This window comes from Mus caroli, unplaced genomic scaffold (assembly GCF_978045245.1).
Source record: "Mus caroli unplaced genomic scaffold, Mus_caroli_1 scaffold_18, whole genome shotgun sequence".
Taxonomy (NCBI): domain Eukaryota; kingdom Metazoa; phylum Chordata; class Mammalia; order Rodentia; family Muridae; genus Mus; species Mus caroli.
The window spans coordinates 52269090-52557447 of record NW_028227273.1 but is presented as its reverse complement, the minus strand read 5'-3'; the positions used below and the strand labels follow the sequence as shown (position 1 = coordinate 52557447).

Here is a 288358-nt window from a genome sequence, read left to right as displayed (position 1 = left end):
CCAAAGTATTCCACGACAAAACCAAATTCACACATTATCTCTCCACGAATCTAGCCCTTCAAAGGATAATAACAGAAAAAAACCAATACAAGGACAGGAACCAAGCCCTAGAAACAACAAGAAGGTAATCCCTCAACAAACCTAAAAGAAGACAGCCACAAGATTAGAATGCCAACTTTAACAACAAAAATAAAAGGAAACAACAATTACTTTTTCTTAATATCTCTTAATATCAATGGACTCAACTCCCCGATAAAAAGACATAGACTAACAAACTGGCTACACAAACAAGACCCAACATTTTGCTGCTTACAGGAAACTCATCTCAGAGAAAAAGATAGACACTACCTCAGAATGAAAGGCTGGAAAACAATTTTCCAAGCAAATGGTATAAAGAAACAAGCTGGAGTAGCCATTCTAATATCTGATAAGATTGACTTCCAACCCAAAGTCATCAAAAAAGACAGGGAGGGGCACTTCATACTCATGAAAGGTAAAATCCTCCAAGAGGAACTATCAATCCTGAATATCTATGCTCCAAATACAAAGGCAGCCACATTCATTAAAGAAACTCTAGTAAATCTCAAAGCACACATTGCACCTCATACAATAATAGTGGGAGACTTCAACACACCACTTTCACCAATGGACAGATCATGGAAACAGAAACTAAACAGGGACACAGTGAAACTAACAGAAATTATGATCAAATGGATCTGGCAGATATCTACAGAACATTCTATCCTAAAACAAAAGGATATACCTTCTTCTCAGCACCTCATGGTACCTTCTCCAAAACTGACCACATAATTGGTCACAAAACAGACCTCAACAGATACAAAAATATTGAAATTGTCCCATGCATCCTATCAGATCACCATGAACTAAGGCTGATCTTCAATAACAAATAAATAATAGAAAGCCAACCTTCACGTGGAAACTGAACAACACTCTTCTCAATGATACCTTGGTCAAGGAAGGAATAAAGAAAGAAATTAAGGACTTTTTAGAGTTCAATGAAAATGAAGCCACAACATACCCAAACTTATGGGATGCAATGAAAGCATTTCTAAGAGGAAAACTCATAGCTCTGAGTGCTTCCAAAAGGAAACTAGAGAGAGCATACTTTAGCAGCTTGACAACATACCTAAAAGCACTAGAACAAAAGGAAGCAAATTCACCCAAGAGGAGTAGACGGCAGGAAATAATCAAACTCAGGGGCGAAATCAACCAAGTGGAAACAAGAAGAACTATTCAAAGAATCAACCAATCAAGGAGCTGGTTCTTTGAGAAAATCAACAAGATAGATAAACCCTTAGCCAGACTCACTAGAGGGCACAGGGAAAGCATCCTAATTAACAAAATCAGAAATGAAAAAGGAGACATAACAACAGATCCTGAAGACATCCAAAACACCATCAGATCCTTCTACCAAAGGCTATACTCAACAAAACTGGAGAACCTGGATGAAATGGAGAAGTTCCTAGACAGATACAAGGTACCAAAGTTGAATCAAGATCAGGTTAATGATCTAAACAGCCCTATATCCCCCAAAGAAATAGAAGCAGTCATTAATAGTCTCCCAACTAAAAAAAAGCCCAGGACCAGATGGGTTTAGTGCAGAGTTCTATCAGACCTTCAAAGAAGATCTAATCCCAGTTCTTCACAAACTATCCCACAAAATAGAAACAGAAGGTACTCTACCCAACTCATTCTATGAAGCCACAATTACTCTGATACCTAAACCACAAAAAGACCCAACAAAGATAGAAAACTTCAGACCAATATCCCTTATGAATATTGATGCAAAAATCATCAATAAAGTTCTTGCTAACCGAATCCAAGAACACATCAAAACAATCATCCATCCTGACCAAGTAGGTTTCATCCCAGGGATGCAGGGATGGTTCAATATACGGAAATCCATCAACGTAATCCAGTATATAAACAAACTCAAAGACAAAAACCACATGGTCATCTCGTTAGATGCAGAAAAAGCATTTGACAAGATCCAACACCCATTCATGATGAAATTCTTGGAAAGATCAGGAATTCAAGGCCCATAACTAAACATGATAAAAGCAATCTACAGCAAACCAGTAGCCAACATCAAAGTAAATGGTGAGAAGCTTGAAGCAATCCCTCTAAAATCAGGGACTAGACAAGGCTGTCCACTTTCTCCATACCTATTCAACATTGTACTTGAAGTCCTAGCCAGAGCAATTTGACAACAAAAGGATATCAAAGGGATACAAATTGGAAAAGATGAAGTCAAAATATCACTTTTTGCCGATGATATGATAGTATATATAAGTGACCCTAAAAATTCCACCAGAGAACTCCTAAACCTGATAAACAGCTTCGGTGAAGTAGCTGGATATAAAATTAACTCAAACAAATCAATGGCCTTTCTCTACACAAAGAATAAACAGGCTGAGAAAGAAATTAGGGAAACAACACCCTTCTCAATAGTCACAAAAAATATAAAATATCTTGGCATGACTCTAACTAAGGAAGTGAAAGATCTGTATAATAAAAACTTCAAGTCTCTGAAGAAAGAAATTATAGAAGATCTCAGAAGATGGAAAGATCTCCCATGCTCATGGATTGGCAGGATCAACATTGTAAAAATGGCTATCTTGCCAAAAGCAATCTACAGATTCAATGCAATCCCCATCAAAATTCCAACTCAATTCTTCAACGAATTAGAAAGTGCAATCTGCAAATTCATCTGGAATAACAAAAAACCTAGGATAGCAAAAACTCTTCTCAAGGATAAAAGGACCTCTGTTGGAATCACCATGCCGGACCTAAAGCTTTACTACAGAGCAATTGTGATAAAAACTGCATGGTACTGGTATAGTGGCAGACAAATAGACCAATGGAATAGAATTGAAGACCCAGAAATGAACCCACACACCTACGGTCACTTGATCTTCGACAAGGGAGCTAAAAACATCCAGTGGAAGAAAGACAGCATTTTCAACAAATGGTGCTGGCACAACTGTTTGTTAACATGTAGAAGAATGCGACTCGATCCATTCCTATCTCCTTGTACTAAGGTCAAGTCTAAGTGGATCAAGGAACTTCACATAAAACCAGAGACACTGAAACTTATAGAGGAGAAAGTGGGAAAAAGCCTTGAAGATATGGGCACAGGGGAAAAATTCTTGAATAGAACAGCAATGGCTTGTGCTGTAAGATCGAGAATTGACAAGTGGGACCTCATGTAACTGCAAAGCTTCTGCAAGGCAAAAGACAACATCAATAAGACAAAAAAACCACCAACAGATTGGGAAAGGATCTTCACCTATCCTAAATCAGATAAGGGACTAATATCCAATATATATAAAGAACTCAAGTAGGTGGACTCCAGAAAGTCAAATAGCCCCATTAAAAAACGGGGCTCAGAACTGAATAAAGAATTCTCACCTGAGGAATACCGAATGGCAGAGAAGCACCTGAAAAAATGTTCAACATCCTTAATCATCAGGGAAATGCAAATCAAAACAACCCTGAGATTCCACCTCACACCAGTCAGAATGGCTAAGATCAAAAATTCAGGTGACAGCAGATGCTGGCGAGGATGTGGAGAAAGAGGAACACTCCTCCATTGTTGGTGGGATTGCAAGCTTGTACAACCACTCTGGAAATCAGTCTGGCGGTTCCTCAGAAAATTGGACATAGTACTACCGGAGGATCCAGCAATACCTCTCCTGGGCATATATCCAGAAGATGTCCCAACCGATAAAAAGGACACATGCTCCACTATGTTCATAGCAGCCCTATTTATAATAGCCAGAAGCTGGAAAGAACCCAGATGTCCCTCAACAGAGTAATGGATACAGAAATTATGGTACATTTACACAATGGAGTACTACTCAGCTATTAAAAAGAATGAATTTATAAAATTCCTAGCCAAATGGATGGACCTGGAGGGCATCATCTTGAGTGAGGTAACACAATCACAAAAGAACTCACACAATATGTATTCACTGATAAGTGGATATTAGCCCAAAACTTAGGATACCCTAGATATAAGATACAATTTGGTAAACGCATGAAACTCAAGAAGAATGAAGACCAAAGTGTGGACACTGTGCCCCTTCTTAGAATTGGGAACAAAACACCCAGGGAAGGAGTTACAGAGACAAAGTTCGGAGCTGTGATGAAAGGATGGACCATCTAGAGACTGCCGTATCCAGGGATCCATCCCATAAGCAGCTTCTAAACGCTGACACCATTGCATACACTAGCAAGATTTTGCTGAAAGGACCCAAATATAGCTGTCTCTTGTGAGACGATGCCGGGGCCTAGCAAACACAGGAGTGGATGCTCACAGTCAGCTATTGGATGTATCACAGGGCTCCCAATGGAGAAGCTAGAGAAAGTACCCAAGGAGCTAAAGGGATCTGCAACCCTATTGTTGGAACAACATGATGTACTAACCAGAACCCCGGAGCTCTTGTCTCTAGCTGCATATGTATCGAAAGATGGCCTAGTCGGCCATCACTGGAAAGAGAGGCCCATTGGACTTGCAAACTTTTTATGCCCCAATATAGGGGAATGCCAGGGCCAAGAGAATGGGAATGGGTGGGTAGGGAAGTGGGGGGCGCTATGGGGGACTTTTGGGAAAGCATTGGAAATGTAATTGAGGAAAATATGTGATAAAAATATTAAAATTTTTTTAAAAAAAGATCTTATGTGTAAGTGATATCATAACTCGGAAAATTGGACTTGTTTTGAAATGCATACTATATTCTCATAAAGGATTGTCTTTAAGCATTATTACTCTATGGCCCAAATCTGTGAATGTATAAACAAGATTAGCTCTAAATTCTATTTGCAATGGTCATTACAAAATTGCTACCATACAGGACTGTTTTGGGGTCCTCACAAATTGTATAACTATGATGCCTCATATTAAATCATGCACCAGCTGGTGTACACATTCCAGAACAAATGGGTCATGGTGACTTTCCTGGCCTTTGAGCTGACAAGAGCATCCATGCAGTGATTTCTCCATGGGGTAAACTAAGGACGCAGAGAGATTCATCACCTTGCCCTTTATTCTGAGGATCCCAAACTGCAACTTTAATAATAAACCTTGCACTTATTTAAATAATTCTACACATTACTAATATTCATAAAGTACAATGTTGAATCTTAATTTATTGTTAGGCAAACAATCCCTCAGGTAAGTCTGGCTGCTGTTTATAGTTTCATTAAAGGAATTCAATGAATTGAAAGTCAACATCTCTTCATCGTCTTTTTTAACACCACAGGCTTATTCCTGTATGTACCAACATCATTAACAATAAGTAGAAATAAATTTTAGATATTTTTTTCATTTAGCATATGTTAATTCTCACAAGATCACTATCTTTTAAAAAAAATCCACATTTTGTAGAGGAGGCGCTTCCTGGTGCAGCTTTATGTAACTCATATTCTTTGAAATATATCTTTAATGTAAAGTAGACTGGCCTGGAACCCCTCAAATACTACATTTGGCTTCTATTTCCTAAGTGTTGGGATTTATATAGCTCACCCATGGGTTTAAAATAGCACTCATTTCAGGGTACAGTGCCAAAATAATTAATATGTATAGAGATTATATTATGAGAGAGAAGAATTCAGGCAAATGAAAAGACACAGCAAACTTGATGCTTGGTCACCAAACTGTCATGGTAGTAAAATGTAACTTTCCTCATATGCCCACTTAGATTAATATGAATTTAGCACCTGCCTCCTGACATTCACTTCAATTTGATTTTTCTCAAAATTGATTGCTAATTTTCATATTCAACCTGTGAAATGCATTCAGTTGTAGCTATGAGTTTATGGAGTATTTTATCAGATAATAATTATTAGGTAGTCTTAATGACTGCATGAATTTCCAAAATAAAAATAGAAGCCCAATTTCTAGTCATCATTGGATCCATCCCACACCACTGAAGAAAAGTTCATTCCTATTGACTTCCTTCCATCCTGTATGGCCTTGAGTTTTCTCCTCTATCTGTCAATGGATGTCAAGATGATTGCACAGATGGCAAAAAAAGCTAAGCAGCAACACAGAGAATTTACTGAAGCTCCAGAAAGCATTTCAAGGAGAGTTATAACAATTCAGAGAGGCTGGTTGTATAGGCAATTGTCTTAATGAAGTGTAATTGAGGTTAGAAGACACAAGGAGAACCAAGGTGAGACCCAGCGGGCAGAAGTGAGACCTCAAGGGAAATTTGGGTTTTATTCCTAATGTTGTTTTAATCCCCGTTGTCGAAAAACTTGGAGATTTAAAATTGTCCTAATGATATGTCCTTGAACCACACAACAGTTCTGTCACAACTCTCTGGGAGAATCACTCTAGAAGAATAGAAAAAGAAATACAGACATTTGTTTAGGGAAAACATAAAACATGAATGACAATATCCACATTTTATCTATAGATTTTCCAAAAAGCAGATTCTGTAGTTTAGTTTTTACTTAAAAATTGCTCACAACTATTGATAGACTGAGTGCTAGCTGAAGAGCTGGATTCATTCTAAAAAAGATTTTTTAGTATAGTTTATATTCGAACATGTCTTCTTTTGATTTAAAAAATATTTATCTTTTAATTAAAATGCAAATGTCTGGGAAGAAAGTAACACAAAAAATGGTTAGTAACTTTGTGTCTCACATGCTGAACTTAACCTTTCTCCTGTTTTCTGTAATAAAGAAAACATAGAAAAATAAATATCAAGTATGGGATATTCAGGAAGTATCTGGTCAGTACATTGCATTAACATAAAAATAGGTGGTTAATAATTACAAAGTCATAACATACATACAAGTAACATTATACAGACTTATCAGATTATATTTATATATTTAGGAATACATTATGCATGTATATATACATACACATACATATATGTATCTAACAACAATTCATTTAAAAGTGGCCATGAATTGAAAAGAGAATGAGACTATGGGGGTGTTTGTGGGAAGAAAAAAGAGAGAAATAATGTAAATATATTATAATCTCAAAATATAAAATAAATAATTTAAAAATTCCAATGCCAGTAAGATTTTCACATTAATAGAAGATGAAAGATGCTTAGCTAAGTTATGAATTAATTATTTAGAGACTCATTTTTCTAGTCAACTTTGTGAGCTGAGATATTTCCTGTAATTCACAAAACAATAGAGCATAGACATCCTAAATCTCCTATCATATGGAAAGCAAGCATGCACTAGGCTTCTAGACCTAAGAAGGAGAAACAGAGTTATCAAGTGTCTCTGGGAAAAAGAATTTAACAATTAAGTTAGTTTTAACAATAAAAATGATAAGAGCAACAACTTCAAAAGGGGAGTAGAAAGTGGAGAATGAGGAAGAAGAGGAGGAGGAAGAGGAGGAGGAGGAAGAGGCAGAGGAGGAGGTTGAAGAGGAGGAGGTTGAAGAGGAGGAGGAATCAGTTCATTGTCCTTGCTGTTTATAAATATCCTTTGCCTGTGCTGAGTACTTAAAATTCTCAAAGTCACATCTCTGCCTGGGTCTGCATGCTTTGCCTTATCGATCTCCTCATTAGCTCCTAATGCAAAGGGTCCTTGGATGATCTATGCCCCCTGCATCATCATCATCATCAGTCAAAATATTTCTCCTGAATCCAGACAAGTACATCCAGTCACCTCTTTTCAATGTCCAGAGAGAATGCCCTCAAGGAAATTCAAGCCCAGCAGGTTAATTTTATCATTTTGTCTCCAAACCCACATCTCTTACAGAACTGCCGAGACTCAGCAAGGGAGAATACTACCGTGTTTGTGGGTATAGAAAAGGGTTTCAGCTGAAAGTAGGTGACATCCCTCCCCACCACCCACTATTCAATTATTTTGTATAAATCTCATTTTTAAATCTTAAAGGTATATTTATTTTGCCATCTATAACATATCTGCCTGCCTAATCTGCTTGCTACTTCTTCCTCTCTACTTAATACTTCAATAGTTCATTGTTATTAAAAGCAAAACATATGCTAACATGAAGATTTACTCCTCTATACTACACACACACAAAAAAAAAATCTAACAAATGCTCTCCATATTGTAGTGAAACGACCCATTCCCTTTTATTCCACTGCCTTCTTCTACATCCTCTCTTTGACTAGGCACTTACAGAGCCATATGTTCTCCTATATGAATCCTTTAGGCCATGCCGTAGTCTCTATAAGTCTCCATATATTTATTCATGATTGCCTAGCCTTTTCCACCTGTATACATCCTTCAGACAGCAAATCAATTAGCTTCTTTTTGTAGAAGTCTGTCTATGACCCTCAGATTCAATAAAGTATCATCTCCATTAATCCTGTGTTCTTCTTTCCAATCCTAGTGCATGTCACAGTTCTCTTTGATGCATTTGTAAAATCATCCTTTTACTTCATTGGCCCATTCCATATCTATACTTCTGGCCCATCAGGTGGGCTACTATGTTTGCTTTTACTCTTAGAAAGGACAAGGAAGATAGATGCAAAAATAAATGAGGAAATGAACGAAAACAAATGGCATACATGCTTGATTTTGTCAAGCATGTATGACTCACATAACATAGACATGATTAAATTCTATTCAGCCATAAAAAAATGAAATCTTGTCATCTGTGACAATGTGGTTGAAATAAGTGGTCATCACATTAAGTAAGTTGAGCTACATCCAAAAAGACACATATATTTGGCATGATTTTCCCTTCTACAGAAACCAGAAAAGCTGATCTCAAAAACTTTGAGAATAGGAGGCTGAATCCCAGAGGCTGAGTAGAGCAGGGACTAAGAATTATAAAATTCAATGAGCCATAAATTTGCAATTAGGTAGGTAAAATAATTTCTAAATTTCCTTGATTCAGTAAGGTTTGCACAGATAACAATAATGTGCAGCTCAGAAGACCTAGAAGAAAAGATGTCTACCTCTTCACTTCAGACAAATGGTAACTGTTTAAGAATATGGAAGGTATATGCTTAATTCAGTTTTAATGTGCATAATCACAATGCAAAACTATATTAAAATATCACACCACATCCATGAAACATATTATTTTGGTGTGTCAGAAAAGAAAACAGTTGATATAACAGATATGGACAAAGTGAAACATTAATGCAGTCCTTTTGAGGCTGAGCTAGTGCTGCCTCTAATGAACACAGTAGAAAAGTTCCTCCAAATTAAATAAAAATAGATTTATGAAATGAGCAATTCTGCTTTAGACATATGCTTTTGAGAATTGAAATCGGGTTCACAATAAGGTACCTGAACTCCCAGATTTCTTATCACATTATTCATTAATAGACATGGGATAGAAGCAATCTAGATGACCATCAATTGGTGAATGGGTAAAAAAAAAAATACATACACAAATGTACACTGAAATGTGGTGTTATCATTAAAAGAAAGAAGGAAACCCTGAAGTATGTTACAAAAAGAAGCACTGAGGTCAGTGCACTAAATAAAATAAGGCAGGTATAAAATGAAACAGACTTCATTTTCCATATAGAGGAGGTATGGAAATAGTAGAGCTTCTAGAAATAGAAAGAAGAATAGAGGTTATTAGTGTTATGTCCAGAGGGTGTGGAGCCTCTGTTTTGCAGGATGTAAAAGTTCTAAAGATTTGAAGAACATCAATAACATGAATTATACATACATATATATGTACATCTATCTATCTATATATATATATATATATATGTATGAATATATATATACATATATGTGTGTGAATATATATATATATTCTCCACTTTACAAAGTTGGATGATTTGTGCTTCATTCATGAAAAATGATAGGAAATTGGGAGAAGAACTTGTAAGATTGCTCAGTTTAGGAATGTGCCTCTCTCTAAGCCTGATGACCTCAGTTTGATTTGCAGGATCCAGGTGGTGAAAGGAAAGAAACCACGATCTAAGCTATCCCTCCTCTGACCTCCACCCATTTGCTGCAACAAGCACATGTACTCCCCCTCCACACACACACAATAAGTAATCTTTAAAACAATTTCAGTGGAAGCACAACAATACATTGATGTATGCACAGCCTTACAGCTTTGGGAGTGCAGAGCATATATGGTTCAGATTAAAGTGTCATATGAACTAGCTTCCTACACAGGCATTCATACAGTAAGAATGCTTAGAGCAAGCATCTTAGAGCTTTTTCTCTTGTTTAACAATGTATATAATCGTAAAAAGATAAAAGATCAAGTATTAAGTTTGGAGCTTTTCTAACTTCACAGCACCCAACAAAAATATGTTTAGCAACATCTGCATATGTAAAGCTAGAATTTAGGTCAGAGCTACAGCTTACCATCTATAGAGGCGAGGGGAAAGCTCTGGAAGGAAAGATTAAAAATAGAAAAAAGCAGAGGGCAAAAAATCCTTGAGAGGCATTAACAATGGGAGTCTCTAATACAAGAACAAGACTAGACTAAAAACGTTTAAGATGTCACAGAGGATACTCAGGCTTAGGTCAGTGATCATGGTCCCTTCTAAGAGGCAGCAAAGGAAAGACTTCATGAAATGGAGGTTTAAAGCCTTGTTTCTTATTTTAGCATGAATCACATCACATTGCCTTAGGAGAATTCTTCTCCTGTGTTTTATAACGTGTCACTGATGTCGTCCCACGTAGGGGAGAAGAGAAGTAAATCAAATTCTAAAGCACAGTGTGAAATAAATTGGGCAAATTAGTTTGTTAAAAAAATAACACCATTACAAAAACTCGTTACTAAAATTCATACACAGCTTGCAGTGCAGAGCAAAGACAATGTAACTAGAAAGTTAAAGTGACATTCATGCTTAGAAAAATGACATAAGAAGTTTTCTATCTAATTCTTCTATGGTTAATAACGACAACCAATTTCCATGTTGATCTGAAAAGAATAAAGCAAATAACATCAAAATGCAAATGATTTTTTTTAATTTGCAATTAAAAGAGTCACTCAAAACCAAACATTGAACACAGAACAAAGAACTATTGGTAACTCAGATTATTATTTACCCAGTGCCAGTTGTTCTTAAACATGCACACACACACACAAACATACATACACACACACACAAACACAGACACACAAACACACACACACAAACACACACACACAGAGAAATCTTTTATATAAAGCAATACAAAATACCATAGGTCTAGGGGAAAAATGAAGAGTTGAAGCTATCATTTAAACACAGTTTTCTGACAAATTTTGACTATGGTTATATTTAGCCAAAGTTTTCCTGTTCTCAACTCCTTAGTTAAAATCTATAACCAGCTGGATCTGGATCTACATTAATGTTAGGCTGTGATGCCAAAGGAGAGAAAAAGAAAAGGAAACTGAACAATGGAGAAGAAAGAGAAGGAAGGAGAGGAGAAGGGAGAGGAAGAGAAGGAGGAGGAGGGGGAGGAGGAGGAGGAGGACGAGGACGAGGACGAGGACGAGGAGGAGGAAGAGTAAAAGAAATTCATCCTAAAATGACTAAAACAGACTTTGGGATTAACAATTGCCACAGATGTGATTTAGAGGCAAGTTAGACAGGTTGAAAAAAGATTTCTGATCAGACTGTGTTCCACTTAGAAGGCTACACTCTTTCAAAAACGAAGTCATAAAGAGAAAATTCTTTTGTTGAGATGCAGAGATGAAAATAGAACAGGCATACAAAACATACATATCTGGAACTTAGTAATCAGAAAGGGCACCCTTATCTTAGCCCAACTTTGTAGTTAGGGAAGCGTAACCCCTGCATTGTCATCATAAAAAGGATAAAAGGTTCAGATGGAAGCATCATATGATACTGTCCTTACCACTCAAATACATGTGCCATTCTTTCATTGTTCATGAATCTATCATTTTGGTAAGAGTAGACTCCTAAAATGTAGGAGCTGGTTTTTGTTTCTGGCATGCCAAGTAATAAGTAACTCATTTTAAACTTGTTGTTTTATCCCATTTCTTTTTCAGGCTAGAAAGTACTAGAACAATTTTTTCTCTTTTCAACCATGTTCATATTCATTTTGGCGATAAGTAGCCTCTATGTTCATGATGTAAGTCTTGGCTATAAAAAGTCAAAGTTTAGTCTCAACTGAAAAAAAGAACTGGCCTTCATCCAGTGCTTCCAAGTCTACATTGTAGGAAATTAAGAACACTATATTTTATTGTCATAGCTCACATCCCCCATTTGTGTTTGTAAAAATTAACACAAAATGAGCTTTTTTAATAGATATAATCCCCCATTTCATAAAGAAGTTAGCATTTCACAAGCAAACGATTTATACTCTGATAAGCACTTTCCATTTCTTCTAATGTGAAGCACATTATTTTCACACATATACAGCAGAGGATTGCTGGTCTGACCTCAGTGAGAGAAGATGCACCTAGACCTTGAGAGACTTGGTGCCCCAGGGAGGGGAAGGCCTGGAGGGGTATAGGGATGTGTTGGAGTATAAGAACATCCTCTTGGAGACAGGGAAGGAGGAATGGGATGGGGGGCGGGGCTATTGGAGGGCACAAAGGAAGGGTGATAACTAGACTGTGAAGAAAGATTAAAGATAATAATAATAATAATTAATAATAATAATAAATGGTCCAAAACACCAACTTCTGGAACCCTCTGTCTTAGTCTTGCATGACCAGTTCAAGTGCAGTGCATAAAACAAGCTGATGTACTTAGACATATTGAATTCAATTAATACCAAGAGAATGATTCAGGGCCCTTCAGTGTGGAACAAGAGGTCACAGTAAACAATGATCTCACAGTGAGAAATATTAATGATGCTTATTTAAATTATACCATCTAGTAGTTTTTGTTAAGAAGTTGAACTTACTTACATAAAACTGATTTTATTCCTTATGAATGTAAATAAAAGTAAATTTCAAAATTAAAAAAAACCCAAAAAGTATTATATGATAAATCAGGTAATTATTAAGGCTCATATTACAGAAAGAATAACAAGCCTCTGCACTCTTGGTCATTATCTGTAGGTGGGAAAGTGATCATTACAAAATTCTCAACTTTTTCCAAAACTTTTCAAAAGAGTCATGTGTTCTTTTACCAGTGACACTGTATAAGCACAACCATTGTATATGATGTTTGTACAATTTTGGTGTCATAATCTCTGTAAAATACCTAGCCAGTGGGAACTAAGTGCACATTAACTGCTAAAGTAATTAGCTATCTCTATAGTGACCAAGATAAAAAGAAGAGTGTATGAAATGCCACAAATAATACAATCATGAGAATTATTGTGTCTTTATTAATTATAGGCAGTTCCATGGCTTGATCTCTATCAGGAATATTTAATGAGAAAGATAAACTATGGAAAATTGTTAATAAGAGGCACTAGAATGACATTGTTGCAGCCACACTGAAATAAAATAAAGCAAACTAGGTAAGAAATGTATTTTTTTTCTTTTTGCTATTTGCAATAAGTGTACCTACCCTGAAATAGATGAGAGTGAATTCAGCATTTTAAACAGAGGAAGATTAATAGCACTACAGTAATTTTGCTAACTGTACATAGTATCAAAACTGTTCTTTAAGTATGTACATCTCTACCCATACCCTAGTTCATTTCTCAGATCTCATGGGAGGAGTGAGTTTCTTTGTGCAGTAGGTAGTAGCTAATGCAGAAAATGATGACTAAACAAAGCACTGAGCCAGGGTTGGTGGGATGGCCATCCACAAGTGGAATGTGTATGTCATCTCTCACAACTGTCAGTAGCCATCTCAGAAGATGGTGTTGAAGTGCCTGAAAAAGAGATAGGGGCTAGGGAGGAAGGATAAGGACTGAAATGCTGTCTCTGGACATGACAAGATCACTGGACTCATGAACTCACAGCAATGTTGGTGGCCTGCACAAGACATTCCCTGGATCAAGCCTATCAACATTCTAGTACTGCTGTGGCTTGGTAGTTTACAGGGATTATTATGCCAAAATTGTATAAGCACCTCATATAATCGTTGTGCTTACCCATGTATCACTACTAAAGGAATTGAGCCAGTTTGTTCATTTGTAAGAATGGACAGACAAGCCTCACTCCTAATGAAAGAACTATGGACAGTTGATAGCCACTGGAGAAGGGATAGTCAGTTTTCTTTAAGAATGTGGCTCCTGGTAGGTCGACCATGGTCCAATAGATGTGTCTATACCCATATAAATATATGGGCATCGTGGGTTGGACTAGGTAGGTTATTTTTTTAAATCTACAAAAAAGGGGAGGAACAATTTTGGGTAGGAGAGGAAGGTAGACTTGAAAGATGTTGGGGCAGTACCTAGTAGTGAATATAACCAAATGACATTGTATGCAATTCTCAAAGAATTAATAAAAACATTGTATTGAAAAGAATAAGGAAGCCTTCTAGTTGTTCAGTAGTATTTCCCAGAGTATTGGGGATGCTGCCCATTCTCTGCTTATGTAAAAAGTAATGCCATACCTATAAGAAGGCATTAGTAATAACATAAATGCACATATAAATGCATTAGAAGGCTGCAGTCATACTTAGGGATACTGTAGGTAAAGCCCCTATAGCCATGAAATCTAATAGTAGTAATGCTGAGGCTGTGCCATAAGAAAAACTAAAGCTTAAGTTCAGTTCTGCTGTGAAGCAAGTGCATGATCTTGGGAAAGTCACATCACCTCTCTAGGTCTCTGCTTATTTATGTAACGGTTGAGGGCTGTGATGGGTCGCGTGAAGTCTTTCTATTTATAACTGTTCAGGTGCTCACTCCTGGGCAGACGATGAGAACTGCGTGAAACAGCTGCTGTCACTCAATATGGAAGAGGTGTGTGATAATATTCAAAGACTCAGAAATATTCAATCTAGTCCTAAACGCTTTTGCCTTAAATGTCCTAATATCATCAATGGATATAGCAAAAACTGATCACAGATGTACATTGTATGCAGAAATGTAAACCAGTATTTCTTTGTAAGTATATCTGGGACCACCAGAAAAATTATTTAACAAGAATAATTAGGACAATTCATACTTAGAGTCTTTTGAAAATGTTATAATAATAATAATAATAATAATAATAATAATAACATATAAATAGTGCATGATCATGTATGAAAATTTCGAGTCTCAATTTGCTCAGTAAAGTAAGATGTGAAATGAACATTCACTCATGACATTCTAGAATTAGCATCTCTATTTTAAATTTAATGAATGATCATTTGGATTTATAAAATGTAAATAAGACCCAAATTTAATTCACCTTCTCTCCTTCCAACTGCAGCTCATCTGTTTTTAGTCTGTCTTTTAAGTACAAATGATCATAACAAGACAAATGTTCCAGACAGTGTCACTACATTTCTATATTGTGGAGCTATTTAGGCTGTGGATGAAACATGAACTCTTGCAACAAGCTAATACTTTCCTGGTCTTCTTTAAGAAAGAAAGTCCTCTTTCATATCTATTACTTGCCTTCATGAAATCATAAATTTAATCTAATCATCTTAGTCAATGTCTTATTGCTCTGAAGAGACAACATGACCACAGAAACTCTTATAAAGAAAAGCATTTAATTGGGGCTGGTGTATAGTTTCAGAGATTCAATCCATTATCAGCGTAACATGGAGGAATTCGGGCAGACATGGTTCTAGAGAAGGAACTGAAAGTCCTATTTCTGGAACCACAGACAGCCGGAAGAGAGAAACACTGGGACTGACTTCAGCATCTGAAACCCCATAGCACATCCCCAATAACACACTTCTGCCAACAAGGCCACACCTACTAAATCCCTCTCAAGTGTAGGATCATTCACTAGTCACCAAGAACTCAAATATAGAAATCCATAAGGGCCATTGTATTCAAACCACCACAATCATGAATGTCACATGAAATTCAAATGTTAATCATTAATTTGGAAATTATGTCCAGGTTGACCTTGCCCACAGACTTTCTTACAGAACTTAGGTTCCTTCTTAAGCCTAGATAACTTTTGCTCTACCAAGAAACATGTTTTTTTCTTATCTACCATTGGGAATGTTCTAATCCTTTATATTCATTTTCTTCATTCCTCTTTTTAACCTCTGCATTTTGTCAACTTGTTAGCCAAGTGACAGAAATTCGGCTTTTCTTTTTCTGAAGCACCAATTAAGGTTTCTGGTAGAGTTGCCTATAGACCAATCTGATAAAGGCATCTGCTCAGATAGAGTCCCTCTTTCTATAAAATTCTAGCTTCTATCAAATTGACAAATACTATCACAGCTACTGAATGTTCACAGTAGTAGAGATTTGTCTGACTTTTACACAAAGAAAGAGAAATGGACACACACACACACACACACAAAAGGGTTGGTAGGGGACTATTTATACTGTTTTATTTATAAGTTGTGTTTTCATTCAAATAATATAACTCCTCTGAGTTCAGTAAATTCTTCTTCACAGTGAAAGCAATAGTATTATGCCTACAGCACAGGGTTCATGGAATATATTTAAATCTCAGAAGAACATATTTACACTAACTGTATTCATTGGTTTTTAAAGTTTCAGCTACCCTGATAACTATGTGTCATCATGAGCACTATATGAAATATAATCAGTAGAAAAAGAAACTAAAATAATGAAAGCTAAGGACTCTAAATTAAGAAAAATAATTGAAATTCCAAAAGACAGCTGGAAAAATGTTCTTGATACAGGGGGAAGATGGGTCTAAATGTTATCTTTAGCTACCTAGATGTTCCACAGATGCCTAGTTCAGTATGGGAGAAAGAACTCGGGGTCAAGGTCACCAAGGACTGTCGTAGTTATGAATACAAATTATTTACTAACAATAAGAATTTATAGTTACCAGTATTCAGGGATTAGATATCCTCTTGGCATATATACTGTACAGATGTCCTTCTGTGGAAGGGCAGTGCATAAACTGAAAAGCGAGTTCTGCCCTTTATTTTATGTTACATAGGAATACTATAAGACAAAGATAATTGATTTCAGATTATAAGACTGTGCTTGCTATTCTGTGATGAGTAACACACAGAACTGTGAAGAGTCACTGGGGATGTCGTGAGAATGAGGCTTCTCATCCTGCTTTTTTAGAGGTAAGGGCACCAAACACAAAGACAAGTGTTTGTGTTTGAGAATGTTCCATCCAAAATTCAGGCCTTTGCAATTTGATAGCACTGGCAAATGAAATCCTTAGGAGATGATTATGCATGAAGACTCCTCCCACTTTATTCAGGTTAAGTTTCTTATAGAAGAGGGTTTTGCTATCTTGTTCTTCTGCCACATGAACACACTACAAGGCCTTCAAGTCTACTTTGTGCTGTAATAACAGATTAACTGGGCTTGGGGAGTTTGTAATGAATACACTTTTCTTTCTCATTGTCCTGGAAGTAAGAAATTCCAAAATCAAGACACTGGTCTCTAATGAAGGTATTGTTCATGATAGAAAAACAAGATACCAGGACACTTCAAATAAAGCCATAGCTGTTGGTGTTCTCAGCTCTGAAACAGCAGGATGGTAGGCCTGTTTCTGTTTCTAACTTAGGACCATGAGTAAACAAGAACAGTGTAATGAGAATAGGGGGAAAAAGCACTTTAGAAATGTTAAAGTAGCTTAGTCAGGATCTCCACTACACCCAAGGATATACCTGATAACCAGAACCCACTCAAGAAAAACAGGCACAGTCCTAGAACCTTATGATGCCCACAGGACAGTATATAAACAGAGACCAAGAACAATTCTCTGGTTTGTACATTTGGAGACGCAGCACATCTGCCCTGCAGCTGGAGCGTGTCCCCCAGGATCCTGACTCTCAACTCAGAGATTTCTGTTACAGGCTAAACTCTACCTTCAAATAAGGTATGGTCACACATGTGAGTAACCTTGGGAGATAAGATTAGGTCCATAGTTAGGAATTTGGAATGTGAACCTTGTGTGATGACCCTTAGATTAATAAAATATAACTTTTATTGCACTAGTTAAGGATATCTACCTTCTTGCTCAGGACAGTTGTGTCTTTTAAGAGATCCTTAGAAAAGTGACTTCTTAGTATTCCAAGGCCATGCCCAGACTTGCCACTATGAGAAGGGTGAATTCTTGACTGCACAATTTCCCTCCACAAAGGCACAGGCTTCTGGCCTTAAGACAGTATGGAGTGATCAGTTTGCTCAGGCGCATGAATAACTGGATAGCCAAGAGAATAATAAGTGTAGATCTTAAATCTGAAAAGCTAGTAAATCAGGCCTACTCTACCAGAAACCTTAATTGGTGCTTCAGAAAGGGAGAAGCCAAATTCCTCTATTTTTGGCAAACAAGTTAACAGAATGCAGAGACTAATGAGACAAATTAAGAAAATGAATGTAAAGTGTGAGAACAGTCCTGAGGGTAGATGTCTCTTGCCAGAGCAAAAGTTACCTAAGCTCAAAAAGGAACCTAAGGTCAATATTCCATTGCCCACCCTAGTAGTTGTTGAGCTCTTGCCAGACAGGGAAGATCCATCAGAGGTCCCAGGGTTCTTACTGAAAAATAATTAAAGACATTGACTCCAGTAAGATGAAAGGTAATCAGCTCGCCAGCAACTTAGCAGAAAGAAAGATGGAGAAACAATCCATTCAAAGAAGATTAGGAGGCAGCAGATAGGGGCCCAGTCAGATGCCTCAATGACACCAAGATGCCAATAAGTTCAAGACAACTCCTAGCCATTTAACCAATCATATTCATGTGACCACTAAAGTATAATTCAGTACATTTACAAGGACAGAGTGCAGCAAATAAGACAAGAGGAAATAAGGATGTATTCTTATGCAGCCTGCATATGTGAAATGGGAGCTGATAAGTAATATTAGCCTGAAAAGAAAAGAAGTGTGTCAAAGAGATTCTGCAAAATTGCCACATATTTGACAAATTTGAGATAGAGCCAGAGAGGAAACATGCCTTTTATTGGATTTGGGAAACAGCTATGTGGAAACAGGCTTACTCCACACTTGATCTAACTCAATTAGAGGCAGAAGACAACAGAAAAACATGAAAGAAGAAATTGAACTGACTAGGAAGTTGGATATACTTTACTTAATTTACCTTCACAGCCCAACACCACTGGTGCCACCACTGATCTCTATTGTGAGGAAAATTCTAATTAATGTTTCCCCCCACACACACAATTGAGAATGATGTTGGCATAAACTCTGGCCAGTTGCCAAACTGTTGGAGAAGCTAGAAACTTCTTCAAACAGACTAGAGACCTAGAGACAAATAAGACAGCATCCCTCCAGTCTAATGTACACTAACAACACAGAAAAACTCACCTAAAAGGCAAAGACAGGGCAAGAACACCTTGCAGTCCAAACTCTTCATTCTTTTTGGGAATGAGGGATATAAGACTATTTGGAAAATGAGATCAGATACCAGTAAGTCAGCCTCCAGGAGGAGGATTCAGAAACTGGTTCCTAGGCATACTGAAGAATGTTCAGAATCAACAACCACAAAAGCAGTAACCACAGAATCAAGTACAGTCCTTTCATATAAATCCCAGGAAATATCAGGAAAGTGGTCCAACAGAGAAGTTGGCTGATACAGGGAGTGAGGTGACAATTTGTAACTTCTAGCCATGCCTACCAAGCCTCCAAAATTATGTAATTATTGAAGGAGTAGTAGGAAAGCCATTTAAAGCAGGAATAGAAAATATAGAAGTATTAGTCTATAATATGTCTAAATATTCCCACAATATTATATGACCATCTAAGTGTGCACTGGGAATGAACACTATACCCAAGTTATTTCTTCAATGGCATTACGTTAAAAACTCAAACCCTTGGGCTTCAGCATCACCCAAGTACAAATACTTCCTATAGAACTAAGGAATTAAGGGATCATTTACAAAGCTAGATCCTATCAAGGGAAGTGATGAACCATCACCGACACTGTAAATAAATCATTGAAGGAAGATATTATTGGACCCTCACAACCCTTCAAATTCAATAGTCCTGTTTGGTAAAGTATAGAAGCAAGTTGGTCAATGGAGATTCACAGTAGACTATAAACCCATTAACTAGCTTTCTCCACAAATTCTAAGAAATTTGCTTGATGTAGAAGATATATTCTTAAAAATTAGAAATTACAGCCCCAAATTATTTGACATCATAGACTTATCAGACATATTTTTTAGCATATCACTCCAAATGGGCTCCAGAGACATTGCTGCCTTTACCTGGAATAATATAATAATTAAAATTCAAAAGAGCGCATTAAGGCTATAAGAATAGCTCAGCCATTGCCTATGTGACATTAAGATGATCAATGAAAAAGCTATGTAAATCAGAGTGCCTGCTTCCGAGATATGTAGATGATATTTCCATTGCAAGAAACAATAGGACATTGTTCAAAACTATATGGACATAATAATACCCTGGTACATGATGTTGGACCATTAAAAATACATGGTGAAGGGGCTAGATGCCTCAAAAAAATTGGGGTATGTTAAGGACATATGAAGGATCCAATGTCTCAGATGGTGTGTTGTTCACGATTTTAAAAATTCCTCCACTCAGGGACAAAATTCAGATGTAAAACCTAATTGGTATGTTTACATACTGGAGGAACCACATACCATATTTGCAGATTATTATGAAACTGCTCTATAGGGTTACTAAAAAGGCAGATGAATTCCAATGGGGACAGGAAAAAATGAGAAGCTTTTGAGATGGCCTGTAACCTCATCTCTGAGCATGTAACCCTAACTAATATTAAATCAGATGATAGCTTAATTATAGATATCTATTTTTTGTGAAATATTGCAACTATGGGCTCTTCATAAAGTAGAAGGGAGTCCACCACTATTTGCCTGTTGGTCTTGATTATAAGCATGTCTCATACAAAGAGAATAAATATTCTCTCATTGAGAAACAAATCTAGATATTTTGTGAGGGATACAAATCCCAATAATCAGTCATTGGCAACCATTGTCCCATTCCAAAGATAAACTGGAAAAAGACAGAGTCTTTCTCACGATTAGCCATGGAGGGAAAAGTATTAGAGTGGAAATGGTACTGATCTGAATTCAGTGTTGACCAGGATACTGTAGGAAAAGGGTTTATGCCTCCTTACACTGAGAAAATATCTCAGTTGCCTATAATCCCCATCTCTAAATTTCTTATACCGCCCCCAAAAGAGGCAACTTTTGGGCTGTGGGTCACAAAATGGTCACAGTGTTTGGCTAATATGTGATTTACTGATGTCTCATCAGCCACTGATAGAATCAAAAGTAAACTGAAAGCTGTAGCCTATAGACTGGGGGGATAGAATTTCTATTACTGAGGAAGGAACAGACAAATCAGCACAACATATTGAAGTAAGAGCAGCACTCTTGATTATAACAAAAACAGCTAAGGAAGGCAAATAGAAAATCTATATCTTCTCCAATGCATGGTATATCTGGAATTGTATAGTAAAATGGTCATCAAAATGGAAAACTACTAACTGGCAAAGACATTTGACCAAGGGAGGCATGGATAGAAATTGAAAAACCTAACAAAGATGTCAAAATTTATGTAGCCCATGTTAATGCCCATACAAGAAAGACAGACAAGACATGTAAAAGTAATGAAACAGAAGAAAAATTAGCATCATGTTCACTTAAGACCAGAATATTAAAATTTGCTAGGCAACAAATACATAATAAATCAGCAAGGATGATAGATCACACAGTTAATAAACTTGAAAGTTTATCCCACCTAAATCTGACAGGGGACTAATATCCAATATATACACAGAACTTAAGAAGCTGGATTCCAGAAAAATAAATAGCCCTATTTAAAAACGGGGTACAGAGCTAAACAAAGAATTCTCAACTAAGGAATACCGAATGGCTGAGAAGCACCTGAAAAAAAAAATGTTCAACATCCTAAATCTTCAGGAAAATGCAAATCAAACCAACCCTGCCACCTCACACCAGTCAGAATGGCTAAGATCAAAAATTCAGGTGACAGCAGATGCTGGCAAGTATGTGGAGAAAGAGGAACACTTCTCCACTGCTGGTGGGATTGCAAGGTGGTACAACCACTCTGGAAATCAGTTTGGTGGTTCATCAGAAAATTGGACACAGTACTACTGGAAGATCAAGCAATGCCTCTCCTGGGCACATACCCAGAAAATGTTCCAATTTCTAATAAGGGCACATGCTCTACTGTGTTCATAGCAGCCTTATTTATAATAGCTATAAGCTGGAAAGAACCCAGATGTCCCTCAACAGAGGAATGGATAGAGAAAATGTGGTGCATTTACACAATGTTTTTACTCAGCTAGTAAAAACAAAGAATTTATAAAAATTTTTAGGCAAATGGATGGTTATAACATTATAACCCAATCACAAAACAACACACATGATATGCACTCACTGATAAGCAGATATTAGCCCAGAAACTTAGAATACCCAAGATACAATTTGAAAAACACATGAAACTCAAGAAGAATTAAGACCAAAGTGTGGATACTTTATCCCTCCTTAGAATGGGGACAAAATACCCATGGAAGGAGTTATAGAGACAAATTTTGGAGCTGAGAGAGAAGGAAGGACCATCCAGAGACTGCATCCAGAGACTGCCCCACTAGGGGATCCATACCATAATCAGCCACCAAATGAAGACACTGTTGCATATGCCAGCAAGATTTTGCTGACATGAACCTGATATAGCTGTCTCTTGTAAGGCTCTGCCAGTGCCTGGCAAATACAGAAGTGGATGCTCACAGTCATCTATTGGATGGAAGACAAGGCCCCCAATGTAGGAACTAGAGAAAGTACTCAAGGAGCTGAAGGGGTCTGTAACCCTATAGGAGGAACAACAATATGAACTAACCAGAGCTCGTGTCTCTAGGTGCATATGTAGCAGATGGCCTACTTGGCCATCTCTGGGAGGAGAGGCCCTTGTTCTTACAAAGATTATATGCCCTAGTACAGGGGAATGCCAGGGCCAAGAAGTGGGAGTGGGTGAGTTGGGGAGCAGGGCATGTGGAGGGTATAGGGGACTTTCGGGATAGCATTTCAAATGTTTGCTTGTTTGTTTGTTTCGGTTTTTCAAGACAGGGTTTCTCTGTATAGCCCTGGCTGTCCTGGAACTCACTTTGTAGACCAGGCTGGCCTCAAACTCAGAAATCCACCTGCCTCTGCCTCCCAAGTGCTGGGATTAAAGGCGTGCGCCACCACACCCGGCTAACATTTGAAATGTAATTGAAGAAAACATCTAATTAAAAAAGAAAAGAAAAGAAACTCATAGACGTGACATTTAACACATATTTAGAGAAATATCACAGTAGCATTAGCTGTCTACCATATCCATAGAGATAAATATATCCTAAGTCATTCTTCCACCCTACAATGAAGAGTTTTGTTTGTTTGTTTGTTTGTTTGTTTGTTTGTTTAATTGAGGCATTGAATGCACAGCCATTTCTTCATTCACACAGGCTACTCTGGAGAATTAAGAACACAGAGAGAAGAACACTGAGCTTGCTTTGCAATACAATCCAGCTGAAGCAAAGGATGGGTCTGTGGGCTCTCCCTATATAAATACAGTGCTAAATATTAAACTTTGAGCCTTGATCAGAAACTTTATCTTGGCTTCATCCTTCTCTTGCACCCCATTCCTCTTTTATTTCTACCCCCTTTTAGGTAACCCAGTTAATGCATGCCGGCTGGACTGCTACAAAATAAGATTTGAGATGCCAGACATGGAAGACTCCATGTTTGACTGTGAGATAGAAGCAAACACAAAATTCTTCTCAGCATTCTTCTTCCCATACATATGGCAAATAGGCCCTGTGTTTAGCTACCAGTACAATAAAACTACTAGATTGTGAATAAAAATGCAAATAATTTTCCAGATTGATACCAGGATGAGATGTCAGGTTATTTGACAAGGAGAAAACATCAACCAAAGCAAGCCCATGTGAACCCATGATTTGGCAGAATTGGATTGTTGACCCAAACAAAGATAGAAGAACACCATGAAAACATTTTCTGTCTTGCAATACAGTACTATTACCATATGCATTCAAGTGCCCAAATTCACTTTTTGGACTCTACCCCAAACTAAATAGGTCAAACATGACCGTATTGTGTGTAGCCAAATTTTCCAACTTCCCATACTATGGTAGGATGGACATGTGCAATAACCACCTAAAATGAAAAGCAGAAAATAGTTCATTTCTACCTGTTAATGACTGGCTGAAAATTGTACCATTGGGGATGCAACATTACAGATTTCTATTGATCTTGACTGACACAGGTGCTCCTACTTGACTCTAATCAAGTTAAAATGATGTTCTACTATAATGGGTGTAGGTCATAGTCCTATAGCCCCAATCCTATTATGTCCTCTTTTCAACATTTTTGTTTGAAAGTGATTCCATTACCTTTTATTTCTGAATGTGTTTTTTAACTTGGTGCATACCAAACCTGGAGAAAAATACCAATTTGGGAATATATTTATATATATCATATATTATGTGATTCCATATATCATATGGAATCACAGTAATATCCTATAATTAATTTTCATTATTTTAACCATTTTGTTTAATAATTATAGTTTTAGTGCCTAAGATGTATGTTCCTGCATTGGTTTGTCCATTAGTAATTGGATTTATGCTTCGTTCTTTTTCCTATTGTGGTCTGAATTTTCAAATTGCTGTGAAATTGTTAATAATTCTTATATGTGGTCCTCAATGTTACTGTGTATACCTGAAGAAGCAGGGAGTTGAATGGAAGGAACATAGTAAAAATGTCTTGTAGACATGAAAAATAGCTTAGTCGGAATCCTATTATACAAAAGGCAGTACCTGATAACCAGAACCTAGTGACATCACTCACTCAAGATAAACAGACACAGTCCTAGAACCCCATGACACCCAGTGGAGAATATATAAGCAGAGGTCAAGAACGATGCTCTGCTCTTCATATCTGGAGAGATGCAACCTTGATCTACCCTACAGCTGGAATATCTCCCCAAGGATCATGACCCTGGAATCCAAGACTTTTGTTTGAATCTGGAGTTGACCTTCAGCCTAGATATGTCACACAGGTGAGCAGCCTTGGAAAATAAGCTTAGGACCTTAGTTAAGATTTTAGAATGTGAATCTTTCATGACTACCCTCAGCATAATAAAATGTAACTTTTGTTATACTAACAATGAGTATCTACATTCTTGATAGAGATGAACAGTGTGCCTCATTGTCAAGGGTCTTAGTTGTATGAACCACAAAGTCTCTGCCTAATTCTCCCATAGTACTGATAACTGGAAGGACAAATCTGTTGAGCAAATCACAGTTACCATACTAGAGCCATGTTTTCAGCCACAGAAACATTATATTCAGTCAGGAATTACATCTGTTAGCTCCTGATCCTAGCTTTCAGGGCCCTGAGTTTCCTGGGGACCAAAAGAGCATCTTCTATATTCCTAATATAGTCTTTGTCTCATGGGTCCCAAAACAACACTCCATGCCCCCAAATCTCCCAATGTTTCAGGTTAACACAGACATCAGCTTCTGTCTCTTGTCACTCAACTCCTTTCCTATTAGTTCAAACTCAGCCAAGCCAATGTCTTTGTTTCTATAATTTCTTTAACTTTAATGCCTTACCTTTGGACAACTCCCATCACTTATCCTCAACCACCTCCCCCCCCCCAAAAAAAAGATCAGTTCAGCTTCTAGTCTCTAAATTAAAACATAGGGTAAGATTTATAGAAGATAAGCAATGTGGCGGTGTATAGGTTAAACTGTTGACAAAGGGAGAAACTGCTTATTTAGTATCAGATGTCCCAAATGCTTTCTTTTTTCTCTCTCTCTTTTTAATCCCTTAAGAGAAAGGCAACCCTTTTAAGATAACTTCAAATGCATTAATACTGTAATTTCACAAAGACTTTCTTTCATGCACTATAGAAATTAGGCCATTAAATTTGCATGTCTAAAGGAATGTTTTAGTAATTGCTTTGCTTAAGTACATTTAGTCTATCAGCCTGTGAAACCACAGGAAAAAAGAGGGCAGAGTAAATGATCCAGCTTGATTTCCATGTGTACATAGAGAGGAAGTCACAAGTTTCTATTAACAGCATCATTTACGTGCCAATTTGACTTTGCAAAAGAAACAGCACTTTCACCCTTCTTTAAGGGGCTGTCCGCTTAGCACCAGGACTGTCTAATCAGAGCATAGGGACCCCAGTGAAGGAGTTAGTGCAAGGACTGAAGGAGCTGAAGGGGTTTGCATGGCTCCAGCTGCATATGTAGCACAGGATGGCCTCATCTGGTATCAATGGGAGGAGAGGCCCTTGGTCCTGTGAAGGCTCAATGTCCCAGTGTAGGGGAATGACAGGACAGTGAGGTAGAGTTTGTTAGTGGGTTGGGGAGCATCCTCAGAGTAGCAGGGGGAGGGGTATGAGATAGAGGGTTTGTGGAGAAGAAACAGGGAAAGGTGATAACATTTGAAATGTAAATAAATAAAACATCCAATAAAACAAAAAAGAAGTAAAGACACTTTCAACAGTCTGTTTTAGGAAAGCAATGAAAATATCCAAAATTTCTATTGCAGACACAGTATCTCATTAGTTTCAAACTTAATTTATTTTCTGAGTTTCTATTTAGTGATTTATAAAGCTAGATATAAATCTTGCACTATGAGGCCATAGCCTTTGGTGCCCTCATGTCTGAAACAGCAGGATGCCAGGCCTCTTTCTGTTTCCATCTTGATTCCAGGAGCAAACAGCAACAGCATGTCTCATTGGCTCAAAGGCTTTAGTTGTACAAACCACAAATTCTCTATTTAATTCTCTCTTAAGATGGATCACTGGAAGATGCACCTATTGAGCAAATCATGGTAACCAGAAAGATGGCTCAGCTAGTACAGGTACCTGTAGATAAGCCTGGCAACTGGAGTTCAATCCATGGTACCCTAAGGTTGGAGAAACCTACTCCCATAATCTGGGAGTAAACACACACACACACACACACACACACTCATGCATACACACATGTGTATATGGACATGGACATTCACACACATCACACACATGCACATACACACTCACTCATACACATACACACTCACACATGCATACATTTACAAATACACACACATACATACTAGACCCCCCCATACATACATTACATACGCACACACACACACACATGCACCCACATTTTAAACTAGGTATTTGATATATAATTTGTCAGCTTTCTGTCAGCACAGCAAGTTTCTGAACCAATGAGCTTATAGGAAGAAAGATTGACTTGGCTCCTGGGGTTGGGAGTTGCAGTCCACAGGGCATAAGGCAGAACCATGGTGCAGAGCAAAGCCTATCACCACCTGATTGGAAAGTGGAAGAAAAACAATGAAGACTCCAGATCCCAGCATCACTTTCAGCAGCATACTCTTAATAACATAAAGACCTCCCACCGAGCCCCACCTCTTAAAGGTACCATTGTTTCTCCATGGCACTATGCCAGAAAGTAAGCTTTGCCAGAGGGAACGTTGGCTGAAAGGATTAAAATAAATGTTACATGCCTTGTGTGTGTGTGTGTGTGTGTGTGTGTGTGTGTGTGTGTGTGTGTGTGTGTGTGTAAAATTGTAAACCTCATAAAGCATCTGGGCCCTATCCTGAGATATACTGTAATTTCTGTTACTTTTTCGCAGAAGAAAAAACAAGCACCTATTTTAGTTTCTTTTCTCAAGCAGTTACCATGAGCAAAACATTTGTAATGTAAACCAAGAGCTTCAGTGTCCTTTGATTCAAAATGCGCTCTACGGTTGGCATTTTACAAAGCACAGCCTCTGCTTTCCTCCTGGTTCATCAAGGAACTTTGCAGCCGGCTTTCCAGCAAAGAGCATCCCAAGAACAATCAGTACCAGGAGATTCAGCTTCGGGAGACACGGATTGAACATATGCTTGAAACAGCATAAGTCTAAAGTCACGGTTGCCCCTCTCACACAGCCATTTCTCAGGGCCAAATGAAGAAATAATTGAAACGTTTTTATTTCGTTAATCTCCAAATGCTGTTTATTTTAACCAATGTGCTATGGTGTCTAAATAGGTTTTATTTATAAAGCACATAAAACATTTAGTTTCTGCGTTGTTACAGGGTATTATTTGAAATAGCTTGTATATACTGAATCATTTAATCTTCAAAATGAGCCAGTGGGGAAAGCAATAATCATTCACACATTATAAATAAGAAAACTGAAGTATAGATTGAGAAAGTAGCATGGCCAAACTTTCAGTTTGCCTGAAGACTGCCCGGTGATTGAACTGATGTGGGGAAGAACAGATACAAAGGCTAAGACCTAAAACTAAATTCAAAAAGTCAAGGGCTGATCCTGTAAATCTACCAGTAGAGGGCCAAGCATCAATTGCAATCTCAGAGTAAGCCAGTCCTTCCTGTTTTGATACGTACCTCACGGTTCTTTAAATATTTTTCTCCAAAGCATATTCTTCTACCTGGAAGCATGTTACTCCACATCTCAGAGTATTTATAGGAAGCAGTAATATAACCCAGGACCAACGCCTTTTAAATCATTCAAATCCCATGATGTGGATTTGACCTTGACAAAAACAACAAATAAATTAAAAAAAAATGACAATAGGAAGATTCAGAGTACTTAAAGGTCAAAGATAAATGTTGGTGAGATCATTAAGTTTCTCAGTGCCAGAAAGAAATATACAAAAGTAACTCTAAGTCATAATCAAATGTCAACATCAAAACCAGGAAGAAAAATGAGGTCACTAGACCTGGCTGCTCAAAATGAAGGCAAAGTCAGAGCCATGTCACTCAAGTAGACGTTGACCTCATACAGGGGTGTTTTCATGGGTTTATAGCTATCATGTGTTTAAGGCATGTGTCACATACTAATAGTCCTAAAGGAAGTGAGACAAGTTGTAACCTGCAGACAATATCAAGTATATAGCAATATAATAGCTCAAAGAAACAGAAGAAAGCAACCTAGTCCATTACAGAGCTAGTGCTGACGTTGTCTTCATTGTTTCCAGTGTGGGTCTGGCTCTCATCCCTGCTTCCTATGGATTTCTTTACCTTTGTCTAACACTAATAGAAACTAAACATTCCCTGGAGATTCTAATTGTGCAATGACAAAGGTAAAACATGAAGGCATGAAACCCAATTTCTATGTGAGTCAACAGATAGGTCTTTTCATTGTTCTCAGATTAGTTCATCTCCATGAGATATACTTTCCTCCTCTGGAAAATGGTTGCAACTCACTAATGGGACATCTATTTCTTATCCTTTTCCCCACCAAGATTTGGAGACCATAGTAAAAGAGAGGGCAGAAAGATTATAAGATCCAGAGCTCAGGAGAAACTGGAGAGAAACTGGATCTTCTAGATTAAGAGGATAGCAGGTTTGTGAACTCACCACAGTTCATGTTTGCCAGCACAAAACTTGCACAGGATATATCTAGTCAACCTTCCAAGAAAAGGGTAGGAGGAGATCACTAGTCCCAATCTCTAACTGAGGAGCAACGGGAAGTTGATGGCTTCTTAGAGACTAAACTATCAACTAAAGAGTTCACATGGAGGGACCCATGGCTCAAGTTGCATATGTAGCAGAGGATTACCTTATCTGGCATCAATGGGAGGGGAGCCCTTTGGTCCTGTGGAGGCTAGATGACCCAGGATAGGGTAATGCTAGGGCATGGAGGCAGGAGGGGGTGAATTGTAGGGGAGCATCCTCATAGAAGTAAGGGCCATGGGGGGAGGATAGGAGATTTAACTGGGAAGGGGGATGACATTTGAAATGTAAATAAATAAAATAACTAATAAAATTTTTAAATGAAAAAAAAAAACAGTCAAAATCCCATGTCTCAGGAAAGTAAAGAACCCACTCATTGAAAACATTACAGGATGAGGAGCAAAGGTCTGGAACAGTAGGAATTGCCAGGTAAGACTGATGGGAATGGGGACAGCCAAATATAAGGAAATTGGGATGTCATTTGCAAACTGTGACCCATTTGAATGTTGGTTTTAATCAGCAGGGTAATTATGCAAAAACCGAACCTCTGGGATTATAGTGTAGGGATTCTAGAACAAGCCCAAGGTAATCTGAAACATGAAAAGGCTACATCCTCAGAGACACAGCTCAGACTGTAGAAAAAAATTAAAATTTTGGTTTTTTAATTAGGTTTGCCCAGGCCATGTCCTAGACCCCTAACAGGCTTCATATGTGACTATTCAAGCTACTTTTGCCCTGGAGGTCCAGAGGCACAAGGACTAAAAGTGAACCAGAAGTGACACGGGAACAAGATGTAATGTTTTTGCTGAAATAAAAAACATAAAAACAAAAACAAGTGTTTAGCATACTTTAAGGTACAATGTGATATTTAAGATATAAATGCAAAATTGGAAACTAGAAAAATTATTGTGAGCATTGACCTCTTGAGAAATCAGAGGCAAAATAACTAAAAGTTAACTTCTAAGAAGTCCTAACCATAGTTTATCAGGATTACAATGCAGGAATCTGAGGGGCAATACAAGCATTGAAATGATAGCAAAAATCTAGTGGAGAAATATTATGAACCAAAAGGGCTGAGAAGATGACCCAATTGTAAGGTAAATTGCTTTGCATAAGCATGAAGATCTGAATTCAAATCCCAGCTCTCATTGAAAGCCAGGAAAAATGCTTAGAATCCAAGAACCTGGGAGGCATATGCAAGAGGCTTTCTTGAGCACACTGACCAGCCAGTTTACTGAAATGTTGAGCTCTAGGTTCTGTGAGAGACACTGTCTCAAAAAAATAAGGTGAAAAGTGATTGAAAAGGCATTTCAGTGTCTACCTGGGGCCTACACATACATGATCTAGTGTGTACATGAACCCATACCTGTACCCCACACCACCCTGTCTACATGTACACGTATATACATGCACACAGACAGTGGATATGTTATTTGTCTTTTGTGCAGATTTTCAAATGATACTCTTGCAAAAGACACTGCCCGATGGACATCTATTACAATATTCACATATATTTTGGTAAGGTTACAGTATAATAAAAAAGACCATTTATAAGATATCCCTGGCTGGCACTCCCTGGGAACATGCCAGACACACCAGCTAGTGAAAGAGATAGGTAATCTTCATATCTTAATTCTCTTTCTGCTACTCCATAACTGATCCATCTCCCAGTCTTAGCCATAGCTCTGTAGTAGTCTACCATCTGTGGCTCCCACCATCTCTGTCCCAATTCAGAAGTCCTAGAGTGGAAATGAGTAACTCTTATGTAGATTTTGGTGGCATACCCTGATTGCCTCCTGTAGAACTTCTCAGTGCCTCACTTTCTAGCTCATTTCCATCCCTTAAGTATCAGCATATAATACCAAGGAAGACATTCATTAGAAGCCCACAGATGTCACCCTTAGCAGGATCTCAGAAGCATTCCAGTATACAAAACTACCACACTCTCCTAAGAACCAGAAAAGGAACAGAAACTAAGGAACCATACACCCACCCTACAAAACAAGAATAGAGGTCACCACTTAGAATTACAATCACCCCAAACTCACATGCCTAAATGTCAGCATAAAAATACAAACCAAGCCAGGCAGGAAAATATGTGTCCACTAAAGCCAAGAACTACTATAGTAGTCCCTAAGAAATGCAATAGAGTAGAAATACAAGACAAGGTAGCCATTTTTTCTGAATTAATCTTACCAATTCATGAGCATGGGAGATCTTTCCATCTCCTGAGATCTTTGAAATCTTTCTTCAGAGACTTGAAGTTCTTATCACACAGATCTTTCGCTTCTTTAGTTAGAGTCACACCAAGGTATTTTATATTATTTGTGACTTTCCTGAAGGGTGTTGTTTCCATAATTTCTTTCTCAGACAGTTTATCCTTTGTGTAGAGAAAAACCACTGGTTTGTTTGAGTAATTTTATATCCAGCTACTTCACTGAAGTTGTTTATCAGGTTCAGGAGGTCTCTGGTGGAATTTTTTGGGATCACTTATGTATTCTATCATATCATCTGCAAATAGTGATATTTTGACTTCTTCCTTTCCAATTTCTATCCATTTGATCTACTTTTGTTGTCTAATTGCTCTGGCTAGGACTACCAAGTAGAGAGAGAGAGTGGGCAGCTGTGTCTAGTCCCTGATTTTGGTGAGATTTCTTCAAGTTTCTCTCCATTTAGTTTGATGTTGACTACTGGTCTGCTGTATATTGTTTTTATTATGTTTAGGTATGGGCCTTGAATTCCTGATATTTCCAAGACTTTTATCATGAATGGGTGTTGGATTTTGTCAAATGCTTTCTCAGCATCTAATGAGAGGATCATGTGGTTTTTGTCTTTGAGATTGTTTATATAGTGTATTACATTGATGGATTTCCATATATTGAACCATCCCTGAATCCCTTGGATGAAGCCTACTTGATCATGATGAATGGTCATTTTGATGTATTTTGGATTCAGTTTGTAAGAATTTTACTGAGTATTTTTGCATCAATATTGATAAAGGAAATTGGTCTGAAGTTCTCTTTCTTTGTTGGATCTTTGTGTGGTTTAGGCATCAGAATAATTGTGGCTTCATAGAACAAATTTGGTAGAGTACCTTCTGTTTCTATTTTGTGGAATAGTTTGAGGAGTATTGGAATTAGGTCTTCTTTGAAGGTCTGATAGAACTCTGCACTAAACCAATCTGGTCCTTGCCTTTTTTTGGTTGGAAGACTATTGATGACTGTTTCAATTTCTTTAGGGGATATGGTACAGTTTAGATCATTAATTTGAATCTGATTTAAATTTGGTACCCAGCATCTGCCTAGTAATTTTTTCATTTCATCCAGTTTTGTTGAGTATACCTCTTTTAATATCTGTCAAAATATACTTCAAACCAAAATGAATCAGAAGGGATAGAGTAGGGCACTACATACTCATCAAAGAAAAAAAGTCCACTAAGAGAATATTGCAGTTTTTAATATCTATGTACCAAACACAAGAAAACAAAATTTCATAAAAGAAGCATTACCACAGCTGGAACCACATATTTACTCCCATGTGCTGATATTGTGTGACTTCAATAACTCACTCTGATGCTGGAGATAATTGAAATCATAAACTATATGAATTTAACAACTATTCATAGTACATTTCTCCAAGCACTAAGGAATACATATTCTTTTCATCACCTTATGGAACTTTTCCCCAAACTGACAAGATAGTTGAACACAACATGACTGTCAGTAGATTCAAGAAAAGTGAACACCTTCCATCCTATCTGACTAGCATAGATTAAAGCTATATATCAGCAACCAAAATGATAAGAAGCTTAAAAACTCACAGAAACTGAGCAACTCACTAATGAATTTAAAAAATGGGTCAAGAAAGAAATCTAAAACTTTCTAAAATTAAATGAAAATGAAGGTACAACATACCTAAGTTTATGTGACAAAATGAAGATGGTTCTAAGAGGCAAGCTCATAGCACTAAGTATGTATAGATAAATAGATCATAGATAGATAGATAGATAGATAGATAGATAGATAGATAGATAGATAGGGATTAGATATATTTATATTGGTATGGATATAGATGATATTGGTATAGACAGTCATAGACATAGACATAAACATAGACATAGATATATGGAGAGATCTCATACTAGTAACTTAACAGTATATTTGATAGATATGAAACAAAAAGAAGTTGTTGGCAAAAAAAAAACATCAAACTCAGAACTCAAATCAATAAACTAGAAACAAACAAAAACCAGTGCTAAGAATCAATGAAAGTGAATTAGTTCTTTGAGAAAATCAAGAAATTGATAAACCCTTAGCCAAATTAACTCAAAAACAGAAGAAGAAGATCCAACTTAAAGAAATTAGAAACAAAAAAGCATAACAACAGACACAAAGGAAATACAGAGAATCATAAGGACATACTTCAAAAGCCAGTACTCTGCAAAATTGGAAAATCTAAAGGGAATGGATAATTGCCTCAATATATACAACCGACCAAAGTTAAAAGAGGATGAGATAAGCAATTTAAACACACTATAACCTCAGGGAAATGGAAACAGTAATTAAAAGTCTCTCAACCAAAAATTAAAGCCCAGGGCCAGATGATTTTAGTACAGAATTCTACCACACTTTCAAATAAGAGTTAACCCCAATATAACTCAAATTATCTAAAAAATGGAAACAGAAGGAACATTGTCCAATTCTTTTTATAATGCCACGCTTAACTACAAACCACATTTAGACCCAGCAAAGAAAGAAAATTACAGATTCTTTCTGTCATGAACATGGTTGCAGATATTTCTCAATAAAGTACTTGCAAACAAGAACATATCAAGAAGATCATCTACCACTGTCAAGTAGGTTTCATTCTACAGATGCAGGGATAGTTCAACAAGCATAAATTGTCAAAGTAATCTATCATAGAAACAGACTGAAAGAAATAAAAGTGTGATCATCTCATTAGAGGCAGAAAGTGACTTTGACACTATCTAATACCGATCATAATAAAAATCCTGAAAAGTGTGAATACAAAGAACTCCACTAAAATCAAGATCAAGACAAGGTTGTCCATTTTCTCTGTATCTACTCAATATAGTACTTAGCAAAATAGAATTTAGTTTATCTTTTAAAAAATTTTAGTGTGTGTAGGTGTGTGAATGAGTGTGTGATCATCTTTGTTTATCTCTGTGTGTGTGTGTATATGTGTGTGTGTGTGTGTGTGTGTGTGTGTGTGTGTACATGGGCACACATGCACATGCACATATGCACACTGTGTGTAGTGTGTACACTGTATGGACTGTGTGCATGCAGCTATCCTAAGAGGCTGAAGAAGGTATGATACTCTATAACTGGACTTACAGGCAGTTGTGAATCCTGTGAATGCTAGAAACTGAATCCATTTCTCTTGAAGACCAGAAAGTGCTCTTAATCATTAAGCCATCTCTCCAACACCCAAACATACTTTCTCTTGCTATCTTGTGATAGCTGCACAGGTCTCTACACAATCTAGGTTGGACTTCCTGGCTCTACTGTTGTAAATTGTGACCTCTACTTACAACCTTCTTTTCACAGTATCAAGTCAACAGTTCAAGTAATGCCTTGTCACATTCTAATAATTCCTCTTTTTATTTTGCTTCACTAAAACACAAATCTTTCTATCCAGTGGAATAATGGAAAGTTGTCAGAATTCCATATCAGATAATCTTGTTATTTGCCAGTAAAATGCTACTGGAAATAAATCATCTAGTTAAAAAAAAAAAAACAGAGTCTCAGTAATTAATCTTCATAATATAGAAAGTTACAAAATTAAGAAAGATGAATATGCCATTTGCTCATAGTAATTTTATCACCCATAACAGTTGATATTTCTGTCATGACGTTACAATATCACTATCTAAGCATTTGAAAATGACAGATGTCTTAGCTGTGTGTCTACAAACTAGTTCTGCATCCCTCCAATATGTTCAGCACCATGTTACCTATTCTGATCATTAGTTTGTAAGTCAGTGTGGAACAGTAATTGAAGGATTTTCATGCATGAGATTTTGAGCTCTATAGCTCAATGATGTTTGGTAGTGCTGCAACTGCCCAGATGGTGTTGCCATGGTACCCTTTATCTTTGAGCCAGATAGTGCATTACATAACAAGGGACTAATGTCCCAGCACTCTTGGGTTGGCAGAAGTTGTCTAGGATTTTCAAGCTTTTGTGTTCTGATAGTTAAAGCTCTTTTTAGCTCCCTGAATTGTCCAAGGACACATTATACATTTAAGCAATTTTATTATCATGTATTATAGATTTAAATAAATTAATGTAAGAAATAACATTAAAATAAAACATGACAAACATTCATTATGGATAAATGTTACTTATGTGGATATAACAAACTTTTAAAAATGAATATGTCCTTGCACCTGGAGAGATAGCTCAGCCATTAAGAGTAACTGTTCTTCTAGAGGATCTAAGTTTGTTTTTCAACATTCATATGAAGTGTTTCAACACCCCTATAACACTCTGATTCCAAAGGATCTAACACCCACTCCTAGCCTCTTTGAGCACCAGGACACATACATCATACAATCAGCCAGGCACATTCATAAACATAGAAAAAAATCAATAAATGATAGAAGATCTCCATTGTGGAATTGTGTGTATGTGCATAATATATATGTAATATAAATACACAATAATAATATATAAAATATGTTATGCATTCATATGTTACATAGATACTAATATATAAGATATAAGCAATATATAAAATATATATCACCTCACTTTATTAATAAATGTAATATATTTCACAATTTCTATATTATTGGTGGTTCTTTAAAAAATATATGAGTGAGAGAAATGCAACCTACAAGGGATGTGGAGTTCTTAGGCATTAACAAGTCAATAAATCAATTACTGTCGGTAAGATTGAGGACAAAGGTAGAGAATGACTTTAATACTAGAACCCTGTACAAAGATGGCTATGGGAGGCTTGCCCAGACCTACCCAGCAGAAGCCTGAACATAGGCAGACAGATACAGCAGCTTCCTATGGCAATGTAGCAAGTAATAACAGAGTATAGGTACTAGAAATAAATGTCATTCTAAAGTTCTGTTAGTATTTTCATAGACTAGTTAAAACTGAAATCCAAAGGGAGGGAGATCCCATATCAGCCAGCCTCTTAGTAGTCACAGCAAGACAGCATGAATATAGATGAATGATCACAGATGCACGAACTTTGTGTCTTTCAAAGGGTCATCATCTTTAATAATACCTACCATGTTCTAGGCCAAGAGCATTCAACAGTTAATGAAATAAACACACTACCTCCCTAAAACTTACAGGTCCATAGTGAAGGTGAAGCAAGCTAACATTGAAAATATCTGTTAAGTATCATGCATTGTGTGCAGGGTTTGTATATATTGCCTTAGTATGTCATTGGATAGCACTAACATTTTTTTCATGTTTCTTTTTGTTTATTCTTCTCTCATACAATCCATCCTGACCACAACCTCCACTTCTTCCACTCCTTCCAGTCCTCCTTGCCTCCACCTTTCCTTTCCCCCAGATTGACCACTCCTCCATTTACTTTCAGACAATAGCAGCTCTCTCAGGCATGTCAACCAAACAGCATAACAGGATGCAATGAGACTAAGGCACAAACCCCAATATCAAGGCAGACCAAGGCAACCTAGTAGGAGGAACTGGGTCCTGAGAGCATCAAAAGGGTCAGAGACACCTCCACACCTACTGATAAGAGTCCCACAAAAACACCAAGCTTAAAAAACAAAACAAAACAAAAAACCAAACAAACAACAACAACAAAAAAAAAAACTACAGAGGACCTTTCACACATCCATACAGGCTCCATGATTGCCCCTTTGGTCTCTCTGATGTCCTATGAACCCTGTTTAGTTAATTCTGTGAGTCGTGTTGTCCTTGGTATCTTTGACCTCTCTGGCTTTTAACCATTCTTGAATGATAGAACTGGGGCAGGAATAAAGAACTGCAGACAACAGCATCAAGACCAATATATAAGAGGACAGTATGCAGAGGAAGACAGGAAATCCTTCTTCACCTGGCCTTCATCTGATGAACTAAGTGTTACAACAGCATTCAAAGCCCATTAAAGAAAAGCTGTTGCCTCTTAGCCAAAAGAATGGAATGTACCTCTAAGTCTAGCCAAAAGAATGAAATGTACCTCTGAACGGTGATGTCCCATTGTCTACTCCTACAAGAGTTAGCCCAGTTAAGCCAATAGATTGCCAGGCCAAGGGACCACCTTGATAACGTCAGGTTCACTTTAAGATGTAATAAAGAGGTAGGGGGAATAATTAGCATTTAACAAGATATTGTATTTTTCCATACCAGAATTTCACAAAACTTTTCCTCCCCATCATATGGCTGCTTGCCATCACATGGCATTGCCCATCAGTCTGTCTCAACTCAAATAGCATGTTTTTTCCTTCCTTCTTTTAGGGAAAAGAAGCTGCTGAAATTGTCAATAAACCTGCCTTGTGGTGCTTCTACTAAACTCCAATAAAATTGTCTGTGAGCTTCCCTTGGGGACCATTCTTAAATTCTTTTACTGCTGAGTTTAATGATCCCAAGAGAGGAACTCGGTTTCCCTGGTATCAAGATCATGTATGAGAAAAGCCTGAGATGCATACATGTAATCAGACTGCTTCTGTGAAAAGGTATTATGAAGGACCATGGCCTCATGGCCCATTAGCTGTGGAGGCTCTATTCTCTCAGATCACTAGCTCATGCCTAATCTCAGGAGTACCTTCCATCTCTGAACAAACTGTCCATATTTCTATTTGTATATTTTTTGCCTTTTCCTTCTTTTTATCATTTTTAGATACCAATCAAAAGCCTAAGTATGGTTTCCTTGACACTCTTGGATTTCTCGTGGTTTCTAAATGGTTTTCTTCACCCCCACCCCACCCCCTCATCCTGGAGGCAGCCATGATTTCTTTCTTTAATTAATTTATTTAAATTTATTTATTTATTCACTTTACAGCCTGATTGCTGCCCCCTCGCAGTCTCCTCTCATACACTCTTCCCCTGTACTCTCACCACTTCTCCTCTGAGAGGGTAGAGGTTCCCCTTGTTATTTCCAAACCATAGCACATCAAGTCTCTACAGGAGTAAGCATATCCTCTCCTACTGAAGCCAGACAAGACAGCCCAGTCAGGAGTGCATATTCCACAGAGAGACTACAGCTTTAGAATAGTCCCCACTCCTGTTGTTGGGGGGATCAAAATGAAGACCAAGATGCACATCTGCTACATATGTGCAGGGTTCCTAGGTCCAACCGGTGTATGTTCAGCAGTGGGGATATGGAGTCTGAAAAGGCCACCTCCAGTAGCCAGTAAGGAACCCCAGTGGAGGGATTTGAACACTAACACACCCACAAGACTTTCAACTCAAAATGTATCCTGTCTACAAGAAATGCAAGGAAGGGAATGGAGTAGAAACTGATGGGATAGTCACCCAATGACCAGCCCAAATTGAGACACATCCCATGGGCATGTACCAATCCCTGAAACTATTAGTGATACAATGTTGTGCTTGCAAACAGTAGCCTAATATGACTGTCCTCTGAGAGGCTCCACCCAGCAGCTGACTAAAACAGATGCAGATACCCACAGCCAAATATTGGATGGAGATCGGGGACTCTAATGGAAGATTTAGGGGAAGAATTGAGGGGCCTAAAGGAGAAAGGAACTCCACAAGTGCCACGGATCAGGCCCAGTCTGTCCCACTCAACCCGTGGGAACCAGGGTCTCAGACAGATGGGCATAGAGTCAGCGAGAATTGGGGGATGACAAACAGACAGGACACAAGGAAGTGGGCTGGATCTGAATGTAATTTGTCAAATCGAGCATCAAACTTTTTATACAGAAGAAAATAGGGAAGTTAGGTGACACATCAGCAAGGTACAATGAGGTTACCAGATGCTTAATGACTCTTAAATATTTCCACGAGGAAATGCAAACACAAAGACTGGCAGGAACTGGGCAATAAAAAAACAGAGACAAAGTCAGCTCTATCTAAGGTCAACTATAGTCTTAGAAGCCAGGTGTGAGGCCTTTATACTCCCCGGGCAAAGGCTTTCATGCCTAAGTCATGGTTCTAATTAGGGAGTTCTGCTCTAGCTAACCTTCTCATGAATAATGCAATACTCTAAAACCACAGCCGGATCTACTTCCTAAACCATTATATGGGAGCAATTTGGCTTTTATTCTGAGTGATAGTGTGGGGGAACTTTTCTACTAATAAGTAATGTAGTCTGCCATACATAACTATAATAAGAATTCTAAACTTACGTGCTAAGCTTGCCCTGAGGTTTCTAACTCTATGTAGTAGATAGTAAAGCCTGATTTCTTTCACTATCTCTCTTAGAATACTAGAGAAAATTCTAAATGTCACTGAATAGGCAACATTCTTACTGTATTCCAAGCCCATGGTCGGCTCAAGGACTACCTAGGACATTGGTGAAGTCCAGGAAGCAAAGTTCCATTTTGCTTAGGTATTTGGCCAGTCATTGCTTGGAGGCACCTATAACAAAACAATACTGAAAGGAAGCACACAGATCCATTCGCAAGGACAAAACTGGAGCATACATGCTATGGGATGCCACAGTTCCAAGAGACTAAGTTTCTGTGAAACTTTTCACCTCTGGACTGCTTCCAGGTTTCTAAGCCTGTCAAGCAAGTCACTACTGGAGTGGATGTAGCACACAAGCAGCCATGACATCTGTTGTATCCACCATTCTTATTTTTTTATTAATTAGAATAATCCAGAGGAAAATCTCAAATTTCTCTGATAGAATAAATTTAATTTCACCACAGTCTTGGATGCTACCAACAATATCAAAATAAATATTCTTGGGCATCCTTTATGGAAAGAAATTAGCCTTTCCAAACATGAAATGAATGATTCAAGAAGGCATTGCATTGATATTAACAGTCCATTCCAATGAACAATACAGCATCAGAGTCTCCAATGAGATTTTTCAATATTTCCATACCCCTACAATAACTGATATAGTCATAGTTTCATTTTTTCCAATCACCTAAGGAAGAAATGGCACACACTGTTTTATTTGTTTTTTTTTTTTCTAATTATTCATGACCTCAGATGAGTCCCTTTACAACCATTGGCAACTAATATTTGTAATTTTCTCTTCGACTATCTAAAGACCACTTCTATTATAACATAAAATAATTTTGGTTTGTTGTACTTGAACGAAATAGTATATTTGTCATACCTACAGACATGATAATAAAGGCATAATTATAGTCAAGTGAATGAAGAACTTCATCATCTAACATAGCCTGTGGAAAGAATATTTAACCTCTGTTGTCTTGGGAAATGTCCATTATGTGTCTCAATTTCATGAACTACAGTCATGCTATAAAGTAATTTATTGTTCCTACAGATATATAGTCTTCCATCTTTGACCAATATGTCCTTCTCTCTTCATCTGACTTTTTCATTTCCTCTGCCTTGGTGGCTACTGTTGTACTGTTCTGTGTATTTAAAAAGAAACTTCACAAATAACTGAAATCATACAGTGTTTTTCTTTAATTGCTCATCTACTCCAGTTGCCATGATGTCTTCTAGTTTAACCTGTGCAATTATGAATGTCAGGAAGTCTCTCTTGTTAAGGGCTAAATTTCATGCTACATTTTCATGACTTATTCATTAGTGATATTTGGATTGAGTCCATAGGTAGACTGTTAGATCATATAGTACTCATATTTTTAATTTTTTAGAAACTTGGATACTATTTAGCATCATAGGTGTTCCAGTTCATATTGCCCACAGAGTATAATAGATCTATAAATATAATATATAATAGGTATAATAGATATATATTTCCCATTCTCTTGCGGAGCTCACTCTCTGTCTCTCTGTCGCTCTCTGTCTCCTCTCTCCTCTCTCTCTCCTCTCCTCTCTCTCTCTCTCTCTGATAGATAGATAGATAGATAGATAGATAGATAGATAGATAGATAGATAGAAGGATGATAGATAGGTTGTGATAGATAGGTTATGCTTCTTCATGGTTTGTATTTCAATTCTCTGATGGTTAGTGATATAGAGCAGGATCCAATCCTAGAGAAGGAGCAAAGGAGTGAAGCAGCTAGGCTACAAAAGAAAAGAAGCTATCATACCCCATTACTTAAATCATTGCCTGCAGCATCACCAGTGAGAGAAAGAAAAAGACAATGCCCCAAATCAGATGGGAATTTGATAGTGACTTAAGAGTAGATTGTATTGCCGGGCATGGTAATACAATACGCCTTTAATCCCAGCACTTGGGAGGCAGAAGCAGGCAGATTTCTGAGCTGGAGGCCAGTCTGGTCTATAGGACAGCCAGGACTACACAGAGAAACCCTGTCTCAAAAAAAACAAAAAACAAAAAAACAAAAAAAAAAAATGAAAAAAAGAAAAAGAGGGAAAGAAGATTGTATTGGCTGCATTGGGACTGCTTGGTAAATTAATATAAACAGGAATTATTCATTCATGACAAACCCAATTTAGGCAAGCAGAAAAAAGTAGAAGAAATAGCTCCACTGAACAGCTGTGAAGGATGATGAGAGGTCCATCATCCCATGGATCCTGTTTGTTTGTGCACTGCTAGATACACTTGGTCTGAAAGCTTCTGGGAGGACATGCTGGCATTTCCTGCTACCATGATGTCTTCATTTTCTTGTCCCCCGTAATTCACTGGGTTTTCTTTGTGACCTTTAAACTGATGCCACTACAAGAATAATGGCTCCTGACTGTTGCCTATAGCAAAGTGGACTTTGTGTTTGTGACTCATTGAAATGGGCCTCTCTATAAAATAACTTTTATGTTGTATACAATTTTGTTAATATTGCCTCAACTGTGGTTTTTCCTTTTTAATTAGCATATCTAAATTATCTAAAAGAGCACTTACTTTAACAATAAATTTTGCCTACCATTTTCCATTTGTACTTTTTATATTATATTCTTTTGTTATTTACTTATTTGGATGCATCCATGCATGGCATGTATGTGGAGGTCATAGAATAATCTACAGTACCCAACTCCTTTCTTCCAACATGTGGACTGAATTAAAGTCATGAGGCTCAGAGGAAAGCATCTTGACCCACTGAACCATCCTGAAGGCTCCCACTGGTATGTTAAAATTAGTCTATTTACTAAGGGTATGTCGCTTAAAAACAGAATTTATGCATTATTTGAGTTATTTACTTTATCCTTGTTTTCTCTCATTTTATTTTTTTTAAACAAGCCAATGTTTTCTAACAGAGGACAATTTTAGGCCTTTGTATATCTTTTCATTACTTTCAAAATATTTTGACTATTTATTTTATTGTCACAATGATTTTGATCTAATAAAATAGGATAATAAGTTACTTTAGGCAATAGACATACCATTTACTCTTGACATTTTGCTCATGAACTTTAAATTGGAACTCTCTATTTTTAAGTGAGATATTCACTTAAATTCAAAATATTAGAAAAGATGTGCACATGTTTGTACCTAGTCTGCTGCCAGAAAACAGAACAATGAGAGAAGCACACGTGGCTTAGGCATTGGCAGAATGTCAGAGCTTAACCAATGGCAGGGAAACTGCCTTCTGTCACCAAGCTTAGCTTATTTACTGTGGCATTATTTTTTCTGACTTTGGCAAATTTTGTCTACTGATGGAGTTAGGTTTATAGTCTTTTGACTACCAATTTTAAGGTGAACCAAAGAGACCTTTCCATCTCTCATAGTAAGATGATGGGGCAGAAAATAGTCAGTTGTCTCTAGTTTTGAACATCTTAGGTTAGCAAATGTCTCTTGGAAATTATACTATCCCCTATTAATAGAGAAAGAAGCAAAGCCCTCACATGATTACCATACCTCACTATTTGGGGGTCACATAAATTTCCTTTATGGATTAGGCATGTTACCTCTTAAATATTGTGATAGAGACACTGAGGTGAAGCTAGTAAGAACTGATGGCTTCTGGCAGGGGTCTGGGGAAGGACTTACTAAGTTTTCTTTAAGGGGTAGGCCACTAGGAGTTTGGTCATGGTCCAGTGGGTACATAAGCAATACAATTTGGACCTCCTCTTTTCTTCTTCTCTTTTCTTCTTTTCTCTTCTCTTCTTCTTCTTCTTCTTCTTCTTCTTCTTCTTCTTCTTCTTCTTCTTCTTCTTCTTCTTCTTCTTCTTCTTCTTCTTCTCCTTTTGTCTTAGGGTAGGTCACAAGTTGGGGTTGTGGATCTGGGAGGACTGTGAAATGAATGTGGTCAAGGTATGCTAGGTGAAATTTTCAAATAATCAATAAAAATATTATGTTAAAAAGATTAGTAACTTGATAATCTATGCACATTGACATTTACTCATAAGCCACTGTATCTGATTGCAGATGGCCCAGAAGTCTCAACTGTTTTACTTTCCCCCTCCTCCACATTGTTACTTCAGGGAGAATGTTGCAGCTTGTTTCTGATTGAATCTAACAATGTTGGTTGTGATTATGCTCTTCTTGTTGCATTTATTTCCAATAACAGAAATTTTTTGTGGATTTAGCTTGCTATTGAAAAGCATTTACCCATCCCATACTGTTGAGCCTCATTAACTATACACTAGCATCACATATTCCGTGTAGGGGTTTCTAATGAGGTTAGTGGTAGAAGATGTACTTATAGTAGATATTTGTTTGCATACAAAGCATGTCCCTAAATACTCTGGGGCATATTAAGTCTATCTATAATGAACTACATTTTACATTCCACACTATGTAATTCTGAAAGTGCTACTCACAGATTAGCCTAGAAGTTCAAAGAGGCCAAAGGTTTTGCTTCAGATACACTGTGAGATAGTGAAGATCTTGGATACAGAGACTCTGTCCTCAGCCTAACATCAAAATTCTTTTCCTTTGCTGTAAAGCTATAAGTACACTGTTATAGCTCAGAAAGTGTGGGTAAACATAAGTTGTTGCGTAGGGTTCTGAGATGGCTAGAACTGTGCTGATGATTTCCTTCTACATTTCTACCCTGTTGGTTTTCCTTCTCTGTGAACCTGCTTCTCATATAGATCTCAAGTTACAGGTATCCTGTACAATGGATGCCTTGATTGATGTTCCTGTAGAATTGATATCCCGAACACAAGACATGGAATTACAGAAGCAAGCAGCTTTGAGTTACCCCTATGACACAAGAAATACAGTCATTTTGTCAATTCCAAAAAAAAAAATGAGAGATTTTGGAAGTGTGCAGAAGATCTGCTGCATACAGAGGTCTCTCAAATGGCCAGCTTAGCTAACAACTAATCGCATAGAAAGCAGGGATCCCTTTAAGGACTAAAATCCTGTAAGCTGGCAACCACTTACCAAGACCCTGCAGCTCTGAGAGTCCTCTCTAAAGGCAGGCTGGAAATCTGGATCACGGCTGTTCTTGTGGTGCCAACCTCATTACTACCAGGAAGGAAGTAGATTCTCAAAGGGAAGAGAACAAGATTCATACCAATTACAGAAGAAGGAGGAAATAAATATTAAAAAGCTGTGATGCCTTTTAATAACAAGCAAATTACTTTGGATCTTGCAATTTTATTGTTTTAAGTTTGAGCGTTTAAAGACTCTGCTTGTCTATTCAAGCCATCAAAATAACACAAAGCACAACATCCTGTTCTACTGAGGAATTTCAATGGCTCTGTTTTTTATTTTGTTCTTTACTCCAATAAGGACAGTGACATCAAGAGTTAACAAAATCCAGAAATTAATTTTGTTGGGGAAAACGCCTTCTACAGGAGCTGGTAAGCAATATGTAGTGCTACCATAGCTTAATTACTATGCTATAAATATTAATTTCATAATCACAAAACTCCTGTAGTTTCTTCCATCCATCTCTCTGGCTTCTGTTTTCAGTCATGCTAATGTGACTCCTGCTGCTATATACTCAGCTGTACTTTGTGTTGGGAAGTGTAAAGTTTGTGCTACTTGAAGATATTTTCAGAAACTGTCCCATATTTGACACTGTCATCTTAAATGATCACAGCTACCACAAATGGGGCTATTGATCATCCTCATTGAAGCTATTAGACATGCTGGATTTAGTACAGGATCTCACTGACTAAAGTGACTAAACTAGTCCTTGAGTCTTTGTCTTTTCCTTTCTTCTTATGAAGAACAGATTGAAAGATACTTTCATCCTCTTCCTGCTACTTGGCTTGTCTAGGCTATTTCTTAGATATCCAGAAACGTGATCCATTAGTGTTCACAGATGGAAGGACTCAATGTGTATATTATAAAACCTTTCTGGATTTTCCCTAGCACAACTAGACTACATCAAGTCTCTTTATTTCCAACAGCTCACTTCTAAGGTCTTCCCCTTAGAGGACAAGGATTATGTCCTATTTTCTGCCAAGATGCTAGACAAAGAGGTAAGTGAAATTTGAACAAAGGAATCCAGAGACCAAAGTTAAAGTAGGTTGGAGAGCACCTATTGTGTAACAGTTTTCTCTGAGATGGAAACATTGCATCCTGCAGGGAGGGAAGCTCCTAAGAAGAAAGAAAACAACTCAAAATATCTTCAGGAAGTTCCTGAAACTGAGCAGATTCACTATGCCTTTTCCTCCCAAGAGTAAACAACAAAGACTGTTGAGAGTCACTCTCAGACAAGACAAGCTACAAAATGGATTCTCAGAAAAACTGGGTTGCAAAGAAAACCTTGAGATCAAACCAGCTTTCTAAAAGATACAAAACCCAGGCAGAAGAAGTTTAGGCTAATGGAATCACTTGGAAAGCTGACTACAGGCTCCAAGTTTCAGCTTTTATTTTCTATTACCCATGCTGGGGGAGGGGTACTTTGATTGTATGGCTGCCTCTTACTGATTTCTGCTCCTATAAGTAACCTCCACACATACCCCTGTAAATAACCACAATAAAACTCATTAGTTAATCAAAGTTAGTTTTGGGTGGTATTCATTCTTTAATCTGAAGTGAGCTATGTATCTGGTTTGAGTAGACATGTGTTGCTTCTTCCCAGAAAAGTCTTGTCACACAACAACACCTTAAAATATTTCTACTATTTTATTAGTCTTTTCCCTAATTATTTATTCATTGTAAAGAAGTGAGCCTGATATTTTCATTTTGGTTGAATTTATTTCTATTTTCCAAATATATTTATACATTTATATCTGTATAAATAAGGTATCTTTAAGGTGGACTAATGCTAATTTTTAAAGAAAATATCTGATCACAAAAACATGTTAAGAATTATATTTGTCCTGTCATTTGACAGGAATTTCTATCATATTACCAATAAAATATAATTTTTGATCTTAGGCTATAGTTATGAGTACTTTTATATTTTTCTTAAATATTTAGTTCTTAAAAATATTCAAGCTACATGGTTTTAATGGAAGCTTTCAATTGTGAAATTGAATCATTCTCATGGTCACATAGCTTTAAGCAAAATCCTTTTAAATGATCCTCCAGAATTAAAATGTAAATTAGTTTCTGCCTGAAACAAATTGACAGGTGAACATAGAGGGATGCGCTCTGTTCCTTTCTTGTCACCGGTGAGGATCAATGAAGACAATCCCTGGTTTTCTAGGAGTCTTCAAAACCTTTTTTGTTTTGTTTTGTTTTGTTGTTTTGTTTTGTTTTGTTTTGTTTTGTTTTTTAGTATAGAATAGAGTTTATTCAGGGCATGGGGAAGGGAGCTAAGAGGGGTAGCAGAGGCCTGGAAAGGCAGAGAGAGGGAGAGAGGAGAGAAGTAGAAGCTGACCATGGCCACATGGAGAGATGGGGAAGGGAATGGGTAGAGGAGGGGGAGCAAGGTGGGCAAGAGAGACAAGAGAGGCAAGAGCTCCAAAGCATTTTAAACCCAGTGGCTATTTAAAGTATTTTGCAGCTTTAATTGACAGTAGAAACTGGGAGAATGGAGCATAACCGTGCACAAACTAAAGTGTCAAACAATAGGCAACTTTATTCATGGCACTGGGAAGGTGATATGATGAGAGAGAGTATGCATTCAACACATATATAATCACAAGGACATGCAAAAACATGTTTTCACATATACATGTAAACAAATTGCAATGGCCAGTTGTAATGAATAATCTAAAGTGAACTTACTCCTATTCCATTACACTTAGGAGATACACAAAAGCATACTCCAAGAACAATTGCATGTTTTTGAAGAAACTGAAGTCATACAACTTTTGTCTTATTTTCTTGGAGTTTTCTCACAAGCACTCAGAATTCCCCTGGTACAACTTCCTTTTTGGACTGTGTCTCTAATTTTATAGAATTTTTTATAATTCTGAAGACTAAAGACATCAAATTACCATTTTATTAATTTCAGGGCTGTGGCAAAAGCCTGGTATCCTGGCATCCAATTCAATTCTGTTCAACATAGAACCATGAGTCCAGTACAAAAAGAACAGCTGTTTTCACACTGGTCATTTTAAGTCTTTTTACATGTATATAAAAATAATCATGATATCTGATTTAGAGTGTCTACTGTATATCGAGTCTATGCTATATATGTTGAGATTTTTGTGTCATCAAAACCTCATAAAATCTTCCAGTTTGAATTATATTAGTATTCCAATTGGAAAATAAAGAAATTATTGGAATCAAATAAATCACTCAGTTATCATCCTGCAACTCCCATGATCTGTGTTAAACTCAGTACATCCTCACATGAACTTCCAGGCTGGAACAATGCCAACCCAGGAAATTGTGTGGATATGTTGGCTATCTCAGTAGTCTTTGAAAATTTCAAGGTTAATTAAAATTACCATCTGGCTTTATTCAGGGAAAAACACTTTTTCCATATCCAAGGTTTCTACTCTATAACTGGTTCCCATCTGGAATTTGGCTTCTTTCAGTTTCATTTACTTGTGATCAATTATGATCTACAAATATTAGATAAAAAACTCTAGACATAATAGCTGATTAAATTAGAAATTATTCAAAGAATATAATCAAATCTCATTGTTCCATTCCATCCAACCCAGGAAATAAATCATTTCCTTTTCCAGTGTACCTGTATTTTATATGATATCTGCCTTTTAGTCATTTACTAGCTATCCAATTCATATATATTTGCAATATTGTAGTTTCTGCAATATTGTGCTTTGGTGCTAATGGGGTTAATGAAAACAAGCCTACTATCTTCAGTAATGAGTTCCAAATTTAGAAGTAGGGATTTTGAAAATTTTTTTGCAGTGTGTTGTTATAATTTTTAGTTTCATAGTATGCCTCATTTAAAAACTTATAATAGGTACTTATGGGTGGATGAATGGGTGGATAGTATTGATGTCTCATTTAGGGATGCTTATCCAGCAATTCCTTGTTCTCAGCAGTTTGACAGGTTGGTGAATCTCTGATCTGACTATTAGGCACTGCCAGAAGAAGCTTTTCTACCTAAGGCAGAGAGTTGTACCAGTCTCTGTGTCTAAATATAAATCTCGAGAGGCAGATTAATTATACAACCATTTAGCAAAACAACAGTGACTCTTCCATGGCCTGCGACTTCATTACCCATAGACTTTTAACAACCAGGTATGTTTTCCCTTGCCTTGAATGAGCTTAAGATCTAATTGTGAGTGGTTAGTTGTTCCTGGGACAGTCATGCCACTATTGCATCAGACTGTATATCTTGTCTGGTTAAGTCAATACTGTTGAATACAAACACATTTTATCCCCTAGCAGACTGCATAACACCTCCAACACTGTAAATGTTAGTTGGCCAAATGCTTCCAGTTCACTCTAAGCTTGATTACTCTGTGGCTTATATTCAAAGAGGCATTGCATTCAGCAGTAGGTTATGGTACACAACTGTTGGAAGCCGGCCTGCGGCTCACAAGAAACGGGGTACACATGGGAGGCAAGCCGGGGCTGAAAAGAGAGGGGAAACTAGGCGGTCGAGAGAAAGAATGGAGGTAAGTCAAGTTTCCTGATCAAAGCTCAAATGTTTAATAAAATTCTGCGCTTATAAAGGGGGAAACCCATCCCCTGCCATGCCAAGTTTCTTGATGTAGTGATGCCAAGTTGTCAGCACAGCTTTTTAGCAGTAAGTCACCAAATTCACAGGTTGCAGTTAACTCTGGAAAATCTCAAAGGACCGGTTTAGCCTCTCTGCAGGTGATAGGCAGTGTCACATCAAAGGAAACTAGCTGAGTCAGAGGAGCTGCACTGCAGGTGGCCCAGCCTCAGTGGCATAAGGTCTGAACCAGCCTGCCTAGGCTGGAGGAGGTTACACACAACCAAGGGTAGTGATCACAACTTTTGTTATTTGTGAATTCTAGGGCAAGTCTTTGCCAAATATGTCATATATTTATTTACCAAAATGAACCTAAATTAAGTCAATATTTTTAAGGAAAGTTTCTGATCCATGGTGATATATAAGCAAACTTTTATATTAAGTAAAATATGTAACTGTTAGATAAATACTGACCATAAATTTTCCTAGATTTACACTGAAAAGTCACTTAATAGAGAATAATATTATGAACTTTTAATTCTATTTTTGTATCATTTTTAGTTGTATCATTCCAATTTTATTGATAATAAAAAACATTTTCATTAAAGGCTGAAAGTTAGTTTAACATTTATTATGTTAAACCTATAAATATTTACAAAAGCAAGAAATAAGAGATTGAATATCTGTATATTCATGTTCATCCCTTCATAACACTTACTAATTTCCATCTACTAGGATGGCTCAGTCAGTTAAAAGTGGGTGCTAGACAAGTTGGCCAACTGACTGAGACTGTCAAGTACATGGTAGAAGGAGATACCAACTTCAGAAAATTGTCCCTGACCTCCACTTATGTGCCCTGGCACCCACATTCACATTCACTTTTGTTCCATATCTCCCATATACTCTTCCCAGGATCTGAGTATTTTAAAGCAAAGTCCCATACTGTGACCAATAAATACTTGTCCGTTAAAGAGAAGAACCACTGGCTGTGGTAGAACATGTCTTTAATCCAAGTACTCAGCAGATGGAGGCAGTAAGATTTGAAGTTAAAGGTCAACCCTGGATGCTTAGGGAATTTGAGGCTAGCCTGGGGAAGGGGGGCAGTGGTTTAAAAATACAAAGCCAAGATCCCAACTTTGGTTGAGAAATATATTCATTAGAGACATTGGTGCAAGACTTTGATCAAACTGTGTTCAAAAGTGGCTTGATGTAGTGGCATGTGCCTTTGCTTCTAAAACTTGGGAGGCAGTTGCAGATATGTCTCTGAGCTTCAGAACAGCTTGTTATATGGAGTAAGTTCTAGGACATCAAGAAATACATACCTGCACCTTTCCCCCAGAAAACCAGGAGTGAAATTGGAGGTTGGAAGAGATGGGGTAGATGGATGGCTCAGTGGGAAAGAGTCCTTATCTGCTCTTGAAGAGACTTGCATAAACTTCCCCCAGTTGCTTTTATACTCCAGAGATTGGTCCCAAGACAATCCCAGTGCCTGTGGAAACATCTTGAACACAGCATTGCTTTGCACCTCATTTCAAACTCTTGAGCCACCACCTAACTGCAAAAGGTCAACTTTGTCTACAAAGAACAGCTTAGTCTCGACTCATGCACATAGTCTCTCCTTTCCTCTGTCCTCCTAGCTTTGAAATGTTTCCTAGACTGTAGGAGAGGCATGTTTGCTCAGAGTGAAATCTTCTCAAGGTTCTCTGAAATAAGCCAGCCAGCAATTCGGAAAAAAAATAGTGGTTTCCAGAACTTAGAAAGTATGTGAAGAAGGAAAAGATGGAAACAAAATATTTCATAATATAGGAACACTATTGGATATGAGTTCTATGGTCTATTACATAGTAAAATAACTATAAAGGGAAACTATTAATGTATATCTCAGGATAACTAGTAGAGTATTTTTAATATTCACAATACAAAGAAATGATAAATGTCTGAGATGATATATAGATCAATTATTTTTTGGTTAATAGTAAACTATTCATATATCAAAATATCATACTGTATGTTATAAATATATTCAGTTATTATCAATCAAAAATAAAAGGAAATTTTTAAAATGTCAACCATTTAATGGATCTCTTTTTATATTAATTATTTAATGTACGAATTAGCTTTTACTAATGTGGTATAATATATATGCATGCTAGTTTTATATTCATTATATACTTTATATGAGTAAAGTCCTTATGCTTCAATTATGTCTAGGTTCCAAAGGTATTGCTATATTGTCATGCTAGAGAGCTTCATGTCAAGTTGACACAGCTGTGGAAAGTTTTGTGAAAGGGAATCTCATTTGAAAAATTGTCCCCACTAAATTAATCTATAAGCAAGACTATGTGGTCCCTTCTAAAACAAAGGGGAGGATGGGTATAGGAAGGCCCAGCTTACTGGACATGGTGCCTCTGCTGAGCTGGTGGTTCTAGGTACCATAAGAAAGCAGGCTGAGAAAGTCATAAAAGCAAGTCAGTAAGCAACAAATCTCCATGGCCTCTGCTTCAGTTCCTAACTCCAAGTTCCTGTATTGAGTTCTTGCCTTGATTACCTTAGTGATGGAGTGTGATCTGACAGTTGTAAAGTGGAAAAAATTCCTCTCCATTACCAAGTAGATTTTTTTCAGCAGCATATCAAAAGAAACAATCATCAAAACTGACTTCAGATTTATTTCCCTATATTTGCCCTCTCTTCTGAGCAAAATGAATTTCATGACACATCCCACACACTGTGTTCTTTTCTGTGCGTGTATTCTGTACAGTTCTTTAGTAGTCAACCTCTACCGTCTTGTCACTGTTAAAACATTTCTTTCTCAAGAACCAATGGAATTGCCATCTCTGTGGTCCTCAGGTGAGCGTCTATCCTCTACGCTCTACCTCATTCTTTTCATGGCACTCTTGTGAGATTCCAGGTATCTCTTATTTATTTGCTTATTTTCCTCAATATGTATCAATCTATCATCTGTCTCAAGCTTCCAGGGAGAAGAGACCACATCCTACTTACCTTTGAATCCTCAAAATCTTGTACAGAATGAACAAAAAGGTATTGTAAGTATTTTTAGTAACTTCATCTTTTCTAGTGTGTGAAATGTAGCATATTTTTATTACCATGTTGTGGGATATATGAGTTCTAATTTCATGATCGGATATTTAGCATCAACAAGTGCATAACCTTTTCTGTTGGACCAATGAACTGCAGAACTCTATGCTTCATTGAAATGGAACAGTTGTATTCTTTGGTAGCCATCATTACAACTTATTTTCTCTGTTTGGCATAAAAAGAATGACCTGTTTTAAAGAGTCAGACATTCTTAAGTGAGATCCAATGATGTATTTGCCAAAACTAATATACATTTTGCACGCAGTAGATTTAATACCATACATAGTGCCCTCTTTTAAAATCAGTTTCACTGAGGACTGTGGTGTGTGTGTGTGTGTGTGTGTGTGTGTGTGTGTGTGTGTGAAAGAGAGAGAGAGAGAAACAGAGACAGAGACAGAGAGACAGACAGAAGGAAAGAAAGAAAGAGAGAGAGAGGAAGAGAGAGAGAGAAAGCAAGCAGAGAGAGAGAGAGAAATTTGCTATGTTTTGACATGTATACATGTCAGCAGCACATCAAGATTTAGCATAGAGGAAGATTGTTTGCTTAGCAAGCACAAGGCTTCCTGTTTAGTCCACGGCACTGAGGAAAAAGAAGATAATGAGCATCTCCATGAAAAATGTTCCTGGTGACTCATACTAGTACATCCTACCCTGTGTCATTCTCCAGGCAATCACTAATGCAAGTTCTATCCGTATTTTTAGTTTGCCTTTCTACCGTTTTATGTGCCTGTTTCTTTTGAAAGTGGAAGCTTTTGCCTTTGACTCCTGCACTCAGTATAGAATGAAGCAATTAGGGATACAACCATGCTATTATGCATCTCAATAGGAATATCTAAAGTCCCTTCTTGCTACACCTTACTGTGATGTCTAGGAAAGACCATATTTACCTTTTATATTTAATGTTGGTCATAGAAGTCTCTGTGAACCTTTGTGTTATTTTCCTGATAGAGTCTCAGCCTATAAATCAGAATTCTTTCCCTTTGCTGTCTTTTCAGATCTAAATTTCTAGATTTAGTCATATCTCTTAGAAAGGAAGGATTTGAAAAGATAAAGCCTGCAATATGTAGAGAAAGAAAGTCAATTTTTGATTGCTCAGGTCCCAACGTGTTCTAGTGTTCTGCCCTTGCTGTTCTTACTTGATTACATTACACAGTACACAATGAGGCCTTTGTCAACCTTCCTGTCTTCTAATTGATCTCAGTACTTCTCCATTTTTGTCTGCAATGTAACCCTATTTCCCCTTTCTTCTTGTAATTCATCAGCCCAGGAGAAAATGTCCACAGTCTTCTAAATAAGTTCCCTCTAGCAGATACTTCCCATTGTTGCTAGCCATGACTCATCCCTTCATTTCCCTGTATTAGGTCTTTGTAGGAACCATAATACTACCACTCACACATGGAACAATGAAACTGAATAATGACTCAGCTAAAACAAGTTTTATTTGGGGTTGTTCTTTCCCTTTCAACCCATTTTTGTCAAAAACTATTTTTTTCTCAGATTCAGTTTGAATTATTTTCCTTACCTTCTCCAGCTATAAACTTTGAGTTAATACCTTTTTATGTGTGCTCTCATATCAGTTCTTGTTGGCCCTATCATTATGTAGTATTATTCATTCACTATACAATACATATTGTATAAAATATATACAACAATATATAATATACTCAATGTATTATATAAAGTGTATATGATAAAATAGCATATATCATTATACAGTCATTAAATTTCTGGTAAAATATTGTAGGCACAAGACACTCTTCTGTAGTTTATAAGGACTCAAGTGTTTGAAAATACCTCTAGCCTATAAGATGGTTAATTAATTACATTTCAACATCAGTGCTGCTCTCTCTTTTTCTTCAGAATAGATGCAAAGCTCCCGTGGTGAGCTCCCCATCATGCAGAGTCAGGGACTGGCAGTCTCTTCATGGCCAGCTTCCATCTTCTCCAAAATTATTTTATCCTGAAAACTGACAGATCATAATAGGAAGAGGTATATATGATGAGACTGGATTTAATATTTTAAATTAGAGGAACAGTTATCAGATTATTTTTAAAGAATTCATGCCTTTATTTCTTCCATGCCTTAAAACTAAACAGCATTTGTACTAGGTACTTTTCTGTTACTGTAATAAACCCCATGACCAAAAGCAACTTAAGAAAGAAAGTGTTTATGGCTCCAGAGAGGACGAGTCCACGTGGTGGGGAAGGTATGGCATGGCAATAGGAGTAGAAAGCTGGCTGATTTTCATCTATACAAAAAAAAAAAAGGCTGGGAGGGCAGAGAGGAATAATAAAAAGTGGCTTGAGGTTATACATCCTCAAACTAGCCACCAAGGACATACTTCCCCCAGCAAGGCTCTACCTCCTGTAGTTTCCATAGCGTCCCCAAACAAAGCCACCAACTGGACATCAAGTATGCAAATATATGAACAAATAGGATATATTTTTTTATTCAAGCCATAAAAAGTTCTAACCTTATTCTACCTTTACTTAATAAAAATTATTGGCATGTCAATATACAAACTTACTTCTGCATGTTACCTCCAAACATGTATTCAACCTCAAAAAAATAATTCATGACTACCTAAGATAATGATGGCATTACTAGGTTGACAATGTACTTAGCCTGCAGGAGAACCTTAAACCATTTTGGAGGATTCCATCTGGCCAATGAGTTGGACCACAGTTTCACTAAGACTGGTTAATTATACATACCTCTTGTCCTCTAATTAAACCTACATCATATTCCAATGTCCTGAAGATGGGCTTTTGATCATGGAATTCTTATTTGTGTCTGTTAAAAATGTTCCCAAGTGAATAAAGTTGTCTTCTCCAGAAAAAAAGTGAAACTTAACAATTTATATTTACAGTAATTAAAACATAACTCTGTAGCTTAGAATGATTAATCTAACTGACTCAAACTTACACTCCTAAAAAAGCGCACTGCTTGAACAAGTCACTTCCCCTTTGAGATTTCAATTTTTTTATCTGAGAAAAGAGGGGGTTTGAAGCAGATGATGGTTGAAGTTTCTTTTATCTTCAAGACTCCATGAATCTGTGACTTTATAAAATGTGCCTCGCAGGGATTCTGAAAAAAAAAAAACATTTTTGAAATAATTTAAGACGGAAGGATGAAAGGTTTTATGCTCATGCCAAAACCTATTTTTATTAAATGATGCATGCCAGGGAAATTTGTTGTGCCCAGGGACAGCTGCTCTCAGTGGCATTCCCCAGCATCGCCTGTGTCCAACACAGTTCCAGAAACAGAAAGAGAAACAAGAATACCACCAGGAGGCCAGAAACCATAGTGAGTGAAGAGAAAAGGTATTCCTGAACTTCAAATCTGAAGGCAACAGCACACATGTATACATATGCAAGCTTGCCCTGTGGTCTTATCAATACCTTTTTATATGCCAGGATGAAGGAGACCCTCATAGCCACATGCAGTTATGAACTCCCTGTATAACTCCCAGCCTCAGCAAAGAAAACATGTTTGTAGCCAATTTTAGCTACTTATTTAATTAAAGTGATCTGCCCAGCCACTAAGTTTTATCTCAAGACTACTTAGACATTATTCACCTATTTTTTCTGATTTTGCCTCTGTTAACAGACAATCAAAAAAAATCACAGTCAATGCATAATTAACTCGTGACTAAATAGCAGGTCTGTGATTCATAGCCACTGATTTTTCAGCCACAGTTTATTGTTTTACTTTTATTTTTACATTATTACCTCTCATTATTTGCTGAATTTTATGAATCTTATAGCTACTTATTTGACAAAAGACCTCAATGTTTTCATTCTACATTTTAAATGAAGGTTATAACCTAATATATATGTATGAAGATATTTTGTGACAAGCCCAGTGTGGTGGCACACACCTTTAATCCCAGCACTTGGGAGGCAGAGGCAAGTGGATTTCTGAGTTTGAGGCCAGCCTGGTCTACAAAGTGAGTTCCAGGACAGCCTGAGCTATACAGAGAAACCCTGTCTTGAAAAAAACAAAAAACAAAACAAAACAAAACAAAAAAACCCAAAGATATTATGTGACAATACTGCAAGAGCAGGTATAAATTGTACCTCACCATGATTTTTAAGACTTTTACTTTTTAAGTGTGTGTGTGTGTGTGTGTGTGTGTGTGTGTGTGTGTGTGTGAGAGAGAGAGAGAGAGAGAGAGAGAGAGAGAGAGAGAGGGAGGGGGACAGGGAGGGGGACAGGGAGGGGGAGGGGGGCAGGGAGAGACAGAGACAGAGACAGAGACAGAGACAGAGTCAGAGACAGAGAGACAGAGAGACAGAGAGACAGAGAGACCAGAAGAAGGCATTATATCTCCTGGAGCAGAAGTTATAGGTGGTTGTAAGCAGGCAGACATGACTGTTGGGAACAGACCTCAAGTCCTCTGGAAGAATAGTTTGCATTCTTAACTGTTGCCTTGTCTTTCAGGCTCCCTCTTCTACACTTATGTATTGATGATAAAAAAAACTGTAGTGCGGTAAGTTAAACTTAACTGCAGGCATTGTTAAGTTGAAATTTTGCATATCATGTACTTCATGGTGGCTTCTATAATCTTGCTTTTATCTCTGATGGTGAAAATAATGCTGCTTTTGCTTTGAGTTTATGGACCTAGAAATGTAAAAATATTAAAGTTTGAAACACTTTAATAAACACTTTAATAAAATGTACAAAAAAATAAATGTTTGGATTTATTTACATGGTTCTTGAAACTTAACCTAAATGATGGTAACAATTTTGCTGGAATTTATCTAGGCATTACAGCACATCCTCCCAGAAGGAAATGAACAGATCATTCTCCTAATATAAATACTGCCCCAAACTGCTACTTCAGAGTTTTAGAAAAATAGAAAAAAAATGGTTGTTAGAAATTGATTAGTAAGTGCGCACATGGAAACTTTTGAATAAACTAAAATTGTGAAAATAGCCATTTTTACATGGGGTGAGCACTGTGTCAATGGCAGGAAGATTGAACACAGTTTTATGACTTTACTTCTGGCACAAGAGAACCAATCAAACTCAACACTTAAACAGGAAATGGATGTGTATACAAATTCTTTTAGTGATTTTATGGGCTTTGAACCGACCCTGTACTTGTGCTCATTCTATAGTAAAGTCATTGTCCGTATTTTTGAGTGATTGTTTCCCATGCACTGTGATAACAAGGAATTCTATGTCTACTAGCAACCTTATTTTATCATGGAATAGATATTTTCCCTTTATTGAAATACTCTTCATACTAGTAAAGAAAAGTTATATTATAGGCTTTGAAAGAGATAGATTTCAGTTTTGGCACAGGTACTATTTATTAGAGTGAAACTTTTGAAAATCCACATCAAAGGGAGAGATTTTCTAAGGGGAGAGTATATAGTGTGTGGGGAAGAAAAGGAAAGATAAGAATAACAGAGTTAGTTATTTTGGAACTAGGATGAAACCAGCTAGAAGAGGACAGGAAGTGGTGAATGGTAGTGGGGGAGAGGGGCTTATAAAACAGTATATTAAGATACACGTGTGAAAATGCTATAACAAAACATGTGACTTTATATGGTAACTTGAACAATGACGAGGAGATCTAATGGGAAGGGTATTGTCCCACAGAATGGGCATGTCGTAAGTTAAAGCATTTTAAAGTGAAGGTTTCCACCTTTAGGAGCTCCGTGGGAACAACTTTTCCTCCAGACAATACCCACTGATCACCTACAAATAACTGTTGTTAACTTGTATTAACCTAAAGGATGGTAGTCATGGAGAGACAGAAAGAATTATGTACATTTCTGAACAAATTTTTCTTAATTTTTCACATTTAAGTTTATTTCTAGCCTTAAATGTATTACCTACTCTCAAATTTAAGCAAACAATATTGAGTGTTTATTGAACAGGTTCTCAATTATCCATATATACATATATATGGATATATTCAGAAGTAATCTGAACTGAATAGCTTCCATGTAATAAGTATTGAAAGTGGGAAAACTGTCCAGAGAAATTAAGAAACTGTTGATGTACACTGAGAGAAACAAGCCTATTACTCCTCGTCTAAGCAGAAGTTCATGTAAGAAGGCAGGTGGAAACTATTAAAGAAAAAGGTCTGCATGAGAAAATGCAAGATAATTTGATAAAAAGTCCAGGAGTTAAGTTAGTAAAAACCCAGAATCAACATGAAGGCATAAGATAGGGCAGAGTATAGACATGAAATTCCAATTTAAGATACTGCAAATCTTTGGGGTATACCAGGAGTGGTATAGTTGGACCCTCAGGTAGTACTATGTCCAATTTTCTGAAGAACCACCAGACTGATTTCCAGAGTGGTTGAACAAGCTTGCAATCCCACCAACAATGGAGGAGTGTTTCTCTTTCTCCATATCCTTGCCAGCATCTGCTGTCACCTGAATTTTTGATCTTAGCCATTCTGACTGGTGTGAGGTGGAATCTCAGGGTTGTTTTTGATATGCATTTCCCTGATGACTAAGGATGTTGAACATAAATTTAGGTGCTATTCAGCCACTCAGTATTATAACAAGGACATGCTCCACTATGTTCATAGCAGCCTTATATATAATAACCAAAAGCTGGAAAGAACTCAGGTGTCCTTCAACAGATAAAAACAATGAATTCGTGAAATTCTTAGGCAAATGGATGGAACTAGAAAATATCATCCTGAGTGAGGTAACCCAATCACAAAATAACACACATGGTTTGCACTCACTGATAGGTGGATATTAGCCCAAATGCTTGGTATACCCAAGATATAATTCAGAGGCCACATAAAGCTCAAGAAGAAGGAAGACCAAAGTGTGGATGCTTCAGTCCTTCTTAGAAAGGAGAACAAAATACTCATGGGAGCAAATACAGAGACAAAGAGTGGAGCAGAGACTGAAAGAAAGGCCATCTAAGACTGCCACACCTGGGGATCCATCCCACATACAGTCACCAAACCCGACACAATTGTGGATGCCAAGAAGTGCATGCTGACAGAAGCCTAATAAAACTGTCTCCTGAGAGGCTCTGCAAGAGCCTAACAAATACAGAGGTGGATGCTTGCAGCTAACCACTGGACTGAGCATGGGGTCCCCAATGGGGTCCCCAGCAGAGCAGTTACAGAAAGGACTGAAGGAGCTGAAGGAGTTTGCAACCCCATAGGAAAAACAATAATATCAACTAACCAGACCTCCCCTCCCCCCCAGAGCTCTCAGAGACTAAACCAAGTAGTACATAGAATGTGGGAGAGGGAGCATGGAAGTAGGTGGGTAGAGGAGACAGATAAGAACAAAGTATGCTTGAGGGTCTTGTAATTGTTGCCTTCTAAATGAGACATCCTTGTCAACACGCACCCCCTGCTCACACGCACAGCCAGTGAGAAGTGATATCAGACACTGTTTCCTGGACATGGCATGGCTCCTGCCCTCATGATATCACAGCAGCTGAGGTGAAGCTGCACTGGACACATCATTGGTGTTTAACACACACACACACACACACACACACACACACACACACACACACACACACACACACACACAGGAGAAATGTGAGTTGTAAAATGTAGAGGAAGTTGGAGGATAGGGAGAGCTACAGGTATGATCATAATACAGACACAATTAAATTCACAAATAAAAAATAAATTCCATAAGGTTATGTATTATTTTGTCTGCTAACTCTAAAAAATTAAAAATACTTTTATCAACTTTCTGTATATCTACTCTTTAAGTGATTGATATTTATGAAAAAAATTACATTAAAGAACAAAATTCTATGTAATAGAAATATTCAGCAAAGGGCTTTGTTAATGTTTAAACATTATATTGCATGCTAGTTTGCGAAAGACTCATCATGGGAATATCATGAATATAATTATCATAATTATCAGGTGTCTTTTAAATGACCATATGATTAAATGCATTAAAACATGTTGACGTTTTTTGTTCTAATCATTAGACTCTATTAAAACAATTTTAAAAATTGTATATGGGCATAGTTAGAGATGACTCTGTGGCACATGGAGACAGTCTGACAGCTTTTATTCTATGCTAATTCATGGTATTCTAGTCTACCACTTAATTAGTGGCCCAAACTTCCTGAAACCTCAAGAGCTAACATTATGCAAATTATGAAATCAACAATATTCAGTGTGTCCTTAAAACCATGTCTGTGTTGGAAGAAGGTTGCCGTTAGTGGCTCTGCTGCCATGGTATTTAATTACTGTTAGTGTTTGGGGATTTCTGGTGTTGTTGCTGTTAATTTCCTTACACTGTAGCATGGCATCCTTGCATCCTCAACGCCAGCAAGCTTGTAGCAGTGTGTGCCCATTATTCCTATTTCTTTAAAGCAGAGATTTGGGCAAAGCATTTGTATTGGGAGAAATGATAAGTAATTTCATCTTTGTGAGATCCCCATTGAGCTAAAAGCACAATCTTTTAGTCCCTTGAACATTAAGTGGCATTCTTGGAGGATATACTGGATTTTACAGATATTTCAGAACACTGCTTTTAAATGACAAATCACCTTCAATAACTTCACCTTCGCAATAACTTCACCTTCGCATGAATAAAGCCACTCAAATGTAAGAGCGTTCGTTTCATATGCTGATTGTGTTTCATCTATTCCCCAGCCGTGCTTAGCACCACTGAATAATATTCATTAAACAAATAACAAAATGTCAATTTTTATGAAAAAAAAGAAGCATCACAAATTGTAAGACACGTTTATTTCAGATTTGGGGATTTCCATAAATGTGTTTCTCTGAAATTAACATATTCTTTGAGCAACCAAATGTGCTTAGGGATGAAAATTAGTCAGTACTGATCAAAGAGGCTCCACCTGCCTAATAGGACTTGTGACATGTGACCTCAAAAGCTGAGAGTTTTCTTTTATATTTAGCAGATCTATGAGCATTTCCCTGGTTGATGACACTATACTGGAACATGTTCACTCCAAAATTTAACTTTAAAATTCAATTGTTGGCTAACATTTCCATTTATGCAGTGAATCGGATGGTATATGATAAAATGAAGTTTATATTATTAGTGAGAAGTAATTTGTCATATCAGTGGGATGCATGTATTGTATCCCTTATCTGAAATTTAACTGCTCAAGTTTCACCATATAACCATTCTATGTAGATACATATATGTTATAATTGACCTTGTATTCATTGGCTAACTCAAACACCTAGGTTCTGAAATAAACTGTAGTTTCCATCATTGCTAACGATTCTTTTTGGATAGTGACACATTTTTCATTTGTCTCCTCGGTTTGTGGTTTTGGGAGTGAGGTAAATCTGGATTTGGATCCAGGCTCTGCCATCTAGTGGCTGTAAGGCCTTAAAGAACCTTAGTTACTGCCTAATAACTTAATGCTAGTTAATAATATTGTGCACCCAAGACTTCTGTACTATGAAATTAAATAAGCTAGTGTATGAAGAGTTCTTGGCTCTTAAGAACGTCCCCATAAGCAGTCATTAGTGTGACCAACATCATTAACACTGTTATTGTTTTACTAACACGTGGGACTCTTATAGACAACTTGACTTATCAAACTTACATTTTTAATTACTAAGAAATATAGTTACTGGTTTGAACATATGTCAGAGGGTTTTTTTTTTAAAGTAGGAGACATGGAATGTCAGATTCTTGGTGTTTGTATTGCTTAAGGTGTTGAATAGCCCCAAAGAATAAATAATGAGAGAAGATCACAAGAGTTAGAGTTATGCTAGTCTCAGGTTAGTCCTATCCTGAACCAGTATTGTATGGCACTATGATGTAAGAAACAGGCACAGGGAGAGGAGAAGGAGAGGGTGTTTAATAGGACAGTTGGCCAATGTTCCATCTCTGCCATTTCAGTGTTGTAAATGTCTTACTGTGGCATAGTCCACTTTGAACAAATGGTGCTATAATATTTAATTTCAACAATGTAATTCCATCAGTATAGTAACTAAAGATTTATAATGCAAAAAAAAACTTCATATTTTTATCTATTAGAAAAAAAAACCAATTAAACCAGATGTAGAGGCATGGACTTGGATCAGTGGCTTCACAGGCTCAGGCTGGAGAAACCCATGAGCCCAGAGGTTCAAGGCAAGCATAGGTAGCAGAGAAAGGCCTTGCCTCAGATACAAACAACATGATGCAAGGAACAAAACAACCCAAGAGCAGCAAAATTATAAGTCAAATTTTAATATTTATAAAACAACAAAACCCCTGACTGTATATACATACATAAGATTAAGTATGTACATATGATATAAAAGAAAGTGTGAAACTGTTAAGGGCATTCAAAGAGGACTAACAGGGGTGGGGGGGATTTATTTTGATTTATTGGCTTCATTAAACACAACCCAGTGTGTTACTTAGGCTCTTGTTGCCTATCACCATGGAGGCTATGAGCAGAGATAGGAACTGAATCTTTATGTGCCACTCCACACTTAGAGAGATAGCAATCTAAGAAGAGAAGATAGCAAGCTAATGCCTTAAAAACTGTCTTCTATCACATATGTAGCCAGATAATTATATAGAGAGAAGGCAGAGAAAAGAAAGACAGCCAACCACACTGGAGCTTAGTCCTGCTTTTCTGGTTAGTGGCCCACTGTATTTCTGAGAGTGGTGATGTCTGTGTCTCTCTCATTATCTCCTTTGCACTAAACCATCATTGAGTGATGCATGGACTCATGCACTTCTTTTTTCCTAGTGTCAACCTTCAAGGACATCTGTACTGGATAGTAGGTAACTCAAAACAAGCAAACTAATTTTTATTAGATATTTTCTTTATATACATTTCAAATGCTATCCCAAAAGTCCCCCATACCCTTCCCCTGCCCTGCTCCCCAACCCACCCACTCCCACTTCCTGGCCCTGGCATTCCCCTGTACTGGGGCATATAATCTTCGCAAGACCAAAGGCCTCTCCTCCCAATAATGGCCAAGTAGGACATTTTCTGCTACATATGCAGCTAGAGACTCGAGCTCTGGGGTTACTGGTTAATTCAAATTGTTGTTCCCCCTATAGGGTTGCAGGCCCCTTCAACTCCTTGGGTAATTTCTCTAGATCCTTCATTGGGGGCCCTGTGTTCCATCCGATAGATGACTGTGAGCATCCACTTCTGTATTTGCCAGGCACTAGCATAGCCTCACAAGAGACAGCTATATCAGGGTCCTGTCAGCAAAATCTTGCTGGCATATGTAATAGTGTCTGGGTTTGGTGGCTGTAAAACAAGCAAACTATTAACAGCATGTGTGGTGAGGAGTCAATACCATATAACATATGTGTAGGGGTGTGTGCCAATTTCTTTTTACAACATAGAGTACAAATGTGTTTGATAAAATACAATCCCTTCTTTTTCCCGTCTAATGTGTAAAGTAGACATAGATTACTTTAGTACAATAAAGACCCCGACACATTTTAAGTCAGTTCAGCAAAGGAGAGATCCTTTCCCAAACATGATTTTGACAGAAAGAAATTCCATTACAATTTTTGTCTGTGAGTATTGATTTTGCCCATGTCAATACGATAACTAAATATCCATTCTTAGCCTATGTGTTTTCGGGAGTTTTTTATACTTACATATGAACAGTTATGTGAAGTTAATTTAAAAAAATGTTTCCACTTGAATAGGGCTTGATGTTGCCTGCATTGCTTTTCTTAACTGAAAGGATAGCACTCTTCCAAAGGTCAACGTGGAATCCCTCTGTTTGATTGACAGGCTGAAGGCCAAATGTTAAAATGTCAAACTTTGTCTGAGTTTGCCTGTTGTCTAAAGTCATATAATTTACACTATTTCTGAAGAAATCTCTTTTCTCCACTAAGAAAACTCTATTTGAAACAAAGACACAGATTTTTGTACATGTTTGCTTGAACCAGGGATCAGAGTTTCCCATTTCTCCTATTTCTGTGTTCTAAAGGAACAAAAGCGTCCAAAGAATCAGGGTAAAAGTCAGATTGGGCAGTGGAGAGATTGCTGTGTTGAATGGTGTGTGCCCTGTATCCTGAAGACCCAAGTTTTACTTTGAGCACTAGGGATCCAATGCCCTCTTCTGGTCATCAGAGGGTGCTGCACACACATGGCAGCAAACAGACACACACACACACACACACAGTAATGCATGTGCTACATACACGCACATACAAACACACAAAAAATTTCTAATTAATGAACTTAAAAATCAGTTTAGAGGAGTTGGAACGAAAAAATGGAGAGAAAAATTACATAACTATATATACATATATACCAAAATATTTATGCATGTATTTCAAGGTATTTATGCATATGTAATTTTAAAAATCTGAAACTTAAACTGGTTCTTTCATCAATAAGAGTGAATTTCATTCTTTTAACAATATGTAGTAGTATCAAATGGAAAGGTACTCAGAAAACAGTCGGAGGTTTTAGGGGTAATGATATTTCATGCACAGAGAGGGTTGAACTGCAGAGGGGGTTAAACTCCGCATGGGTGTAAGTAATAATATCACTAGTTGTCAGAAACAAAATAAATAATAAAATGGTAAAAAATCCAAACTGTTTTCATAGTAATTACGTACTTTTATTTCAGTAGTATCAGTGTTCAAATGCTCTTCCCCACTGGATTAGAGCCGTCTCTATATGCCACTGCCTCTCCTCAAGTCCCCCTTTCATATTTATACCTTTCTTTCTTTCCTTCTGAATGAGGACACTTACAACCAATGTTCTCTTACTGCTTATCTATTTACAGCGATATGAGTATGAACGTTGATATTCGATAAGATACTAATATGGAACTTTGCTGAAAAGCACTATGTCTAATACAGAATGCATCTTGAACGGTAGTTGGATGTCTACTTCAGTTCAAGCAATGGCTTTGATAACTTTGTTTTCAAGGGTCAAATGGGAAGCACAGTGAAAATAGCACATGGAGATTCACAAGAAACTCGTCTAAATGGAGCAAACATCTCTCTGGACATTGTGAGCAACACTGATAGCATCATTTGCTATATAGTATAACTTTATCTGACTATTAGTTCAAGTTTATGAAAAACTATGTATAATTTTGTTGATAATATTTCAAAAATGTACCCAGGATTTCATCCAGAAAAATAAAATATATTATAGCATAATTTGAATAAAATTCTATTAGACAGAATTCCAAGGAAAGAAAGTGAGTTCTATTATAAAGTTAGAAAATTGTTGAAAATAAATTATTTTAAGTCTAAAACTAAATGACTTTAATTTCACTAGAATTTAAATATATAAAATAAAAATAAGCTCAAGATACATTTTAATATGGGCTCTCCTCCTTCCAGACTTAAAAGCTGCCTATTTAAGTTGTTGAAAACCTATTGTGGAGGCATGGAACCTTTGTGGGTTAACTCAGGAAGTCTCCACACTGCATTGTAATTTGGCATGAAGAATTTAATCTTCAGCCTAGCTATCTCTTCTGGGTCTATATTTCAGTTATTTTTGTAGCCTTTATCAATTTTCAGAGCAATGCCAAAGTTTGTGTTCTTGCCATCTGGGATGCTCTCAGGCCTTGCTATCATACAAATGCACACGTCACCAGGGAGGAAAAAAGGTAGGCTGAGATTCAAGAAGGGACCAATAGTTACTGTTCATTAACATCTGGGAAATTAACAAATTAGTACAATAACTCAAACTCCAGAGTGTCCTGAAGTCAAAGCTGGAGGAAAGTTTATGAGCATCTAACTCAAGTCTGTTGCTTTGCCCTAGCTCTCAGATATAAAGCTGGAGTTTACTCACATGGAATAGTTGGGCCAAAGTGATACACCAGTAACGCATGTCTACATGCTGATCCTTAAGGTAAAACTACCGTTTTGATTGGCTAGTATCTTTTCCAGAACATTATTTACTTTTTACCTTAAGAAAATAATAGTTCATAGGACAAGAAGATGAGTCATTATAGGAAGAGCTGGTTGGCACATGTGTGATAACCTGAGCCTAAATACCAGTCACCCTACCTACCGGAGAAAGAGACAAAGAGAGAGACAGACAAAGAGAGAGACAGACAAAGAGAGAGACAGAGAGACAAAGAGAGGCAGAGTGAGAAATAGCAAGACAGACAGGCGGGGAAGAGAGGGAGAGGGAAAAGGAGAGGGAGAGGGAAAGAGAGAGAAAGAGAGAGAGAGAGAGAGGGAGAGGGAGAGGGAGAGGGAGAGGGAGAGGGAGAGGGAGAGGGAGAGGGAGAGGGAGAGAGAGAGAGATCCCAGAAGCTCTTGCTTATTCAGCCTATCTCAGTCAGGTTCAGTGAAAGATAGTGTCTCAAAAAATTAGGGTAATCGCCAGCTAAAGAATCATTCATCACTGACTTGTAGACTGCAAACATACACACACACACACACACACACACACACAGACAGACAGACAGACAGACAGAGAGAGAGAGAGTTCTGTAAAAATATTTATGCTCATAACTCATGAGTCAGCTTGCTCTTCCCTCCTTTTAAAATATCTAGTAGAATAGTTGCTATCAGAATGAAGATGATGTTTAGTTGAGGTGTTAAGTATATGAATGATCTTCCAGGACCTGCCTGTATTCAGAGCCCCCAACTCTGGGATTACAGACATTTGTAGCCATATTCACATTCTGTGTGAGTGATGTGCATTTGAACTCAGGTCTACAGCTAATGGCTTCTCCACAGCTCCAAATCCTATCCAAATTTCAATAAAGACAAGATATCTGCAGAGACTCCTTATATCAATAAGCTCTATCTAACATGTTTTCCAAGAGTATAATATGTTTTATTACATTTATATCATTTAAATAGACTTTCTACCCTATCATAAAACTTTGCAACAATGACCAAAAAAAAAGGAAATTAAAATGAATCAATTCTTCCTTTTTTATTCAACGCAGAAAACAGGATCCCCTAAAACAAATATACTTTTGTGCAGAAAAAAAAAATCTGCTCAGAGGTTACTTTCAGATGCGAAATATCCAAACATTCACATCATACCATGCTTCTTCCTAGAGAAATGTTGGTCTAAAGCAAAACACACCCAAGATAAACTTCACACATGACAGCAAGCTCAGGGATGGAGCTGGCCTCATTCCCAGCCCTGTAAGAGTTCAGGTTGGCCTAAGCCAATTACAGTGCCATCATTTCTTTTACCAGTGATTCATTTAGACATCAGCATGGGAAATAAGGCTTGTGAGGAAGTCCACTGGGAATCTTCTGGGAAAAGCTTCTTTACTTTGTGAAGAGCCATACAGGCTGAAGCAGTTTCTCTTTCCTCTGTATCTAGTTTTATCTGCATGTCTTGTTGGTAAGGAAACACCAGCTCAAAATGCCAACCCAGAAGGAGCAAGAGGATCTGGATTTCAACAATGCCTTTAAATTTCTGAAGTAACTAGTTCTGTAACTGCCATTCTTTTACTTTCTCCTTGCATATGTGAGATAAGAAATATCCTTAATTGAGCCAGCCACAGCTGGAGACATCCAAAATGCTGAAGATCAGAATTGTCTCATAGACATAGATTAATATGGATCTAGATAGTCATATGTCACATATTTATGTGTCATATATATGTCATATATAGTTGTGTGTAGGGGGGGTAGGTCTCTGGGATATAACAAACCCAACAGTAAGTGCTGATAATCTTAGGAACAAACATTCCTTGAAACCACCACTGAAGACTAGAGTTTAATGAAACTCATGGCCAGCCAGGTACAGGTTAAACAAACCCTGGGTGAAATGTCAGAAGGGAGTTAAATGTTACACAGCAGGGAGTTGGGATGAACAAGACAAGAGAATATAGAAAAGATGTTAAGAGACTTTGCTACCTGGCCCTTGCATTCACTGCCTGTTTTGAGACCCATAGCTACACCATATCAGAAAGCTTCCCAAAGGAGATTAGGTGCTAGTCTGAGCAACATACCAAAAGAGATACTTGCCACTCTACCCAAGCCATCACATTTCTCTGGTGTGCTCCTCCAGCCTTGTGTCTCTTTCATCTGCTAGGCTAGGAAATGACCTTGCACATCACTAGTTGAAAGCAAATGAGCATAGAAGCACACAGCCAACCAAAAATACCCCCAGGAAATATTAACTTCTAGCACCATATAAAACTCTGCTTCGTAACTGATGAGATTTGGAGGCTTCTTATCATTGCTACTGTTACAGGATTAGCTCAGCAGACCTGCAGCATTCTGGTGAGTGTTCACCCTGAGTAAGTGGGTTAATGGGATTCCATTGACAAATAAGGAAACGTGAGCTCTGAGAATCGGGTATCTCACCTAGAATAATCAGGGAGTGAGCTCAGGAAACTTCTCTGTGTCCCCTGGTGGTCTTTCCGAAACAAAGAAGCCACCACATAGATTCCAATTTGGCTCCAAGTCTTAAAAACTGATATTGACCAACACATTAAAAAAAATGAAGGCTGTGTGAATTAAACATTATTGATTATTGTGTTGTTACTAATACGCCCCTAAACAAAACTGCTTTTAGTTTTCTACTAAGATTTATTTTTACAACATGCTTCTAAAATTTTTTCACGTGACTGATGTCTTGGTTAAGATTAATTTGCTATAGGCTGATGGTTTGTAACATTCTTCCTATTAGGCATACAATTCCTCTTTCTAATAAATTCCTACTACTTCTTATTGTTAGGCTCTCAAAAGTATCAAAATTAGGGAAAACGAGGCTCTTTATTCTTCTTGTAATCATTGTCTCCTAATAAGAATTGCTACATTTTATCTTATTTTTTAAAAAAAGCAATTTGAAAAAAATCACCTCAAAAGCCCAGGTTTTCCACTGTGGAATTCAAGTTACAAATTAGCAAGAAAGATGGACTACAGTGATCTGTTTGGCACTATATTATGTCAGGATGCATCACTGTGAGCTCTTTTGTGTTAATATAAACTATTAATTTAACATAGTAACAAAGGACAGATGTGTAGGATGTGTATATACACATATCCATCTCTGTCTACTGAGAAAGGCTAAAAAGAATGGTAGTCAGAAAGCAAACAGCCAAACCTTTGTTTCTGGTGTGATTCTTAAAGTAATACAAGCAAAACCAAAAAACATTCAAGACCTCTAGAAAAGGTATCTAACTTTAGGACCAGTCATGAAGACATAAGGTGAGGCTGGAACATCTTGTAAAATTATAAAAGTAATGCATGCTTTTCTGAAAGAGATAAAAGGGAGACCCCATAAGAATAGGGTATGTCGAGTTAGGCGTGGTCTGTCTCGGAAAAAAAAAAAAGAATAGGCTATGTCAAATGGATACAAGAGTCAAGGGAGCAACTGAAAGTATGGTCAAGAGCTAACCTCAGAATAGTTCAAACACTCAAACTATCTATAATTATAATGCAAAGTTTGGAGAAATATCTATAGGTTTATATTGAAGTAAATAGAATAGTAATGTAAAATAGACCTGTATCCTACACAGAAGAATTTTAAAGGATTTGCAGACCCAATATCAAGGCAGAAAGAGGCAGAACTATCTCTCTAGTGTAGATGGATGTAGGAATTTCCCTCTTAAAAATATAGTATGGAATATGGTTTGTTTCACAATGAAGAAAGCTGATAAACATGGCTTCAGGTCAGGCAAGCAGTTGGGTTCACATTAAGAGTCACACTGATAGAACACACCCTTGACATGATACAAAACTGGCATTTTACCACTGTGTTCTTACTTCATTAAACATCTCTTCCTGAGAAAAATACCTCATAATTCCAATTAGGGAAAAATTCTAAAAGGACCCCATAAATTCTCCTCCAAATATTCCAGGAGACCAATCAAAAGCAAGGACTCTCTGAGACACTGTCACAACAAAAAGAGGCCAAAGGAAACATGACCACTAAGTATAATGTGGATTTGCTGATGGGATCCTGGGACAGAAAAGGAGTATGAGTTAGAAACTGAAGAGATCTAAATGTGTGCTTATTCAATTAATAATGAATCAGAGTTGGTTCAGTAGTCATATCAAATATGCTGTAGTAATGTGTTAGTCATGGAAGAAGTTATATGATGGTTAGATTCAATGTCCTGTACTTTCTAAAACTTTCTACAAAAATGTCTAAAAGTAAGCCATTTTAATTTTGTCACTATCAGTTTGACCATCAAATTACAAATAAAGGCTTTTTAATGCCACTTTTATGTTTCATCTGTGCATGTGCCTTTATCTTTTCAGGTGACTTCATGCTGTAAATAATTTTCACTTAGAGGGAAAATGTATTTCCATGAATTATAATTCTACATGATGGGTATCTATAAGTCATTCGATTTAGCAAGCCATTATACTTTATATTTTTAGTCAGTTATATACTGTAATCTTTTTCACCCTAATTATGATGAATCTATTAGGCATGGAAATTAAGGAAGTGCAAAGAAAAAGCTGGGATGAAATAATTATGACACACTTGTGTATTGTGAGAAGTGATGTGGGTGTCCACTGTTGGGAACAGGACAATTATGATTCACCAAAACAGAAAATACCCAGGTACCAGTCCCAGCTTCAATAATGACTCTCAGTGTCACCTGGAAGTCCCCTAATCTCCCTACTCTCTAGGGTCCTTGTTTACAAAATTGAATAGGGAACTTATTCAACAGAGCCCATTCCCAAATCTTATTGTTGTATTTTTAAAAAAGTTTCTTAGAAGATTTTATACAAAGAATATAAGTACATTTAATATAATAAAGACACTGAAGAAAATTGTTAATATTTGAATACATATTATTTAAGATTTGTTTATTTTAGTGTATACGAGTGAATATTCATGTGTGTATATACAGGCATGTGCACCAATTGCATACCTGGTGCCTGTAGAGGTCAGAGGAGAATAATAGCTTCCATGGAACCAGAATTAAGGATGGTTGGGAGCCACAAGATGGGTGCTGGAAACCGAACCCAGGTCTTCTGCAACAACAACACCTCTTAGCCCCTGAACTAGCTCTCCAACCCTGCTATAAAGCCCAAAGTTTTGGACCCTGTAGCACCAATGGAACCCATTTGAAATGGTATTATAATCTGATAGTTGAAAAGGAAAAAAAAAAAAAGGCTTCGCACTGAAGGAGAAAGAGTGTGGCAAATATATTGAGTTCAGCTGAGCCTGGGTGGCTGACTAACAGTAGAATGGCCTTCCTAGAAAATTAGAAAGGCCCTAGATGTGAAGAAGGTTGTAGCTTAGACTGGCTGCTAAGCCACCAAGGATATTTCAGAAACTATTTCCCTATAGAGACACCAAGATCGTTTTTGGTTTTATAAAACTGGAATCTTTATGTAATCTTATTTACACAATCCTATCGATTCTGCTCCATAAATGGTATCTTTACTCCTAAACTAGGCTTTTCTTTTTTTTTTTTATTTGTGCCGTAGCTGAGGGATCACTTCTAATAAAGAAAAATAAATGAATAAATAAAATATCTCCTTAGAAGATGAGCCCGTTAGCTGTTTGTGTGCTGGGATGTGCGTCCCTCTAAGCATCTAATGGAAAATGGGTCCCTGGTTGTTACTAAGAAAGTGAATGCAAAGCATCCATTGAGACTCTGTCTTCTTTATGGAAGTCATTCTGAACTGGGAAAATGAGTTCACAATCAAATTGCACAATTTGTTCTCAGGATTTCTTCGTCTCCTTTTTGTCTACTTTGCTTTGTATTTTTTCCCACACAGGAAATTATGAATACCCCAGCAGGTTTAAAATTGCACACGCATGTTTGAAATCGATCTGGTCTGCTGGTGGGAGTTCCTGGCCTGCACACTTTGGGGCATGTGGGAGTTTTCTTTCTCTATGATGGACACTGACTTGTTTTCTGCCAGATCTGCAGTATGTTGCCCCCTGCCTACCTAGCTCCCTTTCTTTGGGCAAAACTCCATACTGTGTCTGACAGAAGAGAATTTGCCTCAACTCTATGTCCTGAAGTGTCTGTGGTAAGTGAACAGGGGTGTGGTAGGAGTTGAGCAGGGAGCGAGGGAAGGGAGCAGGGGACGAGATACAGAGAGGAGGCAAAAGCCAGTGTTAGGTCCTGAATCCTCAAAGAACATGTGTGTAACACTTAGGAAGAGGCCACATTAACACACACACACACACACACACACACACACACACACACACACACACCCCAAATGTTTCCTTCCCAATCTCCAGAGCAAGAAAGCAATCCAGAGAGACCCAGGCTCCAGTGTAGTCTGGGATCTCTGGCAGGCCTCAGCTCAGGGGACCAGTGTGTGGCCAGGCAGCCTGGAAAGTGTTGCAAGGAAAGCCCTCACATGCTTTGTAGAATGTTAAAAATGCAGCATCATCCTCTCTGCTCCCTCTTCTTTGGCCAAAAGACAGAATTCGAGGGCACGGGGCATTAAGAGGAGCTTGAAATCTGCCCCCTGGAGGAGGCGTGGAGCCACTCCCTCCTAGGTTCTGATGGCCCCTGCTCCAATGGGCCAGCAGCACCTTCACCCTTTACGTCTCCCATTCATTCCAGCCCGGAGGACAAGGAAAACAAAACTCTAAAAATAACTGTCAGCATCTTAAAAAGAGAAAAGCTTCGCTGCCACCACCACTACCCCCCTTCTTCTACTCCCGCCCTCTCTCCGCGCCACGGGGCACATGTCTGCTTCTTACAACACCGCGAGGCACATGGTCCCAGTTAGACACCGAACCCCATCGAGACCGAGAGGAAATCCACATCTGTGGGACGCTCCGCACAGAACCGCCACCTCCAGCGAGGGAAACCGGGGGACTGCAGCAGCGACATGAAAAAGGGCTAGAGCGAGTGGACGCGGCTCATGCGGTGAGAGGCAGCGCGCGCGGCCAGCCCGGGCGCGGGGAGGCCGGGGACACCGGGGGAGGGAGGGCGCCACTCCCCGCAGCGCCCGCCGTCCGGCCCCCACGCGCGCTCCCGAGACTTGCCGGCCTTGCTGCAACTTGCTGCAGTGTTTGAAAGAGTAGTAAGAGCGCATGGAGGTGGGGCCCGGGGAAGACCGGGCGGAGCGGTTGCGGGGTGTGCGCGGGGAGGGGGCGGGGAGGAGGCGGCGGCAGAGGGGGATGACGGGGGGGGGGGCTGTTGATCCCCGGAGGGAATGGGATGGGGGAGAGAGGGGTAGCCCCAGCGCTTACACATGTCACATGTGCTTTTTAAGACGGCCGGGAGCGCCTGCGAGCTGGATCTGGTGGAGGATGCTGCGGCAGGTGCTTCGCAGAGGGCTCCAGTCATTCTGCCACAGGCTGGGCTTATGCGTGAGCCGGCACCCGGTCTTTTTCCTCACCGTGCCGGCAGTCCTGACCATCACCTTCGGCCTCAGCGCGCTCAACCGCTTCCAGACCGAAGGCGACCTGGAGCGCCTGGTTGCTCCCAGCCACAGCCTGGCCAAGATCGAGCGCAGCCTAGCCAGCAGCCTTTTCCCCCTGGACCAGTCCAAAAGCCAGCTCTATTCGGACTTACACACCCCTGGGAGGTATGGCAGGGTGATCCTCCTCTCCTCACCCGGGGACAATATTTTGCTCCAGGCTGAGGGGATTCTGCAGACCCACCGAGCCGTGATGGAAATGAAGGTGAACCACAAGGGCTATAATTATACTTTTTCCCATCTGTGTGTGTTGAGAAATCAGGATAAGAAATGCGTGCTGGATGATATTATTTCAGTGCTAGAGGATCTCAGGCAGGCTGCCGTCTCCAATAAGACAACAGCCAGGGTGCAAGTAAGGTATCCCAACACTAAATTAAAGGTATGCTCCTCCTGCATGCTTCAGCCACTTAAAAGAGGCGGCACTTCATTTCTTGCCCTAAACAAGCAAAGAAAATGCAGAGGTCTCATCCTTAAGACTCAGAAGCTAAGGCTTCTTTCATTTCTGGAGGGGTGGAACGGAAATGATGGGCAACTGAGCAAAGAAAATGGGCAATGAATAGCATAACTAGATAAGAAGAAATTCAAAGCCAAATCAAATGCCAAAAAAAAGAAAAAAAAGAAAAAAAAAGAAAAAAAAAGAAAAAGAAAAACAAAAGTTTCTGAGACCCTGCAGTTACATCTTTGTTCAGGGTTAATAAATCTGTGGATGGAAGGGGGAGGGGGGGTCCTGAACAACTGGGGGATTTCTTTTCATAAGGGGCTCAATGTATTTCTTATTACTGATTACACATCCACCTGGTATCATCTCCACCTTTTTGCATCTTCAGCCTGGCTTCATTTTTGACTGGGATGGTCATGGAATTTTGCTGCCCTATGGTTATGTTTGTGGGTTATGAATGTGTCAGGGATTCCAGGAACTGTGTGTGTGTGTGTGTGTGTGTTTGCATAGCAAAGGTAGTGAGGGTTTTCTATGAATCTGAAGAGGGTTACCTGTTTAATGGATACTTTAGTTTACTTAGTATGCCCTTCCTTTCCCATAAAATATCCCAAACCCAAAGAAGATTGATTATAGCTAGCTGCCAAGTAACAAAAAGGAAGGGGGAAAAAGTCCACAATCAGCAGAAAGTACAAGGTATGTCAACATTACATGGAGTTTGCAGTTTGACCTCTCAAGTAAAAATTTGACACGTGATGAGATTCCAAAACTCATTCTACACTGTCAGGTCTGAAACGGTACAGCCAATGAGGCATGCAGTCTGCAGGTGACTGAAGTGCCAGGGACAAATGTGACTTCCAAAAGACTCACTGCACCATTTGTGTGCTTGACTCTGTGTGTACTCAGAAGCTGTCCTTCCAAGAACTCTCAAGACAGGTGTTTCTCAAGAAGAGCATTGTCTGCGGGGGGAGGGGGGGGGCTGTGTGTGCTCCTTTATAACAGAACAAGAAAGGCCACCATAGAATATCAAAATGCACCTTTATTGATTTAACAGGTCACCAGTATATAAAAGTCCAAATAACTTCTTCGGGACTTTTAAGAGACATATCTCATTTCCTGACATAAGTGACAATTTAGTAGTTAGTAACCAGTGAAAAACCTTGCCTTGTTTGAGCTTGGCACTTTGGTTGCAGTGATCCAGGTGCTGACATTGGTTTTAGCTGGATCCAGCTGAGCTGCCCTCTGAGGTCTGGGGCAAGCAGACAGATGAATCGTTAGCTTAACCTGAATGAGGGGCTTGCCTGCTTTGTATGTACTGATGGAGCATGTTGGGTATCTGAGGTTGGGCAGCATGCTTTCCATTTTTCCAGTCCATTGCCATCACCATTACCGCTTGCTAAGGAAAGGATGTGGTGGAGAGGTAGTCTTTCTCCCATGTAGTTCTAACCCAGTTCTTCCTAGTGTCAGTCATGTACAGAAACATTTGCCCTTGTGTGGTACTCAGTTTGTTTTTCCTGTTGAGTCAAGTTTGCAGGTCATTAATGTGCATCGTTAGTGGGATCTCAATTGCTTTTATTCAGCAGTACTCTCCAAGTGGAAGAGCGTAATCCGATCAGCTGTGGACATTTTGTTTGAGGGGCATATCATTTTGACATTCGTAATACAAATCTCTGTGGTATAGTCCTTTCATTCACCTAATAGTTATTAGCCGTGCCCGTATGACGTACTGTGTAGTCTTCTAGGTATGAAACACTCAACATGCAAGATAAATGTTCTTACAGTGAGTTTCAAGGTAGGAGATGTCAGCATTTTCATCCACCAAGACAAGGGTAACCTACCAGCAGAGGCTCTGCAACTGTTGAGTGCAAGCTTGAACTGACACTATGCTGGCCTCTAATGCATCTTCCACCTACAACCTCCTGACTGACTGGTTGGTTGATGGACAATTAGGCAGGACTTTATGAGTAATCATACAGGAATGACGTAATTCATTACAAAGTTTGCTGAGTAATAGAATTAATCTGCTACCCATAGAAGGAACAGAGCTGGTACATATGGAGTGGCATTCTTATTTATCAATATTCCACCATGAGTCTTTCCTCAAATGTGCTGGTTTGAATCTAACTTCATGGCTTCAGTGGCGGTGGGGTTTTTCAGCTATATAGGGGTTTTTGAGAACAACAAACCCTCTCAAGGTTAGACACAATCTCACAGGTACTCTTGCAGTATAAAATGTAATTTCAAAAGTACCATAGAAACCTAAAATTCTGCCACAGAGACTCTGGGTATCTCAGGTACAGAATTTTCTAGCAAAGGACAAAATGAGATGGACTTTTTGTTTGTTTGTTTGTTTGTTTGTTTGGGTGTTGTATTCAAATGACTTTCCTTCATGCGTGGTAATATCTGTCAGGGTATATCTCCATAATGTTGGTACTCAAAAGTTTGATCAGTACTATTGTTAAGGATGAGAGAGGAAACTTCATATGTAGATTTTAGCTCCTTAATTCATTTTATTCTGCTCTATTTAACCAGTATCCCCACCTCTGCCCAATATGAAAAACTTTTGTGCTGGGACAATCCAACAGAGAAAAATCACAAGTTTAATGTGATAGCAAAATAGTACTACTGAACACTGTGAATTGGGATTGTCAATCACTCAGCTTGAAAGGAGCAGGATGTGAGGCCTAAGAGATGGCATGAGGATAAGTCAGCACTGACTGCCAGAGAGAAGTGGTTAAAGACCTCAGTTAGAATGATCAAAGTATAAAAACAGCTGGCTCGTCCTGAACTCAGAAAGATTTAGATCTGGTGAACATAATAATGCTGATGATGTGATCCAGACCAACTGGGGTCACATAAAATTGGCCAAAATGGAAAAATCCACCTAAGAGATTAAACATACCCAATGTAAGCAAAGCACCACTTGGCCCAGAATACTCCAGAGGTAATCACCTTGATCCAAGCTTTCAAAATGTATGCATAAAAAGTTGTAAAGTCAGAAACACACTCTGCCTTTTTATTATGAATTCTACAATCTCTACTTAATACTGAGCATTATGACATTCAAAAGATTACAAGTACCATGTATTATTTCTTTTGTGCAATCCTTTTCTCTTTTCCCAATGTTGATACATCTATAAAGACAACATTTACAGCAAATACTTATTGGCTATTTTCCTAAACAATTGATGCATTCATTCAATGTCACAAAATTATTTTTGATCTTTGTGGCATGCTTCCATTTCTCTAAGGTGTTTTTACCTCAATAACTGAAATATCCTTATCTTTAACACACACACACACACACACACACACACACACACACAAGTATATATGAGCATATACAACTACATTAGGTAAAGTAGAACAATGTGACCAGACTGAATTTTTAAGTAAAATTATTGCTTATTTTCAGACAATTCTGTTTTTTAAGAATGAAATGGATACTCGGGATCTGTACTTATGGGCTGTTCTAGATTTTAGCAAATGTTTCCATTATCATGTGAGTAATATAATATTTTTCTGCTTCTTGGACAAGTCATTTTAATTTCACCTTTTAACCTGTGGAAGTGGAAATTCCCACTTAGTACTAATTCCTGACCATAAAAGCAGATGTAGTATAGATACAGCAGGTAAAATGGTCCTAGATCCCAGCTACTTCCCCACAATTAGAAAGGAGTAACACAGGTTGGATGTCTCTGAAGCATATCTCTCCAATTATGTTACACTAACTTCCACACATCTGGGCACATTTTAAAAGCAGCATTATGTCAGTATATCACGTTTAGAAATAGGAAAAAGATACGCATTCATGATCGTTAATAGAAGACAGTGCTTCTTAAGTATATTGTCCATTTTTGGAAGATATTACAGTTAATTATATCATTCTGATCTCAGTGGAAGGGGAACTTGAGCCAACTGGAAAAGCTGTGGTCAGCATTTTTGAATTCTACTCTTAATTCATTCTAAGATCTCATTATGTGTGTGTGTGTGTGTGTGTATATATATATATATATATATATATATATATATATATATTCATATATTCTGATTTAAGTTTACCTTTCTAATTCTGCCTTTCAATGGGAGAGGAATTTCAGATATCTTGAACATTATATTTGTATGGTAAAGGTTTCCAGTTGTTATCTTCACAGTGTGTCATTTACTTTATATAAATGTATAAATTGCATTCCCATTTCACAGGGAAAGACCAAGCTGCTTCAATGATTTCTTTGAGCTCTTCAAACTAATGTATATATTCAGAGTCAGAATTAAACCTAGGTCTGTCTGACTCCAAAGCCTAAATACAAAGTGCTATAGCTCTTCTCCACCCCCTCCTTCTTGTGTTGTACTTTATAACAATTAATATTTGCCTTTCTTACAAAAGAAGGAGCCGGAGGAGGAAGACCAGGTGGAGGAGGACCAGGAGGAGGAGAGGCAGACTTTTGAAGCAATTTTTAAACCATTTCCCTTGCAGGCTGGGAATGACTGGCTCATAAAAAGATGGCAAGGTGAAACTTCAGTCAGGGCAAACACCTGCTATCTACCTAACATGGCAGCTGCTACAAGTTTAGCAAATTCCTCATTGGCACATGACTTCATCTTTGCTATCCTTTTCCCTCAGTGCAGAACAAAAGAGAGTTTGGCTCTAGGATCAGCTAAAAGTGCGAAACCTAAAAGTGACACAGTGTTTTGAGCCAGGGTCTTAGGTGTCAAGGAAGCTTTGGCTTTTCTGGCTTGCCTAGACACGAAAGGGTTGGGGAAGAAGTATTGATAAGGAAGCATAAGCTAATCCGATGCACTTTAAACTGAGACATTCAGGAGAGGCCTGGGTTTCAGTGTTAATTCTTTACAGACCAGTTAGTGACTGACTGATCTCACCATCCATTTAGGTGTCAGCATTTTTTATATAGGAAATTGAGAGAGCCAGACCAGGAAATGGCAGGGATTCTTGTCAGCCAGCAAAATTCTCTTATTAGTGTCAAGCAAGATTCCTATGCATAGCATGTGTAGTCCCAATGGATTTACAGTAGATTTGAACAATGCTACTGAAAAACACTGACCATAGGTCCCTAACAAAATTGCTGCACGTGACTCCTAGCTGCCATACCAGAAATGTGTTCATTAATCTGTGCATGCACATATTATGCTCAAACTTTCTCAGTATTGGGGTCTGCCTCCTGCTCATTGACTGCACTTAAGACCTACTTTAAATCAAATTAAATTATGTTTCTATGTACTTCTTCATGCTGCTGTTTCCACTCCCTTGTGCTTTTATAGGAAAAAGTTTAATTAACATGCAAAGATAGGCATTCATGATCATTAATAGAAGACAGTGCTTCTATTAGATTTCATTGTTGCATTTCAAGAAGAATCTGTTTATGTGGATGCTTCTCTCTGCTTTGCCCCTCTGTACCCCATTTACCTACTGTGCTTTGCACCTCCAGTAGTCTCCGCTCTACTCCTCTATACATGCCTGCTGGACCCCTCTCCTTCCATAACTCCCCCTCAGTCCCCTGTCTAGTGTCATAGTCTGTAACTTCTTCCTACCCTCTTATAAAATTATCGGGTGAGAGGAATACGATTCCTGTCTTTCTGAGTCTGAGTCACCCTGTTTAATACAGTATTGTAAAAGAAGATATTAATAAGTGGATGCTCTCCTACATCCTTCTCATATTCTTACTCTCAGCTGGTCTGAGGAGGTATTCCTTGAGGGTTCAGGACACCAAAGGTTAGTAATAAAAGTGAGGTTGGAAGTCAGGGTAACGTGACAAATGTGCCTGATGCCTCCCATCCCCTTAGGAAAGACTCCCTTCCCCTTTCTGCTACTTTAAGGCATATAATAATGAGTTTTCTTTCATCATTTCGACTTTAAAATTTTTTTATTACAGCTAGACTTTAAAATATATTTGGGTAACATCTGGTACTTTTAACCCACTTGCTATTGCATCATGATTAGGACATGTTGCATTTAATCCTGTCTTAGGATTGATCAGAGTATGTCCAGGACTATTTTAGTTATGTTCAGACATTTATGGGTGTGTTAAAGATAAGCATTTTTGAAGGTGACATCTGAAAATGGCAAACTTCTAGGTCTCCCACCCCACCCCCAAATCATGAATTACACTTCCGTTTCTTCTCTGCGTCTACTTTGAAATTATTTATTTCATGTATTTATTTCAGAACAAAAATACTAACAGAAAATAGGGTAGTGGAGGAAAACATCAAGGAAATGTGTGGCAGATTATTGGGTAACTGTTCTCTCTTGAAAAGCCCTCGCCTCCATCACGTATGCTTGGGCGAGTCACTTGGAGAAGCGTAAAGCTGATTGCAGCCATTCAGCAAAGCCTGAAAATGCTGAAATTAGATTTAACCCCTTTTTAAAAGGAGCATTTTGCAAGCTCATTTGCTCAATGCTGAGCTCCTGTCTCCTAAGTACATTAACAGCATCAGAGAACACAGCACACGAGAACCATACATAGGAGCGAGAATATCTTAGAGAGGCGACACATAAAATCACAGCAGAATGTTAATAGGGTATGGTGTTCCTCAACAAAATCAAGACTCAGTTTTCACTGGCATGCTGAGCAATCCAGGACCCTGAAAGGTTCTTAATGAGCAGCACACACACACATACCCAAAAAAGGTCTGTGCTTAAATAAAGGATATGGATGGAACAGCCAGGTTTTCTCAGGAGCTCCCTGCACAGTGTGAGGACTCACCTATGAACCTGTGACTCACCTCTGCTGTCACAAAAGCTGCAGGCAGAGTGAGCTCTCTGAGCTCGGAAGTTGTAGATTTAACCAAGCACTGATGGGGAACCTTATGGTATTACCCTACTACACATATGCAGACGTTTTATTTTCACTATTCCCTAAACAACGTGGGTTCACTATTTATGTAGCACTTACACTGTGTTAGCTATCTAAGTATTCTAGAGATTATGTAAAGCATATGAATAAAAAGGAAGGATAAGAAAATACACAGGAATATGTGTTCTGTAAATACAGAGTGCCATTTTATACATGAAACGTGAGAAAATGGATTTTGGTGCTGGCCAGGGACCCTGAGTTTATTTAAGGGAAGATTCTAAGACAAGGCTTTCGGTCCTGGAAAGCCAGAAATGTGTTCCAAGTGTTCTCAAAGTTTCAAAATGCCCCTGATGGAGATCTGGGTATGCTGGCCAGGTAGAGTTATCCTGAGATGTTTAGAATTTGCCATCAAATTTTATACTACTCTTTGAGTAGCAAGATCTTTCAATGACTTAGAGAATAATATTGCTTGATTCTGATAGTCAGTATTGAATACACTGATGTGGGTGAGATATGTATTACATCACGTGAATAAAACCCAAAGCCATTCGAATGCATGTTCACTCAGGGAAATACTGTGTCTGCTCGGTGTCTGACGCTGTATTGCCCTCTGTGAGTTTAGCAGGAAGTAAATCAGATGTGGTGCTGGCTGCCTGAGAGAGACAACATTACATATATAATTCATAATTACAGATTACCATGGGTGAAAAATACATGACATTGTAAGAGTAGGTATCAAGTCCTGGGGTGTTAAAAACTGCTTTCTGAAGAAATGGCTGTGAACTGAACTGCAGTGTAAAAGGGAGTTTACCCGAAAAGGGTGGTGTAGATGGTAGAGACAAACATTTGCCTGGGAGACCATGGTACTTTAGAAGTATTCAACAAAAGCCACTTCTATGGCTGGAAGTTATGGAGTGATAGCTAAGAAGGTGTTAGGGGCATATTCATAATTTCTTGAGATGGGTACGTGAACCCTGAGAGTATCTAGGCATATGTCCCAATCTACCTTCATTAAAATTATGACTTGAGGTCCATTTTAGCCTATAATAACTCAGTTTCCTCATAATTACCTGTTCCTCTTGGTACTAAGTATGTTAACTGAGTTGGGAATATCTTTATGAGTGCTTCAAAAAGTATAGTTGTCACCTGGGGATGTTATTAAAGATGCATCTTTTGCTTCAGAGATCTGGATCGAGTTGAGATTGCACGCTTACCAAGTTTGTGGAGTTGTTATGTTTCTCTTCTAAGAAGCACAACTCAGAGAAGAAAAGGCATCGTGTACTTCCTGAGGAAGGTGCTGGGTCCACTGTAAATTCTTAGCAAGCACCATCCTTATTCTGAAGACAGGTAGAGTTTGCTAAGTGACTTTCTAGAGACGCAACGTTCAAAAGAAACAGCCCTCTTGATTCCTTCTCTAGAAGTTTACAGTAGCTCTGTCTGACTGTAGGCCTCACTATTGCCCTAGGAAGTGAAGTGTGACAGAGTCCCTGTGCCTTTAGCTCTGCAGATCTGGAACTGCCTACAGCTCATCATTATGAATGTGACCTTTGACTGAGAATAAGAAAAATAGGAAAGGAGAGTGTCAGACCTAAGATGCCACCATGCACACCTAGGTCTGAAAACACCTTGGGCCTTCATTCTTGGACATTTCAACAGAGCTAGCTTTAGCCACTCTGTCAGTTTCTGTCTCCTGCAATAGTATGGCTCTTTGCACCCTAAGGGTTCACTTTTGCAATATGTTTTCCATATGATTGTTGCTCATCAAACTGGTCTTTTTCATTCTATCTTTCTCTGGTATTCTCATCCATCCAAAGAGCTACTGTATTCATTCATACATGTAACTTTTATCATGGGATTGTCATTTGCCACTTACCTAAACTCAGGGACCCAGCCTTCTATGATGAACTCTTCTGTTGGCCTCCTCACACCCTGCCTAGTTATATACACTGTAGTAACCGATTATCTGACCTCAAAGCTCATGCCATGATCTGACAACGTTAACATCACTTGGGAACTTGCTACAAGTCCAGATCTGTAGACCCCATTCTGATTTTGAAGAAACTCTGCAACTGGAGCTCAGCAAGCCCTAAAAGTATTGGGATATTTTAAAAAGCTCATAAAACTACTGTGTATTGGCCTTATCTCCTGAGGAAATGAGCTTTCCATTCAGGAGTGTTCGGGGCACTGTGGCCTTAAAAATCTCCTCTAGAGTCTATAGGAGATCACCAAGGTTGGGGACCAGCATCTCCTTCTCAAGATTCTTTTCCTCTTCATAATCATGGCCTCCTCCACCTTTGGTCTTCATTGCCTTTTGACTACTGTACTTCTGTATCAGCTTTGATGCTAATGACCTCTTGGACAAACTAGCATGTGCAACATGTTTCTACACCTCTCACAATTGTATTTTCTCTTAAGCAACACAAAAGAGAATCTGTGATAAAAGAAACTACCATCTTCTGGCTATGCCTACTGATAATTCTCCATAGTGACCCCTTCAGCCTCACTTGTAGTATGAGATCATATTGAATCAAATGGCACTAAGAAAGCAAAGCCAGCAAAGTTTTCTGGCTTTCTTACTTCACTCAAACTGTTTCTTTTGCTTGAACTATCTTACTTTCATGGTGTCAAAATTGTACATGTCTCTGAAGTGCTAAGTCCCTAGCCATCTTCCCCCACCCCGCCCCCCATGAAACACGGCTAGGATATTTAGATGCATAAAGCACTTTTATGTTCTTTTGGGAATTCTCATCCCTGTCTAATTTGCATTATGGGTTTAAAGTGACTCTGTATGTGCCTAGTGAACTAATAGGGTTAGGAAACCTCTTTATATAAATTAATTTGCCTGGAAGGATCTAGTCAAATGGAAGTTCCCACGGTTAGCCCTGAGGGAAGGTTATAATAAAACAGGAAAGAAAAAAAAAAACTCATTCAGGTCAAGCTAACATCCTGCAGCTATGGGTAAGCTCTGAAAAGCGATTCTACCTAAAGCACATTGAAAGTGAACTTCGTGCGTGATTGTAAGATACACAAAGAACAAACAGCATACTTTTAGATTTGGGAAAGGGAAGAGTGAGAGTGAGAGAGAGTGAGAGAGAGAGAGAGAGAGAGAGAGAGAGAGAGAGAGAGAGAGAGAGAGAGAGAGATTTCCTCATCCATCTATGTGGCTTTAGCTCCAGAAAGATTGGAAAGAACAATACATGGATATAACATTAGATAGAGTTGCCAAATTTAGCAAATAAAAATGCTAGAGAAAAACTTAATAGGCACTTATAGTAAGTACCATGTTGTTTGAATTTATAGAACCATATTTGGGGTACTGGGCTGCCAGGACCAACTCTTTCTTCTGCACGAAAGGGTTGAAGCCCTTGTTATGAAAATAGAAGCATGTCCTGCTTCATTTTATGCCTGGCATTGCAAGAGAGTAGGCCACTTTGTACCTTCCCATTGCTTCAGGTGAAGAGCTGATTGGTTTTTCTTTCTTTTCTTCTCTGTGTATGTGTTTTTGTTTGTGTTTGTGTTTGTCTTTTTGTTTTTGTTTTTGCCAGCCCCAATTTTATTGGTGATCACCATGCAGGGAACTAAAGATGAAAATGTAGCTGGAAGTGAAAGGACATTCCAAAATCTCCAGAAATGCACATATAAAAAAGTCTGAAAAGACCAGAGTCCTATTCAGTTGAGAACGTGAGCAAATGAAATTTAAGTCACTTTTAATATGACCTCATTGACGTAGTCTGGCCTCAGAAAACCCATTACATTTATTATTCTACTAATTCTCAGAGGCTCTACTGAGTAAAAATTCCACTTAGCCAAAATATCTTTTATCAAATGTTTTAACTACGAGAAGATGAAAATGATTTGAAAGAAAGGTTGATTAATGGGAAATATATGATAGGCATAGAGAGAGAGTCTGGAGGCTAGAAAGACTCAGTGGCCACAACCCTACATTTCTACTAGAGGCTGGGTACGCATTCTATGAATGAAACCTTTTACCAAAACAAAGATGATCCATGCTCTGAACATCTTTACAAGAGTAGTACCAAGTACATATACTACTTAAAATAGGTCTTCCTTTCGTCGGGACTGTAAATGTCTTAAAGTTAGAAATCTTATCTTGCTCATATACATAGCTTCTCCACATTATTGAAAGATAGTCATATATATATATATATATATATATATATATATATATATATTTCATACAATAGGTAAAAGGGGGATTCTCATTGACTGCTGATTTGGGTTCCCTGGAACTGTTTAGTAGTCTTTATCATTCTTTGCCAATTCTATCCTAACATTCAATGTACAGCTCTCTCTGGCACTCTTTGTTCATGGCAAAAGCCCAGATTGTCATTTCCCTTCCACCAGGACTTGCCTTCCCATATAGCAAGAACATATATAAATGTATAGAAACTATATAAATGTACAGAATGACCTTCGTATCACACGGACTTGGGTAGATGAAGCACAGACTGTATAATAGGTCACAAGGACAGAGACTGTAGGACCCATAACAGGGTTACAAGGACAGAGGAAGAAGCCTTGGGGACAGACACCTTGCTAGAGCTCCCTGGGGGCCTGAGAGAAGGTCAGCATGTGAACTAGTTTCCTGACCCCCTTTTGTAGATAGTACACCCTCTCTCAGGGAGTATCTCAGAAAGCTAATATTAGCAACCTGACACTTGTTTTCATTTAATTCTTTTCAACCATTTTTCATTATTATTTTAAAGGATAGTTTTAAAGGAAGTGGATTTTTTTTCTAGGTTGTGAAAATAGACACCACATTCTCTAAAACAAAATATCTTGTCAGGGTGTCTTTTTCTAAATGATCTTTAGGTTTTATACTCTCAGAGCTAGTTTACCTTCTGCATTGATGTGATTTTTCTATCAGGCAAGCCCCTGATAGAACAGTTAAGTAATTAATAGCTGCTCTGTTAAGTGATAATCACTCCCTATCTTTTCCTGGGCTCAGTCCCTTGACTGTTTACTGAATGCCTTAAAGTTGTTAGAGTTCCTTAGTAACCCAACAATGTAGTTTAAAGTAGCAATTGCTTTTATTGAGCCAAACCTTTGTCTTCACAGATTAAAATAGGGAACCAATTAAAAATAGAATCCTTCTCCTAATTTTTTTTGTTTGCTTGTTTGTGTGAATTGGAGTTTTATAGTCCAGCCCAGCCTTGAACTCATTATGGCCTTGAACTTCTAACTTTCCTGTTTCCATGAGTGTAGTAACTATAGGCCTGCACCACCATACCCACACTCCCAGAGTAATATCTAAAATAATGAAGGAAAAAAAAATCGAGCGAACTTATGCTCGATTCCATTTTTTTTTTTCGATTCCATTTTTAACATTGTGTACCTTTGAATACATTACTCAACATCTTTGTCCTTCCATTCTTCTGTGTAAAAATAATAATAATATTCACTAATACCCACCCTTCTGTAGAACATCTAACACCTAGCACTTTCTTCATCAACTTTAACATTTTAAATTTATTATTTTATTTATTTACATCCCAATTGTTGCCCCCCTCCCAGTCCCCTCTCCCAGAATTCTTCACCTCATCTTTCCTATACTACCAACCAAAGAGTATCACTGGCTAGTCTGAGGACCCACCCCAGCACATATATAGCAGAGAACAACTTTAACACTTTTATTAACATAACCTTGAACTGACACTATCACAGGAATGTAAGGGAACCAAATGAAAAGCTAGTCACCATCCCATTCTCCAAGTCAATTTTTAAAAATTGATTTTTAGCATTAAAATATAGTTGTTATAGAGTAGACACCTGTTTGATTCTATTTATTTCCAAAGTTTTGTAAAGGTATTCGTAATATTGTCTTATTGATTGCACAAAAGTTCAGTTGGCAGTATTACTACTCACTGTAGAACACTTCTTTTTTTTTTTTTTTCATCCTTAACAGGCATCAGAAAGAAAGCAACATATTCTGAAGCTCATTATTAGGAGCCTCAGATATAGAGCAATTTTATAAGACTTAGAAAGATGCTTTTACAACTGTAACTTTTGTGAACGTGAAATATAGATATAGGTCAATGGACTCTAGGATAGCATTATCTCAGAAGAAACCTTTGGTAGAAATTTGGAGGACCTAAGTTATTTATAAACCAGCTTGAAACACTATACATTTTTAAGGAACACATCCAAGATTAAGCCTCTAAGAGTACCTTGTGGCTTATCAAACCAAGAGCTAGTTTTTACTACCTGGGTGAAACTCAATAATTCTCCAGAGAAACACTTCAGACACTCTACAGTGACCTGATGCCCATGGCCACTACCCAGGTCCATTAAGTCGGAATCTATGGAGAAGGAGCCGAAGACTGGTATTCTCACATCCTTAAATGATTCCAGCAATCAGGTTGGGAAACTTAGAGCTAACAAAGATGCTGACACTTTTGCCCAGCTCTTTAGCAGACAAAGTAAGAGAACAAGAAACATCAGTGAGCTGGGCAGTGGTGCACATAGTTAAACTCAGCACTTGGAGCGGTGGTAGGGGTGGGTGGGAGAAGCAAGCAGATCTCTGTGAACTTGAGGCCAGCCTGATCAACAAGAGCACCAGGACAGCCAGGGCTACACAGAGAAACTCTGTCTTGAAAAGCTAAAAGCCTGTGTGTGTGTGTGTGTGTGTGTGTGTGTGTGTGTGTATGTGTGGGGGGGGTTCAAAAGGGGGAATGAATGCTCTGAACATAGTGGTACCAGTTCCCTTCTAGGTAAGCTGCCTACACAGGATCTGTGTGTCTAATGAAGGTGACTTTATCCTCTTCTGTATGTTCCTAATCTGAAAGTGCCTGAACGAAATAGAACATCTTAATCAATTTGTTATACACCAAAGATGTCCTGACTTGCTTATCTCTGAGAAAATAGATCATTTGTACTACTAAAGACACACTTACTTAATAGATTTATACAAGGAGATTAATTTCTAAAACTGTGGTTGTATGGTAAATATTGACTGCCATGATGGTATATGCAAGTGAGATAACTCTTGGAGTTCATGAGAGTAATAATACTACAACTTGAAGCAGACCTTTGGTTTTTATTTAATTTCTATCAGCTCTCCAACTTAAATCAAGATCATCTAAATCATACACAGCCTAAGGTAACTAGTATCAGACAGTTAGAAATTAATCTACAAATACTGTCCACTGTCAACCAGTGCTTTTGTCACTATGATTGGAGATAAGGAAATGTTTGTCCAGTGAAAGGTTGGATTAATTAACGCTTAGCATTTTAAATTACCACTTTGAGTATGGAACACTTCATATTGAGAATTTAAATGGGACAAGAGTGGAGCTCAACTGGTAACACGATTGCCTAGTAAGGACAAAGTCTTGGGGACAATCCCCAGCATCATATGAGCAAGCTTGTGTGTGCCTATAACTCTAGAACTTGGGAGTAAGGGCAAGAGGATCCGAAGTTCAAAGTCATCCTATATACATAGCAAGGAATAGCAATGTATGTCTGTACTTAGCAAGCTCCAGCAATGTATTTATGTACATAGCAGTCCTGGAGTATATGAGACCCTGTTTCAAACTAGAAAAAACAAAACAAAACAAAACAAAACAAACAAAACAAAAACAAAGTGTCACCTATTCCTATTAAACAAGATTTAGTAGAAAATCTTCAACCAATTTATATATCTTTTCTTTTCCCTCCTACCCTGTGACAATAATCATAGAATTCTTTCCTCTATGCATTTACTGTTTGAGATGTGTAGCTAATGCATACAGGTGCCCTGGCTTTACCAGGAGGCTTATGGTTGCAAGTCAACTCATCTTAAAACAGCATTAACAGAATGTCTAATTAAAGAAGAAGTATGTTCATTAAACTGTAATGAATATTTAAAGTACTTCAACTACATAGGAGCCATAACGATCTAAGTGCTTTCTTTGAGTCACTACAAAGCCTTTCTATTAGCTTTCCAATGGACACACAAATCACACCATCACTCCCTTATTATTTTTAAATGAAAGTGCTAAATCACTTGATACATGGGTGAGTGAATGTTTAGCCAGAAAAGCTGAGCAGCATAGAGTCAAGGCAGGCTGTTGGGCATGATAGAACTTCATATTAAGTACTTTATTTTTGACAAAAATGACAAACTCCCTTAATGAATCTAGATCCAAATCCATATTATATTTTCATATATATATGAAAATATATTATATGAAAATATAATATATATGTGTAAAAGGACTATATATATATATATATATATATATATATATATATATATATCCTTTTCTCTGGGTTACACTTTCAGAATATTAAGTGTCTGTGATTACTTGAAGAAACATTGGCAAGATAGCTTTTCAAATATATATAAAAGTCCTCCATATTGTCTCACTAGAAAGTATCTCTCTATAAGGAAATTATTCATCATATTTATTTTAACAAGTATTTCTAGTTATTTTTCTCCAGTAAAGAGAAGGACCCTGATCATAACCATATTTTCCCTAGAATAATGGAAATGTTTGATGATATTCACCCCCATTCTGCACTCTCTCATGCTATAATTCTCCCTTTTCTCACCTCCATATCATTAATAAGTAGTTTTTACTTTTATTACTCTGTGTCTAAACTCCACATATGAGAGAAAGCATGTGATGCTTGTCTTTGTGACTTTGACTTACATTCCATGACATGATGATCTTTGTAGAGCTGTTTTTCTGCAAATGATGTGTTTCTTTCTTGAACAATCCTCTACTTGTTGGAACTTGTAATTTTATTTTCTCATCATTCTCTTCTCAGCCTAGAGTCTATTACAGGCGAGTCTCAGCTTAAGCCTCTTGCTCACCTTTGTTTCTGCACTTTAAGGAGGAAACTTTTAAGTTCAGCACGGTGCTGAGTTGGCTAAGATTTAAATGCATGTGGTATGTTGTCGTTATAAAGCAATCAGAGAATCTTTTCCCCTGCTCTGAACTTTCCTGTCACTGCATTTATATCAGTGAATAGCCTTTCTGACTGGAGATTTATTCTATGCTTACACTGTTAGACATTCTGTATTTGGTGCTAGTGTCTGGTTGGTTATAACTGAAAGTAATAGGCTTTTTTTCCAGAAATACAGTCTAGTTGGGAAGGAAAACTCATAAATGGGAGTTTAGCAACTCAACTTGGAATCTTCAGTATGAGAGGCTAATCCAGAATGATCTAGAACTCTGAGAAACAGAGCTGATGCATCTTCAGTTTCAACTTCCTCAAGAGCTTTATAGTCAAATTGGTTTTTGTGAAAGGGTATTGCTAGTGGGAAATAATCCAAGAGGCTTCTTTCCATTGGTAATGAATGTTTTCCTTTCAAAAATGTATTCATTAAAATTGAGGTCAGTGGAAATCTGTTCCCTGTAAGCAGGAAAGTATTTTGCTATGATCAGTCTCTTTGAAGGTTATGAAGTCAGCATAAAGATCCCAATAATTTTAAAGATATAAAAATGAATACAAAAGAAAAAGGATTTATGGATATGAACCACAAAATTTGAAGACAAAAAGCACAAAGGGCACTTATGATCCACAGGACACGGCTAGAAGATTGTTTCATAGTGAAACTGTCTATGTGCTCCCCCGTGTCACCCAGCCTTTGCACTTTTCCCCACATTATGGGAAAATCATTCAACTCTCTGAACTGAAACATGTATGCACGATGTCTTTTATAAATTATGAAGCATTCGTGATGGAGGTGGAGAAACCATGAAGCTTTAACTCTGAGCATTTTAAAAAAGGACAGAGCATAAGGAGTGAATTTTTAGCTTCTTTTATATAACACCTGGTTTCAAAAACATTTCTTAATGTCCACTTGAATGGTAAATCATCATTTTCCCCACTCAAAAAAAAAAAAAAAAAGAATCGTTTTCAAACTTTTAATTAAAGGTCACATTAAGCCTTTTTTTTTTTTTAAATTAAAAGTATGGCTAAAAATTTTCTACCAAAAATACCACGTTTTACTAACTGAAAGTATCTATAAAGTATTTTTCAGAGAATTAATGTTACAACTCATAAGTCTCTGAGCCTCTGTATTAAGAATGAAACTAAAGAAATGTGCAGATGTTCATGTAGATTCCTTGTATGCAGTGTTGTGAGTACTACATTAAATACTCAGTCATCCCAGGTAGGAAACAAAGGCATTCTTACTTGACTGTGATATGACTCAGTTCTATTTTTATCAAGTCTCCAGAACTCAGATTCAGAATTCTGTTCTCTGTTACAGATATCTACTTGTTTCCTTTCATGCAAGTGCAGTAAGACTAGAGGTAGTGAGCCTCTTCCATTCAATATTTTGAAGGCAGAAATATCCATTAAGTCATGTATGAGGCAGACCCACAGAATTACCTTTACTGTGCAAAGGCAGTGTGTGTGCCTGTGGACCAAGTACTCAACGCCATCTGTATCATGCCCTGTTCTCGATAAGCATGAATGAACCAACTTAGTTTTCCCTGACCACTATATTCTCATTTTTAATAATGGGAAACTAAGGCACAAAGAATTAAGTAATGTATCAAAGCCTATTCAAAGTGGGTAGAGACAGAAAGCTTATTTACTCTTATCATTACTGGCTGTGGGCCACAATGTCAGTCTCTCAGTTTTCCTGTGGGCCGTTCACACCATCTCTAGCTATCCCTCATGGCTTCATAAGAAACTCAAATTAGAAACTGAAAAGTATTCACCAGATCATTAAACTCTCTCACCCCTAGAACTAATAAAACTATGTTCCCTATAGCCCCTTTTCCAGAAGTAATTTAGTCAATTTTATTAAGTGAAATTTATGTGCACCCTATTTAATTGATCGAATTTCTGTCACTTTCCTTGGAATACTCATCCACAGAACTAATAAACCTGACTAATAACAGGGCCCTTCATTATTATAAAACCATCTCTCTTTATTATGATTTTTATTGTTCCTCTTTCCATTAACAATATAGAAAGACCTTAAATAATTCTTCTTATTCTAATAAGTCATGCTGATGTCTCATTTTACAAAGGCCAGAAATCATAGTCCACTCTGACTTGGTAGTATATTAGCCATTAAAAACAAGAATGCATTTGATGTAGCTTTGTGAACCCTTCTTTGTGTCACTCAGAGATACTGGCAATCTAATCTGTAGGTGTCCATCATACTTGAAGGTGTGCTGACTAACATTTGTGGAGCCCTTCCTTTGTGCAGGATAATAATGGGCTGTGTGTTGCTAAACCAATATGAAACCCAAACAGCAAGGGATATCCAATCTAATTGACCTGTCTGTCACATAGATACAAGTCTAAAATGCAAAAACTGCCCAATAAGGGAAGTAGACACAGCTGTACTATATCTGTATTCTCTACTGCTAAAGAGAAGTTACTGGGCAAGGGATCATTTTGCTACTCCCAAAGGACTAAAGGGGGATTTGAGCTGTTTCAAAAACAAACACTGGAATCGAGAGACAGGAAAATAGAAGGAAATCATTTTGGTGGGGGGATCAGTCCTTACAGCATCCTTTCTTGGGTGGTATTTTCTTCTTCAGTAGGCAAAACAGGAGGGTGATTTTATTGTGTGAAGCTATGTTCAGTGAATGAACCAGCCATAGAAAGCCTTTGAGTAGAGCCTTGCATCGAGAACCTCACATATGCCTTTATATAAGTGATCTCTAATATTGTGTATGCTCTTTATTCAGGTTAGGATTTCCTAACCTTTATTGATTTTTAGAACCAGAAAAGTCTCCCTCTGAGGAAGATCTAGCAGGGTTTTTGCCTCTTCCCATTTCCTTTCTGCCCCAACTTGGGACAAGCTAAAACCAATCTGAAGTCTGCCAAATGTTCACTGAGGTGTGAATAGCCCCCTGCTGAGCCCCTCCATGCTCATTCTTTGAACTCTCAAAGAATCCATTCCCACAGATCTTGCTCCTTCCATAAGGTGGACTATCAGGAAAGTGTATCTGGTCCCTAACTTAAATCTCTCATTTTCCCTGTATGGTCAGTTATCTTTGTCAGTGGTCTCAGAGGGTATTGCCTACCAGGAGGCTGGACACCAATCTTTGCAGAATTCTAGAATGTCCAGTGAAAACCACTGAGAAAAACTCACAAATATGTCTTTTCCTCTGCTGAAAACCTTTCTAGGTTCATCACTTGTCAACATTGTACTTCTGTTTAGACTGAAAACCATTTTCAACTGTAAATCCTGATGGTGGGGGAGGCTCAGCACCAGGAAGGCAGCTAAGGCTTTCTGGGTGGTAGATAATTCATCTTCCTTACTTTGGAGAGTCAGAAACAGTGAGTCAAGTCATGATGCTAAATCCACAAGGTAATATTGCAAACCTGGATGGAAAGGTGTACTAAATCCCAGAGGCCTTCCCACAGCCTAGTAGAAGCTATAAAAAGAATGCTATTTACTAACTTGATTTTTCCCAATTTGGTAGCATGGGCAAGGCAGGTCGTTCTGGGAGAGTCTCATAAAAGCCAGCTAGGCAGAAGACATCCTTCATACACGTTTTATATGTTGTCAGACTTGTGTCACTTGTGCATGTGGTTCATCTTTTTCAAACGAAATATTTTGACCTTTCTAAAATCTACTTTTCCCCAGGAACCAGAAGGTGAGCATGGAAAAGGGAACCAACCATCTGTCCAAGCGTAGTCTGTAGGAAACACAGCATTTGATTGGCTGCTTGGCGACAGATATTTCTCCTTGGAGTTTCTGTTTTCACATTTGGCTTTTTGTTGCATAATCCATTTCAATCCAAATCATCCATCTATCTCTTTTAAGCTTGTCTAGGGTATCATGTGATTCTGTAAACTCCACAATTTCACTGACAGCTTGCTTTTGATGTTCATTATCAGGTTTTTAGGTAACTAGTAATCTTAGACTGCCTATTTTTTTTTGTAATGTCTATTTTTACTCTTTGAAAAGAGGTTCTGTTCTCATCATAATACATGCCCATTTTCCCTAATAATGAGTTATCTCCTCCACACATGACAAGGTCCTTATGTGTGCTAATATATGTATACTCCTGCCTTAGTCTCCAAAGGGTGCTATAATAAAGTCAGAAGAGGGAGAGAGTGGTTTAAATAAGCACAATTTATCTCTTACAGTTCTGGACATTGACAAGTCCAAGATCAATGTAATGAGAGAGCCTCATCTCTTGATAACTCACATTTTTGTCCTTAGACACCTCTCTCTCTCTCTCTCTCTCTCTCTCTCTCTCTCTCTCTCTCTCTCTCTCTCTCTCTCTCTCTCTCCCCTTTCTCCCTCCCTCTCTCTCTCTCTCTCTCCCCTTTCTCCCTCTCTCTCTCTCTTTCCTCTCACACAGTGGAAGGGGTAAAAACCACCCTTGGTGATCTAATTCCCTCCCAGGGACCCACTTCCACAAACATCACAGTTATTAGAATGTCAACATACTCTTGGGAAGATCAAAACATTCAGTCTACTGTAGCTCAGTCTAAGCAAGTTCTACTGCTTGAATGTTGCCAGTGACAACCTTACCTCATAAGTAAGCTTAGAAACATATGTTTTGTGACCAATTTATTTGAACAGGTTACTCTATATGATACAACAATCAAGGCAAACGTTTCTCTTAGCCAGGCTTTTCATTTTTGTGTGTAGCTCTACTGGGAGTAAATGTAAAAAAAAAGGTAAAAAAATTCTCCATACAATCAAGGCAATCTGCTATCAAGGCAATTCAAGCTCTATGTGATAATTAAGTTCTTTGTGTAGAGGATTTTTGCCCCCTCCCAGGACATCTATCTGGATACACCAACAAAAAAAATCTAAATTCTCACCTGGAACAAGTACAAATACAATCTATCAGAAATAAAAATAAAGTAAAATCAAATACATTGTGGTCATTTGAGTGGCTCAAAAAACAAAGAGGGTTCAAGAAAACAAAATCTTCAATTTCAGTTCAATTATTAAACTATTTTTTCAATTAGAAGAACAAAGAATGAAAAGAATCTCAGTTATGGGACCCATGAGCCATGCAACTCAATATTCGGGCTCTTATAATGAATCCCTGACTCTGTAAGCAATATTCAGCTTCTGGTATTGTGCTAAGGGGGATTTATGGGCATCCACACGATTCTCTCCTTTAGAAGTTAGGGATATAATCTGAAAAAGTGTAGATTCTCAAATACACAGCTGTCTGTAACAAACCCCAAAGAAGAATGCTTAATTCATTTTTATTATGCTTCCTCTGGAAACATCTTTGAATTTTATTTCATTTGAAAAGTTGACAGGTTGTATCATACACCAGATATTGTCTTGCATATGTTATGTGTAACTGATAAGTTCTAGGACGTTCAAATGTCAGAACAATTGAGAAATGTATGATAAATTTAGAAATACACAATGGGATAAAAATAGAAATTTCTGGAGAAGACTGAAATAAATGTCCCTAGAGAAAATGTAGTCAGAACAGTTAAACATATGACAATATTGAACATTATAGCTAATAATAAGGGTTAAAGGAATCACCCCAATACTATTAATTGCATATATGTTTGCTTAATTTCAAGTAAAACCAAGAGTTCAGAACATATTTAATACTTTCACATCTGTCAGAATCCAGTTTAAAGAAGACTGGGAGTACAGCCCCAGTTATGTAGGAATGAGGGTTCCATACAAAGTTCTTCTCACTATGAATAAATTTGTTCTGTAAAGAAGGACAGCAGAGATTGCTCCATGACTTAGAGCACTGGATTCTCTTCCATAGGATCCCTGTTCAATTTTCCTAGCACTCACAAGGAGGCTCATAACTGTGTGTAATTTCAATTACAGGGAGTTCAGTGCCCTCTTCTAGCCTCTATGAGCACTCCACCACAGACACATATTCAGGTAAAACACCCTCACACGATAGATAGAGATAGATAGATAGATAGATAGATAGATAGATAGATAGATAGATAGATAGATAATTGAAGGATCAATGGACTGATGGACAGATGGATGGATAGATAGTAGATAGATAGATAGATAGATAGATAGATAGATAGATAGATAGATAGATAGATAGAAAGAAAGAAAATAATTCTGCAGAGAATCAGCTCCAAAAGAAATGATCAGAGTATTAGGATTTAAAACCAGATAACTATCTGGGAGGCAGTGACTCAAGAAGACAAAATGAAAAGTGCTTAATCAGAAAGTAAAGATAATTTGTATAATTCTAAACTAAGCTAGTTCAAAGAAGGTCAATTTTAGGATTGGTTTCTGATTTAACTTTTCTAAGTAATATATTTGTTTCACAAAACTATTTTATTTTGGAAAGTGACTACATACCTCTCTAAGTTTCCATTTTTAACTTTTTTTAATTTACTATTCAAACAAATGTGAGTTCAGGAAACTCAATCAGAACACATGAACCACTAAGGATACAGCTTGTTGTTGTTGTTGTTGATATTGTTGATTGAAATGAGGTATTACTATGGAGTCCTGAAGTGTCTGGTATTCACTCACTATCTAATAGACTAGCTTCAAACTTGAATCATGTGCTACAATTGCAAGCATGCAGCAATCTGCCTAACTCAACAACTAACATTGTGGTATAGACCTTAAACGTCTTAATATAGTTAGACATTCATCCAATATACATTGTATTGATAATGTCCTCTTTACCGAAACCTATCACAGACCCATTTCAATGGGATTTCAATCTACAATGATAAATACTTTGGCCAAAATTAACTTAGGAAACAAAGGGTTTGTTTTATTTTAGAGTCTGCAACACACCATGAAGACAAGTCAGGGCAGGAACTCAAAGAAGAAACACAGAAGCAGGAGCCAAGCAGAGACTGCTGCTTAATGGCTTGAAGCCCATGGCTTGTTCAGCCTGATTTTCTAGACAGCACAGCACTAGACGATCCAGACATAGCACTATCCACAGTGGGCTGGGCCCTCCCATATCAATATTAATCAATGGAATAGCTTATGGACTTGCCCTACAGGCAATCTGGTCAGTACATTCTCTCTGGTGAGTCTCCCTCTTTCCAACTGACTCTGGCAAAAATCTAACCAGCACAAACCCTGAAGGAAATTAAAGTGCAATTGATCCAACCACCAACCACTCTTTAAGCTTTAGTAATTGATGGGCAAAATACTCATCTGTGGAATCACACTGACCAAGGATTGCATTCTGACCTTGGGATAGTGGATAAAACATCTAGAAACTAGATCCATCCTTGAAGGGTGTATCTCCAGTGACTTACTACTGAAAACCTGATGACGCTTTCGAATTACTACAGCTTAAACATATTAAATGGGGTCACTTCTTCTGGGTTAGAGGAGGGAATGAATTTGTACACTGGTAGGGCCTAAAGAAACCGTTCTAATGGTAGATGTTGCTAGTAAAATTTATCATCCCCCCAAAAGATATTTTTAGAAATACAACAGGCATTTGTCTCCTATAGATGATTTGGATGCAGGGCTGACTGGAGCCAGGGGGTGAAATCTTTAGAATCTTCCTCTTCTTATATGATGGATGCAGGGATGATATGCAGAGTTGACAACTTATAATATAACACTGTGGTAAGGGCATATTAACAGAACACGAGAAATGCAGTAGTCCATCTATGAGACATGGCATACATCCTATAATGTGTGGAATTATGTAATCTTTTAAAGGTTTAATGTGGGAACATGAAGATATAATTTTTTTTCAAAAACTCCGTTTAAAACCACAACTTTTATTCTTATGGTACTGTTGCCCTGAAGTCAATTGACATGTTAGCTAACACAATATGATTTGAGCAGATATTGTAGGTATAATACAAAGTTTGTAGTATAATACATAGGCATCTGTAACCAACTAAGCATGGCCATGTCCCATTAAGACTTTATTTTTATAAATGGAGGAGGAGCTGATTTTGTAGATAGGCTGTAATTTGTTGACATTTGCTTTATATTTTTAAAAGAAGAAAATAAGTATTGTTTCTGAAATGTTGAATGATTCTTTTTTTTAAAAGGGGCATAAAATTTCTATTGATTCTGATGAGTAATTCTTACATACTCCTACTGAGTGTCATATATCACCAGCCACAATTTGGTTTCTGTGTCTATCTAGGTTTTCTTTCTATTCTCAGAATGCACACTCTATAACTAAACTTTAACAACAACAAAAAAGCAACCTTCGTAGAGCTGACCACTCTGTAATCGGTCAGCATGTGGAGGGTGGGGATACACATGCTCATTCCTGGGAGAAGCTAATTCCCCCATTCTCAGCAGTCATGTATGGAACAAGACTAATCAAAGGAAAGGAGACTATTGATTTGAGAATGAGGAAACATATAGGAGGGGGCTAGAGAGAAAAAAGTGAACTGAGAAGGTAATGTAAATATATTTTATTTACAAATGTAAAAAAAAATTTTAAAATAAAACCTTATTCTACAAAAAAATAATAAATGGTAGATGCAGGTTGTTATTCCATATCTGTGTCCAGCTAAGAAGTCATTTGTGTGCCATAAAGGATGAGTATGAAGAGGAACACTTCATAATGACATGAAAATACCCTCATACTGATGTGTTGAAACTTCATGGAAGAAGATGGCAACATTTTCCTTCTCTGTATATAAAAAAAGTTCTTTTCTTTCAACTGCCTAGGGATACAAGCACAAAAATTAAAACATAAAATTACATAAAATACCAGAATTCAGCTACTATGGGGAAAATAATGGACAAGAATTTTACTGGTCTCTGTAAGAAGACACAGTGAGGAAAGACAGAGACTCTACTCTATTCCTTCACAAACTCCTTCAGTTTTACACCACACATCTTGTCTATTGTAGCCAATTTTACTGTGGATTTTTGGATGTAGGGTGTAAGCCTAAGAAGTTTGTTTCTGCCTCTAGGTCAAGTGGCATATCTTACTTAAATCTTATGGAGTCCTATATAACTATCACTGTCCCCATAAGCTTCATTCCCACCCACCCCTTACCAGAAGGCAGACAGCCTCAACTTTACAAATAGTCAGCATCTGGAAGCAGGTTTTCATTTATGAATACTGTTATGAACTAGGCACCTATTTTGGGTGACATTTCTTGGAGTCGCAGTACATGGACGAGCAATCACAAGCGTTTGAACTAAGAGTGATTATATTCTTAGGTTTGAGATCTTATTCTCATCTTGCTGTTCAGATGAACACCTTGTGGCAAGCCCGTAATGTAAGCTGTACCATTAATGACATAGCCTATGAGTAAGGAAATACACATACAGAGAAGGTGTGCGTGAGGGGTCACTTGGGAATCAGATGAGTAAGTAAGTAGACTGTTAAATGTTCCAAGTCCTCGACTTCTGAGTATGGAAGTTAAAGGGAGCCATCTATCATAGTTAAATGAATAATTAAGTACTTGTATTAGCAAGAGTGATGTTTATCATATGGGTTTTCCTCTCAGGTTAGCATTAAGACACTGCTAATATTGTGACTTTAAAAAAAGGAAGAGTTCACTTCCAAAAAATTAAATTTTAACATAAATACTATGGGAAGATGTAAGATGAACATAGAGAAGTTAAAGAAGTTTGTAAGGGCCTCTGTATGTCCATCTGTGTTAAAGCTCCATTCATACCTTCCTAGCAATGGATGTCTTCAATGTTTATCTCTCTGGATGTTTTCTAGTAAGACTGTGTTTCTCTCACCCTACTCTTGTATTTGTTTCCCTGTAGTATCTGCCTTAGAGTTTATATAACTGTGATAAAACATATATAACCCGTGGCGGGAAGGATTTATTTTGTCTTACCACTTATAATACATCATCCCGAAAAGTTAGAGCAGGAACCCAAGAAAGAAACCTGGAAGCAAGAACTAAAGAAGCCATGGAGGGATGATGCCTACTGGCTTACTCTTCCATGGTTTTCTCCACATACATTCATGTAGCACCCAGAACCACCAGCCCAGGGATAGCACTATACACACACACACACACACACACACACACACACACACACACACACACACACACACACACATACACACACACAGTGATCTGAGCTCTCCCATATCAATCAACCAATCATTAATTAAGAAAATCTACTATAGGCTTGACTACAGCTGTCCCAAAATATGGTGGAGACATTTTCTTAGGAGAGCCTCCATCTTCTTAAATGACTTGAACTTGCATCAAGTTGATCTAAAAATAGCCAATACACTTTCTGTCCTGTATATTTGCTGTAGAAAATCAGCAAATATGTTTGGCATATCTGCTGAGGAGCTAGATCCACAACCATTGACAGGCATTATTATAGCCTTCTCTGTGGCTTGACTTCTTTCTGTCTACTGATTTATGGAAGAAAAAAAATTAAGCCAATGAGAAAAGTCAGGCATCTGATTGAAGTGATGGATTTTTTTTCCCTTCAGTTGTTTCTAATTAACTACTTTGTTGATGGATATATTTATTAAGTTCCCACAGTATCACATATCTACCCAATGCTTTGAATTAAGCAAGACCTAGAAAACACAGAATAAGTTTGTAGGTCAGCAAAGGAGGAAACTGAAGTGCAGTGTCTGGACAGGGTGTCTCCAAAGATCAGTCCAGCAAGCACCCTCTAGATAAATTAATTGGGTCACAGAATTGGTTAGAAAGGACAGTGGGGATGACTGTAGTCCATTTCTCTGTCCAGAGTGCTGAGCTGTTATTCTGTAGCATCTTTCAGCCTGTATAATGGACTCACTTTAGGAGAGTTGCAGAGTGGGGATGTCTTTCTACAACCACAAGTTTGATTTTACATTTCTGTTCATTTTTTTGCTTAGAGGTGAAATGAACTATTTGGTACTCTGTCACATGCTTTATATTGCTGTAGTATCATTTTGAAGTAGCAATGATTTCAGGGAGTTGTTTCTCAAAGGTCACAAAACAAGGAAGGAGGAAATTAGCATAAATCTGACTCAATGTGTATGCTTTCCCATTATGTACTCTGCCTGGTGAAGGTGTAATGGAGACATTTTTAGGTTCATGTAGAAGTCCACTATTTGGAGATCATGACTTGAACTTCAATTTCAAATTCAGGTATCTTTTCTGGATACTTCATAAGATTAAGAAAAAGCACAAGCTTTTCCTTAGAAATAAGTTTTTCTCCCATCACTGAAACACAAATAATTGATATGTTGATCAAAAATGCCATGGACATTTTTAAAGCATAGAGGTAAATTATATGAAGCGTTGGCTGTCGTTAATCTATGATAAAGATGAAGAGGGTATCAGAAAAATGACTTAATAGGGAGTGTTCTGAGAGCAGTAAGCTGATATGGATTCTGTAGATCTTTTATGTTTAAATTGATGCTGGAGAGAGATTTTAGTATATCCCATAGAGTGGGTGTGTGGCACATCCTTTGATAGCCTTACCACTGTTTCTTTATTTAGATTTCAAGATGTTTGAAGTAAATTCTCTGATACAACCTAAGAGTTAATGTCCTATATTGCTGATAGATGTACTGGCCACAATTCTTGTTGCTGTGACCAAATAACAGACTCACCAGAGCTTCTAGGAAGAAGTGGGCTATTGTGCTAAGAGGTTGGGGACACAATCCATCATGGTAAATCATGTGAGCAGCAAGAGTTAAGGCAGTTATATCTACAGTTAGTGAGCAGGGAAAGGGGTCACCTTGCTTTCTCCCTTTTTTTCAATCTGGGATCCAGCTTATGGAATGGTGCTGTTCACATTCAAAGTGAGTCCTCTCTTCTCTGTTTTTTTTTTTTTTTTTGAATTTTTCTTTTTTTTTAATTTTTAATATTTTTTATTACATATTTTCCTCAATTACATTTCCAATGCTATCCCAAATGTCCCCCATAGCGCCCCCCACTTCCCTACCCACCCATTCCCATTCTTTTGGCCCTGGCATTCCCCTATATTGGGGCATATAAAGTTTGCAAGTCCAATGGGCCTCTCTTTCCAGTGATGGCCAACTAGGCCATCTTTCAATACATATGCAGCTAGAGACAAGAGCTCCGGGGTACTGGTTAGTACATCATGTTGTTCCAACAATAGGGTTGCAGATCCCTTTAGCTCCTTGGGTACTTTCTCTAGCTTCTCCATTGGGAGCCCTGTGATACATCCAATAGCTGACTGTGAACATCCACTCCTGTGTTTGCTAGGCCCCGGCATCATCTCACAAGAGACAGCTATATTTGGGTCCTTTCAGCAAAATCTTGCGAGTGTATGCAATGGTGTCAGCGTTTAGAAGCTGATTATGGGATGGATCCCTGGATACGGCAGTCTCTAAATGGTCCATTCTTTCATCACAGCTCCGAACTTTGTCTCTGTAACTCCTTCCCTGGGTGTTTTGTTCCCAATTCTAAGAAGGTGCACAGTGTCCACACTTTGGTCTTCATTCTTCTTGAGTTTCATGCGTTTAGCAAATTGTATCTTATATCTTGGGTATCCTAAGTTTTGGACTAATATCCACTTATCAGTGAATACATATTGTGTGAGTTCTTTTGTGATTGTGTTACCTCACTTAAGATGATGCCCTCCAGGTCCATCCATTTGGCTAGGAATTTCATAAATTCATTCTTTTTAATAGCTGAGTAGTACTCCATTGTGTAAATGTACCATAATTTCTGTATCCATTCCTCTGTTGAGGGACATCTGGGTTCTTTCCAGCTTCTGGCTATTATAAATAGGGCTGCTATGAACATAGTGGAGCATGTGTCCTCTTTACCGGTTGGGACATCTTCTGGATATATGCCCAGGAGAGGTATTGCTGGATCCTCCGGTAGTACTATGTCCAATTTTCTGAGGAACCGCCAGACTGATTTCCAGAGTGGTTGTACAAGCTTGCAATCCCACCAACAATGGAGGAGTGTTCCTCTTTCTCCACATCCTTGCCAGCATCTGCTGTCACCTGAATTTTTGATCTTAGCCATTCTGACTGGTGTGAGGTGGAATCTCAGGGTTGTTTTGATTTGCATTTCCCTGATAATTAAGGATGTTGAACATTTTTTCAGGTGCTTCTCTGCCATTAGGTATTCCTCAGGTGAGAATTCTTTGTTCAGTTCTGAGCCCCATTTTTTTTTTCTGGAAGCATTTAGTGGCTTTCAAACGCATTCTCACTGAATGCCTATGGAAAGCCAACTTTTACTTCTCCAAATATTCTGGGCTACATTTTTTTTTATTTTTAATATTTTTATTACATATTTTCCTCAATTACATTTCCAATGCTCTCTCAAAAGTCCCCCATAGCGCCCCACACTTCCCCACCCACCCATTCCCATTCTTTTGGCCCTGGCATTCCCCTATATTGGGACATATAAAGTTTGCAAGTCCAATGGGCCTCTCTTTCCATTGATGGCGGACTAGGCCATCTTTTGATACATATGCAGCTAGAGACAAGAGCTCCAGAGTTCTGGTTAGTACATCATGTTGTTCCAACAATAGGGTTGCAGATCCCTTTAGCTCCTTGGGTACTGTCTCTAGCTTCTCCATTGGGAGCCCTGTGATACATCCAATAGCTGACTGTGAACATCCACTCCTGTGTTTGCTAGGCCCCGGCATCATCTCACAAGAGACAGCTATATTTGGGTCCTTTCAGCAAAATCTTGCTAGTGTATGCAATGGTGTCAGCGTTTAGAAGCTGATTATGGGATGGATCCCTGGATACGGCAGTCTCTAAATGGTCCATTCTTTCATCACAGCTCCGAACTTTGTCTCTGTAACTCCTTCCCTGGGTGTTTTGTTCCCAATTCTAAGAAGGGGCACAGTGTCCACACTTTGGTCTTCATTCTTCTTGAGTTTCATGCGTTTAGCAAATTGTATCTTATATCTTGGGTATCCTAAGTTTTGGACTAATATCCACTTATCAGTGAATACATATTGTGTGAGTTCTTTTGTGATTGTGTTACCTCACTCAAGATGATGCCCTCCAGGTCCATCCATTTGGCTAGGAATTTCATAAATTCATTCTTTTTAATAGCTGAGTAGTACTCCATTGTGTAAATGTACCATAATTTCTGTATCCATTCCTCTGTTGAGGGACATCTGGGTTCTTTCCAGCTTCTGGCTATTATAAATAGGGCTGCTATGAACATAGTGGAGCATGTGTCCTCTTTACCGGTTGGGACATCTTCTGGATATATGCCCAGGAGAGGTATTGCTGGATCCTCTGGTAGTACTATGTCCAATTTTCTGAGGAACCGCCAGACTGATTTCCAGAGTGGTTGTACAAGCTTGCAATCCCACCAACAATGGAGGAGTGTTCCTCTTTCTCCACATCCTTGCCAGCATCTGTTGTCACCTGAATTTTTGATCTTAGCCATTCTGACTGGTGTGAGGTGGAATCTCAGGGTTGTTTTGATTTGCATTTCCCTGATGATTAAGGATGTTGAACATTTTTTCAAGTGCTTCTCTGCCATTCGGTATTCCTCAGGTGAGAATTCTTTGTTCAGTTCTGAGCCCCATTTTTTAATGGGGTTATTTGACTTTCTGGAGTCCACCTTCTTGAGTTCTTTATATATATTGGATATTAGTCCCTTATCTGATTTAGGATAGGTGAAGATCCTTTCCCAATCTGTTGGTGGTTTTTTTGTCTTATTGATGGTGTCTTTAGCCTTGCAGAAGCTTTGTAGTTTCATGAGGTCCCACTTGTCAATTCTCGATCTTACAGCACAAGCCATTACTGTTCTATTCAGGAATTTTTCCCCTGTGCCCATATCTTCAAGGCTTTTCCCCACTTTCTCCTCTATAAGTTTCAGTGTCTCTGGTTTTATGTGAAGTTCCTTGATCCACTTAGACTTGACCTTAGTATAAGGAGATAGGAATGGATCGAGTCACATTCTTCTACATGTTAACAACCAGTTGTGCCAGCACCATTTGTTGAAAATGCTGTCTTTCTTCCACTGGATGTTTTTAGCTCCCTTGTCGAAGATCAAGTGACCGTAGGTGTGTGGGTTCATTTCTGGGTCTTCAATTCTATTCCATTGGTCTATTTGTCTGTCACTATACCAGTACCATACAGTTTTTTATCACAATTGCTCTGTAGTAGAGCTTTAGGTCCGGCATGTTGATTCCACCAGAGGTTCTTTTATCCTTGAGAAGAGTTTTTGCTATCCTAGGTTTTTTGTTATTCCAGATGAATTTGCAGATTGCACTTTCTAATTCGTTGAAGAATTGAGTTGGAATTTTGATGGGGATTGCATTGAATCTGTAGATTGCTTTTGGCAAGATAGCCATTTTTACAATGTTGATCCTGCCAATCCATGAGCATGGGAGATCTTTCCATCTTCTGAGATCTTCTATAATTTCTTTCTTCAGAGACTTGAAGTTTTTATTATACAGATCTTTCACTTCCTTAGTTAGAGTCACGCCAAGATATTTAATATTATTTGTGACTATTGACAAGGGTGTTGTTTCCCTAATTTCTTTCTCAGCCTGTTTATTCTTTGTGTAGAGAAAGGCCATTGATTTGTTTGAGTTAATTTTATATCCAGCTACTTCACCGAAGCTGTTTATCAGGCTTAGGAGTTCTCTGGTGGAATTTTTAGGGTCACTTATATATACTATCATATCATCTGCAAAGAGTGATATTTTGACTTCATCTTTTCCAATTTGTATCCCTTTGATCTTCTTTTGTTGTCGAATTGCTCTGGCTAGGAATTCAAGTACAATGTTGAATAGGTATGGAGAAAGTGGACAGCCTTGTCTAGTCCCTGATTTTAGAGGGATTGCTTCAAGCTTCTCACCATTTACTTTGATGTTGGCTACTGGTTTGCTGTAGATTGCTTTTATCATGTTTAGGTATGGGCCTTGAATTCCTGATCTTTCCAAGACTTTTATCATGAATGGGTGTTGGATCTTGTCAAATGCTTTTTCCGCATCTAACGAGATGACCATGTGGTTTTTGTCTTTGAGTTTGTTTATATACTGGATTACGTTGATGGATTTCCGTATATTGAACCATCCCTGCATCCCTGGGATGAAACCTACTTGGTCAGGATGGATGATTGTTTTGATGTGTTCTTGGATTCTGTTAGCAAGAACTTTATTGAGGATTTTTGCATCAATATTCATAAGGGATATTGGTCTGAAGTTTTCTATCTTTGTTGGGTCTTTTTGTGGTTTAGGTATCAGAGTAATTGTGGCTTCATAGAATGAGTTGGGTAGAGTACCTTCTGTTTCTATTTTGTGGAATAGTTTGTGAAGAATTGGGATTAGATCTTATTTGAAGGTCTGATAGAACTCTGCACTAAACCCATCTGGTCCTGGGCTTTTTTTAGTTGGTTGACTATTAATGACTGCTTCTATTTCTTTGGGGGATATAGGGCTGTTTAGATCATTAACCTGATCTTGATTCAACTTTGCTACCTGGTATCTGTCTAGGAACTTCTCCATTTCATCCAGGTTCTCCAGTTTTGTTGAGTATAGCCTTTGGTAGAAGGATCTGATGGTTTTTTGGATGTCTTCAGGATCTGTTGTTATGTCTCCTTTTTCATTTCTGATTTTGTTAATTAGGATGCTTTCCCTGTGCCCTCTAGTGAGTCTGGCTAAGGGTTTATCTATCTTGTTGATTTTCTCAAAGAACCAGCTCCTTGATTGGTTGATTCTTTGAATAGTTTTTCTTGTTTCCACTTGGTTGATTTCACCCCTGAGTTTGATTATTTCATGCTGTCTACTCCTCTTGGGTGAATTTGCTTCCTTTTGTTCTAGTGCTTTTAGGTATGTTGTCAAGCTGCTAATGTGTGCTCTCTCTAGTTTCCTTTTGGAGGCACTCAGAGCTATGAGTTTTCCTCTTAGAAATGCTTTCATTGCGTCCCATAAGTTTGGGTATGTTGTGGCTTAATTTTCATTGAACTCTAAAAAGTCCTTAATTTCTTTCTTTATTCCTTCCTTGACCAAGGTATCATTGAGAAGAGTGTTGTTCAGTTTCCACGTGAATGTTGGCTTTCTATTATATATTTTGTTATTGAAGATCAGCCTTAGTCCATGGTGATCTGATAGGATGCATGGGACAATTTCAATATTTTTGTATCTGTTGAGGCCTGTTTTGTGACCAATTATGTGGTCAATTTTGGAGAAGGTACCATGAGGTGCTGAGAAGAAGGTATATCCTTTTGTTTTAGGATAGAATGTTCTGTAGATATCTGCCAGATCCATTTGATTCATAATTTCTCTTAGTTTCTCTGTGTCCCTGTTTAGTTTCTGTTTCCATGATCTGTCCATTGGTGAAAGTGGTGTGTTGAAGTCTCCCACTATTATTGTATGAGGTGCAATGTGTGCTTTGAGATTTACTAGAGTTTCTTTAATGAATGTGGCTGCCTTTGTATTTGGAGCATAGATATTCAGGATTGATAGTTCCTCTTGGAGGATTTTACCTTTGATGAGTATGAAATGTCCCTCCCTGTCTTTTTTAATGACTTTGGGTTGGAAGTCAATGTTATCAGATATTAGAATGGCTACTCTAGCTTGTTTCTTCATACCATTTGCTTGGAAAATTGTTTTCCAGCCTTCCATTCTGAGGTAGTGTCTATCTTTTTCTCTGAGATGAGTTTCCTGTAAGCAGCAAAATGTTGGGTCTTGTTTGTGTAGCCAGTTTGTTAGTCTATGTCTTTTTATCGGGGAGTTGAGTCCATTGATATTAAGAGATATTAAGGAAAAGTAATTGTTGTTTCCTGTTATTTTTGTTGTTAAAGTTGGCATTCTGTTCTTGTGGCTGTCTTATTTTAGGTTTTTTGAGGGATTACCTTCTTGTTGTTTCTAGGGCGTTGTTCCTGTCCTTGTATTGGTTTTTTTCTGTTATTATCCTTTGAAGGGCTGGATTCGTGGAGAGATAATGTGTGAATTTGGTTTTGTCGTGGAATACTTTGGTTTCTCCATCTATGTTAATTGAGAGTTTGGCTGGGTATAGTAGCCTGGGCTGGAATTTGTGTTCTTTTAGTGTCTGTATAACATCCGTCCAGGATCTTCTGGCTTTCATAGTCTCTGGTGAAAAATCTGGTGTAATTCTGATAGGCTTGCCTTTATATGTTACTTGGCCTTTTTCTCTTACTGCTTTTAGTATTCTATCTTTATTTAGAGCATTTGTTGTTCTGATTATTATGTGTCGGGAGGTATTTCTTTTCTGGTCCAGTCTATTTGGAGTTCTGTAGGCTTCTTGTATGTTCATGGGCATCTCTTTCTTTAGATTTGGGAAGTTTTCTTCTATAATTTTGTTGAAGATGTTTGCTGGTCCTTTGAGTTGAAAATCTTCATTCTCATCCACTCCTATTATCCGTAGGTTTGGTCTTCTCATTGTGTCCTGTATTTTTGGATGTTTTGAGTTAGGATCTTTTTGCATTTTACATTTTCCTTGATTGTTGTGCCGATGTTCTCTATGGAATCTTCTGCACCTGAGATTCTCTCTTCCATCTCTTGTATTCTGTTGCTGATGCTGGTATGTATGGTTCCAGATTTCTTTCCTAGGGTTTCTATCTCCAGTGTTGCCTCATTTTGGGTTTTCTTTATTGTGTCTACTTCCCTTTTTAGGTCTAGTATGGTTTTGTTCATTTCCATCATCTGTTTGGATGTGTTTTCCTGTTTTTCTGTAAGGACTTCTACCTGTTTGATTAGGTTATCCTGTTTTTCTTTAAGGATTTGTAACTCTTTAGCAGTGTTCTCCAGCAATTCTTTAAGGGATTTTTGTGCTTCCTCTTTAATGTCTTCTACCTGTTTACCAGTGTTCCTTTGTATTTCTTTAAGTGTGTTATTAAAGTCCTTCTTGAAGTCCTCTACCATCATCAGGAGATATGCTTTTAGATCCGTGTCTAGCTTTTCCGGTGTGTTGGGGTGCCCAGGACTGGGCAAAGTGGGAGTGCTGGGTTCTGATGATGGTGAGTGGTCTTGGTTTCTGTTAGTAAGATTATTACATTTACCTTTTGCCATCTGGTAATCTCTGGGGTTAGTTGTTGTCGTTGTCACTGTTTAAAGATTGGAGCAGAAGCTGTGTTCCACTCACCAGCAGTCTCAAAATCCTGTGGCGGGGGTCGTGGGTAGCTGGCGGTACCCCGGTGCTGGTCCAGCCGGAAGAGGCCTGTGTCCCTACTCAGGCCAGTTTTCTGCTTCCCTAATTAATGCAGTCTCTGGTCCCGTGTGAAATTGGATTGGAGCAGAAGCTGTGTTCCACTCTCCAGAAGTCTTAAGATCCTGTGGCGGGTGTTGTGGGTAGCTGGCGAGTGTCAGCCGACCCTGCGCCCTAGCTACCCTGGTGCTTTTCTGACCGGAAGAGGCTTGTGGCCCTACTTAGGCCGGATTTCTGCCTCCCCAACCAAAGCAGTCTCAGGTCCCGCGTGATTGGACTGGAGCAGAAGCTATGTTCCACTCACCAGCAGTCTCAAAATCCTGTGGCGGGGGTCGTGGGTAGCTGGCGGGTGTCAGCCGACCCTGCGCTCTAGCTACCCTGGTGCTGGTCCGGCCAGAAGAGGCCTGTGGCCCTACTCAGGCCGGATTTCTGCCTCCCCAACCCCTCTCTTCTCTGTTAATGCTTTCTTGAGATACCTTCATAGTCACATTCAGAAATTTATTACCATGGTGGTTTTAACTCTAGTCAAGATGACAAGAAAATTAATCCTTACATCATAGGAGGTAAATGTGGGAGTGGAAAAAATTCAGAAAAAGACAATAACAGGATTGATACACCATTAGAAATGCTATGAGTCTGATCAGGTTCTTGCTTGGTGCATACCTACTTAGTTTATATATCCCATGCTATGCTTTAATCAGTTTTCAAGAAGTTGAACTGTTCCTGCTACATTTTATAGGAATTAGTTTTAAAACAAAATCTGTCTCGCCATAATCTGTAGAAGTTGGTAGTTGGTAACTAAATAAGGTGTCCTATTTATTCTATTACTACAAAAGAAAAAAATACCACAACTAAAACTAACTCATCCAGGAAGAGCTTACTCAAACTCACAGTCAGTCATTCAGAAAATCCAAGCAGGAGCAAAAGGTAGGACACTTGATGTTGCTTGCTCCTCATAGTTTGTTCAGACAAGGAGTGGCAAGGCTTGCAGTAAGATGAGGCCTCCCATATTAATCATAAGTCAAGGAAATACTTTATAGGCATTTATGTACCAGAAAACATTAACTCCTTGAAATACAAGTTTGATATTAACTGTAAATATCAGGTTTTCAGAGAATCTACATGCTCAGTGATTTTGTGCTGCCTAGTTTTATGTCAACTTAGAACAAGCTAGAGTTATTTGGAAAGAGAGAATATCAACTGAGAAAATGGCTGTCCTCTATAAATCAGCCTTTCCAAAAAGAACCCCAGTTACCCAGAAAATATAACCAATGACTGTTATCAAGTTGGACTTCAGGAAATTACAAAGCTTCTACACTATGAAAGACATTTTTAAATGAAGAAATTATTTCAGCAGAAATGCAAATGGCTAATAAATATTTTTGAAGGAGTTGGTCCTGCTTAGCCATGAGGAAATACCAAGTGGACATTCCTGGAATCATGCTCATACAACTAACAATAAACTGCCTCAACAGGTTATATTTATATATTTATACACATATGTAGCAATTACAGTTAAACTCTAAAAGGCCATCAATTTGGAAGGGAACAGGAAGAAGTCATGGGAGGGGGTTAGAGGGGGAAAAGTATCTTGAGATTTTATCTTACCGCATCACAATGGCTAAGATTAAGAAACCAAAAGGCAATAAATGCTGGCAAATATGTGGGGGAAAGGGCACCCTCATGTACTGTGGATAGGAGTGCAAACAGCCACTATGGAAATCAATGTGTAACTTCCTCCAAAACTAGAAATAGAACTATCATATGACTCAACTCTACCAGTCCTGGGAATATACCCAAGAACTCTACATTCTACTACAGAGTCACAAGCTCACCCACATTTCATAGCTACTCTGTTCATAATAGCTAGGACATGGACATAGCCTAGATGTCCATTAACTTGTGAGCAGATAATAAAAATATTGTACAATGGAAAGAAAGTAAAATATGAAATTTGAAGGTAAATAGATGGAACTGTAAAACATCATAGTGACTAGGAAAACCCAGACCAGAAAGACAAATATCCCATGTTCTCAATCATATATGGATGCTAATGGATTTTTGTATTTAACATGGAGTACTTGTAAAATGCACAAAGCTAGAAAGGAACAATTAGCGGAGAGAGGGAAACGCACATCAAGGGAAGAATAGTAAAACATGAGTGATGGGGAGGGGAAAAGTGAGCATGAGGGAGACTTTAGATGTAGGGCAGGGATAACTAACACTAAGGATGTGGTAAGTGATAGGAGCAGAAGATAAAGGCAAAATGTTTCAAAGACTGTTTTTGCTTCCTTGCATTGCAAATATGGTTACAAAATGCCTTTTCAAAATATTTTTCAAAGCAGAGAGAGGGGGAGAGAGAGCCCTGTAAGCATCCAGGTGCATCTTTCACCCTGTGACACAATTTCTTCTTTCTAATAGTGATAACAAAATATACCTTGCATAATAGCCTTTCTCTTGTTTCCCTGTATGGCTTTTCCCTAATAATCATACATCTGTAAATAATATGATTGCATCCATGTATTCTTGATCAATTGTATGAATGGGGTTCTGTGATAAGTCCCTCTTGCTGTTTCAGTGACTCAACTATGTGTTTGAGTCAACCATGTTCTATTCTTTAGCATTAGTTGATGCTTCTTTGCTGCAGTACTTTTGGCATTGAGTTATAACTTTACAACTTATTCTTTTTAATGTTTATGAGCCTTTATGTTCCTTATTCTTTGGATATATATCTCCTCCCTCCTCACTCCAACCCTTCTGTGTGTGTATGTGTGTATGTCTGTCTGTCTCTGTTTCTGTATCATCTACCTAACCTTCTTATGCTATACAACCCAGGAGAACCCATCTAAGGATGACATTGCTAGTAGTAACCTGTGCATTTCTACATCAATTAGCAACCAAGACTATGCCCCCAGCATGCCTGTGGGACAATCTGATCTGGCCACTTTTTAAATTGAAGTTCCTTCTTCACAGGTGACTCCAGGCTATATCAACTTGATAATAAAAACCAACCAGGACAGTGTGGTCTCCCAGGTTATATTCTTGTGTGAGGAATGAAAGCTCTGTCACTCTCAAAAGAAAAATTTCAGGTGTGGCTTGAAGAAATCCACACATGCTGGGCCCTCCATAATTCTATGGCATATCAACCTTTCTTCTCATTTAACAGGATAGCAAAATAAAAACCACAACACAAGCACTATTTTTATTTATGTTTATTTCTCACTTTAAGTTACTAACCAACCCTTCCCTGACATTCCAAAGTCAAAATGAGATTAATCTTCATAGACCTATGTCAGAAACTCATTTTCCTTTTTTTTTAATAAAACAGAAACTACCTTATTTTTTCTAAGATTCTGATATGCTGTTCATTCTCTGTGGATTCATTAATATCACTGTGGATAAGTCTGTGTTTCTTAAGGGTATTTTAGACTAACTTATGAGCAATTAATCCAGATTAGAAGATGGCTATAATTTAAAGTCTCTGTTTAGCAATGATTTTATCACCTTCTGATCTATTCTCAATTTCAATCTGTACATTCTTGACCTCTCATAGTTTTTTGTGAGTGCATGTGTAAATGGGGTGCATAAATGTGCTTACATGTATGTGAACATATGTGTTAAGGCATGAGGTCAACCTCAGGTATCATTATTAAGAACTATTCAGCCCATTTCTTGAGACAGGTTCTCTCATTATCCTAGTATTTGCCAAGTAAGCTGGGTGGCTGGGCAGTGAGCCCCAGGACTAGGCTTGTCTCCTTTTCCTCACCTCCTGGGCTGTAAACATATGCCACCATACCTGTCCTTTTATATGTGCTCTGGGGAGGGGGGGGTCATTGAATGTAGGTCCTCATGCTTGCATGGTAAGAACTCTACCAACTGAACTACTCTCTTCCCTCACATCTTTATCAGTATTGAAAGAGGGAAGGGACAAAAGACCTAAACCACATTTGTCATCTTTAGTTTTGCATTTGTTCAGTCATCAGGAGTTATACTGTTAGTCAAACAACTGAGATAATTTCATCTCTAATCTTGATCCAAGAAAGGAATAAACAGCACAAAACAAGCCTGAGCAACAAAGAGCAATTTACAGTACTTTCAGCACATGGATATTTGCTTCAAGCTTAGCCTATGAACATTATTCTCATAGATCCATGCTGTTTTTTAAATGCCTGTTGTTTTGTCCTTTAGGTTTCATTTGTTAAGTGTCAAGATCACTGAAGACTCTGTGGGTCAATAGGTTCTAAGGTTGTCCTGTTCTCTCTCCTTTGGTGGAACTGCTTGTGTTTGCACAGTGTGAACAATGTTCTCAGAACATTTCTAACCTTTGGCCTTGTGTTTTCTGGTCATATAATTTCATGACAACATTTTCTTTTTAAATGTCCTAAATTTCCCATTCTAAAGGTCACAGTGTCTTGTCTAAGACAAAGCTTGATGAAAACAAGATTTTTTTTTACAATTACTTATATTATTTTTATTTTGTTGTTTCTTTCTATATATTTTATAAATACACATATATACATTTTTGGCTCTCTAACTTCCTCCACTAATTCATTTTTCTGTATTTAGTTTAGTTTTTTTTATTTTTAATATTTTTTATTACGTATTTTCCTCAATTACATTTCCAATGCTATCCCAAAAGTCTCCCATACCCTCCCCCCCACTTCCCTACCCACCCATTGCCATTTTTTTTTTTTTTTTTTTTTTGGCCCTGGCATTCCCCTGTACTGGGGCATATAAAGTTTGTGTGTCCAATGGGCCTCTCTTTTCAGTGATGGCCGACTAGGCCATCTTTTGATACGTATGCAGCTAGACTCAAGAGCTCTGGGGTACTGGTTAGTTCATAATGTTATTCCATCTATAGGGTTGCAGATCCCTTTAGCTCCTTGGGTACTTTCTCTAGCTCCTCCATTGGGATCCCTGTGATCCATCCAATAGCTGACTGTGAGCATCTACTTCTGTGTTTGCTAGGCCCCAGCATAATATCACAAGAGACAGCTATATCTGGGTCCTTTCAGCAAAATCTTGCTAGTGTATGCAATGGTGTCAGCGTTTGGAAGCTGATTATGGGGTGGATCCCTGGATATGGCAGTCTCTAGATGGTCCATACTTTCATCACAGCTCCAAACTTTGTCTCTGTAACTCCTTCCATGGGTGTTTTGTTCCCAATTCTAAGAAGGGGCACAGTGTCCACACTTTGGTCTTCATTCTTCTTGAGTTTCATGCAGAAAACGAGATTTTTAAAAAGAGGTGAAGACAGCTTTCTCTATATGCTTTGTTTATGCATGAAAGGACCCCTGGCTTCTAGAGTCTTGCTCAGTATTTAAGTGGCCCTCAGATTCATTCACCACCCATTTTCACCCACCTGGCTGTCCTAATTCTATTTTCTTTTGCTCTGTCAAAATGTCCTGGCAAAAGTACCTTAGAGGAGTATGGGTTTCCTTTGTATCGAAATTCCAGCTAACAGTCTAACTGCAGGAAAGACATGGCAAGAACCTGAACCAGCTAGTCACATCCAGAGTCAAGAGCAGAGAGAAATGAATCCAGTCATCCCTATTCATCAGTTCATGTCCTCTACTCTTCCATAGTCCTGGACCCAATCCCAGATATTATTAATAATGGGCTGGATCTTCCCACCTGAATAATGTAATCAAGACAATCCCCTACAGGAATGACCACAGGCTAATCTGATCTAGGCTATCTCTTCATAAATGTTCTTCCAGGGTGCCAAGTTGACAGTTCCATATTGTGTAAAGTTGACAGTTAACACCATCACATCACACTGCCATAACCCTCAGTGTGACTTCTTTGCATAACCTCTTCCTCCTACCAATTGTGTCTCTTTCATTACCTTATCTTAGCCATCTCTTTCCTCACATGTAAAACTTTAATGACTCAAGATCCAAAACCAATTATTGTGTCATGTTTCTCTTATCAATTTTGACCCATTAACATTAAGATGACATTGTAAGCATTGGAGAAAGATATCCTAGGGTGGTGATCCTCAAACTCAATCGTACATCTGTTAAAGACACAATTATTCAATAATGCTGCTTAAGGATGGTAAGGCAGACCCTTTCAGGTAGCATGCCATAAAAAAGTATTGGGACCCCAGTACAATGGTAAACAGTAACAGAAGAAAGATTGAAATCAATTCCAAGTATTACATAGGGAAATGGAGATTTATAAGCCAGGGAGTAAGGGAAAGTATTTTGGGGTAAAAACCACAAAGAGGGAATGTCAAGGGCCTAACTAAACTGACCTGGTCAGATTCTTGCCAATCAGACATCACTACAAGAGATGGTGGAGAATGAGGAGCCCCACCAGATATTTAGGATAATCATATGTTGAGAAGAGAGCATTCTGGATCAACTGACTTTGACACATTCTTCAAAATTTGCAAGCAGACCATTTGCAAAACTCTAGCAATTTTATGCATTCACACAGGTGACCAAAGAACATTATCTGCTTTTAAAAGTTGTTCAGAACAGAAGTTAGAATACAGTTTTGTCAAGGAGAGTATCTTTGCCACCTCAAACTCACCTGACAGTGGAATAAACCAGTTCTCACTGAGTCCATCCCCTGAATTTCTGATTCAGAGAATTGAAAGTTAGTGAATTTAATATTGTATTAGGTTTTCAGGTCACATTAAAGCTGTTAATCCAGATAACACACTTTGTTATGCAGTGTATTAAATACAGGATTTTGATCATGCTAGACAAGGCTTCAGCCACTGAGCTATACTCAATCCGAAAGGGTACTGTATGAAGACCACTACATTAGAAATATTTGCATTCTATGGAATATTCACATTCCCACTTCATAGTGAGCCCATCCTCATACATTTCTATTGTAAATGAAGGAGTTTAAACTGTTGGTGTGGATTTGTGTACTACCATCCTGTCAGCAAAAGGTTTTTATGGCCTATTCTATGTATGAATGAATACATGATGACAGAATGCATTTCTCTACAACACGATGAAGCTCATACTCATCTACCACAGAGATAATGTAGGAAGACAATGTGACATAAGGGGAAAAGTCAAATAGTTTGCATTTTGTACTTGAAATGCATGTAGAGTCATAGACCATTCTGGTGAAAGAGATAGAATTTCATGAGAAATCTATCTCCTCCTTTTTTCCCCAAGTGATCTACAAATGCAGATTCTTTGTAAGGCCAACGGTCCTGAAGAGCACAAGGCTCAGTCTTTCCTAGTAAGGAAGCTCACTCTCATATACCAGATACATCAACCAGAATTCTATTATTATGCACTGTTCAAGACATTTCATCTCTTAATCATCGTGTGATGAGTGAGGTGGTTAAGAAGTAAATGAAACACTTTCATCAACTGCAAAGAGAATTGGTTCTGATAAGGGACGTTGCATGTGGCAATCAGGCCTGGAGTAATGGAGCTGCTGACAGATGCAGAAAAGTTGCAATGTGATGATTCACAGGCATATATGAACAAAACTGCACCAAAACAGAAAGTCTATACCTTTGAGAACACCATTGCTCCTACTTCAGCACTTTCTCTGTTATATTTCTGAAATGTTTCTGTGTAAGACTTCCAAGTTCTATTTCAATATTAACACTCTAAATCCACACGATCCTAAAATACAAACAGTATTTTAATATTTCCCTACCAATCATCTGTGTTTCATGAACGTATTAGCCAAATTGTTTCCATATAACCTTTACTTTTCCATAGAAGGAAGCATGCAGTAGTAATCTGCTGTGTGTAGTTTTACTCTACTGCCCTTTGCAGGAGGTGATCCAGTTTCCCTTGAATCTGCTGATAAAACACACACACACACACAGAGAGAGAGAGAGAGAGAGAGAGAGAGAGAGAGAGAGAGAGAGAGAGAGAGAGAGAGAGAGAGAGAGAGAGTTTCTTCAACTTGCCTTCTTGGTACAATTGCTGGGCATTACTGTTTCATGCCTAGAAAAGCATGCCCTTAATAATTTGTTATCTCTGTCTCTTCATTTGCTCTAAACTTCAGTAGCTAGTCCCACCTAGCCTCTACCAGACATCCATGGCCACCCACCTATAGGTCTCCCAGGGAGACCTCACATGGTTGCTGTATTCTTCTTCATCCATGGCAGAAAATTCCTCCCTCCCTCCTTGTGTCTCCTTTTCCTCCTGCAACCCAGAAGTCCGCCTATACCTTCTGCCTAGCAATTAGCCCCTGACTTTCTTTACTGACAAATCAAGAACCAATTGGTGAACAGGACCTTTGCATCAGAACTGCCCCCTTCAGTAGTCATTAATTATTAATCTTTACATCTAGGCTCTCATTTTGATCTCTCATGATGAAGTCCTGTATCCCAGCTTTAACAGCCACATGCAGTTACCTGGTAATGACTGTTCTTTTTCATCCATTTTTATCTTCATATGTCATTATTGAGGCATAAGCCTACAGAGTTATAGCCTTCCTTCGTAAGCTAGGTGTACCAGTTTGTATGAAATAAATACATATCAGTCATGTAATTGAAGTGGCAAATTACACAGCTACTTTTAGTCATAACTCTACTACATTCTCAAGTTCCTTTTGGCTTTTAGCATTTCCTTAAAAAGTCAGTACCCATTATGCATCAAAGCACACATCATGTCTGACTTTTCAAAACCTGTCTATTTAATGGGTAGCGACTCCCAATAAAAGAGTCTACTACAGGTGATCTTTATTATGGGAAAGAAGTGTCATTCAAGGTAATTATTCATGTTCAGCAACATTTTTAACAATAATCTCTCTGGGAATGTTGTTAACATACTTGTGAAAATTTTCAGGAACAAGTAAGAAATTAAGGCAAAACTACAGCTATCATTACAAAGGTGTACTTCAGGGAAGGCATGTAAATATGCCTAAAATCATTCTAATTATCAATTTGATATAAAATATTAATTACATGGACTCCATCTCTCTTCTAGAAACCTTCATGGACACGGTCTGTGAAGAAGCTCAGGTCTGGTAGTTACATTGGGATTTGCAGTAGGAGTCCACACAACCCACAGTAAATCCAAAGAAAATGATGGAGGCCTGCATCACTTGATGAAGAGCAATAGCCAATGTGGTGTTCCTGGTGACATTTGTTGCTGGGATTGAATGAAGGCAGATACACACATGGCTGATCTTGAAAGTCAGGAATACAAGACAGCACTGGGCTGCAAAGATGACCACACAGGGTGAAAAGAACCCAAAATATTTCTTTCCTAAGCCCTAAAGGCCCTAGTGCTGTCCCAGCTTTCTCAGATCTCTCTACACTAAAGATAACAGATTCCCTGATGATAACATTCCAAATCCACAAGTTCAGGTTGATGGGATTTGCATAAAAATGGAAGAAGTTTTTGTAAAGTACTTTCTTAAACAAGCTTTGCAGTGATGACTGGCAGCAGATTTCAGACTTTGAAATTCCATATGCTAAGTGGAAAGCTAACTTGTTTCTTTACCTACTGGACACTTACCTTTTCTATTCAGAAAAACATACAACACACAAAGAAAATACTTTCAGCCATGAGTCATCATCTCTCTCTCTCTCTCTCTCTCTGTGTTTAATAGATAACCCTTGATAGAATACTCTATGGTAGACAATTATTAAAAACAATATCACTCCTTTATTCTGCTTTCAGGGCCTTCCCAATAAAGAGGGTGAAAAGAGTCTTTAAAATAGCATGTAATAAATAGAAACTTCATAGAAATGACACAGAAAACAGCCAGAGACTTCAGAGGAAACATTTCTTTCAGCTCAAGTTTACCGAAAATATATGTTATTTCTAATTTTTGGCTATCCCACACAGGAAATTCTCTGGCAAAAAGCAAAAGAAATTATTTATATCATTGTGTTTTATAAAAGTGCAAGAGCATTAATGCTCATATTGATCCAACTTGATTATGTTTTATGCTCATCAGCAAATGTATTAGGTTGTCAAGTTGTTCTCCACACAATATGCTATTGATTTGTAAACAGAAGCTCATTTTTTTTATTAATTCCTTACAGCTTAATTTTATTTCTGCTTATTCAAATTATTTTCATGTCATAAAGTTCAGATCTTTGAAGTATTATTCCCTCTCACCACAAACACACATGCACACATGTACACACACAATGAAAGATCCAGAGACTGAGAGATTGCCAATTCTCATTGAAAACCTACCATAGACTCAAATAGCCCTGAAGAAACAAGCTGCCCATTTGCAAGCAATTCTTACACATTCCACACCTAATCTAACACCATTCTTTTATCAACAATAACTCCATCTTTCTAGATTCATTGCCAGGAAAAAGGAAATCTGTGAAATCACTTCTACCAATATTCTTTATATAGTACAGAGGAGAATATGCTATTTTTTGAATATTCATTTCCTTTTAACTATTTTTTACTATCTAAGATAACTTTTTCAGTATCTGTTGTTCCTATATACTGAGCACAGGACTGTTATAAGTTCTTTCTTCTGTAAAGAATAGTCCAGTCAAGGACAGAAATACATACTTCTAGTGAAATGCAAATTCCTCATTAAAAGGCAACTCCTTTCTCTCAAAAGGTTGTACAGGATACAACTTAAACTTGACTGGTGGGAATTCCTTATGAAGAGCCCTGAAAGAATGTTCCAATTGGAGACAATGTAGGATCCAAGTTTCTTTCATTTTAATGAATTAGAAAATGTGAGTGCATTTTCTAGTTCAGAGCCAAGAAAAAAAATATTCTGAGATAGCTCATCACATGTCAGCCAATGAGCTGACATCAATATCCACTTTCTTTTTGTTTAATATCTTTCCCCATCCTTTGCTTAGTATATTTATGGATGAACTAGTTCACTAATGGAGACTCTCTATGAGCCAATGCTAAGTTGCAACATTATTTTGTTAGGAATTTTACTAATGTGGATTACAGTCTTCTCAGGGTACCTACTACCCCTGGATAAATATATTTTCAGATGCTCATATGTCTTTAGTTTTTATTTAAAAAATATTCACTTAGGTCAGGTACCGTGATGAATGGCAGTAAGGCTAAGACTCAGGAGGCTGAAGAAAAAAGAACCCAAGTTTGAGCTCATGTGAGCTACATTGTGAGACTTATCTCAGGAGCAAAGTAAAATGTTGGACTTGGGATGTAGCTCAATGGCAGAGTAGCTGTCAACCATACGTGAGGACTTGGGTTAAATACCAAATGTTTATAGAAATAAAATAATTATTCATAACGGCTATTAAAGACAGGAAAACACTTTCAAGTGGTCTGTTACAATAGGCATAAGGACTACTGCAATGGCATTTTGTAGTTGGAAAGGGAGGTTGAATTAGCTATACATAGGATGAGGAAACTGTGGATTTATTTCTATAATCAGGATGCACGTTAGTAGGTGAAAGGTTATTATGAGAAAAAAAAATAGGAACAGATGGGAGTTCTGCCTTAATCAAACCAACGGGATATATGCTGACAAGACAGTGATCAGACATTGCCCAGAGATGATGCAGGATGAAGAACCCAATCACATTTTGAGGGTCAGGTGTTCTAGCTAAATCTTGCTAAAACAGGATTTATAAGGAAATGTACAGAAGGCCCCAAAAGAAGATCCAAGACTGGATCAAAGTTTGTTAAAGACAAGAATATGTTCTAGTTTCCCTTTTCTGATTCACTTACATTTTGTTTAAAAGGGCCAGTCAACCTCTGAGTCCAGAAGTGGTTAGTTGAGATATCAAGATTCTTGGTTTGAAGCACTATGAGCATATGGAGCAGTAAGAACTGGCAGTGTGTCTCAGCTATTTTTCAGTTGCTGTAAAGAGACATCATGACCAAGGCAACTTGTGCATTTAAAAAAACAAATCTTCTATTGGGGATTTGCTTTGCAGTTTCAGAGGGTGAGTCCCTAACCACAGTGATGAGCATGGTAGCAGGAGGGCAGGCATGGTGCTAGACCAATTTACATGTGAGGCAACAATCATGAGTCAGACACACACACACACACACACACACACACACACACACACACACACACACCTATCCCCACTGACACACCTCTACAAAGAAGGCTATACTTTCTAATACTTCCCAAACAGTTACACCAACTGTGGACCAAATATCCAAATATATAAACCTATAGTGCTGTTCTCATTCAAACCACCACACAGTGATAATCTGAGACATTCTCTGCTTTATAGTTTGATGATATCATTTGTTGTTCTGGCAAATGTCTTTCACATGTCATACAGCAGCAGATGTGAAAGCTACCTGTACATGATGTTATGATAGTGCTCTTGGATTTTATATCAAGTCATCCAACTTCAGCTTGTGGGACTTCAAAAATGGGAAGTTTAAGTTTGTTGTTGTTACCCCAAGTTAAGAATATATAAGAAAAATGGAAAGTTTTTTCAAAACTTATATCATGATAGGAAACTAGAATTTAAACTTGCTCCAGTAATGGGTGAACAAAACCTTAAGGAAATAAACAGTACTATGGTTACTTACTGACAGGAATCTGCTATAATTTATTAGTGAAGATACCAGGCTAGCTTGGTCATTCAGGCTTATAATTCCAGCTGCTTAGAAGGCTGAGGTTTGAGGGATAACAGAGCCTAGGCTGCATAGAAGGCTACAGGTAAAGTCCAAAGCCTGAGTAAGCAAACAAGAGATAGTCTGCCTCAAAAAGACAAAATACAGGAAAGGAAAGGGAATAAAGAAAGACAGAGAAAGAAAGCAGTGGTGGGAGGAGAGAGAGGAGAGTAGGGAGGGGAAGGAAGGACGGACAAGAGTGAAACTCTCTGGAAAATCAATCCTAGTTCTTTCAATTGTCTAGTCAGTTCTGATTTTGAGGTTTGATTTTCAAAAACCACATTTTATTTAAGCCTTGGCTAATACAGCCAAGGTTTCCAATTGTCTCCTGTTAGATGAACAGGTTATGATTTAATTAATGAATAGCTATCTTTCTATGAAAGCAAAAGCACTAACATAGCATTTCCTAATTTTGTAGGGACCAAGTTTTAACTTTATTTACATATATTCTTGACCAAACTCTCTTGATCAATCTATACATAAGTAAAGGACAAAAGACAAAGGTTGTTTTGCATTGGCTGGGTTTGTGTGTGTGTGTGTGTTTATTTGTTTCCTAAAATGTAAAACATCCAAGAAACAGTTACCCCTCAAGCAATGAAGTTGCCCAAGCTTTAATCCTCATAGTCAGGAGTGATTAACTGTTTTGCTTGAATCTCAGCAAACATTTTTACGAATCTGACAGTTATTCTCGTATCTCTGGTAATTCTAACAAGTCTACTCATTTATTTCCCATGAGTCTCTTATGGCTCAGAGTTCTTGTCAGAGCATCCAGAGCAGAAACAAACAAAAAACAACACTATGTAGGTAGAGACAGAATGGTTGAGAATGGAGATTATATAAATAAGACATTTATTTATTTATGTGGAATACAATGTTTGAAATAATAGCTAGAATTATAATTGATAAAATGATATAGAATATATCAAATTTCCATCCCCTGAGTAACTACCAGGTTTCTGAGAAATAGATGTGAGACCATCCAACATCTTCTTTTTTTTAATATTTTTATTAAGTATTTTCCTCATTTACATTTCCAATGCTATCCCAAAAGTCCCCCATACCCTACCCCCCCACTCCCCTACCCACACACTCCCACTTTTTGGCCCTGGCATACCCCTGTACTGGGGCATATAAAGTTTGCATGGCCTCTCTTTCCAGAGATGGCCGACTAGGCCATCTTTTGATACCTATGCAGCTAGAGTCAAGAGCTCCAGGGTACTGGTTAGTTCATAATGTTGTTCCACCTATAGGGTTGCAGATCCCTTTAGCTCCTTGGGTACTTTCTCTAGCTCCTCCATTGGGGGCCCTGTGATCCATCCAATAGCTGACTGTGAGCATCCACTTCTGTGTTTGCTAGGCCCCGGCATAGTCTCACAAGAGACACCTACATCAGGGTCCTTTCAGAAAAATCTTGCTAGTGTATGCAATGGTGTCAGAGATTGGAGGCTGCTTATAGAATGGATCCCTGGATATGGCAGTCTCTAGATGGTCCATCCTTTTGTCTCACCTCCAAAGTTTGTCTCTGTAACTCCTTCCACAGGTGTTTTGTTCCCAATTCTAAGAAGGGGCAAAGTGCCCACACTTTGGTCTGCGTTCTTCTTGAGTTTCATGTGTTTTGCAAATTGTATCTTATATCTCGGGTATACTAAGTTTCTGGGCTAATATCCACTAATTAGTGAGTACATATTATTTGAGTTCTTTTGTGATTGGGTTACCTCACTCAGGATGATTCCCTCCAGGTCCAACCTTTTTTATAGGATACTAAGAGTTGAAGCTGGTGTTCATGTGTGCTAAGCAAGGGCTCTTCCTACTAAACTACACTTGCAGCCCTGTTTCATTTGTCCCTCTTATTTCTCACACATTCAATTAGCCACCAAATTCTATCCACTGGACTTCTTAAATATCCCTTTACTAACTCATTTTCTCTTTTGCCTCTTGGTACTTGCCTAAGTTAGGGTTTATCTCTCAAGCAGGATATCTTATATGAGCAACTCATCCATGTTGTTATTATTATTAGTGCAAAAATTTCAACATGATCTCACAGAGACATCTGCATGTACATTGCAGCCCACTCACTGTTCATGTTGCTTCTGAGAGAACTCTTACACATGCATCTCATTAGACAACTAAAGATTTTCAGTGGCAACCATTACTTAGGATGGTGTACAAGTGGCTGATGGAGAACAGGAAGGACCTCACTGCTGGTCTGTATCAAGAGACCTGCATGCCATTCCATTCTTTGGAAGCCACATACAGTGTTCCAATGTAAGCAGCTCTGATGAAATCCAGGCAGCTGCCAACTCCCATTCTGGGGGAGTGTTGTTTGGGGTACATGCTATCACTGGTATTTTTAACAATGCATTGACACAGCAATAAGAATTTGAAAGGCCTCCCCCTAAATACCTGCTTATGTAACTAATTACAGTGGCTTCAAATAGCCCTGAGCTTTCAGTCAAAGCAAACACCCACTTACAGAGTGAAAGTACCTCTGTGTAAATGAAGAATGTTAGATTGTTTTCTTTACATAATCCCTCTAAAGAGGAGAGCCTCTCACCTTATTCCTAAGGGTGACACTGTCACCTTGAATTGTCTGAGTTCTTGCAATATCTAAGGGAACTATTTATCCTGTACTCAGAGTAACAGATAATGTATTTAGGAACGATGGGACACATCAGGTACTTCTGTGCCTGTCAAAGAGCTTTGCTGTAGCAACTGCTTTGAAAAACCACTTCTTCATCCGATGTGTTGAGAACAAAGTCTTTTGTATTTGCAATTCTTACTGTGTATTTTCGGCACCCCCTACTGTACTCTAAACAAGTCATTCCAATTAGTATATCTACTAATAATGGACATAATGCCGCACATTGAATTTATACAATGCAGTACACAGTCTGTTCTTGGCATTCAGATACTCAGTGTCTGTATCATGTCACAGAATATAAGAGAAAGAAATTAATATATACAGCAACAAAATATTATGCTGAATCATGTATGTTAAAACTAAAGATTGCTGCAAAGTATCAAATGTGTTCTGATAAGTGGATATTAGCCCAGAAACACAGAACACCCAAGATACAATTTGCAAAACACAAGAAAATCAAGAAGAAGGAAGACCAAAGTATGGATACTTCATTCCTTCTTAGAATAGGGAACAAGATACCCATGGAAGGAGTTACAGAGACAAAGTTTGGAGCTAGATGAAAGGAGGGACCATCCAGAGACTATCCCACCTGGGAATCCATCCCATAATCAGCCACCAAACCCAGACACTATTGCATATACCAGCAAGATTTTGCTGGAAGGACCCTGATATAGCTGTCTCATATGAGGCTATGCCAGTGCCTGGCAAATACAGAAGTGGATGCTCACAGTCAGCTATTGGATGGAACACAGGGCCCCCAATGGAGGAGCTAGAGAAAGTACCCAAAGAGCTGAAGGAGTCTGCAACCCTATAGGTGGAACAACAATATGAATTAACCAGTACCCCCAGAGCTTGTGTCTCTAGCTGCATGTGTAGCAGAAGATGGCCTAGTCAGTCATCATTGGGAAGAGAGGCCCCTTGGTCTTGCAAACTTTATATGCCCCAGTACAGGGGAACGCCAGGGCCAAGAAGTGGGAGTGGGTGGGTAGGGGAGTAGGGCGAGGGAAGGGTATGGGGAACTTTTGGGATAGCATTTGAAGTGTAAATAAAGAAAATATCTAATAAAAAAGGGGTGGGGAAGAAATGTATTCTTCTGAACAATCCAGTACAGTTCAAATCATGGAATTCCAAACACAAGGTGAAACATTCTGATCACTTCTTGACTTTAGTATACGGTGTCTTACATATGAAATTAAAGATAAGTAAATTTTTTGAGACAGGAAGTTTCAATACCAGTGGTTTTCAACCTGTGAGTCACAACCCTTTTGTGAGTTGAATGACCCTTTTGCAGGGGTCGAATGCAGATCTGGCTGGCCTTGAATTCACTGTGATCCCCTGCCTCAATTAAAATCCCTTGCTTGGATTAAAGGTGTGTGTTACCATGCCTGGCAAGGTAGGTAGATAGATAGATAGATAGATAGATAGATAGATAGATAGATAGATAGATAGATAGACGACGTACACACACACACATATGTGTGTGTGTATATATGTATGTATGTATACACACACACACACACACACACACACACACACACATACATGAAACACAGAGAAGCTCCTTTATGCCTCAGTTAATGCTTTCAGTTAGAGGACTGTTTGTTAGAGGGACTTTTAATTACAGGACTCTCCAGTAGGGGGGCTTTTAGTTACAGGACCCTCCAGTAGGAAGGCTTAGCTATAGGATGCCTTAGTGGTGGGAAGGGGGACTTTTAGTTACAGGACCCTCTGGTAGGGGGACTTTTATATAACTGTGGAGTCAGGTTTGGATTTTCCATCCTGCCCTCTGGCTTCCAAAGCCTACCACAGACTGCAGACACTGCCTCCCTGTGGAACTTGTCACACTCTGAAGTCCCATCTGCTTAGCACCTGGAAGAAAGCAGATGGCAGCCCTGACAGGTAGCTCTGAAGCTAAATCCCAAGGGATCCTGGGAAGGAGGGGAAACTTGTCAGCTCTCTGAGCTCAGTGACATCAGCTCAGATAACAAATTGTCTTCCAGGTTTGAGAAAGGCCCTGTCCAGGTGGTCACCAAAAGTACATTACAGGAACATTTGAGCTGTCTCTTTTTAGTTTCTCTTTAAAAATACCTGAAACATACTGTTTGTCCTGCAACCTTTCACTGACCTAGAAGCAAGCTCTGGGTGGTATGAAAACCATATCTCTAGGACAACATCAGGAAAGGTCTGGATCTTTTAATCCCCCTTTAGCTGAATATACTCTTCTTCAAGAACCCTGGGAACTTTTTTTGTTTGTGTTACAAGTTGGAGCTGATGGAAGGATTTTGGTGTCAAGGGTCATGGTCTGATTTAATTTATTTTATTAAGGCCAGTAAATCACTCAACCACCAGTTTCTAATTAGACAGTAACTGTTGATACAGCTTTTATAAAATAGCATGCAGGCTGTCAGCCCTCTTCAAATATCAAACTTGACTACGATGAGAAACCTTATGAGCCCTATAACCTAGCTTACAGATAAAGAAGGATGATAGCATGGGAATGGACTTGGAAGAGCCAGAGTAGTAAGCAAAGCATGACCAAGTGAGCATTTTAGCCAAAATTGCTTGAATTTTAAAACTACATCACTATATCCAGTGACTGCCTGTGAGGCCAAAGTGGCCAGCCTTCACCATTACATCCAGGTCTGGGGACCTCTATGATATACAGTTCTGAGGAACATGGAAGAGAGCTTAGTCCATTTCCTAGCACTTTATAAAAGCAGGTGGAAGAATTTTTTTATTAGTTAATTTATTTATTTATTCACTTTACATCCCAATCACAGCCCCTTCTCCTCCCAGTCCCCCACCACATGGTCCTCCTTCCATTCCCCTTCCTCTTCACCTTGGAGAACAGGAAAATCCCCCCTGGGTACCAACCCATACTAGCACTTCAAGTTACTACAGGACTAAGTATGTTCTCTCCTCTCCCACTGAGGTCATCAAGAACCCTTCGTGCTAAAGCTTTATCCTTCAAGAAAGAACAGTGATGATTTGTTGAAAAGAAGTATTGATTGTCATATTATGAGAAATTAAGCCACTGAAACTTAAAAGCAAACAGAGAGAGGCTTCATTGATCAAAGTATTGGCACCAACCCCTGTGAGCTAGGACAGGGGTTTCATCAGGAAGACCCAGCAAGGAGGGATAATTTTGTGCTACTTGAAAGAAAAGCAATGCAGGTGTGTGTGGCGAGGAAAATAAAGCCTTCAGGGCTGCAGTGCAAGGCGGGCTGCTCAGTATCTGCCTTGCTCTGATTATTTCTTTCACAAGACCTGATTTCACTTTGACGCAACTGCCTAGCTTAGTATTTCCACCTATTGCATAGAAATCTAGATAAATTCAGTATTAAAGCTTTAGGGCTATCCAACCACTTATGCTTCTCTCCGTTTGTTACAACCCTTTGGATTTTTAAAGCTAAAATATTTTCTAAGTAACTGCCTAGATATATAATCAAAAGAAAGGATATAATTGTGAATATTATTAAGGATAAAAAAAAACAAAATAAAAGGAAGGGATTGCTTCATGAACTATTCTCATTTGAACATGAAACTTTATCATTCTTCACTAAACCTAGTAAGCTGTTATAATTTAATGTATTTCTGACATAGTTCCCAGCTTCCAAAACACTTAGCTTGGTTTTACTGCATCAGAGAAGTGACTACAAGGAGAATACTAATTTTAGTGTTAAACATAAATAAAAACACCCAGAAAGACATATGATTTACCTGTGAAGAAATAAAACAGAGTACTTATTTCTTACATTTTTAATAAGTTTTGGTTAATCTTTTGCAATGAAGCAAAATATCATTTTTAAACCCACATGCTCTTTGCTCTAGAGCAATTTTTTTTCAAATATTTTGATGTTTTCTTTGTAATGTTCACTTTCGTAAGACATCAACATATTCCTCTTTTGAATAACATTTAAGACTATTTTCAAAATATACCTCACCAGCCCATGAAATGTTAACGGGGTTACAAAGCTAAGCCATTACGGTCTCATTTCTTCATGCTGAGAAAAATATTATTTAGCTCCCACATGGAGCTGCAAGATAAGAGAATACTTTCCTCCTTGCCTTTATCAAATGACATTCAATCATTTTCATAATTGAGGCAGGAAATGTTGGTCATTGTAATGATCAGTTGTAAGGATCTCATTAGAATGCATATCACAAACTATGTTTTCAAATCATGCCTCTCCTCTGGGGGATTTCGAAGAAAAGATAATTCAGTGGGGATAAATTGGACTTAAGCAAGTGTCGTGCCCTTTTACACCCTTTCTCTAGCATTTTGCTGACATAGCTCAATAATTATCTCTCATTGTGTATCTAAGGGAGCTGACTTTCTGATAACAGGATGTCAGAGGAAGGGGGGAAATGTAAGAATATGGGGAGGAAGGTTCTGAGCTAGAGAGAGGACAAAGAGAAAGGGGAAAAAGAGAAAAGATAAGTAAGTGATGAGCCAAGAAAGGAATGAGAAGCGCATTGATGGAAAGACAATAGAACACTGAGGTCTGAACTGCATTGCTGAGGACCTGAGTGGTACTCCACCACAGCTTTGATAAAAGCTGTACTTTTGACTCCATATTCTCTCACAGAGACAAAGTTTGGAGCAGAGACTGAAGGAATGACCATCCAGAGACTGCCCCACTTAGGGATCCAACCCATAAACAAACACTAAACCCAGACACTATGGCAGATGCCAACAAGAGCTTGCTGACAGGAGCCTGATACAGCTGTCTCCTGAGAGGCTCTGCCAGTGCCTGACAGATATAGAAGTGGATGCTCACAATCATCCATTGGACAGAGCACAAGATCCCCAATGAAGGAGCTAGAGAACGTATCCAGAGAGCTGAAGGGATCTGAAGCCCCATAGGAGGAACATCAATATGAACTAACCAGTACCCCCAGAGCTCCTTGGAACTATACCACCAATCAAAGAAAACACATGGTGGGACTTGTGGCTCTAACTATATATGTAGCAGAGGATGGCCTAGTCAGTCATCAATGAGAGGAGAGGCACTTGGTCCTGTGAAGGTTCTATGCCCTAGTCTAGGAGAATGCCAGGACCAGTAATGGGAGTGGGTGGGTTGGGAAGCAGGGGGAGGGAGGAGGGGATAATGGATTTTTGGAGGGGAAACTAGGAAAGGGGATACCATTTGAAATGTAAATGAAGAAAATAATCTAATAAAAATAAATGCATGATAATAAATAATAAATACATTAATGTAAAAAAAGGTACAATCTGTACTTCCTATTTCCATTAAACTCAGACATTTAGTAGAGATATATATTAAGTTTCCAAAAAGGTCTCATTGGATGTATATTTTATACATTTGAAAATGAATTGGAAATAAAAGTTAGAAAACTGCATTTTCTTTCTAACATGCTAACATTGCTTCTAGATTACATAAACCTATGTCCTATTGGCTAGTAATCTTATTTAATTTCATAATTCTAGATTCATATAGCTAGTAAGATAATCTGAGAAAATATATAAGCCATATTTCATTTTGCAGCATGCTATATATATATATATATATATATATATATATGTATATATATATATATAAAACTGCTCAAAAGATAAGTATCATTAGACCAAAGGAGTAAAAAAAGAAAGGTAAAGAGCCATGTGAGGATGTATTCATAACTCAAACTCAAAACAAAGGTGACATTGAGCCATCAAATTCATGAGATTTTTTCTCTGTTGAGAAAGCACTGTTTAGTCAAGAGCAAGGGCAGTTCAGGTCAGGGATTAAGTACATTAAGATTTACTATACCCTTAATACCAGGAGTTTATTGACATTCACTTGTGGCTTTAAACAACATGCATTACTAATACCTCAGTGGGCAGACCCACACAGTCTATTGTGAAGGAGGCTGATGTATCTTTGTGAGTTTATTGCTTATAACTTGATCCTAGGGATGATGGACTACTGATGCTCAGGTGTCTTATCTCCTCCTCTGCCAAACTCTTCTACAGAAACTTGATGATGTGTCACACGCACTTTACCCTTCTCCTTCCAGTCTACCCCTTGGTTCCGTTTCAACAACTGATTTATCTCTGTTACTTTTATAGATGACTTGAGAGGGGTAACAAATGAAACAAAAGTGACCTGGAAGTCTGTACCACTTGATACAGCCAGTACTTCTCTTTGGAATGCTGATATGTGCGAGCACACTTTAAATGAGCCCTACTGAATGTTTGTGGTTTTGCAGCAGGCTTACTTACTTGAGTTCTTTAACACTCTTTTCTGTACTGCAATGTCCCTTATGTTTTATTCTTTTGTGATTGTATTTATGGGCTTTATGCATTTTACAAATGCATGAGCTCTTTTAATAGAGAAAATGCATTTTCCTTCTATTTGTCCTTATCTTGTTTTTCTACCCATTAATCTACCTTCCCAGACACTTAATACAGATATGTTTAATGTGTTAGAGTGGAGGGAAATCTATATAATTCCCAACAACTCCTACACCTCCAAGTGGCAAATTTTTTCTAAAACGTCCTTAACACTCCATAAGGGGTTCTTTGGAAAAAAACACAGGTGTGGAGACATTTATTTTCAGAATACTGTGTATTCCAGAAGATGTTTAAAAATATCTTTCTAAGGCTCACAAACGTTAGGTAATGTGCTGTAGAGGAAGTTGTGAGGAAGACAAAATGTGCATATGTACAGATGTATGGTATGCATGTCATCTTTCCTCCCCAGTACACAACCTCCTCTCTGATGTGCTCCAGAAATTCAGTTTTTTTATATTATAATCAAAGAAAGCTTTGGAGGGCAGAACTGCCTTAGTCACTATCAATCGCAATCTCAGTGTTACCTCAGCTCCCGCATTGCAAATTGCAGTCATTCGGGAAGTTCCATAAATACAATGTACTTAAAGTCCTGTACAGGCCTTATGCACACTGTGGCTCTCTATGTACAAAAACTAGGAAGAATCTCATGTTTACTCTGCCTTCACAGTTTTGCTCAAATGCCACCTTCTCTGAAAAGCCTACTACCTCATAGGCCATATGATTCTTTCTTAACATTCCCTAAGCACTTTATATTAACTGATATCAGATAGGTATGTAGAGAGATGATAGATTAGATAGCTAAAAAGACAGACAGTTGACAGATAGATAAATGCAGATATAATAGATAGATGATAGGTAGATATGGTAGATAGATAGATAGATAGATAGATAGATAGATAGATAGATAGATAGACAGACAGATAATCCTATCTACTTTTCACTCCTACCTCATTCTTCTATTCCAGCCCATAACCACAGTCTCTGAAATAACTAACTGTACTATTCACCACTCTATCCTGGGCCCACTGGATATCTGAACAAAAAGTCTGTTTTATTATCTGCTTCTACCCATGTGTAACATCCTTAGATACCCAGATGTGTTCACTAAACCTAGGTCTAATGTAAATGTCTCCAGTGATTGACTTTGTATGCTTTTCCTATCTTTCCTATTGCTTAGACAATGCTTTTTATTTAAACTTTTTTTAAATAAAATTATAACAACAACACTGTTCCACCTTTCCTCTCCTCCCTCCAGCTCTTCTTATGCTCCCCCTTACTTCCTTTCAAATTCATGGACTCTCTTTCTTTAATCGATACACACACACACACATACACACACACACACACACACACACACACACACACACACATGCATATACACACATAATACATGCATGCATGCATACATACATACACACATATAATACATACATATATGCATGAATACATACACACAGAGAATCCTTATTAAGCCCATTTAATGAGTTGTTTGTATATGTATATAATCATTGCCACTCTTGACTATGTGGTATTGGATAATTAATTAGGGGTCTCCTCCCTTTGGAAAAGAAGTTCTCCCACCCTCAGAATTCCTTAATTGCCTATAGCTCTTTGTTTAAGGGTGGAGCCCCATGAGATTACCCCATTCTGTTAGCCTGTCTGTTGGTGTTGTCCTTGTTCACATCTTATTCAGCCAGCCATATTCTTGAGTTATCATGGGTCAATATCCCCTGTCATTTCTAATAGCCACAATCTCACAGCTGACTTCTTGATACTTTGATTATTATGATATTTCTGCCCCTTCCCCCCCCCGTTTCTGTGATATTTTCTCAGTATTGCATGTAGAAGTTGTATTATAGATGTATTTATTTAAATGGGCAACCCATGATCAACTATTCTCTGAATTTTGACCAATTGTGGTTTTCTGTGTTGGTCTTTGTTCTTTGCAAAGAGAAGCTTCTCTGATGAGGAGTGTGAGTTATTCTTACCTGTGGGTTAAAGGATAATTATTTGGATTGCAATTAGGAATTATGCTGATCTTGTAAAGCAGAGGCTATAAGTTCACCTCTAAGACCTATGAACATTCTAGACTTGGGTAACTGAGTAAATTTCTAGTACCAGGCATGGTTTCTCTCCTGCTAAGGGAGTATTAAATCCAATTAGACAGTTATTGGTTACCACCATGACATTAGTGCCACTCTTGAGCCATCAGGAATATCTTGTCATACTGGTCAATAACATGATTCAGACTAAGTAAGACTGTGGGTTGATTCCCTCTCTTATCAGCTTATATGATAACTTCTGGAAATATAAATGTTAGTCTTTGCCAGGCTTTTAGGGAAGGTGAAGCTCAGACCATTTATCTAAAGTGCATAGTGTTTTCAGCAACAGGGTCTTATCTTCATTCTGTGTAGAGGATGTTCTTAACTCTATGCTCTAAGTTGTCAGTATGGCCTGTTTTTCAACTCAGGTGCTGATAGCCTAAGTGCCACATTCATCATAAGGCCTGTGGTTAAAAACAGAGCCTTTGAAGGGAAAAGGTTCTTAATCCAAAGAAAGGTTATGATGGTGAGACATTCAATACTTCTACAAAAAGAAGTAGCTCGACATAAGGACTTGTAGAATTCCTCTAGTATTCATTTAACTGGCAGCCAATTTCCTTCCTGCAGGTCAGCACCACAGCTTTGTACTGTTTGATGTCAAATACTTGTCTTTGAACAGCCATTACAATTCCCTTGTGAACAACTTGCCTAAAAATAATAATATCACTTTTAATGGAAAATGAGATGATAAGATCACCAATATGAGCTCTAGAGAAACAACATATTAATTTTCATAGCTTTGTGGTTAAAGTTGAGATTTTTTTCTGCTTGGGTTCTTAATTTCCTTGATAAAGAATTTATAAATGGGTTTCAAAAACTATTTTATTAGAGTTTGAAAAATAGAGCTGGAATGATGAAAATATGGCAATTGCCAGGAGAAGAGATATGAAGAGAGGAAGAGAAAAGATAAGATTCAGTTATGGAATAGCAAACAAGATGGACCAGATTTGAATGGCAGGAGAGGGAACCTCTAGAGACAAGGGAGTCAGGAAGCCCAGAGTGTCTCAAGAGCATGATCAGGCTTTGACCAGTATTCAAAAGAAAAAGAGATAGAGAAAAGCAAAAGAATAACACAGAAAAGCTCAGGTGCCCAAGTGCTGATAATGGAAGTCTACAAGTGACAGTACCACATGGGTAAGAGTGTTCCAGGAAGAATAATCGCATCACTAAAGGGTTAGGTATTCTTCCCATCATCTTAGCATGGATTTAGATGAATTGGATTTCCCAAGGGTAGTGACTTGCAAGTCCAGGTAATTTACAGGCCCAACTGGAAAAACTGTTAAGGCAGGAGACAGTGGTGTGTAATGTTTTAATCTTTGGAGCATGTTTCTATCTAGGATATGATATATGTTTTTATTCTTTTGATCAGCAGAAAATAGCTTTTCCTCAATGGGGCTCAACAGAACTCTAATACTCATTATTGGCTGCCTTCAAGGTTACTGTAGAGTATATTCCTAAAGAATTGAGTCCTTAAAAATGGGTAGAAATTAGAAACAGTCATCACCAATTTCCAGTATGAAAATACAAAGCTGCAGTTACAAAGCTGTTCATCAGAAGAAATTAGCATCTAGACTAGAATTTTAATCACACATCGACTTATGGTCCCTTGGTTGGTAGTCCCTTGGTATTTAGGAGGAGAATGATAACAAATCAGAAATAGTGCTGTGTGATAGTACACTTGCCTAGCATATGTAAGACCATAAGTCCAATGATCAGTGCACATTCACACATGCACGCTCTGCAATCAGATCCCTTCTGACACCTCAGCTCTTCATCTGAAACAGAACTGAGATGAAACTTGGCTTTTGGCCCAAGACAAAAATAGAACAATTCTTTTTTTGGGCCCCTCTCCTCCTTATATCTGTCTCCTGTACTTACCAATATAACTCACATTAAATACAGGTGATAACTATTTCTACTCAGTTTATAAGGTTATGGGAAATAACCTTATACAAATAGGAAATAGGAAAAATCCAACATGTGTGTGATATTGTATATAAAGCAAAAATAATATGGTAGAGGTGATTTGATAATGATCCGAAGAGCTTATGACTTTTAGAACCTAAAGAGTTTATTAATTCCATTTGTGTTACTGGAGATTTACATCCTAGAGAAAGAGGACAAATTTCTTTATGTTGTTATATAAGGCCTCTGTCTGGAGATTATTTGAGAGAAAAGAAAGGAGTGACTTTGTTCCGATTTGAAAGAGATAACCTCTTCTTGCTATGGAAATGAGCACAGGTTGTGTTGTTCTCCCATTCTTCTGATTTTCCTCTTACCACAATAAGGCAGGCTGATCTAGCTTGCTTTGTCTGATGGCTTCACCACTGAGGAATCATTTGGTTTCTGTTGCTGTGATAAGCGCCATGACCAAAAGCAACTTGGGAAGATTACTTCAGCCTCAGTTGTATGCCATTATGAAAAGCACTCCGGGCCAAATTCAAGGCAGGATGCTGGAGGCAGGAGCTGATGCAGAGGTTATGGGGGAGTGCTGTTTACTGGCCTGTTCAGCTGATTTCTTATAAATCTCTTCTTTTTTATGTTTTTTTATTGGGTATTTATTTCATTTACATTTCCAATGCTATCCCAAAAGTCCCCCACACACTCCCCCACCCACTCCCACTTCTTGGCCCTGTCATTCCCCTGTACTGAGGCATATAAAGTTTGCATGACCAATGGGCCTCTCTTTCCACTGATGGCCAACTAGGCCATCTTCTGATTCATATGCAGCTAGAGACACAAGCTCGGGGGCGGGGGGGGGGTACTGGTTAGTTCGTATTGTTGTTCCACCTATACGATTGCAGATCCCTAGCTCCTCCATTGGGGGGGCCCTGTGATCCATCCAATAGCTGACTGTGAGCATCCACTTCTGTGTTTGCCAGGCCCCGGCATAGTCTCACAAGAGACAGCTCTATCTGGGTCCTTTCAGCAAAATCTTGCTAGTGTATGCAATGGTGTCAGCATTTGGAAGCTGATTATGGGATGGATCCCTGGAATCTCTTCTTATAAAACCACTAGTCGAGGACTGGCATTACTGCCCAGTGATCAGGGTCCTCCCACATCAAGAAAATGGCCTATAGATTTGCAAACAATTTGTATACAAGAAAATGTACCAATCTGATGGTGGCATTTTTCTCAATAGAGGTTCATCTTCCCAGATGACCCTAGCTTGTGTCAAGTTGGGGAAAAAACTAAAATAAAAACAGAACATTATTTAACGAAGAGTGCATCAGAACTTCAGAGATAATATAAGCCAAAGTTTTTGCCTCACCTGAAGGAGAGAGAGGTCAGAGAACCCAGTCAGCAGCTCCTGACTTATTGTAGCAAAAGTAGAAATTAAATCCCTATGACTTGTTCCTGTTCCTGTGTTCTTGACAGCACATTTCAGACACCTGCTGGGAGGTAGAAATAATTTTAAATGACTAGGTGAATAAACAGTATTATGTAAACACCCTATGTGTTGCATATTAATAAGCACAATCTCCAACTCTGAGCTCTAATCATATCTTATATTAACATATTTGACCCTCACAAGACCTCAAAATTCTTATTTTATAAACTATAGAAATTACCCCTGAAAGCATAGTCTCCTCTTGTCATTTTAAGCACTAATAGATCTAATGTCCAGAAGCTTAAGACACCTGTACTCTGTCAGGGTTGTGGCAGGGACCCTAAGCATCACGGGTGGCCTCTCGAGTCTTTTCATATAACCACTAACTTGCACATTGTCTCTTCTGAGTACATTTAATTATTATGTCAAAATATGCACATGTGTTATGAATATAAGTGTTGGAGGCAGAAACAAGAATGAAACAATTGGCAGTGCGACTAACACGTAGCTGAGAATCCTTTACTTGCTTGCTCTCTTTTCCACTCATCTTCTCATCGATGCCTTGAAGCCATATCAGTATAACTGTGCCACATAGACTAGTGAAAAATTTGCCTAGGATAACACAAATCAAGATCTTAAGTCTCTGTCACTTGGATTAAATCAATCCTACCAAGCTCTGTTCATTGACTGTTCTGGCACACTCTGTTAAAATTATTTTATGTCCTGGTTGGCTAACATTTTTGTTTTATTTCAGCAGCACAGAAACCCTGTGTTTAATTTTTTTTAACTTCCCTCTCTGAAAAGCAATACAAAATACTACATTTTCTCAGCTTAAAATATGACAAAAGAAATTACAGCTATTCTCTCTTAGGGGCATTTTAATGCTTTAGAGACCTCATCTAGAAAATGATGTTTTTATTATTTTTTAATCAAATACCTTGTAGGAAGTTGTTTTCTCATTATTTGCTTATCACTTCCAAATATGAAATTGTGTGGTAGAAAACCAAAATAAATAATGGTTTCATTTAATCCTATCTTGTATTTACATTTTTACAAGAGGGAATGAAAAAATATCTTAGGAAACAAATACAGAGGAATTACTCATACAAATAAACAAAATCTTATCATTCTTTTTAAAAATGTCACTAGCTCCTTCATGTGAGGAAAAATTTTCTTTTCAGTAATAAAAGGCAGTTGACCATCTAAAGGTTTATAATATCCTTACAGAATCTGCCTCATTGAAAATCAATACAATCTGTATTACAATTGCCTTGGCCAGGAGCTGTGCTGACAAACTATTTCACGGTCACAAAATTATCTGAATGTTAACCTAGCATCTAATGAAGCAAATACCTGGCTTGCCTCTTTATAATTTCAAAGCACTCTTGAGTAATTTTTGCCCTGCACAGTTGTCTACAACATGAACATCCCCACATTACCTTCTCTATGTGAGAAAATATTCTCTAATTATAACTCTGCATTTAATTTCTGCTTCATTGTAGAGGTGTGAACTGGCTGGAAGTGATTTAAGAGCTACAGAGTAGTTGGTTTCAATACAAGCGGAGGGTTCCAGGGATATTACTGCATTGCTGTCATTGAGCAGACTCTGATGGCTCTGAGACAGTGTTGTGACCGGTGATTTTATTGATTCACCTTGCAACAATTTACCTACTAGAGACAACCTAAGCTGGCATTTTCCTTATGCTGCACTCAGAATCTAAAATGCTGCAGAATTTCCCAACTGACAGTTTTGCTTCAGAGTCATCCTGACCCCCAAACTCTTTCCCTCTAAAAAAGTGCATTAAATCTTTCACCAGAATAAACCAGCCAATGTTTTCACACTCAATTACCAACCTATCCCCTTGATAAGACAATGCAGAAGGAGACCTCACTGTCTCTCCAACCTAACATCTCACCCCTCCCTTCTGTTCTTTGAGCATCCTATGTCCTTTATGCATGCAAATTCTTCTCCTTTGTTGACTGTCTTGCACTCACTGAGGCGCCCTGTCTGTTGACTAGTGACTTATGGTCCTGCATGGGCCTCAAGCACAGGAAAGCTGCTGGGGAAATGATACAGGAAATGAAGGATAATAAATGTGGATAATAAAGAAAGGAACAACATTTGAAACATAAATAAATAAAATAACCAATAAAAGAAAGGAAAAAAAAGAAAAGTGGGTAATATTTTAAATTGTCCAATTTTAGCAAAATGTTCTCTAAAATGCAATGTGATTAGGAATTACACCTGGAGGTGTGTTCCCTCAGTTATGAAATTTTATTCAGAGAATAGGCTTGTTTACAGCTCCGGGAAGGTTATTAGTAATCAAACCAGGAAAGGTCCCAGCTCTCAGCTATTTTGTGATCTCACTGAAGAAACAGAAAAGGGACAATAGAATGACTATATACAATCATCTCAGGTAGAAATCTTAGCAGGAAGTTCATAAAATAGGACAGTGCAATGGTCTGAAATGGCCTGTCTTTGGGGAATAGAGTGTCCAGTTTGGATTATATGTTTTATATCATTTTTATAGCTAAGACCTCCATAACTAGAAGTAGTCTTGGCTTTAAGAAGAGTATAGGAAAATATTCAAATCAAAGAGCACACCAGACACAAAACTCATGAGGTGGAAATTAACTTGATGTGTTCAAGGAGGAAGGCAAGCATGGAGAAGAGATAAGAAGGGGCAAAAGGGAGAACAGTAGGCAAATTCAGAAGACATTTCTACCTGTGGCTACACGTTGCTCTGCAGGCTTGGTAAAGCGCCCCCATAGCAGATCTAGTGCAAGTGAAAACCAGTGGAGGGATTTAGGCATAGAAATGATGTAGTATCATCTGCAATTGGATGAGTATGCTCTGACTCTGCTACAGAGAGTAGATAAAGGAACAGCAGAATCAGACCATGATATAGCCAGAGACCTGACATCATCTTATGATGTCAACATGGCAGCTGGGCTCAGACCAGCATAGAAATAGAGCAACACTAAAGTCAGCATGTTACCAGTATTCTGCCACTTAAATTTTTAAGACATACCTCTATGGTAACATAAGAGTGATTTCTATACCCACAGAAACTTCAAATTTTGTATGAGAAACGACTATGATAAATGAAGAGACTGAGTCAAATTACAGGCAATACTTTATCTGGCAGGCTACCTCACATGAAGAAGAAGAAGTTGGAAAGGGGGACTACAGGTAAAATAAAGATTTGATACAAGGGCGTCCAGGAAGGTCTAGAATGATTAGGCTTGGTATCTGAGGATCTCGGTGGGAACTAACAGGAATGCCTTTTCTGCATGTCTGGATTCACTTATCTAGCAAATAAAAGAGCTCTGCCTATGACTAGTTAGATCTTAACCCAGTGCTGAAACAACCAATCCATTGCTCTAATAGTTGTAAGAACATCATTTCTGAAATTTGACTCTCTTCAATCTCTTCATATAAGTAGGGTTTTTTTCCATAGAACAAGAAAGATGAAAACTTAACTTTTAGATCCTGTAATCATCACTCCATATATTCATGTCTCCTCCTATTAAAGATAAGAAAACTGAAGACAACACAGACAGTGGACTAGATAGATGTTTTCCTCAGTTAGAATGAGTTGTATGCTACAACTCAAGTCAAACGATCTTCTAAGCAATTCTTTGCATTAACTTACTGAATGTATTATCACTCCAAGGAAGTCTTCTAGAAGACATAAATATTTGCTGCATTCAATATTAGATTCTCCCACTTATACATATCTAATGATTAATTAGTTTGATAAGAGAAACTCTTTGCTACTTTTATCCAATAGTAGAATGTTCTCATGTCCATGATATGTTTGATTGAGTTTCTAAGGACTCCAGTGGAATAGGTTGGCTGTGCCACCCACATGGACATGTTGTAGCCATCAAATGGAATTTTGATCCAAGATGTGAAAACACCTCATTTATATTGTGCATGTACATAGATATAAACATGGACCAGAAATTCATTCTCATTTACTTGAATACAATGGAGAGGAAAAGATACAATGAAGGTGTACCTCTTATAAGGTAATTTTTTAAAAATGGAAATTAGACAACTTCAAAAGGTAGGTTAGCAGCTGGTCAAACTCAGAAAAGCTGGGCTGTTTAAAAATCTACACATCTTTAAATTTTTGACTTTTGTCCAGTCATACAATGAGCATCTTCCTTGTCCACTATAATCTTCACGTGAGACCTGAGAGACACGTATCTTTCTTGCTGCTGCTAAAATTTCCCTGAGCTTTCTTTAATGACAGAAATGAGCTAAGGCACACATAGCAGCACATTCTTAAAATGAAACCACTTTAGAGATAAGAGCTCTCTCAGATGATCAGACAGAATTTTAAAAAAAATAGCAAAAACATTATGTCAAATTTTATATAAAAATACACCAAATAAATGAGCACTTTTTGTATAGTGGCCAAATACAAACTAAACCCACACCACTCAGTTCTGGGGTATAATACACAAATCTCCTTTTTCAAACCTTACCAACCCTCTTTGCAAGATCCAACATGTTTAAACAAGGACTAAACTTGTAGCTTGATATTATTTACTGATTATTTTATTTATGGGTGTTTTCTCTTTGTGTATGTTTTGTGCACCGAGCAAGTGTTTGGTGCCCATAGAGACTAGAATAGAAATCAGATCCCCTGGAACTTGGGTTACAGATGGTCATAAGCTGCCTTCTGGGTTCTGGGAATTGAACCAGGATCCTCTGGAAGAACAGCCAGTGCTCTTAACCACTGAGCCCTCTCAGTCCCAGTTTGATTTTATAAAAGAAAAGAAAGAAATAGCATAGTTATAAATATCCCATGGAAGCTGTTGATGAACCAAGGGAGACCCTCAAATTCAATTGTTGTTAAGAAGTAAGTTGCTCATTTGGATTTGTTCTAATTTCTTAACATATTATAGCTATTAAAATAGTTATCATGTAGGGACAGTACACAGAGTGACCGTGGTATTGTTCCTTTTCAATGTTTGATCATTCTTCAAGTTGCATTTGTATTCTCCGAACATCTAATCTTTTCATGTTTGCAATACATGGTAGGATTACTTTTATGCATGTTAAAAGCAAAACGCAAGTAAGCATTTCACATCTAGGTGTCTATCTCATGTGCAAGCTAGAGGTCCAGCAGTTCTCTGTAATCTTTTAGTCAGCATACTCTTCAGTATGCTACTTCTGCTCTTTGTAGAGAAATGTTCTCTAAGAGTCAACTCTTTTACACCCTTGTGAGATCCTATCTTCTGACTCCATTCACATACGAAGTACTTACAGCATGAACTAACTTTCATGCTTGAATCTTACCCGCTACCAACTGCATATTTTCAATCCTACAAGTCATTCTGGAGCCTACTTTTGGGCACAACATTCTATCAACCATTATCACTGAAGTATGGAGACTGCTGTGACAAAAAAGACATTTCCAAATAGATTAAAATTATGCAATAGCCATCAGGGAGCACCCTCACTGGGTGAGAAGAATGGGTAATTCTGTGTCCATTCATATGAGCTTGAAGGAGAAATGACCACTGCTTGCCCATTTCCTAGAATGATGATCTTATGCACAGTCCCTCAAGTCCAACTTTGAAGCTGACTTCAAATTACCATTACTTTTAAATGGTAATTTGGTGACACTCCATGAAAATCTTACAGTCTCATTTGGTAATTTATTTCCAGGAAAAGATAAGTCTGAGACAGAGTCAGGTGTGAGTTCGGGGGAAGATTGTACAGGCCCAGCAAGTACCTGTACTACAGGCAGGAAGTGTTTGCATACCACACTAGCTGTTACAAAGGCATTTATCCTATTTGGAACTGCTCATTTAACCTCAGTAGTATAAGGAAGTGAGGGTCCTCTTATCTGCTGGTGCGTATCTTTATTCTGGAATGCTTAGCATACTTATGTGTAGGATGATTATTTTAATTTTTGAAGCCTTAAGACTGTTTTCTGAGAATTTAAAAGGAAAACATCTGAGGCAGGCAAACTATAAAGCTCAAAAACTGCTAGAGAAGGAGACTGGAGAAGAGAAGGAAGGCAAAAAGGCATGCCATTGAAGCCAGCACATAGGCCAGGCACATGGTGGATACCCAGGCACATGACAGGGAAAGGGGCTTTAGAGAAAGTCATGAATTCCAAAGTATTCTGACCAGAACCTCAAAGAAATAGGCAGAAAAGGGGGAAAGAATACATGGTGCCTTTCTGACTCATGCCACAGGAGGGGTGGGGACCAGCAGAACATCTTGGTGTCTCACAAGGACAGGGCTGGGGCCAAGATCCATAGGGAGGGAGAGTGCAGTGTCTTATTGAAGAAATTTTTATTCTGTGTCTTTAACATGGCCTATGGTGAGCCTTGTCACACTCTACTTACAGCTAAACATCAATCATAAACTTGATCTGCCATTAAGGAATTTGACTACATTGCTATAGAATAAAATATTAAGAATGACAACATTTAGGAATCCAAATTTATGAGTCCTTTTCCTATACATGTAGCAACTCCGATGTACCTTTGCAATACTCTCTCCATCGTCTTTATTCCTGTTCGTCATGCAGGGTCTCCCATGTAGCTCCAACAGGTTGAGACTAAAAGCCTGACTTTCCTCTCCACCCACATCAGTTCCACAATCACCAACCTTCCTTGTGCTTCTTCACTTAGAATAAGAAACTGTCCCTTGGAATGTGCATCCTTCTGGTAACTGAAGTCTCCCCTCTTTCTGTTTTCAAGGATGGGAGGAACAGTTTTATTGGACACCAGCTGGGCGGGGTAGTGGAAGTGCCAAACAGCAAAGACCAGCGGGTCAAGTCAGCCAGAGCCATTCAAATCACCTACTACCTCCAGACCTATGGTTCTGCCACACAAGACCTCATAGGGGAGAAGTGGGAGAATGAGTTCTGTAAGCTTATGAGGAAGCTCCAGGAGGAGCATCAAGACCTCCAACTGTACTCTCTGGCATCTTTTAGCCTCTGGAGAGACTTTCATAAGACCAGCATCCTGACCAGAAGCAAGGTCCTGGTGAGCCTAGTGCTGATCCTGACCACGGCCACCCTGTCCAGCTCCATGAAAGACTGCTTGCGCAGTAAGCCCTTCCTGGGCCTCCTGGGGGTGCTCACGGTGTGCATTTCCATCGCCACTGCAGCCGGGATATTCTTCATCACTGATGGGAAGTACAACTCAACCCTGCTGGGAATCCCTTTCTTCGCCATGGGTAACTATCCATCCTTGTGGTAATTGAATTCTTGCTGGTTGGGGGCAAGGGAGTGCATTTCTTGGCTTCTCGGGTGGATATGTTTTAGTTTTGCTTTGTTGCATCACTGTGTGATTATGTGTTATTTTCCTTGGGGTTTTGTGTTTGTTTTGCCTTTTTGAGGCCTTCAAAGGACATTGTAGAATAATCAAACCATCCTTCCTTTGAAGCTAAGGAAGTCAAAAGCCTTTAGATTACACAATATGGGAATTCGTTACCCAGTTTCTTCATTGCGATGAATTAGAAGTATCTGATAGAAATCCAAGGAGTGTTGTTGCCTATTGTAAACATAATTTTGTGCCCTCCAATCATAGCCATCCTCAGGGACAATAACAGGATAGTTAGTGAGTATGATGAGAGTATGATGAATGAATAGTCTAAGCACAACTGACATGTTGTAATCTCAAATATCTTCTAAAGTAAACTCAGATTCAATTAATAGATTTGCACAGAACCTACTCTATGATTTTACCTGTGTAAAAATAAATTTAAAAAAATTAAAAACTAGCTAATGCCACTTAGATATATTATCTAGTTTCTATGTTTATCTTTGATGGAAAGATCATCCTTAAGATTGTCATTTTTCTCCCAGCCAGACAGGAATGATGTCCTAACTACTAAAAATGATGTATGTATGCAATGTATGTATGTGGTGTATATGTATGGATATTTACTGTGAACAAACATGAGTTAGGACTCAGTGACAGAGTGGATATGTCATATTGATAAAGAGGAGATGATGGCAATATTTGTGGTATTCACAAGGTTCTGTTATAAACTAAACCTCCAGGTGCTGAACTGACATGAGAAAAGCATTCCTAAGCTATAAAAAACAACTTTTAATCGACTAGCTTAAAATTAGTTGTAAATAAGTTTCACTATGCAAATGCTAAATACACAAGCATGTATTCAGAAAGCTTTCTGTGTGGCTCAAGCACCTATTTTTTTAACCTTCACAAGCATGTCTGTATTGAGAATCCAACTTCATTATAGTTGAATGAGCTAGCTCGTCTATCTAAACCTATAACTCTTGCATAAAATACCAATAGAAGGTCTTCAAATGATTGTTTTAACATAATATAATTAAAAATAATAGTTGAAAGTAAATGTTCAACAAATATGTACAAGTTTTTGTAGGTAACATTGCGACAGCTCAGTGAATTTCACAATGATAAAGAAACAACCTTTAGTTGAGCAATTGAGTCTTAAAATTTCTGCATAGCATCACATATGTATATTCATTAGCTAATAAAAATAACCTTTCCAAAAAAACATGTAAAATATTTCACCATTGGTGATAAAGATGATTCTGAGACTGAATCATTTATACATTTTATCTATCTGCTAACCTTTGCAAGCACAAATCCACTCTGGACACTGTGGACAGGGACTGTCAGAAGACAGGTCAGGGGTATTCATGGTACTGCTACAGCTCTGAGAGGATTGTGCCCACTGATCTCTGAGAGTAAAGCAGTGAAAAACCCACAAGGATGTGTTTAAAAACTCTGTTTCATCAAGATCAAGATTTCATTTTCATCCTGTTTTCTGCCCATGATGTATGTTATACTGAGTACGCTGAATTACCTATTTGTTCCGGTTCTTCATAATAAAATGAAGAATTAGGGCTATTTATATTAAATTTGAAGATGCTACAGCATTATTCATTTTTTCTTTCATTGAATATAGGGTTTTGTCATCCCTTTTAAAATTGCAAGGTTTATATTAACTTCTAACCAGACAGAGACAGAGTGTTAGACAGAGAGACAGACAGAGAAACAGAGACAGAGAGAGGCTGACTGACTAATGGTTAGAAAAACCACATACCCTTGCATACAGAGCATCAAACAAACAGGTGAGTCATTGAAAACACATGGTTGTGAAGGTATTGAAGGAGAATGTGATGTTAAATATAAATAAATACTGTTTGTCAAATACTTATTTGCCTGTGGCATGAACAGCATGGGTTGATGCAAACCCTTTGGTGAATTACTGTTCATGAATGTACAGACTTCAAAATGAATAGTATGGGAGGAAGCCCAACCAACACTTCTTGTAAACCTCTATTTCTGTCCTAGTCTATTTTCTGTGGCTATGATAAAGCATGAACAAAAGCAACTTGGGGAGGAAAGAATTTATTTGGTTTACACTTTCACAACATAATCCATCATGAAAGATGTCAAAGCAAGAACCAGGAGGCATGAACTGAAACAGAGATCATGGAGAAGTTCTGCTTACTAACTTGCTCTCTAGACTAACCTTCAGCTACCTAGCTTATACCTCCCAGAACCACATTCCTAAGGGTATCCCCATCTACAGACTGGGCACGCCTACATCAATCATTATTTTAAAATACCTCCCACAGACTTGCCTACACACCAATCTGATGGAAGAATGTTCTTAATTGAGTCCCATCTTCCCAATGACACAAATTTGTGTCAAGTTAACAAAAGAGAAAGCAAGCAAACAAGTCAAAAAAAAAAAAAAACCACCCTGCCTTTTATCTATTTTACATAGATTTATAATTCATTTATTTTATATAGAAAAAAATTGAGTATAGACAATTTTTTCTACTTCCTGGAAAGATTTTGTGTGCCAAGATTTAAAACCCTTCACCCTTATCAAAGTTGATTCCCAAAGCTGTATATGTCAATTGCGGTGTCTGTACTATAAACCAATGAGGCACATATTGGAGATACCTTTAATCTTGTGTCTTTCTTCTGTATTCTTTATGTATTTTTGATCCATTTGATGGCCCAAGTGTCATTTCAAAGGCACATGAAATGTATCTAACTACGCTTCCTTTTTAAAGGCAGTTCCTGTTTTTGTTTGTTTGTTTGTTTTTTACTTTTCCTGAGGCTTCCTTGAGCAAAGCTTTATTTGATAAGTTACATGTTCCATATTTGGCTTTAGAGGTGACTATAGGTACATAGTCTCTCAGCACTCAACAACTCCAGAATTTTAATGCATTTTTTAACTGCCTGAAATGATTCAAGTTGCCTTATCAGTTGATATTCACTGATTATTATACTACTCAAGGTATTTAGAATTATAGTCTCAATGGCTTTGAATTAAAATAAAGTAAATCCACTCCTTATCCCAGTGAATTTTATACATAGGTTCAAAAGAAGGGAGAGATGGGGTAAGAAAACGAAGAAATGTAAACTTTGCCATGCTGTTGAGAAATACAGCAAAATACAAAAGTGGGATGGCACTCTGGGTAAAGAGCATTGGTGACCAGTGTGTGTGTGTGGGGGGGGGGGGGGAGGAAATGTTACTCAAAGCTAAAGTTCAAGTAGAAAGCTAGGAGAGGTTTAAAAAAAGCACTATAGAAATTGAGAAAAGTGCTTCTGGGAATGAGAAGAGGAACTGAGGAGAAGAAGAAAGAAGAGATGGCTGGAGTAGAATGGGCAGCAGACTAAGAAGAAGGGCCAGAAAGAGTACAGAGAGATTCTATGGGGCACTGAACAGCTAGGACTTCAAATTTTAATGAGGGGAGATCTAATTCTATGTGAAGCATTCTGAGTAAGTCAAAAGGGGTTGTTCTGATAGTTCCATAAGTCAGTCTGGAGTATAGCAACAATGAGGCGAAAAGGTTATCACAAAGCCAGTCTTGCAATATATGGATAGCCTAACATAGCATCAGAACAGTGGCAGTGGAAAAAATTGGGTTCGACTCAGAATATATACCTACAAGTAAATGTGACAGGATTCGCTGAAGAACTGGGTATGCTTTATAGGAGAAAAGGGGTACCTCTAAGGTTTGCAGAGTGAATAATGAATAGATTTAAGCTGCCATTAACTGTGCTTAGATGGTCTTGGGATGAGTCACATGTTGAGGTGAAAGCAGTCAGAAGTTTCGGTTTGTATCTGGTAAATCAATGCCATCCATTAGGCATCCAACTTTGGAAATGTGGATAGGACTAGGTGTGTAAAATTGTGTGGAAACCAAGTTCAGTGGTTGGAGCTTTTGGGGTTGTCATTGTTGTTATTGCATTAGTAAGATTAAATAGTATGAGAATCTGCTTAGTTCGAGTAGAAAGATGATCATAGATGAAAATAAATGTCCTTGGCTCAAGCCTGGGGCACTCCCACACTTTCCAACAGGGAAGATGGGATGATCTAGAAAAGGAATGATAAAAATGATTAGACAATGAAAAAGGCCTGCAAACCAAGAAGAGTAGTGTCCTGGAGTAGAATAAAGATGTTCATGAAGGAGCAGGATACCAATCATATACGAGATTCAGATGCCTGATGTCCAGTGAGAACTGAGAAGTAACCTTTGATTCATCAATCTCAAGGCAAGGCCTGGATGACTTTGACAAGAACTGCTTTGAGGAATTTTGTGGGTGAGAGGGTCATTTAAAGATGATCAATGGGGGTGAAAAGAAAAAAAGGTAAATACAATGAGTAAGAATAGTGCTGACTATATTGGTATTGTTTGTTTTAATTGGAAAGTAAGGATATTTATGTATGTCAGGACACAGTCAAAAGACAGAAAACTTCATATTGAAAATAAAGAAAAACAGAAAATATCAAAAGAATGAAGTTGACCAGAGAAGGTTCTGCAGCTAGAGCACAACAGTATCACTAGCTTTATATAAGACCACAGCCAGTCCACAGGAAAAGAAAGGAAGGATACAGGGACAGATACAGATGGTTGGCTGAGGAATGAGTGGCAGCTTGCATGTGTTTTTTCTGTGGCTTCAACTTTGTCAGTAAATTATTAGGGAAATCAGCAGCTGAGGATAACCATTGGAAGGGGGTATTGATTGTTTTTGAAAATAAATATGAAATAGTCACTTAGAAGTGTTGAGGCTGAATTTTAAGTTTTGGGAGTTACTAGAGAGTGCTAGGAACCCTTTCACATTAGTGTTCGTTGTCTTAGAAAACTAATCAGTGAGTGAGTATGTTGAACTTGTAAGTCCCAGCAACATAAATAGCAGGAGTTGAATTTGATCAGAAAAAAAAAAGGAAAGCTTAAAACCTTGTGATACTGTGGCATTATATTTTCATCTGCAAAGTTCATACTTGAGAAAAACACAGTTGTATTACAAAAAAAATAATAATAATGAAAGGCTAACGTTTACAATGTTTGTTGGGCCACACTCATAGCTTGCTATCTTTGAGCATGTGCACACATTTAACAGAGCTTGGCAAAAGCAGTAATGAACTTGTTCACATGACTGATACCAAATCTTAGATCTCTGAAGGATGATTTTTGTCTTGGACTGTTGAACTGAGTATCTAAATATGTTCTTACCAGTATGATATTCTTTGAATAGTTTGACTTCTTACATGAGATCAATGGACTTCTAGAACATGTATTTCAAGAAAGCTACTCGGATGGCCCAAGTGTAGTCTGCATACCAAATTTGCATCACATCAAAACTGATATTCTCTTGTCTGCATCTAATTACTAGGTCCAGGCAGGGTTCAAGAATGGCACAGTAGGACTCCATGTGTTGAGGAGATCCTTGGTAGAATAACATTTCGGGAGGGTGTGTGGAACAGGAGTTACTATTCTGACTGTATTTGGGAAAATGTGAAGAAATAAACATAAAGTAGAATCTAGAGATGCTTGATGCAAAATTTTTTTAGAATATATCATTCTGAAATTATTAGCTGATTTATTAAAAAACCGTTAACAAAAAGTAGAAACAGTCCCTGGGATCTTAAATAACTCCAAACAGGTGATTTGTACAATATGTAATATGAACTTCAGAAGTATGTTGTTTTCAGAAAGGACAAAGCAAAACGTCTGTGACCACCCATGAGAATGAAGAAAGATACTTGTAAGAACCTCAATCCCAGTAGCACAGAAACAGAGGGAAAAGAATAGAACTTTCTTCAGAAAACAGTTCTTAGGTGCAGTGTACATACACACAGAACAGCCAGTTTTCATTAAAATAAGACTCTAAAGATATCTGGAAAAGGGGGATCTTGGTGATGGAATTATGTCTTCAAGAGCACTCTTTGGAGAGTGTGGGTAATGAGAAAAAATGGTCACAGCAAAAAATATACAGAATGGTATAGGAATATGTATGTCTCCCAAGAAGAGAACTGAGTCTCTTGCACCATATTCAGTATTCAATTAGGAAAGATGTATGGCAATAGTAGTAATGGCCCCATAACAGCTTCTCATCTAATCAAATAAAAAGATCTTCAAGCTCCACAAATCTCTCCCTCTTTTGTCTCTTTTCCTTCTTGCTCTTCCTCATTCTCCTCCTTCTTCCTTTCCCCCCACTTCTTCCTCCTGTCCATCCTCTTTCCCACCATCTCCTCATCTTTTCTCATCTCCCTTTCCTCATCTTTCCCCTTTTTTCCCTTATTTTCCAACTTCTTCCTCTTCTCCATTTCATCATCCCTCCTTTCTTCCCCTCTTCCCTCTCCCTCCTTTCTTTGACTTCCTGATTTCTATATCCTATAAGACATTTTCCATACATAACCTTTGTAGTTGGGGTGTTCCTGGTCACTCTATGCAAGATCATGAGCATTTCCTATCTCCTCCTGCCTCAGTGTTCATGAAATTCATCAGTGTCTAAACATACACTGTTTAACTTATTGTTTATCTACTTTCCTCACTAGAAAACAAATTCCTGCGAAATATGCATTTACTTTGTTCCATTCCATTACTTCCTGGGATGACAAACAGCATCTGATATAAAATAGATGTGATAAACATACATAGAATTAATGATCAAATGGCCTGTCAGTGTTTTCAAATAGGTTGTGATGTATTAGAGAATAATTAAACCAATGTAATATGTCATGGATATCATTTATATTTCACTAAGAAGAAAAGAGATTAGAAATAGATGGGAAATGTAGAAAACTGCTACATATGGTGCTTCTGTGACATTTTTCTTCAGTTTCACATATACATATACAAAAGATCATGATGTAAAATGAATTTCATAACATGGACTACTGTCGATATTGTCTTAAAAGACAGTGTGATACTTGGGGAAGTAATATTGATGAAGGAGACAGATGAAATAACTCATCAGAGGTGCAAGTAGCACCTGGTCCTGTTGGGAGTAGACTTAAGAGAGGACTGTTTTACCTTTGTCATATTTGTGTCACATGCTACATGGCATCTGACTTAGAAATTTCTCTCTGGGGAACTGTGACTACTTGATATCATTACCATTGTCTAAATTATCCACAATTGGATTTATAATCTGTCATGGGCCAGCCTCAGCATGAGGAAGGTTCTAAGAAAGGGCGGAATGGAAGTTGTGCTGATTCAGTAATGACTCGAAATCAGTAGTGGGTACTGGAGGATTCTCATTATTATTCTTTTTTGTTCTTTTTACTTAATCCTTCTCTTCATTCTTTTTCCTTCTCCCAACAAGAGAGCCAAAACCCAGTCTTTTATTTACTAAAGTTACATCATCAGGGCTTTGAATATTGTTAAGTTTTTAAGAAATTCTTAAATTTAAATAAATTTTATGAATCCCAGATCATTAGTCCCAACTTGAACTTCCTTAAAACAGAAACCAAACACAAACAAAAGCACTTCTTATAGTTTTACACAGCCTGTTCTTCATGGGTAGCTCAGCACAGCTTTTGCAGATCACTAGTACAGTAAACGGCAGTCTTTAGTAACTACCTTCATGTAAGAAGAGAAAGGTGACAGACTACTAAGGTTAAAATAATTTCTTACAAAGTTTTAAAATGTATGTAAGTAAAGCAGCTGGCTCTCTCTAATATCTCTCTAGGCACTGTCATCTCCAATCCTTCAAGAGGCTAAAAGAACAAAGTACTAACTTTCTGTGTGGTTACACATCATCTTTTAATTCTCTAGTCTTTGTTTACTCACGCTAGCCATCCCATGGCCTCATGTACTCTCCTTCTAATACTATTTGTTTCTAGGTCATACACAAGCCTTCCTCCTATAGACAAGCCCATCTATCATTTGCTTGTTTTCCATAGTTCCCTTCTTCTTTTCCCATCTATGCCTTTTTCTCCTTGAGTCCACTTCAACTTTCTATCCCTGATGTCTCCAAGTTTACCCTGGATAATTAATGCAGCAGTCATTGGACTGGAGAGTATATGTATTGCCTCAAAATTCCAAGTCTGGCAATGAACTGTTTCTACAAAGGACCATTGTAGGCTTTTTATGGTCTCTGTGATTATGTTGTCTACAACCTTTCCCATGGCTCTAAAGGCCAAACAGAAGGCCTGTTCCTCATCCTCCACAGCCTCATGACCATCATCATTCCTGATTCCTGAGAACTGCATCTGTCCATTTATTATGAACAGAATAGGTCTCAGTAATGGGGAAGTATATTCCCCAGAGAGATTGAATGTAAAACACATAGCTCACCTAAAAGGCAACAGCAATCATCAGCACACGTGGGTATCAATGCCCTGGTGATGTTCCAGAGGCAGGAACTGTGTCACACCTCCCCTTATGCATCCATGCTGGACTGGCATTAACTTATCAGTTTTGTCTAATTCTTAGCTCTCTCAGAATAACATTTGGAAAGTTTTATTTGTTTCTTGAATTAGATACCTGAATATGTCCTACATGCTATTATTTAATTTTAATTTTCTTACATTGTTCTCTCTTCTTTTCTAGCTTTGCCAAGGCCCCATGAGTCCATTTTAATGAATAAATATACTATCATAATTTCCTTTTTATTTGCTATTATGAAATACATTGACAAAAGCCAACTTACAGGAGAAAGGGTTTATTTTTAGTTATTTTAGTTCACAATTCCAGGTTATATTCCATTACTGAGAGAAAGTCACAGCAGTAGAAATGTGAGACTGCTAGTCCTATCATATCCACATTGAATAATAGAAAAAGATGAATGCAAACATGCTCATTTGCTTGCTTATGTTCAGCTCAATTTCTGATACACCCTACCACCTAGGGATTGGTGCCACCCACAGTGAACTGGGTCTTTCCACATTAATGAGCAATTTTTGACAGCCATGCCTTCATTCCAACCCAATGTAGATAATCCCTCATTGAGACTCTCTTCCCAGCTGATTCTAGGTTGTATCAGGTTGACAGTTAAAACTACCAATCACATTCACTTACTTATTTTGTTAGACTCTTTGAAGGAAGAAAGAGAAGATCTTAGCATAACAAATCATTGGAAGTTACATCAAATATTGTAGGTAGCATTGAATAGCATGTACTCTTAATGTATAATACTATCCAAACTTAATTACACTTACAGGCTGACTCCTGATTCCTTAAGGTTTTATAAACTCTATAGCAGTGGTTCTCAATTTTTCTAAGCCTATGACCCTCTAATACAGTTCCTCATTTTGTGGTGATCTCTAACTATAAAATTACTTAGTCAGTACTTTATAACTGTTATGAATCATAATGTGAATATCTGATATGCAATGTATCTGCTGTATGAGCCCTGTGAAAGGATCATTTGACTCCCAAAGGGATCATGACCCACAGGTTGAGAGCCTCTGCTCTGGATTCATCCTCAATTTTGCATATGTTTTTTATTAAATTAGTTGGTCATGCACTGAATGGAATTTAAGAATGAAACATACTGCTAAGTAACCCAGTTGTACTCAGACTAAGAACCATGTAGACCAGTTCTGAAGAAGTTCATTTGAGGCCAGTTGATATGTTAGGTTAGACTCTTTAAATGGAAATAAGTGCAAATATTCCTCTCACTGCCCAATTTGTGGTGCTTCTATTTTTAGTTCTTGGATTAGACAGCAAATCAAGATTGGAGAGTAAGAGATACAGAAATGAGTAGAGCAGCATTTCATTCAAATTGTAGAATGACGGATGTGCCAGAGAGCTTCAAGTCTCCCTTTTTGGACATCAGAGTAGTCCTCAAATGCACGTCCATCAAACACACCCCCGGCCATCCTCATTAATTATAGTTGACTCGGATGTCAAATCAGAATGTTCCAAGAAAAGTATTTCTGACATGGGGCAGCTGTAATTGCCAAGTAGAACGTGCAAGAGCTGCTTCAGAGTGCTCGCTGTCATTCACACTCTGGAAACAGCAAACTGAGAATACAGTAAAGCTTACGTCATTGATTTTCCAATGAAAAAAATAAAGCCCTTAGTAGGTAAAATTCACTCTAAAAGCTAAGTTTTATTATATATATAAAATTAAGTCTTAAGCCAGAGTTTCCATCTCCTCTCATCTAATATAAGAAAAATTTGACATAGAAAAGTAGAAGTACACTATATGTTTACTTGGGAGGCCTAAAGGCTTACTTCCTAAGAACAGAGGTGCCTTTGGGCACTGATTCCATGGGATTTTCTGAAACATTTTGACTTGTACACGTGTTAAATATATGTATATCAGATTTGTTGGTTACTTGGTACCTTTACTTTTTAATATTTCTCTCTCTCTCTCTCTCTCTCTCTCTCTCTCTCTCTCTCTCTCTCTCTCTCTCTCTCTCCCTCTCTCTCCCTCTCTCTCTCGTGTGTTTGTGTGTATGTGTGTGTCTATCTGTCTTTCAGCCTGTCTGTCTCTATCTGTATATGTGTCTCTGTATGTGCATGTCTGTGTCTGTGTGTGTCTGTGTATAAACATTCTTTATGTGAATGTGGCACATCTATATCAATGTGTTCCTGGGTGATCTTTGTCTTCCACTTTGTTTGAAACAGGTTCTTTGTCCTTTGGGTTTTGTTGTTGTTGTTGCTTACTCTGCATACCAAGCTCACTGGCCTGCTAGCTTCCAGGTGATCTATTTCCCCTTCCTCACATTGTTTCTTAGGAACAAAAGGACTGTAGACTACCAACCTGCTATTTTAAGTGGGTTCCGGATGTTCAAACCCAGAACTTTCTGCTTATACAAGAAGTGTTTTTTACCATTACTGAGCCATCTCTCCAGCCCTTTCCATTTAAAAAAATTTCATTATATAGTTAGTATACAGGATATGGTGTCACATAAGGCCCTTTTAATACATGTACATATTGTACATTGCTTGTATTCCCTTCCATGCCCTCCACTCTTCCTCCCTCCCCCACCCCCACCCCTCATCCCCCATCCCTCATCCCTCATTCTATTCTTTATTCCTAGATTCTTTTGGTTTTCCTGAGGATTTTTCATCTAAACTCTAAAATTTAAATCTTGACTGTCAACCTGGCTGACCCTTAGAGGCAAAAATCTGAGTACATCCCTCAGTTTAGATTTACTAAAAAGAATATGTTATTTCTTTTTGCCATGACTGGCCTGGTCTAACTAGGAATAAGAATAAGCACAGGTGAGTGATTCATCCTTCATCCAGGAACTCATCCCATTGGAAGTCAAAATTCTAAACAATATCATAGTTAGCATCATAAATCAGCATAAAATGAAAATCTGTGTCATATTAGATCAATATCCAAAGACATCCTTTGAGATGACAGAATAAAAAACAGAAACAAGACTAGACATATAAGTGAGTAGCAAAGATGAATGAAGGAGATGGAGGTATTTTTACCAGAAAGAAAAGAGTAATATTAGAGTAAGCTATTTTTAGTAACAAAAAGGTGGGGTTTTGGAGGAACAAGAGGAATGACTCAGTTGGTGGGATAAAAGTAAATAAGAATGCAAAACAGGAGCCAGGGAGCACAGAAGGGCTCCACCCTTGTTTGATTTGGAGACTGCGATGATGAGTGTAATCAGGACTCATTATGAAAGACAGTTGGACCAAATTGGTGGATGCATCCTCTAAACTTCTACATCTCCCCTCGGTTCCTCTCTGGGCTCAGAGGACATTCTGCATTTGTGTACTGTAGTGTTGTTACAATGCTTGGGTGATAATTGATGTCCTTACAATTAACTTCTGTTTTTCATGTATAATTTATTATGCTTGAGAATTTTGTACATGAGTAATTAATTTATTTATACCATTCCCCACCCAATACTCTACCCCTCCAATCTTTTTCATTCCTCCATTCTCTCTCTCTCTCTCTCTCTCTCTCTCTCTCTCTCTCTCTCTCTCTCTCTCTCAATTTCATGATATCTGCTTTAATTATTATTGTAACACATACATGTATATGTAAATACAACCTCCTGGGTTGAGTCCATCTAGTGTTTACAGATGACCAGTTGGGATTAAATTACCAATTAGCAGCCTCATTCCTAAAGATGACTGATCCTCCTTCTCTCAGCAGCTATTAATTACCTGTAGCTACTCAAGGGGGGGGGGAGGGCAGGGGTAAGGCCTTGTGAGATGTCCCCCATCTAGGTTGGCAAGTCGAATTTATGCAGGTCTTTTTGAGTAAGAATTTTATTAAGATTTCATGGGTTTAACACCCTGCCATATATAGATGACACAGTCTCAAAACTCAAGTACTGATCCTCTGCCAATTACATACCTACCATTCCCTCCTCCATGAGGACCCTGAGCCTTGCATGTGGTTTTGTATTATAGGTGCATCAGTTAGGGCGAGGCACCTACTTCTTTGATGGTCTTTGTCTGCTGCAAATACACACTTCTTTTTGATGAAGGCTGAGAGCTATACTTACCTGTGTCCATGAGGGTAGGTGATTAGGATGCAGTTGGCAGTGGTGGTTTCTCCTCTGGAGTGCATGATTCCACCAGCCACAGGGAGTTGAGGTTAGAGTACCATGCAGGAATGGTCCTTAAGTCCAATTAGGTAGCTGTTGGTTACTGCTGTGAATAATTACTTCTTGAATGAATGTTTTATTTTTATACTAGTTCACAGGTGTGGGCTGCTTTAGGCAGGGATGTAAATTTGAGGATGAAATTGGAAACTCAATCAAAAATTTTAATTTAGTAGAAAAGTTTTCAAAGTGTCAAGGTGATTCTAGATTCTAAAGATGAGAGTTTTGTTTAATGACTGTATCTTTTCTTTAATGTGGTGCTTTTTTGGCACTGAAAAAGTATCTGTTCTTTCATTTGCTTAGATGTAAGTAAGAATTGGCACTTCTATCCAAGAACGAAGTGAAGCCATCAAGCCTTTTCTGCACTGTGTTGTGGGTTAGAACCGATATCTCTCAAATATTCCTCTCTCTCTCTCTCTCTCTCTCTCTCTCTCTCTCTCTCTCTCTCTCTCTCTCTCTCTGCAGCTATTCTCCAAGAGCTTTTGAGGGTTCCATGGGTACTGGAAAGACCTGGGATATCAGGACTCCTAGTCCCTGCCTTTTGCTTCTGATAATGTTCTCCACATGGTCTCATTTCTGCAAACATTCTGTTTAAGGGAAAGTGATTACAGATTTATTTTTCTTTGGAAAGTATCACCATACCAGGGTGATAGGTATCACAAAAGAAGAAAAACCTGGGAGGGAAAAAAGAAAGAGGAGGAAATAAAAAAGGAAATGGAAGTGGAAGGAAAGGAGAGAAGAAAGAAGAAAACTACAAACACACACACACACACACACACACACGAACATGATTTTTTTCCCATTGTGTGCTGCCTCTTTTATAAAATAATGCACTGTAGGCATTTAAAATAAATGTACTTCTAGCCGGAGTGATTGTGCTCTAGTTGACATACTTTCTGTTGTCTTCTTTGTGTGTTCCTACAGGTGTGATATCTATTTCAGATCTAACTTCTCTCCTATACACAAATTAGCTTCATTTAAGGGGTTGCAGGAGGTAAGGGCTCATGATTGCCAAGAAAGATGGAGTGAGAGAGTGCCAAGAGATTTCATTATGACATAATCTTGAGTTCTACTCTTTCCCAGTGTCTTTCTTATAGATAAGGATAGTGATACAGTGGCAAAATTGTCAGTGTTATAACACCATTCACCAAGTTGACAAGAGATAAAAATGTTAGCCAGAACTTGTGTTCCAGTAATCCCTTTAAACATTGTGCTACATATAACTCCTAAGAAGGTTTCGTTTTGCTCACAGTGTGTAAAATACTAGTTATTACTCAGAAGGCTTTGCCATACCATAAACAACAGCAAGGGGACATCTTATAAATATCCTGGGTCTCAAAAATACTGTCAAAATCCCTTCTTTGTTGTTTCCCAGTTTCGTCCTTATTCCTCCTGGGAAATCTCTCCATGCTGGAGAGCTGTCTGCCTTGCTAGATTCTGCCAGTCTCTGGGCACCTCCCCTTAGTGTTGCTCATCAGTGTCTAACTGAATCAGTAGAGCTTGCTATGAACTAAACAAAGTTTCTGTTGAGACTGGGGACAATCTTTCTTATTCTTCCTATACTGATCAAATGCATTCAGTCTTCAGTGCATGACCCCTTCCCTGTGTCAGAAGGTCTGGGGCTCTCCCCTATAATGGATTTCTTCCTCTTCCCATAATCTCTCAGTGTCATTTTTCTCTGAGTTGTAGTGTTTCAGTGAGTTTATTGCTTTAGCCACTCTGATTGTGAATGTTATCCTGAAAAAAGAATAACCAAATACCCGAAATCATAGCACGTGTTGCAAATCTCGCTAACTCCCTCCAACCCTATTTCAAGACTGTTAGCAAGAGCTGTAATTACACAGCTCAGCCCCGCTGTGTTCTAATAGCTGCCTGGTTCAGGGACAGTGGTTCATCCAAGGAGGCTAATGAGTTCTGTTTGCCTCCACATAGCTTCTAACTTCAAGCACCTTTACATTCACCGTTTTGTTCAAATGAAAACTTTATGTCCCCATTCACAGGCCATGACCTGTCTAATAATATTCTCTCTTTTTTTTTTCTAGAAATTCCTGGTACATTTTATTTATTCTAATTTTCAGGGCTCCTTCTTTATGGCTTTATATATAAAAAGAAAAAAACCTCCAACTCAGATATGGCTATTGGTTTCCTTTTCTGCTTTCTCTGCATGCTTGTTTACATGTCTATTTCTAACTCTCCTGCTGAGTTTCAAAGCCTACATTAAGGGATAGAGACTATTTTTGTATCCCCAGCCAGAAGAGAGCTGAGCATTGTGTGGGAGGTATTTTAAAGTTATGCTTTACTGCCTGAATGGAGGGCTGCTCCGCCATTTGACCCACTATGTATCCTGGGCCTAATCCTGGAGTTCCCAGAACAATAGTGTTGGTTCTGTTTAAAATATCTCACCATACTTTCTGTCTTTCATTTTTTCTGATCCTTGCTCTGGAAGTGATTTACTTCTAGGCACTGTATGACAGACCCTCTGTCCTTCAGCCTCTGGCTTTTCATTTGGTTTGGTTGATAGCACACACAAGAGGAAGGCAAAGAGAGTCAAAGAGTTCTCTGTCCAGCTCCTGCCTGCCTTGATGCAGCCCTGTTTTATTGACACTGACTCTGCAGAGGAAGGCAGACTCTCTACCTTATCCCAAGCTCTCACTGATCCTTGGTCACACTGTTCAGAGCATTTATTCCATAATACTCTTAATAACTTCTTCCTCTTGATTGTATTAAGATGCCAACATACTTCGTTACTTCTGTTTTTCCATTGGCTCTGACCGTACCTACCTAAATAGTTCCTTAATATGCAATGGTATAATCAGACCATCTAAGGAATTTTCTATGTCCTGCCAAGCCTTGCAAAATTTGCCTGGATATGACAGAGGATCCCAGTATTGAAAGGATAGGTACTAGCCCAGGATACTCTGAGACCAAGTTCTCAACACAATGCGGATAGAGAAGTAAGATACAAAGACAGAAAATAGAGGACAAGAGTGGGGGCAGGGATACTTGGGGTGGAGGAAGGTGGCAAAGAACTGCCTCTGGATAGAGAGGAGACAGATGTGACCCATAGGAAAATAGCGGATTATAAAGGGAAAAGGGAAAACCCCATGTTAGGATGAGGCGTTTAATTTTAATTGGGCATGTTAACTAGGTGAGCCAAAGGGGTCTCTTGATTGCTGAACTTCAGTACTTTGATAGCCAGATCTTGGTAGTCAACCTGAGGTGGGGAAATATGAACAAATAAATGAATAGACCTTGGGGACTAGCTTTAATCCCAGCACTTGGGAGGCAGAGGCAGGCAGATTTCTGAGTTCAAGGCCAGCCTGGTCTACAGAGTGAGTTTCAGGACAGCCAGGGCTACACAGAAAAACACTGTCTCAAAAAAACAAAAACAAAACAAAAAACAAACCCAAAAAACCAAAACAAACAAACAAACAATACAAAAACAAAAAGAATGTAATGTAATGGTTTTTAGCATGACAGAGGGAATCAGGGAGAAGGACAAAGCCTGGGAGAGAGCCATGTTTGCTATGAATGAGCTGTATTTATTCATTCTTTATTCTATTCGATTTGAAGTATTTCTGAGAAGCCCATACACTTACATAAGCTGTTGTCAACCAAATGTCAAAGGCAATGGGTGCCACTCAAGACCACATCACATCCTGACCATCAGCATCCTGACAGTGGATATTGTCCAGCATGTGAGCACATACCCTTGTCCATTTCAAGTTCGCAACCCCCTTAATTAGGGGCACATTGTATCTCCTTTCAGAGGCTAGAATGCAGTCACAATTCACCTCACCCACTTTCACAGTTCCTGGGATACGCTTTCCCTAATAAGTTGAGATTTCAATGCCACAGCCTCTCTGCAGATTTCTTTTAAATTTTTAAATCTGTCTCTGCTATTGTGATAAATGTGTTCTTTGAGGGAAGAGCATGAAAATTAAAAAAAATGTAATCTGCTTGTGTTTTTAATCACCAATCTTTGTAAAAGTTGAGGCAGTCATTAATAGTGACTGTCTTCTAAGAAGTAATGATGGGGGATGATCCCTCGGAGAACACTGGGTCCCAGGGGTCACTTTTAGATCATGGTGGCTATTTTCTTCCTTATACCTAGTTTAAACTAAAAGTAGGTGGATATAAAAATGTCGCCTTTAAAGTCAGAGTTTCCAGTTCTATATAAAAGAAGCTGCCTGTCCTTGTTTTGTGCCATGATTCCTGTGTTTCCTCAGATAAAAATAGTGCTGGCACTCACTCTTGGCCCTCAGCTCTGGAGGCTTCTCTTTAATGTGTTGTCCACCCTCATCTTAATGGCCTCTCCGTCTTGCCACTTTCCAAGTATTTCTTTCCTGTTGAGTATCTGAGACCCACTTGACACAAAGCCACTCATTCCCCATTCTTGAGGTTGACACAAACCCTTCCATCAACTCTTGGATTGCCTATAACACTGTTTTCCATTCCTAGAGAGAAGGCTTTAATTTTGAATTTTCTTCTTAAATTATCTTATTTTTGAGATTATAATTGCATCATTTATCCCTTCCCTTTTCTCCATCCAAACATTTCAATACACCCCTCCTTGCTCTCTTTCAAAGTCATGGCCTCTTTTTGCATTAATTGCTGTTACATACAAATGTGTATTCCTAAATATGTAAGTACATTCTGCTAAGACTGTATACTGTTAGTATGTAATTTGTTGATATGGTAGGGTTTTTTGTTTTGATTTTTTTTTTAGAGATTTATTTTATTTATATGAGTGCACTGTGGTTGTCTTCAGACACACCAGAAGGCATCAGATCCCATTACAGGTGGTTGTGAGCCACCATGTGGTTGCTGGGAATTGCACTCAGGACCTCTGGAAGAGCAGTCAGTGCTCTTATCCACTGAGATACCCCTCCAGCCCCAGTAAGTTTTTTTTTTAAATTCACTTTTATCTTATTAAAAAAATAGCACAGTTTTGGTATTGGACAATATAGAAGTACCATATGAAAGAGTAGTCAATGGATATAGCCTTTGTCCATGTCAGTTGGTGCTTAGATAAATACACAAATATAGAGAAATACAAAACAAAACTAATATGAGCCTTCATATGTACTATCTTTATGCTGCTTTCCCATTTAATGATAAACCAAGAATGCATGTAGAAAATGTACAAAATCTTTATCCATCCAGTCTTTACTAATGTTAACATGTTATGCATATGAGACTCCCACTCAGTGGAAGAAGTAGGATATTATGAGTGCTATAGCAGCCCCTTGAGGATCATTTTAGGCACAATCTGCTCCCTGTAATCATTGGAGTGCTGGCTTTTACAATGGCCACCTTCAGCTTTTTTCTACCTTCACTACCTATCTACCTTGTTATATATACACAACTGCACAGTATTGTCTCTGTTGTATATTCTGGCACCTTCTATAATAGGTGAATTATAGAATAAGTCTAGGTGTTCATCGAAGCGGTAACTTATTAATCTGCTCTAAATTCCCTAGAGGGTGCCTGTGCACTCCTCACTACCAGCCCAAATGTTTTGGATTGAAGAATGAAAGACACACACATGGCCTTATTTTTAATATAACATAAGCAGCTCAATGGCTGGGCCACTCCCAAACTTCCACATTGTTAATGCCTTCCCTTTGATATTCCTGAATTATTACATACTAAAATCTATATTTTATATAGGCTACTCCAGACCCAATCAGGGGTGTGGCCCCTGGGATCCACTTTTCCCTGATTCTTACATGGTTGTATGCTTTCTCTCTTGCAGCCCTTAGGCTTGATCTTTCTGTTTCCCTGGCTTGGTGATTCTAAGAACTCCTTCCTGTGCTACATTTTCCAGGAAATCTAAAGTCCCGACTGCCCAGCCATTGGCTGCCAGCAACATTATTTACCAATTAGAGCCAACTAAGCAGGGATCTGTGGCATCTTACATGCAGACATTCCAATTCCCATGTAATTTGGGAACTCAATTAATATAATGTAAGCAATAAACCAAATCCATAACAGTTTATTACCTGATGAATGTTTCAATCTTCATGGTGAATGGACTATGTTATCAGTTTAAAGTGCCTCTATATCTATCTTTATCATATCACTAGACCCCAAAGTTTTGTTTTTAATTTAGAGATCACAGTACACATTGTAGTGGCCACCCTCAGGTTACACAAACCAATGTTTTGTTTTGTTTTGTTTTAAATTTCATACATAAGCATTCACATCATTTTTCCTCCTTTCTTTCCTGCCTCCCCCTCACTCCTCCTCAAATTCATGGTCTCTTACTCATAAATACCATAATATTATATCATATTATAGGAATGTGGATATATTTATATTAAACATAAATGGCATCTTTAAATACAGCCTGATGATTTCATTTAGTGCTGCTCATGAGTGTATCTGTTTAGGGTTTACCACACAGGATTGGATAACCTATCATTGGGCTTGTCCCTGGAGAAGACTCATTCCCTCTCTCTTAGTAGCCCTTAATTATCTATAGCTCTTCATCCATAATCATGGCCTGATGTGATTTTCCCAATCCACATTGGTATGTCAATTAATGGTGTCATTTTTTTCAGGTCTTGTTTAGAGACGATATTGTTGAGAATTCATAGGTGCGCCTTCCCTGTCACATATAGAAACATGACCTCATAGCAGACTAACTAATCTTATGCTTCCTGCTGTGTTTATGTCCCACCTCCAGTGATGTTGTCTGGTTCTTGAGTGGAGTTGTATGTGGATCCATTGGGAAGCATTTTGACCAGTGTGGCTTTCTGTAATGGTCCCTGTCTGCTGCAAAAAGAAACTTCTTTGATGACAATTGAGAATTACATTCACCTCTGAGAAGGGAAGATATTTGTAATGCCTTTAGAAGCTATATTGGTTTGGGAAAGTAGCAGAAGAAGTTTCTCATCTATGGCTTTACCAGACATGATTTAGTGATGTAGCAGAGCTGGCTATGAATGCCTACCTACTGAGCTGTGCTTATGTCGAAGTAGATGGCTGTCACTGAACCCTAGCTATGAGTGTCAGTATTGTGCCTTCCAGAATCTCTTGTCATTGTCGTGGTTCATAGGCACTACTAAGCTGGATAGAATTATTGATAGCTTTACTCTTCACATCTTCTGATACTGAGAGAGATAATCCTCAAGGTAGTGGCTTCCAGGTCAATGCAAGTTTGATCCCTTCAAGTCCTCTTTCTGAAGTGTATAGTATCTTTAGAAATATAGTCTTGGCCACAGGATCTTAAGACTTCTGGTGAGTGGAACACAGCTTCTGCTCCAATCCAATTGTGCGCGGGACCTGAGACTGCATTAGTTAGGGAAGCAGAAAACTGGCCTGAGTAGGGCCACAGGCCTCTTCCGGCTGGACCAGCACCGGGGTAGCTATAAGCACAGGGTTGGCTGACACCCGCCAGCTACCCACGACTCCCACCACAGGATTTTGAGACTGCTGGTGAGTGGAACACAGCTTCTGCTCAAGTCCAATCACGCGGGACCTGAGACTGCTTTGGTTGGGGAGGCAGAAATCCGGCCTGAGTAGGGCCACAAGACTCTTCCGGTCAGAAAAGCACCTGGGTAGCTAGGGCGCAGGGTCGGCTGACACTCGCCAGCTACCCACAACACCCACCACAGGATCTTAAGACTTCTGGTGAGTGGAACACAGCTTCTGCTCCAATCCAATTGCGCACAGGACCTGAGACTGCATTAGTTAGGGAAACAGAAAACCGGCCTGAGTAGGGACACAGGCCTCTTCCGGCCTGAACAGCACGAGGGTAGCTAGAGCGCAGGGTCGGCTGACACCCGCCAGCTACCCACAACCCCTGCCACAGGATTTTGAGACTTCTGGTGAGTGGAACACAGCTTCTGCTCCAATCTTTAAACAGTTACAATGACACAACTAATCCAAGAGATTACCAGATGGCGAAAGGTTAACGTAATAATCTTACTAACAGAAACCAAGACCACTCACCATCATCAGAACCCAGCACTCCCACTTCGCCCAGTCCAGGGCACCCCAACACACTGGAAAAGCTAGACACGGATCTAAAAGCATATCTCATGATGATGGTAGAGGACATCAAGAAGGACTTTAATAACACACTTAAAGAAATACAAAGGAACACTGGTAAACAGGTAGAAGACATTAAAGAGGAATCACAAAAATCCCTTAAAGAATTGCAGGAGAACACTGCTAAAGAGTTACAAATCCTTAAAGAAAAACAGGATAACACAATCAAACAGGTAGAAGTCCTTAAAGAAAAACAGGAAAACACATCCAAACAGATGATGGAAATGAACAAAACCATACTAGACCTAAAAAGGGAAGTAGACACAATAAAGAAAACCCAAAATGAAGCAACACTGGAGATAGAAATCCTAGGAAAGAAATCTGGAATCATAGATACGAGCATCAGCAACAGAATACAAGAGATGGAAGAGAGAATCTCAGGTGCAGAAGATTCCATAGAGAACATCGGCACAACAATCAAGGAAAATGTAAAATGCAAAAAGATCCTAACTCAAAACATCCAAGAAATACAGGACACAATGATAAGACCAAACCTACGGATAATAGGAGTGGATGAGAATGAAGATTTTCAACTCAAAGGACCAGCAAACATCTTCAACAAAATTATAGAAGAAAACTTCCCAAATCTAAAGAAAGAGATGCCCATGAACATACAAGAAGCCTACAGAACTCCAAATAGACTGGACCAGAAAAGAAATACCTCCCGACACATAATAATCAGAACAACAAATGCTCTAAATAAAGATAGAATACTAAAAGCAGTAAGAGAAAAAGGCCAAGTAACATATAAAGGTAAGCCTATCAGAATTACACCAGATTTTTCACCAGAGACTATGAAAGCCAGAAGATCCTGGACAGATGTTATACAGACACTAAAAGAACACAAATTCCAGCCCAGGCTACTATACCCAGCCAAACTCTCCATTAACATAGATGGAGAAACCAAAGTATTCCACGACAAAACCAAATTCACACATTATCTCTCCACGAATCCAGCCCTTCAAAGGATAATAACAGAAAAAAAAAACAATACAAGGACAGGAAACACGCCCTAGAAACAACAAGAAGGTAATCCCTCAACAAACCTAAAAGAAGACAGCCACAAGAACAGAATGCCAACTTTAACAACAAAAATAACAGGAAACAACAATTACTTTTCCTTAATATCTCTTAATATCAATGGACTCAACTCCCCGATAAAAAGACATAGACTAACAAACTGGCTACACAAACAAGACCCAACATTTTGCTGCTTACAGGAAACTCATCTCAGAGAAAAGGATAGACACTACCTCAGAATGAAAGGCTGGAAAACAATTTTCCAAGCAAATGGTATGAAGAAACAAGCTGGAGTAGCCATTCTAATATCTGATAAGATTGACTTCCAACCCAAAGTCATTAAAAAAGACAGGGAGGGACACTTCATACTCATCAAAGGTAAAATCCTCCAAGAGGAACTATCAATCCTGAATATCTATGCTCCAAATACAAAGGCAGCCACATTCATTAAAGAAACTTTAGTAAATCTCAAAGCACACATTGCACCTCATACAATAATAGTGGGAGACTTCAACACACCACTTTCACCAATGGACAGATCATGGAAACAGAAACTAAACAGGGACACAGTGAAACTAACAGAAGTTATGAATCAAATGGATCTGGCAGATATCTACAGAACATTCTATCCTAAAACAAAAGGATATACCTTCTTCTCAGCACCTCATGGTACCTTCTCCAAAATTGACCACATAATTGGTCACAAAACAGGCCTCAACAGATACAAAAATATTGAAATTGTCCCATGCATCCTATCAGATCACCATGGACTAAGGCTGATCTTCAATAACAAAATAAATAATAGAAAGCCAACCTTCACGTGGAAACTGAACAACACTCTTCTCAATGATACCTTGGTCAAGGAAGGAATAAAGAAAGAAATTAAGGACTTTTTAGAGTTCAATGAAAATGAAGCCACAACATACCCAAACTTATGGGACGCAATGAAAGCATTTCTAAGAGGAAAACTCATAGCTCTGAGTGCCTCCAAAAGGAAACTAGAGAGAGCACACATTAGCAGCTTGACAACATACCTAAAAGCACTAGAACAAAAGGAAGCAAATTCACCCAAGAGGAGTAGACGGCAGGAAATAATCAATCTCAGGGGTGAAATCAACCAAGTGGAAACAAGAAAAACTATTCAAAGAATCAACCAATCAAGGAGCTGGTTCTTTGAGAAAATCAACAAGATAGATAAACCCTTAGCCAGACTCACTAGAGGGCACAGGGAAAGCATCCTAATTAACAAAATCAGAAATGAAAAAGGAGACATAACAACAGATCCTGAAGACATCCAAAACAACATCAGATCCTTCTACCAAAGGCTATACTCAACAAATCTGGAGAACCTGGATGAAATGGAGAATTTCCTAGACAGATACCAGGTACCAAAGTTGAATTAAGATCAGGTTAATGATCTAAACAGCCCTATATCCCCCAAAGAAATAGAAGCAGTCATTAATAGTCTCCCAACTAAAAAAAGCCCAGGACCAGATGGGTTTAGTGCAGAATTCTATCAGACCTTCAAAGAAGATCTAATCCCAGTTCTTCACAAACTATTCCACAAAATAGAAACAGAAGGTACTCTACCCAACTCATTCTATGAAGCCACAATTACTCTGATACCTAAACCACTAAAAGACCCAACAAAGATAGAAAACTTCAGACCAATATCTCTTATGAATATTGATGCAAAAATCCTCAATAAAGTTCTTGCTAACTGAATCCAAGAACACATCAAAACAATCACCCATCTTGACCAAGTAGGTTTCATCCCAGGGATGCAGGGATGGTTCAATATACGGAAATCCATCAACGTAATCCAGTATATAAACAAACTCAAAGACAAAAACCACATGGTCATCTCGTTAGATGCGGAAAAAGCATTTGACAAGATCCAACACCCATTCATGATAAAAGTCTTGGAAAGATCAGGAATTCAAGGCCCATACCTAAACATGATAAAAGCAATCTACAGCAAACCAGTAGCCAACATCAAAGAAAATGGTGAGAAGCTTGAAGCAATCCCTCTAAAATCAGGGACTAGACAAGGCTGTCCACTTTCTCCATACCTATTCAACATAGTACTTGAAGTCCTAGCCAGAGCAATTCGACAACAAAAGATCAAAGGGATACAAATTGAAAAAGATGAAGTCAAAATATCACTTTTTGCAGATGATATGATAGTATATATAAGTGACCCTAAAAATTCCACCAGAGAACTCATAAGCCTGATAAACAGCTTTGGTGAAGTAGCTGGATATAAAATTAACTCAAACAAATCAATGGCCTTTCTCTACACAAAGAATAAACAGGCTGAGAAAGAAATTAGGGAAACAACACCCTTCTCAATAGTCACAAATAATATTAAATATCTTGGCGTGACTCTAACTAAGGAAGTGAAAGATCTGTATAATAAAAACTTCAAGTCTCTGAAGAAAGAAATTATAGAAGATCTCAGAAGATGGAAAGATCTCCCATGCTCATGGATTGGCAGGTTCAACATTGTAAAAATGGCTGTCTTGCCAAAAGCAATCTACAGATTCAATGCAATCCCCATCAAAATTCCAACTCAATTCTTCAACGAATTAGAAAGTGCAATCTGCAAATTCATCTGGAATAACAAAAAACCTAGGATAGCAAAAACTCTTCTCAAGGATAAATTAACCTCTGGTGTAATCACCATGCTGGACCTAAAGCTTTACTACAGAGCAATTGTGATAAAAACTGCATGGTACTGGTATAGTGACAGACAAATAGACCAATGGAATAGAATTGAAGACCCAGAAATGAACCCACACAGCTAAGGTCACTTGATCTTCGACAAGGGAGCTAAAAACATCCAGTGGAAGAAAGACAGCATTTTCAACAAATGGTGCTGGCACAACTGGTTGTTAACATGTAGAAGAATGCGAATCAATCCATTCCTATCTCCTTGTAATAAGGTCAAGTCTAAGTGGATCAAGGAACTTCACATAAAACCAGAGACACTGAAACTTATAGAGGAGAAAGTGGGGAAATGCCTTGAAGATATGGGCACAGGGGAAAAATTCTTGAACAGAACAGCAATGGCTTGTGCTGTAAGATCGAGAATTGACAAGTGGGACCTCATGAAACTGCAAAGCTTCAGCAAGGCTAAAGACACCATCAATAAGACAAAAAAACCACCAACAGATTGGGAAAGGATCTTCACCTATCCTAAATCAGATAAGGGACTAATATCCAATATATATAAAGAACTCAAGAAGGTGGACTCCAGAAAGTCAAATAACCCCATTAAAAAATGGGGCTCAGAACTGAACAAAGAATTCTCACCTGAGGAATACCGAATGGCAGAGAAGCACCTGAAAAAATGTTCAACATCCTTAATCATCAGGGAAATGCAAATCAAAACAACCCTGAGATTCCACCTCACACCAGTAAGAATGGCTAAGATCAAAAATTCAGGTGACAGCAGATGCTGGCGAGGATGTGGAGGAAAAGGAACACTCCTTCATTGTTGGTGGGATTGCAAGCTTGTACAACCACTCTGGAAATCAGAAAACTGGACATAGTACTACCGGAGGATCCAGCAATACCTCTCCTGGGCATATATCCAGAAGATGTCCCAACCGGTAAAAAGGACACATGCTCCACTATGTTCATAGCAGCCCTATTTATAATAGCCAGAAGCTGGAAAGAACCCAGATGCTCCTCAACAGAGGAATGGATACAGTAATTATGGTACATTTACACAATGGAGTACTACTCAGCTATTAAAAAGAATGAATTTATGAAATTCCTAGCCAAATGGATGGACCTGGAGGGCATCATCTTGAGTGAGGTAACCCAATCACAAAAGAACTCACACAATATGTATTCACTGATAAGTGGATATTAGCCCAAAACTTAGGATACCCAAGATATAAGATACAATTTGCTAAACGCATGAAACTCAAGAAGAATGAAGACCAAAGTGTGGACACTGTGCCCCTTCTTAGAATTGGGAACAAAACACCCAGGGAAGGAGTTACAGAGACAAAGTTCGGAGCTGTGATGAAAGGATGGACCATTTAGAGACTGCCGTATCCAGGGATCCATCCCATAATCAGATTCTAAACGCTGACACCATTGCATACACTAGCAAGATTTTGCTGAAAGGACCCAAAAATAGCTGTCTCTTGTGAGACGATGCCGGGGCCTAGCAAACACAGGAGTGGATGCTCACAGTCAGCTATTGGATGGATCACAGGGCTCCCAATGGAGAAGCTAGAGAAAGTACCCAAGGAGCTAAAGGGATCTGCAACCCTATTGTTGGAACAACATGATGTACTAACCAGTACCCCGGAGCTCTTGTCTCTAGCTGCATATGTATCGAAAGATGGCCTAGTCGGCCATCAATGGAAAGAGAGGCCCATTGGACTTGCAAACTTTATATGCCCCAATATAGGGGAATGCCAGGGCCAAAAGAATGGGAATGGGTGGGTAGGGAAGTGGGGGGCGCTATGGGGGACTTTTGGGATAGCATTGGAAATGTAATTGAGGAAAATATGTAATAAAAAATATTAAAAATTTAAAAAAAAGAAATATAGTCTTGCCTTTGACTTCTGAGAGGCAAAAAAGTGTTACGCCAGAACTTTGTATTAGGAAAGGAGAATCTCTTAGATTCCTCTGACAAACAAGCAACTCAACAGGAGGTTTCTCATGCCTGACATTGGTTGTTTTGTTATTCAATATATAGAATAACAAAATATATATAGTGATACATATCATTATATATGTATAATTCATATGTATATAATATAACTCATACATAACTCAAAATATACATTATATAACAACTAATATGTAGTATTGATATTAATAATAGTAATTTTATATATGTGTGTATTAGGCATATATGTAATTTTAGGGAAGAACAAAATAATATGTTCCCCTGTGACTTTTTCTAGCATCTTTAGTATTATTTATCCCTCCTCTCCCCCTTTCCCTCTCTGTACCCTTTCTCTAAACAACTTTCATTTCAAGAACACAATGATTTGATTTACTCTGCGGTAGAATATGATGAGCCCAGATCTTTAGAAACCACATATAGCTCCACAAGGGGAAAGAAACCCAGTGAGTTCATGGCAGTAAAGCTTAGAAAGCAGATCCAGACAGGTAGGGGCAGTGACACACTAATCCATTCAAAAAACTCTGAATTCCAGGGTCTCAGACCCAGGGCTGCTAACTGATGTGAATTAGATACTCTCACAGGACAGTAGGGGCTGGCAGGGATCTGCTTGCAGAAGAGTATATGTACTGTCTGAAAGAGAGCATTCAGATTTTCCTTCTTTATCACAGCACAAATGAACACGTCTACAAACCAGGCTTTGTGGCCAGGGAATCAGAGCACTAACAAGGTACCAAGGATGAATACTTTATTATGCGTTAATCAAATTATTTCTCACAAAAATAATACATGAAGATTGTTAGGGATCGAGAGAATGGCATATCAAAAAAAAAGTCAATAACTACAGAAGGATTTAACAAATGGAAGGATGTGGCAGATGGATGCAAATTACATCGTTCTGGTTCCATTTACATTATCTGTCCTCAGCACATTGTCTTGTCGCATCATTAAAAGTAGCTAATTGCTTAGAATGATTAAAGTTCACTAATAAACACAACTCTTACATCTGCCACATCCTTTCAAGTCTCAGATATAGCTCTCATTTCAAAACAGAAAAAGATAGCATATAATTTGTATTAACAGTATTATGTGTTAATAATAAGACACACTAGTATACCGATATATACATACAATTACTAAGTTCAATACATGTTGAAATTTACCATGATGTCAGTTTGCTTTCTTTAAGAAATAATTTCGGGGCTGGAGACATGACTCAGCAATTAAGAGCACTTGCTACTCATGGAAAGACATTTATCTGGTTCCCATCACCTGTGCCAGGTGCTTAAAACCTCCTGTAACTTCAGCTCCAAGGGATCCTTTCTCTTCAGGCCTTTAGGGTGCACTCACACATGCTGGACATATAGTTATGCAAGCAAAAACATTCATACACATAAAAGTAAAATGTAAAAATAAAGGAAATAAAACAAAATGCTGAAACTCTAACAAGCTAAATAGGAAATGAAAAATCTCATATCAGCGTGAGATGACGGTACCACAAGTTTTCCTCATAACGTACACTCTATGGCTTTGGCATCTACAGAAGTGACGACCTTTCAATGAAAATCTTGCCTTTGTTTCTTTAAATTAAAAATGAAAAATAGGGCATAGCAATGGAAACTGAAGATGGATACCCAGGATAAATAGCTATATCAGCATGATCTTCATTTAATTAAAATGAGTTATTTCACCTTCCACCAAAAGATTTATTCATGTGGGAAAATTAAAAATGGATATTTACGTGAAGAACTGTTATTTTTCATTCTTTTTAGCTGATCATGTTAAAATAGTTTAAGTCTAAATAAATGGGTTTTATACAGTGACTTGCTAGCTATGCATATGCCTTATTACTCCAAATAGTTTACTACCAGCTAGAAATATGAGACCATCCTAGCTCGTTACTACATAAATTTCCATCAGTGTCTTAACATCTGTCTTCATATAATTTATAGACTTTAGCATGTTCTCTCCTTTGTGCTGTGATCCCCTTTCCATAACCTTGAGAGCCAATCTCCAGAGGAGTGACTTTTTCAGTTACATCAACTAAAAGGAACAATAGGGACAAGAGCTAAGCATAGAGAAGGAGAAGTCTGACCCTAGCAAGGTGACTTCCTGAGATAGTTCCAAAGACTCACAGGAAGTGATACATTATGTTTGTTGGACAAAAGTCATTTCTTGGAGTAAATGATGGCTGGAGAGAGAGCTCTTGGTATAACATTTGCCATGCAAGCATGAAGATTTGAGTTCGGACCCTAGCACTCACTAAAAATATTCAGTGCAATACACACACTTCTAATCCCACTGCAGTAGCAGCAAAGATGGTTTCTGACTAGCCAAACTAGTGACCTCCAAGCTTATTCATAAAATAAGCTGAAAAGTGACTTAGGAAGATTCTCAAGGGGGTCAGGGGATGTGGATGAAAGATGCACACAAAGAGAGAAAGAGAGAGAGAGAGAGAGAGAGAGAGAGAGAGAGAGAGAGAGAGAGAGAGAGAGAATATGAATTGGATTATATAAGGAAGGGCCTCTGGGGGAGGGAAAGCCCAGCCCCTGCTGGTAAATTCAGGGTAGAGGCCCAAGGTAAACCACCTTGTAACAGATACTGAAGGATGCTGGGAGAATCTGGAGGCCATGACTGCTTTGAAGTGTTAAGTAGGCACCTCAACCACTCATCCCTGGTTTTTGTTGACAATAAATGAATAAGAGGTGACATAATCTTCTATGGCTACTTCCTGCTGACATTGAGGAATTGTTATTGGAGTCTCAAAGAGCTGGAATATTGGCCAAGTTCAGGAAAAACAGGCTGTTTCATCGACTAGCTGTTCAGTCTATGTGGGAGCATCTGGGACTAGGAGTTACAGGCCCAGTTGAAGCAATCTTTTAGGCTGGACCACCTGGGGCTAGCTCTTTAAGATGGGTCCTGGATACAGATTTTGAGGAAACACCTGGACTTGGCAGGATGTTGGAACAAATTTCGGACAGAAGATAAAGTTAAGGAGTTTAGGGAGGAAGGTTTTTGGGCCATTTGAAACCTTTAGGCCCATGGTCTTGGTAGTTGGTAGAGTCCCAAAACCAGAGAAAGAGGGAGGAATCCCACCCTCTGTAATAGCCAATAGGTGGGAATCTCAGACTGTTGATTGACAGGGGTACTTACCTGGAGTTTGACTCATGAGAGCGGGACTGAAGTTCATTACTTGAAGCTTACAAGAATCCCTTTTTTTAAGTTTGCAGTAAGAGATAAGTTTTAGACATGTTAGCATTATGATTGTTTCTAATCTGTATTAAAACGCAACATAATAGAGAAGGCAATAGACTCACATGTTGGTGTCATAGTAAAGCTTCAGAAAGGATTTTGAGTTAAAAGTATGAGCACTCATTAAGGCAAGCTCAGGAAAGACAGAAGCCTTCCATGGAGAAGAATTGACAAAAGGTCACTTAATCTTGATTTTCAGTATGGCTACATACTGTGATAGAGAAATTTCTTTCCTCTATCCAGAAGACTAAATGTATATAAATTTAGCACAATAAGAAGCACTTTTAAGTCTATACTTAAAGGAAACTTAAAATCTTAAGCTTGTGACTATGACAATCGTGAATTTTATAGTGGAAGGCTTTGCCAAAGTTATACTAATAATATACCAAAACTCCAATGATTAATGTTAAATCTCTGAACTTTGAAGTCTGAATACAACAGTAGCATAGTGAGGGAAAGGAATCTGAAGCATTTTTTATTTCTTTTATATGCCTTAATCACTTTCTTATCACCATTTAAGTTTCCCTCATAACCTTCATTTACCAACCTTAAAACACCTTCTTGGATCCTAAATCACTCTCTTAAATCCTCACAGAATGCAGGGGGACAGAAATGCAGAGAGAGATTGAGAGAGAGAGAGAGAGAGAGAGAGAGAGAGAGAGAGAGAGAGAGAGAGAGAGAGAGAGAGCAGGCTGATTGACTGACTAAAATGTCTGGATTATATAGGGAAGAACTTCAGGGAAAAGGAAGCCCAGCTCTTGGGCTGGAAAGCTCAGGGTAGGAGGCTGTTTATGCCAGCCATACCTTGTAAAAGATAGGGAATTGAAGGATGCTGGGAGAACCTGGAGACCAGGTCCACTTTGATATGTTAAAAAGGCACCTCATCTGCTTTTCCAGTATCTGAACCCAACTTGGAGTGTCTGCTATGCTGAATTAAAATGAATAAGAGTGAAAGAAATCAACTCTCAGGCATCTACTTAGTTTTAGGTCTGGCTGGAGATTTCCTGACAGCTAAATGTTATGGTTATAAGAAGTGCACAAAGTTATCTTCTTAACAGAGGCATGTGATGTAGGAACCAAGGCATACCTTTGAAGTATTTGGAAAGGAAAGAGAAGTAGTTCTCACTAACAAAGGTGAGCCTGGGCTAGAACTGATCTAAGGGCAGCCTCCTGAAGTCATGATGACTTCCAACTACAAAAAGCTGTGTGTGTGAAGATGTACAATCAGGAGAGGAGATTTTCAGAGAACCAGACCAAATTCAATCTTGGAAGCAAGCCTACTTTTCCCCCTGGAAACATCCCCCTGATTTTACCAAATAGTCATCGGAGACAAAACTGCATCTGTAAAATAAATAAAGAAAAGATAGAACACACAAAATAAAAAAAAAACTAACACAAGCAACATGCAAATGATAAAACTCTACCAAGTGAGCTGTCTGCCCCAGGAAACATAAAATGCCAAAGCCTGCTTCAGAAATGATACAAACACCATGACCCCAAGATTACAGAAATAGAAAGACTAGAAACATAGAAAATCAGAGAAAAAGAAATCCTTCTGCATGGGAGACGGCAGAAAGAAAGCTGTCAGAGCACACAGAACAACAACAAGAAGAAGGATAACATTATTAGGAAAATGAGCTACGTCGGAAGCAACAAAGTGTAATATAAGCTTGAGTGGAAATACATTCAGAAATAGGACGATTGGGAAGAAAATCACACAAGAAACACAAACTAGGAAAGGAACTGGAGAAGTGATTGTTAGGTCAGAGACAGACACATTGGCACAATAAAATGTGGTTCTGAAGAAAGAAAGAATGACTGTTCCATCGAAGCAGAAAGAAAGAAAGAGAGAGGGAGAGAGAGAGAGAGAGAGAGAGGGAGAGAGAGAGAGAGAGAGGGGAAGAAAACAGAAAATCAAAGTGCTACCCCAACCCAAAGTTTCCTACAGGCATTAGGAATAAAGATATGAGATGTACCTGAGACATCTCAGAATGGAGCACATGTGACTGTCTCCTAAATAGGAAACACTTTTTTTTTAAGTGCAGCTGTAAAAAGAAGAATCAAAATAAAACTCAGCTACAGTAAAACTGCCTTAGACACAGAACCTAATGTCGCCAGTGCTGAGATTCAGAACAGAATGTTGTTGTTATGTAGTTTAAAGGTATGAGTGAATTGTGTGTGTGCGTGCGCATGCACATATGTACGCATACACTTGTATCTATGCATATACAAATATATACAGAAACATACACGAATAACTAACAAAATTAAGGAGGAGAAAGAGGCAGGGAAACCTATATACTTTTTATTGTGTTATGAAACCAAATAGGTAGATATTAATTAACATTGAAATATGAAGTTAAATGACATTCTGGGTTTTTTTTTTCAGTTTTTCATAAGTTTATCATTTTTACTTTGAGTTTTCACTTAGAACTTTATAGTCTTAAGTAGAATTACGTGAGAATTTTAGTTATTTGTTTTGAGCAATTTTATTTAAAGAACATGATAACATTCTAGCATTACCGAGGGAATTTAGTAGTCAGCATTGACAGTAGACAAATGCATTCAAAACACAATTCAGAAAAGTCACGTTACCAAATTCATTTTCTTTGGGAGAATCCCTTAGTGAAGGAACAAGGGTGGGGCTTTAAGCAAGATGAGCAGTTGTGGAGAAAAGAAGTTTAAGGGTCAGAGAACAGGACTAAAACCAAGGGGAAGTAATGCATTGACCTCTCTAGATACCAGCAAGAGGCGTCTTCTCCACAATACGATAAACCCTGTAGCATGTGGACATGCTTACAAAACAGGATTTTTGTCTGGTTTGGTGTAGTGTGTGTGTGTGTGTGTGTGTGTGTTGGGGTGGATGTGGATGTGAGGGTGGGTGTGTATATATATTTAAGAATAAACTCATAGATTTAGTTTTGTTCCACATGCAGACCCTGGGAATCATTTTGTATGGTTTAATATTCCTGTTTATAAAAATAGAAGCCTTTTCATTTCTGGCTTAATATTTCTGTGTAAATAAATAGAATCATTTCCCTTTTATGTGTTTGGGCATTTAAACACGACTGAAGGTTTGGCTTTAACAGGAAACGTTATTGTTTTATTAGGATTTATATAACTGAGCTTTTAAATTCTTAATCGAAATACAAACTTATTTTTTGTAACTTACCTGTTCATATTCTTTCCCATTTATGTGGGGTATGTTCTTTAAATTACACACTTATAATAACCTCCTGATATAAGCTAAACATCTCTGAATGTATTGATGAAGTGATATTTTAACAGACTACCAGTGACATGGGAGAATTCATTTCCCATTTTCCATGTGGGAGTGGAAATCTGTGAAGGCTGTAAGGAATTCATGCTTTGCTCCAGGGAAGATAGAATTGTACCTTTGGCCTTACTCATGAGAAGGAAATAGAAGTAAACTTGTTCTTTAGCTGACCTTTGCTTAAGGAAGGTTTCCCAGGAGTTTACCCTCTCCATTCACAACCTGAGCAAAGGACATCAAAAAGACGTCTCAGGAAACACTTGCCCACAGGAAATACTCAAAGGAATTTTGGAGTGATGTGCTCTATAACAGTCTCTAAATGACATTGCCAACCTGAAGGCAGGGCCACATGAAGCACCCTAGTCTCATAATGCCCTAAAAGCAGCAAGCAAAAGAAAAGAGTTTGGACGACTTCCTTTAAGACCAGTTTTGGCAGTGTTGCCCATCTCTCCTGACATTTGCCTTGTGTGCAAATGGCCTGAGATGCGCAGGTAAAGTTGAAGCTTGTGGCACAGTGAATGTTCAAAGGAAAAGGCATCCCTGTGCTAAGAGCAGTTTATTAGTCTGGCTCAAGACAACTTCTGGTTTAACTAAAGGATGACAGGAGTAACACAATTAGGAACAGGCACATACTGATGCAGCAGTGAGGCTTGCTTGGATATATTGGGGTTGCCCTTCATTGGGGTGAAGTACTAAAGGCAGATTTGCTAAACAAACGTGATAGCTCCAAACCCAGGTAGAATAAATAGCTAAGAAACCACCAGGAGATGATAAGCCCATGGAGCAAACATGCTATAAATACAAATGTTATGAAACCAGGAAGGAAAACATTAGCATTTGTATAAACACCTGCCGACATCAGGATAAAGCATTAGTGTTAGAAGCCTTAATGGAAAACATTTCCCAAGTGGATTAGTCATTCATTTATCCAATAACTATATAATTAGCCCACAGTCTGGGACAAAATGTGTACAGTTCCAGCGGGCATATGATGGAAACAAGATATACCCAATAACATCAAGAAATGGAGTATAGAATAAGGGCCATGGTGCAATAAAAGAGTTATAGATTTGTTTGCTTGATTGCTTGTTTAGTGTCTCTGTGTGTATGATGAACTGATACTTTAAATCTTTTTTATTGTTTGATATATATATATATATATATATATATATATATATATAACAGGTTATATATATATATGTGTGTGTGTGTATATATGTGTGTGTGTGTGTGTGTATATATATATATATATATATATATAAAACCTGTTTTGATCAAACCCATGCCCATTGTATCTCCCCGAATTCTTCCCCTTTCCTTCTCACAACTTTCCCCTCCCAACTTCATGTGCTTGTTTTATAAGTCCACTGAATTCACTTAGTAAGGCTGTGTGTATGGAAGTAGAACCATCTTATAGGAACATGGTCAGGCTCTCAGGGACCACTTCCCTGAAGAAAACTGACTCTCTTCCGCAACAGCCATCAGTTACCAAGAGCTTCTCAGTTACACCTGGTGTTTCATGAACCTCTGTTTCATACATGCTAAGATTTTGACTGACTTGATGTTCTACAGGTTTTCTGCATACTGTCCCAGCCAGTCCATGTGTGTAATTGCCTTGTCATCTCCAGCAAATTCTCTTTACACAACTGTTACCTTTGGCTTTTACTAACCTCATTTTGGAATAAGAACTATAAAGATTGGTAAAAGAGAATCTTAAAAGTGTTCCTTGTCTAGAGTTATAAAAGGTGAAGGTCTCTATGACAAGATGAGCCAATTCTCTTTATTTTAAACCATTGAATGTACAATATCATGAATGGTTGCTAATAACTTTAAATATTATAGCTTTCTTGTAACAATGTGCTAAGTACAAAATATATCAAATTTTGGGTGGGTTTTGGCTAATGCTTTTATATCTATCAGCCAACTTCCCTCCTGCCAATAATTTTTGGTGAGCAAATAACAATAAACATTAATATTGGCCCACATTAAACATAATTATTAAGAAACTATTTGCATGGAAATTGATATTATGCCTTCTGGGATCAAATGTATAGATTACCATGGTGCAATATTCAGCAGTATCTGAAAATCATTCTGATTGCTGTGGAAGAAAGAGTGGTGGTACTGGTGGGAAAAACAGCTTTGAATGCATCCAAGAACTCCAGCAAAGAAATGCCTATTCCCAAATGCCCATGTTAGGTTGAGAAAACCTGGGTTTTCAGAAGCAAGGTCTCTACCTATTGGTACAGAATCAAAATATGGTCTTATCTTTGAAATCTTAGACTCGTATAGATCTCAGAGTCCATGTATATTTGGTTCCTTGAAAGAACAAAATATCATACGAAGCACAGAAAGAGAAATAGCCTAGTCCTACAAACAAGGGTGCCAAAAGGATTAGCCATTGTCTGCTTCTAGGACAAGAGGGAATATTGAGCCATCATTTCCCTTGATTTTCTTCCAGAATGCAGCTAGTTAAAATTAAGAAATACAAAATGGTTGTCTGTGGCATTTCTCCTAAGTGATCTCTTCCTGTAGATACTCCTCTATTTCACTTCCGTTTTCTCATCAGTAAGGAACCCCATTAATTCTATTTTCTTCAATATCCTCCCCATTCTTCAAGTTTTCCATGACTTACTCTCAATAACCACCTGAGAAAGTCCAGAAAAAATATCTGTAGCTGATCATAGGTTTGGTATTATTGCTGTATAGCTATGTTTAAAAAGCAGAAAATAATCCAAGGTAAATAATGGATGGTGCTGAGAATGTAAGCAAGGGCCAGTCAGAGTCTACCTTGATTTGATCTGTATTTTTAGATTGGGTTGGTTTGTAACTGATTGCTGCCCCGCCCCCGTATTAGTAACCCTGTGTACAAATCCCATGTGTTCTTCTTTAAATGGTACAAGTATTGTTACCAGGATTGGTATTCAAAATTAGCCACAGTTAGCCTTCAGCAGTACATCAATGAACTCCTAAGGTATTTACATGCATACACACACACACAGATACACAGACACACACACACACACACACTTACCCTCAAAAGCCTAACCCTAGTGTAGATCCTGTCCCAAATCTCTCAATTGTCCACCACAATGTTAGTACCTCTACCAACTAGTGTCTCCTCCTTCCTTACCTCTGCTGTTTAACAGTTCTGATAGGGTTTCATTTATATCCCAGCCACAACCATTGGCCCTACGCTTACTGCCAAACTGTGAGTGGAAGTGGAGCACCTTCATGGGTCATAATCAGTAAGTGTGAGTGAAAGATTCTCCTTAAGAATTCTGTACTCATTTGTTTTAGGAAACACAAAAAATCCCAAATATAACCCTCAAATTTAACCCCCCACAATAATCTTCATTAAAGGCTTAAATTTTAATTAATAATATTAATTATTAATAATAAATATATCCATCTAATTGATAAAAATTAGTTATAGCAAATAACCATTGAAAAAATATGGTCATTCTATAAGTGTCCTTTTCAAATGCACACTACACATACAGTGTTAGAAGTAACTGTACAATTTAAACACATCTCATAAGGATGAAAAGTATAGTGTGAACATGGGTAAAAAGAAAAGGAAATGAGCAACATAAAACAAGAGGCATGATTAAAAGAGTTCTAAAGCCTGTAATGAAATCATCACACAGATTCATGATTCTGAGATGCTTCACTCAACATGCAAGCACTGAAATCTGTTAAAAGACATTCTTGTAATTTCAAGTCTTTAAGATGCTTTAGAGCTGATGTCATAATTATATAAAACTCTGACAAACACAAAAGGGGCTGAAAATAATTCCAAGTCTCACCTCATAGAATAATTATCATCACCATGTAATGAACTTTAGCCTGGACGTTTCTCACTTATTTTTTTATGCAGACATCATGGGTTATCAATAAATGCATGCTGGGTGGATGATGGATGGGTAGATAGAGGGGTTGGTGGATGGATGGATGAATATTTAGATGAAATATTTAAGAGATTACAAACTGAAATTATTTTGAATATTTGGACTTATTTGTTTTAATATATGTTTTAAAAGAAAAAACATTTGGAACAAAAATATATAATATAAACCCAAAATGCTAGTGAACATAACATCAAAAATTTTTATGGACAAGAAAAAATGACTAGGCAAAAGTATTAAGAGAAAAGAGATTTTTCAAAGCAAATTATTACTTTTCGAGACAATCCTTAATTCTTCTCCACTGAAAATTATTTTTGAACTAGCATACATTTCCATAACCTTATAGTGCCCTCTCCTAGCTCCCAAACATTGCTATCATATGCCCTTTTGAAAACACACCTATTTAAATGAATCCAGGCCAGTTGCTATTCCTTTGCTGAATCCATACACAGTCCTCAGCTCTGGGATGTATTTAGTAATGTTCCCTGTTGGCTTCCTCTACCGAGCTATGGCAACTTAGCACATGCACACCACATCTAGCCGACAAGTATCCCTCTGATCATTTTAATTAATCTTCCCTTAAAGCAATGGTGAATGTTCAGATTACTTTGACCATGCCATTTTAAAAGCAAAACCATGATTAGGGTTCCCTCTTGCTTATTGTGTTCCTCTCAGGTTGGTAATGACTTTTCTTTTATGTTGTTATCACTGATCCTTCCCAATTTATGTTATGCAGACTCCATTTTTCCCTGTCTGTGAGAAACAAAACATCCTGTTCTTCATGGCCTTCTACTGGTTATCCTAAATCTATAGAACTGTCCTCATCCTGATAGTGTCCCTTTGGTAACACCCTGAGGACCTTCAGACCAGTGGTGGAGGTCCTGTGTACAAATCCCATGTCTTCTTGTTTAGATGATACTTATTACTCAAGAAACAAGATATCTGTACATTTTAAAACTTTTTTTTTAGGATAGCTTGGCTGAACAACAGTCAAAACACCCCTTCACACCCCACGACTAGAGAGAAGCCCCAGTGATTAAGATCAATTACTACTCTTGCAGAGGACACAAGTTTGGTTCCCAGCACCCAGAAATGCCAGCTCCCAGCACAACTCCAGGGGAATCCAATACCTCTTGTCTCTTTAAGCACCTGTATTCACATGCTTATTCCTGCACACAAACATATAGAGATATTATTGAAATAACAAAAATTTTAAATCTTTCTGCAGAGCAGAAAGACCATTGTTTCTTAAATATAGGCATTTTCCTGTCTTCGTGCCTGCTTCAGGGTTGAAGCCATTTGACTCTGTAGGTTTTACATGTCATTTTCTCTATCTCCCTCAAATCCTGTTCCTCTGAATGGATGCCAACATTTTTATTTTATTTTATTAAGTCTTATGCTGAGCACACAGGATGCCGTTTGAACTTGGAGGAGGCAAATATTCTTACAAAAGGCGTTCTTTTCATTTCAGCAAGCATGCTTTTATTTCCTGAGAATGCCTTGTTGCCTCTTGTAAACCTCACCAGTTCTGAGTTCAGGAATTCCATCCCTTTGCTTGGCTTCCTTATGAGTTTCGGTAAGGCTTCTGAAGAGTCCCTGTTCCTGTCCATGTCACAGCTTCTTCATGCTCTGATGATTTGGGTTTCAAGCATCAAGACTTTCTTCAAAGCTCTTGGGATTGCCTGCATGCCAGATCTTTGGACACCACTTGCTAAGTTCTGTGCTCAGACTTACATTTAGGTAGTGGACTTCCTGGTGGATTCATCTGGTAGATATTGTTGTACCTCTTGAGCCAGTCAGTTTCTCTAGGGCACTGCTATTTGAGCCTGAGTTTGGAATTGGAAACTTCAATGCTTTGGGTGGTCACTTGATGGTTTGTTAAAAACACAACTTGAGTCAGGACTCATGACTGAAAATTTGCATGATCAGTTTTTATATGTTGTTAGTGTGGCATGTCCTGAGGTACAGGTTGAGAAGTGCTTTTCTTGAAAACCATCCTTTTCGTATGCCCTCACTGACTACTGCTTCCGCTACTTTACATATTCTTCTTTGCTACCAATTCAGCCAGTAGTGTCTCTCCAATTTCTTTGCTTATAGATGTAATATAATAAAATAATCCCTGTGGTTTTGTTGAGGCTCCAGTAGGAAAACAACATAAATATATGGGCCCAATCTGCTGTCCTTGAAATCAGCCTCCATTTTTGTTTCCCTGCCTTCTCTTGGTTCCCAAAGCCAGAAGAAAACCTACTCACAGGCAGTGGACATCACTGAGGGCATATTGGAGCCCTTCCCTCATCCAGCACTGAACCTGGTGGTTGAGACAGTGTTCTTCTCTTGAGGGAGCAGCATGAGCAACGGAAGGTTTTAGAAAGCGATTTGGGATGATTTTCTCACTTTCCTTTGCTTTGGTCTCTACTTGACAGTATTTTATTCCTAGTGTATTGTTTGGGTTGCAAAATTGTTCCTATTCCGTTGAGGATAAGTTCTTTGTCATTAATTTGTTCTTAATATTGCTAATTTCAAAAGAGATTAGAGTAGAAAATTGCATCGTGCCAACTTTAATTGGAGATTCCCATTCTGAGAATTTTAAGTTTACAGAATTTTTATTTATACTGGCTTGAAGTAAAATGATAATTACCCATTTGGAAATTCCTCAGGCTCTCTGCAAAAAAGAAAACTCCTAGTACCTATATAATACTATTTACTTTCTTTCTCTATTTTTTGACGTTTCATGCTGGTAACATTCAATATATATTTAATGTAATTACCCTACGATTCAAGTCTACTATCTTTTTGATTTAAAGTTTTGAGAAGGTCATGTCTGATGGCTACATTTACATCCTCTCCACATTCCTCTCTTCCCCCTTCCAGTTCTCCTCCATGTCCTCCCCGAGTCCCTCTCAAATTCATGACCACTTCTTCCTGAATTATTATAGTTACATATGGGCTTGTCTCTTCATAATCAGTCTATCCTGCTGAATCCATTAGCTGAGTGGGACTGCATAATCAATCAGAAAGCTTAACACCCCCCCCCAAAAAAAAAAACAAAAATAACTGAGTCTTTATCTCTCAGAAACCACTAATTGCCTATGGCTCTTCACATATAGTGAGACCTTGTAAAATTTACCCATCCTCAAGTTTATTAATTATTGAATTTAACAGAATTTCGTTGGCATACATCTATAACAGCAGCGACTGTATTGTTTGTTTGTTTTCTGTTGTTTTGAAACAATGATCTCACTCTAACTCAGACTGACCTAGCAATTGTTCAATTACTCAAGCTGACCTTGAACTTCAGCATCTGGGTTCATAGTATGAGCTATCATATCTGGCTCAATTTAATGAAAAGGGGCAAAAGCTTAACTCTTCAGGATAGGTCACTAATCACCTAAGAATTTTATTTGGACATTTTCTGGTGGACGCCTATAACTATTAGATGTCCAAGGGTATAATCTGAACCATTGAATTTAAAACTGGATTTTATTGAGTTATTAGTACTCACAGAGACCAAAACCATTTTTGTAAGTGTCACCGTAAACAAGTCACCAGTAGGAATGTGAAATGGGACAACAGAATCGCATGAATAGACAGCTTCTGAACCCCTAAAACCTGAAAGTTTTGTGGAGGAACACACCTAGCTTTGTTTGCATAAATTCCCTTCACAGTCCTTGTCTATGTTAATTTCCTCATGATACAATAAAATTCTAAAAACCTGTCTATCAATTTGAAGTATAACTCAGACCATGAGAGATGAGCATTTGTGGACTGCTGTTAAGTTTATGCACATATTCTTGATCAGCATTTAAAATCAGTAAGCTAATGTTAAAGCAAGCTATTCCCTGCTGTTAAGATTCATATGAGTGCCGGGCAGTGGTGGCGCACGCCTTTAATCCCAGCACTCAGGAGGCAGAGGCAGGCGGATTTCTGAGTTCGAGGTCAGCCTGGTATACAAAATGAGTTCCAGGACAGCCAGGGCTATACAGAGAAACCCTGTCTCGAAAAACAAAAACAAACAAACAAAAAATCATATGAGTGGCTAAATGACTCAGTGGTTAAGGGAACACACTGCTCTTTCAGATGAGAGCTTAGTTTCCATTCCCCAAGCTAAACAGCTCATCAACTGCCTATACCTTCAATTCTATAGGGGAGTTATTGCTGACCTTTGTTGTTTTGCTTTCTATTGCTATGATTTTAAAACAAAACCAGTAAACAAACAAAAACTCTAACCAAAAACCTTGGAAATGAAAGGGTTTTATTTAGCTTACACATCCAGATCACAGTCTATCACTGAAAGAAGTCAAGGCAGGAACCTCGAGGCAGGAACTGAACTAGAATCTATGGAAGAATGCTCCTTACTGGCACACTCTCTAAGCTTACGTTCAGCTGCATTTCTTCTCCTTAACTTGTTTTAGATTTATGTATTTATTTAATGCGTATGAATGTTGTGCTTGTGTAGATATTTGTTCATCACATGTAAATCAGGCGTCAGAAAGCATCAGATGCCCTGGAATTGGAGTTACAGATGGTGTGGGCCATCATGTGGATTCTGGAAACTAAATCTCAGCTCTCTGAAGAGCAACAAGGATTCTTAACCAACAAGTCAACTCCAGCCCCTCAGCTACCTATCTTTTACCTCCTAGGAGCACCTGCCCAGGAACAGCACCACCACAGTGGGGTAGCACTGCCCCCAGTGGGGTAGCATTGCCCCTGGTGGGGTAGCACTGCCCCCAGTGGGGTAGCAATGCCCATAGTAGAATAAACAAGGTTATCAAAGCCTACATGTGTACCTGCTCTTCCTGTGCTACAGCAGATATGAAATTCTCCATATACCAAACTACCTACCTTTGGTTTATTATTATTCAAGTAAAGATGCCACTCTACTATGTGCTATACTATATTGCTAACCAATGCCATAATACTGTGCACTGACTCTTTGGTGGAATCATTAATCATGAAAATTGCTCCCACAGGCTTCCTACAGGCTACTCTTATGGAGACATTTTTACAGTTGAGGCTCCCTCTTTCTAGCCACCTCAAGCTTTTATCAAATTGACAAAAACTAACCACACACCTTAACCTCTAAAAGTACCTACACTTATATACACAAGCCCCGCCCCCACTCACACATACACACTCATAACTAAAACAATAAAAATAAATCTTTTTAAAAAATGACTGGGCAGCTCAGCGGTAGTCCCAGTACTTGGCAGGCAGAGGCAAGTTTCTCTCTGAGTTCAAGGACAGCCTGGTCTACAAAGCCAGTTCCCAAACAGCCAGGACTACAAAGAAACCCTGCCTTGAAGAATCAAAATAAAATAAAATAAAATAAAATAAAATAAAATAAAATAAAGTAAAAACAAAAGCAAAATTTGTTAATTATTTGTTTAAATACTATTTAAAATGGCATAAAGTGTTTATCTTCCCAAGTCTCTTTAAAGGTAAACAGTTATCTCATAAATAAAAGTACCAGAGTTATAATTAATAATTCCGAACCTGTACAGCCACAAAAGATGTCTCTGCTTTGTAAATGATTTTCACAGAAAATGTGATCTACGATCAAATGTGTTCTGACAGGTTTCAATTAAAAATCACTCTAATTTAACACGTGCTCAGAACACCGAGGGCTGCTTACTAAAGCATCCAGATTGATAGGCGTTACTCCAAAGCCCTTTTTAAAAAAAATTTATTTAAAATAAGTTTAGCCATTCGTGTACCATCAAGAAAACCTAAACAGCAATGAGAGGAAATCGTTTACCAGCGGATAACTGGCAGGAGTGCATTTATAAACAACATTTAGTCACTGGTACAAGCCCTCTGGAAAGTATTTCATTGAAACCAAAAGAGAGATGTGAGCGTGCTGCTGATAATTCTTCGCAAGGCTGCCTGACACAACGCTAACATACTGCCTGGGAAATAAAATGTGATTTTGATTGAACTTGGAATAGAGTGTGTTCTGCTAATTTACTAGTTACTGCTTCTCTCAAGCAAATAAACTAATCGACAGAGTGCAGAGCTTATGGTGTTGACATAACTATATCCAAGATAAAACTGCTTTGTATAAAAGCGCTATTTTGGGTCCTGAAAGTTAGATGATTTGTGTATATTTCAGATACTTAGAACTGTCTGTCAATATTTCTTCTCCAATGTAAACAAATAACCTTCCAAGGAATGTGTTATCTTTAGTCCCTGGTAAGTTCTTATATGTCCACTATGAATCTCCAGACCTTCAGTAGTCAGAGTGTGTCAGATCCATGTGATTAGATCTGACCACTGCATTTAAGCAAGTGTGATGAATATGCTACATATAGACAAAGCTATGGGAGGCAATGAGTGACTCCTGCCCTACTATGCTAGAGCAGACATGGAGTCCTCCATAACAAAAAGCATCTTCCTTTGATTATTTATTCTTCAAATAAGACACACGAGGTTTGTCCCCTTCATGTATTTGCAAGTATGCTATATGATATATCAAGCCAAAGGCAAGATATTGTACAACAAATATCTAGAACCCATTCTCTCAACCTATTCTATCTTTCGTGGATGAAACTTTATATCTATCAAGGGGCAAAAGCCTATGTCTCTCTCTTCCATCTTTCTAGTTTGCCACTGCATCTGTAAGTTTGAATATTTTAGATGCCTCTTAGAGGAATCCTGTATTATTTCTTTGGTGACTTTTGTTTTACTTAAAGGAGGTCTCCAGATTCATCCATGCAGTCAAATGTTTCTAGGACGAATAATATCCAGTTGCCTATGTACACCAGGTTAATACATCTATCCACAGAAAATTAGATTTCTGTCCCCACTTGGCACATAAAAATAAAGCGGATATGAACAGAGAGGTGTAGGTGTCTATTGAATACTAATCTTTTATGTTCGTGCAGAACTGAGATTGACAAATGACATGAAAGTTCTACTTCTAGGTTTCCCACAAGACCATATGAGCAGCTGTATCATGTTCTTTCTGCATTTTATATTCCCACCAATAGTTTACAATGGTTCATGATTTCACATCCCTACAAACGCATTCTTATTATCTACCTTCGTGCATGGTGAATGTTTTTACAGTGTCGTCATATTTCCTTGCTGGGCTCATTAGTAATAGTTCTATTTTAGAACTTTAGAATTCACAGCACATCTACTGCAGTCTACTACCCACAGGGGAGCTTACACTATCTCACATACAGTCTAACCATACACAGAATGTTCCACTTTTGGCAATCTCGGCCTTGTTATTGTGTTGGTCCTGCACTTTGCTTGTTAAGAACCCTACTTCATGTTATCATTTTTCATAAGCAGCCAATTATCCTTGAAAAGTATTTAGTAAGAAAAGCACTCTTCAGTATTTGTCCATATAACTCCTATTCCTCAATCCTATTTATAATCTTATATTTTCTTCAGTTCTCATTTTTTTTCTTCTGCTCAAAGACCTATTCTAATTTCACTGTATTGCTGTCACAAAAAGCACTTTGATCAAAGCAACTTAAGAAGGAAAGAGTTTACTTTAGTTTACACATCCTGGTCACAGCACATCACTGAGAGAAGTCGGGCAGAACATCCTGGTCACAGCACAGCATTGAGAGAAGTTGGGCAAAAACTCGAGACTGCAGCAGAAACTAAAGAGGATTGTTACTTACTGGCTCTGTCCTTGGCTCAGCTAGCTTTCTTATGCAACCCAAGCCACCTTCCTAGGAAAGACTACCCATGGTGGTCTTAGCCTTCCCACATCTATTTACCAATGTGACGAATGATTTCTTACAGAAACTGGTCTCAGGTCAGTCTGATCTGAGCAATTATTTAATTGAAGTTCCCTCTTCCAAGATTATTTAAGTTGACAATAAAATCTAACCAACTCACCTTCCCCTAACATCTCTGTAAAATTTTTATACACAATTTTATTTCTGTTATTTTTTTTCAGTCACAGAATTATACAATGGCAGATCTTTTTTTCCCTTTTTAAAAAAGTGGATTAATGATTTTTTTCAGTCTTTTCATTTTTCTAATAAATTATTGTCGGTAAGTTTAATTTTTTCTTGTTTGAAGTATAACCCCTTTTTTATAGCTCTTGATATTTCTTTGTTACTAGTTCTGACTACTTTAGCAACAATATACCTTTGTGTAGGTTTCTTGATGGTTCCTGCATTTGAGTATGTTGGAACATTTGATTCATAACTTACAGTTTTCATTAAGTTTTGGCCCTGTGTCTTCAAATACTTTTCTTCTTTGCTTTTCTATTCTAGAACCCTAATAGCATGTTATATAATTCAGGTTGTATTCAATGCCTCACTACTCATGGACAATGACATACATGTGATTGTTAACTAATATGAGCATCCTATATCTACTACATTTTAACTTTACTTTTAATTTCTTTGGAGATAGTGTCTTCTTGCATAGCTCAGGTTGCCCTTGACTTCTTGCACCTCAGTCTTCTGGAAGTTGAGATGACAGGAAAATACCATCATGTTCAGCAGGTTTAGCTCATTATGGAATGGATTTTCCACTTCTTTTCATGACCAATAATATTTTAGTAGATGCCAAAGATTATCTTGGTAGTACTATAACTATTGCAGAGATTTATATGAAGGCAACACTTGCTTGCCAGAATTCCTTCATTCTTTCTATTTTGCATCAGTATTGATAGATGAAATCAGACCACATGCACTTCAGGATAACTGTGAATGTTGCCCAACACATTTGCCATTAACATCATAATGTCAAAAATCTCAAAAGACAATACAACCCCACTAGAACTCACCATTTCTCACTGTGGTGAATGACATTTGCACCATGGCTTATCAAGGACAGTTTCCCAGCATGAGTGGTAAACGGACACTATCCATGAGCCTTGAGCACAGACTTAGTCACCTCTATTCTTTTTGAATGCTCCTCATTCCCCAATTAAAGCTGACTTCCTTATATGCATTGGTTAAAATACCCTTTAATGGAATATCTGTTAATATTCCACTCTGAATAGTTCCTTAAATCCTCCAGTATTTTATTTTGCAAATGTTATCCAGCATGACATCCCTGTACTCTAAGCAACCCCTCAACTCAAGAAATACACCCAGCTCTGCCTGGGTTTTCCCCTCTGTACTGTGGTCTGGGATTTCTCTCAGGGTGGTGTGCTGACATAATAGGATTTGCACCCTGTTGACCCTCAGGAATTATTCATTATCTAGCATTTTCTGATATCTAGACACTGAGGACAATTTTTCTACAGTTTTCCAGTGTGGGAGCTGTTTCATGGTGGGGTCTGTTTCAGATGAAGAGGAGAATGGGAAATGTGGTAATTGTTACTGTCCTGGCCAGAAGTAGAAATCCAAATCACTGCAAGCTTTAGATTTGTTACTACAGTATAAGCCACTTCAGTATGATTAATGTATACCTAGTACACCTCTCTATAATAAAAATACCAAAAAGGGTCTTAAGAAAAAAATTAATTTATATCCTGCAGTTTCTCAACTTGTTACAAAAAGATAATAGAATTTCTATTAAAATTTAGAGGGAAGATTATCTAAAACATAATTATTTCTGGTGGTATGATTTTGAACATTATTGTGGATTTGCTTCTTTCAGCCCACAATGGGCAGATCCATTCACAATTGATGGGTTCAGATCTAGTTCTAAATCTAAATGGCAGAAATCTACTCATTTTTGCACCCAAGCAACTAATAAAATTCAAATTACCCTTGAACCAACTGTCAAGCTCAAAGATCAAGTATCAAAATCAAGAGAAGACATTCTCACATGTTGGACAATTGTTGTTGAAACTATGGCCAGGGCAAGCAGCCAGAGCACCTCCCCTTCCCATGGAGCTTGGGCTTTCCCACAGCATGACAGCTTGTCCAAATGTAATCCAAGAGAGAGAAAGCCAGATGGAATCTTTATTACATTTTCTAATAATCTGGCATAAAGTATTACACACTGTTGCTTTGCCTATGTTTTTTTTTCTTGTTTGTTTATTTAGTTGGTTGGTTGTTATTCTGTTTTGTTGTTTGTTTATTTGCATTTTTGTCTGTTTGTTTGGTCTATTTGGTTTGGTGTGGTTTGGGGTTTTTGAGACAGGGTTCTATCTGTAGTCCAGTCTGTCCTGGAACTTGCTCTATAGACCAGACTGGCCTCAGACTCAGAGATCCACTTGCCCCTGTTCCCAAGTAAGTACTGGTTAAAGGTGTGCACCTTTACACCCAGTTATCCATTTTGTATTTTGAAGTCATCACAACAGCCCATACAAAGTCAAGAAGAGAAGACACAATCTAGAGAAAGGAGTAGCAAAGTTCTAGAAAAAAGTGTAAGGACATTGTCACCATGGCAATTTTGGGACAATTCAATCCACCACATTAATACTGATAGTACTAATGATCTTTCAGATACTTAGAAATGCCATGTATTAAAGTTGCAGTTCCTATACAAATGCTGCCTCCTCTGGAGATGTCTGCCTCCTTTTAATATCTGAGATGGTTTGAATATGCTTGGACCAGAGAGGGGCACTATTTGGAGGTGTGTCTTTGTTGGAAGAAGTGTGTCACTGTGGACATGGGATTTAAGACTGCCATCCAAGCTGCCTGGAAGTCAGTCTTCTCCTAGCAGCCTTCAGATGAGTATATGGAACTGTTCAGCTCCTCCTGCACCATGCTTGCCTGGATGCTGCCATGTTTCTGCCTTGAGGATAATGGACTGAAGTTTTGAGGCTGTAAACCAGTTCCAGGTAAATGCCCTTCTAAGAGTTGCCTTGGTCATGGTGTCACTTCACAACAATGAAACCCTAAGATAGTATCCTTCTTTGGTATTCACAGCCACCTCTTTCACAAGACACAGATTCTCTGAAAGCATCATTTGCACCTTAGTTGCTCAATCAGTTTCAAGACCACAGTAATAAGTTTGCACAGAACAGGCTAACACCTTCAGAGTATGATTGAAAAGTTGGAATCATTCCAACTGAGTCATTTCTACTATAAAGTAGAAGCTGTATGTGTTTTCTCAACTAATTCTAATTCATGAGTAAACTTCTAAGCACTAAGTAGTTTTTTATTATAAGATGAAATAGATTATGTCAAAACTGAGAGCATTATTGAGTTGAACTCTAGATTCTCTTTAATGTTGAATTAGGATGTAAATTTGTACACAGATTTTGGTGAGAAATACATATTCAAAAGATGCCATGATGTTGAGCTCATACAGCTTCCTGGATCATCAGCTCTTGCATTTCATTTTGTCAGACAGCATTCAAAATTAAATGAATATTCCAGCTTAGAACAGATAAGTTTATGTAACTAGTAAACTAAGCAGCCAGTGTTTTCCTGAGAAATTATTTCAGCTACAAGTCATATCAGGACATTACCCAATTCTTTCAGTGGAATGCATACAAATCACTGTGAATAAACTAATCATGGTCTTGCTTACTATCAACAATTCCTTTTATGTCCTCTGTTTTATACCCTCTGATTCTACTGTCTCAGGGACTAGCCCAGTTTTCATCTAAATCAATATAGTACAGTCTTTGCATTCATGCTACAATCTTTCCTTTAAGAATATCTTGAGCATCCAGTGGAAATCCTGTCTGTCCAGGATGCCTTAATGAGGGGGTGGTTTCATCTTACCCTAACCAGGATAAGAAATGTAAACTCTGGAGTGTAAATGGTTGTTTCTTTGCTAAAAGTTCATTCCAACTCAAGATGGATCCAGCACCTGTGTGTAGTTAGATCTTTTAGTAACGTTTTATCTGAAAAGTAGAATTGTTAGCTTTTGGCAAGTGCCCTGACATTCTTGAAGGTTTACAGGACAAGATGGTACCCATAGATTATAAGAGAAACACAGGGGCATAGTATCACAATACCTTTGTTTGTTTGTTTGTTTTTGTATGCAATCATTGAAGTTGCTACAACCTTAGAAGCATCATTTTCTATAAATTGAAGTCATTCTGGGGATTCCGTTGTTCTAGGATGTATACTTGAAGTTTATCATTTAAGACACCCCCATTTTATCATTAAAACTATTGTATGCTCTTTCTACAGTAATATATGGCACTCAATTTTAAAGTTCTGTGAGTGTGTGGGTGTGTTCATATGTATGTGTGCATATTCATTCTAGAGTTGTTATTTATCTTTAGAAATTAAAATATAATTACATCATTTTCCCTTTTATTTTTCTCCTCTAACTCCTCCTGGGTAATCCCCACTCTTCTCTTTCACATTTATGACCATTTTTATTGTTATGAAGCACACATGCACATACACTTATGTGTATATGTGTGCAAATATATGTGGATGTATGTATAGATACAATCTCAGTCCATATATTGTAACTTAACTGTATATGATTTATAAGCATCTATATGTGCCAGGCACTTTTATAGACACTATGAATAAAAGGAATGAGCATCTCCTGGAGAAACATGTCTTTCATATTGATGGACTCACAGCAGATAATTACAGAGATATTGGATCCCTAAAGCCAGGAAGAGATCAATAAGACATTGTTGCAGGGTTGCAGGCTAAGAGACAATTAATTGCCCTTTGTTGGAACTTCACTGTGGAAACTTAACATTCAAACAGAAGTGGAATATCAATGTCCTTACAAATGTGGGTAGGGAGATGGTAGCTGATCCAGTATAGTGCTTTAGAAACAAATTTCCATCTCCAGAACCTGTGTTAAAATGTTGGCTGCAATGGTCTGGGCTTGTACTCCCAGCACTACAGAAGGAAAGGTGGTGGAAATCTGAAGATCATTTGCCAGCCAGCTTAGCCTAGTTGTTGAATTCCAGGCTACTGAGAAATCTTTTCTCCAGAAAGAGAGAAAGAGAGAAAGAGAGAAAGGGAGAAAGGGAGAAAGGGAGAAAGGGAGAAAGGGAGAAAGGGAGAAAGAGAGAAAGAGAGAAGGGGAGAAAGAAAGAGAGAGAGAGAAGGGAGGGAGGGAGGGAGGGAGGGAGGGAGGAAGGAAGGAAGGAAGGAAGGAAGGAAGGAAGGAAGGAAGGAAGGAAGGAAGGAAGGAAGGAAGGAAAGAAAGAAAGATGGAAGGAAGGAAGGGAGGGAGGGAGGGAGGGAGGGAGGGAGGAAGGAAGGAAGGAAGGAAGGAAGGAAGGAAGGAAGGAAGGAAGGAAGGAAGGAAGGAAGGAAGGAAGGAAGGAAGGATAGGCATGGCCCAGGGAGTGAAACTATTAGGAGGTGTGGCCTTATTGGAGAAAGTAGTCACTGTCAGAGTGGGCAATAAGACCTTCCTCCTAACCATGTGAGAGACAGTTTTCTCCTAGCAGACTTCAGATGAAAATGTAGAACTCTCAGCTCCTCCTCCATCATGCCTGCCTGAACACTGCCATGCTAATGAACTTGATGATAATGAACTGAACTTCTGAACCTGAAAGCCAGCTCAAATTAAGTGTTGCCCTTATAAGAGTTTCCTTGGACATAATGTCTGTTCACAACTATAAAACCCTAACTAATACACTAGGTTAAACTCTGTCCCCCACCCCACAAATAGGTGTACACAGATGCACATAGATGCACACACAATTGTTTTGTCAATGAACTAAAAACATATTACTTAACCACCACAAACACTCAGTTTCATCAGCTCATTCTTAGAAGAATTGCTGTCTAGTTCATTCCAATCCTTTTCAATCCAGGCTCATGATTAGCCTCTTAGTACCTCACTCTTCAATAATGAGGCTATAGCATAACAGACATCTCCCTTTGTCCCTATTCTAAACATCTTTCATTGACATTCAGTGCCATTTTCCAGCTAGGAACTTTTTGTTAACATTCCATGTTGGTATTTTTTTTGTATGTTATGTAATATTTCAGATCTTTTCCCCCTTTTCATCTTGTGCATCTTTCCCAAGATTGTTATGATGTGCAGGTTCATCATCCATTGTCCTTAGCATTTATCATCACAAGACACTTCTATGCTTCAGTTCCTTGCAGACTAGTAACTGATGAAGTATTCTACCAGGATGTAAGTAAGCATCTCTAGAGAGATGAAGGAAAATCCAGATTAGATCAAGAGGAAAAAAATTCACCCTTCCTTGTTAGGATAGGACTACTTTTTGTTACTCAATAAATAATTCCTGAGTGAAAACTCTATCATAATTTATATAATTTAACCCCAAACAAAAGTTGGAGGGCTAGCAGCTTCTTAATCAAATACTGAATACTTGTCTATCAGAAATAAAGGCAAGAACTCTTCTAATGATAGGAACTTGGGCAGCTCCATGTGGATATGACTCTGGCTTTGCATATGTTCACAGTGCTTGTCATGAGTGAGTGTTGAGACTACCAAGCAAATTTAGAAGACATCACCACCTTGTGGATGAGAGAAATGGAAGACAAAGCACTCCATTCATTGGAATTTAGAGCCAGTAAGTCCAGACTTAACAAACTCCCAATCAACTAAGCTAATACTCTGCCACCTGAAAAACGGTTTTAGGTGTATATTGAAATACCACCAAAGTGCCAAAGGATATTGCATAGAAAAAACAAGAAAAATTTTTGTTTTCCTTTGATATTAGTATTCCAAGCTGCATGAGATCTTGGTGAGCCATCTGTTTTATTGCTCATCCCCCCAAAATCTCAGAATACAAAAACCCCAGAATCCATTCAAACTTTTCACTGATCCCTCAAAACTTATTTCTAATAAGCCTCTTCTCTTTCTACTTTCCATACCTTTGGGATATTTCCCCTTGAAAAGATATTATCTCTTAGCCCTTCTAATAAAAATCAATCTAGCTGACTGTGGCTTTCCCAGAGAGCTTTCTCCTCCATCCCTTTGATCCAGGAAACATATTAAAAAATGTCCAAAAGAAAAGTGAAGACAATGCAGAAAAAAATATTAAAGCAAGTTGAAGAGGGGGAAGGTCGGACAAGAAAGGAGAAGGCTCTAGTGCACACATGGTTGCACCAACATATTTCTGTCCTCTAATGGAGTAACTAAGACTAATATGGAACCTAAAACTACTGTCCAGTACTGGTCATACAAACGTAAATGCTGTACATTGTATCTCTCTGAATGATATACAACAATTCTGTAAAGTCACCATAATGATGTAAACACCAACCAGCATCCATAACTTCCTCTCATCAGCAGCCCTGTAAGCCTAGGGACCATGGTCGCTACATACTAGACTTTGATTTCTCTGTGGTTCAGCTATGTTTACCTCTTTCTTAAAAAAGTGAACAGAGGATATTGAACCTGACCTCATCCCTCTGCAGTGCCACACTATATTATTCACTCCCATTTTTATCAGAACTTCTTGGAATTTTTTCTTTTCAACTTAGTTTGATTGGAAGTTTGCTCTGTCATTCCACTGACAGTATTGACAAGGTCAACAGTGAGCCCCACCTTGCCAGACCCAATCAACTGATGTGTTGATGTGTTGTTCATTTACTTTTGGGACCCACAGTCTACTGAGTGTTTTCCACCAACCCAGACTGCTACTTCTCATTCTCTTCTTCTTGTTTTTCTTCGTCTTCCTAGCTTTTAAAAACCAGCCCTTCCTCTTCCTCCTCAGTTCCTATGTGACATCTAGTCCTTTATTGCCCATGTATATTGTGACATCTCGCACATTTAGAACTTGGCTTCTTACCTCCATTCATAGACATATACAGACATATCTATCTAGCAAAATATGTTCTTAACTACTTCTCATCTACATTTCTCCATGCTGGTGATATTTCTGTCATTATTTATTTGAAAGCCTAGATTCATAGTACACAAATAAATGTCCTGAGTCTTGATCCCACCCAGCTTTGCTTCTCCATGTGGGAGCCAGTGATTGTGAAACTGTGATTCATAACACATTGTAACATTCTGTCTCCAAGCCTTTTGTAGGCTTGTCAAAATCATTATTAACACTGTAGGGTATTTACTGCATTGGTTAAGATCTCTCTGGAAAAGACTGTTCAGTCTGGGCTTTAAGGTAGATTTTGATGAAGGGGGTGTTGGCAGAATGGATGAAATCACAACTGATCAACAACCAGAGCCATTAGCTGGGCTGACTGAACTCCTACTGGCTTTGAAGGGTCAAAGGAAGGAGCTGGGAAAGGGTAGGGAGAACTGCACAGAAAGCAGAATTCCTGCTGCCTGTCAGGAATTGTTGCTTGGGTAAAGGGCACAGTTATCCATACTGAGTCCTCAAACACAGTCAGTACAGTAATTTCCCAGATACCTTCTCCCTCCCACAGACTCACTGCTTGTGGCTCTTCATGTCCTGCCAGGGAACCAGTGGATGCAAACACATCAATGAACCTTCTGGGCAGAGAGCAAGTGGAGGCAGCTGGAGGGCACACAGAGAGGATAGAGGACACCGAAAGAGGCTGGAAAGTCTCCCCTACATGATCGTATCTGTTACTACCCTCACCTTATTGTGTTCTAGCCACAGAGACTTGCAAAGTGTTTATCAAGTCTTAATGCTAACCACAAGGTCTCTACACTCTACTCATAGTTCTCTTTATTTTTAACCTTAATCTCCCTTCCCATCATTCCAATCTCCTCTTCACTATGTCTTCTGCATGGTGCTGCCTTGACAATTTATCTAAATGAGCCAGAGGTCAACCAGTTCACAGAAACTACTATCCTCGACTTCTGGCACCTATAGCACTTTGCTGATTCTCTTATGATCTGTTTTCTTAAATAAGAAATGGATTTTTCAAGAATTTAGGGGCATTGTTACGTTTCTGTGAAGCCACTGAGAGGGGACAAGCCCAGCTATTTCACACAGGAACACACTGTGCTGGGAGATGACTGAGGTTGCAATGTCAGGGAACACATCAGAGAAACTAGATTACAGATAAGTAACCAGTCAGGCACATGCAGAACCTCAGACAAAAGCAAAACTGATGAGAGAAAGAACAACTTAAGCACTTGAGTGATGTAAATTAAAGGCACCTGTATGCCAACTTACAAGGGTATTTGAAATTACAAAGCCCAGAAGACAAAGATGACATTTTGAAATCAGACAGAGTTGACAAAAGCATATAGTGGACCAAGATTTAAATTGATATTTGAACAACAGACAGCAGAATAGAATTATCTTTAGGGAACAAAGGATGAAGTGCCAAAAGGGACTTAAGTAGCCACCAAGGGGAAAAAGGGGGTCTCTCTTATATGTATAAAATAATGGCTTTTTCAGACTAAATAGGTTTAATAAAAATAAATTAATACTAAAATGTAGCTGATGAATAATAATTTAAAAGAAGAAAGTGATCTCAAATATATTATAGTAACCAATTAAAACAGATGTGTAAAAACTACATGGACTTATTGAAAAGTAGTAATCATTGACTATATAAAACAATAACAAAATTTATTGCAGAACTTAAGATATCAAAATTGAACTAAAAGTCGTGCAAGTTTTGACATATAAATGTGAAGTAGTGTTAAGTATGAAATATTCATTAATTGAAGGGAAAGTAAATTATTGATAAATTTGAGATGCCTTTGATTTAAACCTGCAAATTAACATCCCTAGAATAATCCTTAATAGATGTTTGCATACAATTTTTAAACTACTGAAAAATATTTGAGGAAAACAAGGTCAAAATATAATTAAAATTTTAAAAGACAAGACAGATTAGATGTACCAAGCAAGAGGATACAAATATTTAAAATAGTTAAATAATCACAATGAAGATGATCTGAAACATCTATGTAAAATCTGTGTGATCGTTTCATTTTAAAATATAGTTATAGGAGCTGGAGGGATGACTCAGTGGTTAAGAGTGCTTTGCTGCTCTTGGTGAGGATTGGTGCTCAGTTCCTAGAACCCACAGGCGACCTCATAACTATTTGTAACTTCAGTTTCAGTGGATCTGAATCTGATGTCTTCTTCTGGCCTCTGAGGGCACCTGCACAGACATGGTATACACATATATCATCAGACATGCATACATGCATATTAAGGGAGAGAAAAGGGAGAATATTATATACCATTATAAGACACAGTATTAGTTAGGGTTTCCAATGCTATAAAGAGACACCATGACCAAGGCAACTCTTATAAATGACAACATTTAATTGGGGTTAGATCACTAGTTCTGAGGTTTAGTCCTTTATCATCATGGCAGGAAGCATGGCATCATCCAGACAGGCATGGTGCTGCAGACGCTTAGAGTTTTATATCTTGTTCATAAGGCAGCTAGGAGAACACTGGCTTTTAAGAAGCTAGGAGGAGGATCTCAAATCTCACGCCCAAAGAGGCACACTTCTTCCAATAAGGCTACACCCACTCCAACAAGGCCACATCTCCTAACAGTGCGACTCTCTGGGCTAAGCATATTCAAACCACCACACATACTAAACAACAGGATAGTGAAAAATGATTGTATGATAAAAATCACACATCAGCAAATGACATCCATACCAAAGTACATAATGGTATCAGGGAGGAATGACAACATCCAATAAAGAAGTCTTAGTGAAGATGAGTGTTCTCATAACCTGACTAAGGACTATCAGAAAGTTCGGTGGTCTGGTGTGTGCTTTTCCTGTGCATTCATGTAAAACCTGGAGATGCATTTTTTTTTCTGCTTACCCAACTTCCTTGCTGACTTTCTCAAATGTTTACTGAAACTCAACAGTCAGAGGAAGAAAAATAGGCAAAAGATTGTTTTTCTCCCCCTTCCCCTGTAGGGCATATTCTATTAGCAAAATGTGTGTCTCCTATTGAAAAACTGAGCAGTGTCTGGGAGAAGAGATAAACAGCATTAAACTCTAGTTTGCTGGGAAATTAGGAACCCTGCTTTGTGTTATCTAATTCTTGTAGACCTGAACTTTCAGATCTAAGTGGATGCCTAACATTAGTGACACTTTCACTTTTTTTCAAGTGTGACAAGAGCAATAGAAAGAGAACTTCAGCTCAAAACTTCTGTCCTAGAAGTTGAACTGGTACATACTAGTGTGTGCTTGTGTGTGTGTCCATGTGTGTGTTTGTGTGTGTATGTGTGTGTGTGTGTGTGTGTGTGTGTGTATACTTATTCCTATTTACTTTTGTTATTCTTACTTGAAATCCTTAAGATTGTAAAAGACAACTCAACATACTTAAGGGTTATCATAACCTAGAAAAATATTTTGTGAGAGAGGGACTCATTAAGTCCCACCCTAGGATAATAGCTTATCAGCAATTGATGGCTTCTGGGAGCATAGTCACTTTTCTTTAAAAGTACAGTCCCTGACTAGCTAGATTTGTCCCAATAGATGATTCCTGTGTACATACAGGCAGTACTAAGTGGACTGAGGACATTTTTAAAGCATCACATGGGGTTTAAGGGAAGAGAATAAATGATTGACTGAATTAAAACACATTGTACACATGTATGAAATTCTCAACCAGTATTTTTATTCTTTTAAATTCATGAACCAAACAGCTCTATCTGTCCCTTTCAAGACAGCTATTCCAAGGCAGCCAGTAGGTGCCAGGGACAGTGCCACTGCTTAGGATGTGCTGGCAGCTCCTCGCTTGGAATCCCTTTCCATTCTCAACTATGCTATTTTGAACATCTTTGAGGGTGGAAATGCTCCATCCCTTGAGAGTGTGCCTGGTTTTATATGAGCAGTACTGAGTCATTCAGAGCCATAGCCCATGAAGTAGAGGAATGGACAAAGTTACAGAACAGTTTGTTGCTCTTCAGAGGAAGTGAACTGTTAGACAGAGAACCTGAACTAGGGAGCTTGCTACCCTGAAGAAGAAACTCGAGACTGCAATTATTAATATTTTGATGTGATTGCTAAATTGGAACATCAAAACAACTTCAAACTGTCCTGAAATATGAAGTATTACAATTAGTGTCTAGCTGTCTAAGACTACCAATAGAATGATACATTTTTATAGTATGTTTTATTTTTAGTGATTTTTCTAAATTAAGCTTACTTTAACTGATATAATATATTGATCACCATCCAATGTTCAAGTCAGGGTCTATATATCCATTTCCTCAAAGATTTATCATTTCTCTATGGTACAATGCATCCAAACGCTCTTTTTCTGGTTTTCTGAATGCAAAATAAATTAACCTCTGAGCATATCCTAAAATACCAGAAGTTGTTACTTAAATCTATTCGAAACTAAATACATTGAATGACACCCCACACACACTCATCCATTTCTCCTCCCTACTCTTCCAGGTCTCCAGTAACAACCATTCTCTTCTCAGTGCCTGTGAGATTAGTTTTACAAAGTCAACATGTGAATGGAAGCATGTACCCTTTCTGTGCCTTGCTTATTTCATTTCCTGTCATAATCTTCAGGCCCATGTTATTGTGAGTGAGTGACAGGATTTCATTCTTTTCAAATGCTGGGAGAGTATTCTATTAAGTTAATATGCCACATTTTCTAGTTAATGGACATCTAGGCTGTGTCCATCTCTGGACCCTAACATATGAATATATGTATATAATACTTAAATTAATATATTAATCAACACTTAAAGAAAATCGTTCAATAGTACCCTACATCAACCCTTGCACTATACACTTTATAAATATTAATTCTGTAGATTGGATACCATCCCTGAGGTAGGTTCTGGTTTTAACTTTACTTTACATGTGAGCAAAGTGAAAACACATAACCTCTCCAAGGTCAAACATTCTACTTTACTAGGCTAGCTTGACTTGCCTCCCACTCAGTTCAAACTCTCAAACACTTGGTATCTTTTGGCACGTGTTTTTGCAACTTTATGGATTTGCCTCTGATAGACCAAACTTTTACAAGATGGGTTTTGGCAGCAACCTACGACTCCCAGGCCATTTCTTTCTACCCAGTCTTTGTGTGTCCATGGTTTCTGACCAGTAGAATGGGTATGTTAAGACAAATTCATTTGGTATTAGAAATTAGGAGCTCGAAACCATTAGGAAGACAAAAAGAATGGTCACCAAGGGAATTCAATAAATAAGGAAGACAAGTCAGGTTCACCCAGCTATCCTACTTCAAATTGCTCTCCTGTCACTGTGAATATGCAGGCATCTCCTTATGAAACATCACAAATACTTTTGCTGTCATTCTCTTTGCTCCTCAAATCTCATAGGCATCCATCATTGGAAGACTAAGTCATCAAATCTGCTAGCAAGGACTCTGGGAAATGTAGTTCCTGTGTACAACCATGGCAATTCAAGAAAGGAGAATGAGGCTAAATGGCTGGCAGTGGGGTACATTAAGAGTCAGGCCAGGTTTGCTCCAAAACAATCTGTTTTTATGGCTGTGTCTGCAGATCAGATAATAGAAGACATGTATATTAGAGTCAGTGTCAAGGAGTCAACGTTTGTTAGTAATCGTCTGTGGATCAGCCCTGGAAAAGATGCTATAGGAGATTGTAGCCCTGAAACCTCTCTCATACTGTAGTATTGATTGGCCTGCTAGTGTGGAGTGACTATTCCTTCCTTCTCTGGATAGACCCAGGATCATGTGAGTCCTGAAACTAAAAAGGAGTGAGTAAGCAGGAAAAAGGTAAGCATCTATGTCTACTGTTTCCTCTTTGGCTTATTCTCTAGTGTCTCTACTTCAAAGCTATATCTTCCAAAATGCCCAAACAAATGAACACAATAAAGTAGCCAAAGAAAAAATGTCAATTTCACTCACTTTTAAAGGCCTTAGAAGTAAAAGCTTTAAGTATTTATGGTTTTAATTTTAGGCTGAGATGCAGTTCCATGACCTAGAAAGGCTAATGCTTTGTGATATAAAGCCTGAAAAATATTCAACTGAGCAACTCTGGGGAACTCCCTTTGGAAATTAAAGGAAAATCATTTGTTAAATTGCTCCTCTCTTTCTGTATGATTCTTTTTTAGAAAGTCATCAAGTAGGAGGAAATGCATGAGTAATGGAGAGCCCAAGCTGGCTGAACTTAATGCTTCTTTCTAAATTATAGAACAGAACACTGAGAACATATGGGTAATTTAAACTCAATATTCAGGTCAGTTACTATCACTACATGGTCAGTGAAACTATAATGACATTCAAGATGCAGTAGAAATGCCTCCAAGTGTCCTGCTTATGGTGGTGTTTAGTATGCTCTCCATGGTCATGTCTGAATTTAAGATTAAAGGGCAACAGAAAATCTATGAACAAATCAATTTCTGCTATTCAATAAGAACCCTTTACAGAAAATATTTATAATCACAATTTCCAGTTCCAGACAGGGCTTATGACATTACAGGCAGTTCTGAGCCACCTCACATAGATGATGGGGTCAAACTTGGGAAGAGCTCTACACGTTCTTAACCACCAAGCTGTCTGTCCATCCCACATGAAGCTTCTTGATTGTTTTTAACACATCAGACTTAGAAGCTTTTACACAAATGATTCCCTCTGCCTATAGTGTTCTTCTGTTGATTTGGTAACCTCCATAAACCCGCCTTGACCATCTCTATGTTAAAACTGGAGGTTAACCTAGTAGCCTTATTAGATCACTGCTCTTTATTCCAATCTGCTTTCAAGTTATGACTGTTTCCATGGCCACTGGCATGTTGTTACACACTCTGTGTCACGTCAGTTCTTTATGTTGGTTGTTATTTGTTTTTAACATTATCTGCAAAGTAATCAGGGTCTTTATCTAATTAATGTGTCTCAGATACCTAGCACAATGCATGGTGCATAGCACTACATTTTTAATGAATGGTGAATGATTGGAATGAATGGAATACCTATGTCTACTTAGAAAACTTGACTGTGGCTATGAAAAAGACTGTCAGATGAATAGCCCAAAAGCATGTTTTGAAATTCTGAATTTTCCATTACTGTCTGCCTTTAGAGCGATCTCTAAAGCTTCTCTTTGTTGTATTCTGTGTCTCTCAAGGGATGATCAGGCTCTATTTACAGAGTTTATTCTTAATCATGTTTGAGGGAACCTTTAAAAGATTAAAAGTTTATAATCCTGGCACCACATAACTTATCATAAACTGAATATTATTGTTGGTGTTTGTGTGGTTCATTGGTTCGTTTTGGAGACATGGTCTCTGTAGTATGTAGTTATGGCTGATTTGAAACTCACTATGTAGACCAGGCTGTCCTCAAACTCAAAAACCTTGACCTGCTTCCACCTCCAAAGTGCTAAATTAAAGGTGTATGTCACCATGCTCAGCTCGAAAACTTTAATATTAAGAAAAGATGTTCTCAGCTAGGCATGGTGAAACATCTGCAATACTAGCTCTTAGGATATCAAGGTACTCAAGGAGGATTACCATGAGTTCCAGGACAACCCTGGTAACCTTGTCTAAAAATAAAATTAATTAATTAATTCACTAATTAAATGCTTAAAAAAGCAAGCAAATTTGCAAGCATTATAGTGAGGGGTATCCAATAAGAGCCAGGGCAAACAGTCTGTCTATAAGTGCCAAGTACTATGAGAAATACCTTCAAAATCTAATTCAAAATCTTCTTGTCTTCTACTATTCCCTACACAAAATTCTCTCCAACTCACCTTGAATGACCTTCTTAAGTAAAGCCAATCAGGTCAATTCCATGCTTCAAACTCCTTAGGGACTTTTCTCTCACTCAGCTTCTCATAAAGACCATAAAGTCTTTATGAGGTCTCGTAAAGACCTCAGCTTCTCAGCATAGCAGATAGGGACCAAGATCCATCTTCTCTTTTGACAACTCCATGCCTGCTGTACCAACATTTCTAGCTGTTTCTCCAGTTCCCCCAAACATGGTCTTAACTTGGGGGTTTTGATTTTCTGTTTCCTCTAGTGAGATTTATTCCTTATCATAATTGCTTGTCTCAGGGTCACCAGCCTCCCTATTTAAATGTCATCTGTAATGTTAATGTAGTAGAAAGAGTTTCTCCTTCCCACACCACTGGCACACTCTATCTAACATCTTTGTCTTCTTCACTGACTTTCTTTCCATGCACTTATCACCCCCTAATATAATACTTCCTGTCTATATTCATTAATTACTGGCCTCATACCTTAGCAGTAAACAATATCAATTAGACTTAGAACTCTTCCTTCACTGTTGTTGTCTGTGTCATAGCATCTAAAATGACACCTGGCACCTAATTAGCAATCGAAATACTTATCAAATAAATGAGTGAATGAAAAGAGCTGAAGAACAGATACTAATGAACTTGTTTGAAGCCATAGCTACTGAGCTAGGATTTGCAAGTGTATGGATTCTGATTAATTCCTAGCAATGCTGTCCCAGCAGTTGGGCTCTCCCATGATACAGTTTAGTATGTGCTGAGGAGAATGTGTAAGTTAGCCATGGTATGATCTAAACCAGAGCTGACATAAAAGCACAATGTGAGCCACAGGATGATACTGCTTTAGAATCCATGCAGGCATCTGAGCAATAAAGTGCCCTGTGGCCTATTCTTATTTTAAAAGACTCCAACGTATTAATTCCTTCTCTGAGTTGTGCTCACAGTGAAAGCTCTCCAAATACAACTTAAAGCTAAAAAGAAGCAGTACAGAGATCAGATAGTTCCCAGATGATTTGATAGTTTCATTTTTTAAACCTAAGAATGGAAATAAACATGCTTGGTATGTGAAACTATATAAAAGTATATTAGCTTATTTTTCTGATGAAATTCTTTTGAAAAATCTGATTTCTTGATCTGTGACTAAACAACTTACTGGAAATGAAGTACTCAATCAAAAATATCAAATAAACAAATGACATATTTTCAATTGAATTTGCTTTGCTATTGTGAATATAAACTTATTTAATTTTATACATCGATGGAATGAAACATTCAACAATTTAATAATGTAATATATATCCAATAACTGTAAGAGCTTTATAAAATCCTGTAACTTTGAAATTTTATTTAAACTCCCAACCTCCTCAAAGTTGACACGGGTTTTACCATCAAATATGAATAATATCCCTCACCAGGAGCTGACGATAACAGAATCAGGGTGGGTGAGGAAGTGAATGAATGTATAAATTTAGAGTTCTGCAGGGAAAGGCTTCTTTCTGAAGCTCTGCCCCAGCACTTCAATTCAATCTCAAACACTCACTTATAAAGGGAGTTTATGAAAGATATTAAAGAAGAATTTTGAAAAAAGGACTCAAAGAACATTCTAAGCAAGCTTAACTCCTTGTGTTTATCATGTAAGTCATGTAAATGTGTGCATCTGTGTGTGTGTGTGTGTGTGTGTGCGTGTGTGTGTGTCTGTGTGTGTGTGTACTAACACATATAAAGTGACCAGTTTCATATATGTAATGTATGTGCTGGAAGTCAAATATAACATTATTGACAACATCTAGAAAGTTTATACAAATAGAATGCAGTGCCTTTAGGAAGAACTTGGGTATATGGGTATGTATGTACATAATATACATTAATGTTTTAAGTGAGGCAATGATCTTGCTGCTTTACAAAGAATCTTATGTGTTTGCAGATGTCAGTCAGATAACCAGTTGGCACACATGTAACTCATTTGGGTTTTGGTGTCTGATAACCAAAATAAATGGCTAGCAGTTTAGAAAAATAGTGTAAACGTTTATTGTTTAAAATTGAAAAGAGAGAAGGTAAAATTATATTTGTCATCTTAGATAAAGCATTTTTATGTCGATGATGATTGGCTTCAATGAGTTGTACAAAGAATAAATTTATGTCAACTTCTCTAATAATAAACCATGGTTTCTCATGACAGTCCTTATGACTCAGGTCAATTTGTGTCTTCCCTGCCTACATAGCAAGTCAAAACTTAGCTACAGAGAGGTTTAATTGAATCTAGACTGTCTAAAGTATCTGTTAGCCATTTTCTGCATTTCACATTTTTCTGGTTCTGTATGGAGATTCAGGATCAGGATAAAATACATTGAGTATATAAGACTCACTTTGAAAATAACCAAGAATAAGAGTACCTAAGGCAGCCCTTAAAAAAGAAATCTTTATGAAACTCAAAACTCTTTTGAGATATTTTTTATTTACACACCAGAGGACTATAAATAAGATCTAAGAATAAGTATAATGTATTTCTATGCTTGTTCTTAAAAATGCTTCTGAAATTATTTACCGCATCTCTGGAGCTCATGGCAAGGGAAGGTCCTCATTTTTTTCTGTGTATTTAGTTGGACGTCTGAACTATCACTGCAGACATCAACCTCACCTGGCTTATTATCACAACATATGGACCCTCCTTTGCTCAGTCACTGAGTTTCAGCAGGTGAGGCTCTTGTCAGGAAGGATAATATCAATCTCTTACTTTCTGGCCATAATGAAAGTGAAGAATGTAAGGAAAAAAATGTTGTTAACTGTCCTGTGACCTGAAACGTGTATAGAGAGTGTATCATGGGTGATCTATACATTGATTGCAAGTGAAAACTTTGTTCTGCTATAGCATTCTGTGGTTTCATATACATCTATTTAATCCTCACAGTAAATCTGTATGTTAGATGATGATATTGCTCCTAGTTTATAGATAAAGCCGGAGAGAGGAGGTAACATATCAAATGACACACAGCCAGGAAGTGGGTTAGGTTTCAAATTCAAGCAGTTTGTCCACAGAGCCCAGGTTCTTTGTTTGTTTGGCTGGTTAGGTTGGGTTTTTGTTGTTGTTATTGTTGTTGTTGTTTATGTGAAAATATATAGCCATATTTTATTTAGTTTTAAGTTATTTTTATTATTCACTTTATATCCCAATATCAGCCCCTCTTTCCTCCCAGTATACCCTCACATAATTCCTCCCCCCATACTACCTTCCTCTTCTCTTTTGAGAAGGAAGAGCTCCCTTCTGGGTATCACCTCCTCATACTAACACCCCTCAGCATCCACCCCCACCCCAGGCTGAGCTATTTAAACGAGGTGGTTACCATACCTTTGAAAGACCTAGCATTCCATCAAGTGCTTCTGGCTCACTCTTCATCTCTTTTTTCTTGCTGATACATGCAGAATCAGTATACTGCTTTCCTACACTAGGCCTTTCTACGATAATATTTCTCCCTTGACATGGCATTAAAAGTAGTAAACTGAGCTGACCACACAGACTGAAAACCTGAGAAAAGTGATAAGTGTAATGAGTCTGCCTTGCCATGGCATTAAAGGGAGTTAATTGAGCTGACTATTCAGACTGAAAACCCTGAAACCATGAGCAAAAATAAATCGTTGTTCTTGCAAATTTTTTTTTTTGAAATCAGGCTCTTTTCTTGCATCCAGGCATGAAAGTGAGTGACCCAGACCCTGAGAAATGTTTCAAAATCATATACCAAACCAATTGCAACTATGACTAATAAGTCCCACTAAGTTTGATTACATGTGATCCGAAACTGGCAGGATAATGCTGGAATGTTTGTGCAGTGAATATTAAATATTGAATACCCTTTGTGTTCCATCAACAGCTTTGCTGGATCAAGGAATTGTTAGTAGTTGTTCACCTCAACGTATTCCAACCCTGAGGTCACAGCCACTCTGGCTTCCACTCTTCCCAAGAAGATCAGGGGCCTTGTGCTTCTGTTTTGAAACTAAGAAAGGGGAAGGAACTGAGATTCAAGCCTGTCAAGTCCATCTGGCCTTAAATGGAGCAAAGTGCAATAACTCTTACCACTGTGGAATAGAAGGACTCTGGAAATGGGAAGAAAGGCACAAAAATGTCATCTCTAACTTTCTAACAAACTAATTAGTCCAAACCCAATTATCCAGTATGAGTCTTACTACAGATAATTGAATTTTATAATTTAAGAGAAGTGTCTCTGAAATGCTTGACCTAGCACCCAGAATCCCCAGTATTGGCCAATTACTGGGAATGAGAAGAAAATATTCCTAAGAGGAATATGGGTTATTTCGTCAACATGACTAACTCATTCAGGCAGCTTTTGTAGAGCCTTGCTAAGGAACTAGGATTTTAAAAGACAATGGGGATTCATCCCATAATCATCCTCCAAACGCAGACATCATTGCATACACCAGCAAGATTTTGCTGAAAGGACCCTGATATAGCTGTCTCTTGTGAGACTATGCCGGGGCCTAGCAAACACAGAAGTGGATGCTCACAGTCAGCTATTGGATGGATCACAGGGCCCCCAATGGAGGAACTAGAGAAAGTACCCAAGAAGCTAAAGGGTTCTGCAACCCTATAGGTGGAACAACAATATGAACTAACCAGTACCCCTGGAGCTTGCGTCTCTAGCTGCATATGTATCAGAAGATGGCCTGGTGGGCCATCATTGGGAAGAGAGGCCCCTTGGTCTTGCAAACTTTATATGCCTTAGTACAGGGTAATGCCAAGGCCAAGAAGTGGGAGTGGGTGGATAGGAGAGTAGGGGGTGGTATGGGGGACTTTTGAGATAGCATTTGAAATGTAAATGAAGAAAATACCTATTTAAAAAAAAACGGGAAAAAAACACAACCAAAAAAGAAAAACCACAAAAAAGCCAAATTTTAAAGCACATATCAAAAATGGAATCCAATCTTTCAACTGACTTCTGTTTTAATTAAAAATAACTTTTTCATACAAAAAAAGAGAGAGAATGGATAAATAAGACTGGGATTTTGTTCTTGAAGTTCCTTAAAGGAACATTGCAGTGAGTGTCTATTTTACCAGAAAAGTTGAATAGAGGGAAAGATACTAAGCTCCGTTTTGACATGCTGGACATTTGGTGCCTTCAAAGATGTGAGTAAGGAGACTTTGGTTGTCTATAGGTCATGTGGACTAGAAAATCCAAAGAAAATCTGGCTTAGAAATGTACAATTTAAGATATGCAATCAAGGACTGGAGAGGTGGTTCAGTGGCTAAAATTCTTGCAATATAATCATGAAGACATGATATCAGATGCCCATGACTCTTGTAAGTAGGCAAGCAGGATAACAAACATCCTTAATTTCTTTCTTTTTATAATGCTAGTGAAATGTAGATATTTTTATTAGATATTTTCTTTATATACATTTCAAATGTTATCCTGGAAGTTACTTATGCCCTCCCCCTGCCCTGCTTCCCTAGCCACCCACTCCTAATTCTTGGCCCTGGCTTTCCCCTGCACTAGGGCATATAAAGTTTGCAATACCAAGGGGCCTCTCTTCCCAGTGATGGCAGACTAGGCCATCTTCTGCTACATACGCAGCTAGAGACATGAGCTCTGGGGGGTACTGGTTAGTTCATATTGTTGTTCCACCTATAGGGTTGCAGACCTCTTCAGCTCCTTGGGTGCTTTCTCTAGCTTCACCATTGGGGGCCCTGTATTCCATCGTATAGATGACTGTGAGCATCCACTTCTGTATTTGCCAGAAAATGGCAAAGATAGCCTCATACGAGAAAGGTATACCATGGTCTCTTCAGCAAAATCTTGCTGGCATATGTAATAGTGTCTGGGTGTGGTGGCTGATTATGGGATGGATCCCCGGGTGTGGTAGTCTCTGGATGGTCCATCCTTTCATCTTAGCTCCAAACTTTGTCTCTGTAGCTCCTTTCATGGGTATTTTGTTCCCTATTCTAAGGAGGAATGAAGTGTCCATCTGTTGGTCTTCCTTCTTCTTGATTTTCTTGTGTTTTGCCAATTGTATCTTGGAAGTTCTGTGTTTCTGGGCTATTATCCACTTATCAGTGAGTGCATATCTAATGACTTCTTTTGTGATTGGGTTACCTCACTAAGGATGATATCCTCCAGATACATCCATTTGTCCAAGAATTTCATAAATTCATTGTTTTTAATAGCCAAGTAGTACTCCATTGTGTAAATGTACCACATTTTCTGTATCCATTCTTCTGTTGAGGGACATCTGGGTTCTTTCCAGCTTCTGGCTATTATAAATAAGGCTGCTATGAACATAGTGGAGCATGTGTTCTTAGTACCAGTTGGAACTTCTTCTGGGTATATGCCCAGGAAAGGTATTGCTGCATCTTCCTATAGTATTATGTCCAATTATGTCCAGTTGGAACTTCTTCTGGGTATATGCCCAGGAGAAGTATTGGTGGATCTTGCTGTAGTTTATGTCCAATTTTGAGGAATCTCTAGACTGAGTTTCAGAGTGGTTGTACAAGCTTGTAATCCCACCAGCAATGGAGGAGTATTCCTCTTTCTCCACATCCTCTCCAGCATCTGCTGTCGCCTGAATTTTTGATCTTAGCCATTCTCACTGGTGTGAGGTGGAATCTCAAGGTTGTTTTGATTTGTATTTCCCTGATGATTAAGGATATTGAACATTTTTCAGATGCTTCTAAGCCATTCGGTATTCTCAGGTGAGAATTCTTTCTTTAGCTCTGTACCCCATTTTTAATGGGGTTATATGAATTTCTGGAGTCCACCTTCTTGAGCCCTTTGTATATATTGGATATTAGTTCCCTATCGGATTTAGGATTGATAAAAATCCCTTCCCAATCTGTTGGTGGCCTTTTTGTCTTATTGACAGTGCCTTTTGCCTTACAGAAGCTTTGCAATTTTATGAGGTCCCATTTGTCAATTCTTGATTTTACAGCACCAGCCATTGCTGTTCTGTTTAGGAATTTTACCCCTGTGTGCATATCTTCAAGGCTTTTCCCTACTTTCTCCTCTATTAATTTCAGTGTCTCTGGTTTTATGTGGAGGTCTTTGATCCACTTAGACTTGAGCTTTGTACAAGGCAATAAGAATGAATCAATTCGCATTCATCTACATGATAACCACCAGTTGTGCCAGCACCATTTGTTGAAAATGTTGTCTTTTTTCCACTGGCTGGTTTTAGCTCCCTTGTCAAAGATCAAGTGACCATAGGTATGTGGATTCATTTTTGGGTCTTCAATTCTATTCCATTGATCTACCTGTCTCTCATTGTACCAGTACCATGCAGTTTTTATCACAATTGCTCTCTAGTACAGCTTAATGTCAGGCAAGGTGATTCCACCAGAGGTTCTTTTATCCTTGAGAAGAGTTTTTGCTATCTTAGGTTTTTTATTATTCCAGATGAATTTGCAAATTGCCCTTTCTATCTCAGTGAAGAATTCAGTTGGAATTTTGATGGGAATTCATTGAATCTGTAGATTGCTTTCAACGGGATAGCCCTTTTTACTATATTAATCCTGCCAATCCATGAACATGGGAAATCTTTCCATCTTCTGAGATCTTCAATTTCTTTCTTCAGAGACTTGAAGTTCTTATCATACAGATCTTTGACTTCCTTAGTTAGAGTCATACCAAAATATTTTATATTATTTGTGACTATTGTGAAGGGTGTTGTTTCCCTAATTTCTGTCTCAGTCCATTTATCCCTTGTGTAGAGAAAGGCCACTGATTTGTTTGAGTTAATTTTATATCCAGCTACTGCACTGAAGCTGTTTATCAGGTTTAGAAGTTCTCTGGTGGAATTTTGGGGGTCACTTATACATACTATCATATCATCTGCAAATAGTGATATTTTGACTTCTTCATTTTCAATTTGTATGCCCTTGATCTCCTTTTGCTGTAGAATTGCTCTGCCTAGCACTTCAAGTACTATACTGAATAGGTAGGGAGAAAGTGGGCAGCCTTGTCTAGTACCTGATTTTGGTAGGATTGCTTTGAGTTTCTCTCCATTTAGTTTGATGTTGGCTATTGGTTTGCTGTAGATTGCTTTTATTCTGTTTAAGTATAGGCCTTGAATTCCTGATCTTTCCAAGACTTTTATCATGAAGGGGTGTTGGATATAATCAAATGCTTACACAGCATCTAACAAGATGATCATGTGGTTTTGTCTTTGAGTTTGTTTATATAGTGGATCATGTTCATGGATTTTCGTATATTAAACCATCCCTGCATCCCTGGGATGAAGCCTACTTGGTCATGATGGCTGATCATTTTGATGTGTTCTTGGATTCGGTTTGTGAGGATTTTATTGAATATTTTTGCATAGATATTCATAAGGGAAATTGGTCTGAAGTTCTCTATCTTTGTTGGATCTTTGTGTGATTTAGGTATCAGAGTAATTGTGGCTTCATAGAATAAATTGGGTAGAGTACCTTCTGTTTCTATTTTGTGGAATAGTTTGAGAAGAGTTGGAATTAGGTCTTCTTTGAAGGTCTGATAGAACTCTGCACTAAACCCATCTGGTCCTGGACTTTTTTTTGGTTGGGAGACGATGGATGACTGCTTCCATTTCTTTAGGGAAAATGGGGCTGTTTAGATCGTTAATGTGATCCTGATTTAACTTTGGTGCCTGGTATCTGTCTAGAAGTTGTTCATTTCATCCAGCTTTTCTAATTTTGTTGAGTATAGCCTGTTGTAGTAGAATCTGATGATGTTTTTGATTTCCCCAGGTTCTGTTGTTACGTATCCTATTTCATTTTTGATTTTGTTAATTAGGATACTGTCTCAGTGCCCTCTAGTTAGACTGGCTAATGGTTTATCTATCTTGTTGATTTTCTCAAAGAACCAGCTCCTGATTCTGTTGATTCTTTGAATAGTTCTTTTTTTTCCACTTGGTTGATTTCAGCCCTGAGTTTGATTATTTCCTGCTGTCTACTACTCTTGGGTGAATTTGCTTCCTTTAGTTCTAGAGCTTCTAGGTGTGCTGTCAGGCTGCTATTGTATGCTCTCTCTAATTTCTTTTTGGAGCCACTCAGGGCTGTGAGTTTTCCTCTTAGGACTGCCTTCATTGTGTCCCATAAGGTTGGGTATGTTGTGGCTTCATTTTCATTAAACTCTAAAAAGTCATTAATTTCTTTCTTTATTTCATCCTTGACCAAGGAATCTTTGAGTAGAGTTTCCATGTGAATGTTGGCTTTCTATTATTTATGCTGTTATTGAAGATCAGCCTTAGTACATGGTTATCAAATAGGATGCATTCAATATATTTGTATTTATTGAGGCTTGTTTTGTGACCAATTATATAGTCAATTTTGAAGGAGGTACCATGCGGAGCTGAGAAGAAGGTATATCCTTTTTGTTTTAGGATAAAATGTTCTATAGATATCTATTAAATCCATTTGTTTCATAACTTCTGCTAGTGTCCATGTGTCTCTGTTTAGTTTCTGTTTCCAGGCTCTGTCCATTGGTGAGAGTGGGATATTGGTCTCTGTGATGGTTTGTATATTCTCGGACCAGGGAGTGGCACGATTTGGAGGTATAGCCTTGTTCGAATAGGTGTGACCTGGTTGGAGCAGGTCACGGTGGGTGTGGGCTTAAGATCCTCACCCTGGTTGTCTGGGAGTCAGTCTTCCACTAGCAGCCTTTGGATGAAGACATAGAACTCTCAGCTCTGCCTGCACTATGCCTGCCTGGACACTGCCATGCTCCCACCTTGATGATAATGGACTAAACTCTGAACCTGTAAGCCAGCCCCAAGTAAATGTTTTTTATAAGACTTGCCTTGGTCATGGTGTCTGTTCACAGCAGTAAAACCCTAACTAAGACAGTCTCTCACTATTATTGTGTGAGGTGCAATGTCTGCTTTGAGCTTTACTAAAGTTTCTTTAATGAATGTGGCTGCCCTTGTATTTGGAGCATAGATATTCAGAATTGAGAGTTCATCTTAGTAGATTTTACCTTTGATAAGTATGAAGTGCCCCTCCTTGTCTTTTTTGATACATTTGGGTTGGAAGTCAATTTTATTCAATATTAGAATGGATACTCTAAATTGTTTCTTCCGATCATTTGCTTGGAAAATTGTTTTCCAGCCTTTCACTCTGAGGTAGTGTCTGTTCTTTTCCCTGAGGTGGGTTTCCTGTAAGCAACGAAATGTTGGGTCCTGTTTGTATAGCCAGTCTATTACTCTATGTCTTTTTATTGGGGAATTGAGTCCATTGATGTTAAGAGAAATTAAAGAAAAGTAATTGTTGCTTCCTGTTATTTTTATTGTTAAAGTTGGGATTCTGTTCTTGAGGCTGTCTTCTTTTAGGTTTGTTGAAATATTACTTTCTTGCTTTTTTCTAGGGTATAGTTTCCATCCTTGTGTTGGTGTTTTCCCTTTATTATCATCCTTTGAAGGGCTGGATTCGTGGAAAGATACTGTGTGAATTTGGTTTTATCATGGAATACTTTGGTTTCTCCATCTATGGTAATTGAGAGTTTTCCTGGGTATAGTAGCCTGGGCTGGCATTAGTGTTCTCCTAGGATCTGCATAACATCTGTCCAGGATCTTCTGGCTTTCATAGTCTTTGGTGAAAAGTCTGGTGTAATTCTGATAGGCCTGCCTTTATATGTTACTTGACCTTTTTTCCTTACTGCTTTTAATATTCTATCTTTATTTAGTGCATTTCTTGTTCTGATTATTATGTGTCAGGAGGAATTTCTTCTCTGGTCCAGTCTATTTGGAGTTCTGTGGGCTTCTTGTATGTTCATAGGTATCTCTTTCTTTAGGTTTGGGAAGTTTTCTTCTATAATTTTGTTAGATATTTGCTGGCCCTTTAAGTTGAAAATCTTCATTCTCATCTACTCCTATTATCTGCAGGTTTGGTCTTCTCATTGTGTCCTGGATTTCCTGGGTGTTTTGAATTAGGACCTTTTTGCATTTTGCATTTTCTTTTATTGTTGTGCCTATGTTCTCTATGGAATCTTCTGCACCTGAGATTCTCTCTTCCATCTCTTGTATTCTGTTGCTGATGCTCGCATCTTTGGTTCCAGATTTCTTTCCTAGGGTTTCTATCTCCAGCGTTGTCTCACTTTGGGTGTTCTTTATTGTTTCTACTTCCCTTTTTAGGTCCTCGATGGTTTTGTTCAATTCTATCACCTGTTTGGTTATGTTTCCTGTAATTCCTTACAGACTTCTACCTCTTTAGTTGTTTTCTCCTGTATTTCTTTAAGTGAGTTATTAAAGCTCTTCTTGATGTCCACTACCAGCATTGTGAGATATGATTTTAAATCCAAGTCTTGCTTTTCGGGTGTGCTGGGGTATCCAGGACTGGCTGAGTTGGGAGTGCTGGGTTCTGATGATGGTGAGTGGTCTTGGTATCTGTTAGTAAGATTCTTACGTTTGCCTTTCGCCATCTGGTAATCTCTGGAGTTAATTGTTATAGTTGTCTGTGGCTGTAGCTTGTTCCTCCTTTGATTCTGTTAGCCTCTGTCAGCAGACCTGGGAGTTTAGCTCTCTCCTGACTCTCAGTGGTCAGAGTACTCTCTACAGGCAAGCTCTCCTCTTACAGGGAAGGTGCACAGATATCTGGCGTTCAGACCTGCCTCCTGACTGAAAATGAAGGCCTGAAACAGGGCCTGTCCCAGAATATGTGTTGCCTCTGCAGTTTGCATGCTCACCTGCACAGACTGGTCTCTGAGGGACAGGGGACACAAGATGGCTCTCTTACTTGCTCTGGTGGTCAGAGCCTTCCTGGGCAGACACCTCTCCTCTTTCAGGGAAGGTGCCTGGATGTCTGTAGCCTGAAATGGGGTCTGTCCCAGTAACTGTGTTGCTTCTGCCTGTCCCAGAAGCTGTGTTGCTTCTGCAGTCTGCTCGCTCACACTTCACAGTCCCACATCCTTAATTTCTAAACAGGGGGCACAGTGACATGCAGCTTCGAGATGGTCTAGCCAGCCAGTTAGCCAAATCAACGAACACAGGTTCAGTGATAGACTCTGTCTCCAAAATAAATTAGAGCAAGGAAGACATAGATGTCTGCAGAGCCTCCACATGCACAAAGAGGCAAGTATGCCACTTTTAAATATGGACAAGCTTAGAAAGCTAAAGTATTATGTAAACAAACATACAACACACACACACACACACACACACACACATTGCTATAATGGGAGTTAAGGAAAGTATCTGAAAGGAAGAGAACATTCACTAAAAAGGAAAAAGTGGAACCTAGAACAAATATCCAGAACAGAAATAGATAAAGGACATTCAAAAAGCCAACTAAGATTGATTGAGAGAGAAAAGGAAGCTGTGTGAGAGAGAAATTAATGGAAGCCAATGCTAAATGTATGTTAGGAGTGACCTGGCTTCATTTTAGCTGAAAATATGTTACAATTAAAGTATGTAAGTGCAGAGAGAGAGAGAGAGAGAGAGAATGTTAATTATAAAATTATCAATATAGCATTAATTTTATAGTAACAATATATGAGAGATGCATACATGCATAAATTGGTATATTATAAATATTTTATATTTCCGCTGTGTGGAGATGGAAGTCTATATGTCAGACATCCTTATATGGAGTTCTAGACTCTCCAAGGTATACACAAGAATCTTTTCAGTGAAGGGGTCACTGTGCCTTTAGATCTCAGTTTCCTCAAATTATGATACTATCTGTTTTTTAAAGCCCCTTTAAAACACTTGAGAAGATTCATGGCATAATATCTGGAACACTTCCCTGGCCCAAAAAACATGAGAGTTATTACTGTTCTTCTGTTGATACTCGAGCTATTAGATGCTATTAGAAGCTAAAACTAAAGGAAGAATATATTAGTTTATTTAAACAACACACAGCCTAAATGAGCATGAGGATTTCTTTTTCTTTTTTAAACTTGTTCATACTTGAAAAATATGTTCTAAAAGTACAGAGTTCCTTAAAATCAAGTAAATGATATATTTCATAATTTCTCAAACAGTAGTGACTCTATGAGGTTTCTCCTCCTGAAATCACTACTAGAAGTATGCTTATATTCGTGTGTTTAGCTCTCAGTCTTTTGGCCACCATTCAAGATGCTTGACCTTTGCTGTACACCCTTGATGCTCTGTTTGCTCATGTAGAAATTCTTCCAAAAATAGACAGCATTGTCAAAAGAGCCATACTCATGTTTGTGTCCCATTGGACTCTAATGACTTTTGCATGTACTGTGAAAAGAATTTACAATTAAATTTAAAAATACCACTCATCCCAGAAACAGTGGGACTGGTTACAGAAAGACTGGTAACCATTCAAGACATGGATGTAACCCCTCCTTACTTGTGATGAACAAAGAACACAAGACAGGGCATTCAGATCCCTTGCATAATGACCTGAGGAGTTGGCTAATGAACCGTCTTATACAAAGCCAGTGTCAAATAAATCAAAATAAATTTCATAAATGTTGTGAAGAAAGAATGTCTAGATATTCCACATTGTACACCCCCCACCTCTTGCTCTGTCCCCTGTCAATTAACAAGAATTCCCCAGAGCAAACTCATCTGGTACTTGGGGCATTCTTGCTCTTGTTATCAACTCCAGCTCTTGTTTCCAGACATTTCCTTTGTCTCTTACTGCTTAAGAAGAGCATAATTCCTTGTGCCTTCCCCAAATCTTCCCACCATCCACATGGAAAGAGGCAGTAGGCACATTTTTACAATGATGGAACAAAATAAATTGTGACTTAAGTCAGTTCACAATGAACAAATATCTTGGCTCAGTGAAAATCCTCTAGTAAATCCTCTATCCTTGTATCCATGTGCACATACATACACATTACATACATACATACATACACACACACACACACACACACACACACACACCATTTCCTAGGTAAGAACAACTAGTAGATGTCATGAATCAGTAGATCAAATCCTGAAATCAGTAGAGAGCCATTGGAAGATCAAGTGAAACTTGCCTTGGAGGATACCAGTGACATTAAATAGCTTACAGATCAAGGTCTATAATTTCCTTGTACATAGAGAAGAATATGATGACTTCTTAGGAACTCAATCCACCTTCCATAGAGAAGACATTGCCTTGCCCATTACTCTATATCATGTCTCCTCCCAGGACCCCTTCTTCCTCAGACCTAACCAGAAGCTCATCTTGTACTTCTGATTCTCAGCATCCTATATCATAGATATGACCACACTAAGGCAAGCATATTTAACATGTTATTTAATGCACATTTTAGATTCAAATTCCTTTCTCTGATAATAGGAAATGCTATTCATGACATACTATTTACTGCATGCCCACTGTAAGAAAGTAAAGGAAGGTTCCTATAAATAGCATTTTCTTACTTACTAAAAACCCTATTAAAAGTACCTCCTTTGGTACAATTATGTGAATATTTCTGTCTAGTCCTGAGGGGGACTCAACATGGGGAAAGATTTCAGCTCCTTTCTGGAAGGAATTTATAGTTTTCGAACAGCTACTAAGTCCCCCACGTGATGCCATTCAGTATTGCTGGTTATCTCTGCTAATATGCTTCATTAAACAGAGAGGAGGAAATGGGAGGCATTTTATTCAGAGGAAAAATCAAACTGCATTTGTTTCTAAGCTGATGGAATCCAGAATAGAATATGCCCTGAGTTACTCAACTAATTGCTGTTTTGTTTACCTAAATATTTACACATTTTAAAATATTGGAGCTAAAAAAGCCAGTACAGAAATGTATAACCAAAATTCAGTGTAGTTGTATCTTATACAAACTTACCTTTACAAACACCTCAAAATAAACATCAGAACATCTGATAAATGTTCAATTGATGACATTAGCTCCTATTTGGAGCTGATATCTAAAGTATGAAAAAGAAACAGTCCTAGAATTGTTCTAGTGATGTGAACTTGTTTTCTTTTAATTAATATATTTTTACACTCCTTTTTTTATTTTCCCCCATCCACTCTGACTGTTCCACATCCCATACCTCCTCCTCACACCCACCCTATCTCCACGTAGATTCCCCCTCCCCCACCTGACCTCTAAACTCCCTGGGGCCTACAGTCTCTTGAGGATTAGGTGTATCATCTCTGAATGAACACAGACCTGACAGTCCTCTACTGTATATATGTTGGGGGCATCATATCAGCTGGTATATGCTGTCTGTTTGGTGGTCCAGTGCTTGAGAGATCTCAGGGTACAGATTAATTGAGACTGCTGGTCCTCCTACAGGATCACCCTTCTCCTTAGCTTCTAAATAGAACTCCAGTGGCTCATGCTCTAAGATCAAGAATTGATAAATGGGACTTCATGAAACTGGAAAGCTTCTGTAAGGCAAAGGACATAATCAATAAGACAAATCGGCAACCTACAGATTGGAAAAAATCTTCACTAATATATATAGTGAATATATATATATTCAAGAAGTTAATCATCAAAAAACCCCAAACAACCCAATCAAAAAATGGGGTAATGTGAACTTGTTTATGCTCAAGCCTTAAGCTGGTGCCAAAGTAGCACCTAGAAGATATGTTTCAGTGGGTCTCTGTGTACTATCAAACCATACAAAGCTCCCACAAATGCTTCATTGGAGTGCAAAATTTAAAAATTAAAGTATTTACTTTAATGTATTAATTCATGGGAATATATGCCAAGGATGTCCAGAAATGTGGCAGCCTTATGCCCACAGTTGCTGTAAGATTTGTTGTGAATTTCCATGGTGCAGAGAGACACATTCTGATCACCTGCTATCCTTCACTTTTTCGAAACCTTCCGTGCTTACTCTAATGTCTACCTTCTTCTCCCACTAATTTCTTCTCCCTCTTTTCTTTCTGAAAACAAACAAACCAAACAAACAAAAAACAAACAAAAACAAAAAAAAGAAGACCAAGAACAAAAACAACAAAAACGTTATCATTTTCTAACAGCTGACTTAAGGCACTGACCCACTTTCAAACACAGGTCAAAATAAATTCAGTATGAAGACCTCCTAGCATGTTTCTTACTTCACAGGAAGTGTGTTCTGAGTCACATAAATAAGAGTAAGAGTTACAAGGGAGCGGAGGAGCCAGCTGCAGGCTCATTCCTTTTGCCAACCCCAGTTGGCTGGGCAGTGAGGAGAGAATTCCATGGGGACATGAAAAGCAGACACTGGGGATGTACAACATGCATCCACAAGCAAATATGCGACAAGGAGCAGGACTGTCACGTGACCTACACTGACATACAGCTAGTACATGCTGTGAGTGTATCCATACAATAACATCGGAGCATGGCAGTCTCTGTTTCCAGGTCATGATTCAAAGCACTTGTGGCAGCCTGGAGTTCCTCTCTGGAAATTCACAATTTCACATATGTGGACAACTATGGAACCAGAGTGTCATGAGTTAAAACGCAGAGGCAATACAGAGGAGATTGTGTGTGTGTGTATGTGTGTGTGTGTGTTTGTGTGTTTGTGTGTGTGTGTGTGTGTGTGTGTGTGTGTGTGTGTGTGTTTGTGTGAGACTACAGGATGAAAGGGCCTGAGTTAGTTTCTGTTCAAAATAGGAGAGGACTCAGCATGCTTGCAAGTTTGAGGAGGAAGGATTATCATGTGCTACTGCAGAAATATCCTTTTTGGTCTCTGTGACACACCTGCCTCGTGACGTTATTAACTCTTACTGTATAAAATTAAAAATAATAACTTTCCACCCGGGTGTGGGAAGGATTTGACATGCAGTAATCCATTTTAATTTTTATAAGTAGATCTTTTCTCTTCTGCTAAATCTTCTTCCAGATATTAAACCCTACATTCAAAAGAGCATTTCCTTTGTAGAAGGGGAACTGTCTTTTCTTTGTTGATTTCATTCCCTACTAAGTTTTTCGTTTTGTACTGTTTTTAAGAAAAAAATTTATTCCATAATTGGGTACTTATATAAAGCAATCTCAGTTAAAATTTTCAAGTTGTTAAAATTTAATATTAGGTACCAAATTGTGACTTTAATAATAATAATACTTCATTCTTAATACAGTCTCATTTAGAGCTCTGCTATTTTAAAATAACATAACAAAACATAACTAGCTTTAGCTCAAGTAGTGTTTTAACTTAGAGATTTCCACTCTCATGTGGTTGAACTGGTGAGTGGTTATCATACTTTACCTATCTACCACACTGCTGTAATACTTGGTACCACTGCTCATCAATTCTCTTATTCAGCATCAGCAACATATTTATTGATTATCACCAAGTCCTACATCAGTCAAAGATAGGGCAAAGGTGACTAATTGAACTCACAACCAGGTGGGGGAGGAAGGAATAATACAAATGGAAAGTATAGCATATTAGGCTATATGCAATTACATGCTATACAATTACATGTAAGTCAATAACATGCGGCTATGCAGAGCTAAGGCAAATACAAAGGGATACATCCTAGAGTAGAAGTATACAAGAAAGCAGTGTTGAAGGAAGGATGTTTTCCTTTTTCATAGAACTTCTTTATGTACTCACCAGCTGCCCTTGTGTTCATTGCATAGCCCAAGGAGTGCCTGGAACTCATGGTCCTCATGCCTCAGCCTCGGAGTTTTGGAATGATAGGCTTGAGCCACCACATTGAAATTCCTACTGGTCTGATTTAATACAAATACAAAAGGCTAAAGAAGACACTAAAAGCAACTCCAAGTGTTTTCTTTCCTTGGATGTTTAAAGAGAACTTTAGTTTTTTGTTTTTTGTTGTTTTTTTTTTCACTTCTCTAACACCCCTATTTAGAGAAAGAGTTGTCAGTACCAGTCAACAAACTATTCCTTCCTAAAGTTGGTGAAGACATTTCATTCATCGCTGATACATAATATTCCTTTAAAACTACTCACATTGGGCTTCCTTTAACACTCAGCCATTGGAAATCTTTAAGGATGTGGGTGCTTGGGAAATTCACTACTTAGAAAACCAAAATAACTGGACAGGGTGATCCCTCCTAGTCTCACAAGGGATGCAAATTATTTGCATGAAGAACAGGAAATGAAAAAATACTATCATAGTGACTTGAGATGTTGTTCATAGCAACAATATAAAAACCTACTAAACTTTTAAACAAGCCTTGGAGTCTGTCACTTCTGTGTACATGGAATAAAAAACAAATTTTAAGCATTGACTTTTCATTTGTCACCAAGTAATGTTACTGGGAAAGGGGATATGGCCAACATGGAGAACATCATTTAGTTCAAGCTAAAACTTGTGGTAAGAGTCAAGAATAGACATGTGCCTTGTCATTTCAGCATCTTTCCCAAAGGTCAAAGAAACTGCCATTTCTAATGTTATCCCCTAGTCTCTCACATTTGTCCTGTGTAACAAGCTAATAAAAAGTGAGCAGCCACATAAATAGCCAGCCCCCATAGCTCTCCCTTTGTAACAGGGTAAGCATGTCATAGAAAAGAAAGGATGCATAATTACAGTGAGCTCAGGATGTGAGTAGCTGAACTTATCTCTTTAGGGAAGTCCCCAGAAATGGATCTTTCAGCACCTGGAAACCTAGTGAATTTCTGGTCCCCAAAGAAGCTGAGATGGGTATAGCTTCTGCCTGGGGAGGTGACTCCAGCCCCAAGGGGCACTCTGGGTGAGCTATTGAGAGGAAATTCACATCTTACAAAAATAAACTCTGAATGAAAAAGGAGTAATTCAAGAATTCTCTAACTATGTAGATAATAAATAAAAAGCAATGATATTAGTAATAATCACGTTTAAGGTCAGACATTGTGTGAGTGTACATGTATATTTCTGTATATATATATATACACACACACACACACATATATATATATATATAACATATATATATATATAACATATATATAACATATATATATATATATGTTATAATACCCTATGGAAAATTCTTTAGAGTTACATCTGCAGTATTGAGGTCAGAACGTCTTTCAAGTGCCCTTTGAAAACAAGGGTGAGGAGAGCTCCAGCACTTTTGTAGACAGTGGTATTTTATGTTCATTAGGCTTGACAGGATGAGGAAAATGGATGGGAGCTTCCAACACATGATTCCCAGCAACCTTTCTCGCCAGCCCCCAGGTAAAGCTGCAGTCTCTGCACAGCAGAGTGATCATTAGTTTGCGACGCTCCTACCATCAATCCCCAGAATCTGTTCTCTTCTGAGCTGAAGAATGATGAGATAAAAAGAAGAAGAAGAAAGTCACATGCAACTGGGAGCAAGTCAGGAAACAAGTACTAATAAATTGTCTCTGAGTCAGAATGAGAGAATGAGCAGCACATGCAAACATACTAGGAAAGGGAGAATGGCTAAAAGCAAACCAATGCAGACAGCCACAGACTCTCCGGATCCCCTTTGACTTTCTGGTGGTCCCCACAGGCCATGCATTCAGAGATGTGAGACAGGAGGGAAATGAAGAAGCTGTGATGTTTCTGGCCTTCTGTAGGGATTCGGGTATCTCTGAAGCAGACCTGCAAAGAGATGAGGAACAGAACTTGACTTCAGCAGCATGGGTGGTGAGCATATATTAAGGAGCTTTCATGACCAGGAAATCTAAGAATAACCAGGAAAAATCCCTTAACGACAAATGGAGCAATGTACGTTCATCACAACAAACAGTATAGTTATAAATTTGAAGGAGGAGATAATGGTCCTGCAAATATTTGTGAGTAACTTTTTTTCCCTGACATTTTTCTGAGTACAACAATATAGCAGATACCACATAAAGTCTGTTTTCACTCAGCTTTAACTGTCAAAAGGAGAAATCCCTGCTAGCAAGAAACAATCAGGTAGAGAAAAAGACAGGGGGAGGAAGAGAGACAGAGAGACAGAGACAGAAAGGAAGAGGGAGATCAAGAAATAGAAAGTATAGAAGGATGGATAAATCAATGGATGGATGGATAGATAGATGGTAGATAGATAGATAGATAGATAGATAGATAGATAGATAGATAGATAGGTGGATGAGTGAATGGGTGGCTGGCTGCCTGGTGAATAGACAGAGAAATGCTGTTTACAAACAAAAATGGCAAAAATCAGGCTAAAATAAGAGGCACAAAACTTATGCTCCATACTATTTCACAAGAAGAGGCCTAGGAAGTCTCTGAGGAGACATCTGAACAGATATGTGAATGGATTGTGTAGACCTTATTTTCAAATAAGGTTTGGAAAAGCCCACTGGAAATTCCGTAGTAACCTAAGAAAGAGTACTCCTGAGCTATCAGTCATAGAGTGTATATTATGTGCCATGTACTGTGCAACATAATACACCTGCCTTATTTCTTATAATCTGCACATGGTTGTAAGGGAGACATCACAGTCCGTACTCTATGTGGAAATGATTCAAATACATACATGCAGGTAAAACACCTACACACAATCTAAAATTTTAAAAATTTAAAAATGAAAAACCATATTTTTAAAGCATACCTGGGAGTCTATCAGATATCTTCTCCTTTAAAATTTAAACGTGCAAGATTATTTTAAAGCTTGTTTCTACAATGAACATAAATTTGATTAATTTTCCAAGTTATTGTGTTCATCCACTCACCACTACATCTCTGTCCAGCACCAACCCATTCAATTTAGGACTTAAGAGTATGAACTTTATATAATAAGTATCAAATATGCACAAGGTCTATAATTATCAGGTATGCACAAGGGCTCATTAATATAAAATAAATATCTAAATGGACAAGCTTGGGTGGTAGAAACTATCAAAAGCATGTCAGTAATGATGGTATCTGCATCAGCAAAGGGACTATGATAGGATTCCTAGATGTAACTGGGAATAAGATGAAAAACGATTGTCAATATTTAAGCATAAACCCAGTGATGAGACTGACACTTGATATGAGTCCAGAGGTCTGTGCTATGAGCAAGGGCACCCTCATCCACTTCCTTGCATCAGTCCTATTTTAGGGGAGCCAAGCCTGCAGGTAAAAGACTGGCCTGCTGAAAAAGATGTACATAGGGTTTATTGTAGAGGGCAGACATCCAAGAGGATGAGTTGGGATTGAAACTTGGCCCAAGGTCTGCCTGCCAAACCATATGTTCCATGGGGTGTGGGGGGAGGGGTTGCTGTATCCATCTGAGAAAGTGCTGAGTCTATCAGCCCTCTTGCCAAGGCAGTAACCAATGCAACCTCAACCACCTCATGGATTTGCTCATTCTAACTCCTCCAAAGGAGCCAGTTGTGCTGACAGGGATACTGGAGAAGGAAAGCATAGGCCGGTATTTAGAATGGAAGTGAGTAAAGAGAGAAATGGGGTGAGATAGAAAAGAATTGGAAGGGAAAGTCAGAGAATCACTTTCAAGCAAGGTATTAAGAACGTTGTTGCTTTGTTTTGTTTCGTTTTTTTACAAACAAGTTTCCTGATTCCTTCCAATAACTATCTTGAATGGAATACCTCAAAACCAACAGCCATTTGAAAACAAAAAGTTGAGTTCAGTGATGATTGTATTAATTCAGCTTTCCCTCATGATGAAAAAATTATGCCTGAAAGAATAAGTGAAATATTTGAAAAATATTTGAAATAAAGGAAATGCCTGAAAATACTAAAGGAAAAAGGTTTGTGTTGGCTAAAATTTTCCAAAATGTCAGTGCCTAGCCACTCTAATGATTCTTAGGTCTCTGGTAAAGTAGATCATTATATCAATGAGAGCATTGAGATAAAAAGATTATCTCACAGGTTCAGGCAGCAGCAGAAGAGAGAGACCAAGACAGACAGAAAGACAAACAGATCATCTAAGGTCTAAATATGCTCTCTAAAAAGATATATACTCAGCATGTCCTCCCACAATAACCCATTAAGTTAAGGACCTATCAGTGTATTTATCCAAGCAAATAGTACTCACATGATCTATTAACTTATAAAGATGCCACTTCTGGACTAGTGTTCTAGGGATGAAGCTTTTAAACATATGAGCTTTTAGGGAGCAATTAAAAATTAAACTCTAGCCGGGCAGTGGTGGTGCACGCCTTTAATCCCAGCACTTGGGAGGCAGAGGCAGGTGGATTTCTGAGTTCAAGGCCAGCCTGGTCTACAAAGTGAGTTCCAGGACAGCCAGGGCTACACAGAGAAACCCTGTCTCGAAAAAACAAACAAACAAAAATTAAACTGTAATATTTATATTAAGATTGGCCTTTGTATAACAGCTGCAAATTAACAACCTCACTGAGGTCAAAATCTATTCCTCTCTCACATCAAGTTTTAGGTGGGAGATAGGATGTCCTCTGACATCTGGAAAGCAGTGTGTTTAAAAACAGGCAACCACAGAGGTGTGCTTTTTCTAATGGCTCAACAGAGAGCCAGCCATCACATTCATATTTTAAACAGAAAATTACAATGGGTCCATGTCACAGTGAATTAAATGAAGTGATCAAAATATGTTGAATTATTTTTCTGCTAATGTAGCAGCAAATAGTAGTAGAATCTCATGTTACTTTAAGGAAGATTTGGAAATGTTACCATAGCTCATGTGGTCTTCAATATAGGTAAAAATTAGGGGTCTTAAAAGAGGGAAAATGCATTTGTGGATGAAAAAATCTAAATTAAAGCAGATTCAGTTTTGTCTTACCTTATTAATATCTCCCATAAAGAAAAATGCTAATTTACCTAATAATGTAATAAACACCAATTTTGTCTTGGGGTACTGGAACTAGAGTGTGGTCTCAAAGTAGCATAGTTTAAATCTAGTATTTGCCTGCTCTGAGGTAACAATAGCATTTTCTTTAAATGTTATATGATATTTAGTTTGGCTGGTTCTTTTTTTACTACTGTCTCTGTTTAGCGTTTCTGGCAGACAATTTTAGACTTTGTCTCAGCCTCCAAAGCCAACAGTGTGGTAAATGGAATCACCCTTCAGTGATCATCTATCCTCTCTTCCTCTTCCTATATCTCAAGGGCAATCAGCTAGAACTATTTAGCTGTACTTAGGAGGTCCCAGTCTTCTTGTCTTTCCTTTCCTTTGACGTTTGGGTGGTAGCCATCATTCTGTAAGGAATTCAGTTTTAGCTAAAGGCCAGTGTCTCAATCCGTGGGCTAATTCTTCACAGTGGTTAACTTGCTTCTCTGGGATCATGTCTTTCTAATATTTTTTCTAATATGAGTCAGCGTGTCTTTATAAGTGTTTGTCACAGGATTATCCCTGTCCAATTACATTAGTACAGAAGAGGCATATGATTGGGCAGAGAAAGGAAAAGGAGCTGACAGTTGCAGAGAAAGAGAGCATCTCGGAGTAGCAGAGAAAGGAAGATGGCTGCAGACGTGTAGCCATGTGGCGATTCCCAGCCACAAGTAGCTATGATTTCATAAGGTTAGAAATATTGGAATAAAGCTTTTATCATTATCAATTGGCTCCAAAATTACTGAATTGGCATCCTGTAAATTGTGATATTGTTGATACATAAATCTGATTGATTAGTTAAGCATTAAGAGTCTTGATTCTGCCAGACATGGTGGCGCACGCCTTTAATCCCAGCACTTGGGAGGCAGAGGTAGGCAGATTTCTGAGTTCGAGGCCAGCTTGGTCTACAAAGTGAATTCCAGGACAGCCAGGGCTACACAGAGAAACCCTGTCTTGGGGAAAAAAAAAAAAAAAAAAAGAGTCTTGATTCTACCGGGGTACTGGGTATTGTGATGTGATAGCTGACCATGGAGTATGTGGTAGTGAGAGGAACTCAGGGGCCCCACTGAAGAGATGGCCCAGGGGTGGGGGTGGGGGGGCACTGTGGTCCAGTGAGACCGGAGAGTTGGCAGGCTGGCAGGAACATAGTCTGGCCCCGTGGAGAGTTGGCGGGTTCAAATATTTCCCACAACAGGTATTATTTCCCACACTAAGAACTTTCTAAGGGGATGCACAATTTATTCTGTGGGCAAAGTTTGTTCAGAATGTTTTGTTACTATTTATTTATGTATATCTCTCTTGTTCTCTCTCTCTCTCTCTCTCTCTCTCTCTCTCTCTCTCTCTCTCTCTCTCTCTCTCTCTCTCGTGTGTGTATTTGAAGGCAAGTGCAGAAAGCATAAGAGAGTGTTGGGTATTTTTTCTTCTCTCGCGTTTTGCTTATTTCTTTGAGGCATATTCTCTTCATGTACCTGTGACTCGTGACTTCTCACCTGCCTTGGAAGCCAGAAAATTCTGGTAATCTCTTTGCCTCTGCCACTATCAGAACTTGGCTTACAAGTGTTTGCAGGATATACTGTTTGTTCCATGAGTGCTGGGATCTGAAATCTGACCTTCATGACTGTGTGGCAAATGTTAACCATTGAGCCATCTTTCCAGACATAATGGCTGCTTTTATGTCAACTTGACACAAGATAGAGCCATCAAAGAGGAGGAAGCCTCAACTCAAAAAACACCTCCATCAGATCCTTCTCTAAAGCATCTTCTTTTTTTTTTAATTTTTTTATTACGTATTTTCCTCAATTACATTTCCAATGCTATCCCAAAAATCCCCCATACCCTCTCCCCCACTTCCCTACCCACCCATTCCCATTTTTTTGGCCCTGGCGTTCCCCTGTACTGGGGGCATAAAAAGTTTGCATGTCCAGTGGACCTCTCTTTCCAGTGATGGCCGACTAGGCCATCTTTTGATACATATGCAGCTAGAGTCAAGAGCTCCGGGGTACTGGTTAGTTCAGAATGTTGTTCCACCTATAGGGTTGCAGATCCCTTTAGCTCCTTGGGTACTTTCTCTAGCTCCTCCATTGGGAGCCCTGTGATCCATCCAATAGCTGACTGTGAGCATCAACTTCTGTGTTTGCTAGGCTCCGGCATAGTCTCACAAGAGACAGCTATATCTGGGTCCTTTCAGCAAAATCTTGCTAGTGTATGCAATGGTGTCAGCGTTTAGAAACTGATTATGGGATGGATCCCTGGATATGGCAGTCTCTAGATGGTCCATCCTTTTGTCACAGCTCCAAACTTTGTCTCTGTAACTCCTTCCATGGGTGTTTTGTTCCCAATTCTAAGAAGGGGCACAGTGTCCACACTTTGGTCTTCATTCTTCTTGAGTTTCATGCGTTTAGCAAATTGTATCTTATATTTTGAGTATCCTAAGTTTTGGGCTAATATCCACTTATCAGTGAGTACATATTGTGTGAGTTCCTTTGTGATTGTGTTACCTCACTCAGGATGATGCCCTCCAGGTCCATCCATTTGCCTAGGAATGATCTAGGCACTCTTCTATGGCCTCTATTTCAGCTCCTGCCTCCAGGTTTCTGCTCTGCCTGAGTTCCTGCTCACACTGCATTTGGTAAAAAAGTGTTATCTGGGATTGTAAGCAAGATAAACTCTCCCCAGGTTGCTTTTGGCCATGGTCTTTCATCACAGCAATAATAACCCTAATACAAGTTGGTAACAGGAGTGGGGTATTGCTATTACAGACCTGACCATGTTGTTTTAGGGTGGGTTGTGGAAGTACTTTGGAACTTTGGGTTAGAAAAGTCATTGAGTGCTGAGAGCTCAGTGAGAGAATCTGCTAGCTTTGAAAATATCAATGTTAAAAACAGTGCAGATGATGTTGTTCACCTGGCTTGTGAAGTTTACAAGGAAAGCAAAGACAGTACTAAGCCTTTTCTTTTTGTGAAATATCTGTGGTTCTGGTTATCTGTCACTGATAAATCAGATGTGACTAACAAAATACTAGAACTACTAAAGTGAAAACTTAGCTTTCCTATGATACTTGGGGCTGGTCAGCTAGAGCTGAGAAATCAGTGGTGGTTAAGGAACTGCAACCCTATAGGTGGAACAACATTATGAACTAACCAGTACCCCAGAGCTCTCATCTCTAGCTGCATATGTATCAAAAGATGGCCTAGTCAGCCATCACTGGAAAGAGAGGCCCTTTGGAGTTGCAAACTTTATATGCCCCAGTACAGGGGAACGCCAGGGCCAAAAAGGGGGAGTGGGTGGGTAGGGGATTGGGGAGGTGGGTATGGGGGACTTTTGGGATAGCATTGGAAATGTAAACTAGAAAATACCTAATAAAAAAAAAAAGAAAAGGGCAGCATTGTTAAGGTAAAATATTCTGGAAAGTATTTCCTGAGAGTTAGCACAACGAATCTGTATTCCGTACTTGGCCAAGTTTGTACCTCGTGCTGGCAGCTGAACTTGGCAGTATAAGAATCACCCAGATGGATCTGGTTTTGAAAGGGTGAAGGGGTCATGGGGAGCAGTTGAGATTTAATGCTGTGTGGCAGGGCTGGAGTCCCTGAAGAGAGCCCAGGAGAGGCTACTGGCGTAAGGGAAAGCCAGCTGTAGAAAGGGATCCCAGCAATTTTGGAAATCCCCGTGCTAAGGGGTGACCACTAAGAATGGATGCATGCAATGGCATGAAGCCAACTGCAGCCTAGAAGACAAGATATGTGTGCTACAGAGGGCAGAGCTGGAAGAGAGGCCCAAGGCTTTTGGAGGAGCACAGAAGATAGTGAGTGAATCTGAGACATTGAACTTTAAGTTATTATGCATTTGGAGTTCAGTATTGGTTTGTTCATAATGTGACTGTACCCTGATTCTTCCCTCTCAAAGAAAGTATCCATTTTTATTTTTATAGAAACCCTTATCTGAAAGACTATGAACTTTTATAAAATGATTTGTGATTTTTAAAGATATTAGATGTTTTAAGGAGACTAAACTTTGAATGTGTTTGAGTGTGTAAGAACTGTGGAACTTTTAAAGTTATTATGTTTTATATTGTGATTTTAATATTAATGTTTCATTTTGGTGATAAATGAGAAGATAAAGGTTCTTTTTTTTGAAAAGTTCTGTGTCTGTATGTCAAGTTCACAAGGAGCCAGTTGTAGTGGCTGTTTTTGTGTCAACTTGCGATAAGCTACAGTCATCAGAGAGGAGGGAACTTCAGTTGAGAAAATACCCTCATAAGATCCAGCTATAAGACATTTTCTTAATTAGTGATTAATGGAGGGAGTGCCCAGTCCATTTTAGGTGGTATATCCATGGGCAGCTGATTCCAAGTTCTATAATCAAAACAGACCGGCTGGGCGGTGGTGGCGCACGCCTTTAATCCCAGCACTTGGGAGGCAGAGGCAGGCGGATTTCTGAGTTCGAGGCCAGCCTGGTCTACAAAGTGAGTTCCAGGACAGCCAGGGCTATACAGAGAAACCCTGTCTCGAAAAGCAAACAAACAAACAAACAAAAAAACAGACTGAGCAAGTCGTAAGAAACAAGCCAGTAAGCAGCACACCTCCGTAGCTTCTGCATCAGCTCCTGATCCAGGTTTCTGCCCTGCATGAGTTCCTGCCCTCACTGAGGGAAGAATCAGGGTACAGTAACATTATGAACAAACCAATACTGAAATCCAAATGCATAAATGACTTAATGGTGAACTGTTATGCTGAACTAAAATAAACCCTTCCCTCTTCCCAGGTTGCTTCTGGTCATGGTGTTTCATCACAGCAACAGCAACTAACCCTAACCCTAACCCTAACCCTAACCCTAACCCTAACCCTAACCCTAACCCTAACCCTAACCCTAACCCTAACCCTAACTAAGACACCAGCCTATCTATCTATCTATCTATCTATCTATCTATCTATCTATCTATTGATTTATTTGGTTTTTCGAGACAGGGTTTTTCTGTATAGCTCTGGCTGTCCTGGAACTCAGAAATCCACCGCCTCTGCCTCCAGCGTGCTGGGATTAAAGGCATGTGCCACCATGCCCGGCTTGGAGGAAACTTTTAAATGAAATCATTGATTGACTCTAGAACATCTGTAGGATAATAACTTTCAATTTGTTACTTAAGTCGATCCTCCTCCAAAGAGCAGATTCATGCTTTCAATCTTTCCATTTCAATGTCTAATTAAGAGGCTTAGAATCAGCCACTGAGAAAATACAATTATTAATTCCTCTCACCCAGTATACTTGCTTTTTCCTTGCCTTCAACCTCAATACCATCCCTACAGTTAAAGAAATTGCAGACCACACTAAAGATACAGGGGAAATCGCAGAGTTGTTTTTGGCTCCCCATATTTCTATCTCCATCCATCAGTGAGTCTGATTGCTAGAATAAAATCTTAACTCAGATCCCTTAATTTTATGTAATCTTCTGTGTTTTCTTGAATCTGAGCCCCTATGATTTCTTATTTAGAGTACAATACCATCTGTATGAAGAGAGTTAGGAGATAGCTAAACAAACATTCAAATTTCTACTTCTTGCCATGTGTCATAGAAAGACCTCCATAGGCTCATGAGTTTAAACACTTGGTCCAAGAAAGTGGCTCTAATTTGGCCCATTTGAGAACTCTTAGAAAGTAGAATATAGTTAGCAGGGTGGGTTTCTCATGGAGGGGGGTTGGGACACATAGCCCATACCTCCTTCTCTCTCTCTCTCTCTCTCTCTCTCTCTCTCTCTCTCTCTCTCTCTCTCTCTCCTGGTCTCCTGAGAGATGAGCAACCTCTTACCATGTCACATCCTTCAGGTACTGTTGATCCACCAACCACCATGAAACTGCCTAAATGGTGACCCTAGTTGATGGATGATAAGCCCTCACATCATACACCAAAATAAACTACTCTTTCCTCATTTCTTTCCAAATATTTGATCACAGTGGTGAGAAAAGTAGCAAGTAGAGACAATACCAAGAAGTGGTACTATTGCTGTGAACAGCTTGACTTTGTATTCTGTAGACCTCTGGAGCTGGTTTGGGAAGGAATGTAGAATAATATGAAACTCCTAACCATAACGTTTCTAGACTTCTTTAAGCATAGCTCTGATGGAGCATAAAAGACCAGAATGACAAGAGAAATACAGAGAGTGGCAGTCAAGCTCAAAATTAACATTTATCAGGAGTTGAACCATTCATGCTATATGCTAAGCAATGAATCTCACACCGTTCCACAGTTGCACTAATGGGGCTGAATTTAATAATTGATGTATTTGTTGTATGGAGGAAGTTTCAAAGCAGAGCAGCATTGCAGCATTGGCATAGTTATTGTTCACTGAATTTACCAAATTCACAGTGAGAAAGCACAAATGACACTAAAAGAAAATAAATAAAGATTTTAAAAAATAAAACTATTGTGTCCAGTAAAGAAGGGAGTGTGAACAGAGTATAGTTGGTGAGGTAAGGAGCTGGATCCCAGAAAAAAACTGAGAAAAGGCCTGGTGAAAACAGTGTGATTGCTGAAGTGATCAACATCATTAAAGGAAACCTGTTCTCTAGGGTAGAACAATGTAACAGGTAGTCTGAGAGGAGACCTCACCCATCAAAGGATCCAGTCTGTAAAAACACAAATTATCATAAAAGGAGAGATCCTGAACTCAGAAAGCCATCATATGAATTCTCCAAACAGCGTACTAGGGAATTTTTCCTAGGTGCAGTCAGGAGAGGAGACTCTTGCAACTATAACAGATGGCACCCAGGTGACCCCTCGAGATGGCAGCAGGACTTGGTGGTAGCATCCACATGGTTCACAGCAAAAAGAAATACAGGACCAATAATGACAGCAGGTCACAGGGTCAATGTATTAATTCTTCAATTATTATTTGAGGATTCCCTTTATAGATTTAAGAAAAGAGTTTTAGTTCCTAAGGGGCAGAGGGAGGGTGGTTCTTTATTTTGATTGGCAGCCTTGACTTATGTAAGCCTTTACTTACTACTCATTATTCTTCCCTTGATAGGTCTGAATTTAACCATATGCATGCCCAACTATATATAAGTATAAGGTACTAAATAGAATACTATCCCTAAAAATTCACTGAGAGGACTTACTATGCCTTAATTCAGATGCATGCAAAACATTGGTCATTCATATGGATGCAGGTGTGATGGATGCTCATTTGCTAACACGTTTATAGCCACACCATTAAGAAAGGAGTGTGCATGGCATTTATAGGTAAAGGGTCTCAGACTTCCAGGTACAATTTTAGAACATATATATATATATATATATATATATATATATATATATATGTATGTGCATATTATATAATTTTAGAATATATATGTCAATTCTCAGATTGCTGAATTATTACTCAATCTTGTATGTTTAAATTGCAAAATATTTAGAGCAGACAGCTTGTATGCTTTGTTTACTGTAAAATATATCAGTAGGAGGTAGATATCATGAAATAACAATTTTTGAATAGATAAATACATATTTCAGTTGGATTTGCATTGGGACCAAGCTGTTATAAAAATAGCATTTATTGAATAAGCAAAGTTTAAATAATTCTGGTATAAGCAACCTAGACTTAAGAAGTTCAGGGTTGTTATCCTGCCTTTACAGTATCAAAATCCAAGATACTTTCTACCTTGTTGCTTTCCTTCTCCTTGAACTTTTCTCCAGAACTTTTATCTGAAGTTCTATGACTCATACTCTATCCATGTTCCAAAGGTTGAAGAAAATCAAATGTAACCTTTTCAGTACACATCCTATGTACATTCTGTTCATCACATGGTCACACTTAATTATAAGATAGAACAAAATATAATCCATTGAGCCAAGATCAAAACTAGGCTTCTGTTATTTACTAAAGAGGAAAAGACTAAAAGAAAACCAACAATTCCTCAAATAAGATTCAAGTGATTTTTTTTCTCCCTTTAGAATTTTAAATGGGAAGAATAACTTTTATGAAACAAAACACTGAGCCTAAACTGTGGAGTGACTCCTCTTATAGGTGTCACACCTAAATGTAGCTATGGCTGACCAACAACAAATATTGCACAAATATTACAGCATTAACTTACTCCCAGTCCCTTTTCATGCACTTGTCAAGAATATTCCTGCACTAGTGGTTTAGGACAATGTCTGCCCTAATTCTCATTCAGTCTTTGGTATTTGGTTTTCACACAGTATTTTCCCTCAAGCTGATCTGCATTGTTTCTAATGTAGATCTGAGAAACTCATTGCAAAGAACTTTCAATATCAGATTCGCATGTCAATATCCAAAGAAATTCTTCATTCTGGCTTTACTGTGGAAATTTTTATCAATGGTCTTTCTGTTGCTTTCACCAGTTCTTAGTTGTTTTTTTTTTTTCTTAAAATGCATTAACAAGCACAAATCAAAAAATTTAAGAGTGCCTTTCTGAAGCACGTATGAAGTTTCTCAGTTCTAAATGCCCATGAATGTTCTTTTCATCTTCTACTGGAGAGCATGTCATAGCTTGCTCTCTACAGCTGAGATAAACAGTATTATTAAAAGCAACTTGAGGAGGAAAGGCTTTGCTTCATATTTTAGGCTACAGTCCATCTAGGGAAGCCAGGGTAGGAACTCAAGGCAGGAACCTAGAGGCAGGAACTGAAGCAGAGACCATGGAGTACTGCTGCTTACTGGATTGCTCCTCATGACTTGCTCGGGCTAAATGGCTCTGCTAATAGTAGGCTAAGCCCTCCCACAAAAATCAGTCTGATGAAGGCAATTCCTTAGATGAGATTTCTTTTCCCCAGATATGTCTCCAAGCCTGGCCATCTTCAAGAAACTAAGATGGAATTCTCTGTTAGACTTCCAAGATGCTACATATAAAACACATATACTGTGCACCCACTTTTAAACATGTGGACCTTTGAACCTTCTTTTTCCAGTAAATGTCTCACTTTGTGTTTGACAAAATTTATAACAGAATAAAGATAGTGGAGTCAAGATTGTCTAAAAGAATGGTGACATATGTTAAAGAAGATGAATTAAAAGACTTTAGGACTAGCATGATGAAACTTATAGTTTCCTCTTCTATTGTGCACCTGACTACTTACTGTGTGCATAGCCTATATGTGAAAAAGTCACTCGAGGTTTTTCCAACTATTTGATTTTTGCTACCTGGACTGTGAAGGGTTATTGATGACACATTAGATTTCAAATTAGAGCAAAAATGTGACTTTGAGAAATTTATTTAACTTCTCTGTGTCATGAGAATTTGGCTAGAAACAACTACATCCTTTACTCTTGGCCTTTTATGTTATTGTTTAAAATAGCACCACAGACAATCTTAGTATAAATTGTGTCATTGAAAATGTATTTTATGTCCAGTAAATCTTGCTTTGTGTTTGTGGCTTTAGATCATAGGAGAAATCTCACCCAGATGAAAAGAAAACAACGGGACTTTATTCAGGGATTTGTTTTGATCAACTGAGACTTTTTGCTAAAATATTTATGGAGTTCTAATCAAGGGCAATATAAAGTACAAAGGGATTTTATTTTCTTTCCAATTATTACCTTCAATATAAGCACTTACAATTTGGACAAATTTATTATTTCTGGTCAATTTCAGACAGTATAATAGTCATTTTCACTATAAATCCTCAATCTCCTATCCCATTAGCCACCATCAAATTGGCTTATTAAACAATGAAGCAGGCTTATTACTGTGCTCCTAACCTTCTAGAGAGAGGAAGGAGAGAAGAGGTGAGTGGAGGCTTTTCCAAGGGGTTCCTATTTCTGTTTCTCTATAATAGCAAATGGAAAAGAACAGCTAGAAGAGACATATCTCTTTAAATGCCACCTGTGGGTGGTGGAGAGGAAGGCTTTTTCTTGCTCTGACTCAAAATAGACCCACCTACTAGCTAGAGACATTCAGTGTCCACATGGAAGTTGAGGGTGGTTTGTGAGGATTCCTCCAAAGAGGGTCAACAGTCTATCCCTCCAGCCTTACCAGCATATGGTGTTGTAGTTTGAATCTGAAGGGCCCCTGACAGACTAATGTTTTGAATGTTTGCTCACCAGCTGGCAACACTATTTTGAGAGGCTGTGGAACCTTCAGGAGATAGGGCCCAGCTAACAAAAGTAGGTCACTTACAAATGAAGCCTAGCCCTAGTCTCAACCTCACTCTCTCTCCTACCACTATGTAAGGAACTTTTGCCACGTGCTCACAAATTATGAGCTCTATTATGTTGTCCCCCTCATAATGAACTAAAATCTTGCAAAATTTAAACAAAATAAAACTTTCTTCCCAGGGATGCTATGGTATTTTGAATAGGATTGGCTCCCATAAACTCATGTGTTTGAATGCTTGACCCATAGGGAGTGGCACTATTAGGAGGTGTAGCCTTGTTAGAGTAGATGTGACTTATTGGAGGAAGTGTATGACTGTGGGGGCAGGCTTTGAGGTCTCCTATGCTCAAGATCTGCTCAGTGTGGAACTGGTGCCTCCTCCTTGCTACCCTTAGATCAAGATGCAGAACTCTTGGCTCCTCTAGCTCAATGAATGCCTGCAGGCCGCCATGATGATAATGGACTAAACCTCTGAAGGTATAAGCTAGCCCCAATTAAATGTTGTCTTTTATAATAGTTGCTGTGGTTATAGAGTCTCTTCACAACAACGGAAACCCTAAGACATCTGGAAAGATGGCTCAGCAGTTAAGAACACTTTTCTTGCAAAGGAGTGAAGTTTACTTTGCCAGAACCCATGTTGTTTAGTTCACAACTACTTACAAGTTCCAGTGAATCCAAAATCCTCTCTTGGCCTCAATGGGTGCGCGCGCGCGCACACACACACACACACACACACACATCTGCACATGCATGCACATATACTTATAAAATACAAACCTTTTAAAATATAAATAAATAAATAAAATGTTCCCATCTTAAATTGCTTCTGCCAGATAATGTGGTTACCGGAAATAGAAGTCACTCGTACCTCTGCTTTTATAAATGAAGTGTAACCTTGTCTGGTATGGTTTTGCTTTAACAGTTCGTGTTTCATTAATCTCTTTGTTCTTTCAGGAGAAAGGCACAACCTACTAGGCTCCTCTTCTGACTACTCAGTGGCCTCCGTGTCATAATTGGGTTTCTGTTGCTGTGATAAAACACCAGTATCAACTTAGTGGGGAGTGGATTTATATTATCTTACCATCACAATTTATTATCCAGGGATGTGAAGGCAGGAACCCAAGATAAGAACCAGATGTAAGAAATGAGGCAGTCATATCCAGGAATCCATCCCATAATCAGTTTCCAAACGCTGACACCATTGCATACACTAGCAAGATTTTGCTGAAAGGACCCAGATATAGCTGTCTCTTGTGAGACTATGCCGGGGCCTGGCAAACACAGAAGTGGATGCTCACAGTCAGCTATTGGATGGATCACAGGGCTCCCAATGGAGGAGCTAGAGAAAGTACCCAAGGAGCTTGGGGGATCTGCAACCCTATCGGTGGAACAACAATATGAACTAACCAGTACCCCCCAGAGCTCGTGTCTCTAGCTGCATATATATTAGAAGATGACCTAGTCGGCCATCAGTGCAAAGAGGCCCATTGGTCGTGCAAACTTTATATGCCTCAGTACAGGGGAATACCAGGGCCAAGAAGTGGGAGTGGGTGGGTGGGGGAGTAGGTGGGGGAGCATGTGGGGGACTTTTGGGATAGCATTGGAAATGTAAATGAAATAAATACCTAATTTTAAAAAAATAAAGAAAGAAATGAGGCAGAGACCAGTGATGGATGCTGCCTTTTGGCTTACTTCTGATGATGACTTTCTAAGCCTGCTTTCTTACAGCACCCAGGCCCACCATCCCAGGGATGGTACCTCTCACTGTAAGATAGGTTCTCCCACATCAATCATGGATTAAGAAAATGTTCCAGAGACATCCTCATCACACTCTTTCATGCTCACCATGCACTGGAATAAGTTTAAGATTCTGTAGCTCAGAAACCTTGTAGGTTCATAGACAAGAGCATCACCAAGCACCTGACTACAAAATCTCTCACCTTCTTTGCTATAGTTGAACACTCAGTGTTTTCTTTCAGACTGTTACTATTCTTTTTGCCAGCCAGGTAATCTCCTTGTGCTTTGTGCTTCTTTCCCTGCAGAAAGGACAAACCTAGGGCTACAGGGAAAGCCCAGTTGGTTTTGTAATCAACACAGTAATTGCCAATGCCAAGCCTGTAATTGACTGTCAAATTATTTGCAAATAGCATTATGATCCCATCTTTTTTGATGCAGTTTTCTTACATGCAAGATAATCTCCTCTAATTTGGATACCAGTCTCTTCTGCCAACTCAAGGAGCTTTTGTAAATGCCCATACTTTGACTTCAGAACTGAAGACCCTGTCACTACTCCATGAAAGCTGCCTAGAACTTTCTAAGCCAGCGCATATTTCTCCACCCACACTCAGTTGACCTCCATAAAAATATTTTGACCACCTTGGCATACACTTAAATGCTGACTATACTTCAATACTGGTAGCTCTTACAGTATAAGCCTTATTATAAATCAACATACTTAGTAGTGTAAATAATGCTGATAGACTAAATATATCAAATGTAGCATGTTCTTCAATAAGAACTTAAAGATTTAACATAAGCCTCTGAAATCCATATTGACAAGAGATCTGGAGACTGGGGCAACCTGTTTTGCCTTTACTTTTTAAGCAGAGAGATAGTAAAGCATAATTATGTTTATGGGACATATAATTATGTTTCTTTTCTGTGGAGTAGCCATTGCAGACCTTTTAATGTAGCTGATCACCATCTGAGGCAATCATAACTTTTGCCTCAAATTTGAATTGAATTCTAATGAAAACCCAGGCAATATATTTTGGAAAATGTAACAAACTTGATGAATGCAAAAGAAAAAAAAAAGGTGTCTTCATTTGAGTTTTATTGCTATGAAGAAATACCATAACCAAAGCAGCTTTTACAAAGGAAACATTTAATTAGTGCTGGCTTACAGTTTCAAAGGTTGAGTCCATTATCATCATGGTGAGAAGCATGGCATTTTGCAGGCTTACTTGGGGCTGGAGGAGCCAAGAGTTCTACGTCTTGATCCAGAGGCAGCCAGAAGGAGGCTCTCATCTGCAGGCAGCCAGGAGGAGGCTCTCTTCTGCATTGGACAGAGCCTAGCATCAAAACCTCAAAGCCCACACTGCCTCCAAGTAGGCCACACCCACTCAAACAAAGTCACACCTTCTACTAGTGACACTCCCTGGTCGAAGCATATTCAAACCACCACAAAACGTAAGATAAATAATGTATCATGCCCATATCCTCCACAGACTGGTCTTAAGGTAGTCTTCTTTTTATTCTGTGAAGTGCATGTGTGTATGTGTTTGTGTGAATGTATACCTGCAGGTTTGTGTACCTATGTGTGCACATGCACTTGGAGGCCAAAGATATTGTGCATCTTATTTCATCACCTTAGAATTTGAGACATGTTGTCTCCCTGAACCTGAGTTTTACAAAATTGGCCACCCAGCAAGTTTCAGGAAGACTTGACTCTATCTCCTCAACTCTGGAATTAAAAATGTATGCTGCACCTGGCTTCTGTGTGGTGCTGGGGACCTACACTCATACATATTGTATACTGAACTGTTTCCTAGACCTCTTCTTTTTTTATTTTGTTGCCTTCTGAGAATTCTCCAGAGAAAGAGAACCAAACCAATGTGGAAGATACTACATGCATTCACTATATAAACATTAAACAAATCTATTAGGATAGCTACATAAGAGATAAGTACTTATTTTTTGGAAATCTTCTGTTAGATTGCAGAGCTGAGAGGTCTCGAATATGTCTCCAACAAATTGTAGATCCAGAAAAGCTAGTCTGAGTATAGTCCCACCTTGACATTTAGACAGAGCAAATTCTTCCTTATTTTAAGCTTATCCTATTTAGAGCTCAACCAAATTGAATGAGTCCCAACTATACTGAAGGCAGCATACTCAGTCTGATGATTTAATTTCATTCTGAAACACTCAAGAAAAAAGTGTAACAATTAACTGTGTTACAGTACATTGACATACAAAATTATTCATCACATGATACTAAGAAAATATTTTACATGTCCACTGAAAGTAACATATAATATACTGTTGGGAATAAGTAAAATAAATATGTCATCCAGAAGATATTCTATGGACATAATATACAGTATTCAGATATTTGAATATATTTACTGCATTGTCTAAATATCTCCACTATTATTCATATTTTGGTATGGCATGAACAGAACTCTAGATAGGAACAAACGTATCCATGTGTTATGGGCAGTGATGGAAAATCAATGGCATGTGAGCACTTGTGTGTGGAAACTAAAATGGGGCCTGGGGAAGAGGGGGGAGGGAGGATAGCCCACATCTGGCCAGAGTTCCACCTATGCTCTGGACAGGCGGATGCGGGAGCCTGCCAGACACTTTCCACTCAACCCCAGGTGGACATCCAAGCCTCTGACCTACTCGACTGGGGGTGGACAAAGGGCAGCCCAAAAGGGAGCCCGAGGGTTACACCTTCTAGCCCAGGGATTATGGGAGAGAGGGCATAGGGAAGAGAGGTTCCCACACAGGCAAGAGTCTGCGCAGCTGAACAGAGACAGTCTATGGTTTTAGAGCTTTATTGTAGAAATGCAGGGGGAAAGAGAGAGAGAGAGAGAGAGAGAGAGAGAGAGAGAGAACGGCCATGGCCAAGAGGAGACAAAGGGGAAAGGGAGAGAGCGAGAAGAAAAGCTAGAGAGTAAGAGGGAGAGAGAACAAGAGAGAAGAGAAGAGAAGAGAAGAGAAGAGAAGAGAAGAGAAGAGAAGAGAAGAGAAGAGAAGAGAAGAGAAGAGAAGAGAAGAGAAGAGAAGAGAAGAGAAGAAGTGAGGGGAGGGGAGGAGAGAGAAATTTCCAGAGTACTCAATAAAAACACAAGTCTAAGAGTTACACCTCAATCTACCAAAAGGCTAGAATGAATAACTTCTGTGGTTCCAATCCTCCTCAAGCAGGCCATGGTTTTAAAATACCAACTAATAATCTTTCCTCTATAATAATTTTAAAAAGCTAGAGTTAAAATGAGTTATTGGCAATTGGTGGCTGCTGAGCTACTCTCCTTTGGGGACATGGCTGTGGATGGCTATGCACTCACGAGTAATTGCAGAGAGTTACTAATAGCAGCTTTTAAAGGACATGAAGTTGGCAGCAGGAAGGCATGAGGAGAACTGTAGGACTTGGAAGGAGGAAGAAGTGGGTGGATATGATCAATGTGCATTGTATAAATGCAAAAGAAAATTTTCAATGAATAAAAAAACTATTATTAACTCAGGGGAAATTGCAAAAGAGGGGGCAAAAACATTGTAAGAGCCAGAGGAATGGGACATTTCAAGAATATGGTTTCCTGAACAAGACCAGCTTAATGACAATACCAATTGCCACATCAATGGGGACAGATGAAAATTCACATTACCTTACCTATAGATGAAGGGCTACAGGTATTCAATGGCTGCTGAGAAAATGAGAATCAATTTCCTTATGGAAGAGCTCCAACATTGGTTATCCAATCTCAAGGGGTCAGCCCTGGTATATGCATATAGAAAAAATGCCAAATGATTCAATAGGCTGTATATAATTGCACAAGTGTGTGTGTGTGTGTGTGTGTGTGTGTGTGTGTGTGTGTGTGTGTGTGTGTGTGTGTGTTGTACATGCAATAGGAATAATTAAAGAAGATGATAAATCTGGGAGAGAGACATATAGGCTAGAGAGAGGTGAAGAGTAGAAATAATGAGATGTACTGTTCTTGTATCAAGTCCTCAAAATATCAGATTAAAATTTTATTTTAAGGAAGAATAAAAGCGACTAGTGGAGAAAGAACCTAAAGGCCAAATTATATAGAATTTTAAATACAAAAAAATTGCTGGTGGTAAGGAAAGAACTTAGGCTCTCTTGCTTCTATATATTAGGCCCACTACTCACAGTACCATGCTTTTTCAAAGAAGCATCTTCCCTTTTATCTGGCCAGATTTACCCTTTCTTCCCCACAGAGTGTCAGGGACCAAGTGCTCTTGTCATCTGTTCAAGTACCAGCTCACCACCCAAGTGCAATGCCTTTACTCTCCATTCCCTGTGTGCCGTTCTTTGATCTCTCAGTAGAGTGGGAAAGGGCATAATAGAAAAGAGCAGAGCATCCCTTCCATTGGAGAGATTTGAAAATGGGATGGCTGCTCCATTAAAGGGATGAGTAAGCTATTTTCTTGGTAGAGAAGAGACAAGAAACTGTACCCCAGTAGGAAGCAACATGAAAGGAACTCTGGGAACATATGCCACCAGGGTCCTCCATTAATGAAAAGTCTACTCAAGCTAAGCAGGAGGATGGAAACCTACAGTCCCAGAGAAGAGCTGAGTTAATTATTGCATATTGGGGAAACATTTGTGTGTGTGTGTGTGTGTGTGTGTGTGTGTGTGTGTGTGTGTCTTCGTGCTTGCTGAGTCTGAAATTTAGCTCACTGTTGCAAAAAAAAAGCACTTTCTTGGGAAATTTTACAGGACAGAGGCTTCCAAACTTATGCTAACAGATGATAAAATGTTGTGCCCACCTTGGCCGGCAAGCAAGACACAACACGGTCGGATTCTTCTCAACAGCCTTTATTGCAGGAATGTCTCAATGCTGCTACGGGGACCCCGGGTGCCAGGGAGGTCTGCTTATATGCACCCCAGCACAGGGAAAGGCTTCCTGTCCTCCTGGGATAGGTTGAACCGCTGTCACCTAATTAGCATGTACCTGCTCAGGAGGGGTTGGCGCCAGACTCGGGCTTATGCCTGCGCATTGGTGTTGTTTATGACAATGGCACACCGGAAACCGGCGTCATCTTAGAGTTGGCTTCCTACAATAAAATACAAGACTTTAAAATATAGCCAAAGACTATGCCCTAAACTTCTTGATACATCCCTAACTACAGAAACTTGCAACTGCATTTGAGACACTTCCCATACATATCATCTCTTAACTCAATCAGTATATCTCAACATGGAATTTAATGCAGGGAATCAAGCATAAAATATGGTAGGAGCTAAGAGATGAAAGGCAGAAGAAAGTACAGAGGAACTCAAAGTATGAAAGATGGTACCAAGAGAATACAGGCTGTGTCAGAAGGCACAGTATTATATTTGCTATTATGGCTTTGGACATACTGCCGCAGCTTGTTTTGGATTTGAGAGCATGACTCAAGGTAATGCCATGACTAATGTTCATACAACTGTCAAGTCTACAGCCACTAGTATGTTGCAACACCACACTCAAATTGTCAAGGAAGAAGAAGACACTTCTACCCATTTTACAGCTCTCCACTCTTAAACTGTTTTATGCCTACTCCTATGGCACATGACCTGGAGCCAGCTGCATGATAGCATCAAAAAATACAGCTTCAAGAGTGTTACCTGTAGAGCCGGCAGAGGCAGGCAGATTTCTGAGTTCGAGGCCAGCCTGGTCTACAGAGTGAGTTCCAGGACAGCCAGGGCTACACAGAGAAACCCTGTCCCAAAAAAACAAAAAAAAAAAAAAAAAAAAAAAAAAAGAGTGTCACCTGTAGACACAGCCAGGTACAAAGGAATGGGGACTGAGAGAAAAGGCAAATGACAAACATTCAATCTATGGATAGGCTATAGAAATTAGCCTTCTGGAAGCTCAACAACCTAGGAGTAGACAGAGGCAAAATGCAAATTAACATGAAAGTTTTTATTCATGCTGGATCTAATGGCAGCAAATACAGGAGTGTTGGGAGAATAACTTTATCTTGAGAATGATTACTAAATTCAGAATTTATAACCTATTGGGAAATGCCCCAACTTTAAAAAACAATCATCTTTAAGTGCATATGATCTAGAAGACAACCCAGTTAGGGCAAGCACTTTTCACCACAGTGAATACCATTCATAGATGTAAGATATAGTTCAGTTTCTTATATTTTCAACTGAATAAATATGGTAGAGCTACAGACATTTAGTCAACCTGGGTTCATATGTAAACTTTGACTTTTCCATAATGATCATTGTAAATACTTTTAAAAATAAAAGAAAAAAAGAAAGCAGGGACTAGAGAGATGACTCAGTAATTCAGAGCACTGGCTGCTGTTCCAGAAGACCGGGATTTGACTCCCAGTACCCATGTGGCAGTCCATAGTTGTCTGTAACTATAATTTCAGGGATACTGACACCTTCTTCTGGCCTCCCTGGGTACCAAAACACACATGATGGTTAACAAACATACATGCAAACAAAGAAACAAACAAACAAAAACCTATGTACTTCCAATAAATGTAAAAGACCAAAGAGCAAGAACAATGACATTAAATTAATAAATAATAATAATAAATAATAATGATAATAAATAACTATTAACATTTAAAAATGCTATCGCGGTCTTAGTAAAATCTTATTTAATCTGCATGTAAGCCGTATGAGTTAGGTACTCCTGATGAATGTCCATTTACAGAGGGGCAGTAATGAAGCACAGATACGAATGCCTTGCGCAGGAAAGAGGACTAGGAAGAACTATTTGGAGGACTCAGCTAGGATGATAGCAAGCTGAGCTTGTACCAAACCTGAGTTGTCGATCTAAAAATAAAGAAAGTAAAGGCTAATGCTGGTAACACAGAGAGGCAGCTTGTCTACGATGACTTATACTGAGATCTTTTTCCTGTTTCCCCATGTGGGAGGCATTGACTACATAATACTAATATACTGCATCTGAGGCAAACAAAATACTTAAGTATCTGCCTGAGATTACACGGCATGCATGGCTTTGTAGAGTCCATTGGCTCTAAGTAATTTATGTGTATTCTTTCTGGTTTTTAAACTGCCTAAAAGCCACTGTGCTGGTTTCTATCTCAGGATTACACTTCATTTCCAGAATTCCTTTGACCATCATTATTAAAGTAGCATTAAGACTGTATATTACTGTGAACATGTCATTCTAAACATAAATACTGGCTTTAATTTCAGTACCTATACATTCATGCTCACTGTACACTGAGCACCCTGCTAGGTGTTCCACTTCTAATTTGTGCAGTATTTTTGAGGGGAAGGCTTTGAGTTGAAGGAACCACTGTGTCTCTTCTATGCACATCACTATTATGTTATTACTCACATGTTGTAATTTTCTCAAACAGATCGTTAGCCACCTGCAGTTTCAGATTTTTAGATTCACTCTTATGGAAAAAGGGGGAGTTATTAAAATATATATTTGTTTCAACATTGAAGTTAGTAAGAAAGATTAGTCTGAAGTGGTTGAATTTAAACTCATGGCATAACTAGACTTGACCAAGAGCCTTGATGAGTTTAATTTTCCCCTTTGAGTAAAACTGTTGGCATTTCTTCAAGAGAATAGAGGCAGAAACCATGGTGACATCACCATAGCATGGGTTATATGTGCTGTGGCATATTTTAACTTCCTTTTTTCCATTTTTATTGGATATTTTCTTTATTTACATCTCAAATGTTATCCCCTTTCATGCCTTCCCCAGGAGCCCCCTATCCCATCTCCTCCCCCAGCTTCTATGAGGGTGATCCCTCAACCAACCAAACAATCCCAACTCCCTGCCCTAACATTTCTCTACACTGGGGTATTGAGCCTTCACAGGACCTCCTCCCATTGATGCCTGACAAGGCCATCCTCTGCTACATATGCAGCTGGAGCCATGTGTCCCTCCATGTATACTCTTTGGTTGGTGATTTAGTCCCTGGGAGCTCTGGGGGTACTGGTTGGTTCATATTGTTGTTCCTCCTGTGGGGCTGAAAACCCCTTCAGCTCCTTCAGTCCTTTCTCTAACTCCTCCACTGGGGACCCTGTGCTCAGTCCAATGGTTGGCTGTGAGCATCCACCTCTGACAAAGTCTCTTAGGAGACAGCTATATCAGTCTCCTGTCAGCAAGCACTTCTTGGCATCCACAATAGTGTCAGGGTTTGGTAACTGTATATGAGATGGATCCCCAGGGTGGACAGTCTCTGGATGACTCCACACTTTGTCCCTGTATTTCCTTCTGTGAGTATTTTGTTACCCCTTCTAAGAAGCACTAAAGCATCCACTTTGGTCTTCCTTCTTCCAGAGCTTCATGTGGTCTGTGAATTGTATCTTGGATATTCTGAGCTTTTGCGCCACTTAGCAGTGAGTGCATACCATGTATGTTCTTTTGTGACTGGGATACCTCACTCAGGATGATATTTTCTAGTTCCATCCATTTACCTGTGAATTTCATGAAGTCATTGTTTGTTGTTTTGTTTTTTAAATTTTTTATTAGATATTTTCTTTATTTACATTTCAAATGTTATTTCAAATGTTTCCTAGTTTCTCCTCTGAAAACCTTCTATCCCCTCCCTCTCCTCACCAACCTACCCACCCACACTTATGGCATTCCCCTACACTGGGGCATAATTGTTTTTAATAGCTGAGTAGTATTCCATTGTGTAAATGTACCACCTTTTCTGTATCCATCCCTCTGTTTCAATCCCACCAGTAGTGGTGGAGTGTTCCTTTTTCTCCACATCCTCACCAGCATCTGCTGTCACCTCAGTTTTTGATCTTAGCCATTCTGACTGGTGTGAGGTAGAATCTCAGGGCCATTTGCATTTTCCCTGATGGCTAAAGATGTTGAACATTTCTTTAGGTGCTTCTTGTCCATTTGATATTCCTTAGATGAGAATTCTTTGTTTAGCTCTGTACCTCATTTTAATAGGGTTATTTGGTTCTCTGGAGTCTAACTTCTTGAGTTCTTTGTATATATTGGATATTAATCCTCTTTGGATGTAGGGTTGGTAAAGATCTTTTCCCAATCTGTTGGTTGCTGTTTTGTCTTATTGACAGTGTTCTTTGCCTTATAAAAGCTTTGCAATTTTATGAGGTCCCATTTTTTGATTCTTGATCTTAGAGCATAAGCCATTGGTGTTCTGTTCAGGAAAATTTTCCCTGTGCCCATGTGTTCAAGGCTCTTCCCCCACTTTCTCTTCTTTTAGTTTCAGTGTATCTGGTTTTATGTGGAGGTCCAAGAGTACCAGCCTAGGAATGGCACTGCCTACCATGGGCTGGGCCTTTCCACATGATTCACTGAGAAAATGCCCTACAGCTGGATCTTATCCAGGCATTTCTTCAGCTGAGGCTCCTTCCTCTGTGATGACTCTAGCTTGTGTCAAGTTGACACATAAAACCAGCCAGTACAGCAAATTACTAACTATCCTATTTAAAATCCTCTGAGCTGGGTTTGTAGGGTATGTTCAGTCTAGCTCAATGGCAGAGTTCACACCTAACATGTATGGGGCCCTAGGCTCTGTCCCCAACACTTCAGAAACAAAGTACTTAGGAGTTGCATTTTGGAATGTTTCTTCCCTCTTGATCCTTTCTCTACTGGCCATGCTGATAAAGGAGGGCAGGAAAACAAATTGCAGGGCAGGAAAAGATGTGCTTTCTGCCCAAGTACATGCACAGAAATTGTGTATGGGGACATTTTGTTTAAATGTTATGGATATTTGTGAATGTACTGACAAGACCTCTTGCCTTGAGCTACAGGGATGCCAAGAAAATTCTTTTTAGTGAATCCCAGGGGCAAAAGTTCATTGTAATGTTAATTGGAATGGAAGCGATGAATGTGTTTCTTCCTTGGCAGTTTGAAACAAAGGAAAACAACTGGTTTTCTCAGGAATTCTCAAGTGGGCAGAGGTTACTTATGGGCAAAGAAAACTGGCTTCAAGACACATTTACAATTCCCATCAGAAGAAAAAGGAGTACACAGCAAAATTAGGATAGCAATTTACTTCTGTGGAATCAAAAACCCAGAATAAGAAAAGTTAATTTAATTTTTTTTTACTTTTGAAAAGGCTGTTTTCTGATAGGCTGCTTTGAAAGAGAAAGGAAAACCCTGACCAATCATTCTTCAGGATGAACTCTTCACTAATACCTACCACTGTTTGTTTTAAGAGATGTATTTTAGTTTTTGTGTATACTTGTGTATAGGTGTCTGTGTGTGTGTGTGTGTGAGTGTGTAGGTGCATGTGTGCACACACACTCACATGCTCCCACAGAAGCAGAAGTACAAGGCAATGCAGTTGCCCATGGAATTCAGGAGAGGGCATCAGAACTCTTGGAACTAAACTTAAAGGAAGTGTAAGCCACCTGATGTGAGTACTAGGAAGACCAAACTCTCTTCTTTAGCAAGAGCAAAAAAAAAAAAAATCTGTGGACCACTGAGTCCCCTCTGTGGTGCTAGCCATGGCATTATCAACCTGAGCTTCACCTACAAGTTTTAGAATCCTTTCTTTCAGGCTTCCTTTGCTGTGTGATATCAAATGCTTTCACGTCACCTCTAAATGATCCACAGTGCTTTGTCCATTACAGCAAAAGCCTGTGCCCCTGGATTAACCCTGTCTTTAAAATGTTTTAAACGCTTCTTTCTTAACTAGATATCTTCTGCTAACTAGACTGTAAAGCTCTCAAAGTAGAAATAACCCTTTCTGTCTTAGCAGTCAGTACTCAGAACATGAGTCATACTGAGTTAATGCCTGTTCAACTTGATTTTTTAAAAAAATGTGCTCATCAAACATGTAAATGAAAGGGTTGCACTTTCATAGCACTTAAAGGGAGAACTTCTGTACACACTAGCTTGATGAGGATGCTGAGGACAGTTATTCGGTGGATGTTCTTGTTCTAAAGCTATTGAATCCCACATGTGATCACTGCCCTAAGTTACAGGTATTAGTCGGGTTAAAAAGAAAAGCACCTACCCTAACCTCAGATGATCCTTGTTCAAATTACCTCTGCTCGTCGTCATCATAGTCATTGTCGTTGTAGTCACAGTCATCATCGTCGTTGTCATTGTTGTCATCATTGTTGTTGTTGTTGTGTGTGCACACAGTGAGCACATGTACCATGAGTGATAAAGTAGAGGTTAGAAGACAACTCTGTAGTGTCAGTTCTCTCCTGCCACTTATATGCGTTCTCACTATCGAACTCACATCACCCAAGCAGACCTTCATCGCCTACGCAGCAAACATCTTCAGCCCCTAAGCGATCTCACTGCCTTCCTCATACTGACGTTAATACTTCAGGTTGTTTATCTTCACTTAGTTCTTAAAGGACAGAGAAAGATTTAAAACTGCAGTAGGAAGATGAGGAGAAAGAAGACAAATTAGGAAAACTCAGATCAGAAGACCATTTAGTAAGAACCCCCCTAAAAAAAATGTTGACAGGGTACAGAGTATGACATGACTGTCACCATCTTTGAAATACCAAGATTCCATTATGCTGAGTGTCCTTCAGGCCTCTCTCCATGCACTTACCTGCTGCACATCTGCCATGAAGCCTCTCTCTCTCTTTCTTCCACCTGACTCCTCTCATGGGAAAGCTAAATTGGCTTAAATCATGTGGGAGTATTATAAATACTGTTTAGTGATGAGAATAAATTTGTTCAAATCACATAGGTACTTCACTGAGTGCTGACTGATGAGGAAGTTTGGATGTGCTGTAATTTATAAACAAAATGAAGGAGGTTATCTGGAAGGTAGAGTTTCTGTGTTTCAGATCTTTAAACTGAAGAAGACTCTTTACATTTTTTATCTTAGTTTTTCCTGAATGTGTATGGTGTGTTTGCCTGCATATGTCTGCCTACACACCACGTACATCCACAGTGCCCACAGAGGCCAGAAAAGGGCATCAGACCCCTCAGAACTGGAGTTACAGATTGTGTGAGTCACCATATGGGTGGGAATGGAACCTGGGTCTTCTGAAATAGCAGCCTTCACTCTTAACCACTCACCCCTCTCTTCATCCTGAAGAGAAGAAGTTTAAATAATTTTCTAGGACCAATATTAGCAGGATTCCAAACCAAACAAGATACAGCAGGAATGAAAACTACAAGCCAATATCATTTATTCAGAAAGCTAAAAGCGTCATCAAAGTTCCAGCCAAGAGAAGCCAGTAACATAAAAAAGTATTACATATCATGACAAAGGAGGTTTATACTGTACATAAAAGTATCTAGTGTGGATTATAGTAACATCTAAATGAACCTGTATGCCATATCAACAGAATAAGGGCCAAATACTTATAACCTTCTCTACACAGAAACTAAAGTCACCTGGACACTTCAACCACCATTTATAGTTTAAAAATAAAACAAAGCATATAGACCACATACTATGAAGAGAAGGGAACTTCTAGGTCAGTGAGATGACTAAGCATGAAACTTTCCCCTTACACATTTGAAGAAAGAGAAAACCAACTCCCACATGTTGTTCTCTCTTCTCTACATGAGTGCCATAGCAAGGATGTCTCTCTGTGTCTCTGTCTCTGTGTCTCTGTCTCTGTCTGTCTGTCTCTTTCTCAGGGAAGAGAGAGAGACGGACAGACAGACAGACAGACAGACAGATAAATAAATGTAATCACAGGTTTAGAGAAAATATCCATAATTCAATTAAAGGCATCTATATGAAGAAGAGGAGAAGAAAGAGGAAGAAGAGGATGAGGAGGAAACAGCTTAGACAGGAAGCTATTGAAGACAGTCCTTAGATATTGTGATAAGGATGCTGAAGTGTAGTTCCTCATGGTAGAAAGCTTCTGGTGGGATGGTGTGGGGCAGGACTAACGTATCTTTAAGGGGCTGGCCACTGAGTGTTTGGCTATGTTCCAGTGAAAACATATGGAAAATACCAAATGGAATTGGTGTGTTTTCTTCTTTTTTTTCTTCTTTTTGGGGGGCTGGCACAAGAGTGGGAAGGTAGACTGGGAGGAATGGTTAATGAATGCAACTGAGGTGCATTGTAGAAAATTCCCAAATAATCAATAAAAACAGCATGCTAACATAACTAACTAAATAAATAAATAAAAATAAGTATTGCTTTTTAAATTTTTTGAGGTTATAATTTAATTACATTCTTCCCTCCTTTTCAACCTTCTTTCCAACCCTCCCATCTACCCCTCCCCAATCTCCTTCAAGTTGATGGCCTCTTTTTTCACTAATTGTTATTGCATATATGTATATATACACAAGTATGTTCCTAAATGTAGCCTGCTTAGTTCATATAATGAACCTTTACTTGTATTTATGTACAAAACAGTGATCCCTGGAAACATACATACATACATACATACATACATACAAATCAAACATTTTAACACGGTAAAATCCAGATACTCCATTGCTATTAATATGCTGAGGAATAATGGTGGGGAAATTCTCAACGTATTTGCTTCCCATGATTACATTCTTATTTTTCTGTAAGAATGTAAGTAGAAGCACTCACACTTCTCACATACAGAGTTGACTGGGTTTAGGCAGCATTTTTTTTTGGCACTGCCTTCAGGCATGTATGCCACAAAGTTCACATGCTGTGCTCAGAACTGCAGCTGTGGTGAAATCCTGTGGCAAACTGGGCAAGCTATACTACAATCACCTCAATCATAAAAATGATGACTCCTCTATGAATTGCTTAATAAGTAATGACAGCTACTGCAACTACTCTCTAGGAAATATCCTAGGGGCATTGAAGCCATTACTCATTTCATAGTAACATCAATTCTTACATTTTTCCAGAGGAGGAAACTGAGGAATTGAGAAGTTAAACTAACTCTCCCCCATTCCATATAGTGATGAAGCCAAGATCATATCTTTTGGTTCACTACACAAGTATCCTTCTCCTTTTTCTTTTTAGGGATGCATGCAAAAGGAGAGGATATGGGTGTACTGTACTTTAGAAAGACTTTCTCCAATAAAGTTAATTCATCCATAAAAGGAAAAAGCAAAAGGGAAGTTCTGGTTCATTAAATTTAATGAGTGTTCAACTGACCGGAGCCATATCAGGCATGAGCTTCCTGATTAAATGAATTTCCATGGCATTAGGCCATTCTGTTTAGAGGAGATTGCAACCAAGGAAGGAAGGAAGGAAGGAAGGAAGGAAGGAAGGAAGGAAGGAAGGAAGGAAGGAAGGAAGGAAGGAAGGAAAGAAGGAAGGAAGGAAGGAAGGAAGAAAGAAAGAAAGAAAGAAAGAAAGAAAGAAAGAAAGAAAGAAAGAAAGAAAGAAAGAAAGAAAGAAAGAGGGAAATCTGGGTTCTTTCCAGCTTCTGGCTATTATAAATAAGGCTGCTATGAGCATAGTGGAGCATGTGTTCTTATTACCAGTTGGAACTTCTTCTAGGTATATACCCAGGAGAGGTATTGCTGGATCTTCCGGTAGTATTATGTCCAATTTTCTGAGAAACCTCCAGACTGACTTCCAGAGTGGTTGTACAAGCTTGCAATCTCACCAGCAATAGAGGAGTATTCCTTTTTCTCCATATCCTCACTAGCATCTGCTATCTCCTGAGTTTTTTATCTTAGCCATTCTGACTAGTGTGACATGGAATCTCAGGGTTGCTTTGATTTGCATTTCCCTGATGATTAAGGATGCTGAACATTTTTTCAGGTGCTTCCCAGCCATTCCGTATTCCTCAGTTGAGAATTCTTTGTTTAGCTCTGTACCCCATTTTTAATGACATTATTTGAATTTCTGGAGTCCAGCTTCTTGAGCTCTTTGTATATATTGGATATTAGTCCCCTATCAGATTTAGGGTTGGTAAAACTCCTTTCCCAATCTGTTGGTGGCCTTTTTGTCTTATTGACAGTGTCTTTTGCCTTACAGAAGCTTTGCAATTTTATGAGGTCCCATTTGTCAATTCTTGATCTTGCAGCACCAGCCATTGCTGTTCTGTTTAGGAATTTTTCCCCTGTGGGGAAAAATATCCTCAAGGCTTTTCCCCACTTTCTCCTCTATTAATTTCAGTGTCTCTGGTTTTATGTGGAGGTCTTTGATCCACTTAGACCTGAGCTTTGTACAAGGAGATAAGAATGGATCAATTCGCATTCATCTACATGATAACCGCCAGTTTGTACCAGCACCATTTGTTGAAAATGTGGTTCATTTACACAATGGAGTACTACTCAGCTATTAAAAACGATGAATTTATGAAATTCTTTGACAAATAGATGTATCTGGAGGATATCACCCTTAGTGAGGTAACCCAGTCACAAAAGAAGTCATTTGATATGCACTCACTGATAAGTGGATATTAGCCCAGAAACATAGAACACACAAGATACAACTTGCAAAACAAGAAAATCAAGAAGATGGAAGACCAATGGGTGGATACTTCTTTCCTCCTTAGAATAGGGAACAAAATACCCATGAAAGGAGTTACAGAGCCAAAGTTTGGAGCTAAGACAAAAGAATGGACTATCCAGAGACTACCACACCCAAGGGTCCATCCTATAATCAGCCACCAAACCCAGACACTATCGCATATGCCAGCAAGATTTTGCTAAAGAGACCCTGGTATAGCTGTCTCATATGAGGCTATGCCAATGCCTGGCAAATAGAGAAGTGGATGTTCACAGTCATTTATAAGATGGAACACAGGGTCCCCAATGGAGAAGCTAGAGAAAGCACCCAAGGAGCTGAGGGGTCTCCAACCCTATAGGTGGAACAACAACATGAACTAACCAGTACCCCCAGAGCTCATGTCTCTAGCTGCATATGTAGCAGAAGATGGCCTAGTTGGCCATCACTGGGAAGAGAGGCCCCTTGGTATTTCAAACTTTATATGCCCCAGTACAGGGGAATGCCAGGGCCAAGAAGGGTATAGGGAACTTTCAGGATAGCATTGAAATGTATATAAAGAAAATATCTAATAGATAGATAGATAGAAAGAAAGAAAGAAAGAAAGAAAGAAAGAAAGAAAGAAAGAAAGAAAGAAAGAAAAGAAGGAAAGAGTCAGCCCTCTGGAATATCCCCAACACACTTATCCTCTGCAGTGTTATGTTTTTATTGAACATCCATGTGCAACTCTGAATTTTTTCTCTCTTGAATAATATATAATAGAAACTGAAATGGGTGCATAATTTAAATTTGCCAAGTAAGATGCCTTTCATTTCAAATACATTTTCTAATTATTAGATCAGACATTTTTTTAAACACTCAGTAGCACTTGGTGTTTCAGGAATCCTAAGTCATCATCAATTTTACTCTTTATATGATAAAAGATCCCCAAAGCTAGCAATTAATGAACTGTTAAATTCAGACATATGGATGCGATATGATTTTCAAATGGGACAAATAGCGGTTATTAAACTTCAAAGTGATAGCATTTTCCTGTGTCAACTTAGTGGGAGGCACTCAGGAAATAACCTTCAAATGAATAACTTAGATATTTTAATTAATTTCTGTACTTTAAATGTCATTAGCTTAATACATGCTAACATTGCTTTAATTTCTCATTTCTCTGGTTCTTTCTTATTTCCTATGGAAAATGATCCTTTACTTGGGGTCTTGGTTTTACAAAATGCAGGTTTGTGTTTAGCCTGCAAACTACCAATGTGTCTCTCTTAGCCACGATATGATTTTGAGGTTTCTGCCCCACTTTCAGTTCCTCTGTCAACTGACCCCTTTTTCCTAAAGCACTGAGTCCTTGGTACCAGTTGACTCCCAGTGTCCTTCCATAATAACACCCGTGTGACATTCCTCTCAGAAGATCTTCCCCCTTCTCATAGGCTCTCTTTTCAAAGAGAACAAAACTAAAACATTACTTCCCTGGGCAAGCCCTGCCTCTTCCCGATGTATGGTGTGTGTATGTCAGTTCTCCTGGGCTTGCCTCTCTCCTGAAGTTCCTGGGTATAACTCCTACACTTAAAGAAACCAGCTTATTAAAAAATAAATCTTTAATATGTTTTGTTTCCTCAAAATAAAATTCATGACAAAGTATCAGTGTCCTCAAGCCAAAGACCACCAAATATATCGGGATAATTTTACAAATCTAGGTTGGTTGGGGGATAATAGTGAGGAAAACCTCACATCCCTGAGACGTGGGAGCTTTTGGGAAAGAAGGTATTTGAATAGACTCACTTCATTATTTTTTGCAAGCATTATAGGATTTGAGAGGGCACATAAAGGAGTTTGTTACTATGGAGAGGAGGAGGAAGTCTCTGCTGTTATCTTGATAGGTCTTATACCTAGAGGTGGAGAATGGCAGAGCTAAGCTGTGGTTAGGAATGAACCACAATCACTCCCCTTCCTAGGGAGCATTTGGACATTTTTATACTTTGGAAATACTGTGTTATTCATATTCATCTCTGATCATAGAGGGGATTTACTTCAGCTCAGTCTATCAAGTGATACAGTAGCTATACCTGATGCTGCTTTGTGAGATCATGGTCAAGATGACAACACTAAGCCCAGTTTTGAGCACCAAACCAGTTCATGGGAGGATCAAGGCCTGCTTGTCAGAACCCACTTGCCAGGCCTTCTATTTTGCACTCAAAACAACAATGTGTAGTCATTTTGTAGGACTTGGGAGGTACAGAGAAGAAAGGGAAAGTTCCACAGCATGTTTTCTAAGCAGGGAGAGTGGGATCTTCATGGAAGCCATTTCCAGAGAGAAGGAAAGCTAAAGAGAGAGTTCCAGAGCTCCCAGCCAGCTTAGCGGGGACAGTACAGATACCAATAACCAAGACAGATAAAGAAGTCAGCATGGCATTTCAGCTCCAAAGATTTGGATCATTCCTTATGGCAAGCATCAGGACCAGCATCAAGGTCAGAATCAGGACCAGCATCAGCACTAGCATCAGCACTCTTGTGCCAGGAAACATTCATGAACCCTAAAAAGACCACCAAGGAGCCAAATCTGATTCAATAGCACTAGAGTCTCTACTCAAGCTTGAACTTGGCCTACACCATCATCTCTGATGCAGGAGAACAGGAGGACGCCCAAGCACTTTTAGGCAAGCATTTATAGATGCAAAAAGGGGGTTGTTAAGTGGTTGGTGGTTGTTAGGAAGTAAAGTGTCAGAAGTGGGCATGTAACCTGGGGTTGCAGATTTGTCTAGGGAATAACCTGAAAGCTGGTGCTAGATGCAGGTTTTGTTGGCAGGGGGGCAACCTGGAAACTGGTGCTAAATACAGGGCTTTGTTTTTGGGGGGGTAGCCTGGAAACTGGTGCTAGGAACTGGCCTGTTATTTACTTGAGGTCAATCTTAGGTCAAGTTCTCTAGGATGGAGTCTTAACCCAAAACATTTGGTCTCTCATTCCCCCTTCCTCTGGTGACTAGAAGGCCCAATCATGGGGCTTCCTGAAGTTATTATTATATTTTAGAGGGGGTCAGGGTTGTCATTGTCTAGTCCTTGTGGTATCCCTGGGGCTTGGGTAGGGGCCCCAATAGTGGGAGACAGGGGAGAGTGCTGAGGCTGAGTTCCTTTCTGTTGGTCAGGGTCATCTTCAACTGAAAACAGGTGTGTGGTGGATCCACACTAGAATCCCATTGACCTTCAGGGCAACGGATGTGGTCAAGATGATAACATAGAGACCTTTTAATGAGGCTCCAATGACGCCTGGCTGGAGAAGGACCTGTTTTCAAAGAGAGCGTGAAATTTAGGCCAAACATGTTTATGAGCCTAGTGGACACCTTTGAGATAGTCTAGTAATTGGCAATCTCAAACTCAGGAATGACCTCTACCTGTATGTTAAGAACAGTGGAGGGTGGTATCCTGAACGTGATTTCAAAAGGGGTGAGTCCCATCTGGTAAGGGGAGTTTCATACCTGGTAGAAAGCTAAGGGAAGGCGAATTACTCAGTCATTACCAGTCTCTTAGGTCAATTTAGTTAAGGTTTCTTTTAGGGTTTTGTTCATTCTCTCTACCTGTTCTGAACCCTGGGGTCTTTATATACAATAAAGTTTACAATCAATCTGCAGAATATTGGCTAGTCTCTGACGTACCTGAGACCCAAAAGCTCATCCATTGTCTGACCCTATCATCTGAGGAAGCCCATACTTTGGTAGTATGTCCTCTAAGACATTCTTTGTCACCATGGATGGTGTTTTATGCTTGATTGGGAAAGCTTCTGTCCAACCTAAAAAAAGGTATCTATAAACATCAGTAAACATTTATATCTAAATTTTCCTGGTTTTAGCTCTGTGACAGTTTTCTCTCCATAGACTCTAGGCTTTCTTCCTCTGAACCTCTTTTTGGGGATTTTTTAGCTGGAAGGCTTTACAATTTTTGACAATCTTAGCTATCTTTGAGTTTGCATCTCTAATCTTGATATTAGCATGCCATATCAAGTCTTGCATTCCCCAGACGTCAATGTGGGAAGAGTGATGGATCTTTTGAAGTGTGTGCAGTCTCATTTCTTCTGGCACAATGAGTTTGTTGTCTGCTCTCCTCTACTATCCATACTTAGTATAGCCAGGGAGCATAGGATTCCCTCAATGTAGGAAAGTCAAGGGCAAGAGAGATTGTTGCCCTCTGAAACAGAGTCCTTTCCTCTCTGTGTCATCATCCTCTAGTGGATGATTGCCAGCATTTTAGGCCCCCATAGATCCCTTTGTAGGGAGAGGATTTTCTCTTTATATTTTGATAGTCTTTCATTCTCCTATGAGAAGGCCTCTCTCCCTATAAATAGGACCATGCACATGTGTGGTAGTAAAGGCATTTTGTCTTTTCCCAGGTCTAATGCCTTGATTAGAGCTAGAAATTCACTTTTCTGGGCTGACATTCCTGCCAAGAGTGACTTCACCCACGTGATCTTGGTGTTTGATTCCAACGCTGCCCCAGCATACCTCTGTCCATCCTGAATAAGGCTGTTGTCACTTTTGAATTGCATCCATCAAAGGGGTATCCTCAAAATCTGGTCTGGTCTCATGGATGTGGGCCAAAATGTCTGTACAGTCATACAGAGGCTCAGTGAAGTCTGGGTCAGAAAGCAGGGTATATGGGCTTAAGGCAGCTGGGGCCTGAAAAGTTATCCTGGGGGCATTTAAGAGACGAGACTAGTAATGAGTCATTCTGGCATCGGTAATGGTCAGGCTCTGGCTCAATGACAGTTTGTCAGCATCTATGATGATGTACAGATAGCAGGGTCAGTCTCTGGCAACTGGATCTCAGATCTCTCATTCATGAAGAAATGGAAAGGCATAGTCACTTCTGGAAACCCCAAAGCTGGTGTGGAGAACTTTTTCTAACCTCGAAGAGCCACCTCTGACTTTCTCTTAATATATATCTTCCGGATCTAGGGAGATGACCTGTGGTTGGCAGAGTAGGGCCTTCTTAGAACGCTCAATAGTCCAAATTTCTCCAGGGCCTCCAAGAGGTTCTGGGTCTTCTCTAACATTTTTGTTTGGTTTCTGCTGCCACCAGGAGGTCATTTATAGACTCTTGAAGATAATTTATCTGCAGGTTTTAGCAAGACAGAATGTTAAGCTCTATTATCAACAGGTCACCTTGGGTATCTTTTTAAGGCCGTGGTTTCAATAGGCTTCCTCCAACACCCTTGGAGCATTCTCTGTCCCAGTGGCCCTCTTTCTTATAATAATCACATTGGTTCTTTTCTAAGCAGGGGCATTCTTGGTCCTTAGGGCCCCACTTACCTCTTTTTGTTGAAGTCATTTTTTCAGACATCTCCTACACAGGTAGGCCACTGCCTGGTGCCAGGGCCTGAGTAAGCACATTTGTTTCAGATGTCTCCTACAGTCCTCTGGTTTGGCCATGGATGCAAACAGGACCTTTGCCAGGTCATAAGTTTGTTGCCTCCACTCTTTCACCCGTCTTTCCTGCACTTTCTCTTTTATTAAAGATTTTCTGCCATTATCATAAAGTCTCTCAGACCCTTTTCTCTTAACCTCTCAACCCTTTGGAGATTTTCCTTAATATCTGGTGCTGCCTGGTTGATAAAAAGCTAGAGCTAATGCTGCTTTCACTTTGGAATGTCTCTATGACCTTTTTTAAGAAAACTGCAGAATTTTCTTTATTTTCCTGACTAATATCTTATTTTTCTTTGGCCAAATTGGGAGGGCTGTCTTACAGCTACTTTGAGACCTGCCGACAGAGATTCGCCATAAGACTTAAAGTCTCTCTTTATCTTTAGCGGTGCTGAAGTCCCAATCTGGGTAGGTGGGAGCCACTACAATGTATAAGTATGTGGTGGACAGATGAACAGTTTAAGCATTAGGAAAAGAAATGAAACTAGAAACTGAAGAGTGGAGAGAAACAGACTATTGTGAGTAGCTACCCCCACCACCTAAGGTCATAGTGAAGTCTCAGCTTGTGCTGCCACTAAGGGCCATGTATGGGTCATGGACATGCAGCAACAGGGGTCCCTAATCTGGGCAGCCACCTGGAGTCATGTACATAGATGTTCAAGGGCTGTGCAGAGCTGTCCCTGCCCTTCACTGGCTTTAGCACTTGGAAGACAGGCTCTGGACCTCACCTGTGCAGCCCAGTAGAGCTGGCCCTCATGGTGGCAGCCTCAAGGTGAGGTGAGCAGGCCTCAAGGCCATGAGACCAAGAAAGCTGGCCCAACCCTTCACTGCCTGTAGAGAGGGTCCTGCACCTCAACTGGCCAAAGCACAGCAAAACTGGCTCTGGTGCTGTTGGGGCAGGTGAGCCAGGCCCAAGGGCATGAGAATAGAAAAGCTGTTCCTATCCTTTGCTGGCCAATCCTGGGGTGACCTAGCTGGGTAGTGCTAGAGAACTTGCCCTGGTCATGTAGGTGCAGGAGAGCTAGAAGACTGACCAACTCAGCTACCACCCAGGCCCACATCCAGGACTTTGAGTTGGCCCAACCACAAAATCTAACTCTTCTATGAACTGCTAGAACATGGGAATGGGTCAGTTCTGTAGATCCAAAGCTTCAGGGTCTCTATCACACTGGGCAACAACAGGATATACAAGAGGAGTCCTTATAAGGATCCAGTACTGATGGTGTAGCAGAAGCCAGAGGCTTTGAGCCAGGCCAATGATTCATTGCAATGAATATTTTCAAGTAAAGATGTGGGGACAATAATGGAGGAGCTAATGAAAGGAGCCAAGGAGCTGAAGGGGTTTGCAGCTCCACAGGAGGAAAAACAATATGAATCAACCAGTAACCCCAGAGCTCCCTGGGACTAAATCACCAACCAAAGAGTACACATGGAGGGACCCATGTCTCAAGCTCCATATGTAGCAGAGGATGGCTTTGTTGGTCATCAATGGGAGGAGAGGTCCTTGGTCCTGTGAAGGCTCCATGCCCCAGTGTAGGAGAATGCTAGAGCCAGGAAGCTGGAGTGGGTGAGTTGGTGAGCAGGAAGATGAGAAGGGAATAGGGGGGTTTTGGAGGGGAAAGCGGGAAAGGGGATAACATTTGAAATGTAAATAAAGAAAATATATAATAAAAAAAGATGTGGGGGCAAAAGGGGTATACTCTGGGACACACTGTGATATACTGCAGCTTCCATGATGAGATGACTATGCTTTGTTCGGTTTTGTTGATTTATGTTATGGTGGGGCAGGGACAGAGAAGTTGCAAGGGCAGAGACCTATAGCTGGACTTCTGGATGCTTTAGGGGTTTCCTTTTTCTACCACACTACTCCACCCTTGACCTTTTCCAACCTCCCAATACTTAATAGGAGAGAAAGAAGAATATGTAGTACCAAGGAGGTGTTTGCAAACTTTGAAAGACTAGTCAGGAGCCAATCTGATGGAATCACACCGGGGTCTTCATTCAAGCTAGCTCTGGCTTAACACACTGCTGGCCCTGCAGGATGGTTCTGGTAGAGAAAAAGGGCCAAACTCTCATCAGGACAAGGTTTTATAGAAAGTGGCAAGTGAGAGGTTAAAGTTTCTAGCCTAATAAGCATCTAATTTGGATGCTACTGTGGCTGGTGCTGGGAGCCAAACCATAAACTTAACATCTGCTTTCTTCCTAATTGGTTGTTGTTAGGCAGGGGGACTTGTACCTGAATGTGAAAATTTATTGAGAATTAACCTGGAGGCCGGGCGTGGTGGCGCACGCCTTTAATCCCAGCACTCAGGAGGCAGAGGCAGGCGGATTTCTGAGTTCCAGGCCAGCCTGGTCTACAGAGTGAGTTCCAGGACAGCCAGGGCTACACAGAGAAACCCTGTCTCGAAAAACCAAAAAAAAAAAAAAAAAAAAAAAAAGAGGGAGAGAATTAACCTGGAGACTGGTGTTAAATGCTAGATTTGTTTTGGGGAGAATAACCTGGAGACACAGGTCTTGGAAACTGAAGCTAGGCTCAGATTTTGTTAGGGGGATAACTTGGAAACTGAAGCTAGGTACTGGCCTGTTAGTTTATTTGAGTTTGATCTTAGTTCAGGTATTCTAAAATGGGGTCTAAACCAAAAGAAAGAAAGAAAGAAAGAAAGAAAGAAAGAAAGAAAGAAAGAAAGAAAGAAAGAAAGAAAGAAAGAAAGAAAGAAAGAAAGAAAGAAAGAAAGAGAGGGGGGAGGGAGGGAGGGAGGGAGGAAGGAAGGAAGGAAGGAAGGAAGGAAGGAAGGAAGGAAGGAAGGAAGGAAGGAAATAAAGAAAAATGAAAAAAAAATGGGTCTCTCAGATAGACAGCAACAGCTGGAGGAGCAGCAGCAGCCACAGACACTCTAGGTGCTCTCACACTTACATACCATCTGAAGAGGACCCAGCATTCCAAAGGTCACACACTTACAGAGACAATATGCAGCTGGGAAAATCATGCCCCTGCTAGAGCACAAGGCAACTCATAGTCAGCTGCTGGGACAATCTGAAGCCCCATATCCCATACCTGGGATTACAACAAAAACATATTCCCATAACATTCTTGTGTCTTTAAAAAAAACCAAAATTCTCACTGCAGAGAATACATATGAATAGATGAAGAGACACAAGTGGGATTGGGGAACATGACATGAAACTCACACAGAATCAATAAAAGAAGTTTTTAAACGGCAGAGATAGAATCACCAATTAAAGAAAAAAATGAGTTAATGTTGTACCATGTAATACCTTGCCGCAGACCCTCTGGATCCCTTTGTCTGTGTGGAATGGGTCTCTGGGGCAGGTGGGCAAAGCGTTGGATGGAATGACAGACAGATGCACACAGGAGAGGTTGTGTAGAAACTGAATGCAATTTGTCAAATTGAGCATCAAACTTTTTGTTGTTGTTGTTGTTGTTTTTTGGGTTTTTTTGTTTTTGTTTTTGTTTTTTGGGGTTTTTTTTTTGGTTTTTTTGTATTAGGTAATTTCCTCAATTACATTTCCAGTGCTATCCAAAAAGTCCCCAATACACTCCTCCCCCCAGTCCCCCACCCACCCCTTGGCCCTGGCATTCCCCTGTACTGGGGCATATAAAGTTGGCAAGTCCAATGGGCCTCTCTTTCCAGTGATGGCCTACTAGGCCATCTTTTGATACAAACGCAGCTAGAGACAAGAGCTCTGGGGTACTGGTTAGTTCATAATAATGATCCACCTATGGGGTTGCAGTTCCCTTTAGCTCCTTGGGTACTTTCTCTAGCTCCTCCATTGGGGGCCCTGTGATCCATCCAATAGCTGACTGTGAGCATCCACTTCTGTGTTTGCTAGGCCCTGGCATAGTCTCACAAGAGACAGATATATCTGGGTCATCACAGTCAATCTATGGAAAACTTTTCTCCCCTCTTCCCAGTTAGATCTAGGTTTGTATCAAGTTGACAAAAACAGTCAGAAGCTAACCAATGCAGAAATAACTGCCAAGGAAGAGGGAAAAGATTTGTTTAAAGCATATTATAGTAAGTTGTATTGTTTTCAACCTCTAGTTTCATGTCTCTGATATAGGTGTGATATTCTCATGCCCTGATGAGAGTTAAACATATTCAAGAAAGAAGGGAGATCAACATACCAATCTTTCCAAGGCAAATGTAGAGAATTCTAACTCCACCAATGATTAAAACAACTAGAAACATACAGAAGGTGCTTTCTGTAACATATCAAAGTGAACTTCTATTCAAATTATTTTCATTTAATTGGTTGGGTCTGAAGAGATTGTCTTGGAATTAATATATATATAAAACAGCTAGAGATATTGCTCACTATCACTCATAGAATACTCTCAAAGAGGACCCATTCCCATGACAGCTCACAATCTGGAGAGCCAGTTCCAGGGGCTTTAACAACTTCTTTTTGCCTAGTTGGACAATAAGCACACATATGTTGCCCAGGAATGGAAAATACTCATACCCATAAAATAAAAATAATCTTTTCAAAAATAGCATCTGTGAAAGGTATCTTATATTTATAAGAGAATAATATTGTTTTGGAGAAAAGCCATTTTATGTTTTAGCCCATCAATATGATATGCGATCACAGTTTCTTGGAGAGTGTTACTTGAAGTTCAGGTGAGGTTGGATAGTTCCCATTCCCATCTCATTAAAGATTGAGATCAGCTTTGTTTGGTGACTGTCTTCCTTGTTTATCTCGTTGCTGTCACTAAATACCTAGCAAGAAGCAATTTAACAAAAGAAAGATTCATCTAGACTTATAGTTGAAGATGGGATACAGTTCATTATGGAAGAGAAGTTATGGCTGCAGGTGTGAGAGGCATCCAATCACATCACATTGGCACTCAGGAAGTAGAGACCAGACAGGAAGTAGGACCAGGCTACCAACCATAAAGACCCATCTTGCTACTCACATCATCCAGCAAGGCTGTATCTCCCAAAAGTTCTAGACCCTTCCAAAGTACCACCAGCAGCTAGGGGTGAGTATTCAAACAAGTAAACATAGGGAGGAGATTTCACATTCACACCACAGCAATAGTTATTTTTTTTAAATATTGAAATATTTGCTTTCGCACTCTTTCACTAATATGACCAAAAATATGGCCCAAATGGTCAAATTTACATATGCTTCAATGAAAATAGAAGAACTATAAAGATCTGTGATTTACCAAAGAATGATACCCCAAACCCAAATAGCAAAGAGTCTTTATTCAGCAGAGATCCAGCATACAGGGGTCTACCATACATCAGGATGGAAGACAAGACAGAGGCATAAGCTTTGTAGGGTCAATTTAAAGCAGGGTAAATGTAGAGAATAGGATTGGGGTAGAATTGGATGACTTTTACCTTTCTTTCCCTTGATTGGTTGGCTCTATCTATTTTCCTTTGTGATTGGCTGAGGCTCTGGAGAACTGGGCGGGCTTTCCAGAACTGTGGCTCATTAACTAATTATTCTTAGCTCAGGCTTGGTTCAGGCCAGGTGGTGGGACGGCTCCTGGCAGCTCTTGATTGGCTGTGTGTGAGGGATTTTTTTTTTCCTGTAATTGACTTGTTTTGGACTTTTCTAGCTCTGGGAAAGAGAAACTTAGGCTTAGTTTCCCAAACTGCCACATTTGCAGCCTGTAATGGAGTCAGCCTGGTTCTGGCCAACTCAGTTTTCTCAGAACTTACTTTTTGTCAGTAATCTATGCTAGCAGCCAGGGGAGTTTTTATTATTATAAACTGCTTCTATTTGTTTCCTCTTAGAACAAAGTATTCACAACAATATCCTTTAAGACAGTCAATACATTCAATACATATGTAAATGCAAATCAGCTGTTTCCATTCTTCTGTCTCCTCAAATTATTCTCCCTGCTCCTCCTCCACTCAACTCTAAGAGCCCTCTGTTTCTAAGAGTCTTCCATGGAATGTTGTCAAAGGAAAAGTCAGTCATTCATTGTTGACCCAAGTGGGTCACTTATTATCCCAATGTGCACTGCAAATGGGTACTAACAGAACTCAAAATAATTATGATCAACATCTGCCAATATTAGCTAAAATTTATTTTGACATTATTAATAATTTGCAGACAAACTGATCTCTGATGAAAGAAGGATAATCACAATTTTATGCACATGTATTTTCTTAGGTTTTTTTTTTCCTGTTGTTGTGATAATCACTCAGGCAAAAGCAATTTTAAGAGCAAAAAGGGTTATTTCAAGTAACTGTCAGTGCATCATTGTGTAAAAGTCAAGGCAGGAACTTGAAGGTCTTAGTCAGATTATAACCACAGTCAGGAGTGGAGAGAGAATAATGTATGTTTGCTTGTGCTTTCCTCACTTCTTCTACTCACACAGCACAGGTCCCCAAGCCCAAGGAATGTTACCACCCATAGTTGGAAGGTTCTTCTACATCAATTGACATAATGAGAATAATATGAGAATAATCCCTCACAGGCCAACTTGACATAGACAATCCCTCCTTGAGACTTTATTACCAGGTGAAGATCATATCAAGTTAAAGATTCTCTCTCTCTCTCTCTCTCTCTCTCTCTCTCTCTCTCTCTCTCTCTCTCTGTCTGTGTGTGTGTGTTTGTGTGTGTGTGTGTATGCATGTATGTGTCTATCTGTCTCCTGTCTTTCTGTGTCTCTCTCATTCTCCATCTCTATCTCTGCCCCTCCCCCCTCTCTTACACACACACACAGACTGTATAATGTGTGTTTTCTAATTAGTCAGGACCTTCACTGAAGTTGTTCCTAAAATTAACTAAGGCCTTAGGTAAAGATGATGATTTTACTGGGAAAGTAAGACAGACCTACTTCTACTCAGGACTGTAGTAGCAAAAAATATTAATAATAATTATTATTATTCAAAGTACAGGCCATCATGTAATGAGGCAAGTCACACTTATATTTTATCCATAGATATTCATCTGAGATTATAATGCCTTGGTCTTTGGGGTGACATTTGAAATGTGAAGACTTTTAAAGTAAAGGTAGAATGATAGAGTGAGAAGTGATTGCATAAGCAGCAGAAGAAGTTGAAAGATTTTAAAGAAATGTTGTAGCACCAAAGTAGGGATTAATGGAGAGCATGAAACAAAACACACTAGGGTTAAAACAAGGGAGGGGGTGAATGGCCATGGTTAACAGACCTGCTAGACAGGTCAACAGGTCAACAAGAATAAATAATCTCAAATCCTAATTTAACTTTTGTAAGAACCCAGTCCTATGTAGATGAATAGGTCACAGAGATAAAGATGTAAAAATAGATAAAACAAAGTGTTATGAGGCAAAAAATATTCTGAATTATTAATAGGAGTTTTCTGTGTTGTAAGGTATAAAATATATTATAAACCATTATTGTGTCTTTAGAATTTTCACTGGAAATGTGTCCTATGTTATGATCTGCAAAGGGTGATTAACAAGCAGATATATGTGAGCATACTTTTCTTTCAGTAATTCTCAGTCTAAATCAGTAATTCTCAATCAAGGGCAGTTTTGTTCTTAGAGAGTATTTACCAATTTCTGGAGAAATTATTACCATGACCTGGGTATATTGTTGAGAATGGATGGGTAAAGTAATGAGACTAGACTTCCTACAGTGCTTATGACAGCCCCTAAAATAAAGTATTACACAGACAGAAGTGCTAATAGTTTCAGGATTGACAAATCCTGACATGAAACAAACAACAGCTTTACAAAGTTCTCCGTGTAATGAGTTCTACTTATTTAATACTTCCTTGAAACTGGAATACAATGTGTTTTGGTCATATTACCTCTCAGCCCCCCACTTCTTCCCAGATTCACATCCCTTTCTCTTCCCACCCAACTGTGTGTTCCTTTTCCCCCATCAAGGACAATGTATGCTACCCAATTATTGTTGAGTGTGTGGTCTTCCTTTGGACACAGTGATCTCACCAAGGACCATATTCTTAAGGAAACTGATCCTCTCTTAGAAGCAAACAGTTGCCAATAGCTCCTCAGCTAGGGGCAGATATGCATGTCCAGCTCCCCGCTACATTCTGGGATTTGGTCCAGCTTGGGCTTACACAGGTCTGGTGCATGCTATCACATCTGCTGTGAGTTCATATGTGCAGCTGCCTGATGATTTAAACCATTTGTTTTTAAACATCAAAAACTGAATGGGTTCTTGAATTGTCATAAAGGTAATACAACATGCACATACATACCTTTATGATAACACATTCTACATAATAAATATACACATACATACATACATACATACATACATACATACATACATACATGTGTGTGTGTGTGTGTGTGTGTGTGTGTGTGTGTGTGTGTGTGTGTTTCTCCAAGGGCCCAATGCATTCAGGCTGTTTCCACATATTATATTTTTCCAAGGATTTACACTGGGAGTAGTATCTAACCCCATATTCCTTTAAATTATTCTCTTCTAGTTTATGTTCCTGCAATTTTGTTTTGTACAGAAATATTGATGGTTTCATCATAGTGACACTATTTATTTGCATGTATAGTTTTATAGTTTCCTAGTTATAAAACAGGTATTTAGAAACTGTGATGTCCCTCTGAGGATCATGTAGAGCAAAGTGGCTTGAGCCAACTTACATTTTCAGAAAGACTGCTTATTGCTTGCCTTTACATCATGTGTTGGCTTATTTAGAAGCCCTGGGTAGATGTATATTGGATTGTATAGCATTAAACAGCTTGTATTTCTTCTGGATAAAATTTATACCTGTATAATAATATACATTACTTTTTAGAATTTATGATAAAAATATGTTTGAAGGCTTATCTATAGTCAAGAATTCAGTTGCTATCATTTGGTAAGAACTAAGTGGGCTGTAGTTTTAACTCAGTGGGTAGAGTTCCTGTCTAACATTAATGAGGCACTAGGTTTGATTCTCAGCTCTAAATAGTGGTTCATGTGGCAAATTACAGCACTGTAGATGTGGTAATAGGAAACATAGAGTTCAAGGTCATCCTTGGCCATATAGAGAGTTGTGGCCAGCATTTACTATATAAGACAAAAAAAAAAAGAGAGAGAGAGAGAGAGAGATGTTAATGGGTTTGTTCTTTAATGATCTAATATATTCTGTATAAAAATAATGTTTTCTCAGAATGAAAGTAACATGCAATTCATTTCCTAACTTTAAAGAAAATGCACCCTAACCAGGATAGAACTTGCCATGAGAAATGTTTTTTCCATGGCAAATTGGCTGAGGACTTAAATAAGAGAATAATTAGTCAGATACGATTTCGGGAAACAGAAAAGGGTCAATATAACTGGGACCTTCGGATATGGCTCTGAGACAAAGAGGGCTGAGCTGACCTTGAACAGACTAATGAACACAGGAAGCAATGAGAGATGCAGAAAATGGGATGAACGAAACTGAGAAGAGATTGGTTATGGCCATATTTGTGAAGCCATGAACAAGCAGCTGTTGCTGGGTCAGCCAATAAATTTGAGCTGCTAAGAAGTGACCAAATTGTGTGGGAATCAGAAGAGTGAGTTTCATATAAATACGCTGTAAAATACCTATACAGTACCTATGAATAAGATAAAGCATTCCTTGCCCAGAGATTACATTTTCATTCTCTAATACATTTAAAATGAGTACATAAACTTAACAGAACCATCAGCACCATGCCACACATAAGAGACTTTTGTACTACATAAAGCAAAACCCTGTCCTACATAGGCTACATAATGCTCCATTAAAATGACCATTAGCAAAGGCAAGCCAAATTTAGCCTCAGCACTCTGACTTTTCCCTCCCTAGTGACTACAAAGAAAACTAATGTCCTCATTTCCAAAGAGAGGTGCTCTAATTAAAGTCTTATTTCAGTGACCCTAACCACTATCATAATAGATTATGTTGTCAAGAGAGTAAGAAAAACTTCCTCTTGGTCAATGAGTGTTACAGAAGATATGAATGAACAACCATTGTTTGTTTCATTAAGTTTTTTTAGTAACACCAATATGCAGCTTATATGTGTGAAGTAATAGATAATTGCCTCCAAAAATATAAAGTCTGCTTCTAGTGCATCTGCAGTTTTCATAACCCTTTCTACTTGTTAGGGTAACATCTTTCCTGACAGGAAACTCAAAAAAGACACCAAAGGCTTTATGTTCGAGGTAAGAACGCTGTTGCTTAATTTCCTTTAGTAGTAACCAATAATTAATAACAGTTCCCCAAAGAGAGCCAATATACTTTGAAAATCAAAGATTAACATCATATCTACTTAAATTTATACATGTTAACCATTAAATAAATTCATGAAATGTGACTCATTAGCTAGACATTTTAAAGGGTATATGTGCTCAGTCTGTCACAGAGCACCACTGTTTGGGAAAGTGAGTCAAGTCACATCTAACAAACTCACACATGACTCTTGTAACCTATGGCTCTTGTAAGGAAACCCATGATGCTGTTTAGAATAAAACAACTTTTGGGTTTCCAATTGGCTCCTTGGATGATTTCCAGTTACACTCAAGTTTCTGGTAATGAGCCATAAAGATAAACAAACAAACAAACAAGTAAACAAACAAACAAACAAGCACCCTGGTTGGAAAATAAGTCTCAAATAAAAGGAAGAAAAGAAAGGAATGCTTGCGATTAAGTCACAAAGTCTACCACCAATACAAACCCAGAGCCCTTAGAAAAGATGATAGCAATTGCAATGCCTTTCTTAAAGCTCTATGAACTGAATTGTGTATGGAGCTCTTAATTAACTCCAGTATCTAGGTAGCATACAAGATCCCTAGTCCATATTTTTGTGAACTAGGCTATTCTGTGTCCTTAATTGTTACTGTTGCCTAATTTTCTCTTAGAGAACAATCCAAGCACAGCTGGTATCTACCTATATAAATGGTTCATGTTTGGAATTGCTATGCATACAAGAAAAAATTATCTATGAATACTTCCACCCACTCATAAAGTGAACAGTTCATTTATTCTCAGTGATGATTGGCAGATCAAAGTCAAGGAAGTGGAGGAAAGGGGGAAAGTTACAAATATAGTCTAATACCTTTGCTTTCTTCTCTTGCCAGTAAGGAAGTGATTCTTTCTTAAAACCTGTCAGGTTTTTTTTTTAAAGTAACCAGACAGAGCTGAGAGCACATACCATATTTTCAAGTAATATTTCTTGACTAAACCCTCTGCCTATTTACCCTTATATATAATATACAGGCCGATAACATATATATTTAAAAGGGTGCACAGAAATTTGATAGGGAAAAAAAAGAGTTCTTCATCCACATACATGAAACAAAGGTTTTGTTCGGTTACCATGGAAACAAAAGTGTCTAAGGCGCCAAGAGAAAGTGTTTGCAGTGATCTCGAGGCCTGGAGGTCTTTTATGTGACCTAGGAAAGCATTTTTCACTTGTGTCCAGTGTCTACTAATAAAATCCTGGGGCTGGAAAGATGGCTCTGCAGTTCAAAGAATATAATACTCTTGCAGAAGACTTGTTTAAGTCCCAGGACCCAGGAGCTGTGGCTCACAACCACCTGTAACTCCAGTTCCAGGGTATACTATGCCTCTGCTCACCACAAACACAAACATGCACACATAATTTTTAATTTACATCTACGTTTGAATTCTTAAGAGCTGTCTCAGAAGATGGTTCAGTGGATGAACTGCCTGATACTCAAGCAAGAATATCCTCAGAACCTACTTAAATGCCAGATGGGCATAGCAGCTCACCTATGATCTAGCATGGGAAGGTAGAGATAGGACCCCTAGGACAGACTGGCTAGTGAGACATGCCTTACTGGTGAGCTCTGGGTTCAATTAAGAGATCCTGCCTTGAAAGAATAAGGTTGAAAACTGTCAAAGAAGGTCCCTGACATCATCCTTAAGCTTGAATGTATATCTGCATCCATCCATGCACCCACAATAAAGAGAAAAATGACCTAAAGAAACCATATAAATTGATGATAACCATGCTATCACAACTATCTAACAATCATCAACTATTTAATATCATCTTGTAATTCTATAAATCAACACATGAATTTATTTAAAAGGACTGTGGATGAGTTAGCCACACATGTGCATTGCTATTTCGATGCAGGTGACAGCTTCTACTCTTGACTGTTAATGGTTAATTTAGGAAGACTGTGCATGCAGGGAGAAAATAGCATGTGGGTACTGCGCTATGTTTACAACTTTTCAGGTAAAAATAAAAGCTAATAAATATTTTACTTCACATAGAATATCAATAAATCCAGTCTTTACTCGAGTGTAAACAGGGAAAAATATTTGCTCTGAGTTGCTAATGAGAGAAACACACTACTTTGAAAACTAGAGTATGTACATTTAGTACCAATAATCTACATGAAATCCATTTGAACCATAGGAGGAAATAAAAGCAACTATTCTTTTTCTTTCTCTTAACATTAGGTCATGGAACTAAAGGAGTATTTGAGCTTCTGTCTGGATGGCGGAGAACCAAAGAGAATTTACCCTTCAAGGACAGGGTAGCAGACGCCTACTCTGACGTGATGGTCACCTACACCATGACCAGTTCCCTGTACTTCATCACATTTGGTATGGGTGCCAGCCCCTTCACAAACATAGAGGCCGTGAAGATCTTCTGTCAGAATATGTGTGTCTCTATTCTATTGAACTACTTCTACATTTTCTCTTTCTTTGGCTCTTGCCTGGTCTTTGCTGGACAACTTGAGCAAAATCGATACCACAGCATCTTTTGCTGTAAGATCCCTTCTGCAGAATACCTGGACCGCAAACCTGTGTGGTTCCAGACAGTAATGAGTGATGGGCACCAACAGACATCCCATCATGAGACAAACCCCTACCAGCACCATTTCATTCAGCACTTCCTTCGAGAACATTACAATGAGTGGATTACCAATATCTATGTGAAGCCATTTGTGGTCATCCTGTATCTCATTTACGCCTCTTTCTCCTTCATGGGGTGCTTGCAGATCAGTGATGGAGCCAGCATCATCAACCTACTAGCCAGTGATTCCCCAAGTGTTTCCTACGCCATGGTTCAGCAAAAATATTTCAGCAACTATAGCCCTGTAATAGGATTCTATGTCTATGAACCCCTGGAGTACTGGAACAGCAGTGTCCAAGAGGATCTGCAGAGGCTCTGTAGTGGGTTCACTGCAGTGTCCTGGGTAGAACAGTATTATCAGTTTCTGAAAACAAGCAACATCAGTGCCAATAACAAGACTGACTTCATCAGTGTCCTGCAAAGCTCGTTTTTAAAAAAGCCAGAATTCCAACACTTTCGGAATGATATCATTTTCTCCAGAGCTGGGGATGAAAACAACATCATTGCTTCTCGCTTATATCTGGTGGCCAGGACTAGCAGGGACAAGCAGAAGGAAGTCATAGAAGTTCTGGACAAGTTGAGGCCCCTGTCTCTCTCAAAGAGTATCCGGTTCATCGTGTTTAATCCTTCCTTTGTTTTCACAGACCATTACAGTTTGTCAGTCACCGTGCCTGTTCTGATCGCAGGCTTTGGGGTTCTCCTGGTGTTAATCCTGACTTTCTTCCTAGTGATCCATCCTCTGGGAAACTTCTGGCTAATTCTTAGCGTCACCTCAATTGAGCTGGGCGTTCTGGGCTTAATGACGTTGTGGAATGTCGACATGGATTGCATTTCTATCTTGTGCCTTATCTACACTTTAAATTTTGCCATTGACCACTGTGCACCACTGCTTTATACATTTGTATTAGCAACTGAGCACACCAGAACACAATGTATAAAAAGCTCCCTGCAAGAGCACGGGACAGCCATTTTGCAAAACATTACTTCTTTTCTTATTGGGTTGCTCCCCCTCCTCTTTGTGCCTTCAAACCTGACCTTCACACTGTTCAAATGCTTGCTGCTGACTGGGGGTTGCACGCTTCTGCACTGTTTTGTTATCTTACCTGTGTTCCTAACCTTTTTTCCTCCTTCCAAAAAGCACCACAAGAAAAAGAAACGGGCCAAACGAAAGGAGAGAGAGGAAATTGAATGCATAGAAATCCAAGAGAACCCTGATCACGTCACCACAGTCTGAGGGTGGAGATTTTTTCTTTTCCAGTGTTGCACAATGATGCAGGGCTAGTAAGGCTCAGACCTCAGCTGCTTGGGCTGGCCAGGGGTAAAAGGCAAGTCAGATCAAGAGTGCATTATTCATGACGCATCCAAGGGTCTGCTTCTTTTGATGGAAGACATAATAAAAGGAGGTGAAGTTCTTTACAACCTTGTGCTCCATGAGAGATAATTCTCCAGACATTGATCTTAGAGCTTTTCTGAGAAATGGATGGATTGGTGTGGTAAGATGGAAGGCTGAAAGATTTAAAGATTCTTAGAAGAAATGGAGAAGAGAGAATAGGTGGTCTCCAGATAGGGGAAAGTACAAAAAGAAATGTCTAATTTGTCATGTCACTTCATGTTTTCATGAACAGATCAATCAAAGGAAACCTATGCACATGGGAAGTACACATTTAATCCTGTATAAACCAAAGGACCGAACCTCCCGATCCACTTTGTGTATACATATAAGTATACATATACATAATATGTCTTGAGTGTGAATTGGTGGTTGGGTGAAAGAAGGTGTTCATTTGCAGATAGGCTGGCCTTTCTCAAAAAGTCAAATCAACATTAGTCAAATGTATAACCTCATTAGGGATGATACAAAATATATAATTGGTCACTTGAAATCAACTCAACCGTCTAAATAGCAAGAGTATTATCAACTGTATGATAACAAGATAGACAGAAATTTGAATCCATTAAATTCTACATATCATGTTGTTGGTCACTGAGATCCTACCTTTGGGATAACTTCACAAAAACTCCAAAAGGTATTTGAGTTAATTAGCATGTGAACAAACGTTTAAAATCTAAAGTAGTTGAGATAGTTGTCATTAGCTTTTAACATTTCTGTGTATTTGGAAGGCCAGCATGGCTACTTTTGGATATCTCATCCACCTGAAAAAATGAGCACTTTAAGCACATTGTTTTTGCATGCATATAAGGGTACACAGTGCAAGTGAGAGATGGAAAGAAATAATGGGATACCATTTCGTAGTTAAGTGCTCTTAAGTTAAATGGTGAAAATACACCGTTATGGCACAGGTGGCAATTAACACAGGAAAAAGAAAATGTCTGGAAAACTTAGCGAGTAAAATGAGCCATCTACCATTCACCATCTCGGCATCAAATAGCCTGTTGTTTAAGAAAAACTTGCCAACTCTACAGACTCTAATGTGTTCCTTGGAATAAGTCTGGGAGCATTAACCAAGACCATGATCACTATGATGGTGGTCACCATAACCCCTGCAGCATCATTTTGTAGCTTCTTGGAGTATCATTGTCTTCATTAACTAGAAAGTAATCTCCTATGGCAAGCACAGCTCTCTACTGGTGCCATATTAACTGTGTGTAATTGCACCTGGAGTCCTTACATTAAAAAAAGAAAGAAAGAAAGAAAAAGTATTGAGGTAAATGTTTGGATTTTTTTGTTTTTGTTTTTGTTTGTTTGTTTGTTTGTTTGTTTGAGTTAGTGTTGAAAACTATGCCCCAGGCAGGTCCTCAGTCTGCTGGGTGCTTTCAAGGACTAAGGCTGCTATTCATGTTGGAGAACCTTACTAGAAAATTCCTTTTCCATGCCAAATAAGGAACCTAAGGAATGATTCATTTCTGGGTAGAATAAAACAAATGCCTAATGATTACACATCCTGCTAAGAAGCTCTTTTTCCTGAGGAACGTTTATATTTCCTACCAATTTGGGTTGCATAATTTAAATGCATTAGCAATACTATTGGCTTCAAAAAAACAAAACCCAACTAGAACTCTTAGAAAATTCCATTCCTGTTTAAGTTTTAGGAAATGATGCTGATAGACAATACTGCTCTTCTAAATGATGCAAATTTTTAAATGGACATCATTTAAATGAAATTCAGTTTATTGAATGACATTTGTTCTATTCTACTTTAAGACTGCTGTGTTTCAGTGTCTCCCCTGATTTGGATACACTAGCTATAGAATTAAGGAGGGACCATAACTTCCCATAAATGCACTTGATGTTTTCACTGTATCTGTAAAGCCATGTCACAGGTAACGCCAGCCTTTCATCGCAAGAACTTTTGTGCTAGGGGGAACAGACATTTGGACAGTTGACCTCCAGGCCATGATCTCATATTTGAAGTCGAATTTTCTAAGCAGTTTTTGCAGTTGGAGAACAGAATTCCTCTTTCAAAGTTACTCATCGTTTATGAAAATTTCTATAACTCACACCTGCTTGTAAAGACAGCCACTAAGAAGCTGAGGATTCCATATCACTTCATATCTGTCCATATTCAGTGAAACTCCATTGTTTCACCAATTGTTTATTTAAAGATAACTTACTTGAGTTTTATAATTGCCATAGACCATTTCAGATACAAAAATAAATAAATAAATAAATAAACAACAACAACAAAAAGATTGACAAGCTAATTGGCAAGCTTGCAAACTGCCAAATACATGGAAGTACCACTGCATATTATGCCAAAGCACCAGTTTCAGTCTCTCCCAAAGCACTTGGATGGGCAAAGACTTGTTTATATATTAAGTATTGTCTTCAAGGATCAGACGTGTAGGACAAACAAGAATTTCTCATTGTCCAAGTGTCTAGAGAGGTGGCATTTTAGAAGAGATGTTAACTTCTCCAGAACACGTGATTCTCTCTAAGGATATGTAGCAATAATTTACTGAAATGAAACTCCATGTTCTGGAAGAGTTAATAGGGTGCCCAAAATTCCTTGTCTTGGTCTAAAGAAGTAATGTAAGCCCAGAAGAGCCTCGCAAAGCATCCCGCAAAGCTTCCAACCTCACACTGAAGCAGATATTTCCAAGATTTTCTTCTCTGAGTACCAAGTATTAAAATATTAGATCATGATTTACAGGTCAACCTCCAAACTCAACCTTTTCTGATTATTGGTGTGCTCCATCCTAGTTTTTCAAGTTTTTGCTTGCTTTGTCCATTGTGAAGTGCTGATGGCATTCAAGTTAGGACGTTATCTTCTATCAAACAGAGAGCCATTCAAACCCTAGAAGAAATCAGTGGTGAATCTTTTAGAACTGTGGAATATTTTATATACTGTAGTGTGTTTTCCCCTTGAAAGAAGAGATTTTTAAAAACTTGTGAACCCCATACTTTTTCTTGTTTAAATTGGACTGTGCCCCCCCAACAGAATGTGAAACAGAAAATATCATTTTATGTCCCACTCTCCCCAAGGTGGAACTCACCTAAATTACCAGCCAAGATTTGTCTAAAGGTTTCATGGGCTAACCTACATCATGTGGAAGTCTGTTGAAAGAATATATAGCTACATGTTTTCTGGTGGGTTCTTGCAGTGACCATGAACCTCTTTGAAGGCTGAGCATGAGTACTCTATGACAGAGCTATTCTCAACTAAGTTTGTATCTCATGAATGTCTTTCTTCCAATTTATTTCTAATTGATTTCCACAGAAATGAATTTACATGTTTTATCTTGTATTGTGAAAGAAAGAAGTGTGATACCCGTAGCTTCTACGATGCTATAATAGCCATTCTTGTATGTTGATCTTGAGTGTAAGAGCTATGTCCATTCTGTAATTATCCATTGCACTTTACCATAACAAGCTAATCCTTCTAGGCTTGCGATTCGAGCTGGGGATTAATTATTGCCATTCAGAATTGTGTGTATTTTTATATGTTGACTGTAAATATTGTTATTACAGTCAAATATTTTTATGACCAAATATTTATAAATGCATGGCACAATGCACGCATGATTACTAGTATGTAGATGATTAAAGACACTATTTTCAGGGTTATTACACTTTTTTATTAAAATTCTCATATTCTCTATCATAAATGCCTCCTGGATTTTAGTTGCAAAGCCCTAAAGTCCATAAAAAACTTCACGCTAAGGGAAGCAATCAGAAAATTGCTTTCTCATGGTGTCAAAAAAGCCATCTACTCTAAGATGGCCATTAGGAAAACCCAGGGCTAAGCCAGGTCTCTGCTGGGTCAAGCAGAATCTGCATTAGGCAGGAATCAAATATGCCCTGGGTGTGCTAAAGCAAGCCAGAAGTTACGGTACCTTAAGAAATGGACCTGTGATGATTTCTCCTGAGACTGTAGAAGTCTATGCTTTACTCACGCTTCCCAGAGAAAAGTCTACTTTCAATCAGTGTTGTTCCTGTGTGCACAGCCCTCTGCTAATTCTTTCAAAGGTGATCCCGAAAGCTTTCATTTATTTCAAAGGAATTTCAAGATAATTTTTATTCTCTTTTAAAACAACAAAATTCTTTCCTTTACGGTGACAAAAAAAATAATAAAGTTATAACAAAGTTCTGCAGTATCAAGTCAAAACATCTATGGCTGAATTAGTATGCCCTTGAAGTCTCCTCGTCTCAAATTTGAATACAAAACTCCGAATCATCTCTGTGGCACAGGCCCTTATGCCAACCTTTTTCCACAATGATCTGCAGATACACTGCACAGAAGGTAATTACTTTATTTTTACAGCTTTGCCTTTAATAGGACTGCAGTGGTAGCGACCAAATCAAAAGCAGCAAGGCCTCTTTACTAGACATTCAGCACATGGGTGCTACATGTGAATGTAGCCTCAATTCAATTTCTGTATCAGATGACCAATGTTCATCAGTATTGTAGATAGGAGGGCAGAAGGTACTGCTCTGTGTTCCAAATGTTTTGAAGTTTTGTTAGATGACATTTGGATGAGATTGGAAGATACCAAAAGACAGATAAGGCTCCAGCTAAGAAATCAAGATATCAGCATGTGGGTGTGTCAGGAAGAGTGACATCAATAAAGTCCGTACACACTAGACTTTATAGGTTAGAAAATAGCACAGAGAATCAATTGGTGCCTCAAAACTAGAGGTTCTACCTGCTTGCAAACCTAGATACATGGTAAATATATCTATCCCACTTGAAGATCATGTTCTTGTTTGTAAGATTCAGACACCGGGTCTGCTTCTGGATTTCTAAGCAGGACCAGATCTGCTTTGTGAGTTAAAAATAACCTGAAGGTCTCTTGAAAAGAAGACTCCAAATAAACACCCAGAAAAGTATTCATTTTCAGAATGCTATAATACAGATAATATTTTTGAACATTCTTATTTACCTAATGTGGGTCTATGTCTGTTGCTTATAGAGAAGTCATTTACTCTCCTTGTAAAGAGGAAAATGATTCAAAGAGAGAAATATATGCAAGCAGTGTTTGCACTGTCTGTAGCTATTGAACAGACCATATCTTAGCTCTTCTACATCCTTAAAGGGGTTGTTGAGATAAAATGAGCTAAGGCTGCACTGGGAACCTCTGTCACCAAGGCATTTTTAATACAATAAAGTATTCATAAATGAGATCATTGACAATTTTGCACATTTATAAACTATAGGACTCCAGTCTCTGTTTTCTCACGGAGATGAATTTTCCCAAAGAAAGCTCTCATAGGTCACACCAATTATAAAATCCTAAAAATTAAAGAAAGCCTTGATGACATGTGAGTAAGAGAAATTCACAGCCTCTTGGTGATTCTTGCTCCGTTTCTTGGGCTCCTGTTCCAGCCAAGCCGGGTTGGCATTAGTCATCCATAATTGTGTTCCAGTTTGCTGCTTGGCTCATGGCATGCCTGATATGGTTTCCTTCCCGTTTGTTTTTGCAGTTACAAAAGTCACTACATTATCTCCAGGGCTCTTTCAAACCAGTGGAGAAGTAAGAGTTTTAATGTTTTGGGAAGATTTCATTGAAGAGTTTCCTGGAGAGTATTAGGAGTGACCACCATGAATAAAAGATAAGTGGAGCTTATTATAATTGTGTCACTTTCCAGTCCGGAATAGATTTAGCTTGGATTCTTGGAAGAGATTGTTCGTGGCACACTGTGAGAAACATTCCATTATCTAAATGTGAGAAGGGAGCAGAATCTCCCACTGAAAATGGAAATCGCTTTCATCACCAAAGTTAGTGGATTGCTGAGTCTTTATTTGCAGCCATACTGAGAGACCTTGAAAAGGAAAAAGAACAGGCTGCTGTGGTTTTACAAGTCTTAGTACAATCTACAGCAGTCATGTCTATATGGAATCAGGATATTCCCTGGCCTCTCCTCCTCTGACGTAAAACTCCAAGGTACTGAAAACATTTATCCTTCTGCTCACCAGTGTATCCAATGTATCTGCAAAGCTTACACAGCAAGCTTATCACATGTTCCCATTAATTATGCATCTTCTTTCAGCAATAGACTTCCTTGTTCTTAAGTAGAAAATCTGTCGCTGTTTGAAAAGGACAGAGGTATTGCTAAGCTACCTCACAGGGATATTTAAAGATGAAATGCCATACAACCTTTGACTAAATGGTAATACACTATTATGTATTTTCCTTTCACTGGTAAATCCATACCCAGATAGTAGTAAAATGAACACCCTCATGTGTAGTTTCATTACTGTGTGCCACTTACTATAAATATTCACCAATGCAGCATCCCTTGGGAAAGATGTTCAGTTATCTCTTCATGGAAATCCCAGAGCATGAAAATTAGTGCAGCAAGAGTATTAGTTCAGAAACAGGACTGCCTAGGGTTAACTTAGAGACAGTGGCTCATCAGCAAGATGTGTCATCAAGTAATCTGGGACTAACTTCAATGAAAGCCCATTTGCCCTTCTTTTCAGAGGATGAAAAAGCATCAATTACTTATGTTAAGCAGTTATGAAACAATAAAGATACTAGAATGACTTCCTAGGTCCCACCCACCCACCTAGTGTAAAACCACTGCTTTCTCCTCCACTAAGATTCTGAACCACCGGCTGCTTCAAATCAGTGAGGAGAAGACTGCTAGAAAGGATAGCTGTCTCTTCACAAGTCAATAAACCATGGGCATGACCACAGAAACTGAGTGCTCCATTTCCTTTCCTTTCCCAAAAGAAATGCCCACAAATTCCTAATCCTGGTGCAGTGAGATGCTAATCTCTCTAGCAAACTGAAAGAGAAAGATAACATGTATGAAATTATAAAGTCCTGGCATCCTAACAATACAAACCCCAATGGCAAAACACCATTGCCAGTTGCCTTTGCCGTAAGAATGGCTTTTTAAAATAACATTCCTTTTACATTTTTGGTTGTTTGCATTCTTTTTGTAAAAATAGCCTTATTTATCTCACATCCAATTTTCCAATAAAGGATTGAAGACCTGTGTTCCAGAATTCTGCACATAGGACTTTAACTCTAAAGCTACCTTATCGACAGAAGCTTAAAGGAAAAAAAAAGTGCCAAAAAGAATGACTTAAGTTGTATTTCAGTGTCAAAATGTCTTCTCCCAAATAACAAACTGCCCAAATACACACTGAGCATCAAATATTCTAATAGATATTACTAAAATAGCTTTAAAAAGTGATTTCAGTGTTTTTAATTTTCCAAAATTTGACTCATGGGGAACATTTATATGTATTTCCATTCTCAGTAAGCAAAATAAAATAATCTGAAAATGAGGTTTTTTTGTTAACTATCACAGGAATAAATGAATGTGATTCTCCTAATTGAATAGCTCCGTGGATAGAAATTGTATGTCAAATATTTATCTTATTATTATTTTCAGGTTTTACATGAACATCTATACAATCATTTTAGTGAAATTTCTCAGGATCATATAGCTTAAGAAACCTATGCCTGGGGCCTAAAGATAAATGTCTTAAGGAAAAAAATAACCAAGTCTTCACTACTTGTAACAATTCTTCAAGTTTACTTTAACTGTAGGACCACTAAACAAAGATTTATGGAGTTACTATTTTCACCTTTGACTTTAACAAATAACTACTTTCCTTGTATGTAGCAAGAACAGTTGGTATATTTTAAAAGTCATAGCATATACAAGATACTAACACGATGAAATTCCTAGTGTTAATTGCTCTTGCTGAAATTTTTTAATCATGCCAAATGCTATAAAAGTCAATTCATTTCTAGATTAACTGCACTGCCCTTCACTTCTTATTGCTAATACTAAATGACATAATACTCAGCTTACTCAGCTTACTCATCTAACCTCAGGGAGTCCGTTCAACTTCCTGTCTTTTAGAGGAAGGTTCTCTCATAGGCAAGTGTTAAATTTCCCAAACATAATTCCTCTTGACTTTACAGTGTGATATAACATTGCCCATGCATTTTAGATGAATATTTATAAATATATATATATATATATATATGTATGTATGTATATAAATACGAGTGTGTGTGTGTGTGTGTGTGTGTGTGTGTGTGTGTGTGTGTGTGTGTGCTTTAATATTGTGATTTTGTTTGTTTTGTTTTGTTGATGCAGGGTTCATTGTGTAGCCCTGACTGGCCTTGAACTCACAGAGACTTCCTGTCTCTGTCTACAAAGCACTGGGATTAGTAGACCTGGCCAGAATTTTTATCCTTATGGGAGATTTGTGTTGTTTGTTATTTTTTGATTGCTTGTTTATATAATTTGAGATAGGGAGTTTCTATCTGTCTCCAAGTGACCTAGAGTATCCCCGGATGATCAGTGTGTATCCTAGCCTGTGAGCCTGTAACTCATAATTACCCTGCTTCCATCTGTTCCTCCTTCCCAAATCCTTGGATTACAGGTATGCATCATAAATCTTGTTTTTTGTTTTTATTACTGTTTAATCTCTTAAGGATATTATTTATTAAAATATAACACTATAATATACATCCCATACATAGTTAAGATAATTCATCATCCAAAGCAAATTAGCATGCCTTGGCCAAGTTACAAGACATTTTTTTATGAAACCCTAAGTCCATAAATAGCTCAACATTATGTAAATTAGGAATATATTATCAAAATAGCCTCAGTCGTTGTACTAATTTCAAATCTGAAGTAATGTATAAATAAGTTGGCTGAAATAAATTCTACCCAAAATTTAGTGCATTATCTGAGCTAATTCTCTCTGAAGTTTATTGCATTGCAGTAAATCCCTGTGGCGACAGAAAGTCTAAAACTGCTTGAATTCATCCCTTTTCTCACCATCTGAGAACACAACAATAAATAAGAGAGTTGTCCCAAGGCAGCATGCAGGCTTAGAAATGGAGGTTCACTGTGCCTCACAGGATTCAGCTCCACATCTGGGTGAAGCTATGGGCTGTTGGCAGTCACACCTAAGTCAAGAGTTTGAACTTTTGAGTTTCCAAGTCTGTTGGGTTCTGGACATTCATGTGGCCATGGTATGATGAGGAATGCATAGCTAGCCCACATCCACAAGATTTAAGTGCACCAATCACAAAGTTAGAACACACACAAAGGATCTTGGTGCTAAGCCTCTTTGTCTTTGATAACAGCAGTTTCAAAAGACGAGCCATGTGGCAAGGAAGGTCTTATTTTGGATAATTTCTAATATTTAAAAGAAAAAAAAACCAAGGAGACATTTGTTTCTTTGATGAAAATGTTTTAATTTATTCATTTGCTGATTTCCCAACTGCATTTAATATTTGAATTGCTAACTTACTTTCTTTTTCTTTTTGGGTAAAATTACTTTTTATATTTTTATTTCTTGTTGTCTGGATTGTTCTATCATATAACCAATTGAACAAGAACAAGGCTTCAAATAAAGGACCCAGTTTTATGTTTGTTCACATTTTCGTTTCTGAGAAGTTGAAATGTAGCCTCCTAGAGCTTTACAGTGAGATAGTTAAATATAAGTTTTTAAAATCTGGACAAAAAAAATTAAACGTAAAAGTTTTTAAAAATCTGAAAAAAAAGATTTGGCTTGGTATCTGCTTATTCATTTACTTTGAAATTTTTGGAAATAAAAGGATTGTAAGAGATTAGAAAAAACTTGACATATGTAAATCTCTAAGAGAATTCAAGCTCCTATTCACTCCTCATGGCTATAATCTTACTCATTTACTCTCCTCATGGCTTCTACCTTATTCATTTACTTAAAAAATATTAAGGGTACCTGCATTGACATCAGAAGAAAAAAGCACTCAGAAAAAATACCAAATTGGCTCTCCCAACTGGGTGGATAGAAGAAATTTTTTCCCATGATATTTAAGGAAGCAGAGGAAGGAATCGTGAACATTTATACTGAGTATGAGTCTAAAATGTGGAGCCAGAAGAGAGAGAACACAGAGTGTTCAGAAACATCCCCGCAGGTGGTCCTGTGGCACCACTCCTCAGAGTGGGGGACAGGCACAATGGAAAACGGGAATCTATTGTGATGATGCTGTATTTGATTATCAGGATTTAAGGAGAAAATTTGGGAGAGACACTTCTAGGCTTGAAGTTATATCCTTACATAATTTAAACACGACAGTCTTCATTTCTAATGTCTGTATTTTTGTCTTTCCTGTTGAAGTCCAGAACTCAAAACCTCAGCAATATCTAAGTTTGCATTTCTGTTACTTAGTATACAGGCGTGCCAAGAGCCACTTTATGGCAGGAGGGTTGAAGTCCTAAAAGCTATCTGGTCACATCATATGCATGAGAGGACCCTCAAAGTACAGCCCACAAAGATGGACCTGGGTAAACTAGATCCCAAATCCTCCAGGAACATAACTTACAAGTTAGTCATCTATCAGAGTAGGGATGATGATGCCAACTCTGCAGGTAGTTTCAAGAAGGAGCCCGTTGTAACCAGCACTGTGTCTCTATGGTTCCTTAATTCACCTTTTCAACAGGAACATATATGACAGTTGTCTGTTCAAAGAAATCGAAATGCAGATGACATGTCATGAGAAATCAATACACAATTTACCCCTCCACGTGAATACCCTCTTCTAAATGTAAAATAGAAGACTGTGCTTTGGCTTAAATGCTTCAGATCATATTTATAATTTTGACTACATTTATCTACTTTTTTGCATATAGGCGCATACTCAGGTCACCCCAAACTGTGGAGGTTAGAGGGCAATGTGTAAGAAGAGTGTGTATGCTCTTTCCCTTCATCATGTGTGTCCTGGGAATTGAGTTCAGTTCATCAAGCTTGGTTGCAAACACTGTTATCTGCTGAACTATCTCACAAACCCACAAGCATTTCTTAAAATCACTTGCATATGATTCACGGCTACATTTTTTTAAAATCATGGTGAAATGTAATATATGTACATAATTTTTAAGTGTAGAAATATCTCATTTGGATATTAATAACTTCTTTTTCATAGTTGAGAGTATTCATCATAATAATTGGTATTCTAAGTAAAATAGCAACCCAAATTCTTTCTTGTTGCTATGATAAAGGAGCTGGTATGGGAAGGCTACCTTTCAGAATGTTTCTAACAGGCCCTTAGTTTGCATAACTGGGATAGATACAAAATCCACCGACCAAGTAGCCTGAGGAAAAGCAAGTCAGCAAATACACTCCAAGAGAGCATTTGAATAATGTCTAAATTAACAAAGCTGATGATTTTCAAAGCCAGGTGGTAATCAGTATGACCTAGAGAAATGTTTCAAAGTCCTTTGTGTCCTAACTGGATATCAAACCAATGAAGTCAGTAGGTCTGGCAGAGCTTCAGTCTTTTTCTAAGTCTCCTAGTGAGTCCAATATGCAGTTGAATTCCAAAAACTCGTGGCTTAGACCACAGATCAAAGACAGCAATTCAATGAACATGGAGGAATTAATTTAGGAAGTAACACTAAGCAAAGAAATCTTTTTAAGGTCACAAACCAAGAATCATGATACATATCTGTAATCCCAGCATTTAGGATTCTGAGGCAGGATGATTGCAAATTTCTCAAAACCATTCTTGGTGACATAGCCAGACCCTGTTTAAAAATTAAATAAATAAATAAATAAATAAAACAAAACAAACAAACAAACAAACCCAAAATCATGGATGATATCCATTGTTTCAATACAAATCAAAAAATTAAATCCCAAAGGGCATACCCAAAGGAGATAAAGAGATAATTTCTAGCAGAAGTAATCCAGCAAGAGTGCATTGTTCTTATCATTAAAACAAAGAAGCTTCCTCTGGGCATCGCACGTGACAGGAAGCCAACACAGCCACGGGAGCAAAAGACAGACTGTGTTCTTGGATCTATGAACACTGTTTAGCTTCAGGGTTTATTAGCGGAAGAATTAAAAGTTTGGTAAGAGAACCTGTGAACACAATGCCAAAAAAGTTATATTTCATTTTATTGACTTGCTTAAGCAATGCTTGTCACTCCAACCTGGTGAAGAGATTCATCTGCAGGGCTGTTAATACATCTGAGAATGGAACTAAGAAATCTGTTACAAATGTGCCAAGTTCTTCTATTATGAATAAAAAGTACATTACTTTGAACTAAGGCCTATAGTATGAAAGATGGTAATTGTTTGAAAACTTTGGAGTAAAGGATTTAACTAGAATGTGAAAGATTCCAGATAAAGCAGAGGACTTGAGTTAAACCTGATATCAATTATCAATGGATACTCTTGTCACAACAGATATGCAATGCTGTTTGTCACTTATATGAAATTCATATTTAACAATATGTCATATTTTAATTTGCTGAATCTGACAACTCTAAGGCTCTGGCTGTGTGTCAGATGGGTGGTAGGACCAGAAAGAATGTAGAAGAAAATATATTATTAGGCTAAATAAACAAAACGTTATGTTTCCTGTGGGATGGAGGAAATTGAACACATTAGGAATTGAGCTTTAAGGTAGAGGACTTTTGTTTGCACAAATCTTTCCAAGGTGCTGAAGGGTCCATAGCAGTGTTATATGAAGTTTGCAAACGTCAGACATTTTTGTGTTATTTTTTCAAAGAATACATACAAAGAAGCCATTTATACAAAGAAGCCATCGCTCAATCCATTTGAGCTGACAGCCAATATTAACCATCTCAGACTCCAGGCATACACTCCAGGCTTCAAAACAAAATTCAATCTTTACCTGTATATGGAACACTAACTATCAAATAAAACACATAAAAACATATTACTAAACCTAAGGAGGAATGATAAGTAAATAAACCCCAGAGCACTGAAAATCTTCTGCTCCAGCTTCATCAAGAACTGACATCAAAAGCCTAAATGTGCTCAATACTGGCAAAACTGGTCCCCTCTGAAGCGCCATATCAGCAGAAAATATTTTATTTCTCAAATAAATTTGACCATGGGCACCTTCACAGACTAGTGTCCATGTGTTCAGCAAACATAGTGTCATGCCTTACTAGAAAAACTTTTCTTTGTCACTAGAGTATTGATAAGTATATGTTAGAAATTCAAAGGAAGGGGTATCCCCAGGTCAGTGTGAAAATCAGTTATGTCCTAAATAGCATCAACCCCACAGAGGAATAGACTGCTTGTGGGGAAATAAATCATCAGCTTGAGTAATCGAAATAGGAGTCTGGGCTTCAACACAGACAACTCCAATCTGACTTTCCCTTTTTTCCAGTACAAGTTGAAGATGGAGAAAGTAAATAAATAGAAACCAAGTTGGGCCAGACCAAAAAGGGTACTGTGTGAGCAAAAATTGTCAAGTGGCCAAAGATATAAATGGATATTTTCGTATTTCTGAAAGCCATTATAGTAATCTACCATGCTTGGAAAGTCTTTGTCTCAACACACTTGAAAGGGTTATTCCTTTGAGAACTTGAACAAAGGGAAGAAGAGAGTTGTCTACAAGTGAGACTTGTTTGGGTGTTGAAGTTCCTTGTGACCAGTACATAAACATTTCAAATCTTCGAATAAAAGCAATACTTGGAAATTTTAGTTATCAAAAAACAATAAAGAATTGTTAACAGGGCATGTCAGCAATCCCCTGCAAATGTCCCTGCAAATGTTCTAGCAGTGTTTTCTTCATTTGCTATTGATGCATTATGACTAAATCTGTGAACACATTTTTAATCACCACTGTTTATCTGTAATGTAATTACCCACTTGGATACACCTCAAGGAAACGGATTGGATAAACTAGTAAGTTCTTAACCCTATCATTTGTCTGTCTGGGTGTATTTATAGGTCAGGAACTTCACAAATAGCTCCAGACCTATGCAGTAATTAACAATATTCTGGGAATTTGAAAATATGAGTTTAGAAAAAAGGATCAGAAGTTAAGGGAAATATTGAGCAATTGTGTAGAAGTGCTTATAAAAGAATGTTCCAGAAGTGATGCCTCCATTTTCTTCAGTGCAGAATGACAAAGTCTGCAAACACATGACTATAATCTCTAAATTAGGATAAGCAATGATATAAATCATGAAATATCAGAAGAGTGTGTCTTATCTATTGATTTCCAGGTTAATATATGTTTTCCTGACTAAAGTGCTTGAAATTCCTCAATCATTTTTAACTGGGTTGCTCTTTATTTCAATTAATAGACACATTTATGCATTTGTATCATATGACTATGCTGAGCTTGGATTAAGTCTTGGGGGGAATAGAGAATTACTCTAGGGTATTGCCTCTACCATTAAAAGATCACTCTACCTGTGATCTTTTGGAAGATTCTTGCAGGGGAGCTGGTCACAACAATAAAACACAAAAGGTGGTTTGTGATAATTTGCCTGACTAAATTGTCACTTGGTAAAGGAAATGTACTTCGGGTGCCTTGAAGAAAGTGTTGGATCCACCCAGCACTTTATGGACTTTAACTCCAAGTGAAGTTAAGGGGAGACATCACCCAAATTGCCTCCCACCTTCTCACGTCCTGTCTCACTTCTTTTTCAATTATCATAAGTATCAGATAAACGCCCCTTAGAGAGCTCCACTTCCAGAGTGCAGAAAATACCGGCATGGTCAGCCGCACAATAAATTTGAAAGTTCTCTTGCCTGTGCATTCCTTCCTAGTAATATTAGCTTATAGTCATGCATTCCTTAAATATTTATCAGTAGCTTAAATATTAACAAAAGCCATTGTCTCCTTGGGCAGCACAAGGATTGTATTCCCATCCTAGCTTGTCAATGGGAAAAAAAGAAAATACATTTGAAGCAGGGAAACATTAGCTTCCATCCACAACTGTAAAGTGTAGGTGATTGTTCTCTTCCTGCACAAGGAGGTAAAAGAGACTACCCTAAGCCATTTGCTTCTGGAAATTTTTGGAATATGAACACAAGCACATGAAGCCAGCCTGGCATTTGGATGAGGAAGTTACTCCATCCAATGCTTCGGGTATTTTCTTCCTCCCTCTGAATGAATCATTTACTGGTATTGTACCTGCTGTTTCCAAGTGCACATTGATGATTTATTTCTTGTTCTTAAAAACAGATGCTCATAACTAAAGCACAGGTTCTATAAGATCATTACGGAGTCCTCTGATGGTTGGAAGAATTAAAGTGAAAGTGGGTGGTGTGAATCCTCAGATGAATAGATGTTTTCTGCACAAATTGTACCGATTTTGTATATTGCTATCACAGAGAAATTTCTCTTCTTATAAGTGTTCTGTCATGTGAAACCTTTTTCATTCCCTCTATGCTTAGCAAATTTATAGTTAAATTCCAGAGGAATTCGGACTTAGAGCATAGCTTTGTTGTTCATTCAGGTTCTTATAGCTATTTTGTCCTGTGTCTTAGTTACAAGGGTCTTGCCAAAAAAAAAAAAAAAACAAAAAAACAAAAACAAAAAAAAACAAACAAAAAAAACAAACAAACAAAAAAAAAGAGTGTAGATGTTAATGAAGCAGCATTGAATTATTGTTTTAAAATACATTATTAATCATGCACAGTTTTCAGCATCTGGGAAGTCCCATGAACAACTGATTACAGGTAACAGTGTCTTGGGATATGTGATAACATTCATTTCTGCTGTTTTTGCTTCCACCTTGCTGTCTGCTGAAATTGCTATTTACCTTTTTACATGCTTGAATTTTGAAGCTGAGGTGATTCTGAATTAGCTGAATTGTCTTTCATACATACTGTGTGTCCTACATAAGGAAATTGGCTTGTGGAGAGCAATGAATATGATAGGCTACAATCATTTTCTTCTTGCATCTGCCTCTGCATCTAAAACTGGAGGGGTTGCCTGCTACCTA

The 288358-nt window shown here is 38.5% G+C and overlaps 1 protein-coding gene across 2 annotated transcripts; it reads left to right on the top strand.

Moving 5' to 3' along the window:
• Positions 1-73573: 73573 nt before the first annotated feature.
• Positions 73574-274781, top strand: Ptchd4 (patched domain containing 4). 2 transcript variants are annotated; one of them, XM_021149711.3, is made up of 3 exons: positions 73574-73999; positions 142636-143116; positions 270813-274781. In XM_021149711.3, the coding sequence occupies exons 1-3, from the start codon at positions 73574-73576 to the stop codon at positions 272444-272446; spliced, it is 2541 nt and encodes an 846-aa protein (XP_021005370.1). In that variant the 3' UTR covers positions 272447-274781. The 2 variants fall into 2 exon arrangements, with proteins under 2 accessions (XP_021005370.1, XP_021005368.2); XM_021149709.3 differs by having other exon boundaries at positions 73574-74173.
• The last annotated feature ends 13577 nt before the right edge of the window (positions 274782-288358 follow it).

Bases quoted from the DNA above. Each gene is read 5' to 3' on its own strand.
- Ptchd4 (XM_021149709.3), top strand. From the start codon at position 73,574: ATGTGCTTTTTAAGACGGCCGGGAGCGCCTGCGAGCTGGATCTGGTGG. The intron at 74,174-142,635 runs GTATGCTCCTCC...TCTGTTTTCAAG, and splicing joins ATCCCAACACTAAATTAAAG to GATGGGAGGAACAGTTTTAT. The intron at 143,117-270,812 runs GTAACTATCCAT...TCTTAACATTAG, and splicing joins AATCCCTTTCTTCGCCATGG to GTCATGGAACTAAAGGAGTA.